General features: G+C 47.5%; 6 protein-coding genes and 2 long non-coding RNA genes across 12 annotated transcripts; 3 read left to right on the top strand and 5 right to left on the bottom strand.

Moving 5' to 3' along the window:
* Nucleotides 1-10,529: 10,529 nt before the first annotated feature.
* NPAS1 (neuronal PAS domain protein 1) lies at nucleotides 10,530-107,557 on the top strand. 2 transcript variants are annotated; one of them, XM_083626980.1, is made up of 12 exons: nucleotides 10,530-10,864; nucleotides 21,776-21,950; nucleotides 24,144-24,382; nucleotides 53,525-53,598; nucleotides 75,252-75,341; nucleotides 85,916-86,090; nucleotides 93,452-93,564; nucleotides 96,166-96,362; nucleotides 96,850-96,956; nucleotides 99,536-99,683; nucleotides 102,778-102,875; nucleotides 104,544-107,557. In XM_083626980.1, the coding sequence occupies exons 2-12, from the start codon at nucleotides 21,859-21,861 to the stop codon at nucleotides 105,743-105,745; spliced, it is 2,535 nt and encodes an 844-aa protein (XP_083483106.1). In that variant the 5' UTR covers nucleotides 10,530-10,864; nucleotides 21,776-21,858; the 3' UTR covers nucleotides 105,746-107,557. The 2 variants fall into 2 exon arrangements, with proteins under 2 accessions (XP_083483106.1, XP_083483107.1); XM_083626981.1 differs by having other exon boundaries at nucleotides 10,683-10,864; nucleotides 21,779-21,950.
* Nucleotides 107,558-109,839: 2,282 nt separating this feature from the next.
* On the bottom strand, nucleotides 109,840-121,067 carry TMEM160 (transmembrane protein 160). The gene is made up of 3 exons (XM_083628148.1): nucleotides 120,818-121,067; nucleotides 117,058-117,150; nucleotides 109,840-110,685 (listed from the first exon to the last, which is right to left on the bottom strand). The coding sequence occupies exons 1-3, from the start codon at nucleotides 121,008-121,010 to the stop codon at nucleotides 110,429-110,431; spliced, it is 543 nt and encodes a 180-aa protein (XP_083484274.1). The 5' UTR covers nucleotides 121,011-121,067; the 3' UTR covers nucleotides 109,840-110,428.
* Nucleotides 121,068-121,199: 132 nt separating this feature from the next.
* Nucleotides 121,200-176,372, top strand: LOC310769156. 3 transcript variants are annotated; one of them, XR_014551454.1, is made up of 8 exons: nucleotides 121,200-121,804; nucleotides 122,332-122,406; nucleotides 124,242-124,378; nucleotides 132,886-132,956; nucleotides 142,978-143,152; nucleotides 153,428-153,669; nucleotides 153,751-153,843; nucleotides 176,201-176,372. It is a non-coding gene; the product is annotated as an uncharacterized lncRNA (long non-coding RNA). The 3 variants fall into 3 exon arrangements; XR_014551455.1 differs by having other exon boundaries at nucleotides 153,428-153,843; nucleotides 176,201-176,369; XR_014551456.1 differs by lacking the exon at nucleotides 176,201-176,372 and adding an exon at nucleotides 160,572-160,586 and having other exon boundaries at nucleotides 153,428-153,843.
* On the bottom strand, nucleotides 126,395-131,930 carry LOC310768621 (NTPase KAP family P-loop domain-containing protein 1-like). Of its 2 annotated transcripts, none has more exons than XM_083627094.1 (4): nucleotides 131,726-131,930; nucleotides 130,319-131,016; nucleotides 129,229-129,357; nucleotides 126,395-129,100 (listed from the first exon to the last, which is right to left on the bottom strand). In XM_083627094.1, the coding sequence occupies exons 2-4, from the start codon at nucleotides 130,320-130,322 to the stop codon at nucleotides 127,020-127,022; spliced, it is 2,214 nt and encodes a 737-aa protein (XP_083483220.1). In that variant the 5' UTR covers nucleotides 130,323-131,016; nucleotides 131,726-131,930; the 3' UTR covers nucleotides 126,395-127,019. The 2 variants fall into 2 exon arrangements, with proteins under 2 accessions (XP_083483220.1, XP_083483219.1); XM_083627093.1 differs by having other exon boundaries at nucleotides 130,933-131,016.
* On the bottom strand, nucleotides 137,235-146,890 carry LOC310768694 (NTPase KAP family P-loop domain-containing protein 1-like). Its single transcript, XM_083627339.1, has 3 exons — nucleotides 146,572-146,890; nucleotides 144,621-144,749; nucleotides 137,235-143,232 (listed from the first exon to the last, which is right to left on the bottom strand). The coding sequence occupies exons 1-3, from the start codon at nucleotides 146,612-146,614 to the stop codon at nucleotides 141,608-141,610; spliced, it is 1,797 nt and encodes a 598-aa protein (XP_083483465.1). The 5' UTR covers nucleotides 146,615-146,890; the 3' UTR covers nucleotides 137,235-141,607.
* LOC310769232 lies at nucleotides 161,228-185,373 on the bottom strand. The gene is made up of 2 exons (XR_014551554.1): nucleotides 185,277-185,373; nucleotides 161,228-163,462 (listed from the first exon to the last, which is right to left on the bottom strand). It is a non-coding gene; the product is annotated as an uncharacterized lncRNA (long non-coding RNA).
* On the bottom strand, nucleotides 161,892-174,946 carry LOC310768712 (NTPase KAP family P-loop domain-containing protein 1-like). The gene is made up of 4 exons (XM_083627396.1): nucleotides 174,810-174,946; nucleotides 170,796-170,871; nucleotides 167,895-168,053; nucleotides 161,892-166,096 (listed from the first exon to the last, which is right to left on the bottom strand). Exons 2-4 carry the CDS (start codon nucleotides 170,836-170,838, stop codon nucleotides 164,607-164,609), a joined length of 1,692 nt encoding a protein of 563 aa, XP_083483522.1. The 5' UTR covers nucleotides 170,839-170,871; nucleotides 174,810-174,946; the 3' UTR covers nucleotides 161,892-164,606.
* On the top strand, nucleotides 179,072-236,401 carry EHD2 (EH domain containing 2). The gene is made up of 9 exons (XM_083627435.1): nucleotides 179,072-179,153; nucleotides 188,256-189,427; nucleotides 199,192-199,289; nucleotides 217,232-217,644; nucleotides 227,722-227,886; nucleotides 229,316-231,586; nucleotides 231,645-233,448; nucleotides 233,719-234,885; nucleotides 235,172-236,401. Exons 2-6 carry the CDS (start codon nucleotides 189,030-189,032, stop codon nucleotides 229,850-229,852), a joined length of 1,611 nt encoding a protein of 536 aa, XP_083483561.1. The 5' UTR covers nucleotides 179,072-179,153; nucleotides 188,256-189,029; the 3' UTR covers nucleotides 229,853-231,586; nucleotides 231,645-233,448; nucleotides 233,719-234,885; nucleotides 235,172-236,401.
* The last annotated feature ends 7,650 nt before the right edge of the window (nucleotides 236,402-244,051 follow it).

The raw sequence follows: 244,051 nt of genomic DNA, 5'->3' as shown, positions 1-244,051 counted from the left end.
CACCTGAGGATCCAGCACAGGTGAGGACCCTTCAGGCTCAGGCCCCAGCCCCGGCTCAGCTGGTTCTGGAGGCGGGGAATCCTGTGCAGGCTGGGATCCCTCAGGTTTAGCACCCAAGTCCGAATCCCAGGCCATCACAAGAACCCTCCAAGTATCCCAATTTTCCAGGGACAGTCCCGGATTTACAGAAGCCGTCCCGGTTTCTGATTTGATCCCGGAACGTCCCGCTTTTCCTTAGGACGTCCCTATTTTTGTTGGAGAAATGTTGGAGGGTGTGGAATAGGATGTCCCTAGGGCAGGGGGCAGGGATGCTGTGGGTTAAACCACAGAGCCTAGGGCTTGCCGATCAGAAGGCTGGCGGTTCGAATCCCTGTGACGGGGTGAGCTCCCTGCTTGGTCCCTGCTCCTGCCAACCTAGCAGTTCGAAAGCACATCAAAGTGCAAGTAGATAAATAGGTACGGCTCTGGCAGGAAGGTAAACCGTGCACTACTCTGGTTCGCCAGAAGCGGCTTAGTCATGCTGGGCACATGACCTGAAAGCTGTACGCCAGCTCCCTCGGCCAGTAAAGCGAGATGAGTGCCGCAACCCCAGAGTCAGTCATGACTGGACCTAATGGTCAGGGGTCCATTTACCTTAGGTCAGGGGTCAGCAAACCTTTTCAGCAGGGGGCCGGTCCACTGACCCTCAGACCTTGTGGGGGGCCGGACTATATTTTATTGGGGGGAAATATGAACCAATTCCTATGCCCCACAAATAACCCAGAGATGCATTTTAAATAAAAGGACACATTCTATTCATGTAAAAACACGCTGATTCCCGGACCATCCGCTGGCCAGATTTAGAAGGCGATTGGGCCGGATCTGGTCCCCAGGCCTTAGGTTGCCTACCCATGGTCTAGGACTTCTTTTCAGCCGGGTCTCTCCAGAATTCACTTCTCAGGTGGGCCACCAATGCCATTCAAAGAGAACGAAGGAGGTGGGTTCTGGGATATCGTCTTCTAGAAAAACGGCGCTGGACCCCCCTATTTTCATTGGAGACATGTTGGAGGGTATGATCCGTTGTTTGAGAGTTGCAGAATCGGGTGGCAGCTTTCTGCGCGATGAGTGTGAATGGGCTTTTTCAGATCCACAGCATCGTGGAGCTTCCACACTGCTCCGAACATGGTGGGTCATCTCTGGCCAGGTTTTCCTCGAGTAGTCCCACTGAAACAGCTGGACCCAGCTTAGTCATGTTTGTGGCTTTTCATGGGCCTTCTCTGAGTAATAATAATAATAATAAATTTTATTTATACCCCGCCCTCCCCGGTCAGAGCCGGGCTCAGGGTGGCTAACACCAGTAAAATTACAGTAAAAACATAATAGGAAAAGGGGGGGGAACAATTTAAAATACAGGTTAAAATGCAATTTAAAATGCATCCTCATTTTAAAAGTAGCCCATAGATCGCAAAAGTAGCCTCAAGGGTCACAAAAGGAGTCAATTCACAGAGTTCTTAGAAGTTATTCAGACATCACACAATGTCCAGCGTGGACCAGGGAGCAGGCTGATTCAGTTTGCATTTACAGACAAACTCACGTGATTTGTGCTTTCCAAAACAATACTGGAACTGAAACACAGCCTGCCTTTGAAATCTGTACTTCTCCGGATTTTGCGAATGTAGAATGGTCAAGTTGGAAGGGATCCCGAGGGCCATCTAGTCCAGCCCCCTGCAGTGCAGGAATCGCAACTAACAATGTGGTTCTCCAGCCAAGTAATGTGTACATAAATTGGCATATGCTAGAGTACAGAGCACAGTCAAATGGATGTTTAGTAGTGAACATAATATGCAAAAATATGGGAAACTGGCTAAAAACATGCAAAAGACTATCATTAAAAAGTAATTAGACTCTTACAGAATTGAAACTATATATAAAGAAGCAAATCTATTACAATACAGATAATAAAAACAGTGCAACATTATTACAAGTCCTTTAAAAAACATAACAACTCCAAAACAGTTCCCAAAGGCCTGTCAGAATAAAAGCCTTCACCTGCTGCTAAAGGGAGGAGGGAGCCAATCTCTGGGCAGGGAGTTCCAAAGTTGCCTGGGCGCTACTACCAAGAAGGCCCTGCAGCAGCATTTGTAAGTTTCCCTCCGGCCACCAAGTGGACTAGAAATGGGGAGTCCAGGAGTTGCAGGAACACTGGACACCCACAAGCTAACTTTCTGCCTCCCAGTCTTCAAAGAAGAGAAGAGGAGGAGTTTGGATTTGATATCCCGCTTTATCACTACCCGAAGGAGTCTAAAAGCGGCTAACATTCTCCTTTCCCTTCCTCCCCCACAACAAACACTCTGTGAGGTGAGTGGGGCTGAGAGACTTCAGAGAAGTGTGACTGGCCCAAGGTCACCCAGCAGCTGCATGTGGAGGAGCAGGGAAGCGAACCCGGTTCACCAGATTACGAGACTACCGCTCTTAACCACTACACCACACTGGCTCTTAACCAAAAGCCCAGGGGCCCCATGCCGTCGTAAGGAAGGTGCTTCTGTCGGAGTCCCCGAAGAGAAGTTCTTGACTGTCAGTCCCAGAAGATTTGCATCCTGCTCTTGTGATACATTTGCATTGCTCAGACACATAGGATGCAAGACTCTCTTAACAAAACAAGGTGGAACAGAGCTTGTTACTTTCCACATCACTTCTGGCAAAGGAATGTGCAAACCCAGTGGTCCCTGAACTTTTTTTCAGGCCCGCTTGGTTGCATAAACTCCTCTCCAGTGCTCCCCTTCCCTGTAAAAAGCATTATTCAGAATAACACTTTTCGCCATCCACTACGGAAGAGAACACAGTAACATTCGAAACAGTAACGATTAATTGCATAGCTATTCAAGTCCAGTTTGTAGCCCTCGATTCCCAGAAAAACTAACTTACAGGTGAGAGTGTGTGACATTGATGTTCACAAAAATAAATATATGCTCTGATCTAATATTGTAGCATACACACACACACACACACACACACACACAACATATACGCAGCAAAGAGTGTTGCATGAAAAATATTTTCACACATTCTTACAGAACATAAAGGTGAAGGAAAGTCATAGCATAAAATATTGATGGATGGGACCCTTAGGGTCATCTAGCCCAACCCCCTGCAATGCAGGAATCTCAATTAAAACATCCATGACAGATGGCCACCCAACCTTTGCTTAGAAACCTCCAGTGAAGGAGCGTCCACCAGCTCCCAAGGGAGTCAAACAGCTCTTGCTGCCAGAAAGTTCTTCCTGATTTTCCTTTCTTGTCGCTTGAAGCCATGGGTTCGGGTCCTGCCCTCCAGAGCAAGAGAAAACAAGCTTGCTCCCTATTCCGTGTGGCAGCCCTTGAGATATCTGAAGATGGCTCTCGTTATCTCCTCTCGGTCTCCTCTTTTCCAGGCTAAACTTCCCCAACTCCCTCAACCATTCCTCATCAGGTTTCGTTTCCAGACCCTTCTCTACAAGAGCCCTCTCCCCTTCTGTGGTTTCTGGTATTCAGCCAGAAGCGGTTTAGTCCTGCTGGCCACATGACCCGGAAAAGCTGTCTGTGGACAAACACAGCCTCCCTCAGCCTGAAAAGCAAGATGGCTGCCACACCCCATAGTCATCTTTGACTGGACTTAAGCATCTAGGGGTCCTTTGCCATTTTTACCTTTATTCAAAAGCATTGCTGCTTTCAGCTGTGGAGGCAAACAGAGCCTCCATCATAGTTAAAGCTAGATCAGGGGTCAGCAACCTTTTTCAGTCATGGGCTGGTCCACCGTCCCTCAGACCATGTGGGGGGCCGGACTATATTTTGAAAAAAAATTAAAATGAACGAATTCCTATGCCCCACAGATAACCCAGAGATGCATTTAAAATAAAAGCACACATTCTACTCATGTAAAAACACGCTGATTCCTGGACCATCCGCGGGCCAGATTGAGAAGGCGATTGGGCCGCATCCGGCCCCCGGGCCTTAGGTTGCCTACCCCTGAGCTAGATTACCCTCGTGCTCCATTCCAACTCTAATAAGAAGAAGAATTTCATTATTTGTACCTTGCCCATCTGCCTGGCTTGCCCCAGTCACTCCCTGGGCTGCCTCAGCCATCTATGATTCTATGAGTCGCTGTAAATTTGCCCAATCCTCTTTTATAGCCGCCATCACTGTCTCCTATGGGAGAGAGTTCCGCAGTTGAAACTATGTGTGCGCTGTGTATGTGTGTGTGTCCCGCCCTGAACTTCCCACATCCAGAAATTCCTCCGGCCCTTTGACTGACCTGCCTATCGCCGACGCCTTTCCAACTGTCAAATTCTATCCGCTGATGGAAAAAATGGGAACAGAGATTTTAAAAAAATGCCTGCGTTGTTCATTCCAGGACACGTAGCACCGTGATAAAGGTGGACGTGGACTCCCCGCCCACTCTGCACAACTAGAAAATGACAACAGCGTATCTGACAAGTTGATTTTGGATGGATGAGTTGTCAGAAAATCCGGGCCTGGGGGGGGGGGAGAATTCTCCAGATAGTGTTGGAAGAGCTGTACTTGGGTACCAAACAGCACCGCGAGGTCTAGCACCATGTTCTGCCCTCATTGAACCACCGCAAGCATGCGGGGCGGGCCCCCCTTGCCCACGTGGCTCCTGCCTCTGCCTTCTCCCCACCCCACACGCAACGGCCTGTCAATCAAGCACAGGGTGACATGGCAAGCCGTCCTTGGTCATTACGGCTGACAGATGTCCATTATCTCCTAATCTCTCTGCATTAATCAGGTGTTTGCTGCCAATCACGTTGGCTGGGGGAGATGTGTTTTTATTTGCATCTGTCAGGGCCAATTACTGCTGTGCAGACAAAAGCTTGCCATGTTTCCCCCCCCCTCCCTCTTCTGTCATGGATTTAATCTTTCCTCCTGCAAGGGGGAAGGAAGGCCAGAGGGACCTTTGGAAGTTGCAGGATTTCCACAGCCTCCAGAAAGGGCCGATCAGGAGGGTGGGCGGGCTTCTTAGAGGGCAAAAAATTATGCAGCGCCGCAAACGCCTGGTCAGCAACTAGGGACTCTGCTAGATTGGTAAAGAAAAGGCGTTTTATATGCAATATAACACTGTGACACCAGAGGGCGCTGTGGAGCTCCGTTTTTTGCCAACGCGATTTTTCATACAAAGTTTACAACGCGTTTTCCTGAAACGCTTCTTTGATGTGTCTGGATCCAGCCAAGGTTTCTTGGTGAGCTGCTTGTGGAGGAAGAAGGGGCCCGAGACCACCCCAAAGTGGGTGCCATGCCCTGTGCCTATGTCTTACTGTTGTTGTTGTTTAGTTGTTTAGTCGTGTCCGACTCTTCGTGACCCCCTGGACCAGAGCATGCCAGGCACTTCTGTCTTCCACTGCCTCCCGCAGTTTGGTCAAACTCATGCTGGTAGCTTCGAGAACATTGTCCAACCATCTCGTCCTCTGTCGTCCCCTTCTCCTTGTGCCCTCCATCTTTCCCAGCATCAGGGTTTTTTCCAGGGAGTCTTCTCTTCTCATGAGGTGGCCAAAGTATTGGAGCCTCAGCTTCAGGATCTGTCCTTCCAGTGAGCACTCAGGGCTGATTTCCCTAAGAATGGAGAGGTTTGATCTTCTTGCAGTCCATGGGACTCTCAAGAGTCTCCTCCAGCACCATAATTCAAAAGCACCCATTCTTCTGTGATCAGCCTTCTTTATGGTCCAGCTCTCACTTCCATACATCACTACTGGGAAAACCATAGCTTTAACTATACGGACCTTTGTTGGCAAGGTGATGTCTCTGCCATTTTCCCCTTCCTGCTTTTTCACCTTCATGGATCACTGCCTTGCCATGGCAAAGGGGCTTGAACAACTCAGAGAACCTATGAGCTATGCCGTGCAGGGCCACCCAAGATGGACAGGTCATAGTGGAGAGTTTTGACCAAACGTGATCCACCTGGAGCAGGAACCGGCAAGCCACTCCAGTATCCCTGCCAAGAAAACTCCATGTCTTACTATATTTATTTATTTATATCCCACTTTTTTCTTCGAGGAGCCCAAGGTGGAACACATGGTTTCTCCACACAACAGCCCTGTGAGGTAGGTTGGGCTGAGAGGCAGCGACCGGCCCAAGGTCATCCAGTGAGCTTCGTGGCCGAGTGAGGATTCGAACTCTGGTCTCCCCAGTCCTAGCCCAACACATTAACCCAGGGTTTCCTCAAACTTGAGCCTCCCGCATCCCCCTCCCAAACTAACAGGGATGATGGGATTTGTAGTCCAAAAAACAGCTGGAGACCCAGGTTTCGGAAACACTGCTCTAACCGCTAAACCACACTGGCCCTAGCAGTATTGGTGGATGGGGGCAGAGGAGAGGCAATTCATTTTAGGCCAGCCTTCCTCAACCTGGTGCCCCCTAGCTTTTTCCCTTTGTTGGACTACAACTCCCATCAGCCCCAGCCAGCACAGTTGATGGGAGTTGTAGTCCAGCAGCTGGAAGCCCACCAGCCTTAGGTGGCTGATGTTGGTCCCCAGTCTCACCATTCAAATCAGTGGTTCTCACTGCCCCCTGGGGGTTGGTAGGATTACTCAGGGTGGGAGCTAAGAGACGAGGGCGATGTAAAAGACTACCAGACTTTGCAGAACTTGTATCCCTGCGTCAAGCTCGTCGGTTTTGTTGAATTAATTTGACTAAACAGTTTTATATATATATATACAGTCATACCTCGGGTTACAGACGCTTCAGGTTGTGTCTTTTCGGGTTGCACACCACGCTGAACCCAGAAGTACCGGAATGGGTTACTTCTGGGTTTCGGCACTCACGCATGCGCAGTACCACTAAATTGCACTTTGCGCATGCGCAGAAGCGACATTGCAGGTTGCAAACGTGCCTCCTGCATGGATCATGTTCGCAACCCGAGCGTCCACTGTAATTTTTACTGGTTTTTGCACATGTTTTCCAAACATAGCATCCCATTTTATACAATACAGTGGTACCTCGGGTTACATATGCTTCAGGTTACAGACGCTTCAGGTTACAGACTCCGCTAACCCAGAAATATTACCTCAGGTTAAGAACTTTGCTTCAGGATGAGAACAGAAATTATGCTCCGGCGGTGAGGTGGCAGCGGGAGGCCCCATTAACTAAAGTGGTGCTTCAGGTTAAGAACAGTTTCAGGTTAAGAATGGACCTCCGGAATGAATTAAGTACTTAACCCGAGGTACCAGTATTTAACAAACCTTTGGCTATCACAGCCTAGGACTTCTGTCAACCTCGACTAATGGTTTTCTAACTTTCTTTCTGATTTTGCATTTTTATTTTAATAGTTATTGCTATAAAATCCAAATCCTAAATAAACTCCTTCCTAGTCCTTTTTCGCAATAATTCATATAGTTCTCCTTACGAAACTCCTGGCAACCCTGCAAGTGATGTCAATTGATTACACTTGTCTCTCAAATATATCATAAATTTCTTCCAATCTTCCAGGAAAGTCTGGTCTTGCTGGTTCCGAATTTCCCCACTTAATTTCGCCAACTAAACAGTTTTAATTGGATTTTGAATAAAATGTGGAATTAATTGTTACTGCTTTGAATTTTGTGGTGTTATCTTTCTTAGAGGGTTGTGCAAGCAGCTATTTGGAATAATGCTTTTTACGGGGTAGGGGGCATTGGAGATGCGTTTATGGGACCAAGAGGGTGATGGCCCCCCCAAAAGAGTTGGAAACCATTGATTTAAATCGAGGGCTGGAGGACAGAGGGGAATGAGGCTGGGAATTTCCGTCTGTGGAGGAAAATGAGCTTGTTTGCAAATATCGGGAACTTCCCATTCAGATATTGTGAGACGCTGAAAGGTAATTCCGAATGAGACACTGACCCTCAAAATGTGGAATCGTATTAAAGTTGGGAGCACTGGTCAATCAAAATGTGTTTCAATTAAATTAAAATTGAAATCTCACATGCTTTCCGTTGTCAAATACTTGATGCCATTAGTCAGCAGTTCAATGCTGTTTCATTCCATTTAGTTGTCCATTGTTCTTGAGACATTGGATAAAAAAGTATTGCTCGGAATGTCAAAAGACAAGGCTGGGTTTTCAAAAAATACCGTCTTAATATGGCTATCACACATTGGGAAGAGTTCCTAAGGCACAAGTCCCATTTTACAAAGTTTATGCAAAAGTGGGTGATAGCCAACTTAGGTCTAGCTACTGAAATCAATAGGCTTAAGTCACGCCCTTTATTTCCAGTGGGTCTTCTCTGAGTAGAGGTGGCATTGCCCACAACCTAGACTCTACTGGAAAAGCTTGATTATTTCAGTTTTATTTCTTTCATGTTGAATTTCTCGTTATGATTAATTGCTACGTATAAAACCGGAAATTTAAAATTAAGATTTAGGTATGTAAGTGGTTGAGTTGGACTTGGCAATTGTCTTATTTGTTGGGTTGACAGCCAGGCTTATTTATTTATCTAATGTGTGTGTACACACACACACAACACTCCAGCCACGATAAACATATTTTCTCCAAAGCACACAGAGTTTTTTTTTAAATGTGATTTGCGCTTAATTAAACTCATTTTACTTCTCACCTCATTCATTTTATAATGCGCATCCCCCTCTTGTTTTTACACTGTGATTATGATGATGATGATTTATTAAATTTGTATATTGCCCTTCATCGGCAAATCTCAGGGTGGTACACAACATAAAAATGGTGACCTTTGGCAGCAAGGTTGATGCCTTCCAGAACATTTTGGACCACAACTCTCAGCCTCCCTGAACTTTGACCCTGCTGGCAGAGGGGCTGATGGGAAACGGAGTCCAACAAGAGCCAGAAGACAAAAGATGAACCATCCTTGATTTTATTACGATGATTATAAACCACCCTATGACAGAAGTGCATTGTTTTTACAAAATGAAATAAAACAGATTAGGTACAGACAATACACCGCACAAACCAAAAGCTAAGCCAGACCTAAGAACTGGTATAGACTTAAAAAACTGAAGCAAGTTTGAAAGATCTGGTGTTGAAAATACTTTGCAGTAGTTGCCAAGCGGGGTTTTCTGGAGAGAGAGGGTGCCACCACCAAAAAGGCTTTTCACTCCTCTGGTACTCATTTAGGGAACCGAAAATGGGCTCCCCAAAATGACCTCAGGGTTCAGATAGATAAGATAGGTGGGACAAACTGCCTGGTCCCAAGACAATCCAGGCCAAATTCTGTCGTTGTGTTTATTTTGGTTGTTGTATACCATGGGTAGGCAAACTAAGGCCCGGGGGCTGGATCAGGCCCAATCGCCTTCTAAATCCGGCCCACGGACGGTCCAGGAATCAGCGTGTTTTTACATGAGTAGAATGTGTCCTTTTATTTAAAATGCATCTCTGGGTTATTTGTGGGGCATAGGAATTTGTTCATTATTTCCCCCCCAAAATATAGTCCGGCCCCCACAAGGTCTGAGGGACAGTGGAACGGCCCGCTGCTGAAAAGGTTTGCTGATCCCTGTTGTAGACTAACTTCCATAGGAAAAAGAAACAGAAAATGTAAGCTTTAATATGTGGAACTCATAATAACAAGAAGAATTAGAATAAATAAATGGAAAACCCCGAGAGGAGATACTGAGATTCCTTACCTTAACACAAGGAACAAACCTTTATAGTGAATACTGATTCATTCAAGAGCGCAAGTTAGAGGAATATTTGGCAAATAAAATGTAACTAGCCACAAAGGGGAGCTCCATGATCCAGCAGAAACCCATGTTAGATTCATGTCTTCGAGTGCAAACTCTTGGTATGCTCAGAGGCAATTCCAACAACTGGCTTTGTATAAAAGTAAAGAATGATTAAACACCTTTGATGTTGCTTCTACATTCCTACAGTGCGGGGGTGGACTAGATGGCCTTGGGGGACCCCCTCCCTACTCTACAATTCTGATTCTGTGGTTGCTGCTCTTCAGCTTTTCTTTCAATGCATGGACGCTTTCTGGCTTTGGTCTGCACGCATTTCTTCTTCTTCTTCTTTTTGCCAAATAACATTTATTAGTTTTCCCAATTTTGGACAACATCAGTGCCAAATCACATCAAATTTAACACAGTGTCCCCCAAAAGTTGCTTTCCCGCTTTGCGTCCTAGACGCGTCCCTGCTTTCCCCCACTGCTTGCTATTACATTTTGATTTCTGACCCCCATTTCATTCCTTAAATTACAATTACTTATTTTTATTTTTTTAAAAAAAAATCCCTTTCCCATTATCCATCAGCTGTCGATTGATCAACTCCTGCTTGTATATATTCACGCAACAAGCACCTCTTCCCTTCAAGAACAAAAGGCGGTTATCCATCTTCCTTGCCTGCCCGCTCCGAACCTGCGCGCATTTCCAGAATCCAGCGGCGGGTTTGTGTGTGTCTGGTGCGTGCGCGCGTGGAGACGAGCGCCCCTGCGCGCGTGCAGAGCGCCCTGGCCGCTCAACTTCGGCTCGGGCCGACCCCCCCTTCCTCCTCCTCCTCCTCCTCCCCCGCCCCCCCCCGTCCAGTCGGCGGAGGGGCGGAGGCGGCATCAGTATGCGCAGCGCCGCGCCCGCTCATCACCATGTGAAAGGCAGCCGCGCCGGCGGCGCCTGCTGCTTCTGCACCCGCTCCAGCGAGAGCGCAGCCGGGGCTCGCCGGGGCGGACGCGCCTTCGCCGGCCGGCCGGCCCGCCTCCCTTCCCTTCCTCGTGCGCGCCTGGCCGGCTCGCCCCCTCGATCGCCCGCTCTATGGCGGAGCCTCCCCGCCGGGCCGCCCCGAGGCCGCGCTGGACGGGCAGCTCCCGGCGGGGGCGTCCCGGGCGCGGGGAGGAGGAGAAGGAGGAGGCGCCGGGCGCCGCCACCGCCGCCGCTTCTTCTGCTTGTGCTGCCATCATGCGCGCCCGGTGAGTGAGACGCGGGGAGCCCGGCGCGCCCCGACGAGCCCCCGGCGGCCCCGGAGCGGAGCACGTGCGCGCCGGGCGCCTTGGGGTGGGGTCGTCGGGGAAAGTTTGGGGGCGGATTGGAGGGGGGATCCGAGAGCGCCTGAGCGGGAGGCGAGGTGGTTGGGGGACCCCCCATCCCCCGAGGGTGAGGGTTCAGGGACGAAGAGGGGAAAGGGAAAAGTTTTGGGGGCCCCGTAGTGCAACGTGGGTTTTTGGGGAGGAGGGTGAGAAGATTCGGAGAGAAAGGGGGCGAGGGGGCGCAGGAAAGCTCTTCTGAAGGCTGGAGCCTCCATTTGGGGGAGCCCCTAGACGGGGTTTGGGGTGAGGAGCAGAAAGACGGTTGAGAAGAAAGTGGGAGGGAGGCGCGAAGTTGGGACTGGGTGGAGAATCTAGGACGGGACGGGACCCCACAGGGTCATCCAGCTCAACCCCCTGCAATGCAGGAAGCGAGGGGGTTTCGATGGAGGCTGCCTGAAAGTGGGTGCACCTACTTTTTTACATGGGGGGTGGTGGTGGAGGGAGTGGTGAGGCTACCCTGAAGCTGTGACCTGGCTTGTCTGAATTGTCTGGAGCAGCGGTGATGTCTCAGATAATGGCGGGGAGAGAGAACCCCATATAGGAAGGGAGCACAAAGTTCCTGGTGGGGGTGGATGTCTCCCTGAACGGGGGGGGGGTGCTTGATGAGAGGTTCCTGGGGTCACGTGACTTGCATTAGGCACTGGGTGGGTACCCATAGATGGGTCAAGCTGGGGTGAAGGAATGTCTGATGTCTCCTTTCCTGCAGAGTCAAAGCCTTTGGGAGTCCGGCCTCCTTGCACTATCCCAGAGCTGGATGGTGGTGCTTGGCTGCTTCCTGGCTGCTTTGCTGGGACCCTCTGCCCTTTGGCAGAGATGCTCCCTGCCCTCGATTCTGTGGGGTCCTCCTTCCATTTCCCCCAGTGTGGGGTTCCCCCACCATCTGACTCTCCTCTTCCATCTGGTGCTTTCCCTGTGCCCAACTTCCGATAAGATTTAGGCTTGGAGGGGTGGGGTGAGTCGTCCCCCCACTTCAGAAGAAGCAAGGCCACCCCCATAATTCTTGCTTGAACCCCATAATCCAGGGTGGTGGGTTCAGTGAGTGACTTAACAGGAGCTTTTTACAGGATCCAGCCAAAGCGAAAAAGGTAAGTGAGAAGTTTGCTTCCTGTAAATTCTGGCCTGGGATGTTCCTCTCCCCTTATCTTTCTGGGGTGCCAAAGAGCAAACTGCGGGCATCTTGTCTGGTGACTTCTGTGTTTGCCCAGAGTGGGCTGCATGGTCCCAGCCTTGCTTTGTGCCAAACTTGAGGGCTTTTTTTTCCTGGGCGGAGGAGGGGGGGAAACAATTGTTGCTTGTTTTTGCTCCACCAGAAGCAAAAGATAGGCATGAGCAAATAAATAAATCGACTCACCGCTGAACAGTCAACTAGGCAGTCACGCTGGTGAAATCTGAATCAGGCAAGAAGTGCATCCCCTGTCCCCAATTTGGCCCTTGTGGTTCTGAATCATGGCCACTGTTTTCTATGATACCTTCTCTGCAGTGAGCCAAGAATTGGTTAATTCTGTGAAAGAGGTGCTGAGGCTGGAGCTCCCCATTCCCAGCTTTGCTGGCTGCTTTCTCCCCCTCTCAGCTGCAGGTGTAGTGAGCAGGGAGGGGAAAGGCACTTTGCACGTGTTCAGAGGTTGCAGCCTCTGTTCCCCTCAACTTTGCCTGTCCAACAGCTGATGGCATAAAAAACAGGTTTGCAGGTCTTGAGTGCTGGGGTCAAGAATTGCAAAGCTCAAGGCTGGACAGAGTTTCTAGCTTTGGAAAGGGATGCTTTCGGGTTTTTTGCTTAGGGCAGAAGCAAAGCGAGGGAACTCAGACCTCGCAATGTGTGCATTTGTTCCTGAGATCCAAAGGCGACGTTTTGGAAAACTGTGCTCCAGGTTTAGCTGGGCTTTTGTGGAAGGAACACAGACGTCAAAAGGTGTTTGGGTTGCAGAGCTTCAGAATCTGGTTGCATGCAGGTATACAGCTTGGGCGTCTCGTGTGGAGCTTCTGCCAAAACCTGGATGTTGAGGGCTTTGGAGAGCTCAGGGATAACTAAAGGCAGAGCAGAAAGCTCCTGAGAGTTGCCTTCATCCTCCTGGCTATCATTTCAGGGACTCGTTATAACACAAGTGTGTGTCCCTTCCTCTCTTCCACACCTTTAACTGGGCTTGTGAAACAGCCACATATTGGACTGCTTTTTGGCCAGCTAATATTACTTCTGGCCAAGAATGTAGGAAGCTGAATGTTGGTCCACTTAACTCAGTGTTGTCTACAGTGGTTCAGCCAGGAGTCTTTTCCAGCCATGAATTGAACACAGGAGCTTTTGCATGCCCCAGGGTGGGGTGGGGAGGAGGGGAAAGCCTCCGCATGTTTCTATCAGGCCTTCAGATGTGCTAGAAGTGATGGGTGGTGTGTTTGATGGCGGATGGTCCAGCCTTGTGTGCTACACTTCCCTTCGAGCCTGGGCTGCCAGCAGGAAACTCTCTTGTAAAAAATGCTCTTTTATTTGAGGAGCTAGCAGAACTTTTCTTCAACCCTGACCCCCACCCCCAAAGTTTTGATTAAAACTGCAGAAAGCAAATGGTTTGTATTCTTTAAAATAAATCAATCTCCCCCTTTCTTACTTGCCAGGTTTAAAAGGAAAGGGTTTGCCGTTTCTGGCAAAGTGTGCTCTGTGCCGCTGAGCCCCCTGCCAGTTTTTGTTGGGGTGGGGGAATCGGCGCAGGTTGTCTCAGGGCCAGATTGAAGGCAGGCTCAGCGGTAGAGCATCTTACTTGCATGGAGAAGGTATCTGGTTCAGTCCCCAGCAGGTGAGACCGGGAAAGGTCTCTTTTCTAGTTGCGACCCTGGAGAGCAGCTGCCAGTTCGTGTAGGCAGTATTGAGCTAGGTGGACCCAAGTCTGTGGGGCAACTTCTAAGAGCTGGATGTGGTTGAAGAGATGCTTTGATTGCACACGTCTTCCTGCCAATTAAACAGGTTGGGTCGGCTTCCTGGAACCACACCAAAACCTTCCCAGTCTGGTTTCAAATCCCCTCTGGTTTCAGGGCACGGGAAGAGAGACCCTCACACCCCTGAGCTCTCTGAGATGAAAGCTGCATCTGAGTTGTGGAGCACAGTGGCCCCAGGAAGAAGCCAAATGCATCAGAATACTTTGAGGGGCTCTGTGTGGAATGAATGGTTCCTTTGGAATGAATGGGAGATCCTTCTCCTCCAGGGGCTTCGCTTCCTTACCACTGCCGTCAGAGATGGTGGCATGAATGATTTTGGTAGAGCGCAACCCAGCGTTTCCTAATCCCCGTTTCTCAGCTGGGTGTCTTCTCTGCCACTTGGGGCGTGTTTCTAGGCAAAAGGGCATTTATTTCCCTTTTGTTTTCTGCCTTGTATACCGATCTTGAATTTCTCTCTCTGCCATCCTCAACATGCAAAGGTGTTTAACCGGCAGGCCTGCAAGGGCATTGGTATGCGCGGTGCACAGCGTCTATTGATGATCTCGATTTTATATGCGAGAGAGGTGTGGGTTTTGTATTGGTATGTGCGAGAGGGTGCTGGTGCAGTTGTGCGTGCCTCTGGATCGGTATGCGTGGGCACTCACGCATCGAATGCGGGGAGGAGGAGGAGAAAGGAGAGGCTTGGGGGGGGTGTGCCCCCCCTCCGGAGCCTGCCGGGTACAGCCAACTCTATGCTGATGCTTGAAAAAGAGCCACTTTTTGCTCCTGCTTTCTTGAATTCCCAGCCACTGCAGATAATACTTATTTTCAGCTTTTCCGATAGACTGTTCTGCCTTCCTCCTCTTCTGGCGAATTGCACCCCAGGGCGAGAAGTTTATTTGGCACAGTCCAAGGGGGCTTGGATGTCGCGAGTCTCTTCTTGGTTAGGTTGTCGCTTTGAAACCGAGGTTGTTGTTGTTTAGTTGTTTAGTCGTGTCCGACTCTTCGTGACCCCATGGACCAGAGCACGCCAGGCACTCCTGTCTTCCACTGCCTCCCTCAGTTTGCTCAAACTCGTGCTGGTAGCTTTGAGAACACTGTCCAACCATCTCCTCTTCTGTCGTCCCCTTCTCCTTGTGCCCTCCATCTTTCTCAACATCAGGGTCTTTTCCAGGGAGTCTTCTCTTCTCATGAGGCGGCCAAAGTATTGGAGTCTCAGCTTCAGGATCTGTCCTTCCAGTGAGCACTCAGGGCTGATTTCCTTCAGAATGGATAGGTTTGATCTTCTTGCAGTCCATGGGACTCTCAAGAGTCTCCTCCAGCACCAGAATTCAAAAACATCAATTCTTCGGCGATCAGCCTTCTTTATGGTCCAGCTCTCCCTTCCATACATCGCTACTACTGGGAAAACCAGAGCTTTGTCTATACGGACCTTTGTTTGGAAACCGAGGTTAGTTGAGGTGAAGCAGAATGAGTATGTGCAGTCCGTTTAAACCAGGCCTTGGCAACCAGGCGCCCTGCAGACTGTTTGTACTACAACTCTCACAGCTGGGCCCCCGGCCAATTCTTACGGCACACTGCCTCTGGTCTTGGAGTCTCTATTCTTAACCAGTGTGGCCAGTCACTTAAGTAGAGTCCTGCTGGATCAGGCAGTGTTAGAAATTCAAATATTTAAGATGACTGCCAAATGGCACCTTAGACCTAGGTTATGGTCCCAAAGGGTTAAATCACAGAGCCTAGGGCTTGCTGATCAGAAGGTCACGGTTCGAATCCCCGCAACAGGGTGAGCTCCCATTGTTCTGTCCCTGCTCCTGCCAACCTAGCAGTTCGAAAGCACAAAGTGCAAGTAGATAAATAGGTACCGCTCCAGCGGGAAGGTAAACGGCGTTTCCGTGTGCTGCTCTGGTTCGCCAGAAGTGGCTTAGTCCTGCTGACCACATGACCCGGAAGCTGTACGCCGGCTCCCTCGGCCAATAAAGTCAGATGAGCGCCGCAACCCCAGAGTCGGTCATGACTGGACCTAATGGCCAGGGGTCCCTTTACCTTTATGGTCCCAAAACGGAATGTCTGGGCACTTTTTTAAAAAAACTATAGTTTTTATTATTATTGTTATTAATTTTATTTCTATACCGCTTTGTATTTTAAAGAAAACACCTCAAACCGGGTTACACCACATTGAAACATCAAACAAAACAATCCAGAATAAAACAAATTCAAGCCTTCAGGAAAATATTTCAGATCCTTCTCTCAGTGACACTTCGCTTTCCCCACATTTAATTTACCTTCTTGGTTTATAGAACTGCCCATAGCAGAAGGACTCTAGGAAGGCAGTGTGGTGTAGTGGTTAGAGTGTCGGACTGGGAGCTGGGAGATTAGGGTTGAAATCCCCACCCAGCCGTGAAGTTCGCTGGGTGACCTTGGACCAGTCACAGCCTCTTAACCTTCCTTATAGGGTACTACTTTGTAGAAACGGATGGAATATAAATGCAGCAAATAAGCTCTTTCTGCTTAACTGCTTAAGAAAGCTGGAGGGGCCAGCCGGATGGAGATGTCAGTCGCCAAGCTGGCATCCAGAGATCGCAATTTGATCCGTGCCGGTCTCTAAATGTGCCTGGCTCATTTCTAACACTGCATCTGTCATGATGCAAAAGCAAAATTTCGTTTCTGAAAGAAATACACGTTGGGCAGAGGTCTCTGTGATCCTTTCGTTGTCCGGCTGGGACAGAGGTCTCTGCCTGATATGTAAGGGGGAGCAGGGCAGGTGGCAGTCACCAAGCGGTGAGGGTAAGGCCCTTTGTGCATGCCCAGAGGTACAGTTCCAAAAGTACGAGGCCCAGGAGCCTGTGGCCCTCCAGATGTTTAGCCAGACTCCAGTTCCTGTAATTCCTGATGGCTGGCCATGGTGGCTGGAGCCATTGGGAGTCCAACAGCATTTGGAGAGTGCAGGATCCCGACCCCTGCGATATATTATTACTTTGGACTGCCCAGATGTTTTGTTCACTCTTGCCCAGCCATACAGGTAGAAGCTTGTAAGGGAAACTGGGAAAAAGAGGTGACGTCTCATGTTGGTAGTATCACTTTTTTGTTATTCAAAGTGCTTGGCAATCCTTCGCTTTTTGACCCCTGATATCCTGGAGGACTGTGTGTCAATCATCCATGCCCTGGTTAACTCTAGGCTTGGCTACTGCCCTATGCTCCGCATGGGGCTGCCCTTGAAGACAGTTCAGAAACTACAATGGGGGAGAGGAAACCCACTAATATATTTAGATGTATTTTTACAGTGGGAAAACTGAGCTTGAGAGCTAGTGACTTAGCCAAGGCTGACTCCACAGGATAGATTTGAACTCGGGTCTCCCAGGGCCCACCCTGAAATCCCTTGTGCCCCCTTTGTTTTATTGTCTCCAAAGAATATGGTGATGTGCTCGATTTATTTATATTTTATTTTTAGGAAGGTCTCCTTCTCTCTGGATTTTTACTGCCAGCTCTGTGGATTTTTAATTATAACTCCAGCAATGGGAGTCAGCGATAATTGAGCTAAATTTGTGTCATAGTTTATGCTAATAATTTTTTTTTTTGCAATTAGTGGCTTTTTAGCAAGATTCTTCTCTCGAGCTCAGCTTCTTGCTGCTCGGAGAGTTTGTCAGCCCTGCAGTTTTCCATTCTTCCCTCTGCGCCACTTCCTCCCACCCTAGTAATACAAACTTGTTTTCAAATGGAGAGCTATTTCAGGGTCTCTTTTCTGCATCCCAAAAGGCAGATTACTCTCTCCCCCCGCCCCCCCCCCAGTGTCATACGACTTTTCTATATGTCTCTTTCCCTAAATTAATGTGAGTGTAAATATGTATACTTTCAAAAAATTGACTGTATAGGCAGCTCAGCAGTATAACTCTCTCTGAGCTGTTTCACAGCAAGGAGCAAAATAGCGAATCCAAAATTCAAGGCACGACTAGGGCAGGATTAAATTCGCTGCTTCTCCAGCTGCAGCTGAGGGCTAGCGCATCTCATGCCCTGCTTGTGCACTTTTGGGGTGGCCAGGCGAGAAGAGGGTGCGACACTAGGGGGGTCTCCTTTGGTCTGATCTAGCTAATGGGGACTCTAAAGGTAAAGGGACCCCTGACCGTTAGGTCCTGTCGTGTACAGGGTCAGGTTTAAGGTACTGGTTTTAACCTTGAAAGCCTTTTACGGCCTAGGACCCTCCTAGTTACAGGACCGCCTCTCCTGGTATGCCCTGCGGAGGACCTTTCAGTCTGCAAATAATATCATCTTGGAGGTCCTGGGCCTCAGGGAGGTTAAACTGGCCTCAACCAGGGCCAGGGCCTTTTTGGCTTTGGCCCCAGCCTGGTGGAACGCTCTATTGCAGGAGACCAGGGCCCTGCGGGACTTGACATCCTTCCGCAGGGCCTGCAAGATGGAGCTGTTCCTCCTGGCCTTCAGTCCAGGCCCAGTTTGACCCCCTCTATGGGACCCTGTAAGTTACCTCTTTGGCCCATTTTTCCTCTCACGTAGGACCAAAATGGATAGCTGGCCCTGAGGAATACTTGAGGTTCCCGACCCCTATGGTTGTAAATCGTGGGCAGTCATTTAATTTTATCCTGATTTTAATTTTTAAGCTGTATTTTAATCAATTGTTTGATTGTGTTTTAATGTATTTGATATTTGATGTTAGCTGCCCTGAGCCCGGTCTTGGCCGGGGAGGGCGGGGAATAAATAAAAATTGACTTACTTATATGGAGTCCAGAGTGTCGTCCTCCCACAATTCCACAGGTGTCAGTCAGGTGCCCCAGGCACCTCTACGTCACACTGCTGCTTCCTAGCCACTGGCATTCTGAGGTAGACTGCTTCTGAATGGGCAGGTTCCATCTGGACCATTGTGGCGAATCGCCATCCACAGACCCCCTGCTCCATGAATTTGCTGAATCCATCATCCACCATCAGATTCTATGAAACATGATTAGGGAACCTTGAACAGTGTGGCCCTCCAGGCTTCTCTATGTGGCCCTTAGAACCTTCCCTAGGACCCACCCTTTCACTGGCCCTGTTCCCACCCCAACTGTTTTTGCCTGGCTGTACTGTGACTTTGGGGACGCTGGTGGCGCTGTGGGTTAAACCACAGAGCCTAGGACTTGCCGATCAGAAGGTCGGCGGTTCGAATCCCCGTGACGGGGTGAGCTCCCGTTGCTGGGTCCCAGCTCCTGCCCACCTAGCAGTTCGAAAGCACGTCAAAGTGCAAGCAGATAAATAGGTACCACTCTGGAGGGAAGGTAAACGGCATTTCCGTGCACTGCTCTGGTTCACCAGAAGCGGCTTAGTCATGCTGGCCACATGACCCGGAAGCTGTACGCCGGCTCCCTTGGCCAATAAAGCGAGATGAGCACCGCAACCCCAGAGTCAGTCACGACTGGACCTAATGGTCAGGGGTCCCTTTACCCTTTACTGTGTCTTTGAACTCTGCTCTAGTCTCGATGGAAGCCAGAGAGGCGAGTGCGAGTGTCTGTAGAAACTAGCCTACCGTTACAGATAGGCCTACCATGTAAGGGTTAAAAACCAAATTCATGGCCCCACCCACTTTTGCTTCCATGTGGCCCCTGGGGAGAGGAATAGGGCCCTTGGGTGAAAAATGGTTCCCCAATCCGGAATTAAAATTTGTGCCCCAAGTTGGTCGGTTGATTTGCAGCCTGGAGTGACTCACAGCTATTTCCTGCTGTGAAATAAGCGCCTTGCAGAGGGGTTGGGCTAGATGACCTTTGGTGTCCCTTCCAAGAATGTGGCCCGGCAGTTTGGACAAAGGCAGCGGCGGGTGTTCACCCGTAGCCACCCCAAGGAGCTGGGGAAAGCCCATCATGGAACCCAGAGGGTGTTGCCATGCAGAGCCAGGTCAGATGAGGAGTCAGAGTTTTTCTCTGCAAAGCGTTTTTGCAAACAAATCATACCAGTTTCCGCCACAATCCACGCTGTTCAGAGAAGGGCTGGGATGTACGAAGCCACGTACGGCAGGTACAATGTTGGGGGGTGCCGGAGAAGTAAGTGCACCCCATTGTCACAGGGCAGGTTCTGAAATGTGTAGAAAAATTCCAGTTGACTAGCCAGTGCATGCACTGCTGAAATATTGAAATCAATCCCCCCATTTCTGAAATCATGGCACAGGGCACTTTTTTATGATAATTGGAGTAAACGTGCTTCCAGTCACTGTTGGGAAATATTTTTCTTTCAATTCTGGATGACTGTTAATGCACCAGGAAAAAAACATTTTCGTGTTTGCCCTTCGCTCTCAGACTTTGCCGTTTGATTGGCTCAAGCGGGGGGCGAGAGCCCTGCAAGGCGGTTGGACTCCAATTCCCATCAGGCAGCGTGGCCAACGCTCAGGGACCATGGGATCATAGAATTGTAAAGTTGGAAGGGTTCCCTAGGGGTCATCTAGTCCAGCCCCCTGCAATGCCAGGGGAGTTCTTGTCCAGCAGCATCTAAATGGTTCCTTACCTCTGGACAGAAGCTTTTGTTGATTAGTCTGCTGATTGAGACTTGCAGATCTGAGAGCCAGTGTGGTGTAGTTGTTAAGAGCAGTAGTTTCGTAATCTGGGGGACTGGGTTCGCGTCTCTGCTCCTCCACATGCAGCTGCTGGGTGACCTTGGCCCAGTCACACTTCTCTGAAGTTTCTCAGCCCCACTCACCTCACAGTGTTTGTTGTGGGGGAGGAAGGGAAAGGAGAATGTTAGCCGCTTTGAGACTCCTTAAAGGGAGTGAAAGGCGGGATATCAAATCCAAACACTTCTTCTTCTTCTTCAGATCAAATTTAATGTTTATGGGCATGAGGACTAGAAACTTGAGTGCTTTTTTTGGCACTGATTTTGAAAAGAATCTTGCGCTGCGCACTCAAATCTTCTCTTTTGGGCTGGTGTGTATGTGTGAGAGAGAATATGTTGTTGTTGTTTAGTCGTTTAGTCGTGTCCGACTCTTCGTGACCCCATGGACCAGAGCACGCCAGGCACTCCTGTCTTCCACTGCCTCCCACAGTTTGGTCAAACTCATGCTGGTAGCTTCGAGAACACTGTCCAACCATCTCGTCCTCTGTCGTCCCCTTCTCCTTGTGCCCTCCATCTTTCCCAGCATAAGGGTCTTTTCCAGGGAGTCTTCTCTTCTCATGAGGTGGCCAAAGTATTGGAGCCTCAGCTTCAGGATCTGTCCTTCCAGTGAGCACTCAGGGCTGATTTCCTTCCGAATGGAGAGGTTTGATCTTCCTGCAGTCCATGGGACTCTCAAGAGTCTCTTCCAGCACCAGAATTCAAAAGCATCCATTCTTCGGCGATCAGCCTTCTTTATGGTCCAGCTCTCACTTCCATACATCACTACTGGGAAAACCATAGCTTTAACTATACGGACCTTTGTTGGCAAGAGAGAATATACACAGCATTGTATACAGTTTTGGCTCCAGGTGATTGCTGTGTGAAAACGGCGTTCACAGGATGAAGTAAAAAGATCTGCATATTCCAGAGTTGCTGAATTTGGTGTTGGCTTTTCCTTGTGCTTTGATTTAGTTGGTCAAAATGTGCTTTGAGGGAGGCTTTGGTAACAACCCCCCCGCAAGAAAACTTTGCTGAGCAGCAGATCAAGTGTACAGCCCACCCAGCGGTATGACTTATAATTCTCTGGCAAGGAGGATTTTAATGTTTCATATACAGGCTAGCGCTTGAGACCTGCGGGTACAGGGCAGTATCCAAAATTTAACAGATAGATGGAGATTTCAGTCGCCAGTTTGGCATCCGGAGATCTCGCCATTGAACCCGCGACAGTTGCAAAACTCTCCTGGCGCCTGGGGAATTTTGAACACTGGGGAGAAGAAAGGCAAGAGCAGGGGACCCCCCCCCATTGTAACTCCAATTTCCCTCTTTTTCCAGAAGCTTGTGGCCTTCCCTAACGGAAACCAGCCATCGGAGGACGCGTTGAGGCTGCCCCGAAATCGGATGGTTCCGGGGTTGAGATGGCAGCCCTGTACGGCAGCGAGGTGAAATGCGTCAGCGTGGAATGGGATTTCCTGCAAGGCTTATTAGTGAAGAACCAGCCGGTGCCTTGGTAAGAGGCCTCCATTTACTGCCTCCCTTCTTGGGGCTACTGGGCGTAATATTTCATAGCCGCTGTGGCATGGATTGTGGCGATCTTGAGTTCAAGTCTTTGCTCGGTCATGAAGCTGCTCCCTCTTGAACCCGAGCCTACCTGGACTAATTTAGCCAGCTAGCCCTGGTGATCATCTAATGTTTATTGGATGGATTTCCCCCCAAATTGATTTTTGAATTCTGAATTTATTGTTATTCACGTTTTATACGGTATTTTATGCTGTTTTTTGTTGCATCAATTCATAGCTGTCAACGATTTCCTTTTTTTAAGGGAAATTCCCTTATTCCGAATAGGATTCCTCGCAAGAAAGGGGAAAAGTTGACAGCTATGCATCAATTAAGTGTTTTAAATTTGTTGTTAGCCGCCCTGAGCCCGGTTTTCTGAACCGGGAAGGGCGGGGTATAAATAAATAAATAAATAAATAAATAATAATAATAATAATAATAATAATAATAATAATAATTATTATTATTATTATTGCAGGGTTGCTTGGAGGCAGGGCCGTCTTACCCACAGGTGCTAGGGGTGTGGGGCACCCGGGCTCTCAGGCGCACCAGGCCGAGAGTCCGGGGCCCGAGAGTTGAGTCCGGCCGGGGAAGAACCCCGAAAAATCCGCAACTTTTCTGGTGTACTTTATTGGAAGGAGAAAAATAATCTTTTCCTTAATTACAATTTAAACAATTTATTTAACTAAAACAATAACATTATAGCATATGTATCCATGTTTGTTAACTGATGTGGTGAAACAATTTTTTTTTAAAAAAAACACCTTAGACTGAGTTTTAGCACACATGAAAAACTTAAATCCTTATTTCCTGATGAATAGCCTTTGGACTATAATGTAACTTAAATAGAAAACGTATCTTTAGAAATACTTTCCCTCCAAAAGCATTTTATTTTAAAAATCCAATTTAAATAAAAAAAAAGGCTTTTCCTTTTTTTTAAAAAAAACCCATTGATTTTTATCCACCCTGGTACAGGTGTCTCCTCTGAGACATTTCATACGATATAACTACCATCTTTCTCTTAGTATTTTGAACAGGAACCTCTGAGGAAAAGTGGGGGCTGGGGGAACAAATGGAAACCCTTTTGCGCTTCTTACAGAAGCGGGATTCCTGCATTGCAGCGGGTTGGACTGGATGACCACTGGGGTCCCTTCCAACTCTACAACAATTCTATGTGTTTTAAGTGTGCCTGTTGGCCTCGTCTGACGTTCATGGCTGGTCCTGCTGCTCTGTGAGCGGTTAAATGGCCGGCAAAGGCTTTCTATCCCGTCGGTTGGCATTTGGTCAGGGCAGGCCCGTATCTCTGTCCTGTTCAGGAGGCTGGTGGTTATAATAATAATAATTTAATAATAATTTATTATTTATACCTGGCCCATCTGGCTGAGTTTCCCCAGACAATCTGGGCGGCTCCCAATTGAGTGTTAAAAACAATACAGCATTAAATATTAAAAACTTCCCTGAACAGGGCTGCCTTCAGATGTCTTTTAAAGATAAGATAGCTACTTATTTCCTTCACATCTGAAGGGAGGGCGTTCCACAGGGCGGGCGCCACGATCCGTATTTTGTGTTTTTATACCGGAAGCCGCCCTGCGATCTTCGGGTGAAGGGGATGGTAGATAAATTTAATAAATAAAAATACAGTCATACCGCAGGTTACAGACGCTTCAGGTTGCGTTTTTTCGGGTTATGGACCTGCCGAAACCCGGAAGTACAAAAAAGGCTACCACACCGCGTGCTGTGAGTTGCTCCTCGAAGTCAAGTCGCAACTGCACCTCTTCAAGCAATGCACCCTGGGTATTAACGGTTTTAAGAAAAAGGAAACAAACTTGCAAGACGTTTTCGTCTTGCGAAGCAAGCCCATAGGGAAATTCGTCTTGCGAAGCAACTCAAAAACCGAAAAACTCTTTCGTCTTGCGAGTTTTTCATCTTACGAGGCATTCGTCTTGCGAGGTACCACTGTACTGGAATGGGTTACTTCTGGGTTTCGCGCATGCGCAAAAGCGCTAAATCGCGCTTTGTGCAGAAGTGCCGAATCGCAACCCACGCGTGTGCAGATGCGCCGCTGCGGGTTGTGAACGTGCATCGCGCAGGGATCACGTTCGCAACCTGAACGTCCACTGTAATAATGATGGTGGTTTTTCCGCAGCCTCCAGGCCCTGCGCAAGGAGAAGTCCCGAAACGCTGCACGCTCTCGCCGGGGCAAGGAGAACTTCGAATTCTATGAACTGGCCAAGATGTTGCCGCTGCCCGGAGCCATCACCAGCCAGCTGGACAAAGCCTCCATCGTCCGGCTCACCATCAGTTACCTCAAGATGCGGGACTTTGCCAACCACGGAGACCCGCCCTGGAGCCTGCGGGCGGAAGGGCCTTCCCCGCCTGGCAAAGGTGGGTGGCAGATGCGTGTGGAATTGTCCATGGGCCATGAGGGACGGCGACTTGGATTGTTTTTTTAGCTGTAAGAGTGGCAGTGACCATCGCTGCCTCTGGAAGGGAGCTGGAGCCAAAGGTTTTGGGCTCCCCCTTGTTTAGATCCTAAGAAGCTGCCCCCTACCAGGGCAAAGGCATTGAGGGCTGCCATACGTCCAGAATTTCTCAGACATAGCTGGGTTTTGGCCCTCATAAACAGCATCCCAGGTGGAATTCGCTGAAACGTAAGGGGAAATCTGGGTTTATGGCAACTCATGCCGTAAGTGTAGATTTTGGCGAATCTCCTTAAAAATTGCTTAAAGCTTCAGCAACAACTTTGGCAAAACAACAACAAAGCTCAACAACTTGTGTGTTTGTGTATGTGTGTAAATATACACACACACATATATACACACTGCTTTTTTCCTAAAGAAATGTTTAAGGGTACTCTTATTTTCCTACCCATATTGAAATACTGCCCCTCAGTGAGGCCCAACTTAGATTCACAAAATGTTTAGGGGTATGCGTCCCCCTCAGAAAAAAGCAGTGTGTGTGTATATATAATTGTTTTATTAAGTTTTATTTTACAATTTAAAATACTTCTTTTACATCCATAAGATATCAGTGACTCCCCTTCTTCTCTTTCCATGGTTCATTTTACAAATCATAAATCCCTCCATATTTTACAAAAAAACTATACCGTTCAGTATTCCATTATTGCATGCATCAAAACTTGTTTGCACTGTTGAATTTATCTCAATGCTGCCAGCCCTCAGCAACTTTTGGGTCCAAATTTTCACTTTTTGGAAGATGGCAACCCTATAGTACAGTCTACTTTGACTGGCAATGACTCTCTGCGACCGCTGGTTAGAGGAAGGTCTTTTCCATCACCTGCTACCTGAGATCCCTTTACCTGGAAATTGAACTTGTGGACTTCTGCATGCTCTGCGGCTGAGTTGCGGTTCGTCCCCTCCTGCCGGTCTCTCGCAAGACCTGCGTCCTTCTTGGCGCCCTCTTTGCATGACACGGTTAAATCTCGTCTCCCCCAGAGCCTGTCCATTTCCTCCTCCTCACCCTCCTCCTCTCCCCGTATCCCTAATTCCTCGCAGAAAAGGCCAGGGCGCCGTTTCATTCCAACACACCCATGCGCTCACGCACGCACCGCACAAAGGCGCTTGCCCAGATAAAATAGCATTGATTAGCCATGCAATAAATCACCATTTAAATAATGCAGCTTCAAAGTGTGTAATTAAATAAATTAACTGCCTTGGAAGAATACAGGCTTGCAGCAATTTCTGATTACTATCATTACCCGCGGGGTAATTATCAGCCAAATAACGAGTGTTCCATGAAATAGGGATAAACATCTGCCTATTGTTTGGAGAGGCTGGGCGAGGTGCTGTCCGTTTCTCCCCCTCTTCCTGCACCCCCTTTGCCTCTCCCCCCCCCTCAAAAAGCAAATTCCAGCACTGAGAAAGGGGCATTTTGCTGTTGAGCTGAACTCTGCACCCCACTCTTAGGCACCCTGTTTGCAAGAGGAGCCAAAATCTCTGCAGAGTGAATTCTGTTAATGATCAGCTAGGAAAAATGAGCGCCGAGAACTTTATGAAACTATGGAAGGGCTTTTCCCCTATTGTTCTGCTGCAGCTGTGTCCTGGAAGAGGGTTTAAAAATAGAGAGTGGTGTTGGAGGGCCTAAGCGGGGTCAGAACAGAGAATTAGGATGCCCGAGTGCTTAATTTATGGGCAGAGTGTGCTGCGTGAGTTTGCTTTTTACAATGAGGACTAGTGGCATAGTGTGTGGAAATTGATGTTTGGGCCCTGAACTGTGGAGAGGGTAATACTAGTAGCTGGGAGTGGCAGCTTTCATCCAGTGAAATTGACGGGCAGTTGGTTCAGGGTGGGCAGAAGGAAATATTGGTCACACAACAATGCACAATTAACTTGTGGAACTCACTGCTTCAAGATGTGTGTGATGACCGCTACCTTACATGCCATTTTTTATTTTTAAAGGTTTAGGCTAATTCTTTTAAGAGGGAAAGGACTGCTACCTTAGATGTCCTTTTTAAAGGTTTAGGCCATTTCTTTTAAGAGGGAAAGTCTATTGGCCACTCTGAGATAGCTCCATGGAGCCTCCAGCCTTGGGAATAGCATATCTCTGAATATCAGGTGTTGGATCCACAGGGGAGAGCTGTTGCCTTCACGCCTTGCCTGGGGAACCTGTGTCCCGCCCCAGAGATGTTGCTGGACTAGAACTCCCACCAGCGCCAGCCAGCGCGGCTGGGAGTTAGAGCCCAACATTGCATTGAAGGGGGTTGGACTAGATGACCCTCAGGTCCCTTCAAGAAGTACGGTTCTGTAATTCTAACATAACTGTTACAGGTTCCTTTTTTCTGGAACTTTGGGTGCAACTCAGCTTGCAAAAGAGGGGTTAAGACAGGTAGAGTTTGGGACCTCCAGATACCCAGATCATCCCTGTTTCTTTAACTTCTTGCACTGACCTGTTCCTCCTCCTCAAGCTTCTCTTGGAGTTGACCAAACAGTTTAACTTGGACATTTCCACCAAGAAAAAACTAATTAATCTGATTTAATTAATTAATCAGATCTGGCGAGAGGGGTGGGGAGGTGGAGTGGGAAATCTGTTTTTAAAGAAGGCGCTGAACAAAAACTGCAGCTTCCTTTTTCCAAGGTACTGCCAGCTGCTACGATATCACAGGAACATAACAAGGTGCCTTATACAGAGTTAGACCTCTAGCTCAGTATTCTCTGCAGCAACTCTCAAGGGTTTCAGGAAAGTGCAAATGTCCTGTTTGCCCCTGGTCCCTGGGAGGATTGTGTCTCTCTGAGCCTCAGTGTTCCCCAGCTGTAAAATGGGACTTACCAGTGTTTGCAGAACTTTCCCATTTCATAAAACTGAATCTCGCAGCCCCTTTCTTTCTCACCTGCAAAACATAAATATTAATTGGTTCTTTGATGCAACTCTGCTGGCAGGTTTTCTAATTTTCTGCTAGGATCTCTGATCTTAGTCACTTGGGTGAAGATCCATCCTGGCTACAGGACATCCAAGTGTTTAGACTTATGAGGGGCCAGGGGGGAAGGGTAATGGGTTCGACTCCTGCTCCCTGAGTCAGCCATTTTGTGCTTGGTCCGCCCCCCCCCCCCATTATTTTGTACTTCACTTGGCTCTGATTGGCGGGTGCTAACCCAATACATTTTGCTGCCTAAGATGGAGCAGAAAACATCCCCCGCAAGTGTCCCAGGAAAAAACAGGACATCCTGTTTTCTTATGCAAGAGCATGGCTGCCATTTAGGGTGCCGTGATTTCACAGTGAGATCGCACAGGAAGACATGCATCCCGGTTTGGGAGGATGTACAGAAAATGGTCCGTCCCATTTTCTGCTTCTCCTATTCAAATTGCAAATTGATGTACCGTATTTTTCGCCCTATAGGACGCACTTTTTCCCCTCCAAAAATGAAGGGGAAATCTGGGTGCGTCCTATGGGGCGAATGCAGGCTTTCGCTGGAGCTTGGAGAGCGAGAGGGGTCGGTGCGCACCGACCCCTCTCGCTCTCCAGGCTTCAGGAACACATCCACAGCCTAGGCAGCCCTGCGGGAGGTCCCGCAGGGCTGTCTAGGCTGCGGATAGCAGCCTGCTTCCCGGAGCGCCGGGCGCACTTAAGGCAGAGTGCCCGGCGCTTCGGGAACACATCCGCAGCCTAGGCAGCCCTGCGGGAGTTCCCCGCGGGGCTCCCCACGCTGCGGATTGCCGCCCGGCGCGAGGGGCGCCCTGAAGCAGAGCGCCCCGCCCGCCTGCAGACATCCGCAGTGTGTTGGAGCCCTGCGGGAGTTCCCTGCAGGGCTCCCCACGCTGCGGATAGCAGCCTGCCGCCCGCCGCGCCCGCCGTGCTGGACAGACATCAGCCAGCCCCACAAGCTCGGGGGACAGCAAGGAGGCGCACCGCCGCCATCCCGCTGTTCCTCGACCTGGTTCGGTTTCCCCAATCTGGTTTTGGGGGGGAAATAAAGGGGAATTTTTTTTCCCTTTATTTCCCCCCCCCAAAAAAAACTAGGTGCGTCCTATGGGACGGAGCGTCGTATGGGACAAAAAATACGGTATTTTTCGCTCCATAAGACACTCCTGACTGTAAGGTGCACCTAGTTTTTAGAGGAGGAAAGGGGGGAAAGCCTGTTTTGGGGGGAATCAGCTCACAGTTGTGCAGCTTCTTTTGCAAAGGGGAAAAGCCCTGTTGTTTTTTTAAGGATCAGCTCACAGTTGTGCAGCTTCTTTTGCAGAGGGGAAAAGCCCCCCTTTTTGAGGATCAGCTCAAAGCTGTTGAGCTTACTTTGCAAAGGGAAAAAAATCTTGTTTTTATGGGGTTCAACTCACAGTTCTGCAGCTTCTTTAGGACAGGAAAGGGGGCCATTTCTACAGTTTCCAGACAGATAATCTAATCAGCCAGTCACATGTCGCTGGGGAAACAAACGGCCTCCGTCCGCAGAACATTCAGCAATGGAGGCCAGGGCAATGGGGCAGGGCCAGAAAGGGAGCCAGCGATCGACCACACATTCGTTCCATAGGACGCACAGACATTTCCCCTTACTTTTTAGGAGGAAAAAAGTGCGTCTTATGAAGCGAAAAATACTGGCTGAATTACTTTGACACTTGAGGTAGAAAATCTGCCCAAGCACTTTATCCTGGGAGTGAAAATGCCAGAATCGTAAGTTACATAACGATTTGCAGCCACGCCATACACTTAACACACTATGATTCCACATTAAACAGTTGTGGCTTCCCCCCAGAGCGGCCTGGGAGCTGTAGTTTGCGAAGGGTGCCGAAAGTTGCTAGCAGACCCCGCTGGTCCTCTCCCAGAGCTGCAATTCCCAGAATGATTTAACGATTGATCCTTCTTCCCAGGGAATTCTGGGAATCTTAGTTCTGGGAAGGGAATGGTGGTGGTGGGGTCTCCTCACAGCACCATTAAGAAACTACAGTTCCCAGAATTCTTTGCAGGCAGCCATAGTGAAATCTATGGTGCAGACGTGCCTTGAATTTGACTGCCTTATAATTGCGCTGGTTCTGAGTGGACCTTGGAGTTTTAGAAGAAGAAAAAGAACGCAGGTCCCGGAAGCCTGAATTTCACCCGTCCTCAAATAACAACCCGTAAAACTCTTAACCACTTGCAAATGTCGCCTCTGGGCAGAAGCAGCTAGAACCCAGGAATCCTGACTTGCAGCACCTTGCCTGACGGGCAAATTATTCTCTCTCTCTTCTCCCCCCCCCCCCCCAACAACCCCCATCCGCAAAAGGGGCTGTTGGCCAGCGATTTCCCCTGTACTAATTACCATCTTTGACCCAGGGCCAATTTCCTAATCAATCGCATTAGCGCAATTAGCAGCAGTTTTTAATGCCGCCAGCAAAGATCTTCCCGGGGCTTAGCCAGGGAAAAATATTAAGGTCATGTTGATTAATCAATCAGCGGTTTATTAAAACATCTGGAGGGAGACCAATTGTTTAAATTGGCCCTAATTTGACAAGTAAAAGGGAGCCTGATTTTTCAGTTCTCTTCCCGCCCCCACCCCCCAGTCACCCAGTGTGGAAGAAATGGGATGAAGGAAGGGGTGTGGGAGACAGCAAGCATAAAACTGAATTTGCTCAGGGTTATATTATGGGGCCCTGAGTGTTTGCAGTGCTCTGCAGAGTTCAAAGGGGACATGTTCCTGCCACCTAGTTGCTTACGATCTAAAATTTGACGTGGGGGAAACGAGAGAGGGGAACCAGGAGGGTTTGGAAGTTCTGCTTTAATATTTCTTGTAAACCCCTGGAGGTCTTACTACGATCCGGAGGTATGTGGGTTTTGCAAAATAAATAAAAAGAGTGTTTGGGAGCTCCTTCGTAGCTGTCAACTTTCAGATTTGAAAATAAGGGATCAGCAGCCTCACCTGTCCCGGGGACAGTCTACGGGATATCTAACAATCCGGGATAGCAGTGCGAAGCAGTGGGAAACGGCGCCGGAATAAGGGAATTTCCTGCAAAAAAAAAAAAAAAAGGGAAGGTTGACAGCTATGAGCTCCTTCCTTGTCCCTCGCGTGAGATCAGGCTCCGAATTAAAGTTTGCTCCATCTAGGTGACAGAGTTGTGGAGCATCACCAAACATGAAGGAACAGCCAGGAATTTCATTCTGATTTATCCAGAATGCAGCCTGCAGGATATTTTGTTCGGAGCAAGCAGGTCACATCACATTAGGCCAGTCCTCGACCAGCTGCCTTATTGCCAATTCAGTTTCTGGGTTTAGTTCAAGGTGCTCCCTTTCAACCGTTAACACCCTGCCTAAAAGGAGCTGTAGTTTGCAAAGGGTGCCGAGAGTTGTTAGGAGCTGCAGTTCCCAGAGGGAAGAGGGATTCAACTGCTCTGGGAATTGTAGCTCTGGGAGAGGGGAATGGTGTGTGTGTGTTTTCCAACACCTCTCAGCACCCTTAATTAACTACAGTGGTACCTTGGTTCTCAAATGCCTTGGTACTCAAACAATTTGGAACTGAAACATTGCAAACCCAGAAGTGAGTGTTCCGGTTTGCAAACTTTTTTGGAAGCCGAACATGCTCCTTTAGTGTTACGCTTCCGATTTGAGTGCCATACTTCCATTTTGAGTGTTATGCTGAGGTCTGTCTGTTTTTGCTATTTATTTTGCGTTTTTGTTTTTGCGGCTCTTTTTTGTTTTGTTTCTGTGACTGTGTGGAACCCGGTTCCACTACTGATTGATTGATTGTGTGACTGCAGCACATTGTTTATTGCTTCCATTTTATGGATCAGTGGTCTCGTTAGATAGTAAAATCCATGTTAAATTGCTGTTTTGGGGGCTGTTTTTTAAAGTCTGGAACAGATTAATCCATTTTGCATTACTTTCTATGGGAAAACACACCTTGGTTTTGGAACGCTTTGGTTTTGGAACGGACTTCTGGAACGATTAAGTTTGAGAACCAAAGTACCGCTGTACAGGTCCCATAATTCTTTGGGGGGGGAGCTGTGGCTATATAGAGTGGAATCATAGTGCTTTAACATTTGTGGTGCTTCATGTAGCCAGAGAGACTGTCCTGAGCAGCAGCCCTGACAGATGACGCCCAAGGGAATGTAGCCCCTGATGGAAGCAAAAATTCCTGTCTCCGATCAGTGTACAGAATGGGTGTCTCCTGCACAGAATCAAAAAAGAGAGACACAATCTAAGAGCCCACCCAGGGGCATCGTTTAGTTGCCTATCCTTACGTTCAAAGGTTTTCTGATTTTTATCTGTGTTTCAATCACAGTAGTTTCATAGAATTATAGATTTTGAAGGGGACCTAAAGGGTCATCAAGTCCAACCCCCTGCATTTGTTTTTTGAATGGTCTTGTAGATTTCAGCTCCTGTTTTGTCTACAGCTCCTTTTGCACACCATTAGCGATCTCTTTCATTAAGCCCTTCGCGAATCTTCCAAATGAACGAGCACGTAAGGGGGAGACGGGTTTGACAGCTTAAAAAATGTTTATTTCTTCCTTGCAACGGAGAAACTTTCGCCTGTACTTTGCCTGAATGTGGGTCAGACGATCGGGAGCTGGAGAAAGCCGCCCTTGGCTGGCCCAGTTTTAACTGCTGGTGGCCGACTCCCTCTTCTTAAATCGTTGCATTTTGCAGTTCCACCCTGCATTCTTATTTTCGTCATGCATTCTCATTTTAATAGCACCATCGCTGCATGCATGACAATGCGCCCGGCAGTGCGAACGGAGGGAGAGTCCTTTCCCAGAAGAGCTTATAACAGAAAGCGTTGGGGAAGGAGGGGAGAGGCGAAAGAACACAACAGCTGAATATGGGCAAGTCCAGCGGGGCTGCTGTTTGACAGCCCATGCAGCTGGCCTCTCTTCCCAGCCTCTTCGGGACCCGGGACAGAAGTTCTTCTCCTGACCCGGGGGCATTTTCCTCACCTTCTCTCTCTGCCTGTATTGGTGAAGGGCTGCGTCTCAGTGACAGGACATCTCGCTCCATAAGACGCACACACATTTCCCCTTACTTTTTAGGAGGGGAAAAGTGAGTCTTATAGAGCAAAAAATACGGTACCTCCCATGCGTGTGACTTTTCCTTCTCAAGCGTTGCTGCCCTCGGTCACGTTCTGGATGGGGCGGTGGGAGTGTCTGTGCTCTAAAAGAGGATTGGATAAATTCACAAGAGGGCAATAATAATAGTAATAATAGTAGTAGTCGTAGTAGTAGTAGTAATAATAATAATAAAAATAAAATAAATATTTGTATCCCACCGAAACCGGGCTCAGAGCGGCCAACAACAATAAAAGCAACACAGTTCACATCAAATCACAATCAATCAATTGTAATGCATTCTAAAATCAATTCAGAATCAAATTAATGGCAGCCATTGGGCTAGAGTTCTGCGAGGATTACCGAGGGAGGGGGTCAGACTGTGCCTTGGCCAAAGGCCTGGTGGAACAGCTCTGTCTTGCAGGCCCTGCGGAAAGATGTCAAGTCCCGCATGGCCCTAGTCTCTTGTGACAGAGCGTTCCACCAGATCGGGGCCACGGCCGAAAAAACCCTGGCTCAGGTTGAGGCCAGCCTAACCTCCCTGTGGCCCAGGACCTACAAGATGTTTTTGTTTGAAGACCATAAGGTCCTCTGTGGGACATACCAGGAGAGGCAGTCCGTGGGTACAAGGGTCCTAGGCCGTATAGGGCTTTAAAGGTTAAAACCAGCACCTTAAACCTGATCCTGTACTCCACCGGGAGCCAGTGCAGCTGGTATAGCACCGGGTGAACGTGATCTTGCGGCAAGGACCCCGTAAGGAGTCTCGCCGCGGCATTCTGTAAGGCTGTCAGCGAGGCTCTGCTTCCACGGTTGGAGGCGGCAAAGCTTCTGAACACCAGTCGCTGGAAACCATAGGAGAAGAGAGTTGATCTTGTGCTCAGGTCCTGTTTATGTGCTTCCCATGGGAAGCATCTCTTTGGGCACTGTGAGAACAGAACGCTGGCCTGGAAGGCCTATTGGTCATATCCAGCAGACTCTCCTTATTATCTCAGACAGATTTCCCCCAGCGAGGTGCTTCTTACGTCCTTGCTCTCTTCCCCAGTAAGCAGACCACGGCCGTGGGTGTGAGAGACAGACAGAGAGAGATGGATGGACCTGGGTGCGTGACGATTTAGGCACCCGGCATTTGCCATCAAGTCCCTTGGCTGCACGCCCTGTCCTCTCGCTTCTCAGTGGGTACCGAATCGCCCACAGCCTGGCGGAGAGCCAAGGGGCAGCCCCAAACTCAGTTGCTGAAGCCAAGCCTTACCACGACTCCTGTCTCTTCCACCCCCAACCAGCCTGCTGGAGGGAGGGAGGTGGAGGAATGGCTGCTGCCTCAATTTCCCCCCTTGCAAAAGTGACTCGCCCACGCTTGGCCGCCATCCATGGTTGCGCCCCCCCCCGGGCCACTCAATCTAATTGACCCAGATTGCCTTGCGTTGGCTGGATGTGTGGAGTCCCCCTTGTTCCCGGCTGGTGTTTGAGTCGGAAGACGGGGTACATTTGGCTTGCAATGTAGGAGCAAGAGAACAGGCGAGGGCTGGCTGGAGTGCGGATTATGGGAACAAAGTGAGCATAAATTTAGCGCCACCTGTCTTGCCCTAATGCCCCCTTCTTCTTCTTTTATACATTTTTATTGGTTTTTTTAACATATCATTTCCAACAGTCATATAACATAACTTCTTATCTTACACAATGTTTTAGACTTCCATCAACACCTTTGATTGATTTTTCATTCTTATCACTTATTATGCATTTCCTAATTTTCCTATTACTCTTATTTATCATTAACTAATATTTCTCTTCATAGTCTTTTTTTTTTGCAGTGTTTCAAATAATCCTCCTTACAAAACTTCTTGCAGTCCTACCAGCATAATCTGTTCATTACAATTACTTTTCAAATAGTTCATATATTTACTCCAGTCTTCTAAGAATCTCTGATTCCGCAGGTTTCGGATCCTTCCTGTTAATTTATCTAATTCGGCATAGTCCATCAATTTCATCCTCCATTCTTCTTTCGTCAGTAATTCTTCTTGCTTCCATTTTTGTGCCTAATGCCCCCTTCTTGTGCTGCTGCTGCTGCTTGGCGACCTTGATGCTATATTTTAATCCTGGTCATCCTCTAAGGAGAACTTTGTTCTTATATCCTCACAGCAACCCTGCCATGTTGGCTAAGGTGAGAGACAAGGGACTGGCACAAACTTCACGACTGAGGACAGATTTGAACCCAGGTCTCTCCAGTACTAATCAGGCACTCTGCCCACAACATGGTGCTGACCTTGCTTGGCATGTTTCTCTGCCGCAGCTTCGCACTGCAGCTTCGCTCCTTCTCAATATTAGGTCCCCACCTGCCAAATGGGGGATACGGACCTACCTGGCCAGGCTGTTGTGAGGTTTGCTGAGGATGCATGGAAAAGGTTCCACAGCTGTGTATAAAGACTAAGCAAGCGCTTACGACTTTGCATGTGGTCTTCCCTGGAGATGTTGTTGTTGTTTAGTCGTTTAGTCGTGTCTGACTCTTCATGACCCCAGAGCACGCCAGGCACTCCTGTCTTCCACTGCCTCCCTCAGTTTGGTCAAACTCATGCTGGTAGCTTCGAGAACACTGTCCCACCATCTCGTCCTCTGTCGTCCCCTTCTCCTTGTGCCCTCCATCTTTCCCAACATCAGGGTCTTTTCCAGGGAGTCTTCTCTTCTCATGAGGTGGCCAAAGTATTGGAGCCTCAGCTTCACAATCTGTCCTTCCAGTGAGGACTCAGGGCTGATTTCCTTCCGAATGGAGAGGTTTGATCTTCTTGCAGTCCATGGGACTCTCAAGAGTCTCCTCCAGCACCATAATTCAAAATATCCCTGGAGATATTTTCCAGTAATTCCCTGGAGGCGTTTTCCACAGCGAGCCCCAGAGTTCCAGGATCTTTTGGCCAGGCGGCGCAGAATATTATTCCCTCCTTTCTTCCCCCTCCTGTCGCCCTCCCACCTCCAAATTATGAGGCATCGGTTCGACCCCTTCCCAGCTAACTTTGCCAGCAAGGAGCCAAGAGACGGGTTTGCTCTTTGCCTTTCAGCTGCAGCTAATTCTCCCGCTGCTCCGACTGCGCAAAAGGGGGTTTGCAGCTGCTCGGCCGTAATCCGCCGCGATTCCACTGGCTTTATTCTCCCACATAATTACACACTTGGGGGAAGAATTCAGTGATTGCTCCAGCTCTGGACGACTCTCTTTTTTGTGACTCCAATAATCCCGCCAGATTTTGACATTAACCCCCTCGCGGCTTCTACTTCTTCTTTTTTTTTTTTTGAAAGGGGGAGGGAACGCTTCCCCCCCCCTTACACTTTTGCCAGAAGAAGGGAGACTCCGCTGGATTAGGAAAGGATAATATTCTGTGCCCTCCAAAATGTTTGGCGGTTATAGTAGGGTGTGCAGGATTCGGCCTGCAGGCAGCCTCCATTTTTCTGGGTCTGTTGTTTGCAACGAAAGATGCTCTCAGCCCTCACGGGTACAGTGGTACCTCGGGTTACAGACGCTTCAGGTTACAGACGCTTCAGGTTACAGACTCCGCTAACCCAGAAATAGTACCTGGGGTTAAGAACTTTGCATCAGGATGAGAACAGAAATCGTGTGGCGGGAGGCCCCTTTAGCTAAAGTGGTACCTCAGGTTACGAACAGTTTCAGACTAAGAACGGACCTCCGGAACGAATTAAGTTCTTAACCCGAGGGACCACTTTTCCAGGAAGAAAAGTACTACTTTTACAAGGAGAAACCTGCAAGTGTGCAGGCAGCTGACCTCTGAAATCTGAGGCATGGGAGCTGAGCAGGTTTTTAAGTAATCAAGGATGGATTTGGGGCCTTGCATCTCTCCCTACCCTCAAGTAGAATAAATCATGCCAGATGAATAGCAATGGGGGCAAATGTGATATATAAATGTGATACACATGGATATCTGTCTTATACTGAATCAGACCATCTGGCTCAATATTGTCTGCACTGACCGCCAGCCGTTCTCCAGCGGTTAAGGCAGGGATGTCTCCCAGTCCTATCTAGAGGTGCTGCTGCATTTGAACCCGAGGCATTCGGCATGCAAGCTTCTACCACCAAAATCCAACCCTTCCCCGCAGGAGTGCAGCTTGGCCCCTCGACTGTGGGTGCCCGGGGGCCGTGGGTGCCATGCAACATGCATGGCCCTGGCGCCAAAATTTGTGGGTGCCTGGCCCCTTCATGGGGAATTTTGTGGGTGCTCAGAGCCCCAGGGAGCCGGCACCTATGCTTCCCCATTTGAAATTGAAAAGCTACTTGGTTATAGCTGGGACCTCATATTCCTCCAGAGCACGCACAGGCAAACTTGGCCCGCCAGATGTTTTGGGACTACAACTCCCATGATCCCTAGCTAACAGGACCAGTGGTCAGGGAGGATGGGAATTGTAGTCCCAAAAACATCTGGAGGGTTGAGTTTGCCTGTGCCTGCTCCAGAGTGTGGCCTGGCATAGAATGAGGTCCATTTCTGAACCAAGAAAGCTTAACTTTTGGAAAAGGGGGGGGGAAGGGTAAGTGACTTCTTTTTCTCAAGAAGGGCATTTTTAAAAAAAAAAAAACAGGTGTTCCCTTAATTTTTCAGATTTCATTTTTTTCATCCATGAGAGCTTTTATGAGGATTGCTGAGCAGAGTTTGCCCATCAGTACAAATGAGAAAATATATGCAGATGTGCCTAATTTTTACAGAGTGCAAAAATTAGTTTTGGCTTTACACAGATTCGGCCCCCTCCCTCCCCCCCCAAAAACCCCTTGCAGTTTAGATAGCAGTGTAACCCAGAATAGTAGTAAGGAGCTGGCAAAAATCTACCATGGATTAAAAACAGTGTCAATCAGGATATGATGGGTCAAAGCAACAACTGCTTAACAATATTTTGGCAGCTTGAGTGGAGTTTGGAAGGCAGGGGCTCTTAATTTTGTTGGGGTTTTTTCAGGTTTCCACCTTGAATCTGGTGATCTTTTGCTTTTTCAGAATCTGTGGCTTCTTAAACATACTGCTCTTTTGAAGCAAGCTCCTTGTCCTCTTGGGGGTATGAAAGCCTCCACTAAGTCAGGGGGTTAAGAGCTCCCAGTACGTTTCTGAGCACAATTCAAAGCGTTGGTGCTGACCTTTAAAGCTCTAAAAGGCCTTGGCTCAGTTACTCTCATCGTTCAGCCCGGACACTGAGGTCCAGCTCCAAGGGCCTTCTTGCAGTTCCATACTGTGAGATGTGAAGTTATAGGGAACCAGGCAGAGGGCCTTCTTGGTGGTGGCGCCCTCCCTGTGGAACACCCTCCCACCAGATAACAAGGAGATAAACAACTACCTGACTTGTATAAGACATCTGAAGGCCACCCTGTCTAGGGAAGTTGTTAATGTTCGATGTTTTATTGTCTTTTTATATCTGTTGGAAGCTGCCCAAAGCAGCTGGAACAACCCAATCGGGTACTGTTGTTGTTGTTGGCCTCCAGTCAGGTTTCACTATCCCTACACCAACTGCTACTCCTGAGTTACCTTTCCTCTTGATGCCTGAGGAACGATCTTGCAAAATATTTGCTTTGTTTTTTTTTTTAATAATTTTTATTAACTGGCCAATCACATCAAATTAAATCACATCACATAAATTCCAAATTACAAAGCCAAATTTTTAAATTTTGTTGGGGGAACCCATACTTCAAGATCCAAAGGGGGATTCAGATCATCATCTTATTACTGCGTTAATGTCCAAATCAGTCCCAATCAGTCCAAACAAAATTCATAATTCTATCCAGTCTTATCTTGGTGTTTCCACATCATATCTTGTTCATATAATTTCTATTTTTCCTTTACGATCTCTTCTGTTAGTCTCCTTAAGCCGATAAGCAAAATAATAATCCTGTGTGGATTTCCCGTTCCTCCACTAAGTCCAGATGGTTTCCATATATCTCCTTCGTAGATAACATCACTCTTTCCATCATAAATTTGGCATTTGTTGCTCTTAAGTCCCACCGAGGAGTTGATCCACGATATGTAAACAACTCTATTTCTCTCTTTCTCCTCCCAGATCCAAGAGCTCCAACAATGCCTCCCAAAATGGCGACGGCATTTTTAACTGCGTCATTCTAAAACTCTTAGCTTTCCAGCTTCATCTTGAAACATTGCTTTGGTTCGAAAGTTTATCTCCACACAGCCTTAAATCCACAGCTTAAGTCCTTAGTTTCTGACTCATTAGGGGAGGGGATTCTTGTTAAATCACATAAGAAAAAGGAAGGCAGGTTTTTTCCCCCCTCCCCCCTCAGTCATTTGTCATACCGTATCTTGACGTATCTTCTCATATTTTATTCTTGTCTTGTTATCAGAGATCTCTTCTGTCAGCAGTCTTTACTCCCCTTTTTCCTTGAAGCATGTGCAATTTATCTCGTCCAAATTGTTTCTTTTGAAGATGCTTGCAACTAGCGGCGCGAATCAGGGACGGCGTCCAGGAGTGCCGGAATCCCACAGGAGGGCTTTGTGCCTAGTGCCCCCACCCCCACAAATTCGGGGGTGGTATAGGGCACAGCAGGCAAGGGCCGTCCCCCCCACAATCCTGGGGGGGTTAAGGAGGCTAATTACCCCCATCATAGCCTCCAAATTACCTCGTGTGGGTCGGAGAGATGTTATTGTCAGCCATCTTCCGATGCGCCACCTAGTGGCCCCCCCAAAATATTTGCTTTGATTTAGTTAGCACAGCTGTCCTGCTACTTCCATCTGCAGTAGCTTCCTCAAGAAAACTCTGGGTTTTGTAACAGGAGGGAATCCATTCTTAAAATTGTGTGTGTCTTTTCTAATCAGAGTTGGAGAACTGGGTTCACTATATACTTTTCTCTCTGATTGGGCCTGCCCTTTGCCATAAGGTCCCAGGGTGGGTTGCAACAAGGTGAAAACACAATATTTAAATCGGTGGAAACAATCTACAATCAGAAGGTGGGGGGAAATTGTATCTCGGGTGTCAAAGGCCAGTGCGGTGAGATGGAAATAACAAATTCAAATGGAACAGGAGTTTCCAGCTACCTCTTGTTTAAGAACTCAAATGAAACAGTTTTAACGCATATGGGATGGGAAATGCCTCTTGTGAGGTGACTCAACAGCTTGGGTGCCACCACTAAAGAGGCCCTGTCCCTGGTACCTGCCTGTCTGACCTGCAAAAGCAAGAGCAGGGCCTTTGGTGATGATCTCAGAAAGCAGGTGGGCTCATATGAGAAAGGAGGTGCTTGTTTGCTTATTTATTTTTTATTAAATTTGTTAGTTGCTTTGTCTTGCCCAGGGCAAACCAAAGCAGCAAACAAACGAACAGATTTTTTAAAAACCCCACTTAGATGCTTTAAAGGCAAAAGGAAATAGAAATAGCGTAAAAACATCCACTTCTAAAAGGTCACAGATAGTTGAATGCCAACTGGTTATAGAGGAAGGTTTTTGCCTGGCCCTTTAAAAAAAATGTAATGAAGGTACCAGGCAAAGCTCCCTAGGGAGAGCATTCCACAAATAGGGAGCCACTGCAGAAAAGTCCCTGTTCTCGTGTTGCTGCCGCCTTGACCTCTCGTGGAGGGGGCACACAAGGAAGGGCGTCACATGATGACCGCAGGGTCTGGGTCAGTTCATAGGGGGAGAGGTGGTCCTTGAGGTGTTGGGGTCCTGAGCTGTTTTATACGTCAAAACCAGCACTTTGAATTGGGCCCGGAAACTAATTGGTGGAGCTAAGCAAATAGAGACTTAGCTTCTAAATGGCTGCGGGGCAGGAATCTGGCTGCTTTAGAACAACCCTTTACTCTGGTTCCCTTAGAACAACCCTTTACTCCTGATAAGGAAAATTCCGGGTTGAGAGACTACTCAACAGCCCGGCTTGCTGGGGTACAGGTCCCCCCCGGGTCCATGCGGTCAGTAAAAGAAGGAAATTCCAGCCAAGTACCATATTTTTCGCTCCATAAGAAGCACCTGACCATAAGATGCAACTAGTTTTTAGAGGAGGAAAACAAGAAAAAAAATATCCAGAATGAAACAGTGGATGTATGATTTTTGTGGTTCATGCTGTGGCCACAGACATGTGATTTGACGGTGAGTTTGGGGTAGCCCAATGCAAAAATCCCGAGAATCCATGTGGATCCGTGCTTTGTAACCACGTTTTTGCGCCATTGCATGATCTGCTTTTTGCCCCTGGGCAATTCGGCTTCAGGGACCATGCATTCGCTCCATAAGACACATAGACATTTCCCCTTACTTTTTAGGAAGAAAAAAGTGCGTCCTATGGAGCGAAAAATACGGTAATTTGGAGCAAAACAGCAGTTAGTAGACTTAGATCCTTTATTGTTGCGCAACAGGTTCAAACTTCCCACAGTATCCCAGAATACAGTTCGTACAGCATCATTGATACATCATCTTTTGTGTTCTCACGCTTGAGGGATTATGGCAGGAGGTGGCCGGGGGAAGCATCATTTTTCCAAGGGCAAAATGGTGTTGGAATGGAGGAACTTGGCAAAGGGGTTGATTTCATATGATTTATAAAGCTAGGTATCTTCCCTGAGCTGTCAAGTCGAAAGGATACATTCAGGCATAATATTTGTAACATTTAACAGCTTTAAAGATGTGCCCCCTGCCCTGTAATTTCTGTAAGACTCCCCTCCATAGAAGTGAATGGTGACCCTTCTCTCCTGCGTGCCATTTGCTCCCCTGAAAGTCAGCAAAAAGTCCAGGCCTTGCGCTGTTAGGTCTTCGGCGTAGCAAAATAAATTCATTTAAATGAAGCTTCCTCCTGCCGTGGAATGGAGGGAGGGGAAAAATAACATGTTTTAAGAGATTAAGAACCATTGTTCAGTGGAGGGTGAAATATTATGATTATTGCACGTTGACAGGACAAAATTACTGTGTGGATTGCGGTTGTGATGGTGCTTGCATGTGCTGTCCACCCCCCCCATCTTCCTCCCCCGCTGTGGGCCTTGTTTTCGCACAATGCACACCGCAGAATCAGTTCTTCGGTTGCTGTTTTCGTTCAGGTGCGGCTGTAGGCTATCTTTGGGCTGCTGCTGCGCTAACACTGGAGCACATGGGCGCTGCATCAAATTCCTTAATTTATTTGGAAAAAAGTAAGTTCCTAGACTTCAGTGTGGCCACATGGAGATTCAGGAAAGTCATTTCTGCCCTGGGCTCCGTCTTTAACCCTCTTCCCCCCCCCAAACTTGGAAGCTTAGAAAGGAAAGGGGGAAACCGAACCCCCAAAGGCAGTGCAAGAATTTAGGACAGAGATAAAGCTCAGGTATGAGGAACCTGTGGTCATCCACAGATGTGGCTGGATTCTATCACCCCCGAGACCTGGCTGGGGCCGATGGGCCTGGAGACCAACACTAGGCCACTCATTCTCACAACAGCCCTGAAAGGTGTTGTTGTTGTCGTTTAGTCGTGTCCGACTCTTCGTGACCCCCTGGACCAGAGCACGCCAGGCACTCCTGTCTTCCACTGCCTCCCGCAACTTGGTCAAACTCATGTTCATAGCTTCGAGAACACTGTCCCACCATCTCGTCCTCTGTCGTCCCCTTCTCCTTGTGCCCTCCATCTTTCCCAACATCAGGGTCTTTTCCAGGGAGTCTTCTCTTCTCATGAGGTGGCCAAAGTACTGGAGTCTCAGCTTCAGGATCTGTCCTTCCTGTGAGCACTCAGGGCTGATTTCCTTCAGAATGGATAGGTTTGATCTTCTTGCAGTCCATGGGACTCTCAAGAGTCTCCTCCAGCACCAGAATTCAAAAGCATCAATTCTTTAGGCTTGTATTATTCTTCGAAGCCCCGTTCTGCAGCTGGGGAAAGAGGGGGATGAGACTGACAGGAATCAGTGCCTAAGGCTTCCTCAATTCTAGACTGAGTGGGAGCCCACCCAAAATTTATCCAATTTGCATTTTTCGCCTCAGTTCTCACGAAGTTGAACTTTGCCTGGGCTGCGCTTGCTCAGAACTCCCTTGAGAGCTTCCTTGATGGATGCTCCTCCATCTAACCAAACTCCCCACACATAGTAAGCTAGCATGTCAGGGGGAAAGCCAGGGTTGAATATCCCTCTCTGTCACATGCTACTTTTCTATATTCAGGGGAGCTGGTTACTTGAAGGAGTATTCTGTTGTCTGTTCCTTCACTTGCTGCCTGAGAAACGGTATGGATTGATGACCTTGGTGAGGATGAGGTTTACATCACTGTCCTGGATTCAAATCTAGCAAGAACCACAAACTCTACGGGGGCTTTCAGACTAAGTCACTCCTAAGGTAAAGGTAAAGGGACCCCTGACCATTAGGTCCAGTTGTGGCCGACTCTGGGGTTGCAGCGCTCGTCTCGCTTTACTGGCCGAGGGAGCCGGCGTACAGCTTCTGGGTCATGTGGCCAGCATGACTAAGCCACTTCTGGCGAACCAGAGCAGCGCACGGAAACGCCGTTTACCTTCCCGCTGGAGTGGTACCTATTTATCTACTTGCACTTTGACGTGCTTTCGAACTGCTAGGTTGGCAGGAGCAGGGACCGAGCAACGGGAGCTCACCCTGTCGCGGGGATTCGAACCACTGACCTTCTGATTGGCAAGTCCTAGGCTCTGTGGTTTAACCCACAGCGCCACTCGCGTCCAATAAGGCACATTATTAATCCTAAAATTGCCATTCACATGGCAATGCATGTAGAGCTGCCTTTGCATTACTGCCAAATGAAAACCAGTGATTTTTACTCTTGATCTTAACCAAAAGACTAAAATGCTGTTGAAAACCAGTGGTTTTTAAAAAGGCTGTCGATTTCAGTGGGACACTTGAGCATGTTTGTGCTTCCAGATTTTGTTATGGTGTTGTGGCGGGGGGAAGTTATTAGAAAGACTAACTCACAACTAATTTCCTATGGCTAAACTGGGTTTTTTTAAGTGGCAGCAGATGAGAGATTGCTTCACTTGCCCATTCTGGGTATTATTTACTAACCCAAATCCAAAACTTTGGTGGTAGTAGTTGCTGAAATTGCACTTTTAAGCTTGTGTCATAAAGGTAAAGATAAAGGGACCCCTGACCATTAGGTCCAGTCGTGGCCGACTCTGGGGTTGCAGCGCTCATCTCGCTTTATTGGCCGAGGGAGCCGGCGTACAGCTTCCGGGTCATGTGGCCAGCATGACTAAGCCGCTTCTGGCGAACCAGAGCAGCGCACGGAAACGCCGTTTACCTTCCCGCCGGAGTGGTACCTATTTATCTACTTGCATTTTGACGTGCTTTCGAACTGCTAGGTTGGCAGGAGCAGGGACCAAGCAATGGGAGCTCACCCCATCGCAGGGATTCGAACCGCCGACCTTCTGATCGGCAGGTCCTAGGCTCTGTGGGTTAACCCAAAGCGCCACCCTGAGTTCAAAGAATTGTTTTTGCATCCCGTATCTTAATTCCAGTGAATCTCGGCCCACATATATTATGGGGAAAACAGCCACTTAAAAGTTCAATTAATTGTTCTACATGTTGCGAAGCATTTCCTTTTATAGAAGCAAAATTTACTGCTTGATCTCCCCCCCCCCCAAAAAAAAAGCTGTGGAAAAAAAATGGAAATGTGTCAGTGAAATTTTCTGATTAACATCTCAACTGGAGTTTCAGCAATTTTTGGAGTGGTTCTTTTTTTTAACGTCAAAATTTTTTGGGGGGGAATTACCTACATTGAAGGGTTTCGTTCAAACAGCTGAACCCACCTGCAAGGCACGCCATCCTTAAAAGCCGCAACGAGGTGTCCAATAAAGAAACGGATATTAAAGATTCATTTCTCAAGAACTCCCAAAACTTCATATTGAAGTCCAGATAGTATTGTTTGCACCTTTTCTACATGACCACCACTACACTTTTTATGAAAAACAGTAAGGGGTTGTGTGTTGAGAACCCCTTCCTTTGCAAAGGGCTTTATTAAGAGCATAGGCTCTGATGAAATTAACAAATTGACTTTTTTTAAAAGAACAAGATGCATGGAAGCCAATGCTTCGCTGTGGAGAGAGGGATGAATCCAAGTTACATTTGGAGCAACGTTGAGAACAAGTTGAGATCTGCCCACCCTCTCCTGCTGCCTTAGAGGGGAGCAAAGTTTCCTTGCTTTTCAAAAACTGGTTGTCCATTCTTTATGGCTTGCTGGAGAGCTTTGTTTCTGAGTGCCTCAGCTTCGATGGTTTCAAACTTCCACTTGCCAGCATCTCTCAACATTTCACACACTGAGGAACTGGCATGCTATTTCCCCCTCAGTCCTAGTGAACCCCTGTTTCCATGCATTGCTGGTCACATTTTTCATGTCCTTTTAGCTGTGGTGTCCTCTTTTGCTTTCTGGATTTCCCCGACTCTTTAGTAAACTCTGTTTTTGACACTGAGCAAGGGAGGGAAAAGTAAGAATCACCATTATATTTTGTGTTGTCTTGCACTAAAAAGCACCGATGGCATTCAGAACGATTCAACTCTCCCTCGTTTTCTCCGCCTCCTTCCTTCCTCTGTTTTCTGCTGGTACCTTTCTCTCCCCCTTCCTTCCTGCACTTTTTGTCCTCTGTCATCTAGTCTTTGCTTTCCTCTCTCCTAAATTTCTGCCTTCTCTTTCTCTGCCCTGTCTCTTTTGCCCCTCTCTCCCTCGCCTCAACTTCTTTCTGAGCCCTCCGTCAGCTGCCCTCCTCTTCTCCTCTCGGCTGCCATTCTTCTTCCACCTTCTCACATATTTCCATCCTTCCTTCCGCTCACCTGCCTTATTCCAGCTGCTGCTGCTGCTGCCTTTCTTAGAGGCCTTTGCAGCCGTTCTACCCCGCTCACGACAGAAACAGCTACGATGCCCTCTCTGCCCTCCTTCCTGCGCTGAAAACCTGCCCTGAGTTCAGCATTCTCCCCTCATAGCTCTCCAGAACAGGAGCTTCAAAAAAGCAAAATGGGCCTGGACTGATATTCTAAAAAAGGAGTGTGTCAATCAGGGACTGCTTGTGGCATCAGGAGTTGGCAACCCGTGCAGATAGACCTGGAAATGGCTCCTGCTCTTTGCCTCCAGACCCTGGATCAGGCATCCCCAAACTCGGCTCTCCTGCTGTTTTGGGACTACAATTCCCATCATCCCTAGCTAACAGGACCAGTGGTCAGGGATCATGGGAATTGTAGTCCCAAAACAGCTGAGTTTGGGGGTGCCTGCCCTAGATTCAGGGAGAAGTTGATGTGGCACCCCTGCTCCCTCCAAGTCACATCTTGCAGACTCTTACGGCAACTTCCTGAGCCCCCTCCCTACTGCCGCCTTCAGCCATGATGGCATCCAAGCTATCCCACTGGATAGCAATGGACATTTCAGCTTTCTAGTCCTCAGCGTACTTCCATTCATTCATTTCGTTCAGCATACTTTCATTTCATTCATAGGGAGCCGGTGTCGGTGCAGCAGTTAGAGGATCAGACCTGGAGCCGGGAGACCAGGGTTCAATTCCCCGCCCCTCCCCCAAACTTGGGCATGAAGCTCACTGGCTGAGACCTTGTGCCAGTCACTGCCTCTCAGCCCAGCCTACCTCACAGGGCTGTTGTGGGGAATAAGTGTGGAGAAGGGGGAGGAGAAATAGGTACCGCCACCTTGAGCTCCTTGAAGAGAAAATTGGGAGATAAATGCAATAAATTTGAAGAGAAGCCATAGAAATAGACTGCTCCATAGAAAGCTCTCTCAGCAGAGGCATAGCCGTAGGATAGTATAGTAGTAGGAATAACAACAACAACAACAACAACAACAATAATAATGTTATTGTTATTAATAATAATACCCCGCCCATCTTGCTGGGTTGCCCTAGTCACACTGGATAAAAGGTAAAAGTAAAGGGACCCCTGACCATTAGGTCCAGTCGTGGCCGACTCTGGGGTTGTGGCGCTCATCTTGCTTTATTGGCCGAGGGAGCCGGCGTACAGCAAACCAGAGCAGCGCACGGAAATGCCGTTTACCTTCCCGCCGGAGTGGTACCTATTTATCTACTTGCACTTTGAGGTGCTTTCGAACTGCTAGGTTGGCAGGAGCAGGGACCGAGCAACGGGAGCTCACCCCCGTCGCAGGGATTCGAACCGCCGACCTTCTGATCGGCAAGTCCGAGGCTCTGTGGTTTAACCCACAGCGCCACCCGCGTCCCTTTTTAGTCACACTGGGTAGCATCCAACAAACATAAAAATAAATAATAAAACATTAAACATTAATAGTAACAATCTGATCCAGTATAAGGAAGTCACAATAACTTTAAAACAAACAACTTATATCAACTAAAGCAATACTTAATAATCCATTGGCATCCAAAAATAAACAGTAAAATTAAACAGCATCTAGTAATAATTAAACGGTTTACACCTATCAATTACAATAAAGAATTACTCATCGATAATCAATAAAAATAACAGCAAATCGCAATGCACAAAACCATGTAAAAGGGTCAAATTGAGAAACGAGGACACACAACTTATAAAATTATTTTTTCAAAAACTATCCCTGAGCTCCTCTCTTCACAGCCTGCTGCTGCTGCTGCTGCTGTTCTCAAAGTCATGGTCTGGGAAAGGCTCCTGCGACTGGAGGCCGGAGCAAGGCAAGTGGGAAAAGCCATTGCCTGCAGAAAGTCTCTCTCCCTTCAGTTCTAGGATTCAGAAATGTGTTATTGGGAAAAGGAAAGACCTATGCCTTTCTCCTGCCGTAGTAGTTCCTTATTACATTCATATACCGCCTTTTTTTCCAAGGAGCTCAAGGCTGTGTACGTCATTCTCCTCCCTCCCCATTTCATCCTGTGAGGGAGGTTAGGCTGAGAGACGCTGACTGGACCAAGGTCACCCAGTGAGCTACACGGCTGAGTGGGGCTTTGAACCCTGCTCTCCCAGGTCCTAGTCCAGGGGTCAGCAAACTTTTTCAGCAGGGGGCCAGTCCACTGTGCCTCAGACCTTGTGGGGGGCCGGACTATATTTTGAAGGAAAAAAAGGAACGGATTCCTATGCCCCACAAATAATCCAGAGATGCATTTTAAATAAAAGGACACATTCTACTCATGTAAAAACACACTGGTTTCCGGACCGTCCGCGGGCCGGATTTAGAAGGCAATTGGGCCGGATCCGGCCCCCGGGCCTTAGTTTCCCTACCCCTGTCTTAGTCTGACACCCTAACCATTACACCACCTTGGCTCTGATCCCATGGCAGCCCTCGTGGAAGCTGATCAGATTAGGGTGCCTGGTCAACAGCTTTTTGCGGTCCATTTGTGGGTCCCAGCCCGCTGGTTGGAGGCCTTTGACCTGATGCGCTGGCTTTTTCCTTCCACCTGTAGAGTCAGCTGTCTTGCTCCCTTGCCAATTCGCACCGTGTATTGATCACATTTCGAACCCGGGTCGTCCCAGTCCAAGTTCACCATGCCATCAGCTCCCACTCTCTCTCTCTGCCTTTGCATTTCAGAGGTTTCCGCCAATAATAATCAAATAATATAAGCTGCTTGTGTTTTCTGGGCAGCCGGTGGTGGTCGTTCCCCCCTGCTTTATGGCTTTAAAAGCTGGCGATATTGCAATCGTGTGTGTTGGGGGGGGATGTATTTCTGTCCCCCTCCCCATATATTCCTCTTTCACTCTCCCCCCACCACACCGTACCCTTCTTTCCCCCGTAATCCTAGCAGCTTTCTAATTCTTACATTAAATGCTTTTAATTATAGGAGCATTCTGTCTGACCCGCGGGGTTATTTCAAGAGAGAAAAATGAAGGAATTAAAGAAAATGACAGAGCAAATTGCGGCAATTAGCGGTGCTGGTATTGTTCCGAGTGTCTGTCAAGGGAGTTCTCTGTTTGTTAGTTACAAGTAAATTCGTACAGATAACGGAGACAGCCATTATAAATGCCATCTCCGAGGCTGCCTGGCGCTGCAGCTATTTTTCCTTTTTTAAAAAAAAAGAGGGGGAGAGAGAGAGAGAGAGATTTTCTTTGTAAAAATAATATTTCTCCTTGTAAAAATACTATTTCTCCTTGAAAGTGAGCTCTGAAAGAGAATTGGTTTATCTTCCTGCCCTCCTTTTGCCCCCAGTAAGTCCAGGATCATGGTTTTGTGGGTCTGTGTCTGCCTAGTCGAGCATCAGACTGAAAGAGCCTTAGAGATGCAGTGAATGACCATTTGAGTTTGGGGGGCAGGATTTCACCCAGGGCTTAACCCCACAACCTGCTTCCCATGGGCTAGAGCCCTTTCCTTACACACAGAAACACTCCCATGTCCATTTTCCTGGCATCTGCAGTTAAAAGGATGAGGTAGGCAGCAATCATAGGGACGTGGGTGGTGCTAGGACTTACCGATCAGAAGGTCGGCGGTTCGAATCCCTGCGACGGGGGTGGGCTCCCGTTGCTCAGTCCCTGCTCCTGCCAACCTAGCAGTTCGAAAGCACGTCAAAGTGCAAGTAGATAAATAGGTACCACTCCGGCGGGAAGGTAAATGGCGTTTCCATGCGCTGCTCTGGTTCGCCAGAAGCAGCTTAGTCATGCTGGCCACATGATCCGGAAGCTGTACGCCGGCTCCCTCGGCCAATAAAGCGAGATGAGCGCCGCAACCCCAGAGTCGGACCTAACGGTCAGGGGTCCCTTTACCTTTACCTTTAGGCAGCAATAGGGATGTCTATTTCCTGCCAGAGACCACGGAGGGCTGCTGCTGCCAGCCAGAGCAGAGCCCACTAAGCTCAGCAGAATAATGGCATGCCTCCCTGCAAGGCAAGCTTCACGTGTATGTATGAAAACCAGGCGTATAATTAGAATTTTACTGAAGCCAAGTGGTGTCTCTGAGCGTTTGAAGAATCGTAGAATTGGAAGGGACCACGGGGCCCAATCTAGTCCAACCCCCTGCAATGCAGGAATAGTTTACCTGACGTGAGATTCAAACCCACAACCCTGAGAGTAAGTGTCTCATTCTGTACCAACTGTGCAACTGAGGAGTTGACAGTGTGTGTGTGTGCTGAGCTCCAAACCCTCGTTTCCAAAAGGTTATATAGAATGCCAATTTATACAGAGTCAAACTGTTGGTCTGTTTTGCTCAGTATTGTCAACACTGGCTGGCAGCAGCTCAGGCAGGGGTTTATTCCTAGCTCCACCTGGAATTCGAACCTGGCACCTTCTGTGTGCAAAACACATGTTCTGCTACAGACTCACTGCCTTTCCGTTTCATCTGTGCCCCTTTCAAGCAAAGTCACCTGCCCACAGGCGGGTGTGGGTTTTCCGTAGTGTTTGCTGAGCTGGGGCAAGACTGTGGCACTGGGTGCAAATGATTCCCTTGCCACAGCAGTCTGGAAGCTCAAATCTGTTTCCCACAGCCACTTATGCAGTGGCATCCTGTTGACAGATGGGATAGAAGATTAGGGCAGAATTGCAAAATGGAACTTTCTCCGATTTTTAAGTTGTCATAACCAGCTCTGCGGGACGCTGGTGGCGCTGTGGGTTAAACCACAGAGCCTAGGACTTGCCGATCAGAAGGCCGGCGGTTTGAATTCCCGCGACGGGGCGCGCTCCCGTTCCTCTGTCCCAGCTCCTGCTAACCTAGCAGTTCGAAAGCACGTCAAAGTGCAAGTAGATAAATAGGTACCACTCTGGCGGGAAGGTAAACGGCGTTTCCTTGCGCTGCTCTGGTTCGCCAGAAGCGGCTTAGTCCTGCTGGCCACATGACCCTGAAGCTGTACTCCGGCTCCCTCGGCCAATAAAGTGAGATGAGCGCCGCAACCCCAGAGTTGGTCACGACTGGACCTAATGGTCAGGGGTCCCTTTACCTTTACCTTTAACCAGCGCTGGGACTTTGCTGGTGAAGGGCAAGTAATAAATTTAATGATCGTTAATTAATATGACAGACAAGAGTTGGGCAGACCCATTGACACTAACAGGAGAGGGGGCTCAGCATTTTGCCCAGTTCTGTCCCCCCCCCCACCGTTGACTTCAATAGGGCTGGCACGGGAAGATTCCCTGGTGGACCCTGGATGTGCCCAGGATTAATTTGGCAGGTTGGCTCTACAGTTCTATGATCCGAGGTGCCCTTTTGCTACCCCACCTCAAAGCACCAAACGATCCAGTTTCTGCCCAGGCAAACTCCTGGCGGATTTTTCAAACTCCTCCCCACCTGCGTCAAAACACCCCAGGATGGGGGCAGAAATTCAGAAAGGTGGCAACTGGAGGATGAAATTGATGGACTATGCAGAACTAGACAAACTAACAGGAAGAATTCGAAACCGGTGGGACCAGAGATTCACAGAAGATTGGTGTAAATTTACGGACTATTTGAAAAGTAATTGTGATGACCAAATTACACTTGTAGGTTTGCGAGAAGTTTTGTGAGGTGAATAATTTGAATTATTGCAGAATTGGATAAAAAGGAAGATGTTAGTTAAGATAATTAAAGGCAATATGAATTTAAGAAATGCAGAAGAAATGATAAAAATGGGAGAGGGGCTGATGGAAGTCCAAAAAGATTGTATAAGATGTGAAATTTTGTGGTATGTATGACAATTAATATGTTCAAAAATTAATAAAAAATACTTTTAAAAAAAGGAATTCAGAAAGGTGGCGGAACGGAAGCCATCTTTTTCGGGCTCCGTGCAGATTTCTCCAAGGGCCTCTCCTCTTGGCATCTCACAGTTGGGTGTCCTCGTCCGCAAGTCACCCCCCCCAGCACCCCCTCTCTTTCGGCCCCTGAGCCAGGGAACTTCGCTGCAAGGGAGTGAAGGGGCTGAAAGGAAGGTTAAGCCGGGGTCTTGTGAGCTTTTCAGCTTTGCTGGGGAGCAGTGAATGCAGAGCTGATAAGTATTCTAATCCCATCTCCCAGGAATGTGCAGAGCACAAAGGCAGGTCCTCGCTCTCCCCTCCAGACTTCCCCCTCCACACCCCCAGGGCTCTGTCCTTGTCTTCCCCCAGAATGAGTGCCTGGTCCTTGCTTGTGTGCGCTCACCACCCCACATTGGGGTTTGTGCAAACATCAGTGTGCACAGATGCACATGCATGTAAAGAGAGGTGATGTGGTTGACAGGCTTGGTTTGTTGTTGTTTTGTATGTCCCTGTATAAAATTGTCCCGGAATTGAGATGCAAATGCCCCTCTTAGTAACAGCTCTTGTTTTGCCAAATTACTTGGTAAATCTCTTTTTGGAAAAGATCTCTGTCTGAGGCTTCTCTCCTCTTCTTCACATTTCCCTTCTACCTTTAAATTACTTCTGGAAAAGAATCCCAACCTTTCTGCCCCTCCCTTCCTCTTTCTTCTGCTTTTTTGGTAATGTTCGGGGCTTAAGAATTTGCTCTTTGGTGACCAGAAGAAGCTGTGGGGAGGAGGGTCTCTGTCTGCAGCTGACCTGTAACCCCGTGGTTCAGTCGTTTGAGATGCTTTCTTGCCTTTGAGCAAGATGGATGAGGTTTAGGATTGACATGCTTATATACAGACCTTAAAACACTTGACGGCTGATGGTCTATAAGCCTTCCTCAAGCACTGGCTGGGCTGCTGTGATGTCACAGCATGCGCACGCTTGTTACTGCTGAATGAAGGAAAGGCCTTAGAAAAACGAGGAGGTTGATGTGCGGGAAAGATTATCTTTGCACTTCATTTATTTATTGTGGGGACAGGTGGGGAGACTGAAACTTTGGTTGTAGGTCCCTGAGTGTTATCCCCAGAACTTAACAAATATAAGATGAAAAAGAGCTGCTTCTTCGTCGTCTTGCTCTTTTTGGAAATGGCTTCCTGACCTCAGAGATGTGGGAGTGGGACCAGGAAGCAGCAAGGGAATCTGTTTATGTTCAGAAGTACACTCTCCGTTGCAAACTTAAGCGGGAAGTAGATGGTATCCTGTAGATTAAACCAGCGGTAGGCAACATGGGTGGCGCTGTGGGTTAAACCACAGAGCCTAGGACTTGCCGATCAGAAGGTCGGCGGTTCAAATCCCCGCGACGGGGTGAGCTCCCGTTGCTAGGTCCCTGCTCCTGCCAACCTAGCAGTTCGAAAGCATGTCAAAATGCAAGTAGATAAATAGGTACCGCTCCAGCGGGAAGGTAAATGGCATTTCCATGCGCTGCTGTGGTTCTCAAGAAGCGGCTTAGTCATGGTGGCCACATGACCCGGAAGCTGTACACCGGCTCCCTCGGCCAATAATGCGAGATGAGCGCCACAACCCCAGAGTCGGCCACGACTGGACCTAATGGTCAGGGGTCCCTTTACCTTTACCTTTACCTAGGCAACCTAAGGCCCGTGGACCGGATGCAGCCTAATCGCTTTCTCAATCCGGCCCGTGACAGTCCGGGAATCAGCGTGTTTTTACATGAGTAGAATATGTTATTTTATTTAAAACACATCTATGGATTATTTGTGGGGCCTGCCTGGTGTTTTGACATGAGTAGAATGTGTTCTTTTTTTTTAAAAGGCATCTCTGGGTGATTTGTGGGGCATAGGAATTCGTTCATATTTTTTTTCAAAATATAGTCCGGCCCACCACATGGTCTGAGGGATGGTGGACCGGCCCACGGCTGCAAAAGGTTGCTGACCCCTGGAGTAAACTCTCTTAGGACAAATCTCTTTCTGATAAGAGAGATCTTCAGTTCTGCAATTCCAGCTTTAGGAGGGTGGGGTGGGTAAGCTCCGTGCTGGAGCCAAACTTGCAATACGTGTTGCGGTTATTGTTGGGGTCCAAGAAGGATCTTCCAGGGCTGGCAAATTCCACATTCTCTCGATGATGATGATGATGATGATGATGATGATGATAATAATAATAATTTATTTATACCCCACCCATCTGGCTGGGCTTCCCCAGCCACTCTGGGCGGCTTCCAAAAAAATATTAAAATACTGTACTACATCAAACATTAAAAGCTTCCCTAAACAGGGCTGCCTTCAGATGTCTTCTAAAGGTCTGGTAGTTGTTGTTCTCTTTGACATCTGGTGGGAGGGCGTTCCACGGGGAGGAACTTTGCAAGTTCTCAGCCTCTCGAATCCATGCCCTCCTGGTCACACCATGAGTCTCAATGCCATGGCACCAGCAGCTTCTCCCTGGCAAGTGTGGAGATCAGGGAGCCAAATACTGAGTGGTGGGGTGTCCAAGGCGTGACCTCTCTGATAGCGGGTTCTTTCTCTCTCTCTCTTTGACAGCTGCTGGCCGGAGGAATGTGAACACCTTGCTAACAGAGCTCTTTGAACAGCACTTAGGGGGCCACATTCTACAGGTGAGTATGGCTCACGTGACCTGCCTGTCTCTTACTGGTCTGACTCTATTTGGCAATTATCTGCAGGATCTGATTTTTTTCCGCAGGGCCTGTAAGACAGAGTTGTTCCGCCTGGCCTTTGGCTTGGAATCAACTTGATCCCCTTCCCCTCTTTCCTCTTTCCTTTCTCCTTCTGTGATGGAACTCCTATTTGGGGACTTCCCTGGCTTTTTTCTGGCCCATGTAGGACCAGTCTGGATAGTCGGCCTTGGTGAAGATTTGACGTTTTCATCCCCAAAAAAGTTTTTGATTTGAGTTTCTGCTGAAATGAGGCTGCATTTTAATGTTAATCTTGTTTTTAAGTTGTATTTTAATCAATCGTTTTTATGCCTGGTGTTAGCCGCCCTGAGCCTGGTCTTGGCTGGGGAGGGCGGGGAATAAATAAATTTATTATTATTATTATTATTATTATTATTATTATTAATTTATTGTGAAGAGCCAGTGAAGTCCAGATTCTGTCTGATCTCCCTTGCTTCACCTGAAAGATTCTCCTCCTTCAATCTCTGGGCAAGCTCTGCCCCCTTCCTGAGCCACCATATTGCATTGATATTCCATTAGTGCATTTATTTGTTTTCTTTTCACTTTTTATGCATTGATATCCTGGCATTCAATACTTTTTTTTTTTTGTCAAACGTATTTTGCAGAAAATCCTTGAGGCATCCAATTTTAAAAATACCGTATTTTTTGCTCTATAAGACTCACTTTTTTCCTCCTAAAAAGTAAGGGGAAATGTGTGTGCGTCTTATGGAGCGAATGCAGGCTGCACAGCTATCCCAGAAGCCAGAACAGCAAGAGGGATTGCTGCTTTCACTGCACAGCGATCCCTCTTGCTGTTCTGGCTTCTGAGATTCAGAATATTTTTTTTCTTGTTTTCCTCCTCCAAAAACTAGGTGCGTCTTGTGGTCTGGTGCGTCTTATAGAGCAAAAAATATGGGTAGTTTGCTCGTCTTACTTTTGGGAGAAGGGAGGGAAGTGAGCTCGCTTGCACAGTTCTTCCCTCTTTGTGGAGTTTTGTGGCCAGGCAGTAGCTAGCCAATTTCCCCCTCCATTCGATACGATACGATAATCTTTATTGTCATTGTCCCATACAGAACAACAAAATTTAAAAAATCTATATCAGACATTCAGAACCAACAAGCCTGCTATCCCAGCCCAGTTAACCCGCTAAAAACTCTGATACCCCGTAATTAAATACAGTATACTCCCACAGAGACTACGTTACACTGCGTTTAAAACCAAAATCGCATTTGGATAAAAACTGTTTCTCAGGCAGCTAGTCCTAGTCTTTATAACCCTGTACCTTCTTCCAAAAGGCAGAAGCTGAAAGAGATCATTTCTGGGGTGCGTACTATTCTGCGCTATCTCTGCAGCTTTCTTATGACACCTGGAAGCATAGATTTGATCCAAGGTGGGAAGAGTGCACCCAATTATTCTGTCCACAGTCTTTACAACCCTGGACAGCATTGTTTTTTCCCTGACCGTGCAGCTCCCAAACCACACACACAGACCGTAAGTTAATACACTCTCAACAGTACAGTGGTAAAATGCCATCAACAGGTCCTTTGAGAGATTATTTTTCCGGGGGATTTTCGGAAAATATAATCTCTTCTGTGCTCTCTTCTTCAGGTCTTTACTGTTTTCTCCCCAGGTTAGGTCATCTCTCAACTCCATTCCCAGAAATCAAAACACCGAGACCTGTTCCACGCACTTCCCCTCAGTAATGAGTGGCTGAATATTCATGCCACCTGTTGTTACAGTGGAACATTTCTGGTGCAGGGAGCTGTGCCATTTTGGTTTCCTTGTTAGGAGTTTATGGGTCTAAAACTCGACTTCTTACACCATGTCGCACAAGGCTTGGAGACAGGGGTGGGAAGCCTGGGACCCTACAGATTTCATCTCCCATCAGCCTCAGCTAGCATGACCAATGGTCAGGGGTGAGGCAAGCTGAGGTCTATGAACATCTGGAAGCTCACAGTTTCCGGCTCAGAGAAAGAGTCTCCCACAAAGCTAAGCAGGAACGTTCATTATCTCTTCCTGGGAAGAATAGAAAGCTCCCGATTTTCACAGTGACCCAATCAAGTCCAGCGCCACCCAGTGGCTAAGCAATGCCATGACGCTATCCATGCGTCTTGCGAGTCTTGACATTTTGAGGGCAGGCATCGGTGAAGCCGACGGATCGGGCTAATTATTTCTTGAGAGCGCTCATTACTGCTGTCTCCTGGGGCTGTGGGCTAATTATCAGAAGTGGCATATGGTAATATTTTAAACAGCAATTTATCAATCCCCAGCCGATGGCTGCCCTTGTTGCACAGCCTGGCTCGTGACAGCTGAGGGGAAGTGTGTGAGCAGGGGAACAGACCCTGCATTACATCTGTGCCCCACAAGCCCACGCACATGAAGGATCCGGGAGACTTGCCTCGTCACGTTTCCAACAGGTCCCCCCAAATCTGGATGTGGTTTAATCTGTAGCTTTTAAAATCAGAGTCCAATCCTGTGTTACGTAAATGGTGCTTGCTTATTTCATCTTCCTAACATCCCTGCAAAGTAGGCTAGACAGAGAGAGAGACTTGATCAGAGAAGTCCTATTCAAATTAATGCACCGTAGTCACGTTCATTCATTTGACTGGGTCTCCTCACAGTACAGCTAGTGTTAGGTACAGCCTCACCTGGTAGCAGCACAGCCACAGATTCACACTGGAAGAAATATTTATTTGTTTTTTCACACTACTGGAAAACTTTGCTAGGGAAGCTATTGAAGGACTAAGATGCTCTGGGAGAAAATCCAGTTGGGCACTCCCTGCTGATGCACGTAATCAATTAAATGCAATTCGTTTACCTTAATTACTGGCTATTTGCAAGCCTTTACCTTATAGGGCAGATCGGGTACTCTGCTAGCCTCTTTGGTGTGGCTGGCAGCGGTCAGGATTTGGCCTTCCTTCTACCTTCTGCTACCTCAGCTAGTCACGCAGTTTCACTTCATTTTAAAGCCCTCTCAATAGAGGCATGTTCTTGCCCCTTCTCAAGGAGCTGTCAGAGAGAGAGAGAGAGAGAGAGAGAGAGAGAGAGAGAGAGAGAGAGAAAGAAAGAGAGAGTGAGAGCAAGAAAGAGAGAAAGAGAGAGAGAGAGGGAGAGAAAGAAAGAAAGAAAGAAAGAAAGAAAGAAAGAAAGAAAGAAAGAAAGATTCTAGTTTCCCCCTCAATGTTTCCAAACACTGTCCATCGAAACTTGGCAGGGAAGATGATGTTGATGATGATGATGATGATGATAATAATTCTTATTTATACACCACCCATCTGGCTGGGTCTCCCCAGCCACTCTGGGTGGCTGCCAACAGAATGTTAAAAACACGATAAAAGATCAAAGATTAAAAACTTCCCTACACAGGGATGCCTTCAGATGTCTTCTAAAAGCCAGATAGTTGTTTATTTCCCAGACATCTGATGGGAGGGCGGGTGCCACCACCGAGAAGGCCTGATCCTTTCTCTTCCCAGGGGTCCCTCTCTTTCCAGAGATCCCCAGCCTAGCCCACCTCCCCGTTAGATTCTAGCTTGCCTGTCCAGCCCCCTTCTCTTTACCTGCCCCACCCTGCTTAAAACGACCACCCAGCTTTTAAAACCCTGCCATTTATCTTGGGAGGGGAAAGGCTGGAGGCAGTTCGGCAGCTGTTGACCCAGGGCTTGTCTGCACCATAGCCTGAGAGCAGCCTGCAATCTCTGCTCTGCATTTGACTCACTGATTGGGACAAACTTGGGACTGGCAGTGTGTGTGTGTGTGTGTGTGTGTGTGTGTGTTAGTGTGTTAGGAGAGGACTTAGCTTTGCTCTTTTCCAAAAGAGGCTACGGGAGTCAATCCAAGGTTTAAATTGAGCCAGGATGACACTTCCCTCTTGATTTACGTTTTCATCTTTCCAAAATTCTAACATTGCAACCTGTTCATTGGGGTTTTTTTTGAGCCTCGTCAGAACAGGTATTCCCCACCCCCCACTCCAGGTGAGATGTAAAAAGGAAAACGGTCTCTGACGATATGTTGTTGTTGTTGTTTAGTCATTTAGTCATGTCCGACTCTTCATGACCCCATGGACCAGAGCACGCCAGGCACTTCTGTCTTCCACTGCCACCTGCAGTTTGGTCAAACTCATGCTGGTAGCTTCAAGAACACTGTCCAACCATCTCGTCCTCTGTCGTCCCCTTCTCCTTGTGCCCTCCATCTTTCCCAACATCAGGGTCTTTTCCAGGGAGTCTTCTCTTCTCATGAGGTGGCCAAAGTACTGGAGCCTCAGCTTTAGGATCTGTCCTTCCAGTGAGCACTCAGGGCTGATTTCCTTCAGAATGGAGAGGTTTGATCTTCTTGCAGTCCATGGGACTCTCAAGAGTCTCCTCCAGCACCATAATTCAGATCTGCCTTCTTTATGGTCCAGCTCTCACTTCCATACATCACTACTGGGAAAACCATAGCTTTACCTATACGGACCTTTGTTGGCAAGGTGATGTCTCTGCTTTTTAAGATGCTGTCTAGGTTTGTCACTGCTTTTCTCCCAAGAAGCAGGCGTCTTTTAATTTCATGGCTGCTGTCCAGAGTTGGAAGGAGACGCTCCCTTTCCCTCTGCCTCTGTTTCAAATCAGCCATAGGTAGGGGTGTAAGGAAAGCACTGATTTCTGATCCACTCTGCATTTGTTGCTGTCCTGCTTCTGGGGCGGGGGAATGTTGTTTGCCTTGCTGTCCTCTGTGGTGGAACTTCGCGTAATTAACTACATGCTTAATGATGTTTTCATTACGTTATCCCCCCCCCCCGCCCCAATTCATGTCCGTGCAAAGGAAGCAGAATGCAAATGAGGTTGAGGGGAGAGCGGTCAGTTGCGTATCTTTTGAGGACTGAAAACAACAGCGACTACAGATCCTATTTGCCGGGTGCATTTTTGTTCTGGACACGGGACTAATAAGTGAATCTTGGCCATTTCCACATCCCTAGCTGTTACCTCCCATGCTGAGAACTTCATCTCCTGCTCAGCCGAAGATCGTTGAAGTGTGGCCTGCAATTAACTCATTTCTGAAGGCAACAAATTGTCTTGCGCAGGGGTAGGCAACCTAAGGCCCAGAGGCCAGATGCGGCCCAATTGCCTTCTCAATCCGGCCCGCGGACGGTCTGGGAATCAGCATATTTTTACATGAGTAGAATGTGTCCTTTTATTTAAAATGCACCTCTGGGTTATTTGTGGGGCATAGGAATTCGTTCATTCCCCTCCCCCCCCAAAAAAATATAGTCCAGCCCACCACACGGTCTGAGGGACGGTGGACCGGGCCACGGCTGAAAAAGGTCGCTGACCCCTGGTCTTGCTGGATCAGCTCTAAGACCCGCGCGGCGCAAGCTCTTTTTTCCAACAGGGGGAGTCCAATTGCTGCAGGAGATCACCAGCAGGGCATGAAGGCAACAGCCTACTACTGCTGGCTGCCTTCCTGTAATTAACACAAGAACCTGTATCATAATGATGTTGCTCTGCTTCTCCCTGGGAAACTGCTTTACACTGAGTCAGGTCCTTGGACCATCTAGTTCAACCTTGCCCACACTGACTTTCAGCATCTCTGCAGGGCTTCAGAGAGGGCTTTCTCCCAAGCCCTACCTGGTAGAGAACCTGGGGGGGCCTTGCTTCATGGGAAGCTGATGCTGTACTTCCCTTCTCCTGGCTTGAAACAGAGCTCAGAACAACACACACATCTTCCTCTCACTTTTGTACATCACTTCTCGCTGGCATCCGTCTATCTCAAGAGGCAATGGAGTGTGCCTCTGGGGGTGAAGTCAAACCGCTGGGTTTGCAGCACCAAAGTGACCCCCCCTGGGACACAAGCCTGGGCAGTGTGTATGGGGGTCCTGGGCTGCCCAGATGACATGACACCCCTCTTGGCCCCACCAATGTAGTCCATAGGAAATCAGTGTAAGACGTTTGGCATCTTCTTGGCTGCAGGTGTTGCCGGAAGGAGGTATTCAAGGTGCCACCAAAAACCCCTTTTGGACTCCATTCCAGATTTATGTAGGGTTCACTCCCGAGCCTTTTCTTCTCTCAAAGATATCTCGCAAGGCAGTGGAGGTTTATGATCAGAGTTTTCCGTCCCCTAGATGGGCTCCCTTCCCAGGTGGGCGATCCCCATCTGCCTCATACGCCCCTCTTCTACAGAACGTGCAGAAACCACCTTCTTGACTGCTGGACCCCATACAACACACTATGTTGTTGTCGTTTAGTCGTGTCTGACTCTTCGTGACCCCATAGACCAGAGCACGCCAGGCACTCCTGTCTTCCACTGCCTCCCGCAATTTGGTCAAACTCATGCTGGTAGTTTCGAGAACACTGTCCAACCATCTCGCCCTCTGTCGTCCCCTTCTCCTTGTGCCCTCCATCTTTCCCAACCTCAGGGTCTTTTCCAGGGAGTCTTCTCTTCTCATGAGGTGGCCAAAGTCTTGGAGCCTCAGCTTCAGGTTCTGTCCTTCCAGTGAGCACTCAGGGCTGATTTCCTTAAGAATGGATCGGTTTTATCTTCTTGCAGTCCATGGGACTCTCAAGAGTCTCCTCCAGCACCATAATTCAAAAGCATCAATTCTTCGGGGATCAGCCTTCTTTATGGTCCAGCTCTCACTTCCATACATCACTACTGGGAAAACCATGGCTTTAACTATACGGACCTTTGTCGCCAAGTGATGTCTCTGCTTTTTATTTTTTCCTGCTTTTTCTCCTTCATGGATCACTGCCTTGCCATGGTGAAGGGGCTTGAATAACTCAGAGAAGCTATGAGCTATGCCGTGCAGGGCCACCCAAGATGGACAGGTCATAGTGGAGAGTTTAGACCAAATGTGATCCACCTGGAGCAGGAACCGGCAAGCCACTCCAGTATCCCTGCCAAGAAAACTCCATGGACAAAGACAACAGGCATACACCACACTAGACATCTCTATTTCTGGGCGTAGTGCACTGGCCTGGCAACACACTTTTCCTGGGTTGCTGATTCAAAGGGAACCTAATTTTGCCCGCAGCCAGAGCAGGTGCGAAGAGGCAGGAGCGAAAAGGCGAGCAAGCTGGATCAATTGAGTTAGAGGATTCTGCGCAGAGGGAGAACGGAGGTCTTAACCTCGTTTGGCTCCTTGGCCAGGTGTGGCGGCTTCCTTTCCACAGCCCACTGTCTCCAGCTTGAGGGCTTGGTTTTTTTTAAGTGTGAGAGGCTAATTCAGGTTTATTTGGAAGCAATCTGATTTGGCCGCTGGTGTGTGTGAGGAGGGGGCTACGAATAGGGAGGGTGAGGGGGATGCAGATGTTGTGCCAACAGCTGGCTGACAGAAAGCACTGCTGTGGGGGGCAGCCCTCCATGTGCAACCTCGGAGGGAGTGCCATAGCTCCTCTCAGTGTAGTGGAAGCTGGTTGCTGGACTCTGCTTTTATAGGAACAAGGCTAGTCCTCCCCCTTTTGGACTCCTTCCTTCCTCCGCCAGCACTGTTGTTGCCAGAACGATTTGTCTTTTCTCGTTGCTCTGACCATGGGATGCAGGCCTTAAAAGCCCTCTCCTGGCTTCCTGACCGCTCTCGGATCCGGCAACAAGCCCCTTTGTCCTTCCCTCCCATGTGACGCGGTAGAAATCCCGTGGAACGATGCACAGAATGGAGAACAGCAAATGTGGAAAAGTTTATCTCCCTCTCTCGTAACTCCCAGAACTTGTGTGAATGTTGGGAAGATTCGGGAGAGATAGAAGGAAGCCTTCACACCAGTTCACAGTCAGAGCATGGAACTTGCTCTCGAGAGAAGTAATAATAATAATAATAATAATAATAATAATAATAATAATAATAATATTTTATTTATACCCCACCCTCCCCAGCCGAGACCGGGCTCAGGACGGCTAACACCAGGTATAAAAACAATTGATTAAAATACAACTTAAAAACAAGATTAAAATACGACATTAAAATACAGCCTCATTTCAGCAGAAACTCAAATCAAAAACTTTTTGGGGATGAAAACTTCAAATCTTCACCAAGGCCAATCATCCAGACTGGTCCTACGTGGGCCAGAAAAAAGTCCCCAAATAGGAGTTCCATCACAGAAGGAGAAAGGAAAAAGGAAAGAGGAAAGAGGGGATGAAGTTGATTCCAAGCCAAAGGCCAGGCGGAACAACTCTGTCTTACAGGTCCTGCGGAAAGAAATCAGATCCTGTAGCAATCAGAAATCAGAAGTAGCAACGGCCACCAGCTTGGATGGCTTCAAAAGAGGATTGGACAAATTCACAGAGGAGAATAAGACTATCGATGGCTACGAGCCACAAACAGCGACTCTCTGCTTCCATGTTTGGAGGCAGCAATAATTCTGAATCCTAGTTGCTGGAAACCACAGGAGAGGGAACTTGTGCTCAGATCCCACAGGCATCTAGTTGGCCGCTGTGAGAACAGGATGGACTCGATGGGCCATGGGTCTGATCCAGCAGGCTTCTTATCTTCCTACATTCCAGGACCACCATGGGCTTGACCCACCCATCTTTCTGCTCCTGTATCCTTTCCCCTTGCTGCATCCTTGTTGCCTCCTCAAAACACCTGCCTGGAATCCATCAAGACTTCCTCCCAGAGCTAGCAAGCTGCATTGCTCAGCTGGTGAGCTGGCCTGTGGGTCCTTGCCTGCCTCAGCCTCTTAGAGCACCCCATCCGCTGCTTCTCCCTATGCCTCAGAGCCCTTTGTGTTCATGGAGACAGGGGCCGCTCTGGCTCTGGGTCCTGTGCACTGGCCCCCATCCCCTCATCATTCTCCATCACCCCGTGAGTAGCTTCCTACATCTACCTCTCCTTCCCTTCCCCAGCTTGCCCCCTTGTGCCCCAAGTCCTGGCAACACACCTCACCCAGATCCTCTTTCTCTTTCCTGTTGTCCTGCCAGTTTGTGACACAAATGAAGCTTCTCAGTGGTTTGTCCTTTAAGGATTTGCCAGGGCCCAGAGCCTGGGGGGGAGAGGGAGGGAGGAGAGAGAGAGAGAGAGAGAGAGAGAGAGAGAGAGAGAGAGAGATTTCTGTGCTCTCAGACTCTGCTGAGCCAGTTGCCTGTTTGGAGCTGTCCGTGGTCCTGCAGCTCCTCACCTGCTGGATGGAAAAATGGTGCTTCAGGAGACCTCTCCTCTCAGCTCCTCCAAACCCTTCCTTGATGCCCCTCTTTCCTGTGAAGTCTTTGGCACAATCCCTCCATCCTCAGGCCTGGGGGCTCTTGGGTGCTTTGGCCTGCAGCTTCCATCTGCCCCAGCTGGCATGGGCCATGGCTCAGGGACCTTGCACGCAGTTTGATCCCTGGTAGATAAAAGGCAAAGGTAAAGGGACCCCTGACCATTAGGTCCAGTCGTGGCCGACTCTGGGGTTGCGGCGCTCATCTTGCTTTATTGGCCGAGGGAGCCGGCGTACAGCTTCCGGGTCATGTGGCCAGCATGACTAAGCCGCTTCTGGCGAACCAGAGCAGCGCATGGAAACGCCGTTTACCTTCCCGCCGGAGCGGCACCTATTTATCTACTTGCACTTTGACGTGCTTTCGAACTGCTAGGTTGGCAGGAGCAGGGACCGAGCAATGGGAGCTCACCCTGTCGCGGGGATTCGAACCGCCAACCTTCTGATCGGCAAGTCCTAGGCTCTGTGGTTTAACCCACAGCACCACCTGCGCAAAAAGATAAAGGTAAAAAGTTAAGTCCAGCCAAAGGCAACTCTGGGGTTGCAGCGCTCGTCTTGCTTTCAGGCCGAGGGAGCCAGCGTTTGTCCACAGACAGCTTTCCGGGTCATGTGGCCAGCAGGACTAAACCGCTTCTGGCGCAACGGAAACCAGAGCGCACGGAAATGCCGTTTACCTTCCCGCCGGAGTGGTACCTATTTATCTACTTGCACTGGTATGCTTTCGAACTGCTAGGTTGGCAGGAGCCGGGACAGAGCAATGGGAGCTCGCTGCAGTCACACGGATTCTCCAGGTGACGCTGCCAGCCAGGTTCATGCCCCAAACCCCAGACAGACGCTGCTGCCAGCCAATGCATGCAGTAAAGAGCAAGATGGAACCCAGTGGTCTGTACCCATTATGCCAATAAAGTCTGAATGAATGAATATATGTACCTGTAGCTGCCTGCGTTCTTAGGAGAAAAGCAGGGACTGGAGTCAGTGCGGCCTGCTTGCTCAGCAGATGGTGAGAAGTGCTGTGGGGAGGTTGGTTCACTGATGTGGGGGGCAGGGGACCCACAGAGAGCTCCTTTCCCCAACGAGGGGCTCCCAGAACCTGTAGCTTACGCTGCTGCTCTCTCTGTCTCTCAAACTGCGCTTCCACCGCTTCTGCTACTTTTACTACCTGCGCCAAGCATGTTTTTCTTGATGTGCATGTGCTGAAAATCTGGCAAAATGAAATCTAGGGATTGATCCATGCATACCTCTCTTCTTCACTGTTTGCAGCCTCCCCCACCCCCCGCAGAGACGTCCCCGTCATGTGGTGTCAACCATTTAATTGCCACAGCAATGACCTCCGGCCGGCACATCGAAACCACTTGATGATGATAAAAAAAGCAATTTTATCTGTCAGCAGTAATTAACGTGCTGGAACGTTAACGTGGCTGTCGGTTCCATTCATCTCCTGCTATTTCTTTCTCTCTCCTCTCCCTTCCTCTCCCCCTCCCCACCAGCCAGGCTCCTTCGTGGGGGAAACGCCGTAATTGTGCAAATATATCCCGTTGGTATAAAGAGGCATTGTTGCTGCAGGGCAGGCCTTGGGAGAGAGGCAGGGGGTGAGAGATCGGGGGGCTAAGAGGAGCCCCAATGCCCCAGGACAGGGATTCTGGTAGTGCAAGCTCCAGAATTTTTATTTTTGGGGAGGATACTCATAGAATCGTTGAATTGTAGATCTGGGAGGGACGGCAACGGTCATCTAGTCCAACCCCCTGCAATAATAATAATAATAATAATAATAATAATAATAATAATAATAGTAATAATAATTTATTATTTGTACCCCGCCCATCTGGCTGGGTCTCCCCAGGCACTCTGGGCCACTTCCAACAAAGATTAAAAATACATTAAAATGTCACACATTAAAAGTTTCCCTAAACAGGGCTGCCTTCAGATGTCTTCTAAAAGACTGGTAGTTGTTCTCTTTGACATCTGGTGGGGGGGTGTTCCACAGGGCGGGTGCCAACACCGAGAAGGCCCTCTGCCTGGTTCCCTGTAACTTGGCTTCTCGCAGTGAGGGAACCGCCAGAAGGCCGTCGACACTGGACCTCAGGATCCGGGCAGAACGATGGGGGTGGAGACGCTCCTTCAGGTATACTAAGCAGAAATCTCAGCTAAAGCAAGAATCTCAGCCAAAGCATCCATGACAGATGTCCATCCAACCCCTGCGTAGAAAACCTCCAAGGAAGGAGAGTCCACAACCTCCTGAAGGAGACTGTTCCACTGTCTCCTTCAGCTCTCGCTGTCAAAAAGCTCCTCCTGATGTTTAGTTGGAATCTTCTTTCTTGTAACTTGAAGCCATGGGTTCGAATTCTACCCTCCAGAACAGCAGAAAACAAGGAGATATTTGAAGATGGCTGGTGCTGTGGGTTAAACCACAGAACCTAGGACTTGCTGATCAGAAGGTCGGCGGTTCGAATCCCCACGATGGGGTGAGCTCCTGTTGCTCGGTCCCTGCTCCTGCCAACCTAGCAGTTCGAAAGCACATCAAAGTGCAAGTAGATAAATAGGTACCGCTCCAGCGGGAAGGTAAACGGCGTTTCCGTGCGCTGCTCTGGTTCGCCAGAAGCAGCTTAATCATGCTGGCCACATGACCCAGAAGTTATACGCCGGCTCCCTCGGCCAGTAAAGCGAGATGAGCGCCACAACCCCAGAGTCGGCCACGACTGGACCTAACGGTCAGGGATCCTTTTACCTTTACCTTTACCTTATCACATCTCCTCTCCTTTCCGGGCTAAACATACCTAGCTCCCTCAACCGCTCCTCATAAGGCTTGGTTTCCAGACCTTTGACCATCTTCGTCACCTTCCATTGCACACGCCCCATATTGTCAATGTCCTTCTTATATTGTGGCATCCAGAACTGGACACAGGAGTCCTGATGGGGTCTGAGCAAGGCAGAATAGAGCAGACAAAGAAAAGACACTGTGGCTCACTTCATCTGAGAGACGCCAACTGTGAAAGCACATCTGACTTATTTTGGGTGTGAAGCAATATTGGGAGTCTGAATTTTGCACCAGGGTAACCCACCCCAGTTGGAAAACTCCCTTTCCCCGGGCTCCAAAGATTTCATTAGGCACTGCTGGTTCATCCTCTAGCTTATCCTGGCAATCATATGGACTAGAAATTTTGCCAAACTTCTGCTTGTTTAAACTTCCTTTCAGAGCGAAACCACATTTCAAAGGCAAATGTGTTGTGCCCTAAAAGACCCGCCCCCCCCGTCTATTTTGAATGAGAAGTTTCTTCGGGAACAGGCAATCTAGGGTGGAGAAGCAAAGTGGGGTGCTTAACTTCTTCCTCTGCAAATGGTGATGACTCCCCATTTCCAGCTTTTTAAATACATGCTTGTGAGGGTAAATCATCATCAATCTTTATTACGGTCCAGAGACCCAACAAATCATTACAAAGCAATACACAATTCATACAGCCTACCTCCAGGTTAAACAAGCATTTTGTTCAGAATATAGGGATTATTTGTTCTTGCAACCACCAATAAAAACTTTGCCACTGCTAATGTTCTAGCATTTGTCCGGTCTTTCTTTTTTTTTTTTTAAAAAAAGATATTTATTGAAGTTTTACAAAAAGAAGAAAATTACAGAATAAAAAGGAAAAAAAAGAGAAAAATACAAAAAATACAAAAATACATAGAAAAAAGATAAAAAATACAGAAAAAATGGATAGAAAAAATTAAAAACAAATCAATTTTTTCATATCTTAAATTTCGTTTGCTTATTTCCCTGACCTCCTCACACCTCCCTTTTTTGTATTCCCATTCACATGTTTAGTTCAGCAAATCCTTACCCTCTTTCATTTATCTTAACTCTATATCTCAACATATTATAACTATATATTTTCATCCGTTATCAATCCATTTTTACATATTCTTATTGATCTTGTTGCTAAGGCCACTCAATTTCAATCCAACATCATGTTAACATTCATTAATTTTACAATGTTTCTGCAAATAGTCTTTGAATGTCTTCCAATCTTCTTCCACCGACTCTTCTCCCTGGTCTCGGATTCTGCCAGTCATTTCCACCAGTTCCATATAGTCCATCACCTTCATCTGCCACTCTTCCAGGGTGGGTAAATCTTGTGTCTTCCAATACTTTGCAATAAGTATTCTTGCTGCTGTTGTTGCATACATAAAGAAGGTTCTATCCTTCTTTGACACCAGTTGGCCGACTATGCCCAGGAGGAAGGCCTCTGGTTTCTTCAGGAAAGTATATTTAAATACCTTTTTCATTTCATTATAGATCATCTCCCAGAAAGCCTTAATCTTTGGGCACGTCCACCAAAGGTGAAAGAATGTACCTTCATTTTCTTTACATTTCCAACATTTATTATCGGGCAAATGATAGATTTTTGCAAGCTTGACTGGTGTCATGTACCACCTGTATATCATTTTCATAATATTCTCTCTTAAGGCATTACATGCCGTAAATTTCATACCTGTGGTCCACAACTGTTCCCAGTCAGCAAACATAATGTTATGTCCAACATCTTGTGCCCATTTAATCATAGCAGATTTAACCGTTTCATCCTGAGTATTCCATTTCAACAGCAAGTTATACATTCTTGAAAGTATCTTTGTTTTGGGATCTAACAGTTCTGTTTCCAATTTTGATTTTTCCACCTGGAAGCCAATTTTTTTGTCCAAATTATAAGCCTCCCTTATTTGATAATAGTGAAGCCAGTCTCGCACTTTATCTTTTAATTTCTCAAAACTCTGCAATTTCAATTTGTCTCCTTCTTGTTCTAATATTTCCCAATATTTCGGCCATTTGGCCTCCATATTGAGCTTTTTCTGAGCCTTTGCTTCCATCGGTGACAACCACCTTGGGGTTTTATTTTCAAGTACGTCCTTATATCTTATCCAGACATTAAACAATGCTTTCCTGGCAATATGGTTTTTAAATGCTTTGTGTGCTTTGACCTTGTCATACCACAAATATGCATGCCACCCAAAAACATTATTAAAACCTTCTAAATCCAAAATGTCTGTGTTCTCAAGAAGCAGCCATTCCTTCAACCAGCAGAATGCTGCTGATTCATAATAGAGTTTAAGGTCTGGCAGGGCAAATCCACCTCTTTCCTTTACATCAGTTAATATTTTAAATTTTATTCTGGGCTTCTTGCCCTGCCAGACAAATCTAGAAATGTCTCTCTGCCACTTCTTGAAACAGTCCATTTTGTCCAAAATTTGCAATGATTGAAACAAAAATAACATTCTTGGCAATACATTTATCTTTATAACAGCAATTCGACCTAACAAGGAAAGCTTCAAGTTTGACCATGTTTCTAGATCCTTTTTCACTTCTGACCAACATTTCTCATAATTGTCTTTAAATAGGTTTAAGTTCTTAGCAGTCATATTAACCCCCAGGTATTTTACTTTCTTAACCAATGTTAAACCTGTCTCCTTCTGAAACCTCTCTTTCTCAATCGGTGTTAAGTTTTTCTCAAGAACTTTAGTTTTTAACTTGTTCAACTTAAATCCTGCCACATGACCAAATTCTTGAATCAGTTCTAATACTCTTTTAGTACTAGATTCTGGCTCCTGTAACGTCAGTACTAAATCATCTGCAAAAGCTTTCAATTTGTACTGTTTGGCTCCGACCTGTTGTCCGGTCTTTCAATAGGAGCCTGACATAGTGAGCCCCTGATTTTCCTGGGAAAGGTACCAGCAAGGGTAGTATCAGTTCAGCCCTGGCTTGCTCATATTTTGCACAATGCAACAAAATATGTTTTATGGAATCGATGTCTTAAGGGTAAATTTTGAGTTTAGGGCAAAGAAGGTGAGGAAAGGGTTACATCAGCCACTTCCATGCTTCAAATCCGCTCCCCCACCCCACCCCACATCCCCCTGGGACCAGTACACAAGTTGGCATATAACATGTCCTTTGGCCCTGGGAGTGGCAACGGCTTTGGCCCCGATCTCTCTTTCCAGCCCTGGCCATTGTTGCAGCCACAGAGGGGGCAGGTTAACATTCATCCCTCCTTACAGGGATTTATCGCCCGGACTTTGCAAAACGAAAGGAGGGCGAACTCAGCCTTGCGCCCCCAAAGTCCTCCCTTTGGAGCTCGCAGAGTCGTTTCTGCCCAACTGCCCTGGGACCGGTTTCGTAAACTGCTTCAAACGTTGCCTTAGGAGAGGACATCATCATCCAGCTTTAAAGGGATTTGGCCGGGGACCCGAAAACTGGGCATTTTTTGGCGTTTGCTAACATTTGCCATGGCGAGATTCAAAGGGGACGTCTGAGGCTTCCGTCCTGTGTCTCCTTGGGGAGCAGCTTCCTGTTTTCTGGAACAGTTTGGAGTGGGGGTGGGGTGAAAAAGCAAAGGGGAGAAAAAACTTTTGGCTGTGGCTCTTCTCCCCTCCCCCTCTCGGCCTTATTCGGCTCTCCTCCCTGGATGAACCCTGAAGAGGTTGCGCGCTCTCTCTGTCTGGTCTTTGCTCATCACAAATATTCAGGGCTTTCTTGCTCCTTATTTTGCGGAGCGGGTTTGCTGCCTCCTCTCCTCTTTGCCTAGGGAATTTCCAGATGTTCCTGCACTTTTAAACAGCTGCTTCTAGGTGCCTCTTTAGGCGCTGTGCAGATCTTAAACCCACACGGAGGTGCATAAAATTTATGCTCAATTTGGAGAAAGCGGAAAGGAAGTTGTCCTCCTCATCACGGTAAAACACTACAATCCGGAGTCGGCTAACAAAGCCGAATGCTGTAAGCTTCAGGGCAGGCAAAACAAGTTACCATATTTTTTGCTCTATAAGACTCACTTTTTCCCTCCTAAAAAGTAAGGGGAAATGTGTGTGCATCTTATGGAGCGAATGCAGGCTGCGCAGCTATCGCTGAAGCCAGAGCAGCAAAAGGGATCGCTGCTTTCGCTGCGCAGCGATCCCTCTTGCTGTTCTGGCTTCTGGGATTCAGAATATTTTTTTTCTTGTTTTCCTCCTCCAAAAACTAGGTGCGTCTTGTGGTCTGGTGCGTCTTATAGAGCGAAAAATATGGTATTTCTTTGCACGGCGCAGGGTTAATTCGCTCCCCCAAGAGGTAAAGATCGCCACCAATTCTGGGTGGCTTTAAAAGCAAAGTAGACAAATCTAGTTAGGGAGAAATAACGTCAACGTTTACATGCACTTTCAAATCTGTTTCTGAAGCCAGAGGTCCCTGTTGGGATGCAAGGTGTACTCTGAGCTTTAAAAGAAAAACATGCCCACAAAAGCTCTGTGTCAAAACTCTGTGTCAAGGTAACCCAAACCCTGACCAGAGAGAGGCTAGGTTCTGTGACCCTGTGGGAACAAAGCAGGTTTGCAAGGCTTTCTCATTATTTATTTTCATTTATTAAATAGGGCCTCTGCTCTTGGCTCTGTAGATCTCAAGGCTGCTCACAGCATGAAAATGTGAGATAAAAAACATACAAAATGCATAATAAAAACAAGAACAAACAAAAGATCCCTCCCAACAACCACATTTAACAGGATATAGGATGTTAGCCAAAGACGTGGTTGACATTTTCACCTGGCGCCTAAATGAAGGCGCCAGGCAAACTTCTTTGGGGAGAGCATTCCACAAACAGGGAGCCACTGCAGAAAAGGCCCCGTTTTTGGTTTTTAGCAACTGTTTTGCGGCATTTTATCTTGCTCCTGCTAGCGCCAGAGCGTAAGAGGGAGCTCTTCCCAACCAGGCCAGGGACCCTATTCTGTCCAGTATCCTGTTCTCACAGTGGCCAACCACATGGGAAACCTTCGAGCTGGACCTCGCTGCACCAGGACTCTCCCGGCTTGTGATTCCCAGCAGCTGGTATCCAGGGGCATTCTGCCTCTGGCAGTGTGTGCCGGATGTAGCCTGAGTGGCGGGTAGCTATCGATGGGCAGGAGCTGTTCAGGGTCTTAAGCCCCACCCCCCAGAACACTGAATATCTTATTTGGCAACCCCTCTGGCTTCTGAGACTTTATAGAACCATCGTTCTTTTGCCCTGCCCTTTATATCAGACAATTCAATTTGTTTTCATTAATCAGCTGGTTAATTAGCAGGTAGTGGCCATCGGACGATTGCAAGGTAGTCTTCCTAACGTTTACTCAGCATGGGGATAAGGTGGAGATAGCAGCCAGGTTTCTGCAACACGCAGTGAGGATTCGCAAACGTCACACAACAGTAATTTTTTAAATACATTTTTATTAGTTTTTTAACGTATTAATTCCAACATTCATACAACATAACTTCTCATTTTATACAATATTTCTGGACTTCCGTCAACACCTCTGATGATTTTCCGTTCGTTATCACTTGTTATGCATTTCTTAATTTCCTATTACCTTTAATTATCCTTAACTGATAATTCTCCTCATTGTCTTTCTTGCAGTTTTTCAAATAATTCACCTTACAAAACTTCTTGCAAACCTACTAGCGTAATCTGTTCACCACAGTTGCTTTCCAAATAGTCCATAAATTTACTCCAGTCTTCTGAGAATCTCTGGTCCTGCAGGTTTCGAATCCTTCCTGTTAATTTATCTAATTCTGCATAGTCCATCAATTTCATCCTCCATTCTTCTTTCGTCAGTAATTCTTCTTGCTTCCATGGACACACAGCAGTATTTTAACTGTTAGATGCAGACACTGCTGCGTTTTTATTGTACTGAACCTTTTGGAACCTCGACTATATGCCAGTAAAGGTTTGAGATGGGTTGGTTGACATAGAGTTGGAAGGAACCACAAGAGTCATCTAATCCAGCCTCCTTGGGCAATGCAAGAATCTTTTAGCCCAACGTGGGGCTTGAACCCACCACCCGGAGAGTAAGGGTCTCAAGCTATACTGACAACTGCTGTTCTTTCTCTTCCGAGCCTGCCTTCGCTACAATGAGGTTTAGGAATGCCTTTTTGCTCAAAACAAACCCTAATATTCTTGTTGTTGTTTAGTCATTTAGTTGTGTCCAACTCTTTGGTCAAACTCATGCTGGTAGCTTCGAGAACACTGTCCAACCACCTCGTCCTCTGTTGTCCACTTCTCCTTGTGCCCTACATCTTTCCCAGCATCAGGGTCTTTTCCAGGGAGTCTTTTCTTCTCATGAGGTGGCCAAAGTACTGGAGCCTCAGCTTCAGGATCCGTCCTTCCAGTGAGCACTCAGGGCTGATTTCCTTAAGAATGGAGAGGTTTGATCTTCTTGCAGTCCATGGGACTCTCTAGAGTCTCCTCCAGCACCATAATTCAAAAGCATCAATTCTTTGGCAATCAGCTTTCTTTTTTTAAAAATAATATTTATTGAAGTTTCAAATAATTACAAAAATAGGGGGGGAAAATAATAAAACAAAAAGTACAAAATACTGAAAAATAAAAACAATTAAAAACAAATCAATCCTCCCATTACTTATCTTTTATTGGCTTATTTCCCTGACCTCCTCACACCTCCCTTTTTGGTATTCTAGGTCAATTATCCATTTCAGCAAATCCTTTCCCTCTTTTCAAATTATTGTCCTGTAAATTTATCTTGAAACTAATATAATTTTACTTTCCCTCCTTTCACGAATTAACAGTCTATTTTTCCTAAGTCTTTATAGCATATCTGCTACAGTCACATAGATTCATTTCAACATCCTTCTAACATTCATTAATTTTACAATGTTTCTGTAAATAGTCTTTAAATTTCTTCCAATCTTCCTCCACCGACTCTTCTCCCTGGTCTCGGATTCTGCCAGTCATTTCCGCCAGTTCCATGTAGTCCATCACCTTCATCTGCCATTCTTCCAGGGTGGGTAGATCTTGTGTCTTCCAATACTTTGCAATGAGTATTCTTGCTGCTGTTGTTGCATACATAAAGAAAGTTCTATCCTTCTTTAGCACCAATTGGCCGACCATGCCCAGGAGAAAGGCCTCTGGTTTCTTCAGAAAGGTATATTTAAATACCTTTTTCATTTCGTTATATATCATCTCCCAGAAAGCCTTAATCCTTGGGCATGTCCAGGCAATCAGCTTTCTTTATGGTCCAGCTCTCATTTCCTAATATTCTTAGGAAGTCTTAATTCCAGGACCGCTTTGGGTGACTTTTTGTCCTTTGGTATTGACTTGGCTCTGGTATTGGTGTTGCCCAGCCCTTGCAAGCAGCTATTTTGTGGGGTACTTCTCCTGTAGCAAATAGCGTTCCCGGGGTGTTGCCATGCTGCCTGTTTTGGCAGAAGCGACAAAGGGCCTTGTGGCACCTTAACAACAGGCGCATTTATTGTAGTTTAACAAGCTTCCGTGAACGAGAGTCCAGTTCATCACATGCAGATTAGTGCCTGACTTCATCTTTTGGGGCTGAAGCCTGGGAGTCAGGAGTGGGAGAGAGAAATCCACTCAGAAACAGCCCATGACGTCCCTACTGACCTGGTGCTAGAGGAGTCCCTAACTCAATGGTGGAGCGCATATCTTGTCTGCAGGAGCTCACAGGTTCAGTCCTCATGAAAAGCAATCTGTGGTGGATGGGAAAGTTGTGGAAGAGCCCTGCCCCTGGAGAGTTACTGCCGGCCAGAGCAGGTCAAGCCTAGCTAGATGGGCCAGTGATTTGTCTCTGCGCAAGGCAACAGCTCACCTTCATAGCCTGCCATTGCCAGGTTTTCTGCACATACTTTATTTTTCCGTGTATAACACCCCCCCCTACTTGTTGATCTTTTTTGGGGGGGAGGATTGCCCAGAGCTTTTCCGGGGGGGAGGGGGGATGCAGTAAATCACTAACCCAATGGATTGGCTCTGACAATCGCTCACATCGCAGAAGCCAAAAAGCGTCTGCCCAATCGCCAGCAGTGGCTGACAATCGCACGCACAATTGCCGCAGCACCAGCCAATACAAACCAGCTTTTGCCGCAGCCACCAATCGCCTATGACAATCTGCAGCTTGTGGCAGTCACATGTCCTCCCTACCCACGCTCCGTGTATAAGACAACCCCCCCATTTTTTAACACTATTTTGGAGTAAAAAAAAAACTCGTCTTATACACGGAAAAGTACGGTACGTCTTTAACATGGGCTGCCAGCCAATCTGAAGGTGCTTCCTGTTTTAAATTAATTTATCCCCACCCCCATTTTGCTTACTTGATCTGAACTTAAATATGTTTGCATATTTGCAGTGTTCAAAATTTCCCAGGGCGACAGGTACGTTTTGCTACTGGTGGAGATTTCTGGCTGCCAGGCTGATCACCACAGTTTAAAAACCTCTGCCTTAGTCCATGTTGTTGTTGTTTAGTCGTTTAGTTGTGTTTGACTCTTCGTGACCCCCTGGACCAGAGCACACCAGGCACTTCTGTCTTCCACTGCCTCCCGCAGTTTGGTCAGACTCATGCTGGTAGCTTCGAGAACACTGTCCCACCATCTCGTCCTCTGTCGTCCCCTTCTCCTTGTGCCCTCCATCTTTCCCACCACCAGGGTCTTTTCTAGGGAGTCTTCTCTTCTCATGAGGTGGCCAAAGTACTGGAGCCTCAGCTTCAGGATCTGTCCTTCCAGTGAGCACTCAGGGCTGATTTCCTTCACATGCCATGGAAATGAAACTGGTATTAAAGTTAATACCAGTTCCTTTTCCATGGTGTGTGTCTCTCCTCCTTGCATACAGGGACAAGTGAATTGTTGTAAGAGCAAGCTGCAGTCAAGCTATATGTAGCAGAGATCATAGAATAGTAAAATGGTAGCTTTGGAAGGGACCCTAAGAATCATCTAGTCCAAACTCCTTGCGAGTAGACATTATTTTGTGGCGACCGCAACCTAGGTTTAAGGTGCCATTTAGAGGCTGGCTTATATTGCTGAGTTTCTAACACTGTTTGCATGTTGCAAAATCATTCCTGGAGGAGGAGAGAGCCCCCTCCCCATTTTTAAATGTGAGGCAGATAACAATTTATATAAGTATTAAAAAAAAGGAAGGAAAAGGCCTTCTGCAATTTTTTGTTCGCCATCCAGCTTGGAAGCTGGCGAGATCCAGTCTCACCCATTAATTAATCAATGGGCTCATTTTAAGCTACAGTTAATATCTGCGCTGATCAATTGTTTTAAAGCCTGCTGCCCTATTTTTAGTGCATTGGGTTGCTACCCTGGATCTGTTTGGGCTGTAAACCAAATTAGGAACTGTATTTACCAAGGTTTGATTTGGGGTAGAGTTTCTAGTCCCTATGACGTGATGCCCTGGGAGTTTTGCAGCAAGGTTTTATGCTGTGAACCACGCTGTGATCTTCAGATGAAGGGCAGAATACAAATCTAATAACTAAAATAATAATATTAATTTTGGAATCTTCCCTACACCTGGACCAGCTGTGTTGGTGTGACACGTAACTTTCTTTCCACCTTTCCCCCCTCTGCTTGGCAAAAGCACCAGCCTGTATTATTTGGAGCGGGGGGTGGGGAAACACATCTATATAATATAAATGTTGTTTCTGTGTTCTCTCTCTCCACAGTCTCTGGATGGGTTTGTGTTTGCACTGAACCAGGAGGGAAAATTCCTTTACATCTCCGAGACGGTGTCTATTTACCTTGGGCTCTCGCAGGTAGGAGCTGTGTGAGCTGTGTGCTAAAACGTGAATAATACATGCACAGACTGGAAATAAAAGAGGGGGGGAAACCCCACTCATGCGGCCAGATGTATAGCGCATGAGTATTATGCAGCCGGGTGGGAGTTGCGCTGGGAACAGGCAAGATTATTCTCTGCGGCGTCTGCAAGGTGGAGAATCTGCAGGCTCCCAAATACTTTGCGGGCTGCAGCCAGATACCGTTGGACAGCTGGAATGGGCAGGAATGGTTGCAGCCAACCCATAATTTGCTTACTATGGTATTCTCTAAGCATGCATAGCTGGGAGCTCTTGCAGACTTCTGAGAACCTCTGCTGCCATTTTAATAGGGGGAGAGAGAGAGCGCATGTGTGTAGTCCTCATGAGCACAGTCCTTTTTACCCATGCATAAAGGAAGTTGACTTGTTTAGCTTAGGAAATTGAGACCAGATGTGCTAGAGCAGTCTTTGTCAACCTGGTGCCCTCCAGCTGTTTTGGACGGCAATTCTCATCCACCCCAGCCAGCACAGTTGCGCTCAAAAACATCTGGTGGCCAGAGATCTAGGACTCCACAAGTGATTCTGGGAGAGTGAACAGGATTGGGCAAGAGCCCCCCAAAACGGACAACAAAATGCTGCTGAAATGTGTGCAATGAGTAAGAATGCAACTTTAATCTGGCAAAGAAATGTATACATACGAATACAATTTCTAAAATGCAGTGAGATATGATCTCAGCTACCCAGAAGGACGCCTAAAGGCAGGTGCATGGGAAAGTGTGGGATAACGCTGGCTCTGACGCGGCAGCAGTTTAACTCTCCTCTTGCAAAGAAATCAGAATGATTGCTCATTAAATAGCCAGTGTAGCGGATCTCCCTGCAAACCAATCTGGCTGAATGCTCAACAAACTGGGCGGTTTGGAAACGCCCTTAGTTTCGCAAGTGTAATAAATAATAATAATAATAATAATAATAATAATAATAATAGTAATAATTTATTTTTACCCTGCCCATCTGGCGGGTTTCCCCAGCCACTTTGGGCGGCTTCCAACAAAGATTAAAAATACAATAAAACACCAGTCATTAAAAACTTCCCTAAACAGGGCTGCCTTCAGATGTATGTCTGTGATCCCTGTAAGGAACAGCTGCAATTCTGGGCTGCATCAATAGGAGTATAGCATCTAGATCAAGGGAAGTAATAGTGCCACTGTATTCTGCTCTGGTCAGACCTCACCTGGAGTACTGTGTCCAGTTCTGGGCACCACAGTTCAAGAAGGACACTGACAAACTGGAACGTGTCCAGAGGAGGGCAACCAAAATGGTCAAAGGCCTGGAAACGATGCCTTATGAGGAACGGCTAAGGGAGCTGGGCATGTTTAGCCTGGAGAAGAGGAGGTTAAGGGGTGATATGATAGCCATGTTCAAATATATAAAAGGATGTCACATAGAGGAGGGAGAAAGGTTGTTTTCTGCTGCTCCAGAGAAGCGGACACGGAGCAATGGTTCCAAACTACAAGAAAGAAGATTCCACCTAAACATTAGGAAGAACTTCCTGACAGTAAGAGCTGTTCGACAGTGGAATTTGCTGCCAAGGAGTGTGGTGGAGTCTCCTTCTTTGGAGGTCTTTAAGCAGAGGCTTGACAACCATATGTCAGGAGTGCTCTGATGGTGTTTCCTGCTTGGCAGGGGGTTGGACTCGATGGCCCTTGTGGTCTCTTCCAACTCTATGATTCTATGATTCTATATTCTTGCATTGCGGGGGGTTGGACTAGATGGCATTCAGGGTTCCCTTCCAACACTATAGTTCTGTGATCCACGAGAGTGTGGTGCATTGGAGCCCCTCTCTCTTTCTCCCTTAAATTGGGCTGTCTTTGTGTGCTCAAGCTTCAAAGTGTGAGCTTCCAAGTTCCGCAGGATGTTTCCTTGGGCCTGGCTGCATGAGAAACCTCTGAGCCGAAGGCTTCGCCCGGCCCCAGCGTCACCCTTTGCCTCCCGGCGAGGTGTGCTCTCCCCGTGCTTTTTAGTGTTCTGCATCCCACCTCCCAACAGAGAACATCGCTCCCTTTCCTGGCCTGCCGATTTCCAGGCCCCCCCCCCCCAATAAACACTTCACAGTCCTTGCCGCATGAATAATTAATCGTGGTAATTATCTCTGCTACAAACGATGCAATTTAAACATGCTTTGTCTGATAATTGATGATCGGCCTTCCTTCTGAGCTGCGATTGATGGGTTGCAGCTAGGAGAGAGGGAGAAGAGAAGAGCGTCGTCGTCCCCCCCCCGCCATATCCCACCACGCGCATGTTTTCCAGGAGACCTTGGGGAGGAGGAAGTCGGGAGCAAATTGCAAAACCCAGATTCCACACACCCCTTTTGCATCTTCCTTGCAAAGCACCCTGTTAAAGGTGGTTTGCCCTAAGGGAAGGTAAAGGTAAAGGGACCCCTGACCATTAGGTCCAGTTGTGGCCGACTCTGGGGTTGCGGCGCTCACCTCGCTTTATTGGCCGAGGGAGCCGGCGTACAGCTTCCGGGTCATGTGGCCAGCATGACTAAGCTGCTTCTGGCGAACCAGAGCAGTGCACGGAAACGCCGTTTACCTTCCTGCCGGAGCGGTACCTATTTATCTACTTGCACTGGTGTGCTTTCGAACTGCTAGGTTGGCAGGAGCAGGGACCAAGCAATGGGAGCTCACCCTGTCGCGGGGATTCGAACCGCTGACCTTCTGGTCGGCAAGTCCTAGGCTCTGTGGTTTAACCCACAGCGCCACCTGTGCCACCCGTGTCCCTGTTTCTACCCTCAAAAACATCTGCCTGCCATTGCCGGGACTCCCACTGTTGTCCCAGGTGCCACGCTGCTTGATGAGTGACCTCGCAGCAGAAAGCAATTTTTGATTTTTGCATTGTCCCAAATTGCAGGTTTTTTGGGGGGTGGCAAGCTGATTCCACCCAGTGTCATTTACGCGTTTGTTTAAAGCGTTTTTTGTTCGACCCTTCGGGCAAAAAGGACCCCGCACCTCCCACAGCTTGCAGTCTGAAAATACGTGGCACGAAAGGAAAAGGCGAGGAGGAGGGAGGAGGGGAGAAAGCGAGCTTGGCTCTTCGAGTTTCAAATCTCTTGTAGCAAGCAGCTGAGAAGGGAACTGTGCTCCTGGGGAGCCGACAGTGAAAGGAGCCGGTTTGTGAGCACAGTCGATGGCATGACCCTGCTTCCCTTCTCGAGAGTTGGAACAGAGACGAAAGGTTGCAACCAAGTCTTCGCTCCCCCCCTCTAGCCTCTTGTGAAGGAATCATCCATAAAAGCAGCAGAAGAGCTGCAGATTCGTAAAGCAAATCGTAAAACCACCATGGCCATTTCTCCTGAGAGGCAAGCCCCGCACGAAAGTCGCTCAACGCTCAACATAACACCCCACAAGCTTTCCCTCTTCTTTTTAAGCTTTCTTATTTTTCATTTTCACCTTGACAACAAGGCAAGAATGTGAAAGCAGGGGGCTGACGGCGGGATTTGAATATCAGCAGAGGGGAACGTGCTCCGGCCCCGACCAATCAATAGCGCCAATTTCGCTCCGCGCAGTGCCGAACGAGACCTCTTTTGCCTTTCAACTTTCCATTTCCCCTTAAGCAATTAGAGCTGGATGAAGGGGTAAGGGGAGGCAAGGGACCAGCCGCCCCCCCCCCAGCGGAGAGCCCTGTTGTTTGGAGGTGTTAGTCGGCTGGCGCCAGGCCCAGGAACGGCAGTTTGTGCAGCGTGAGTGACAGCTGCCTCGTTCCATCAGCACATCTCCCTTTCGGAGGAGGAGAAAGAGGATGCTGGCAGCCGATTCCTCTTATTCCCGAGGAGTCCAGCTATGCAGGAAGGGAAACTGAGGCAGAGACGGGGGAGGGCGCCTCGAGCGAAGAAGACCCTAGGGGAAAACTGGCTTGAGTGACACCTGCCTCCCAGAGTTGGCATCTGAACCTCGCTTGTTTGCCACAAACCCAACTCAGGTGCTGGAATTTAGGCGGCCGCGTTCCAGCCCCCAGAACCAAAATCTTCAGAGAAGAGTTTTGAACGGAGACCAAGAGCTTGCAGCGCTGTTCGGACTTCATCCTGGCTGCAAAACGGTGTGGGCCGCTTTTCTCTGGAAAATATACCATGGAGGCAACTGGGTCAGAATCAGGCCTTATCTGCCCCTGTGCAGAGAAGGGTGACAGAACAAATGTCCATGTGTATGGGGCGTATTCCTATTTTGGTCCTGGGAAGATCTTGAGAGACCCTGCAAGCCAAAACACACCTCCTGATTGTCTGGAATTCAGAATTTTTTCAGTGTACACGGAATAATTATGGGGAAGCCGTTGTAAATAACGAATCTTGAGTCTGGTTCATCCCCACCCACTCCTCCTTTCTTCGGGTGGCTTCCTTCCTGTGCTTTCCTCCCCCCCCCCTCCACAGTCTGGTTGGGGTGTGCCTGAGAACAGCTGCGGGGTGGGGGGGGGGGCGCGGGGAGAGACAAGGCGACTGCTCCGCTTTTCAAGCTGATTTTTGCTCCCCGAGGCCCCCACTTACAAACTGGGCACTTTCAACCTGTTCTCTGGCAAAGATTCCAGACTGGAGCAAACCCCGGGCAAGGAGAAGACTGCCTTTGATATAGCATTCAATTGTGATGGAGAAGACCTTGCCGGAGGCCGGAGGAGAAAGGCAGAGGGGACTGGCGGGGGGGGGGTGAGAGGAAAAGAAGACAGGTACTGTGTGTGTGTGTGTGTGTGTGTGTGTGTGTGTGTGTGTGTGCAGACGGAAGGTGACTCTTGCATCCCACTCTAAATTTCATCAGGACTCGTAACGGGCAGCTCCTTCTCATACTGGGTCTGGAATGGAGTCGGTTCGTCTGGGTCTCGGGCATCCCCGAATTCTTCTCCCCTCTTCAAACAGGAGCTTCAAATGCACTGGAGATGCCTCTCCGTCATCTCTGTGGCCCCCCTCGAATCCCACCCACTCTGTCCCCCCAAATTCCTGCCTTTCTCAGCCTTTACATTTAAAAACAAACAAGCCAACACTACAGCTTTAAGGCTGAGCCTGGCCAACGTGGTCCTTCAGCTCCTTGGGGCCGGCCCAACCGTTAGGTAGTGGGAGGCGGCCGCTTCAGGCAGCAGTTGCCTGGTCGAAGGCGTTGGAGGGAACAGAGTTGTGTGCGGCGCAAGGTTCTTTCTGCATCTCTTAAGCTACCCTGCTGCCCTCAGGTGCAGAAGAGGACGCTTGGCAGAGTTGAAGTAAGAGGCATCTCCCAGCCCGGTCGGATTCTGCACACAGAAGAGGGAGTGTGTGTGTGATCTGGGCATTTGCCTCTGGCAGCAAGCGTCTTGGGCCAGCCATGGCCCAGCCATTTGCTCTCTGGCCCTCAATCCATCAGCTCATGCAAGACAATGCAAGCAGGATGTGATGGTCGGACACATCGCCTGTTTTCCCCTCCCTTGGCAATCTAATCTGTGGCGGTCTTCCTGCTGTGGAGAGGCATCCTGAAGAACATGAGAAGTGCCTCCTGGGTCAGGCCAATGAATCCAGCACCCTGTTCTCACACTGGCCAACCAGATGCCTCTGGGAAACCCTTCAAGCAGGATTCGAACACAAGCCCTCTTCCCTTCTGCATTCAGAAGCATTGCCGCCTTCAACCATGGAAGCACCGAGGACCTTCTGGCGGTTCCCTCATTGCAAGAAGTGAGGTTACAGGGAACCAGGCAGAGGGCCTTCTCGGTGGTGGCGCCCGCCCTGTGGAACGCCCTCCCATCAGATGCGAAGGAAATAAGCAGCTATCTTCTCTTTAAAAGACATCTGAAGGCAGCCTTGTTTAGGGAAGTTTTTAATATTTAATGCTGTATTGTTTTTAACACTTGATTGGGAGCCGCCCAGAGTGGCTGGGGAAACTCAGCCAGATGGGCTGGGTATAAATAATAAATTATTATTATTATTATTATTATTATTAGAGTGCCCCTGTTGTGGCTAGTAGCCATTGGGGAAGACGGTGCCAGGTGCTGTACAGAACTGAGCAGCCAGGCCAGAGGTGTGTTGCTAACAAGCCGCAGCTCTTTAGAGGTCTTTGACCCTGCAGGAGGGGGCAGCAAATATATTTCCTTTCCTCCCGTCTGCTTTCCGTGTCCCCCCCCCTTACCCAACGCCCCTCCTCCTCCTTCCTCCGCCTTCCTCGCCTCTTTCAGTCAAATTGCCCTTTGCTGGTGCATCTTTAATGAGGAGCAGCTCCTTTCAAATGCACCTGACCCTGCCGATACCTCGGCATTATTATTTATTGATCCCTTTCTCCTGTCTGCCCCCCCCCCCAATTCATTACGATGTGGGAAACGTTAACCTGAAGTGCTGACCTTTAGTATTCAAATCAGGCAATGCGGTTCCCTGGCTGCCTGCATGCTAATGAGGTGCTGTTGGGTCGGTAGGCAGGGTGGCTTGGAGGTCACGGAGGTGGGGGCCTACCTTTTTATTTTATTTTATTCCTGGGGAGAGGGTGGCGGCTAACAGAAGCGGCTGGGTTGTGTGCTCCTAGCTGCTTCTGCGGGGGCCCCTTTCGGGCAGCAGCCGAATGCAGCTGCCGCTTCTCTATGTTTGCGCAGGGCAGGACCCTTCTGCATGCAGATGTGCCGGCACACCCAGAATCCCCCAATATCTAGGGCGGAGCCACAAAACAAGGGACATCGCACCGGGCAGGAAGGCTGCAGCTTGATTACCGAGTGCATTGAGGAATAATAATAATAATAATGTTGTATTTACCGTATTTTTTGCTCTATAAGACTCACTTTTCCCCTCCTAAAAAGTAAGGGGAAATGTGTGTGTGTCTTATGGAGTGAATGCAGGCTGCGCAGCTATCCCAGAAGCCAGAACAGCAAGAGGGATTGCTGCTTTCACTGTGCAGCGATCCCTCTTGTTGTTCTGGCTTCTGAGATTCAGAATATTTTTTTTCTTGGTTTCCTCCTCCAAAAACTAGGTGCGTCTTATGGTCTGGTGCGTCTTACAGAGCGAAAAATATGGTGTATCCTGCCCTCCCCAGCCAAAGCCAGGCTCAGAGCGGCTAGCAACAATAAAAGTAGCACAGTTCACACAAAATTACAATCAATTAATTAAAATACATTCTAAAATCAATTCAGAATCAAAATAATGGCAAGCTTTGGGCTAGAGTTCTGTGAGGATTACCAAAGGAGGGCGTCAGACTGTGCCTTGGCCAAAGGCCTGGTGGAACAGCTCCGTCTTGCAGGCCCTGTGGAAAGATGTCAAGTCCTGCAGGGCCCTAATCTCTTGTGACAGAGCGTTCCACCAGATTGGGGCCACGGCCGAAAAAGCCCTGGCTCTGGTTGAGGCCAGCCTAACCTCTCTGTGGCCCAGGACCTCCAAGATGTTTTTGTTTGAAGATCGTAAGGTCCTCTGTGAGACATACCAGGAGAGGCGGTCCCGTAGGTACGAGTGTCCTAGGCCGTATAGGGCTTTAAAGGTTAAAACCAGCACCTTAAACCTGATCCTGTACTCCACCGGGAGCCAGTGCAGCTGATATAGCACCGGGTGAATGTGATCCCGCAGCAAGGACCCCGTAAGGAGTCTCGCTGTGGCATTCTGCACCCGCTGGAGTTTCTGGGTCAGTCTCAAGGGCAACCCCACGTAGAGTGAGTTACAATGCCTGGAGATTGACCCCCCCCCCAATGCTGGATCCTTTTTTGAAGGTAGAAAACCATCTGGTTGGCGTTCAGAAGGTCTCATCGCCAGTGGCACCACTGGCAGGCTAAAAGATCAGGTAGCAGCAGGTGATGGGAGGAACCTCTTTTCTCTGAGAGCCTGAAAGAGCAGCTGCCAGTGGACAGCTCTGGTCTATACGGGCCATTGGTCTAATGGCCAGTGTGGTGTAGTGGTTAAGAGCGGTAGTCTCGTAATCTGGTGAACCGGGTTCGCGTCTCTGCTCCTCCACATGCAGCTGCTGGGTGACCTTGGGCCAGTCACACTTCTCTGAAGTCTCTCAACCCCACTCACCTCACAGAGTGTTTGTTGTGGGGGAGGAAGGGAAAAGAGAATGTTAGCCGCTTTGAGACTCCTTAAAGGGAGTGAAAGGCAGGATATCAAATCCAAACTCTTCTTCTTCTTCTTCTATTGGAGGCAGCGACTTCACATTGCAACCCAGAGCAGTTACAGGTAGGTAGTCGTGTTGGTCTGCCGTAGTTGAAGCAAAACAAAATAACTAAAATAAAATTAAAAAATTCCCACAACCACTTCAAATTTGGTGATGATCTGTTCCTCTACAGCAATGGGCACTTGCATGGCTCCACAGTATGCCAACATCTTCATGGCAGATTTAGAACGTTTCCTAAACTCATGCCCACTCAAACCTCTCTTGTACCTGCGGTACATTGATGATGCTTTTGTTATCTGGACACATGGTCAACAGACCCTGGACACTTTCCACCAGACATTCAATGACTTTCACCCCACCATCAACCTAACAATGAACCAATCTATGCAAGAAATACATTTTTTGGACACTACTATAAAAATACAGGATGGGCGTACAGACACCACCTTATACCGTAAACCAACTGACCGACAAACGTATCTACATGCTTCTAGCTACCATCCCAAACATACCAAACAATCCATTGTATATAGCCAGGCTCTACGTTACAGCCACATCTATTCACTCTAAGGTGCTTGCTACTGGAAGGAATTTTTTTATTTTAATTTTTTATTTTATTTGTTTTGTTTCAACCCAGAGCAGTGAGTCTGCTGACCTCTTTAAAAAGATAAAAGAAAGGCAAATGAGATTCTGCAGGAAGAAAATTCTGGGCATGCATGAATGTGTATGCCCCTCCTTCTCATTATTGTTAATGAGCTTTTGCCCCTCCTGTTCTGCATAATTTATTTTTAGTGCATTGTATTGCCCTGTTTCTTCTGCTCCCGGGAAGAGGGCAAAGGACTACCAGGAATGTAAAGCTCTTTAAATATAATACAAATAACTAAGCAGTGCGTTGGATCCCCACCTTGGCCCCTGAAAACCTTCTTCATCCGCACCTCTGGTTTTTGCTGGGCGTTGCCCACGTACTGTCAAGCCACGAGGACTAGAAACTTGCCTTCTTTACAAAACAAAAAGCGAAAGCTGGGGTTCTCTGGAGGCTGAATCCTAAAGCCAGTGCTGCATTCAATTCTGGATTCCCACGCTCTCCAGAACTGCAGTGCTTCTATGAAAATCCAAGAGGATCTGTTGCACTAGGCGAGAGGGTTTTGTGTAAACCTGCTATGTTACCCTTCAGCGTGTAAATCAGGGCGGTCCAACTTTTCATATCAAGTGGGCTGCAAGAATACTTTGGCACAGAACATTGCTTTGTTGCGCAGGGGTGGGGAGTGAGGCCAAAATTGAGAGCACCTTTCCCCCTGCCCCAAGGGATGCGGGTGGTGCTTTGGGTTAAACCACAGAGCCTAGGACTTGCTGATCAGAGGGTCAGCGGTTCGAATCCCCACGACGGGGTGAGCTCCCATTGCTCAGTCCCTGCTCCTGCCAACCTAGCAGTTCGAAAGCACGTCAAAGTGCAAGTAGATAAATAGGTACCACTCCGGCAGGAAGGTAAACGGCGTTTCCGTGCGCTGCTCTGGTTCGCCAGAAGCAGCTTAGTCATGCTGGCCACATGACCCGGAAGCTGTACGCCGGCTCCCTCGGCCAGTAAAGCGAGATGAGCGCTGCAACCCCAGAGTCGGTCACGACTGGACCTAATGGCCTGGGGTCCCTTTACCTTTACCTTCCCCCTGCCCCAGCCCTTCTGCTGCCTTCCCAAAGCCAGATAAGCAAGCAAGTGCTCCCCTTTTGAGAAGGAGGCACAAATAACAACATACATACATACATACATACATACATACATGCATGCATACCCTGCCCATCTGGCTGGGTTTCCCCAGTCACTCTGGGCGGCTTCCAACAAAGTATTAAAATACAGTAGTCTGTTAAACATTAAAAGCTTCCCTAAAGAGGGCTGCCTTCAGATGTTGTCTAAAAGTCTGGTAGTTGTTCTTCTCTTTGACATCTGGTGGGAGGGCGTTCCACAGGGCGGGTGCCACTACCAAGAAGGCCCTCTGCCTGGTTCCCTGTAACTTGGCTTCTCACAGCGAGGGAACCGCCAGAAGGCCCTCGGCTCTGGACCTCAGCGTCTGGACAGAACGATGGGGGTGGAGATGCACCTTCAGGTATACTGGACCGAGGCCGTTTAGGGCTTTAAAGATCTGACTGGGTCCTAAAGCCTCCCTTTTCCCTCCCAGACCTGGCAAAGCACTAACTATGTTTTGGGAAGGAGGAGGACAGACGCCAGGACCCTGCCAGAGTCCTCACGCCACCTTCCCAAAGCCCAGCGCCATGCTTACCTGGCTGTGCAATGGCAGCACGGAGGGCTGGGATGGAGGGCTGTCCAATGTTGCCCAGGGCCGCTGAAAAAGGCCTCAAGGGCCACACCTTGGACCACCCTGATGTTGATCAATCTGGTTAAGGAGTAAGAAGGGGGTCAGAATGCAGGAGGGCTTGGAATCCTGGAAGATCCTGCTCCTGTTCCTGACACAGCCAGGTGTTCCTTGTCTTCCAGGTGGAGCTGACGGGGAGCAGCATCTTTGATTACGTCCACCCTGGAGACCACCCTGAGGTCGCTGAGCAGCTGGGCCTGAAGCCTCCCTCGGAGACGTCTCACTCGACGCGCCAGAAAGCGCCCACCCTGGCCACTGCCACCTCCTCTTCTGGGCTGACGGAGACCTCTGAATCTGGTATGCCTTCTGGGTAACGGCAAGAGGGGAGAGGGCTCTGGTGCTCGGATCCTGCTCACGGGTTTCCCCATAACGGGCGTCTGCTTGGCCACTGCAAGAACAGGATGCTGGACTTGACAGGCCACCAGCCTGACCCAGCAGGCTATTCTTACTTTCTCATGTGCCCATGCTTCAAGCACACCAGGAAATGGGCATATTGCAAGCATGGAAGTTGTGTGTGGTTGCTCAGGTCATGGGGAACAGGCACTTGGTACATGCTCAGAGGCGCCCTCTCGCCTCCAGGGCTAGAGCAAAGCCACCTGTTTCAAGGGGGAGACCAGCCATGGCTCCAAGGAACAGCGACAGGGAATTTCGTTTGACGTTTCTGGCTCTCATCAGAGGTTTCTTGGCTGAGAGCCATGATGACTGAAGCCCGTTTAATGTCCAGTGTAAAAGGTAAAGGGACCCCTGACCATTTGGTCCAGTCGTGACTGACTCTGGGGTTGCGGTGCTCATCTCACTCTATAGGCCAAGGGAGCCGGCATACAGCTTCCGGGTCATGTGGCCAGCATGACTAAGCCGCTTCTGGCGAACCAGAGCAGCACACGGAAACGCCGTTTACCTTCCCGCCAGAGCGGTACCTATTCATCTACTTGCACTTTGACGTGCTTTCGAACTGCTAGGTTAGCAGGAGCTGGGACAGAGGAACGGGAGCTCACCCCATTGTGGGGATTCGAACCGCCGACCTTCTGATTGGCAAGTCCTAGGCTATGTGGTTTAACCCACAGCGCCACCCGCATCCCAGTGCAATGTCCAGTGTAGACTAGCCTTTATAAATTAATTAAAACTTGGTCCCGAACCAGCCTACCCCCACCAGATTTTCTTTATTTGTCAGCTTTCGCAGCCCATCACCCAGTCTCCTCCTCTTCCATAATACTGGCTATATAGTATTTCACCTTCATTAGCTCAGCAATCTTTACAACACCCCGGCAAGGTAGACCACTCCTGCAGTCTTGACATTGCAGATTGGGCCGCTGAGACTAAAAACATGCCTATGACCAGGGCCGTCTTAAGCATATGCGGCGCCCGGGTGCAAAGATCCGCCTGGCGCCCCCCCAGGTTGCACAGGTTGCTGACACCTCGGCAACAACAGGGATGCGGCAGCGGTGGCAGCAGAGCAAGGCCGGGGCTGGGCTGGGTGGTGGATGGGCAAGCAGAGCCCAGCGCAACCACAGTCAAGCCCAAGGTGGTCTTGGTGGCGACTGAGCAAAACCGGGTGCCTTGTGTGAGCAGTGTGTGCTGGGTGGGCCTCTTGATGGCCCACCAATCCCAGGTGTGCAGGAGGGCATAGCTGGCCAGCTGCCTCAGCGCCTCGCTTGCCTGCAGCAGAAGAGCTGCGGTGCTTTGACGGGCTCTGCTCCGCAGCGGCTGTCGGCTCTTCCCAATCCCTGGACGCCAAATCTCTGCCCTGGACTGAGAGCCCGGCATCCGGGTGCCCCGCACCCCAGTGCCTATGGGTAAGACGGCCCTGCCTATGACCGAGTGAATTTGTGGCCATGTCAATGGTTGTGTGCTGGTCCCAGGGGGTTACCGTGCGGTATGGTCTGAGTCCAGTCCGTGTTCGATGGTGTGGTATGGAGGCTGTCCGTCAAGGCTGATGCGGGGTCCAAGGCAAGGAGCCGGATGTAGTCAGGAACTCTGGCAGAAGAGCAGGACAAGATGCCAGCAGGAAGAGGTTACCAACAATGTTGCTCCCGCAACCTGGGACTGGGCTGGCTGGCTTTTATCTGCCCCGACACATAGGGCGGTCCCAGTCCACAGGTGACTCACCTCTCCTGGCCTGGAGGTGAGCACTCCTTCTGCGAGAACTTAGTTCCCTCCGCCTCTCTGACCTGAGCCTCTGCAGCTCAGCCGAGGCTGGAGGGTTACCGGACCCAGAGGCAACCCCAGCTTCTCCTGACGGGGCTGAGAGTGGAGCACCTGCAGGCAATGGGTCCTCGATCACTTCCAGAGCCAGAGCAGGCTCAGCTGGTGTCTGCTCCTGAGGATCTGGCACAGGTGCGGGCCCTTCAGATTCAAGACCCAGCCCCGGCTCAGCTGGTCCTGGAGGCAGGGAGTCCTGTGCAGGCTGGGATTCCTCAGGTTCAGCCTCTTAATCCGATTCCCAGGCCATCACAGGTTGAACCTGGAATATTCCAGCTCAGGCTCCTGGGATCAAATGTCATTGCATGCAGTTGTGTGGGTTTGCGGCCCCAGTGGGTTTTCTCCCGAGGAAAACGCTCGTGGGAAGCTGAAACCGTGCATCAGACTGGGCTGCAAAGGCAGCCAGGAAGCCTCTTTCAGAACACTATTTTCTCTTGCAGACAGAGGGGAAAAGACCTGGGTGCATAATTGGAGCCCATGACCCCCGTCTACTCCCTTCCCCCGTGGACGCCTCCAGCTCTAACCACTGGCCAGCATTTCCCTCCCCAGGGAGTTGGTGGGAAATAAATCTTTTGAAGAAAGGGGGAGGGGGATTCCAGATAGCCAACACGATTAATTTTTAAAGCTACCTGTCTATTTACCTAGTACCAATTTATTTTTGACGGCAAACAGAAACACAGGCACAGAATCTTTTGAACAGGCCTCTGCTCTTCCAAACAGTGGAGCTCACTCCTTTTCCCCGAATCTGGAAGAGAATCCATGCAAGGGTCATAGCTCAGTGCTAGAGCACCTGCGATTTGTGCAGAAGGCCGTAGGTTCAAACCCCGGTGTCTCTAGGTAGGCCTGGGAGAGATTCCTGCCTGAAACCCTGGAGAGGTTCTGCCGGTCAGTGTTAGACCAAGGGCTGCCAATTCCATGCCCTCCAGATGTGTTGGACTACAATTCCTAGCATCCCCGGCCATGGGTCATGCTGGCAGTGACTGATGGGAGTTGTAGTTCAAAACACCTGGAGAGTGCCAGGTTGGGGGAAAGCCAGAGCAGACAACACCGACCTGGGTGAACAAATGACTCTGGCCCCATTCATGCTGTAAATTTAAAACACTGTGATTCAGCTCTAAGCAGACATGGCTTTCGCCAAAGAATCCTCGGAACTGTTGCCTGTTAAGGCTTAACCCTGTTCCCCCTCCTACAGTTCCCAGATTGGCTTACAATCAATCCCTCCTCCCAGGGAACTCTGGGAATTGTAGTTCTGGGAGAGGAGCAGGGGGGTCTCCTAACAATTCACAGTGCCCTGAACAAACTACAACTCCCAGGATTCTCTGGGGGAAGCCGTGACTGCTCAAAGGGGAATCGCAGAGTCACAAAATTGTAGAGGGACCACTAGGATCATCTTTTGCCCAACATAGGGCTCAAACCCACAAGATGAAAAGTCTCACGCTCATGCTTGGACTACTGCAATGCGCTCTACGTGGGGCTACCTTTGAAGGTGACCCGGAAACTACAACTAATCCAGAATGCTGCAGCTAGACTGGTGACTGGGAGTGGCCGCCGAGATCATATAATACCGGTCTTGAAAGACCTACACTGGTTCCCAGTACGTTTCCAAGCACAATTCAAAGTGTTGGTGCTGACCTTTAAAGCCCTAAACAGCCTCGGCTCAGTATACCTGAAGGAGCGTCTCCATCCCCATCGTTCTGCCCAGACACTGAGGTCCAGCACCGAGAGCCTTCTGGCGGTTCCCTCGCTGCGAGAAGCCAAATTACAGGGAACCAGGCAGAGGGCCTTCTCGGTAGTGGCGCCCTCCCTGTGGAACGCCCTCCCACCAGATGTCAAAGAGAAAAATAACTACCAAACGTTTAGAATACATCTGAAGGCAGCCCCGTTTAGGGAAGCTTTTAATGTTTAATACGTTATTGTATTTTAGTGTTTTGTTGGAAGCCGCCCAGAGTGGCTGGGGAAACCCAGCCAGATGGGCGGGGTATAAATAATAAATTATTATTATTATTATTATTATTATTATTATTATTATTATTATTATACCAGCTGAGCTATCACAGTGCTTTAAAGGTATGGTACGGATGCGGCCTCGGTGCAAGGCATCTTTCTCTCTTTTTCCTGTGCTGCTTTGATCCTGTTTCGCCCTTGCTTGGCTGCAAGCGCCACTGGGCCGATGGGACGTTGCTGCCCCGGATCAGGCGCCGAGTCTCCAGTAGGTCTCCCTCCTGCTTCTCCGCAAGCTGACCTGGCGGGTCAGAGGCTGCCGCCGGCTGCCCGGTTTGCCCTCTGCCCCCACCCACTTGCACACCTGCGAAGGACACCGAGGGAGAGAGAGGAGCGAAGCGGTATCTTGAGTCTCCTTCCTGCTCGTTTGGCATCCGCCTGCTCGGCTTTTATCCAGGGAACTTGTGAAAGATTTATACCGAGCTGGAAAGTAAAAGAGAATACGAGATCAGCGTTCTGCCCCTGAGTGTGTTCTCATAAGAATGTGGGGGGAGGAAAGGGGGGATCAGATGAGGGGTCTGTCTCATCCAGCAGTCTTGTTCTCAACATGGCCTGGCTGGCTAGATTCCTCTAGGACAGCTTTCACCCCAACCCAACCCCCTTCCAGCTGTTTTGGACTACAGTTCCCATGTGGCTGTGTAACTCTGGGAGCTGCTGGGAATTGTCCAAAACAGCCGAAAGGGCTGACCCTTTTATAAACGCGAGAAGCAGGGATCCCCACAACCGAGAGAAGGAAAACAAAAGGTGTGCTGGTTGCTCAGATAAAACATTTCTTCTAGACCTGATGTCCTACGTAGGGCATTGGAGCTGCAGAATGCTAAAATTAAATATATACTTGGTCAAGGTTCTCTCCCCCCCTCCCAATTAAAAAGCTAAGCCAGGAACCAGCTCCTCATGTGGCAGGCAGTTCCATAGGTTAAATTGTGCTTTGATGGGAGTGGATGGGAGTTGTGCTCCAAAACAGGTTGATGAAGGCTGATCTGTGAGTCCTGATTGCAGCCTCCTGTGGTTGCTTGTTTCGTTACAATTGGGTTAGGTTAGGGTTCCTTTGTTTGTTTCACTACATTTGTATCCCACCTTCTTCCTCCAAGGAGCTCAAGGTGGCATATATAATTCCCCGCCCCCTCATTTAATTCCCACAACAACCCGCTGAGGTAGGCTGGGTAGAGAGGCAGTGACTAGCTGAGCTCCGTGGCTGTGCAATCCACATTTTGGTTTTTATGACCTTCAATAGTTTGCTGTAGACAGCATCTTAAAAAGCAGAGACATCACCTTGCCAACAAAGGTCCGTATAGTTAAAGCAATGGTTTTCCCAGTAGTGATGTATGGAAGTGAGAGCTGGACCATCAAGAAGGCCGAAGAATTGATGCTTTTGAATTCTGGTGCTGGAGGAGACTCTTGAGAGTCCCATGGACTGCAAGAAGATCAAGCCTCTCCATTCTGAAGGAAATCAGCCCTGAGTGCTCACTGGAAGGACAGATCCTGAAGCTGAGGCTCCAATACTTTGGCCACCTCATGAGAAGAGAAGACTCCCTAGAAAAGACCCTGATGCTGGGAAAGATGGAGGGCACAAGGAGAAGGGGACGACAGAGGACGAGATGGTTGGACAGTGTTCTTGAAGCTACCAGCATGAGTTTGACCAAACTGCGGGAGGCAGTGGAAGACAGGAGTGCCTGGCGTGCTCTGGTCCATGGGGTCACGAAGAGTCGGACACAACTAAATGACTAAACAACAACAACAACAGCAGCAACAATCTGATGTAGCTCTTGGCCACATCACTGTTCCTCACACAAACTCCAGAGCATCTGTGAATGGGTTAAGTCGAGCTGGTCCCAACACGGATTCTTCTTGCATCCCTTCATTGCATCCCTACTCTCTGCCTTCGGTCTTCAACCAGTTTCTGAGTCATATAAGGATCTCTTTCTTACCCAGTAACTGCCAAGTTCTCTCAAGAGCCTTTGATGAGCTTTTGGGACGTTCATCTATATAAGATTGTTTCCAGCTAAGTTCTGTTCAAAGTAGACCCGTGAAATTAATCTAGGTTAGTCATGCCCAATAATTTCAGTGGGTCTGAGTATGACGAGCATCTGATCCAACCTCTCGTGTCTACCAGATCACCCCTGGCCATGTGTTTTTTGAGACACACAGACAATTACAGAAGGCTAGAGTGAGGCAGGACCGCCCATTGCAGAAACCGTGCTGATTCTTCCTCAACATGGCTTGTTCTTCCATGTACTTAAAAATACTAGCTTTAATAATGGTCCCTGCAAATTTACCTAGGAGGAAAAATAAGGTGGTGAGTCTGTAATAGCAAATGCCCACCACATTCCTTAATGCTTAGGTTACCTTTCAGTCCTCTGGGAAGAAGGAATCTGATTTTTAACTCTGAATATTTATGTTAAAAGATCAGCAGTTTTGCATTTGAGTTCTTTAAGGACTCTTGGGTGAATGCCATCTGGCTCTGACTTCTTGTTAGTTTGTAATTTCTCAATTAGCTCTTAAAGTTCACTCTTTGTCACCTCTATTTGACATAGCTCTGCAAACCCTTCTCTTCACACACACACACACACACACACACACACCCGCGTGAAAACAGTAGCCCAGATATGGACATCTTCCACGGGGAAGGCCAGAGCACAAATACAATTTGCCATTCTTCTTCAAAACTCTCCATCCTATGGAAAGTCATCTAAAGATCTTCTGGCTCCCTGGTTTCCTGTTCCTAATGTGTCTAAGGATGCTGTTCATTTTTATTTATCTCATTACATCTTTAGTATAAATTTCTACCACAAGCCCCTTCTTCGCTTGCCTTGCATTTCTTTTGCCAGAAACTTGGCAAAACTTCTGCTTCTTAAAAGGAAGTCCGCTCATCATTTACGGTGTCCTTGACACGGCTGTTTAACCACGCTGGCATCCTCCTGGACTTTTTCGCAGGGTTACTGTATAGGTAAAAGTAAAGGGACCCCTGACCATTAGGTCCAGTCGTGGCCGACTCTGGGGTTGCGGCGCTCATCTCGCTTTATTGGCCAAGGGAGCCGGCGTACAGCTTCTGGGTCATGTGGCCAGCATGACTAAGCCGCTTCTGGCGAACCAGAGCAGCGCACAGAAGCACTGTTTACCTTCCCGCCGGAGTGGTACCTATTTATCTACTTGCACTTTGAGGTGCTTTCGAACTGCTAGGTTGGCAGGAGCAGGGACCGAGCAACGGGAGCTCACCTCGTCACGGGGATTCGAACCGCCGACCTTCTGATCGGCAAGCCCTAGGCTCTGTGGTTTAACCCACAGTGCCACCCGCGTCCCTCTACTGTATAGGTACGAATCCTGCTTGCTGGTTGGCCATTGTGAGGACAGGATGGTGGACTCTGTGAGCCATTGGCCTGGTCCAACAGGCTCTGCTTATGTTTTTGGAACAGCTCCTAATATTGAAGGTGTGACCCTTGCCTGTCTCCGTGTTTTAGATCCAGCCAACTCCCACCCTGCTGAGGGCGACGTTTTGGACCGCTCCTTTTTCATCCGTCTGAAATCCACCCTGACCAAGAGAGGGCTTCACGTAAAAACTTCTGGCTACAAGGTAGTATGATGCCCACTCTGGCCGTGGGTCTTACTTCCTCTTTATTTATTAAAGATTTTCTTGATTTACAAAAGTGTGTGCAATGTCTCCCTCTCTCGTATCTCCCCCCACCCATGTAACATTTTTACAAATCAGTTTCATTTGTTGAGACATTAGGAAGAAAAGGGGGAAAGAGGTGGGGGGGGGAAGATGGGTGGGGGTCGGGTGGCAATGTTTCTATTTTACTTAATATACAGTGGTGCGCCGCAAGACGAACGCCTCGCAAGAGAAAAACCCGCTAGACGAAAGGGTTTTCCGTTTTGGAGGCGCTTCGCAAAACGAATTTCCCTATGGGCTTCCTTCGCAAGACGAAAGCCCATAGGGAAATCTCCAGGACAGCGGGGAAGCGCAGCGCATCTTCCCCACTGTCCTCGGACCTCCTCCGAAGGCTGGCGGTGGGGCGGAGAGACCTTCTCCCCGCGCCAGCCTTCAGATGGCTGTCCTGAAGACTTGCGGTGGGAGGAGGGTTTTCCTTCCCACCGCCAACATTCAGAATGCTGTTCTGAATGTTGGCGGTGGGGAGGAAAAACCCTCCTCCCACCACAAGCCCCGGGAACAGAGGAGAAGCACTGCGCGCCTTCCCCTCTGTTCCCGTACCTGTCCTGAAGGCTTGCGGTGGGGAGAAAAGCCCTTCTCCGCACCGCCAGCCTGGCAAGCGGTCTCCATAGGAACGCATTAATTGATTTTCAATGCATTCCTATGGGAAACCGTGCTTCGCAAGACGAAAAACTCGCAAGAAGAAAAAACTTGCGGAACAAATTAATTTCGTCTTGCGAGGCACCACTGTATGTGGGGTTTGGTGTCAGCGTTGCTTGTGCAGGTTCTCTGCTGTTCGTTTGTGTTACTTTCGTGGTGAGAGAGGTTGGGGCTGGCCTAGGGTGTGGTTGTTCATTTGTGGTTGGCTGTGGTGGTCTTTGTTTTCGTGTGTGAGTGAGGTGGGTGGGTGTTTTGGATCAGGTTAGCCATATTGATTTGTATGCTGTTGGTGGATTTTTGTTGTTGTCTTGTTGGGCTGTGTATGTGATAAAGGGGAGCCGTACCGGGGTGAAGGTGTCTTCTTCTGTTTGTCCCCATGTCAGTTTCAGTTTATTGGTTAATTTTTCTAGTAGGGCTGTTTCCCATACTATTTGGTACCATTGGTCCATGCTTACTCCTGACAGGTCTCTCCAGTGTCTGGCTATGTGGGGGGGCACTGTTGACAGCCTGTCTTGTGGTGGTGGTGGGGAGTGGAAGTGCAGAATTCCCTTTTCCCCCCTCCCACAATAATATTTATTGAATTTCATACAAACACAACGCATACTATACATTGAATAAAACAAAAATAAGAAAAATAAAAAATATAACAAATAATAACCAATGATACAACCACCAACACATATACAATAAGTTAATTAATTAGTCAAACTTCCAACTTCATAAACATATCTCTTCCATCTAATCTCTTCCATCTGAATTTCCTTATAATCGAGTGTAGCTGTTTTCCAATTCATTATTCAAAAAACAATATTCCAATTATAATCAAATTTCTTAACTTTTCTTAACATTATATTTCTCATTTATTTGTTTAATTCTAATTTAATCCTAGGCCTATTTGCTACTTTCAAGTAGTTACTAATCTTTCATATTACAATATTTGTTCAAATAATCTTTAAATTTCTTCCAGTCATCTTGAGGAAGTGCAGAATTCCCAGTGTGCATCTGAAAACAGCAGCAAAGAATCAAGTCACTAGTCTTTAAGGAGATTGTATAGACAATCTCAAAAGTCGTGTTCCTAGAAATCAGGCCTGAGGCATTCAGTTTTGCCTCCTGCCGCACAGCTAACAGGCGCAGAGTAATGCACACAGAATAAAATCCTGCAGGGTGCAAGGAGAGGCACAAATGTGTGTGTGTTCTTTGTAGGTTGCAGAATTCTGCTTTTCTTGATGCGGAATGTGGTTTGCCTTTGAACAAAAACGTATAACTTTTTTCCCTTTGGGAAAAAAAAGTAGTTGCACAGAATACATAAGCCGCTACTTAGAGCCAAAGAGGTGGTTGTGGCTGGACCAGGATTTAAATGAAACAAAATTAGGTAGGATTCCTGCCGCTGGCCTGAGATGATAGAATCAGAATTGTAGAGTTGGGAGGGACTTTGTTTAAATGACTTCCTATGCACCATTCTTGATGATGATTATGATGGTGATGATGAAGATAACAACAATAATAATAATAATAATATGATGATGATGATGGGTAGGCAAACTAAGGCCCGGGGGCCAGATTCGGCCCAATCGCCTTCTAAATCTGGCCCGCGGACAGTCTGGGAATCGGCGTGTTTTTACATGAGTAGAATGTGCCCTTTTATTTAAAATGCATCTCTGGGTTATTTGTGGGGCATAGGAATTCATTCATTTCCCCTCCCCCCCCAAAAAAATAATCCGCCCCCCCCCAAGGTCTGAGGGACAGCGGACCGGCCCCTTGCTGGAAAAGTTTGCTGACCCCTGATGATGATGATGATGATAAGGTTCTCCTGTCTGTGCCCCCTCCCTCAAACCCGCTTCTCCTGCTCTCCCTCACCCCCTGCAGGTGATCCACGTCACGGGCCGCCTCCGCCCCCGGCTGCCCTCCTTCTCGCACGCCCACTCCCTGCTGGGCCGCGTGATGGGGCTGGTGGCGCTGGCCCACACCCTGCCCCCTTCCACGCTCAGCGAGGTGCGCATCGAGTGCCACATGTTTGTCTTCCGGGTCAACATGGACTTGCAGATCGTGTACTGCGAGAGCAGGTGGGTTGCCAGAGCCCTCTGGGCTGCTTTGTGCCATTCCCGGGGAAGGCGGGCATCTGTTGGCAAAGACAGCTGAAAACGTCACAGCGCCCGAGTGAATTGGAAATCGAAGTTACGCACACAGCACTTCAAAGGATGGTGGCTTTCTGTTGTCTTTATTTCTCCTGTCCCCCTTGGTTTCTGCTATTGCCTCTGGATTTGCTGCTCCTGTCCCCCAGCCCCCCACCCATATTGTATCTGAGCCCAAAGTCCACATAATTGATCCTATATCCTCCCCTTGACTCCTTCCCCCGCCCACGTTCCTTCTGTTGTTTCCCTCTGCCTGGTTTGGATTGTAAGCTCCTTGGGGCAGGGCTCTGTCACACCTCTTTCTTGTAAGGTGCTATACGCACAGATGGCCCTGTATGAATGAATGGATCTCCTGCTCAGCCCTTCCATAATCTGCCTTCCTTTTTCCTCTTTCTTCCCCTGACTCCCCCCAACCCAGGATCAGCGATTATATGGACTTGACCCCCTCGGAGCTCGTGGGCAAAAGCTGCTACCGGTTCATTCACGGCGAGGATGTGGAGGGAATCCGGCAAAGTCACCTGGACTGTATGTTGGCTTCGTAATGGTGTTAACAGTGATAGTCTTTTTGTTTTAGAGCATCCCGTGCACGTTCCTGGGTTTTGCCAGAGCTCCCATCTAGTCCAGGGCATGCCCTCCAAAAGCTAGAATACCTGGCACCCTTAGTGAACTACAGATCCCAGGATTCGGGGCAGGGGAGTCCATGTACTTTAAATACAGGCAGCCTTTGGCAAGTCCACATGCAGAAGCCACCCTTAATAATAATAATAATAATAATAATAATAATAATAATAATAATAATTTATTTATACCCCACCCTCCCCGGCCAGAGCCGTGCTAACACCAGTAAAAATCACAGTAAAAACATAATAGGGGGGGGGGAACCAATTTAAAATACAGGCTAAATTCAATTTAAAATGCAGCCTCATTTTAAAAGTAGCCCATAGATCAAAACCATAAGGGGAGGGAAACATAAGGGCCAGACTGAGTCCAAACCAAAGGCCAGGCGGAACAGCTCTGTCTTGCAGGCCCTGCGGAAAGATGTCAAGTCCCGCAGGGCCCTAGTCTCTTGTGACAGAGCGTTCCACCAAGTCAGGGCCAGTACTGAAAAGGCCCTGGCCCTAGCTGAGGCCAATCTAACCACCTTGCGACTTGGAACCTCCAAAATGTTGTCATTTGTGGACCTTTCCCCTTGGATTCCCCAGGGACTGGTATTCGGAGGCTTTGGCTGCTTTGGGAAACAGAGTCCTGGGCTAGACTGGCCTTTGGTCTGGTCCTCCAGGGCTCCACTTAGAATCATAGAGTTGGAAGGGACTGCATCCAACCCTCTGTAATGCAGGGATCTTTTGCCCAATGTGGGGCTCGAACCCACAAGCCTCAGATTAAGAGTCTCATGCTCTATTGGCTGAGCTATTTATGTCGTTCTAGAACATGGCTGGGCAGTCTATGGCCCTCCTGGTGTTTGCTGGGATCATTGGGATCATTGATAAAACTTTATTCACATTAGCCAATGGCAGTGGCGTAGCGTGGGTTGTCAGCACCCGGGGCAAGGCAAGTAATTTGCGCCCCCTAACCCATGGATTTTAGTAGGGGCAGAGAGCTGCGAGTGCGAGTGCGCCCCCCCCAGATGTTGCGCCCGGTGCGCCCGGCCCCTCTGCACCCCCCACGCTACGCCACTGGCCAATGGCCATAGCAACAATAAAACATTACAGTTTTCGCAGAAAGGGAAATTTGATATAAGAGCACAATTTAAAGTCCTGAATCAGCAGTCAGTTAGTGGTCCTTATTCTGATTGCCCCTGCTATGGACCTAGCAACCTTTGCTGTTATCTGCCCATTTTGATCTGATAGAAGAAAGGGCATTGTGGCAGTGGTTGAGCGCCCTGGGATGGTTAGTACGAGTGGGGTGATGCTCTCGTTCCTCAGGTCTTTGTAGAGAGCGCAAGAGAGGAGGACGTGTGCCGCTGTTTCGGTGCTGCCATCTCCACAGGGGCAAAGACGTTTCTCAGGCAGGATCTTTTGGAATCGACCCTCAAGTGCCGCAGATGGCAAAACATCCAGTCTTGCAAGTGTAAAAGCACGTCTGTATTTTGGGATAATACGTTTGTGCAGATATGGGGCCAGAGAATCAAAATGGAGAGGTGGAAAATGAACATACCGAGGGCAGAATTTCCTTCTAGTGGCCAGGTTGTTCTGATGCTCGATATCTTTCAGACGTTGACCAATTAGACTGTTTGCTTTAGTAGGGCCCATAGTGAGTCGGTGTTGTGGGGATAGGCCACAAGGGTGAAGTTTTTGATGGACGGTTTTAAGCCAGGCACTTTTATGGGAGTCTTGAAGTACTAGGGATAGTAAACCGGGGGTGGGTGGGGTGAGTTTAGGCAGAGCCAGAAGTTAAGAGTTATTTGTCAAGTCCATACTTCTACTGAAAGGAGACTTGTTTGCTGGACTACAGCTTCCATCGTCCCTTCCGGTTGGCCGTGCTGGCTGGGACTGATGGGTGTCAGAGTCTAGCATCACCTGGAGGGCACTGGGTCCCCCCATTACAGACCAAGGGGGTCACTGACTGTTTCGGCCAAAGCAATCTCTATAAGCAACCCCTGGCTTCTCCTGATCTGTTTTCAGTCAAGATTCCTGCCTCGTAGGGGGTTGGACTAGATGACCCTCGGGGTCCCTTCCAACTCCACAGTTCTACGATTCTTCTCCTACCCTGGCACCTCTTCACCTCTGCTGCCTGTCAAAAGCAGATTGTCCAAGGACCAGTTTTATGCAGTCAGCAGAATCAAGCGGTAAAGCTCTTCCTGGACTGTACTACCTTCCAACAAAGTGGGGGGGGCTCTTGAATTTTTGATTGGCCCCCTCCATTTAAAAAAAACACCCCTCCTTGCATTTAACAAATGTGTTGTGAAAGAGTGAAGAATTTCAGCCAAGATCAAGGCTTGCTCTCTACCCAGCTTGCAACCTTCCCTGGTGACCTGAAGTGGTACAGTTCAGGCAAGTCTTCGCCACTGTTCCTCAGCGCTTTGGGGTAGACACAGTTAATGTTTTTCTTCTTAAAACTGTTGTTAACGGCTGTTGCTTCCCCTTCCTCCTCTCCTCCTCCTTTAGTGTTAAACAAGGGGCAGGTGGTGACCCAGTATTACCGCTGGCTGCAGAAGAACGGGGGCTTCGTGTGGGTCCAGTCGTGCGCCACCATCTCGGTCAACGTCAAGAACCCCACCGAGAAGAACATGGTCTGGGTGAACTACATCCTCAGGTGAGGCGTCCCGTATCGATTTGTACAAAGTTCAGAGCAAATGGGGGCATATTTTTTAATAGCTTGCCACGGCCGCAGAATTCCCAGCACCAGGGGTTGCCATCAGCGCATCCCAGTCAAGGTTGAGGTTGAATCCTGACAAGACAGAAGTACTGTTTTGGGGGGACAGGAGGCGGGCAAGTGTGGAGGACTCCCTGGTCCTGAATGGGGCAACTGTGCCCCTGAAGGACCAGGTGCGCAGCTTGGGAGTCATTTTGGACTCGCAGCTGTCCATGGAGGTGCAGGTCAATTCTGTGTCCAGGGCAGTTGTTTACCAGCTCCATCTGGTATGCAGGATGAGATCCTACCTGCCTGCAGACTGCCTCGCCAGAGTGGTGCATGCTCTGGTTATCTCCCGCTTAGACTGCTGCAATGCGCTCTACGTGGGGCTACCTGGACAATTTTTTGATTTTTAAAAATATTTTGCTGGAAACTGCTCAGAGTGGCTGGGGCGACCCAGTCAGATGGGCGGCATCTATATAATAAAAATATTTATTATTATTTATTTATCTTGCTCAAGCCCCCACCATCTCCCTCCCCAAAAACAACAACCCCAAAGCTGGCAGTGAGCATGTGTGCAAATGGTTATTCTGCAAGAACGCAGGCTATTCTTGAAGTAGGCCTCCTCCCACCGGTGTGGCAAAAGTTAGATACTCAGAGGGACCCTTAGGATCTCCGGAAGCTGCCTTACGCAGAGTAATGCCATTGGTCCATCAAGCTCAGTACAGAAACTGAGCGCACTAGGGAGTTTTTCAAATGGGCATTGGCTGTTCAGGGTGCCTGGCTGCCTTTTTAAATCTAGATTTTTCAAAGGTTCATTCTCCGCTCCCTGAAGTCTCAAGTGGCAAAAGTTCATCAAGAGCTTCCACGACACTCAGCCCTTTGGATCCCGAGTCCTTTAAAGGCAAAGGTAAAGGGACCCCTAACCATTAGGTCCAGTCGTGGCCGACTCTGGGGTTGCGGCGCTCATCTCGCTTTATTGGCCGAGGGAGCCGGCATACAGCTTCCGGGTCATGTGGCCAGCATGACTAAGCCGCTTCTGGCGAACCAGAGCAGCGCACGGAAACGCTGTTTACCTTCCCGCCGGAGTGGTACCTATTTATCTACTTGCACTTTGATGTGCTTTCGAACTGCTAGGTTGGCAGGAGCAGGGACAGAGCAACGGGAGCTCACCCCGTCCGAACTGCCGACCTTCTGATTGGCAAGTCCTAGGCTCAGTGGTTTAACCCACAGCGCCACTCCTCAAATCAAGACCACCCCCATCTCTGTTGCCCCAGGTGCAACATTTAAAATCTACTTAAGAACTACCAAATATTCTCTGCTGAAGTCTTTTTTCTCCCTCTTCCCAGCCTGCCACGCTTGCCCACCCTTCCAAACAGATAAAAGAGATCTGTGAATGGCTACTGCAGATGGTTATTAATGACTACTTTCCCCCTTTCCCTCCCGATAAAGCAAAGGGAAGCATTATTATGCTAATCCTGCAAGCAATTGCCGATGGTAATGTATGATTTGTAAGGGTGATTAGTATTTTAGTTAATTAGTGCTGTAATTAGAGGCTAATTAACTTTCTTGCAAGCCTCCCTGCAAACTTGCTTGCTTCCCTCTCCGCTGCCACCGCCCCGCCAAAACCAACACCACTTTGCAAAGCGGGACAGGGCTGGATTGTTCCTTGGACAGGACAGGGGAGAAAAAATTCCCCGGGCTGGAAGGCTCTTGTGTTCAAGGAACAACAAAGTGGTGTGTTGAGCTGGAACACACCATTTGTAAGTTGCGGGGAGTTTGGCAGTTTCGGGGAAGGAAAGCAGCTGAACTTAGCAGGTGGCGCTGACCTCCAGATTTTGTCTCCTCAATTATATGGCGATGCAGCATCATTCAGAAAGACCCCTGGGAGCAGGGAAGGGTGCCTGAGAGTAGCACAAGCATTGCAGCACCAAGGTTGGCAATGGAAAAAAGTGAGCACTAGTATCAGACATAAACTCTCTCTCACTCCCTAGAGCCCAAACCCCAGATACGTTTGGACTGTCATAGTCACTGTGCACGTCCCTCTTTATTTCGCGTGCCCCTGACATCCCAAATGGGTCCTGGGGCTCCAGGGAAGAACGACGCCTGGGTTCTGAATCGCCTCCTTCCATTGCATCGGCTGCCCTGTGACGATAACTTGCTTTTGGGGGGAGGGACTCTTAACTTGAACTGGTTCCAGCTTTGCTCGCTTGACAATAAAACCCCCAACCCTGCTGTTTTTGGTATGTATGCATGTAGGGTGTTTTTTTTAAAAAACACACACACACACACACCCAATCCACAAGGGAGAGTTTGTGATTTCAATCTGTCCTTGTTTGTTCTTGGACAATGAAGCGCCAATGGTCCCTCTGCTGTTCCGCTGATTCTAGCCTGCAGGTGGCTGGATGTGTCAGCTCTTATTCAAGTTGGCTTTCTTCAGTCCCCTTCTGGTTTGCAAGAGGGTGGGAGGAGGGAGTTGCAGCGCTTATTTTAATCCCTGGCCTCTCAGCGTTGCCACATGGCTGCTAAGCAGGGAGACTGGATCTCTCTCTCTCTGTGTGTCTTGGCTTCCTTGCTGCCACCAAGCGGCCACGCTTACGAGATCCAGCTACGATCCTTCACGATGCCAAAGTCCCCAGCGCCATTTCAAAGGCCTCCTCTTGAGGGAGGGATGGTGCAGAGCAGTGCCCCAGAGGTGGAAATGGTAGGGAATGTGTACGGGAGAGAGAATTACATAGGAACTTCCTTAGCATCCTGGCACAAATTCTGCTGCCTTCTGCATCCCGACCACCACTGGAGGTGTCCCACTCTGAAGTTCTTTATACTGCTTTCTGGCGATCCTCCAAGCTGTTGCAGGCGGAACGGAAAAACAACCCCTCCTTCAAGGCATCTCCTGGGCCCGGCCTTTGGCTTAACCCCAGTGAAACATCCGAAATCCAAGCATCACCTCTGAACCTCGCAAAGTGCCTTCCAGGGGATATCTTGAAGCTTTGGAAAGATCCTCACATATGCATTTCTTTAATCTTCTCCCCGTTTCACTTTTAACCCTTTCCAGCAAGCCGGAGTGTAAGAACACCGTGCTGGACATATTCCAGCTGCCTGGGATCCCTGCAAGACAGACGGAGGCCGTTGAGGTGGGGCCAGAATTCAAAGGTGAATAAAATGAAGCCTTGGACAGGGAGGGGGAGGGAGGTTAGTTTGCCAAGCAGACAAGCTCCGTGCATTGCTAGCGGAAGAGATTTGGGCAAACAGGTGTGGGCTGTCTCTTTCAGCAGAGCTCTTAGGTTCTTCCCTGCTGATAAAACATAGCAAACCTACTATTTCCCCTTTGAAAATCGAAGGGCCCCCTTTGCCATTTATCAGTGTGCTTTTTTAAGAGAGAGTCCTGGTGTAGCCGCTGCCTTCGCTCTTCTCAGCCCCTTTGTGAACTGCTGCAGGCAGGAGGTGTTTTGTTTCTCTGGCCCCAATTCAAGGTGCTGTTTTAAGCTTTCAGGGGCTTGGGACCCCAGGGGAACTGAAGGATTGCCTGCTTCTGCGTGTTCCTGCCCTGCATGATCCAGTCATCTTCTCACACCAGAGAGCCCACAGCCCCATGAAGCACAGTGGGCACTACCTTGAAAGCCCTAAACGGCCTCAATCCAGTATACCTGAAGGAGCTTTTCCCCTCCATCGTTCTGCCCGGACACTGAGGTCCAGCTCCGAGGGCCTTCTGGTGGTTCCCTCACGGTGAGATGTGAGGTTGCAGTGAACCAGGCAAAGGGCCTTCTCAGTGGTGGCACCCACCCTGTGGAATGCCCTCCCATCAGATGTCAAAGAGAAAAACAACTACCTGGTTTTTAGAAGACATCTGAAGGCAGCCCTGTTTAGGGAAGCTTTTAATGTTTAATAGGTTATTGTATTTTAATATTCTGTTGGAAGCCGCCCAGAGTGGCTGGGGAAACCCAGCCAGATGGGCGGGGTATAAATAAATAATAATAATAATAATAATAATAATAATAATAATAATAATAATTATTATTATTATTATTATTATTATTATTATTATTATTATTATACCACACTTCATCTGTCCCAAGGCGGTTCACAGCTTAAAAACAAAACACATAATAAAAACAAGAACAAAATAAACCAATAACCACCCTCCCCCCTACAAACATATTTAAAAGGGTTTAGGATCTTAAGACAGCCCAAGGCATGGCTCAGTGCGACCTTCAAGCTGAAAAAGATTCTCCACCCTGCTGCTTGGTGGCTCACCACATCACCCAGATGTGGGCACTGCACTGTTATAAGTGTCCAGTGAAAACGTGGCTGTTTAGAAAGATTCTCCGCTGATTCACCTTTAACGTCCCAGTTTCAGGGGATGTTTTGTATATTGTTATGAGGGCTTGGCCTTAAGATTTTTGATGGGGATTGCTGCATTTATTGTTATTATTGTTATTATTAGCCACCTTTAGTTCCTTTGAAAATACATAAAGGGATAAATGAAATTACAGAGAGGATGTGCAACCTTATTGTGTAGGTTTCCCCCCTCTCCAAGGCGGAAATTCTGCCATGCTGGCTTTTGAGTTCCTGCTGTGCCCAAATCCACTTCAAGGCTTCCCGGCGTCGCTTTGCCCTGTGGTGGTGATTATTAGCTGCGCTGCTGGCAGGAAGCTGCTCTGAAGCGAGGTCTAAACTCTCCCCCAGGTCTTCTGTGGATAGAAATTTTGCTTGGCAAAATAAATCTGTCCAACTCCCGGCCGTGGGAAGATGCTTAGCTCCCTGCTGCCTTGCTCAGTTGATTTCCCCCCCTCCTGTCTCCCCACCTGATCTCCCTTTCAGAGAGCAGCCTTGCCAAAGAGAGCAGCCAAGGGAGAAAGCTTTACTCTCCCAGCAAACCCGGCTCCCTAACCGAGGCCTATCCTCGGAGCGCGGCAGAGGCCGGTGCCCGGTGCCACCTGGCAGAGACCGATTCCAGCGGCCCGGAAACGAGCTACCGGGAGGAGGAGCTGTCAGACGGAGGCGCCGGGAGCGACACCGAGGGACCGCCCAGCAAGCGCATCAAGCTGGAGTTCCCGCCAGAGAGCCCCTCGCGGGAGGCAAAGGAGGCCAGCTCCGAGGAGTCGGACAGTGGCAGCGAATCTGAGCTGGGCCTCCTCCCACAGCAGAGGGCACCCCTGGCGAGGAAAGCCAACGGCTGCAAGGCCGGGGGGCGGAGGAGCGCAGGGCCCGGCCGCCCGGAGTTTGCCTCTGTCATCCAGACTCAGAAGAGCTCCGTTCTGAAAGCCGCTCCAGCCCTTAGCATTAAATCTGAGCAGCCCCCCGGTGCCAAGGGAGTCCCCTGGACCTGTCCTGCCGCCCACAAGGGCAGCCCTTACACTGTGAACAAAGCACTTAGCTTAGAGAAGCCCTCTCTGCGGCCGGCCTCTTCTCACCTGTATGTCTCCATCCCGGACTCTGTGCTCACCCCGCCCGAGATGGAGAGCGGCGCCCCCAAAGGGCCTTTCGGCACCTCTCCCCGGACCGTCCCGGCAGCCTCCTCTTCGGCGGACACTCTCTCGCCCCCGCTCTCGGGCTCCCCGTGCGAGGAGAGGGCCACGTCCACGCCCTTCACGCCGCTCCTCTACCCCGCCGACATGGAGGTGCTGCAGCGGTTCCACGCGGGCAACGTGGTTGTGCCGCTGGTGCACCAGCTGGGCGGCCCACATGCCAGCACATCCGGCTCGCAGGGCCTTTACGCCACCAGCACCATCCGGTACGCCCCTGCCGACGTGACGCTCAGCATGCAAAGCAACGTGCTGCCGCCTTCCCACCCCATCAACCTCATGGACATTGGCGGCGCCGAGGCCAAGATGCCCCGGGAACTTATGTACCACCACCTGCAGCGGTTGAACATGGTCGCGCCCTTTGGGAACTCGGCGGGCTTGGCCCAGATTTCGGGGGGAGCCTTTGCCGCGACGGACTCCTTGTTTTCCACGCTGCCCTTCTCGATGGCCGGCAGCGGGGTCCACGGTGCCTCGGCTTTGGAACGCAAGGAGGACTGAGCCCATGGCCAAACTCTGTGCCGGGCAGAGCCATCAATTAAAGGTCCTGTGTGCCCCTTTTAGAGGAAAGCTCAGTGCCAACTTCCCTGCAGCCGGGGGAAGAAATCTTTGTTCTCTAACCAATCCCTGCGTGTCTCATCTTTTCATAGCACCCCTTTCTAAACCTCTGGCAAATTAGTAGCGTGACCATCTCCTCAGCAGTCTTGTGTTCCACTCTTGCTCCTTGCCTGGCCACCCAGATGCTGCTGTTTGAAACTGCTGTTCTGGTTGCGGAACGAATTCAGGAGTTAGCCCAGTGCAAATGCGGAGTTCGGGAGTTTAACCCAGGGCAAAGTCGGTGCAACTTTCCTGGGAAAGATGAGAGAGCTATCCTACATTCGTTCTCGTCTGTCTTCCTGCTGCTACAAGTTGACTTCCTTCCTCCACCATATTTGCTGGGGACTTTGGGGTGGGTTTTTTTTTGTATGTATGGGGGTTATGTTTAGGCCCTGCAGGTTTTTCTGTTGAGAGGACCACCTGCCTGCTAGCCAAGGCGAGTGTAACTCGAAGAAACCTGCACATGAACAGCAGGGTGTCACCACCCCCGACTCAGTCCCCCAATGTGATTACATCAGTGATACCATTTTTGCTTCTGTTCTGTCCACACTGCACTATCCCTTACGGCACAGCAATTGCTCAAAAGTCCGGCTCCGAATTATAAACAAGAAATCCAGGTGTGGCAAGTATATCTGAGTGAATCAACCCTTTGGGCACTCCTCTTATCTCGTATAGCCTCACCTTCGTCACGCTTCCCCCTTCTGCAAATAATGGATTAGTAGCTTATATGTTTTCTGTGTGCTCAGATCAAAGGGGAAAGAGATTACTAAAGCTGTCTTAACTGCCCTGTTGCCAAGGGTTCTGCCACCAGCTTAACAGTCATAAGTGAAATGTGGGTGCCAACAGGCGATGGGCTAATTTCCCAGCGGTTAAAACTTCTGAAAGTGAAGGAAGATGCAGTGTGGATGAACCAATAATTGAGCTTGGACAGTTCTAAACAGTTAACAGGGTGCTGATTCTGCTTTTCTAATTACCAGGTGTTAAGACTTCTCATCCGCCCATTTGTCTACCAATGGCTGTTGTAGCAAAATGGAAATTCTGTGTGCAGAGGCAGTCTACCAGAGTGACAGATTTGGGGTGGGGTAGATTGGGAGAACCATCACCACCACGCCGTTCCTAGAAGGTTCTGCCTGGCCACTGTTGGGAGATGGGGGAAATGGTGGACAAGATGCACCTCTTTGATGGTCCAGTCCTGCAAGGTTGCTTGTTCCTCTCATCACTGTGCAAACACAGCTGTTGCTTTGATCCTGTACTCAGTAGAAAAAAGCTTCCACCACTGAGACCCCTTGGGACATGAAAAGGACCTTTTCCACCCAGAGCCCAAAATGCAGGCCAGAAAAGGGATGGAAACAGGTAGGTCATCATCGTATGTGATGACAGCACTTAAAAAGGTTTAAAAAAATGTTACGCCATAACTTTTAGCACTTATTCAGAATAAAGACTACTTGTACAGTTCGGTGGGAAAGGGTGGGTGGGGGGAAACCCACAGCGAGACAGTAGCACTTGGATGATGTGGTATTTTTCTGTGTAACTCATCGCTAAAGATCTGTGTGTGTGTGCGTGCGCGTTTTTTCTTTTATTAACCTACGGTTCTCGTTGGATAGATGAATGTAGTTTCCACTGTTCACTTGTTCTTGACATTTTGCTGCTTCTTTTGGCGATCTGGGGTTTCAGAGAAAATGAAAATAAATGGGACTCTGTTCCTGCCTAAAAAGATTTCAGTAGGCGCAACCATTTTTTCCTGGCAGGCAGTAAGATCATGTCGTAATAATGCCTGTGTGTATCCTCATTTTGAGTTAATTAACAAAAGGATCCCCCCCCCACACACACCAAAGAGAAATACAAACATATTTGAAAATACTTAGAATAACAATGTGATGATTTTTTAGGGCACACACCAGCCTGAACACGCATGATTCCTCTGCAGTCTGGTCTCCCCTGAAATGTTTGTTATTTGGATCAAAAATTCCAAAGTGTGTTTTCTCAAATTTGCTAGTGACAGGATAGTTCAGTCGGTAGAGCACGAGACTCTTAATCTCAGGGTCGCGGGTTCGAGCCCCACCTTGGGCAAAAAGATTCCTGCATTGCAGGGGGGGTTGGACTAGATGACTCTCGTGATCCCTTCCAATTTTACAGTTCTGTGATTCTGCGATAAAAGCAGAAGCGGTTGCCAAGTGCCATCAAGGACAGGTGTGAAATTCAAAGCAGCCTTGGCAAATTGCGAGCAATTACCTGAAACGAAAGGAAATTCGGCGCTGCTAAAGCACAAGGAAGGGTCTCAATACCTTCGAGAAAAGTGACTGCCTTCCTCATTGCCAGCTCAAACAGTCAAATAGGACAAGAGCTACTGTGCACAGGGTCACGTAAGTGTCTGAGGTGAAACATGACAGAGCTGGATAGGTAGACTTTTTCCTCCCACATAATACTAGGAGTTGGGACCATCCGGTGAAGCTGAATGTTGGAAGGCTCAAAAATGACTTCTCCACAGCACATAAACTATGAAAGCAGTTTCGCCCAGAGGTAGTGACGGTCACCTACTTGGATGGCTTTAAAAGAGACTTTTTAGCAATTCACGGAGGATAAGGCTGCCAGTGCCTGTTAGCCACAAGGGCTCTGTTGTTGGAGGCAGGGTGCTTCCGAGTTGCTGGGACACACAAATGGGGGAAGTGCTGTTGTGCTCGGGTCCTGCTTCATTTTCCACAGGCATCTGGTTGTCCCCAGGGAGAGCAGGCTGTAGACTAGATGGGCCTTTGGCTTGATCCAACATGGTTTTTCTTATGTACCCAGAGGGGGAATGAAGTCAAATCACAGCCCTTCCCATCTACGTCCGCTGCATGCTGTGCATCCACGTCTGGAGGGAAGAGCTCTCATTTTCCCTATTATAAGTGCATGACAAAGCCCCTGCCTATAGGAGCAGCACAGTTCAAATGAGGCTCAACCGCGAGAAGTCTGCAAACACATGGAAAGCTCTACCCAGAGCTGCCTCTTGGGTCTGTGGGTGCCCTATTGGCACTTCTGGCAGAAACATTGCTGGGAGCAGTGTTCCAAGCGAGGCTTGGGGGTAGTTCTGGCTTCTCTCAGTGCTCCAGAATGCTCAGTGTAGTGCCTTTCCAGGACATGCTGGGAAATGCCAATTGGTGGCTTGTAGACGCAGCTGCCTGGCATTGTGGGGGGTGGGGTGGCGAGGGCAGGCATTCGTGGTGGTGGTGGTGGCCCCTGGCAGCTTCAATGAGCTACAATGTGAAGAGTAGGATTGTGCCGACTTTTATAGCAGGGATGCAAGGGGACTTCTGGGTTCCATGCCTCGAGGGTCCCACCTTATCTCAAGAACCACCCTCACACCTTGATGTGAAAAGTGTGGGAAGCTATGAAGGGAGAAGACGGCCTTAGGTGCCAGCTGGCAGAATCGATTAAATCGCTTTTGTACGTACCCTGTTTTCCCGAAAATAAGACAGTGTCTTGTATTAATTTTTGCTCCCAAAGATGCGCTAGGTCTTATTTTCAGGGGATGTCTTATTTTTCCATGAAGAAGAATAACGGTACACATTTATTGTCTAATTGTGAGTCAGCCAGACCCCATCAGGGCAGAGCGAGCAGCAGCAGGTGGCAGCTTGTCTCTGATTTAAAGAGACCTCGCACAACCTGAACAGCTTTGGCTGTGCTGCAGCCAATCAGTGAGCTGCATGGAGGCACCCGCTGCTACGGTCCAGAGGAGTCAGACACCTTACGGTAGCTTTGGTGCCTTATATTCCGGGGAGGCCTTATGTTCGGGGGAGGCCTTATTATCGGGGAGGTCTTATTTTGGGGGGGATGCCTTGTATTACAGCAAGAGGCAAAACTGCAAGTAGGTCTTATTTTCAGGGGATGTCTTACTTTCGGGAAAACAGGACAGAAGTTAGTCTGCCCAGCTAAAACCAAGAGTTGCGTGCCCGGCTGCTATCAGAAGAAAGAGCGTGAGCAGTTTTTTGTCACCAGGTTTAGAAAAAAAAAGTAGGAGATTTGGTTTTGGTGTCTTTAATACAAATGTCAACTGATTTGGACAGGTGGAGCAAAGAAGGCATGGGCCAGTGGCAAAAGAGATACACCTGATATGTGAGAAGCAGGAGGATTGGGGAGTATAAGCAACACTGGAAAAGCAGGGCCAGGCTTTACAGGAGATGCCAAGAGAGCAGGGCATTTCTTACAATATCTTTAGCTGATAAATATCAGCTAGCATATCAATTAACTGGTTGAAGCGGGGGGCAGAGCAGAGCAAGACCAACTTCAACAGAATGCTTACGTGCCAGAGATCCCAGTTCAGCAAGAGTGCGTGCTGCTGGCTCAGCAGAGTGTCCTCTGAACAATTCCCTTCTTTGTCGTTGCTGGTGACCTGATTTTTGCTACTGTCACTTTCCCAGAGCCCATCTGGAAAACCTGAAATAAATACAAAGCAGCCAACACATCCGCTTGTCTCTTGTTTGCAAGGAAGCCGCCTCTCCTTGCCCTTCGGCCCAAAAGGCAGAAGGATTCAAACATGCCGGGTGGGGTGGCCTTAAAAGCTGCAGTCCACAGAATACAATCGCGTGTCTGCACAAGCCAACAGGGCCTTCACTTATCCGACTTCCCGTCCTCCTTTTTCTTGTCCTGGCACTTGTCGTTGGGGTCGTCCTGGATGATCTCCACCTCCAAGCGCCCAATGTAGAGGGAGATGGCACACAGCCAGAACAGTGCCACAGTGGTGACTGCAGCACAGTTGAGGAGAGCCGTGGAAAAGGACAGCATCATGGTGCGACGGAGGAGGAAGAGGCTGACGAGGTAGGAGGCGCTGCCGTACGAGACGCAGATTCCACCCAGGATGAAGAAACCTGCAAGGAGATACAAAAGTCAGCACTGGGCAGTACTAAGCAGTGAATATGCCTGTCTATGCAACTCAACAGCCTTCTACTAAAACAACAAAAAAAAAACCTATGCGTGTCTGGATGGGCTTATACTGGAGGGGAGAAATCCCTTATTAATTCTTATGTACAGTGGTACCTCGGGTTAAGAACTTAATTCGTTCAGGAGGTCCATTCTTAACCTGAAACTCTTCTTAACCTGAGGTGCCACTTTAGCTAACGGGGCCTCCTGCTGCCGCCGCGCCATTTCTGTTCTCATCCTGAGGTAAAGTTCTTAACCCGAGGTACTGTTAGCGGAGTCTGTAACCTGAAGCGTCTGTAACCTGAGGTTACCACTGTATTCTTTATACATTCAGACCTTCATTAAAGGTCTGACATTAATTAAGTAACATGACATTAAAAAGTAACATGAAATTTTATTAGACCAACTAAGTTTGAGCTAGGAGCACACATGCCTTCAAGACAAGACAAGCTCTTCATGGGCTGAAAAAACAAACCATTGATGAAAAGTTCTACATGACTCTAAAGCCTGCATAGGTCCCTGTTAATCTTGCCTACCTCCTGTCTCTAAATTAATATGGTTACCGATCTCTACTGAGTTTCCGTATTCACCTGAAGTGGCATAGGCTCAGAAAATTAAGTATTTAATCTGTTCCTCCAAATCTGGAGGTTATTTGATACACAAAGAGACCCACTCCAAGTCTCCTGCTGTAGTGGTGGAGGGCAAGATCCCACTGGGACAGGGAATATGGTGTGAAAAGCCTGGGGAGGTGAGAGGGATTCAGTTGGAATGTTTGATATGCACACTGTTTGATATGCACACTGTCTTGCAGAGGTAATATCCTATTTCCAGCATGATGAACCCAAAAAACAAAACATGCCTACTCCACTGGTTCCTCAAAGATAAAAGCTTGCCCAGAATTATTCCGCGCCACCACCCCTTCATACCTGCACAACTATTGTCATTTCTCAAAACCATAAATGCCGTTTATAAACTGGGAACACCAACACAACTAATTGTAGCTCAGTTTCAAGTATGAGGATCCACTGCCCCACTGTGGTATAAATGAGAAACACTGTTTTGGAACCAGTTGACAGATTTAAGAGTCAGCAGTGACTAAATCTTTTTCAGGCAGCCCTCAATATCCCAACAATATTGACTTTGCTGTGTAACTGCTACTCTCTCTCCCACCCACTACACATATATATAGTGTCTGTGAAAGAGTGGGATCTTTACCAAAGCTGGTGCAATTCAAGAGGATGCTATACCTAAAACTGGTTTTCTACTTGCGCGCCTAGCTTCTGCATTGCATATGGAGGAGGGTACATTAAAACAAACTTGTCCATAGTTTCAGATTGCCCCCTTCACTGTGCTGGACACATGACAGTCTGAGACTACTCTTCTTGCCTTCTCACAGAGTCCATCCAGCAACCTCCCTCTCCTGACTGCACTGAGGTGAAAGAGGTGAGGATACTGTAAAGAAACCCAGTATCTGGAGAAAAGCCAATTAACAAAATGCAGCTTATCCACAGAATTATGGCTTGTATTTAGGAAAAGCTATTTGCATTTGGAAGATGGCGGAATTATGCAAGCTCATAGGTCACTGCAATCTGCATAATTATCAGCGTGCTGAATTTCCTAAAAATGGGGAAGGAGGGGTGAGAGAGGGAGAACCACTTTAAGGGGCCAAGTGTATGTTCTGGTGCCCTAGCCTCTGGGGAAAGGAACAAGTGCTACTCTTTGCAGCATCAGCCTTAAGTGCTGGCCTGACTGCAAGTGCTGGTGTGCTGTGGGGGGGGCAAATAAATGGAGAAAGAATTGAGATATTGTTACCCTGTTGGGTAGGTGGACATACAAAAATGGAGCGAAGAGGACAGAGAAGCACCTGGCACAGCCTGGTGCTTAGGGAGCAGAAGGCCAGGGGGCCAGCATCTCACAAAGGACTTCTGCTGGGCCCCTGTAATGTAGATTTCTTATAAGCAAGCAAGAATGCCGTTCAGAGTAGGGAAACTTGTGACCTCCAGATGTTGTTGGGCTCCAGCCCTCATCAGCTAGTGTGGTGACTGGGAGTGGCCACTGGGACCACATAACACTGGTCCTGAGAGATCTGCATTGGCTCCCAGTACATTTCCGAGCACAATTCAAAGTGTTGGTGTTGACCTTTAAAGCCCTAAACGGCCTCGGCCCAGTATACCTGAAGGAGCGTCTCCACCCCCATCGTTCAGCCCTGGACACTGAGATCCAGCGCAGAGGGCCTTCTGGCATTTCTCTGATTACGAGAAGTGAGGTTACAGGGAACCAGACAGAGGGCCTTCTTGGTAGTGGCACCTGCCCTGTGGAACGCCCTCCCATCAGATGTCAAGGAAATAAGCAGCTATCTTATCTTTAAAAGACATCTGGAGGCAGCTCTGTTTAGGGAAGTTTTTAATATTTAATGTTGTATTGTTTTTAACACTCAATTGGGAGCCTCCCAGAGTGGCTGGGGAAACTCAGCCAGATGGGCGAGGCATAAATAATAAATTATCATCATCATCATCATCATCAATGGTCAACTGTTATAGTCGTAGTCCAGGAAGCAACGTTGGAAGGGCGACAGGTTCCCCAGTCCTGATGCAGTCAAACCCTGCCTCCTCTTGTCTCCTTCCCTGCTTTTTTTCACAGACTTCAGGGCACATCAATTTCGACTTTCCGTTTTATTCAGGCTTAAAGAGTTCAAGCCGCCCATTTCAAAGAACAAACCCTCTGCTTCTGCTACCTTCCTCTCTGCACACCTGCTACCCCTTCCTGGGCATTCCATGTGGGCAAAGGGAATACACCTGCAACTCAGTGGATCCTCAGCCTCTAACTGCCGCTGCTGGCCTTGAGCTTTTAAAGTCGGCTACTTCTCCCCACCCATCTTTTTCCTAGGGACAAGCAAACTGTCCAAGGTCGCTGAAACAGTCCCTGTCTGACTTTCAAGGCTGTGGAATCGTTTGCTCTTCTGAGTGCCGTTTACAGAAGATGACATCACAAGAGCTATTAGTGTCTGAAATGTCAATTGAGACTTATTAAGGTTCCTCTTGTCTTTTGACTCACTTATTCAGAGAAGCTCTTTCTGGCTCTAACCATCAATTAGCTCTTCCAAATGTTGGAAGAATGACTGCCCCAGTCGTAGACAGTACAGTGTCTACAGACAAATGCTGCACAAGGTGCATCTCAAGTAGGTTTCCCCTCGGACAACACAGCTCTCCCTAAGTCATTTGCTACACGGCAACAGCCCTAGAAGAACAGCCCGCTCTTTTCCGGTTTGCAAACTCTTCTCAATCCAGTCACTTTTAAAGCCATTTTGACTCCCCACCTGCAGCAGGGCAAATAAACAGGTCTGTTTTGCAAACGGGCAAAACAGGCTGTGATGCTAGTGTCCACTTCCTGAGCTCCAGAGTTACAGCTGCGGTGTGTCGACATTGGCAATATACCGCGATGTTGAAAAAAGCTGTGTTGGCCCCAGCCAGCGAGATGCCAGGTGAAACTGCTGCAGCTCTCGTTGTGGGAGCTGAGGCGCTTTCACCCAGTGCCTCGGGGACTGCGGCGGGTAGGGGGGCTCCTTAAAATTGGTTGACAGCAGCACGCTCCTCAGCCATGCAGTTTAAAGAACCGGAGGAAGGAACAAGCTGAAACGGCACCCCACTGATTCAGCTTGATTCTCCCTGTTGGGGCAGAGTGCGATGGTGGTTTCACCAGCGGTATATTGCTGGTGAAACTGCCACAGCTTCTGCCTCTAGCTCCCAGCTAGTTTGTTTCTCCCTCAGCACACTGGGGGCAAAGGGACTCAAGAGCAGTGATAGTTTCACCAGGAATATACCGCTGAGTGAAGCTATCATTGCGGCCTGCCCCCATATACTGGTCCTGGGCAATACAGTGGTGCCTCGGGTTACATACTGTCAGGGAATCAGGAGCAGGAGCAATGGGGAGAGAGGAATTGGAGAGCGAAGGGGAAGAATCCGAGGGCAGCGTAGGGGAGTATGACAGTGGCCCGAGAGATTCCATGAGCTTCTCCAGCGAATCAGAAGATTCCCAGAAGGGGGCGCCGATGGTCAGGGCAAGGGGGGTCCCAGGGGGGACGCACCAGAAACAAGGAGCCAGAGGGGAACCCCAAAACAGCAGTGGAGGATCGGGACCAGTTTCCCCACCAGAGCGTAGTGGGGGGGAGGAGTCACATGTGTCAGGGCCAGCGTCTCCTCCAGAGAGGGAGTCAGGGCTGACCACGCCTCCATCGGAGAGTGGAGGAACGGAAAGGAGGTCAGTTGCAGCTAGCCCCCCTGAAGGGGGAAGCAGTGACAGCAGCAGTGAAACGGTCAGGAGGAAAGCTGCTGGCTGGGCGCGCACGCCAAGTTCAAATGTGCAGGCGCGCGGGACAGCAGGAGACCCGGATGGGGAGCCAGCTCCTAAAGCCCGCAGGAGGGAGGGAGAGGGCTCAGGGGAATCAGCGTCAGAGGAGGCTAGAAAGGGCGAGACCCCGGCGGGCAAGCGGACCCAGAGGAGGAAAGAGCAGCAGAAAAGGTGGAGCAAGGCTAGAATCTTAAATTGGTGTCAAGGGGGAGGAGACTCAGACGGAGCATCAGCGGTCTAACGGTTGAGACGTAGAGCTGCGCGCTGCGGCTTTGGAAGTGAAACTGAACTTCAATAAAGACTTTTGTACTTAACAACGAAGCAGCGTTGGTCCTTTGTGAGCTGGGACCTAGGGTAGCTCTGACACATACGCTTCAGGTTACAGACTCCGCTAACCCAGAAATACTACCTCGGGTTAAGAACCTTGTTTCAGGATGAGAACAGAAATCGTGCTCCGGCAGCACGGCGGCAGCAGCAGGAGGCCCCATTAGCTAAAGTGGTGCTTCAGGTTAAGAACAGTTTCAGGTTAAGAACAGACCTCCAAACCGAATTAAGTTCTTAACCCGAGGTACCACTGTATATCAATATATCACCCAGGCCTACTCTCCTGCTACGTGTGCAAACTATACCGCTTGTGGTTGCAACCTTTCTCTGAAGAGCAGAGGGGCAGAAGACCAGAGGCTAGGTACCTTCTATTTCATCAGCTATATTGGAAGACCTTGACCAAGTCTCAGAAAATGACCCATGGGGACCCACCCTTAGTGTTAATTATCCTTACCACGGCCCTGAAAGGCAGGCCTGTAATTTATTCTCATATTACCAGTGATCAGTGTTAGAAACTCAGATATATAATCTAATAGCCAAATGGCACTTTAAACCTAGGCTGCGGTCACCATAATGGAATATCGAGGTTATGTCTCCCCCCCCCACTCCATGGTATAACGATATTATTCTTATTCTGATTCTTATACTGCTTTATATTTTAAAGAACAAATCTCCAAGCAGTTTACAACACATTAAAACATCAAATAAAACAACGCAGAATAAAATGAATTCAAGCTACAAGGGAAATATTTCAGATCCTTCTCTCTGTGACATTTTGCTTTCCTCAGTGGCCAACTTGGCACCCACAAATCGCCACGTGGTCCCAAATGGACCCACGCTAGTCATAAAATGTGCCTGGCTAATTTCGAACACTGCTAATGATGTTTAAAAATTGAATTGAATTAGAAAAGTGTCCTGTGCAAATTGGGGAAATTTTCTGATACCCTTGACTGGAGAGTGATGTAATTTAGCATATATCACCTGTATTTAGTAAAAACAAAAAAAAAAAATTTTCTTTCCAGTAGCACCTTAAAGACCAACTAAGTTAGTTCTTGGTATGAGCTTTCGTGTGCATGCACACTTCGTCAGATACACTGTATCTGACGAAGTGTGCATGCACACGAAAGCTCATACCAAGAACTAACTTAGTTGGTCTTTAAGGTGCTACTGGAAAGAAAAAATTTTTTTTTGTTTTGACTATGGCAGACCAACACGGCTACCTATCTGTAACTGTATTTAGTAAACAAGGCTAAAAGCGTTCAAACCGTCAAGCTTGCCTAATACTGTGGTTACAGTGGGCATCCGTTTGTTGTTACTAACCATCCTATGAATCAACATTTTTTCCGCTCCACATCACTGCGCAGTGCAGATGAGGCAATTGTATGGCCTGCATGAACCCACGATGCAAGTTTCTGATCCAAAGGATAAATGAATCAGAGCCATGTAAGCTGACTTTGTGGCTTCTCACTTCTCCCTAAGGAAAGGGTGTTGGCCTGTTGACACAGGTAACCCCTTGTATGATTGTTATCCTCTTAGAAGAATGATGCCAATGACATTTTGATGGAATGATTCCTTTATCTATGGCAGCAAACAAAGATCTGCCAATATCCTGTCACCCCACCCTGAGTATCGACTTGCTTGTTACCTACCATAAGCTGCTTCGCGCCCCATGTCGCTCTGAACATAAGAAATCACTCCAACACCAGTAGCCAGCAAGCCATTCCGAAACCAGGAGAGGAACCCTGGTGAGAAAGGAGGAAGGGAATAAGAACCGTCTCCTCTGTGTTTAAGCAGACATGGTTTCTATCAGATTAAATCAATACATATTAAGAATGCTAATAGTACACCCTACACATATCTACTCAGAATTAAGCCCCACTGAGACATACTCTAAGGTAAGCCTGTAAAATATGATAGTCCAGTGCTACTGTTAATAAACATAACTGTCACATTACTTTACAGAACTGGTTGTTACAAGGATTAACTAAGACAATACAGTGGTACCTTGGTTCCCGAACTCAATCTGTTCTGTTCCGTTTGACTTCCAAAACGTTCACAAACCAAGGCACGGCTTCTGATTGGCCCAGAAACCAGTGGCGTAGCGTGGGGGTGCAGGGGGGGGGCGGCCGCACCGGGCGCAACATCTGGGGGTTAGGGCAAATCCACGGGTTAGGGGGCGCAAATTACTTGCCTTGCCCTGGGTGCTGACAACCCATGCTACGCCACTGCCAGAAACAGTGCCAACAGCCGAAACGGATGTTTGGCTTCCAAAAAACATTTCGCAAACAGGAACACATACTTCTGGTTTTGCGGCATTTGGGAGCCGACTTGTTTGGGAGCCAAGCCGTTCAGGAACCAAGGTACCACTGTATTCATGAAGCATTCTGAACACTCAAAAACAGATATAAAAGTGTTGTTGTTGTTGTTTCAGTTCTGAATACTTTAAAATGTTCTTAGCTGTTAGTGTTTTAGTTGGTTTTTATGTTATTCTTCATGATACTGTTTGTAAGGATGACTTGAGACCACTGTGCCACAGCTTGCCTGGCTCATCCCTCTCTCCCCACTGAGAGGGAAAAGGGAGGGAGGAGCAGGCAGTTCGGTGGGCAACTCCCAACTGCAAGCAACTGTGGGAGCAAGGTAGGTTGAAAGGCAGTGGAAACAGCCATGGTGATTTAATAAGCATTCACGTTTCATAGGAAGGATTTGTTTGTTCCTATTCCATGTATGCCACCCCTCGATGCCAACAATTCCAGGGTGGTTTACAGCAAAAGAAAAGTGGGGAAGAGAAAAAACCCTGATGAGCTGCCAAACACTGAGCAGTAGTCCAGTTTGGGTGTCTCCTCTACAACAACAACCATCACCACTCAAGAATCATATTGAACATTATTCTCTTGGAGCGAATTGGTTTTATTATAGAATTTTTATTGGTATGTTAGAATATTACTTAAACCACTCTGAAAGGTCTGGCTGAAAAGTGGCATGTAAACATCTTAAATACATGAAAGAATGCAAGATTAAAGGTAAAGGTACCCCTGACCATTAGGTCCAGTCGTGACCGACTCTGGGGTTGCGGCGCTCATCTTGCTTTACTGGCCGAGGGAGCCGGCGTACAGCTTCCAGGTCACGTGGCCAGCATGACTAAGCCACTTCTGGCGAACCAGAGCAGCGCACGGAAACGCCATTTACTTTCCCGCCAGAGTGGTACCTATTTATCTACTTGCACTTTGACGTGCTTTCGAACTGCTAGGTTGGCAGGAGCAGGGACCAAGCAACGGGAGCTCACCCCGTTGTGGGGATTCGAACCGCCAACCTTCTGATTGGCAAGTCCTAGGCTCTGTGGTTTAACCCACAGCACCACCCGCGTCCCAATGCAAGATTGCAGCATCAACAAAATCTGAAGCAGTAGCTAGAAACAGCATAATGATAAAAGTACTTAAATACCCTGAACAATACTGTAATGAAGTCTTAGCTAGGGGGCAGGCAAAGAAACAAACCACCAAACAGGTGCCAGTGGAAGGCCCCAGGTTCGTCCTGAGACCTACAATTAAAAGGGTGAAGAAGGAGGTGGTGCAGAGAGATCCCTTGGCAAGAAGGTGCCATTCAAGAAAACTGACCATTCAGAGCTACAACAGCCAATGGTCTAAGCCAGGAAAGGGCACTTCCTATATACTGAAATGGTAAGGGTTGGTGGGAGTTACAGTCCTACAATCTCTGGAAGACCACAGGTTCTGCAACCCTGTTCTAAATCATGTTCCACATAAGAGGATCAATTCAAAATCCTTTATTAGGCATAGCACACCACACATTATCAAACAAACATCATATACAGACTGTATAAAATACGGGCTCAGCGAACACAATTTATCCCAGTCCTATTCTTAACTCCAAAAAATAAATCGATGTACATAGATAATATAATACAACACAGCAACATCACCTACCATTAAGAACCACTAAGTCTCTCTATCATGGCCCAATAAAGAAATAATTTACAACTTTAAAGAAACAATGGTGACGACCAGGAGTGGCTGCAAAACCTCAGGCTTTTCTCTGAAGGCTGTAAGACCCACCTTTAAAAGAGCCACTCTAAAGAAAACACAAACAAAAATCACTCGCTTCTACATGAACAGAGCAAAATGTGGAACACATAAGAGGATCTTTGATATTTAGTTAAAATCACTAGGCAATGCTTCAATTGACTGTTTTGCCTAGTACACAAAATCAATCAGGAACTTTGCTAATATAAAGCTAGCTATGCTTCTATTCACAAATGATGTCTGACTAAAGAAGATAATCTAGACCTCCAGATGTTCCAGCTACAACTCCCATCAGAGCTGACCACTGTCCATGCTGGCTGTGGACCAACGTTTGAAGGGCCACAGGTACCCCACACCTGGCACGAGGCAGACGGAGGTAACAACAAAGCTTAATGTTTTCAAAAGTGGGGATTAGCCATTGCTGCTGCTTCCTAGAATCCTACTTATAGGTTGACACCTGATCTAGCCTGCAGCCTTGCATCTTCTGACTAAGTCTATATGCAGACCTCAATGTCCAGTGTACAGTGGTACCTCGGGTTAAGTACTTAATTCGTTCCGGAGGTCCGTTCTTAACCTGAAGCTGTTCTTAACCTGAAGCACCACTTTAGCTAATGGGGCCTCCCACTGCTGCTGTCGCACGACCGCTGCACGATTTCTGTTCTCATCCTGAAGCAAAGTTCTTAACCCGAGGTACTATTTCTGGGTTAGCGGAGTCTGTAACCTGAAGCGTATGTAACCCAAGGTACCACTGTAATGTGCTGTTTGTGGGGTTACCTTTTGAAGACTACCTTCCAAACAGCAGTTTGGAAACTGCTGTTGGTACAGAATTGTTTCTACAGGGAGGCGGGTGTTTCTGATCCCTTTCAACTCTGCTTTGTGCACCACCTACCCCAAGCATAGACAAACTCTGGCCCTCCAGATGTTTGGGACTACAATTCCCATCATCCCTAGCTAACAGGACCAGTGGTCAGGGATGATGGGAACTGTAGTCCCAAACATCTGGAGGGCCGGAGTTTGCCTATGCCTGACCTGCCCTGAAGAGCTCTGCCGAACTCTTAACCTTGCACACTGATAAAGGTACTGCCTAATAACATATATATGTATATAATATTGTTGGGGGATATTAAAGTTAAACATGCAATGTAAAATATCAAACATAAGGAGTTATTTTTAAAAGCAGGCTCTTAAGAGGTGACCCTTGGCCCACATTAAGCCTCCCTGTTCCCGCCCTGGAACGTCTTTATCGGTCTACTTCCTGCAACAGATCTTGAGCCCCGCCCCTTCAGAAGCCCCGCCCACGTCGGCCTTCCGCAGGCCCCGCCCCTCCCGCGCGCGCCTCAGCCCCCTCCCCCACCCGCCGCCCCTCCCTCACCGGTCTCGTGAGCTTTCCTGAGGAGCCAGGCGTCTGCCTTGTCCAGCTCCGAGACGACGGGAGGTCCCGGGCCCCGCCCAGAGCTGGGTCTCGCCGCCCTCCCTTTCCACGGCCAGGCCTCTCCCCTCAACAGGCCGCCGGCCCCTCTCGCCCGCGCCATGGCCCGGCTCCACCAGCCCCCGCTCAGCGCCATGGCGGCGGCCTCGGGAAAGGCTCAAGACTAAGGAGCCGGTGTGCGGAGAGACCGCCCCTGTCAGGCACGGAAGGCGGGGCTGGTGCTGATAGGTCGCGTGGGCTGCCGCTCCTTGGCAGCGCCGCCCCTCCGCCGGGAGATTTCGAGAGGGATTGGCCGAGGCGCATGTCGTTGTGAAGTGAGGCGGATACGTTGCTTATCAGGATAGGTCCTTCGTGACCCATCGGGTATTCAACGGGGTACCTTCATCCTTCTGATTGGTCTCCCGAGAGCATTCTGGGAGATGCAATCGCTTTCCTCAGCTCTGGGCTGCCCCGTTGCATGCTGGGAATTGTAGTCTCTACCTCAGGAGAGCCAAGTACAGGACGTTACACTGTACAGAGAGAGAAAAGCGGTTGAGTGACAGAAAACCGTCTCCATGGTTCCAGTTTTAGGACCATTTAAGACCGAGGAAAGCTTCGCTTGTGTGACTGACGAGCGGAAGGAAGGAAAAATACGTTTTAATTTCAAAGCTCCGCTCAATCTGCCATATGAAAATATGAACAGTGAGCTAAGAGTTCAGGCCTGTCATAAGCTGCTCGCTTCCAGCTCCGAGACCCATGTTCAGTGTGGACCATAATTACAGTGATATGACAGGGCTGCCATAAACCACAAAGATAATATTTGTAGTACTGGACTGCACTGCAGGGTTGTCATAAACCCTAACTAGGCTCCCAGTGCCCCATTTCTCCTGAGCCATGGACACCAACGCTCTCATCTCTCTGCAATTTATTTATGACAGGAAGGGTTAGCAGGTGAGCATTCGCTTGAGGTCACCAATCTGTGTGGCAAATATTGCCCTGCTTGGGGTAAAACCTCAAGTGTAGCATATACAGTGGTACCTCGGGTTACAGACGCTTCAGGTTACAGACGCTTCAGGTTACAGACTCCGCTAACCCAGAAATAGTACCTCGGGTTAAGAACTTTGCTTCAGGGTGAGAACAGAAATCGCACGGTGGCAGCGGGAGGCCCCATTAGCTAAAGTGGTGCTTCAGGTTAAGAACAGATTCAGTTTAAGAACCAACCTCCAGAACGAATTAAATTCTTAACCCGAGGTACCACTGTAGATGTATTTGGGCTCCATTCAAAGGACCCTCTATCTTGTTAACACCAAATACCTTTTTTGCTCCCCATTTCCTGTCCCTCCAGAGAGCCAGGGCCCCTTTCTCTTCTACATTGGGAAAAAAAAACCTAAATTGTGTCTCCATTAAAAAATAATAAATCATAGAGTTTCAAATATAAATGGTACCAATTTGCAGAGTTTCACACATTATTTTTACAGGTGCTCCACTTCCCGAAACGGCAAGAGGTTTCAGGGGTGCTGCTTTCCTGGAAGGAGAGATCACTGGATGCTTATGTGAGTTTGCAATGTTTGTATTTATGCACAATTATACAAGATGAGCACAGGAAGAGGCAAACAGCACAGTGTTCTTTCCCACAGTAAATTTACTACCTCACAATCAAATTCCCTGGATCCAGCACTCCCCAAGATATAATCACCCAAATTGCGAGAAGTGAGGTTACAGGGAACCAGGCAGAGGGCCTTCTCGGTAGTGGTGCCCACCCTGTGGAACACCCTCCCTTCAAGGCAATAAGCAACTATCTTACTTTTAACAGACATCTGAAGGCAGCCCTGTTTAGGGAAGTTTTTAATGTTTAATGCTGTATTGTGTTTTTAATATTCAGTTGGGAGCCACCCATAGTGGCTGGGGAAAACCCAGCCAGATGGGCGGGTATAAATAATAAATTATTAATATTATTTCTTTTTCTCTCTGTCTTTCTGCCTCTCCCAAAATGCTTCTGTTGTCCTCTGGACACACAGATCTCGAGCCTCACCCATAGGTGCTGGATAGGGGTGAAGCAGTCAGAAAAGGCATGTGTAATCTCTTTTGAAATGATTTTCATATTCCCACCATTTCTATTAAACTAGAGCCTGCCCTATCATTTGGCCGAGCGAGGCAACTACTTCTGGTGGCAGGTGCTGCGGGTGGAGTAAAGCAGGGGCAGCCCCTCCAGCTCTTCCTGTTTGTTGGAGGGCCACATGCCCTCTTCTGCACTCACTAAGTTAGCCTGCTGCCCTTGGATGCAGTGGGGAATGCTGACCCATTGCCGGAGCTGAAGTCAAATTTAACTGCCAGAATGTATACATGGAAATGGGGTGAGGGGTGGGGATCTTATAGGCAGTGCTTTGTTTCTGCAAAAAAAAAGGTGCCGGTACTCTCTGGGCACAAATTTTCCCTGGGGCCAGGAGAAACAATTACATGTTAAACAAATGCATGTTCTACTGAAACTTCATTATGATCTTGGTATATAGTTATTACACGATGCATGATAATTAAATGACTTGCGGCAATACCACAACTTTTTCTGCACTCTCAGTACCTGACTGTGCATGCTTATTTTCACCACAGGGTCATGCCATCCAACATTCTGCTGGGACACAGGCTTGCACCTCCTACCTCAATCCTGGGAAGTATTTGCACAGCTTAGAGAAGGAGGCAGGATGCTTTGAAGGGGTCCAAGAGCCATCCTGACACCTTCCTAAAGCCCTCCCAGCTTTGGAAAGGAGGCAGCAGGGCTCCAGGATCCTGTCAGAGCCTCACGCCTCCTTCCCTAAGCTCAGAAAAACGTTTGCCCAGCTTAGGGAAGGAGGCGCAATGTTCTGACAGGTCCGAGAGCCTCCTGTCTCCTCCCCTCCAAAAAAGGTGGTGGAACTGTGTTCTGGCATGTTCAGCACTGCTAATAACCTGCTTCAAACATCAAAATGTATTGGGCTGGGTCCGGATATCAATTCTAGCCCATAACACTCTTTTACTAATCCTGGAAATCAGAGAGCAAATTCACCAACATTATGTTCCATGACATTTATAGTTAAATATAAATACTTCAATACGCACACACCAACACTTGTTGGTTTATTTAATAAAATTTATATACCACTTTATTGTATTGACGCTTTTAAGGTGCTTACAAGAAATATTAAAATTATCGTAATCAACAGTTAAAAACAATAATTAAAATGAATTAAAAGATTAACAGTAAAATAAATTAAAATACATCACCATCTATATATCTAAGTAGGCTTGCCTAAACAAAAACACAGGTGCTGAAATGTTGCCTTTACTATACCTACATAAATCTCAACAGAAAGTGATCTGACCATGTGCTGTTGTCAATATCTCCCACTTTTAGAACACCCTCCTCCTGCCCAGTTGAGAAGAGCCCAGGACGGCAAACAAACAAAAATTAAAATATCCAAAAATACCCAATACAAATACCCCAATACAAATGCAGACTGGAAAATAGCTTATTGACAAGAGGGTCTTCAGGTAGGTCCTGAAAAGACAACAGACCCCCTAATTTTCACAGTGTTTCATTTTCCAGTGATACACATGCAGCAGTGCCATTTCAGGGTTTGGTGGGGGAGATTCCCATCTGAGTTTCAAGCTCTGCCATTTCGATATATTAACTACTGATTTAAAACAATGCATGTTGAAAGTATTTGTCTTGTTGCTTTTTAATGCCTTCTTTGACTGCCTCCTGTGTAAGAAACACAGAGATAGGAGCATTTGAGATATAATGATGTGAGAGTTGACTTAACACCCTAATTGGAAAACCAGTATTGATCCAGGGTTGTTAAAATTGTCTACCAAATGTCTAACTAGTATTGGTTGAGGTTTAATTTCTGGGTCATGGATATTGGTGGTTCTGGGGTGTTTTTGTGTTTGGTTCTTTTAACTAGGGCTTTTTTTCAGCCCTGGAACTCACTAGAACTCAGTTCTGATACCTCTCAGGTAGGCGCCATTGCCATTCTAAGAGAACAAGGGAGGTGTTCATGATGAGTTCCGGCACCTCTTTTTCTAATAATAATAATAATAATAATAATAATAATAATAATAATAATAATATCTTTATTGTCATTGCCCCCTCTCAGGGACAACGAAATTACTTGACTGCTCCATAAAAACACTAATTAAAACAATACAGTATAATACAGCAAGGAAGATTAGATGACTTTCAAAGTCCAGGCTTCCCATTCAGGGCCGAGATCGCTCTGGAGAAGAAGCTGTTCTTAAGAAGGCTCGTTCTTGTCTTCATCGTCCTGTATCTCCGTCCCGACGGCAGGAGCTCGAAGAGACAGTGACCAGGATGCGATGGATCTTTTACTATGTCCAGTGCCTTCCTATGGCACCTTGTGGCATAAATCTGCTCTAAGGTGGAAAGTGGGCAGCCAACAATTCTCTCTGCTGCCTTAACAACTCTGCACAACCCCATCCTGTCCTGGGTAGTACAGCTTCCGTACCACACACATAAGCCATAAGTGAGCACGCTCTCAATGGCACAGTGATAGAAGGCAAGCAGCAGTTTCTGCGGAAGATGGTTTTTCCTTAGAATTCTCAAAAAGTACAGTCTCTGCTGCGCCTTCTTCACAAGCCCCCTTGTGTTGACACTCCAGGACAGATCCTCTTGTAATTCAATGCCCAAAAATCTGAACGTTGTTACCCTCTCCACACAGACCCCATCAATCAAAAGTGGCTGGATATTGCTCTTCTGTCTCCTGAAGTCCACCACAAGCTCCTTTGTCTTCCTTGTATTTATGAGCAAGTTGTTAGCTCTGCACCACTCTGTCAGCCGCTCCACCTCATCTCTATAGTCCGTTTCACCCTCCCTTTCAGGGATGAGCCCAATCACGGTTGTGTCATCTGCAAATTTGACAACCCTATTACTAGGGTGAGCAGCGACACAATCGTACGTGTAGAGAATATAAAGGAGCGGACTGAGTACGCATCCCTGTGGTGTTCCTATGTTAGTCTTAAGCATTTTAGAGGTATAAGGGCCCAACCGAACCCTCTGGGAGCGGTCTGACAAAAAGTCCAGTATCCATCCACAAAGTGATAACGGAAGCCCCAGATCTTCCAGTTTAGACATCAGACGTTGTGGTAGAATGGTATTAAATGCCGAGCTGAAATCTAAAAAAAGCAGTCTGGCATAACCCCCCCCCCCCCCCGCTGCTCCAAATGTGCAAGGACGGCATGGAGGGCAATCGCCACAGCGTCCTCTGTCGATCTTTTCATTTTATAAGCAAATTGGAATGTGTCCAGTCCCTCTGGTAGGCAGGCAATGACATGATTTCGTACCAGCTTTTCAAAGCACTTCATGATTATAGGTGTGAGTGCTACTGGACGAAAGTCATTCAGATCTTCCGGGTTAGGTTTTTTTGCTATTGGAACGATAATAGAGGACTTTAGGCAGGATGGAACAATAGCCTGGGCTAGGGATCGATTTAAAATCCCAGTGAAAACTCCTGCTAATTGATCTGCACAGTCTCCCCCTCATAATTCTAGAAAAATAGCATTGCTTTTAACCCTTTTGAGAAATGATAAGTGGTAGAGTCCTTTGAATCTCTAAGCCCAGCCTTCCTCAGCCTGGTGCCCTCCAGATGTCTTGGACTACAAGTCCCATCAGCCTCGACCAGCACAACTGCAGAAGGCTGTCTCACACCTGTAGCCATATGCATTTTCAAACTGTTTGGGTTGTGGCTTGCTGTTGTGACACTGTTCTTGATTTCATTTCATTTTTTTCATTTTACTTTTAATTTGTATACCGCCTTTCTATATTAGTATACACAAGGCTGTTTACAAGCTGAAGGAACAACAAAATATACAACAAAGATCACACACACCTTATATCAATTTGATCCAATACAAAAAAGTCATCATAAAAATATATCTTTAAAATAAACAATTTATATCAAATAAAGTAACATTCAATAATCCATTACATATACAATAACATTCTGTATCAGCAAATAATAATTAAACAGAAATTCACTCTCAACGATTACAATAAATAATTACTAAACTATAATCAGTAAAAGTAACAGCAATTCACAATGAATAAAATACCACAATACATACAAAACCTTGTAAAAGGATCAAGTTGAGAAACAAAGGCACACAACTTACAAAGTTATTTAAAAAAAATATTTCTGAACTCATCTTCTGTCATCTCAGATGTTTCTTTTCTTAAAGTCACGGTCTGGGAAAGACTGGAGGGTGGGGCAAGGCAGGTGGGAAAAGCCATTGTCTGATGGTCAGCACAAAGTCTCTCCCCCCTCATAATTCTTCCTTCAGAAACAGCTCCTTTATGAAGGAGACTCCTAGGGCTGGGGTGTCGGGCAAGGCGGGTGGAAAAAGCCTTTGTCTGATGGCCAGCACAAAGTCTCTCCCCCCTCATAATTCTTCCTCTGAAAACACCTCCCATATGAAGGAGACTTCTAGGGCTGGGGCGTCGGGCAAGGCGGGTGGGAAAAGCCATTGCCTCATGGCCAGCACAGAGTCTTTCCCCCCTCACATTTCTTCCTCTCAGAACAGCTTCCTTATGAAGAATACTCCTAGAGGTGGGGCGTCGGGCAAGGCAGGTGGGAACAGCCATTGCCTGATTGCCAGCACAAAGTCTTTCTCCCCTCGATGGATGGTGACTTGCTGCCTTTTCGTCTACTGTTTCTTTCTCTGCTTTTTCTTCCTCTGCTGTTATGCTGTTCAGGCCCCGTAGCAACTCAAATGGCCTTTTCAAAGAGAGATCCAAACTGATCAGGTAATTTGCCAAATATCTGGCCCACTTTGCTGTGATATGGGACCTGGTGACCAAGAAGCTTCTGAAAAGATCTGGATCTCCATCAAGTTCCAGAAGTTTTTGGTTATCATTCTTAATCTTAGCCAATGCTGGCTCATGGTCATCATAAATCTCCAGTAATGTTTTGCCATCTTCCTCTGTTTCCCTCCATAGCAGATTTCTTCCTTGTCTATCTGCTTCCCTCCTCTGGCTTTCCTCAAGCTTTCTTCGGTATCGGGCATCATCCAAACATTGCAAAATCCAGCTGAGGCGGCAAGGCCAGCCATTGGAAAGAACAACCCAGTCTATCACCTCTCTGATATCAATTTTTTCCTCATATTTCCAAGGAGCCTTCGATTCCATCTTGGTGATGGACAAGATGGTCAGGACTGTGTTCACCACCCTCTTCAGTTGCGCAGAATTCCCTGGAATGTATTCATTATTCATCAAGTGCTTACAAATACTTAACTTTTCGCTACAGCTGGGGTCTTCTAAACCTACCACCGTGATCTTGATGTTGTTTTCTTCACAAGAGCATGCAGCTGGATTCTCATAATCCACCTTCAGGATCTCATTAAACAGCCTTAATTTGTCCTTGGGAGTCATATGCGGCAGGGAGAAGGGCAAGGACACAATTCGGTTTAAGTACAAGTAGCCATTTGTATTTTTCTTTTCTTTCTGAATACAGTCCACAAGGATGCTTGGATCGGCAGCCAAGATGGAGATAAATGGGGCATCTTTGTTGGAAAGAAGTATGTTTATGGCATCCAGAACATCCACCACTTTGTCCTGAGTGCACCTGTCCAAATTGATGATCTTCAGGACCACCAGGATCTTTCGATTCTCTATCCATCCCAGGAACTGGAGGAAATTAGCTATGGTTTCCACTTCTTCTTTCACAAAGTTCATGAAGCCCATCTTGGCACTGAGGGTGTTTCTGTCAATTTCTATCTGAAGCTTCTTTTTCAGTGTGTAGTAGAACTTGGTCATTACGTGTATGAAAGGAGCGATAAACAGAATAGCCCCTACTAAAGCAGTGGATCCAAAGAGCGACTTTAAATTATCTTCCTTTATCAACATGCTAACTGCTAGTAAAATAAGAATCAAACCTATTATAATAGGAATGAAGAACTTTCCCCATCCTTTAAAAACCCATTTCCTTCTCTTAGTTTTTTTCAGAGATTGCCCATCAAGGATCATAAAAGTTGTAAAAAGTGCTTTGTTTTTTCCTTCGATTCCGTCAAGCAGCGCTGTAAGAAGGCCAGCCCAGATGTGGTCACATCCTACATACTCCCAGGCATCAAAATGGATGAAGATGTACTGGGTACCTTTGTATTCTTCTGAACCAGAAGCAGGGTAACATAGAATCATATGCCAAATGAGTGAAAACAGGGAATACTTTCTTCTACCTTCCTCTGCCTCCGTGGGCATGTGGCCTGTAAAAGAAAGCAGAAGCACACCATTTATATTAATCTGTACCCGTTATTACTTAATATTGATTTCTCCTGGCCCCAGTTTATTCCACACCTTACATTTTGTCTCCATGGGAATTGGTGGTACTTACTTTCAATTTCATCTAAGAGTCTTCTTTTGTTTCTTCCCCATGGTGCATAGAATCCCACTGTCACTGGCGGGTCAATCTCTTGTAGAGTCTTTGCCAGGGCTTTGCAGTAAAGGGCTTCGTGGGTTTCAACTGTGCAATCACAATCCATTTTACAGGAAAGAAAGCAAAAAGATATTATTTTTTAAAAAACCAGGTGGATAGTAGCTGCTGTCGGCACCTCCTATTTTAACTACAGGCGTGAAATAAAGAGGCACGCCACAGGAGAAGTTAAAGGCAGGCTTGGGTGACAAGCGTTTTGCTTTTTAGCAAGCCCAAATTGTTGCACCCACATGAATGACAAGGATCTGAGAGGTGTGCTGCAGCAGCACAGGGTCAAACCATGTTGGCAAGAGGCAATCTCACCTCATACAACGCCTACCCATCCAATGCACTGAAGCTCAGAGAAGAAGAGAAGAAGAAGAGTTTGGATTTGATATCCCGCCTTTCACTCCCCTTCAGGAGTCTCAAAGCAGCTAACATTCTCCTTTCCCTTCCTCCCCCACAACAAACACTCGGTGAGGTGAGTGGGGCTGAGAGACTTCAGAGAAGTGTGACTGGCCCAAGGTCACCCAGCAGCTGCATGTGGAGGAGCGGAGACGCAAACCTGGTTCCCCAGATTACGAGACTACTGCTCTTAACCACTACACCACACTGGCTCCCAGAGACTGAACCCAAACTGAGCAGTTTTCTACACCCTCTGACTGACCCAAAACACCATGCTATGTACACCAGTAAGCACTGTGAGATGCACGTCAGGTGGAACTATAACCAATGTGGGCCCTTAGATGGCCTAACATAAGGCTGGAAAGCTCCAAATGTCAATTCCGCCATGGCCTGTATATCCTTGCTGCCAAAACCCAAAGTGCCAGCAGTAGTATATGCAGCAGCAGTGGAAAAGGATTGTGCACCAGAACAGGTCACATCCATCCCCAGCCATGTCAAGGCACGATTTGTAACAGCCCCAAACTGCTATTTAATGAGGAACTTCCCATCGTGGTGATGAAACAGTGGATTTGCAGAAGGCAGAAGGCTGACTTCATGTCGCACTTACCCATGAAAACACCTTGGGCGACAACAGTGAACCATGATGATTCCGCTATCAAAGCAAAAGTAGCAATCTGAACAAAGGTGATGAGGGAGGGGCATCATTAACCACCTGCCCCTTGTGCTGGGACCACTGCTAAATGAGATGGCGTTGAACCTCCTGCTTCAGGGGCCACAGGGAAGATGTAGCACTGACTGCCTCAAGCATGAAACTAAAGCAGCCTGGCTACAGGCTCATACCACCACTGCTGCCACATGTGGTTTCTCTTTCCTCCACAAGGCTTCCTCAGAGGCGCATGTACCATAAAGATCTGAAGAAGCCAAGAGGGAGGTGGGATGGGCTTATATAGCCCCCTGCTCTGCTTAGCTCACTCTGTGCCAACATGCAATAGCACAGTAGTTTGTGGGTAAAGGCACATCATCAATCAATCAATAAATAAAATTTTATTTATATCCCGCCCTCCCCAGCCGAAGCCGGGCTCAGAGCGCCTAACAACAGTAAAATAATACAGCATGGCCCATTCCTGAAGTGGCCACAAAGGCCCACTGCTACCAGAACCCTGTGGACCGAGCGGCTGAGAGGGGAAAGTGCAGAGAACTGATTTAGTAATAATGATGCACCTTCGTGGTCTCTCATCAGTGCTTGGTGCTCTGGATCATTCATCTCTGTGGCAAAGCGTCTCAACTTCAGCAGCTGCCCCAACTCTGTCAAAAAGGATATACATAGAATAAATATATTTTTGGGCAGGGCACTAGCTTAAAGGAAGAGTAAGTGGTGGTGGGCCGCCATACTGCTTAAATCACACTGGGATGCTGGCAATTCCCACCATACCTAGATGTCTCCCCATTCATCTCCAGGCTCAGTTAAAAGATGCTGGTTAAAGCCAGGATACTTAAGCATTATCTGTATAGCTCAGTGGGTAAGAGCATGGTGCCAAGCTTGCAGGCTTGATCCCTGTACGGGACAGCTACATATTCCTGCTATTGCAGGGGGTTGGACTAGATGATCCTCAAGGTCCCTTCCAACTCTAAAGTTCTATGATTCTATTATCTCATCGGCATTTATGATCCTGACTGTCCCCTGTGGTCAATGGGTGAGGTGCAGTTGGGAACAAGTAGCACCCTGGTAATGCAGCACCCAGATCAGCCTTTCTTAATCTGTCCTTCCAGATGTTTTGTAGTACAACTCCCATTAGCCACAGACATGATGGTCATGCTGGGTAGAAATCCTTGGATATGGTCTGAAGATCCATGACGCTAAAGCCAAGCTAGACAACGTAGGAATTCTCGTGGCTTGGGACTGTGCTGCATTCCCTGATCCATAACATTTATGCAGGTGCATAAATCATCTCTAGATAAGCAAGTTAACCCCACCCTCTCTTCTATTTTTGCCTTAAAAAAGAATGCACCTTACCTGGAAAAAAACCAACACGAGCATGGACTTGTTTGGATCCTTCACCTGAAGGCTTGCCACAGATTTAGTGGAGCTTGAATAACCCCAGACACTGACTCTTGGCTCTGAATCTCACAGACTATATATTAAATGGGATGTGGCTAACCATGACACAATATGAGCAGTGGCTTTCAACATAATGAAAGGAAACTCGGATTACACCAGCTTGCTTGGTGAGAAGTTTGCTTGGCTGTAGATTCACAGAAAGTAAACAATTATCAGTTCATAAAAGCCAGTAATTTATTGTTGTCACCATAGGTCTTAATAAAAGTAACCATCAAACACAAATGAAAAAGATTTCTTTGGATAGTTCATGTAACATTAGTAATATCTTGGTAAGGTGCAGCTTTTCTTCACACAAGCAAAATAAGCTACTTTTTCAGTAATCACCCTATTATTTGTGGCAGAATCAAGGTATTTGTTTCTTTATTTGCCCAGTAGCAGACCAATGAGAAAGTGACTTGGGGACTTGGATTTTGGTTGCTTGAAAACAGAATAGAAAATGAGGGTTATGTTCAACCTCTTCAAACCTACAAATACAGCATCTCTGGGCAGAGAGAACCTTCCTCAACAGACTACTGTACAGTGGTACCTCGGGTTAAGAACTTAACTTGTTCTGGAGGTCCATTCTTAACCTGAAACTGTTCTTAACCTGAGGTACCACTTTAGCTAATGGGGCCTCCCTCTGCTGCCACGCCGCTGCCATGCGATTTCTGTTCTCATCCTGAAGCAAAGTTCTTAACCCGAGGTACTATTTCTGGGTTAGCGGAGTCTGTAACCTGAAGCGTCTGTAACCCGAGGTACCACTGTAATGTGCTGTTTGTGGGGCTGCCTTTTGAAGACTACGGTACCTTCCAAACAGCAGTTTGGAAACTGCTGTTAGTGCAAAATACAGCAGCTAGATTGCTGCTAACTAGTACCTTGCACTGAGAAACTGTTGCCCCCTTGTTCAAGAACTGCACTGGTTTCCCCAAGTGCAGTTCAGAGCTGATGGCTTGGGGATCTGCCTTGTAGGAATGTCTTCCCACAAGAAGCCATGGCTTCTTGTAGGCTTGGGATCTGTCTTGTAGGAATGTCTTCCCCTCATATTAAACTGCCCTTGTCTTGTGATCCTCTTGGAGGTCTTCCTCCAGGTGTCCTCACCAACTGAGGGAAGGGTCTGACTCTGATCACAACCGAGAAGAACTAATATGTGGGTGCCACCCCATTTATTGAACACTTTCTCACCTTTGGAGTGTGGCATGAAGGACTTTTGACTTTTAATACAGTACTCATTTTGGTCTCTGGTTTATAAAGCTGCTATTGATTATCCTATTAGCATTTCGTTAATGTGTTATTAGTGAATAGGAATTTCACCCTGCATTAGGAGAGTCACTCATCACTTGAACTGACAGGAAGCAGGTGCATGAGTTTCTTGCTCATATTAAAATTAAGGAACAAGCTATTGCACAGCTAACCACACTAGAGGTAGTGATCTTGGCAACCAGGGAAAGGAACAAATGCATTGTTTTTGTCCTTTATAACTGGTAATCCTTCCTTCACATTTTCCTCGAGGTGGGGATATGAGTCTTTTCCGAGGAACTCTTAAGTCTGAAAAGATGACGCTTACCTCATGAGTTCTACTCTCTAAGGAAAGGGTCTGTTTCTTGGCTAAGTGTTAATGACATAATGAGTCAAATATCACTCATGAAGACTTGGCACAAGAATGAAATTCCAATGCTGAGAATGTGTGTGTATGAATTCCCAGCAGAGCTGTTTAGAGTGGTAAACCGGCTGGTCCAGATCGGTGTGGTATCATTGACAGTCAATAGCCTGCTGGGAGAGACCTGTGAATCACTTTTAGGGTAAAATCATCTGAACCCATGCTGAACTTGATGCCACAATGGTTTCAGGTTTATTGAAAGTCTCTGGAGCATCAGGGAATTATAGGTGTGAACAGGATCCTTGCACAGTGAGGCCGTAGCTACCACTTTGAAGAGGGTCTTCCCAGCCTCCAGAGGTTTTTGAGAACTACTGTCCGCTCTCTAATATTCCTTTCCTCAGCAAGATGATCAAGAGGTTGGTGGCCGCCCAGCCGCAGGTATGCCTGTAGGAAGTTGATTATCTAGCTCCATCCCAGTCTGGTTTCAGACCTAGTTCTGGCAGCAAATCAGTCTTGGTCACTCTGACTGATGACCTCTCTTGGGAGAGAGACAAAGGGAATGCAACCCTGAAGGTACTGTACTGCAATGGTTTCATTCCTACCTGCAGGGTTAGTACCAGGAAGTAGTACTAGGCGATTGTTGCTTGGCTTCATGGCTTTTGGACTGTGGAGTCCCGGAGGGTCCATTATGTCTCCTTTCAATTTAACATCTATATGAAACCATTGGGAGCAGTTGTTTGGGGATTTGGAGTGTGGTGTCAACTGTATGCTGAAGACACGCAGCTCTTATCTCTCCATTCCATCAGAAGGAGGCAGTGATGAACTGGATGGGAGCCAGTAAAATGAGGCTGAATCCTGATGAGACGGAAGTGATTTGGGTGAATCGTTCTCCTATCCAGAAACTAGATACACATCCTGTTCTGCAAGGGATTACACTTCCTTGAAGGACCAGGTTTGTAAATTGTCTCAGGAGCCCTTAAACCTAGGAGTGGTTTACACAAAAGTCTTAAAGATTGTTATGGACTGGCTGGATGCAGAGGAGTGGTGAGAGGCAGCAGCTGGGGAATCCCCAAAGGAGGAAGGGTCAGAGCCAGGGTGGGGTGGGATGACAATGAGAGGGAGAAGAGGGAGCAGACTGGAAGGAGTAGTGTTGGATCCTGGAGAGGCAACAGCATTTAGTGAGCAGGAAGAGTCTGTGGCAGAGAGCAGTTCAGAAGCAGAGGCTGGAGAGGAGAAGAGGCCAAGAGGCAGAGATGAGTCAGACTGGTGAAGGAGCCAGGGGGTCTCCCCCATTTCTGCAACCAGCTGCCCTCCTCCCTGGTCTCCCAAAACCAGGAGAGGTATGAAGAGGGAGGAGCAAAGACAGACAAGGTGTCAGAGTCTCAGTTTGCTTGGGAAGGACCTGAGAGAGCAGGAGACTTAGAGAGCTGTGGGAAGGCGGGGCTCGTCAGTCCTCACAACTGTCTCATTGTGGCAAGATCTACTGGGAAGAGTTGCTGTGCTCACTGGGCCTGGCCTCCTGAGCTGTTTTGTTTTTTGAATAAAGAGAGTTAGCTTCACTGACACTGTGCGAGTTATTGCTGACTTGCTCCCGACAACCACTCTGACAAGTATCAATAAAAATTATGTAATAAAGCGATTGAACCAAGCTCCAAGAGAATAATAATAATAAAAATTGTGTACAGCTGCATCTCCCCACCACTGGCCTACTTAGTGCAAGATGGTTCTTGAGTAGTCCTGTGGGGGCAGTGCAAGAGGGGTAACACCCCAGCTGGACCACTGGGAGATGATGGGCAGCTCTTCCCCCCTTTTTTGCTGTAATCTGTAATCTTTTTTGCTGTAATCCACCCTGGAAATACTTGCACTGAAGGGCGGCATATAAAGTATAGGAACAAACAACTCCTTCCTATAAAATTCTAATTCTAGTTAGGTTACTGTGGCTGTTCCCTCTGCCTTTCATCCCACCTCACTCCCACATTTGCTGGCACGTGGGTGGTCAGTTGCCCACCCAGCTGCGTACTCCTCACTCCCTTCATCAGAGGTCTTGTTGGTCTCCAGGAGCAGAGAGGAAGGAGCTAGATGAAGCAGCTGTGGCTCAGGCAAGCTATTACGCATTTTTCTTGACTCATCCTGGCAAATAACCCTGTAAGGCAGGCTGATAATCATCTTTTTATTTCATAACAACAGTAGCGTTTCAGTGTTCAAAGCACTTCATTTATTGCCTTGGTTCTTCCTTAGAAACACCCCTGTGAGACTGACCAATATCTGTGTTTCTATTATTATTTATTGAATACCGAAATAGTATGGGGTGATGGAAGTTGTGGTACAACATCTGGAGGGCCACAGGTTCTGCATCCTCCACCAGGGCCAGGGCCTTTTCAGTGATGGCTCCGACCTGGTGGAACGCTCTGTCCCATGAGACTAGGGCCCTACAGGATTTAATCTCCTTTCTCTGGGCCTGTAAGACAGAGCTATCCTGCCTGGCCTTTAATTTGAATTCAGCCTGATCTTTTATTTCCCTTCTCTTCTCTTCCTTCCCCCTCCCCTTTTATGAAGATGACCCACTCTGGGACCCCACAACTAATTCTCTCCGGGCCTCCTCGCTGGCCCAAGTAGGACTAATTCAGCCAGCTAGTCCAATCTAATGTTTATTGGATGGATTTCCCCCAAATTGATTTTTGAACTTTGAATTTTATTGTTATTCATGCTTTCTACTGTATTTTATGTTGCTTCTATGTTGTATTACAATTAAGTGTTTTAAATTTGTTGTTAGCCACCCTGAGCCTGGTTTTCTGAACCGGGAAGGGCAGGGTATAAATAAAAAAATATTATTATTATTATCATCATCATCATCATCATCTCTATTCTAAACTGGATCCCACGGTAAGATGGACTGTGTTCTTTAGCTAACAATCACTAAGTAACACTATACAATTTGGCTGCAATTGACTGTTTCACCCTCCATACACCACCTAAATCTAATTACTGGCTTTGGTGATGTAGACATCTGTTCTCGTCTTTACAACTGCTTTCTGCCTAAAGGAGATGTGTTTCATTTAAGGCAGGGATGAGGCGCCTGTGACCCTGTTGCTGGATGACAGCTCCCATCATCCTTGACCATTCATTGTGCTGCCTGTGGACTCTTGGGGGTTGAGAGTCTAACAGCATCTGGGGGGGGGGCACAGTTTCCCCAAACCTGGCTTAATACGTGAGACAGATCTGGGTAACAGCAAGGCTTAACGTTTTGAAATATGGGAGTCAGCCATTGCTGCTTTTATGGCAGGTATAAGCTGCTACCTGATCTAATCTGCAATCTCCATCTTCAAATTGAGTCTATATCCAGACCTCAAGAGTTCAACATCCAGCCTAGTTGTTTCTGGGGGTGGGGGAGGGTGGGTCTGATCCCTTCCAACCCTGTTTGGGTACCATCAACCCTGATGAAGAGTTTTAAAGAACTCAAAACCTTGCACATCATTTTGCAACATTTTTGACGGTCTCAATTAAGTTATTGCCCAATGGCCTATTTTTTTGTGGGGGGGAGGGTTATTAAAGTTTAAAGTCTATTGTTTGGTTTTGGTTTTGATTCAGAAAGCACAGTTCTGTGATATATACAGTCTCTTTGCTAAGGTTGCTACCATCTGATATGAGGCAAATATGGTGGGGTGGGTACTGATTTGAAATAGTCAACTCTACGTTTGTGGGGTTGGGGCACTATTTTGAATGATGTAAAGTTTTAAAGGAAATTTCTTTTCCTTTAATTTCTTAAGGAAATCAGCTCTAAGTGCTCACTGAAAGGAGAGATCCTGAAGCTGAAGCTCCAAGACTTTGGCCACCTCATGAGAAGAGAAGACTCCCTGGAAAAGACCCTGATGTTGGGAAAGATGGAGGGCACAAGGAGAAGGGGATGACAGAGGACGAGATGGTTGGACAGTGTTCTCGAAGCTACCAGCATGAGTTTGACCAAACTGCGGGAGGCAGTGGAAGACAGGAGTGCCTGGCGTGCTCTGGTCCATGGAGTCACGAAGAGTCGGACACAACTAAACAACAACAAAAGTTTTAAATGCTATAAAAAGGGAGAAAACGGGTGTGCTTGTACTTACAAGAAACCCACCATAAAGAGGCCCCCCAATTGTTTGCTTAAACATCAAGGGCACAGTGTGCAATTCACCTCTCCAGGTTCATCCAAATCACTAGGAGGCATGGGGCTCCAGCAGATGATGGCAGTTGTCTCATCTTTTTTAAAGAATTATTGCAGGGTCACCTGTGCTTCAATTTACAACCCTAATTCAGGTCAACAGCCATTTGACAGCCTTTAAGCTTTTATAAGCCAGGATGGGCAAGGATCAAGGAGATAGGTGGTTGGTTTCACTCGTCCAAGCAGCCTGTCCACATCCTCGGATGTAACAGATTGGAATTGACCCCACGCAACTTGACTAGACAGGACTCTAGCACTCTCCTGCCCCAGCCCTGCTCCCACAGTGGAGTCTACCTCTTCCCAATTCTGAGCGACTTTATCTGCAAAAAAACTTTGCAAAATCATTGCAGGAGATCATGTGGTTCCACTAAATTGCGAATCCCCTGAAAGAGTCTCCTGGTGCTGTTTTCTGCAGATGCAATAGAGGCGATGAAGAAAGTCTTTTTTGCCGTCACTACCACTACTTGGTAGGCTCGACATTGAGCTTTAACCCATGTCCGGTCAGCTTCAGAATGAGTTATCCGCCACTGGCGCTCTAGCCTTCTCAGCAATTGTTTCATTGCCCTTAGATCTGTGGAAAACCACGGGGCTATCCGGGCTCCATGCAATCAGAGAGGGCGCTTCAGAGCCAAACAGTCAATGTTGTTGTTTAGTCATTTAGTCGTGTCCGACTCTTCGTGACCCCATGGACCAGAGCACGCCAGGCACTCCTGTCTTCCACTGCCTCCCGCAGTTTGGTCAAACTCATGCTGGTAGCTTCGAGAACACTCCCCATTCCAGCAGGCCACCAGGGAATCAGCTGAAAGGCCATCAACATGGGATAAAACATCCCCTACCACTCTCTGGAAACCATTTGGCTCCATTAAGTGGCGAGGGTGGACCATCCGAATCGGTCCCACCTCCCTGCAGAGGGGAAAGGTTGTGGAGAAGTCCAGTTGCACCAGGAAGTGATCTGACCATGGCACTTCTTTAGTTTCGCTTTTACTTAGTGTCAGATCACCAACATCCATAGAGGTGAACACCGGGCCCAAGGCATGTCTGCGGCTATGAGTTGGGCCAGACTTATTCAGGGGCAGCCCCATGGAGGCCATGCTTTCCACGAAGTACCAAGCGGCCCCTTGTAAGGTCGCGTCGGCATGGATGTTAAAATCCCCTAGGACAACCAAAACTACATGTCTCCAGGAGAACATCCACCACGACCTGAAGCAGCTCGGGCAGGGAATCCTTGGTGCAGTGGGGAGGTCAGTACACCAAAAGGAATCCTATACTGCCCGTATTGCCCAACTTCCAGAACATGCACTCAGAGAACTGGGTCTTCCCAATAGGACGCCTGGTGCAAACTAATGACTTCCTAAAAATCAATGCAACCCCCCCTTCCCACCCACAAGGCCTGGGTTGCTGTGCGTAAGAGAAACCTGGTGGACAAGCAGCCGCTTTACCTTTTACTGGGCTTAAACATTTCAAGGAACATGCTTTAGTGGACACCTGGCGCCACCTACAGCATGGAGAGCATAATCACACATTTTCCTCTCCTAGGCATGCTGTTCACACAAGAATCTATTTTATACTGATTTCCTCCAGTCTGGTGTCTAGGGTGGAAATAGCAGAGAGAGGTCCAAGGAGGCATCTGACCACGCCATGCTTAAAGTGCTGCTGTGGAGAGATGATTCACACCCCACATAGACTCTGTTAACTAAATGAGTTCATTGTGAAAGAAAATATATATGGAGGCTTTATTTAAACTTTACATAGGGGACAATATGCACCTGCAATTTAAGCATCTTATTGGCCAGCTTTTATTAGCATCATGGCTTGTAATAGCTGCATACTGAAATTTATTTGAAATTTGCTGTATTTTTCTGTGTATAAGACGCCCCCATGTATAAGACGCCCCCTGCTTTTGGGGACCCCAAATTTAGAAAATGAGCATATGCACTATCCGTGTATAAGATGCCCCCAGATTTTTGACCTTCTTTTAAAGTAAAAACAAAACAAAACACTAGTCTTATACACGGAAAAGTACGGTATATAGGTTGTGACATTGACCACATGGTATTAAAAAGACTGGCAATTGGTGCTGATAGAAAAATTAACTACTAAACTAAAAATATCAAGGGGAATGAAACAAAAAAAACCCATGTTGGTGGGATTGGCATATCTTTATTAAGTATAGTGCAAAATAGAATGTAGGACATCCTCCACATTCTTTCTTTTTTCTTTTTTCGGTTCCTGTAGTTTTTTGGTTTCACACATTGGTGTTATAGGTTCCGCACTCCAAATAGCAATAAATGTCAGGGGCGGTGTTTTTCTGGGTTCAGCTCCAACAGGAAGGATAAATCACTGGAGACTGATGGCAGTTGGTAATATTTGGATATATTTACAAAAATACAAATTGGGCATAGGTGAAAGCAAACAGCATAATATTCCAGCCCACAGCAAATCAACTGCCTCACATCAAATCAAGTATTCCCAAGATATATTTCCCCTGCTTTCGCTCACTCTCGTTTCCATCCTTAAACATATATCCCTGAATATATTTGAATGGATTATAGAATTATAGGTTTACTTGAGAAGAAGTTTGGTTCATACCTCACCATTTCCCACCAGCCCGATATAAAGTAGCATCTTGAGCCAGGATTCTGTTTTACCCAATTCTTAGTATATTTAACATGCTTTTAGCTGTTATTGATGTTTTAAATATTTTTATTTTTATAGTTTTGCAGCTTTGTTGTTTGTCACCCTAGGGCCTTTGGGAGGAATGGTAGGATAGAAATTTAATGAATAATTGGAATAAATAGAAACACAAATATCAGCCAACCTTTGCAAGGAGGAACCAAGACAATAAAGAAATGCTTTGAACTCTGAAATACTATTGTTATTATTAAAGAATGATACATAAAGATACATTTTTATTGACACGAGTTTTTTATGTAAGCTACACTGAGGATTGCCTGAAAAGTGTTAATAAAAACCTTAAATAAATCAATGAAAGATAAAAATGCAGAATAATAGCAACAATACAATCTCAAGAAACAGATAGCAGCATAACAATAAAAGATAAAATAAGTTAAATATTAAAGTAGACCAGATCTTTCCAAACTGTGTGTTGCGACACATCAGTGTGTCGGCCACAGTGTGTAGGTGTGTCATGTGAACGTTCCCCACGTTCCTCCCGGGGCTGGAAAGGGGTTAGTTTAACCTCTGGTTTGCTAGTAAAACTGAATTACTGTGTTGCAAAATGATGCATGTCTAAAAAGCGTGTTACCAACCTGAAAAGTTTGGAAAGCTCTGAAATAGACTCCTGGAGGTTGGGAGTCCAAAAGCATCTAGAAGGCCACAGGTTCAAAGCCTAATGCTTTCAGAAATAGGTATCTACCTCTGCTGCTTCCCCCAAAATCCTAGTTATAACCTAATACCTGACCTAGTCAGCAGTCTCCCTCTTCACACTGAGTCCATATGCAGACCTCCAGGCTTCAACATCCAGCCTGTTTTGGGGTGGGTTTCTCCTCCCTTCCAATCCTGCTTTGAGTCTCTTCTGTAAGATACAGAGCAAAAGGTGCTTTTGGGAAGAAATGCTAGGAGAGCAGACATCGCGTCCTAACTGGCAAACCAGGATTGTTCCAAAGCTGTTAAATGTTTCTACCAAATGGCAAACTAGTATTAGTTGAGGTTATGTTTGCGGTTCATGGATATTGGTGGCTTTGAGGTAATTTAGTGTTTTGTTCCTGTACTCTCTTGAGTACAGGAAGCCCACAACTTACGCACATTTAATTTATGTATATTCAGCTTTACAGTCTGGCAAAAAATAAATTTAAAAAGTGGGTCGAAAGAGGGCAGGATTCTGGGGGGAAAATGGCTTTGGTAATCCCACAATATGCAATTTTGGCTCTATTTGTGAACTGTGGTAACCCCCTAGTAATTGTGGATATACAGTAATTATAAGAGGCAAAGATCAAATCACTTAGCTCAGCCTAGTGCCATCTAGATACAACTTCCACTGGTCTGTCTAGCACAGCTTAGGAGGACTGTCTTGGCTGCTAAGCATATGTGTTTTCAAACTGTTGGGATTTTGATTTCTTGTTGTGACACTCAATGGATGGTGACTTGTTTCTTCCTCTGCTGTTATGCTGTTCAGGCCCCGTAGCAACTCAAATGGCCTTTTCAAAGAGAAATCCAAACTGACCAGGAAATTTGCCAAATATCTCGCCCACTTTGCTGTGATCTGGGACCTGGTGGCCAAGAAGTTTCTGAAAAGATCAGGATCGCCATCCAGTTCCAGAAGTTTTTGGATATCATTCTTAATCTTAGCCAGTGCTGGCTCATTGTCATTGTAAATCTCCAGTAATGTTTTGCCATCTCCCTCTTCTTCCCTCCATAGTCGGCTTCCGTCTTTTCTATCTGCTTCCTCCTTCTGGTTTTCCTCAAGCTTTCTTTGCTGTCTGGCATTTTCCTCACATTGCAAAATCCAGCTCAGGCGGCAAGGCCAGCAGTTGGAAAGAACAACCCAGTCTATCAGTTCTTCAATGCTGATTCTTTCCTCAAATTTCCAGGGAGCCTCTGATTCCAGCTTGGTGATGGACAAGATGGTCAGGACTGTGTTCACCACCCTCTTCAGTTGCGCAGAATTCCCTGGGATGTATTCGTTATTCATCAAGTGCTTACAGATAATTAACTTTTCGCTACAGCTGGGGTCTTCTAAGCCTACCACCGTGATCTTGATGTTGCTTTCCTCGTAAGAGCACGCATGATAATCCACCTTCAGAATCTCATTGACCAGCCTTAATTTGTCCTTGGGAGTCATCTGCGGCAGGGAGAAGGGCAAGGACACAATTCGGTCTAAGTACAAGTAGCCATTCGTGTGTTTCTTTTCTCTTTGAATACATTCCACAAGGATGCTTGGATCGGCAGCCAAGATGGAGATAAATGGGGCATCTTTGTTGGAAAGAAGTATGTTTATGGCATCAAGAACACCCACCACTTTGTCCTGAGTGCATCTGTCCAAATTGATGATCTTCAGGACTACCCGGATCTCTCGCTTCTCTATCCATCCCAGGAACTGGAGGAAATTAGCTAGGGTTCCCACTAATTCTTTCACAAAATGCATGAAGCCCAGCTTGGCACTGAGGGTGTTTCTGTCAATTTCTGTCTGAAGCTTCTTTTTCAGTGTGAAGTAGAACTTGGTCATTACATGTATGAAAGGAGTGATAAACAGAATAGCCCCTACTAAAGCAGTGGATCCATAGCGCGAATCGAATTTACCTTCCTTTATCAACATGCTAGCTGCTGTTAAAAGAAGACTCAAACCTGTTATAACAGGAATGAAGAGCTTCCCCCATCCTTTAAAAACCCATTTCTTTCTCTTTGTTTTTTTCAGAGATTGCCCATCAAGGATCATAAAAGTTGTAAAAAGTGCTTTGTTCTTCCCTTCGATTCCGTCAAGCAGCGCTGTAAGAAGGCCAGCCCAGATGTGGTCACATCCTACATACTCCCAGGCATCGAAATGGATGAAGATGTACCGCGTACCTTTGAGTTCTTCAGAACCGGAAGCAGGGTAACAAAAAATCATACGCCAAATGAGTGAAAGCAGGGAATACTTTCCCCCACTTTTCTCCCCATCTGTGGGCATGTGGCCTATAAAAGAAAGTGGGAAGCACAACATTTGTACCAATCTGTACTCATCATCACACGTGGGGTGAGTCTGCTGCAGTCCACAGCTGGTGGGGGGGGTCGGTCATTTTCTGGTCATCACTTAGGAACATAGGAAACTGCCTTATACTGAATCAGACCATTGGTCTATATAGTAGTAGTAGTAGTAGTAGTAGTAGTAGTAGTAGTAATAATAATAATAATAATAATAATAATAATAATAATAATAATAATTTATTTGTACCCCGCCCATTTGGCTGGGTTTCCCCAGCCACTCTGGGCGGCTTCCAACAAAGATTAAAAATACATTAAAATGTCACACACTAAAAGCTTCCCTGAACAGGGCTGCCTTCAGATGTCTTCTAAATGTCAGGTAGTTGTTTGTCTCTTTGACATCTGACGGGAGGGCGTTCCACAGGGCGGGCACCACTACCGAGAAAGCCCTCTGCCTGGTTCCCTGTAGCTTTGCTTCTCACAATGAAGGAACTGCCCAAAGGCCCTTGGTGCTGGACCTCAGCATCTAGGAAGAACAATGGAGGTGGAGACGGTCCTTCAGGTATACTGGACCAAGGCCATTTAGGTCAACACCAACACTTTGAATTGTGCTCGGAAACGTACTGGGAGCCAATGTAGGTCTTTCAAGACCAGTGTTATGTGGTCCCGGCGGCCGCTCCCAGTCACCAGTCTAGCTGCCGCATTCTGGATATATAGCTCCGTATCTACCTGCACTGACAGTCATTAGCTCCCCAGTGGTTCTCTGGCAGGGGATATTCCCAGCCCTAACTGGAGATGCTGGAGATTGATCCTTAATAATAGAAATCTACTGGCTCACAAGCTGGTTTGGAACAGGAGACCACTTCCTCTTTAAGCTGTCCTTTTATTTGGTCTGTATCTAGACTATGTGCTTTAGCAGGGCATCACAAAACTCCGGATACCAGTTTGGTGTGGGTATGGAGACACAGCAATGTAAAAGAATGTGGAGTTAGTAGTTAGTTTGTTGGACTGGGACCTGTGAGAAGAAAGTGCAAATCATAGGTCAGCCATGAAGCTCACTGGGCCAATCACTGCTTCTCAGCCCAAGCCATCTCACAGGTTTGTTTTGATACAAGGCGAGCTCCATGGAGGAAAAATAGGGTAAACACATTATTATAAACAAATTACTAGAAGTATGCCTTAAAAATAATAATTGTGTGTTGAGTACTTAATCTGCCGTTCTCCTGGCCCTTAGCCACTGAGCTTCCCTGATGCAGGATTTCTTTGCAAGAAAGATCCCATACCTTGCCAATTAACTTCATACCCCTTACCTTCTGCATCCCTCTCTGGGATATTTAAATACAGCTTTGATTATTCTTTTCCGAGTCAATGGTACTTACTTTCAATTTCATCTAGGAGCCTTCTTTTGCTTCTCCCCCATGGTGCGTAGAATCCCATTGTCACTGGTGGGTCGATATTTTGCAGAGACTTTGCCAGGGCTTTGCAGTAAACGGCTTCATGGGTTTCAACTGTACAATTATAACCCATTTTACAGGAAAAAAGAAAGCAAAAAAATTATTACGGTATCTTAAAAACCAGGTGGTTACTAGTTGCAGCAACAAAGGGAGTTTAAGTAGGCACATCCTATGGCAACCATAAAAAGGTAAAGGGACCATTAGGTCCAGTCGTGACCGACTCTGGGGTTGCAGCGCTCATCTTGCTTTACTGGCCGAGGGAGCCAGCATACAGCTTCCGGGTCATGTGGCCAGCATGACTAAGCCGCTTCTGGCAAACCAGAGCAGCTCACGGAAACGCCGTTTACCTTCCCGCCGGAGGGAAGGTACTTGCTTTTGAACTGCTAGGTTGGCAGGAGCAGGGACTGAGCAACAGGAGCTCACACCGTCGCGGGGATTCCAACCGCTCACCTTCTGATCAGCAAGTCCTAGGCTCTGTGGTTTAACCCACAGCGCCACCCGCATCCCATGGCAACCATAGGCATGAAATAAAGAGGAGTTCAAGGCAGGCTTGGGTGACAAGGGCTTTGCCCTTTAGCAACCTCAAATTGTGGTACCCACATGAACGACCAGGATCTGAAAAGGATGGTGCAGAAGCGCAGGGTCAAACAATGTGGGCAGGAGGCAATCCCACCTCATACAATGCCTGCCCATCCAATGCACTGAAGCGCAGTGACTGAGACTGAACTACATTCAGTGAGCAGTTTTGTACGCCCTCTGACTGACCCAAAGGACCATGCTGTAGACCAGTGGTGTCCAAACTTTTTTCAAAGAGGGCCAGATTTGATGAAGTGAAGGGCCGTGGGGGCTGACCAAAGGGCCAACCCAAGTTGTTGAGTATTTTTGGGATTGAAAAATTGGGTTGGAGTTGTTGAGGTTTTTAAATAAGGAAATAAACTGACCGGCGGGCCAGATTACGCCCCCGAAACGGACTTTGGACATGTCTGCTGTAGACACCAATAAACACTGTGAGATGCATGTCAGGTGGAACTATAACCAATGTGGGCCCTTAAATGGCCTAACATAGGGCTGGAAAACTCCAAAAGTCAAGTCCGCCATATATCCTCGCTAACAAAACTCAAATTGCTAGCAGTAGATTCAGTGCAAAAGAAGAAGAAGAAGAGAAGAAGAGTTTGGGTTTGATATCCCGCCTTTCACTCCCTTTAAGGAGTCTCAAAGCGGCTAACATTCTCCTTTCCCTTCCTCCCCCACAACAAACACTCTGTGAGGTGAGTGGGGCTGAGAGACTTCACAGAAGTGTGACTGGCCCAAGGTCACCCAGCAGCTGCATGTGGAGGAGCGGAGACACGAACCCGGTTCCCCACATTATGAGACTACCGCTCTTAACCACTACATCACACTGGCTCTCAAAAAAGAAACTTTACCAAACCAGGACACATCCATCCCCAGCCACATGAAGCCATGATTTGTAATAGCCCCTAACTGCTATTTAATGAGGAACGGCCCATCATGGTGACCAAACAGTGGACTGGCAGAAGGCTGACTTAATGACACATTTACCCCTGAAAGCACCTGGGCTGCGACAGTAAACCATGACATTTCTGCTATCAGTGAAAGAGAAGCAAAATCAACAAAGGTGATCAAAGAGTGCACCATTGACCACTTTTGCACAGACAGCATAAAGATTTGAAGATGCCAAGAGGGGAGCGGAATGGGCAGATGTGGCCCCCTGCTCAGTTCCACCCATTCTGCACCAAAATGCAGTAGGACGATTTGTAGGCAACGGCATTCCGGGACATTCCGGGACCCATTCCGGGACCCATTCCTCTGGGTCTGGCAGCTGAGAGGGAAAACTGATGTAATAATAAAGGCACACCTGGATGGTCCCTCATCAGTGCTTGGTGCTCTGGATCACTCATCTTTGTGGCTGGCGAACTTCAGCAGCTGTCAAAAAAATACATAGCGTGAGTGTCTATGATTGGGCACTGATTTGCTTGGAAGGCTACTTTGAAGATAGTGTGGAAAGTGGTGGGCTGTACACAATCAGTTCACGCTGGGCTGCTGACAAGTCCCACCATCCCTACACATCTCCCTGGTCATCTGCAGGCTCAGTTTAAGGGTGCTGCTTAAAGCCTGGATACTTGAATAACTATCTCTCCAGCATTTATGTGCGTGAGTGTCTGAGGGTGGTTAGAGGATAGATGGCAGTTAACGGATTGAGGCTGAATCCTGACAAGACAGAAGTACTGTTTTGGGGGGATATGGGGTGGATGGATGTGGGAGACTCCCTGGTCCTGAATGCGGTAATTATGCCCCTGGGAGTCATTTTGGACTCACAGCTGTCCATGGAGGCACAGGTCAACTCTGTGTCCAGGGCAGCTGTCTACCAGCTCCATCTGGCACACCAGCTGAGACCCTACCTGCCTGCAGACTGTCTCACTAGAGAGATGAGTTATCTCCCGCTTGGACTGTAATGTGCTCTTCGTGGGGCTACCTTTGAAGATGACTCGGAAATTACAACTAATCCAATGGAATACGCAGAAATGGACAGATTGACGGGGAGAATTAGGAACCAACGTGACCAGAGATTCTCCGACGACTGGAAGAAATTTACAGAGTATATCAATAAGTTCTGTGATGAGCAAATAACGTTCGTTGGCTTTCAAGAAGCTCTGTGAAATTACTGTTAGAAATATTGTTTAAAAAATATGATGTGATTAAGAGTATTTGAGTGCAATATAATATTGGGAAATGTGAGACGAGGATAAAAAATAAACGGAAAATTATCAGACAAGCTGAGGGAAGTTCTCGAAAAAAGGGTTTAAGTTAAAAATGGATGTATGATTTTGTAAAAATGTTTTTTTTAATGGAAAAATCTAATAAAAAATATTTATTTTTAAAAAAAGGAAATTACAACTAATCCAGAATGCAGCATCTAGACTGGTGACTGGGAATGGTCATGCTGGATAGAAGTCCTAGGGTGTACTCTGAAGATACAGGAGACTACCACCTTGCTAAAGCTGAGCTGGACAATATAGGACTTCTCAGTGCACATGCTTAGGATGTGCTGCATTTCCTAAAGATGTGGAAGGTGAACCTAAAATTTACAGATTGTATCTTACAGAAAGAGAATTATATGAAAATGATGTATAGATGGTATATAACACCAGAGAAAGTGGTCAAAATGTATAAAAAGGGATCAAAAACTTGTTGGAAATGTAAAGAAAAAGATGGGACATTCTATCATATGTGGTGGGAATGCAAAAAGATTAGAAATTATTGGGAAATGATATATAATGAATTGAAAAAAAATGTTTTAAAAGACTTTTGTTAAGAAACCAGAAGCATTCCTTCTAGGAATTTTAGACCAAGATGTAAAAAAAGAAAATTGGAAATTATTTATGAATGCAACAACAGCGGCAAAATTTTATTAGCGCAAACTTGGAAGACAGAAGAAATACCAAAGAAAGAACAGTGGCAAGGGAAACATGGAATATGCAGAACTGGCAAAACTAACAGAAAAATTACATGAAAAGGACAAGAAAGACTTTAAAAGAGAATGGGAACCATTTATAACATATATGAAGAGGCAACATAAAGAAATGCACTCATTATACCAGCTGCACTGGCTCCCGGTGGAGTACAGGATCAGGTTTAAGGTGCTGGTTTTAACCTTTAAAGCCCTATACGGCCTAGGACCCTCGTACCTACGGGACCGCCTCTCCTGGTATGCCCCACAAAGAAACCTACGGTCTGCAAATAAAAACATCCTGAAGGTCCCAGGCCTCAGAGAGGTTAGGCTGGCCTCAACTAGAGCCAGGGCCTTCTCGGCTGCGGCTCCAATCTGGTGGAACGCTCTGTCACAAGAGACTAGGGCCCTGCGGGACCTGACATCTTTCCGCAGGGCCTGCAAGACAGAGTTGTTCCACCAGGCCTTTGGTCAGGGCGCAGCCTGACTCCCTCCTCTGGCAACCTGCACAGAGTTTTGCTTAATGGTTGCCATCAACTTGATTTTAATTAATTTTTATAATGAAATGTTTTTAGAATGTTGGTTTATTTGATTGTTTGATTATTTGATTGTTGTTAGCCGCCCTGAGCCCGGCTTCGGCTGGGGAGGGCGGGATATAAATAAAATTTATTATTATTATTATTATCATTGGCAAGGTTTGAGTAAACAATCACAACTATATTCAACAAAAAATAAGACTATAAGTATTGAGAAATTTTTGGGGAAACAATACGCAGGGTGAACAATATGGAAATAAAACAAAATGGGGATATGAGGAAAGTCCAGGGGAGGAGGGTGGAAATATGAAAAATTGTTAAAGATATATTGTTAGAAGAAGTATACATGGAAAAATCAATAAAAATTTATCTCAGGATGCGCTCCATTTCCTGATCCTGAACATCTATCTGGGTGCATAAATCATACCCAGATAAGAAAGTCAATCACTGCCTCCCTTCTTTTTACTCATTAAAAACACTTACCTGGTAAAAAATCCAATGTGAGCGTGGACTGAACTTGCCTGGATTCTTCAGCTGAAATACATGCCACAGAATGAGTGGAGCAGCAGTAACCCCAGACACCGACTCTGCTCAGAATCTTGCAGAATATATATTGAATGGGATGTGGCTAATCATGACACAATATGAGCCATGTCTTTGCATCACAATGATGGGAAGTAAGCTTACGTGAACCCAGTTTGCTTGGTAATAAGTTAACAGAAAGTAAACCAATATCACGCCGTAAGTCAATAATTTATTGTCATCACCATAGGTCTTAACAAAAGTCAGCATCGTACATGGATGAAAAAAATTACTTAGAATAGCTGAAGAACATTAGTTACATCCTGGTAAGATGTATCTTTCCTTCAACCAAGTGAATTAAGCTACTTTTTCTTTTTTAAATCAAATTAAGCTACTTTTTCAATAATTACCCTGTTAGTTGCGGCAAGCAAAAGTTTGTTGTTTTCTTTATTTCTCCAATGGTAGACCAATGAGAAATTGACTCGGGTTTTTAGATTTTGGTTACTTGAAAACAGAACAGAAAATGAGGGGTATGTTCAACCTCTTCAGCCCTACAAATACAGCATATCTGAGCAGTTGAAACCTTCCACAACTGATGGCTGTAATGTGCTGTTTATGGGGCCACCTTTTGAAGAAGACTGTTTGAAAACTGCCGTCAGTACAGAATACAGCAGCTAGATTGCTGCTAACTGGCACCGTGCATTGAGAAACTGTTGATGATATTCCAAAAGACAAAACTATTTTTTTCTTATACTCGACGTCTGCAGCAAGAATCCTGGTGGTAAGTATTGGAAAGGTAATCAGTTACCCACTAGGGGAGAATGGTTATGTAAGCTTTCAGAGTATTTAGAATTAGCCAAATTGACAGATATAATAAGACAAAAACCAAAAAGTGAAGTGAAAAAGGAATGGGAGTGTTTAAATGAATACCTTAAAAGTCAAGGTTCGAGGACAGAAATCTGGCTGAGCCTGGAATAACCTTGTGAAGTGAAAGGATAAGAAAGAGGGATTTATATCTAGATGCTAGGATAGAGATGATCAGGAAGACAGGAAGACACAATGAGAGGTAAAGGAGGTGTGGGATTGGTGGAAGTCAATGTTTGTTTTTCCTTTTTGTGTTTATATTATTAACTTGTAAGATATGGATTTGGTTTTTTTGTATGTTGGTTTTTGTGTTTTGTTATTTTTTGATACTTTTTGTGTTGTTGTTGTGTGGAAAATACTAATAAAATTTAAGTTAGAGAGAGAGAGAAACTGTTGCCCCCATGTTTAAGAACTTCATTGCCTTCTGTCCTGTTCCCAAGTACAATTCAGAGCTGCTGTTTACCTTTAAGGCTTTAAGGCTTGGGAAGTGAGAACCTGTAGAAATGTCTTCACCCAAACCAAACTGTCCATGACTTTTGTGAAGGCCTTCCTCCAGGTGTCCTCGCCAACTGAGGGAAGGGGTTGACCACAACGAAGGAGGACTAATCTGTTGGTGCCACCACCCCAGTTACTGAACCCTTTTTCCTGGAAAGCTCCCCCATAGTGGCATCAAGAAGAGCTTTTAATATACAGTATCCCTAAATGTTTGGACTCCTTTTAGTATCTGGTTTACACTGCTGCTATTATTATTACATTAACTTTTTTTGTTAATGATGGACCTGTAACTGAACAAGAATTTCACTCTGCATTAGGAGATTCTCCATTCACTTGGATTCACTTGAAACAGGTGCACGATTTTCTTGCTCCTACCAAAGGGAACAAGGATTTCTCATGAAATCTTAGAGCTAAAAAGCTGGCACTTACCTAAACAATTCTGCATTGCTTCTAAGGAAAAGACATATTTTGTTGACTTCATTGTGTGAATGATGTGAGTGAGTCAAATATCCCTAGAAAGACTTGGTGCAAGAATGAAACTCTAAAGCAGAGAGAGAGGGAGAGAGGGAAGGAATATGAATCACCCAGCAGAATTGCTTAGAGTGGTAAACCATCTGCGGCAGACCCGTGTGGTATCATTGACAATGGACCAGTCAATATCCTGCTGTGACTCACTTTTAAGGACAAAATCACCCGAACCCATGCTGAACTTGATGCTGCAATTGTTTCAGGTTCATTGAAAGTATCTGGAGCATCTACTGGGCATTGTTGGGAGTGATATAAGTAGAAAGGAATGTAACCTTTTTTTTATATGCAATAACAGCAGCAAGAATATTATTGGCTCAAAAATGGAAGCAAGAAGAATTACCGACGATTGAAGAATGGAGGATGAAGTTAACGGACTATGCAGACCTAGATAAATTAACAGGAAGGATTCGAAACCGGCAGGACCAGAAATTCACGGAAGACTGGAGTAAATTTACGGACTATTTGAAAAGTATTTGTGAAGACCAGAGGACGTTTGTAGGTTTGCAAGAAGTTTTGTGAGGAGTATTATTGGAATTACTGCAAAAATGTATAATAGGAAGGATGATTTGTTAAAAGATTTAAAGGCAATATTTAAAGTTAAGAAATGCATAAGAAGTGGTTAAAACGGTGGATCATCAGAGGTGCTGATGGAAGTCTAAAAAGATTGTATATGTGATAAGTTTTGTGGTTTACTTTATAATTTATATGTTAAAATTAATTAATTATATATATATATATAGAGAGAGAGAGAGAGAGAGATAGTCTCTGGAGCATCAGTGAATTATACCTTGTGGAATCCATTTCAGGTACTGCAACCCAAAGATATGGATAGGATGGTTATGGTGGTGAAGGTCAGCAGTGTGCCCTCTAGACCCCTGTTCATCATGGCTATAAAAACTAGGAGGAGGGGATTGATTGGATGGGTCCAGGCAGTGGTCAGTTCCTCACTACAGGAGAGAGTTCTGCCCACTGCTTTGAAACAAGCGGTGGTGTTCCGTCCCCCAAAGGGATCCAGAGGTTTGGGGAAACGTCGGTCCGTTCTTTCTTATTTCTTTCCTTGGCAAGCTGGTGGCCAACCAGCTGCATCTCTTTCTGGAGGAAGGTGATTATCCGGATCCATTCCAGTTTGGTTTCAGACCCATTTCTGGCTTCAAAAGAGCCTTGGTCGGTCAAGATTAAGGGGAATGCAACCCTGTTGGTTCTTCTTGTTGATCATAGTGTTCTTCCGGAGCAACTCAGAGGTGGGGGCACTCTACCACAGTGCTTCTACTCCTACCTGCAGGGTCACTACTAGAAAATACTACTAGGATATTGTTGCTTGGCTCCGTGATTTTGGGGCTATGGGGTCCTGCAAGAGTCCATTCTGTCTCCTATGTTATTTAACATCTATATGAGAGTGTTGGGAGCGCTCATCTGGGGATTTGGAGGGTGATTTCATCAGTATGCTGATGACACTCAGCACTATCCATTCCATCAGACTCAGGAGAGACCATGAAGGTGTTGGACAGGTGTCTGGATGCACTGAATGGGGGCCAGTAAATTTGATAAGGTGCAAGTGCTGTGGGTGGGTGGTTCACATGTCTGTGAATTCAGTATACATCCTGTTCTGAGAGGGATTGCACTTCCTTGAAGGACCAAGTTTGTAGTTGGGCAGTTTTCCTGGATTCCAACTTCTCACTGGAGTCCCAAGTAGCTTCTGTGGCTAGGAATGCTTGTGCCCAGCTAAGCCTGGTTCACCGGCTATAGCCATTCCTGGCCTGGGAGAGTTTGGCCTCAGTTGTCCACACTGTAGTGGCCTCCTGCTTGGACTGCTTGGATGGGGTTCTCCACCCCCATCATTCAGCCCAGGCACTGAGGTCCAGCACTGAGGGCCTTCTGGAGGTTCCCTCGCTGCGAGAAGTGAAGTTACAGGGAACCAGGCAGAGGGCCTTCTCGGTAGTGGCGCCTGCCCTGTGGAACACCCTCCCAGCAGATGTCAAGGCAATAAACAACTATTTTACTTTTAAAAGACAACTGAAGGCGGCTCTGTTTAGGGAAGTTTTTAATGTCTGGTGCTGTATTGTTTTTAATATTCAGTTGGAAGCCGCCCAGAGTGGCTGGTGAAACCCAGCCAGATGGGAGGGGTATAAATAAATTATTATTATTATTATTATTATTATTATTATTATTATTATTATTATTATTACTGTTGTGCACTCTATGTGGGTCTGCCCTTCTTGTTGTCACTGCCATGGGCCAACTGGCTGTTGCTGATCCATGACAGGGCCTTTTCAATGGAATGCCTTCCCTAACCTGACTCAGTCATTATTACCTTTCAGGAAGAATTTGAAAACATTCCTGTTTACCCAGGCATTTGGTGACTGAAGAATACTGTTCCTGGCAACCTTGAGATTATTGGAAGGAAGCAGGTCTTTATTATTCAGCACCAACTCTGCTACCTCCTAAGTGCCGCAACAGCACATCCAGTTGGCCCAGCCTCTTTTGCCTTGGGAAGTCACGCTCAGGAGACAATTCCTGTTGTTTGTTTGGCCAATAGCACCGTCTGATTAGGGCCAATGAGGTGGGAATAGTCACAATGTGTTATCTCATTGCTGTGCCACAGACAATAACCCACGAATCGCAGTTCCTTCCTTATTTCAAGTGACAGCTGGGGAAGAAGCAACAAAGCAGCTACTACACTCCAGGATCTTCAACTCTGGCTGCTAAGGAGAGAAGAGCTGCTTGGAGGGCAAGGGTGAGTTTTCTTAAGCAGCTGGGGCAGCAACAGCAGGTAGAATCTGCAGCAGGTCCGAGCTATGGCTGGGACCGTGGACACACAGCAGTTTAAAGTGGGTTTGGCCCATCCTGTATGTATTTGTTGTCTTCATTCAAATGACAGGCTACACAATCTCTCTGTTTAATTCAGCTTTTCCTGATCTGGGGATAATGCAATGGGGGGGGGGGGGGAATCCAGCATATGGGTGGGCCCTGGTGATATCATTAAGCGTGATGCTTTATTCATTAACCACATTTGCTGAGAGCATGAAAACTGTTCCTTTTGGAAGGAAGCACTGTCCAGACCCATAAGTGATCATTCAAAATTTTATTTGCAGAACTTTCTTCAAAACCATAACAAAAGCATCAAAGATACATCCCAAATATCCAAGCAATGTCTTGTGCAATTCAGCACAGGCTCAGCATCGCATAAATAACTTTAACTTATAATCAGAGCTGACAAACACAGCTCTCTCTTCCACTCAGGCTCTATTGAAGGGGTCAGCAAACTTTTTCAGCAGGGGGCCGGTCCACTGTCTCTCAGACCTTGTGGGGGGCGGGACTATTTTTTGGGGGGGGAATGGTCTTTAAATAGCCAGACAGCACAGAAGTTCTTCGAAGGAAAGTGGTGTTGGCATGTCCCACTGGGCACTGAGAGAGTCCAACTCTCCAAGCACTTTCTCAACCCCTCTCTGTTGTGTTCTGTCTCCTGCGCCTGTTCACAAATACATGCTGAGTAAAACACAAACATTGCTTGAGAACTAGAACTTGGAACCAACTGGTGCAAAGTAAATATATACAATCTTATTTTATTTCCATCACACAAAGTGAAGCATGTGTTTCTTCAAAGTGTAGAATCTGTGTTGCTTTGAGGTGGGAGGAGTTCCTAAATGATTTGGGTTGCAATCCTAAGAAGAAAATCCTAGTGAACTCTGCAGGACTTCTCAATAAACTTGCGTAAGTTAACCACTACTTACCTGGTAAAAAGTGAGCGTGAGCATGGACTGAACCTGTCTGGAGCCTTCTAGTGAAAGATATATCTAAGCAGAGCAGCTATAGCACCAGATACCAAATTTTGACTCAGGTGGTTGCAGAATATATACCATATGGGGTGTGGCTAATCATGATACAATCTGGGCCGAAATATTGGGAAATTTTGGAACAAGAGGGAGATAGACTAAAATTGCAGAGTTTTGAGAAACTAAAAAACAAAGTGCGAGATTGGCTTCATTACTATCAGATAATGGAGGCATATAATTTGGACAAGAAAATTGGCTTCCAGGTGGAAAAATCAAAATTAGAAACAGAACATTCTTTCACCTTTGGTGGACGTGCCCAAGGATTAAGGCTTTCTGGGAAATGATTTATAATGAAATGAAAAAGGTATTTAAATATACCTTCCCGAAGAAGCCAGAGGCCTTTCTTCTGGGCATTGTCGGCCAATTGGTGCCAAAGAAGGACAGAACTTTTTTTATGTACGCTACAACAGCAGCAAGAATACTTATTGCAAAGTATTGGAAGATACAAGATTTACCCACTTTGGAAGAATGGCAGATGAAGATGATGGACTATATGGGACTGGCAGAAATGACTGGCAGAATCCGGGACCAGGGAGAAGAGGCGGTGGAAGAAGATTGGAAGAAATTTAAAGACTATTTACAGAAATATTGCAAAATTAATGAATGTTAGAATGATGTTGGATAGAAATTAAGTGGTTTCCAGCTGTAATGCTTTAAGAATATGGAAGAAGGGTATAATTAGGTAAAAAAAAAATAACTAAAATGGTGTTGGATTGGAAATAAGTGGTATTGGCAACAAAGTTAATAAGAATATGCAAAAATGAATTGATAATGTATGAAAATACTGAGTTATAAAATGTTAAGTTATAGAGATAAGATAAATGAAAGAGGGTAAGGATTTGCTGATTTGATTATTTAAATGGGAATACAAGAAGAGGAGGTGTGAGGAAGTCAAAGAAACAAGCAAATGAGTTTTATGTTATGAAAAAAAATGTTTTTAATTTTTCTTGTTGTTTCTGTATGTTTTACTTATCTTTTTATTTTTTATTTTTTCTCTTTTATTATTATGTGTTTTTGTATATTTGTCTTTGTAAAATCTTAATAAATATTTCTTAAAAAAAAATCATGATACAATCTGAGCAATGGCTTTGCATCATAATGTTAGGAAGTTCGGGTTACTTTCACCAAAGAGAGAACAGATCTTGGAGTAAGCTGTGGGGCAAGTTTCCCTATAAAAGCATCTCAGACCGCATTAAGGAATTAATGCTGAAGAGAATGCAGAAATGGTAACCCCAGTTAAACTTTCACATATGCATAAACATACTTCATCTAGGTGCTGGCAGGGGTGTGGGAACAGAGGCAGCTATAGGCACTTGTGGAAAATTTTGGGGAGCAAGTGTTTAATGAGATAAGAAAAATTACTCAACAGCATATCACGAAGTCTCCAGAGGTTGCATTATCAAATCTCTATTTAAATGAGAATCAGGACTTGATGGATAAACCACAAATGGCATTTCTCTCAGTGGCAACACGTGTGGTTATAATCACGTTCTGGAAGGACTTAGATGGTGTGAACTTGAATACCTGGCAAGAGGAGCAAAGCACAAAGATACCTTTGCAGGAGAATGGCGGACCTTTATTTCATTTACAGATTCTCCAGAAAACCAAAGAACTGTTCTGAAAGTTTATGAAGAGCTCGTCGCCCACTCAATAAGAACACATTTTACAAATGCTTACTGTTACAAGTTGTGGTGTATGGGAATGCAAGTTTCCATAATGTATTTTTGGAACTACATTATATTTTTGGAAATGAAGGTGAAAAGAAGATTGCTGCTAACTGGCACTGTGCACAGAGAAACAATTGCCCTGGCATTTAAGAATTGCACTGCTTGTAGCCTGTTCAGGTCAGAGCTGGTGTTTACCTTTAAATCTCTACCTCACCTGAGTACTTGTAGGAATGTCTTCTCCCAACTAACTGTCCACATCCCGTGATGGTCTTGGGAGGCCTTCCTCCAGGTCTCTTCTCCAACGAAGGGAAGGTGGCTACAGTGGCGTAGGAAGGGGGGGTGCGGGTCGCCCTGGGTGTCATCGCTGACGGGGGCGGGGTGAGAAAACGGCGATGGGCTATGTGAGTCTTTGGCATTTTTAACTGTCAGGTTAATTCAGAGAAGAAATCAGCCCAAAATGAATGCCTAACAGCAACAAGCTGTATTGCTGGAATCAATCAAGAGCAAAGGCATAGCTGGCGGGGGGACACTGGGTGCCACACCACGGGGGGGGGGCATCACAGTGGGCACTGGTGGAGGAAGCGGACCGCCCCTGGCACCACTATTCCAGTAGGGTGCCATCGTGGCAGCCCCCCCGGACATGCACTGTGCCCCCCCGCGCACCAGGCACCACACCCCCGCAGGCGGCGTGCCACACACCCAGAACACACGCCATGTCCCTGCGGATGGTGTAGAATGTGTGCTTTTCTTTAAAATGCATCTCTGGGTTATTTGTGGGGCCTGTCTGGTGTTTTTACATGAGCAGAATGTGTGCTTTTCTTTAAAATGCATCTCTCCTGCAACCCATCTGGTGCAAAACACCTTGCTCTGCTTTCCTTTGGACCCCATCAGTGAGACTGAGAGGGGGGTCTTGTCGTCTGGGCAGCCCAGGACCAGGGTCGTCTTACCCATAGAGGCTAGTGGCGCATGGCGCCAGGGCGCCAAGTTCTGGAGGGCGCCAGGGAAGAGGCGGAGGCTGGACGCAGCACCTCCCAGAATCAGCTCGCCAACCTTGCCCACCTCCACCATGCGGTGCCGAAGCAGCACCGCGCCCGGAGCCTCCGTCTGCCATGGCCACCACGGCATGAAGCGGCCAGCTGAGCCAGGGGGCGCCGCTTCCACCCTCCATCCTTTCCCTGCCGGAGGAGCCGCCCTCCAGCCACTGCCCGCCCCGCCGGCAGCACCGCCCTCTTTTTAAAACTCTGGGAAATGGGGTGGGGGCACGCCGGAGGGAGCTTTGCACTATGGCGCTGGGTATGCTTAAGAGGCCCTGCCCAGGACCTCCATCCACACTGCCCAGGCTTGTGCCCCAGGGAGGTTACTTCAGTGCTGCTAGCACAGCAGTTTGACTTCACCCAGTGGTGGACCTTGTGGTCTCAAATTTCGGGGGCACCCTATGTGATGCCAAAATTATGTAGGCTTAAGAAGGCTGATCACCGAAGAATGGATGCTTTTGAATTATGGTGCTGGAGGAGACTCTTGAGAGTCCCATGGACTGCAAGAAGATCAAACCTATCCATTCTGAAGGAAATCAGCCCAGAGTGCTCACTGGAAGGACAGATCCTGAAGCTGAGGCTCCAAGACTTTTGCCATCTCATGAGAAGAGAAGACTCCCTGGAAAAGACCCTGATGTTGGGAAAGATGGAGGGCACAAGGAGAAGGGGATGACAGAGGACGAGATGGTTGGATAGTGTTCTTGAAGCTACCAGCATGAGTTTGACCAAACTGCAGGTGGCAGTGGAAGACAGGAGTGCCTAGCGTGCTCTGGTCCATGGGGTCACAAAGAGTCGGACATGACCAAATGACTAAATAACAACAACCCCCAACTTTCTCCTTTCATTCTACATCATAGTTGCAGTGCCCCTTGCAGAGACTCCAAGGCTCCACGCCCGGTGTGACAAAACTGGTCACGCTGCCCTAAACCTGCCCCTGCTTCACCCACAGAGGCACACTCCATTGTCTCTCAAGACCGACGGATGCCAACTACACAAATTCAGGAACATGCACAGCATTTGAGAAATGATCTTGGCAGCCAAGGACTGTATATGCCCTGGATAGTTGGTACGCCTGCTCTGGCATAACCCTTCGGGGACAGGAGTAGGCTTTTATCAGGAAATCTTTCATCTGAAAAGTTGGCACCTACCTAACCAATTCCGCCTTGCTTCTAAGGAAAAGCCCTGCCTTCTTTTGCAAGGTGTAAATGCTGTTAGTGAGCCTAATAGCTGGTGCTTCACTGGGGCTATTTCAAGAAGCTCAGTGGGTGTGTAATAGGCAGGAAGATGCAAAGTAGGCAGTTATTGTTTTGAAGTGTCCTGCCCGCAGACTGTCTCGCCAGAGTGGTGCATGCTCTAGTTATCTCCTGCTCGGACTACTGCAATTAAAAGTTCAAATTTTTCTAATAATCCCAGAAGTCAGAAGGAAATGAAAGCATTTGTGGCTGCTATATTTGGCTTACGCAACCAGTGCTTTCATATAGACCTGTGGTTCCCAGCGTGGGGCACACACTCCACAGGGGGGCAATTTGCTTTGGGGGTGTGTGATTTGAGAATGAGTTATTAACAGTTAACGGCCTTTTAGGCTTCCTAAATTATATACAGGGGTGGGGTGGGAATCAGGATTTTAGGGATGCTTAGGTGGGGCACGGCCAAAAAAAGGTTGGGAACCACTGATGATGATGATAATAATAATAATAATAATAATAATAATAATAATAATAATAATAATAATAATAATAATAATATATTTATACCCCGCTCATCCAGCTGGGTTTCCCCAGCCACTCTGGGCGGCTTCCAACAGAATATTAAAATACAATAGTCTATTAAACATTAAAAGCTTCCCTAAACAGGGCTGCCTTCAGATGTCTTCTAAAAGTCTGGTAGTTGTTTTTCTCTTTGACATCTGGTGGGAGGGCGTTCCACAGGGAGGGCGCCACTACCGAGAAGGCCCTCTGCCTGGTTTCCTGTAACTTGGCTTCTCACAGCGAGGGAACCGCCAGAAGGCCCTTAGCACTGGACTTCAGTGTCCGGGCAGAACGATGGGGGTGGAGACACTCCTTCAGATATACTCAGTGGTGTAGCGTGGGTTGTCAGCACCCGGGGCAAGGCAAGTAATTTGCGCCCCCTAACCCTAACCCCCAGATGTTGCGCCCGGTGCGGGCGGCCCCCCCTGCATCCCCCACGCTACGCCACTGGATATACTGGACTGAGGCCATTTCGGGCTTTAAAGGTCAGCACCAACACTTTGAATTGTGCTCGGAAACGTACTGGGAGCCAATGTAGGTCTTTTAGGAACGGTGTTATGTGGTCTTGGCGGCCGCTCTCAGTCACTAATCTAGCTGCTGCATTCTGGATTAGTTGCAGTTTCTGGGTCATCTTCAAAGGTAGCCCCACATAGAGCGCCGTTTAGGGCTTTAAAGGTCAGCACCAACACTTAGAATTGTGCTCAGAAATGAATCATGCCAGGCAGCAAAACATTAGGTAGTCTTCGTATCCTTTCTGGCTATGCTGTTTTACGATTTTATTCGGCTGATCGTTGTGTAACATTCCTGCAGCCCTTCCCAGAAGGAAGTTCTGATATGTATATTTATGGATAAAGGCAGCTGATAAAACAGCAGGAATACAAAGGAACAGGCAATTGACTCCAAGTAGATGGGAGTTTTTCCTATGACAATTTTCCTCCAGGCGTATGAGTGGGCGTTTCTCGTGAAATCTTACATATGAAAAGCTGCAACTACATAAACTATCCTTACCAGTTTGGAAGGACATTATTTTGGGTGGCAACACATACATGCTGTCAGTGAGCCTAATATTCCTAACAAAGACACCAGTCTTAACCTCTCTGCACCACGTAAACAGTAAACAACACATTCTGCATTCTCATGTGCTGTGTTCACTTTCAATTTCACCCACGTCCTCCTTCAGGTGCCATCCTCTTCTTCAGCCTGGGAACACACTGAAGCTGGGATCGACGTTATGTACAGAAAGATTTCAATAAGATCACAAGATGTAGGTCACAACATTATGATGGAAGATTGGGAAAAATTATGAAAAACTGATTTAAAATTTACAGATTGTTTCCTATTGAAGGAGAATTACATGAAGATGATGTATAGATGGTACACAACACCAGTGCAGTTAGAGAAAATGTACAAAACTAGTTAAAATATATGTTGGAAGTGTAAGGAAAAGGAAGGGACATTTTATATGTGGTGGGATTGTAATGTAATAAAAAAAAATTGGGAAATGATATACAATGAATTGAAGAAAATGTTCCATTTAACATTTGTTAAAAAACCCGAGGCATTTTCATTGGGGATTGTAGGGAAAGACCTGCCAAAAAAGCTGAAAAACATCTTCATGTATGCGACAACGGTCGCGAGAGTTCTGGTAGCACTAGGATGGAAGATGGAAGAAATCCCAACTAAAGAATCATGGCAAGAAAAATTGACGGACTATGCAGAACTGGCAAAACTGACATACAATCTACGGGACAAGGATAACTGTGACTTTAAGGATGAATGGGAACCCTTTACAAAGTATCTGAAGACGCAACAAAGCGAACTGGACTCCTTGGCAGGTTTTGAATCAACATTCACAAACTTTTTATTGATAATAATCAGCTAAATAGTTTGAGGATCTGTACAACTTTGTAACATGCAGAAAACAGCATTCTCAGAGAAACCAAAGACTGGAACGGAGGGAAGTTGGGGGGTGGGGGTGGGGGGAATGGGGGGGGAGAAACAAGGATGATATGTTTTTGGATAATATGTCTTGTTTTAATTTTGAATAAAAAAATTTTTTAAAAAGAAAAAGATTTCAATATGATATGCAGCAAGATCACCTCTCAGGCAGGAGTTCAGTTACAAGGGCTCTGTGTAGACACAAAAAGGCGCACTCTCAAACTCTTGAAACCACACACAGTGGTGGATCTACTGTGAAACTAATGTAGCTTCTGGGCCTTCAATCCTGGAGGGGCCCCAGTAGCAAATTTAGTCCACATTAGTTAAAACGTTGGGGTCTAGTATGACTCAAATTGATTAATTTTTTGTTGTATATATTTCAAAAATCCCAAAGTTTGAGAGTTAGTAGCACAGGTGTTGTAAAGGTGGAATGTTGCAGTGAGTTGGCTATGTAATTCTTTCCCCTTTTTAACAAAATTTCCTATATTTTATATCCCTCCCCTCAATGTATGGATTTCCCGTGTGGCTTACAGTGGAAGAAACATGGAGGAGAAGTACACCGTTATTATTATTAGTATTATTTATTAAATGTGTATACCGTTGTATATATCAAGATCACAGGGCAGTACACAATATAAAAATACAAAATGAAGCACAAAATACCGTATGTAACCAAACAAAAACAAACCAATAACACCCACACCCACAAACAAACATGTTACTCAGCCAAAGACCTGGTAGTAGAGAAATATTTTTGCTGGTGCTTAAAGATATGTAAGGAAGGCGCCAAGCGAGCCTCCCTGGGGAGAGCATTGTACAAATGGGGAGCCACCGCAGTAAAGACCCTGTTCTGGCGTTGCTGCCCTCTGGAGGCCTTGCAGAGGAAGAAGGGCTTCAGATGATTGCAGGTGGTCCTTGAGATATTTCGGTTGAGTGATAGAAAACAACACCAAAATTCCAGTTTTAATTTTAGGACCCCCACCCCTCTCCTGGGAGGAAAGCTCTGTCTGCCGCCTGGCCTGGCCTGCGCTCTCCAAGCCAGCTTGCTGCTCTCAGATGAAGTGAGGGTTAGTGGCAGTGGGTTTTTCTATATCAAAATATGCCGGGATGCACCTCCCTCAGAAGACCCACCTCAGAGCACAAAGAGGCTATCTTTCGGCTTTTTTGAGGGAGGGGGTCCCTCGTGAGCCAGAGCCAGCCTCTGTCAGGCTCCATTCACAGGGCTTTCACCTCCATCACACGGGTGGGGGGGGGGGTTGCCTCTTCGTCCTGGGAGAAATATGTGACCCACCTGTGTGAAGGCAAAGGTGGAGGCAGCCCTGCAACAGAGCCTGTCAGAGCCTGTTGATGCTCAGAAGAAGGTCCACAGACCTATTCCAATACACATAAATTTTTATTTATACCCCACCCTTCCTGTTTCAGAAAACCGGGCTCAGGGCGGCTAACAACAAATTTAAAACACTTAATTGATGCAAAAACAAACAAACAAAAAGCATAAAATACAGTATAAAACGTGAATAACAAAAGATTCAGAATTCAAAAATCTATTTAGGGGGGAAATCCATCCAATAAACATTAGATGATCACCAGAGCTAGCTGGCTAAATCAGTCCTATTTGGGCCAGCGAGGAGACCAGGGGAGAATTAGCTGTGGGACGATTACCAGAGCGGGTAATCTTCATAAAAAGGGGAGGGGGAGGGAAGGAAGGAAGGGAAATAAAAGATCAGGCTGAATTCAAATTAAAGGCCAGGCGGAATAGCTCTGTCTTACAGGCCCTGCGGAAGAACGTTAAATCCTGCAGGGCCCTGGTCTCATGAGACAGAGCATTCCACCAGGTCGGAGCCATCACTGAGAAGGCCCTGGCCCTGGTGGAGGATAATCTGACTTCCTTAGGGCCCAGGACCTCTAAACAGTGATTATTCATGGACCTTAAGTTCCTCTGCGGGGCATACCAGGAGAGGTGGTCCATTGGTCTTGATTCCATTCTCAGGGTCTGATACACAGTCTTTACACATCAGTATTAATTAAACACCTCAAACCCATTACAGTACCCCCTTCTAATACACACTGAGACTGTCTTAGAACACACCCCAGTTATAACGTACAAGTTCTAATACATCAGGCTTCCTCAACCTCAGCCCTCCAGATGTTTTGAGACTACAATTCCCATCATCCCTGACCACTGGTCCTGCTAGCTAGGGATCATGGGAGTTGTAGGCCAAAAACATTGGGAGGGCCAAGGTTGAGGAAGCCTGTAATAAATGCTAATATCTACTAAACCCAAACATTTAGTGCCATACATCCTTTACCTTACGCTATGTGACATTTCTATTTAAATGTAGGTTGTTTAATTTCTCAGTTTAATTTGTTTCACAGAATTTATATACCCCTTGATTGTAGTAAAACCTCGAAGCTGTTTATACGTAATGTTAAAATGATCAATAAGCAACGTTCAAAAGCCATTCAAATTAACAGGAAAAGAACAGAAAAGACATCAGAATCTATGTGCCTGGATGGGCTTACCTCAACAAAAATGTTTTAAGCAAGTGCCAAAAACCTGCCATAAGTAGCATTAGTTTGTAGCCAAAAGAAAGCATGTCAAACTATGGTTTGCCCAGATGCAAACTGCTGCTGTTACTACACCTTAATGAAGACGGTGGTGGTGGTGATTTAATTTATATCCTACCTTCCTCTCAAAGGAGCCCAGACCAACAAATACATAAGGGATAAAACCTCTGAACACAACCAGTGTGGTGTGGTGGTTAGAGGGTTGGACTATGCTTCCATTTTGAATGTTACACTTCCGATTTGAGTGCCACACTCCCATTTTGAGTGCCACACTTCTGTTTTGAGTGTTACGCTGAAGTTTGTCTGTTTTTGCTATTTATTTTGCATTTTTGTTTTGCGGCTTTTTTGTTTTGTTTTTGTGACTGTGTTCAGTTGATTGATTGTGTGACTGCAGTACATTGTTTATTGCTTTCATTTTATGGATCAGTGGTCTCATCAGATAGTAACATTCATGTTAAATTGCTGTTTTAGGAATTGTTTTTAAAAGTCTGGAACGGATGAATCCATTTTGCATTCCTTTCTATGGGAAAGTGCGCCTTGGTTTTGGAATGCTTTGGTTTTGGAACGGACTTCTGGAACGGATTAAGTTTGAGAACCAAGGTATTGATAATGTATTGATAATGAATCCTAAGAATCACTGTCTGGTTAATGCAAATAAAATCTTTTGGGTGGTCATACATTTCTCCACAAATCTCCACTGGTACTTTTTTCAAAGACTGGTGACTATTTCTGCCAGCTCTTGTTGTCGTTCCTCACTTTTCCGTATGTTCCTCCGACCTCGGAGCAACTCAAATGGCCTTTTCAAAGAGTAATCCAAATTGAGGAGAAGGTTTGCAAAAAAACTGACCTTCTCTGCTGTGAAACTCCTCTTCTTGTCGACCAAGAAGCTCTTGAAAACATCAGGATCTCCATCAAGCTCCAGGAGGCTTTGTATATTATCTTTCGCAGTATACTCAGCCAATTCTGACTCGTGGTCCTTGTAAATTTGCAGTAACGTTTTCTCAGCTTGCATCCCTTGTTGGTGGCTTCTGCCATTGCCCTGCCTCACATTTGGGTTTGCTGCCTGGCTTTCCTCAAGTTTTCTTTGCTGTTGATTATCTTCCTCACACTGCAAAATCCGGCTCAGGCGGCAAGGCCAACAGCTGGCAAGAACAACCCAGTCTATCGCCTCTTTTATTTTTTCGGCTTCAGTCTCCGATGTCACCTTGGTCATGAAACAGATGGTCAGGACTGTGCTCAGCACCCTTTTCAGTTGGGCAGAATTCCCTGGGATGTACCTGTGATTCTTCAACTGATCATGGATAAATATAATTTCCTTATTGTTGACTTCTTCATCCTTAGGGGTCATCTGCGGCAGGGAGAAGGGCAAGGACACAATTCGGTTTAAGTACAAGTAGCCATTCGTGTTTTTATTTTTTTGGATACATTCCACAAGGATGCTTGTATCGGCAGCCAAGATGGAGATAAATGGGGCATCCTTGTCGGAAAGAAGTATGTTGATGGCGTCTAGAACATCCACCACTTTGTCCTGAGTGCACTTGTCCAAATTGGTGATCTTCAGGACCACCCGAATCTCTCGCTTCTCTATCCATCCCAGGAACCGGAGGAACTTTGTGATTGTTTTCACCTCTTCCTTCACAACGTGCATGAAGCCCAGCTGGGCACTGAGAGCCTTTTTGTCCATTTCTGTCAGAAGTTCCTTTTTCAATGTGAAGTAGAAGTTTTTACAAGCAAGTATTAAAGGAGAAATCAACGTAAGACTCCCTGCTATAGCCACGAATCCGAAGATCTCCTGGAACTCATCTTTCATTAGGTTGCTGCATGCCGCTAAAAGAATAAGCAAACCTGATACAATGGGAATGACGAGCCCCCTCCTTCCTTTAAAAAACCATTTCCTTTTCTCACCTTTCTCCATAGCTTTGCAACCAGAGGCCCTAAAAAGGCTAAAATGAAACTTATTCTTTCCTTCAATTTCATCAAGCAACGTAGTAACAAGGCCAGCCCAGATACGGTCACATCCTACAAACTCCCAGGCATCAAAATCGATGAAGATGTACCGGATAGAATCGACTTCTGTGCTGTGACTTTTGATATCTTTGGAACCGGAAACCAGGTAACAAAAAATCATGCGCAAAGCCAGCCAAAGTTGAGAACACATTCCTCCATTTCTCCATCCGCACTTCCTGTTACTTTCCCCCTCTGTAACATAAAGGAAGAAGCACAACATTTGTACCAGCGCAACATTTGCTGTAGGTCAGAGGTCCGGGAGGGCCTTTTTGTGGTCATCCCTTAGGAACATATCAAGCTGCCTTATATTGAATCAGATCATTGGCCTATGTAGCTCAGTATTGTCTACACTGACTGGCAGCAGCTCTCCAGCATTTCAGGCAGGGGACATTCCTAGCCCTACCTGGAGATACCAGGGATTAAACCAAAATTGACAATATTCAAACTTAGGAACCGAATGGACTTTATCTCCTGACCATCCATTGGACTTTAATTTCTCTTGATATGTTCTGTTTGCATGATGTGTTGGTCTATGGAATTACACTTTGTGAGATATTATAGGTTGAATTGTGTTTGAAATAGGAGTTACATAGTCAAAAACAGCCTGTTACGTTGTGTGTGTTGTTACCAGGATTGTATTTAGGTCACCTAAGGTTTAGTAGTGTCTTGCATATGCTTAATAATAATACAGTGATACCTCAGGTTACATACGCTTCAGGTTACATACGCTTCAGGTTACACACTCCGCTAACCCAGAAATAGTGCTTCAGGTTAAGAACTTTGCTTCAGGATGTGAACAGAAATCCTGCTCCGGCGGCGCGGCGGCAGCAGGAGGCCCCATTAGCTAAAGTGGTGCTTCAGGTTAAGAACAGTTTCAGGTTAAGTACAGACCTCCGGAACGAATTAAGTACTTAACCTGAGGTACCACTGTAGTGTGCTGGTCAGGGGCAGCAAAATGGAAGGGTGCCCCTGCTGAAGCCTCACTTACTAGGATCACCTGATTGCAGTTTCTGGGTTCCAGTGGGATCTTGTGAGGTCTCGCGGGAACCCAGAGACCACTGCTATTTCTTGCTTCTCTGGCAGGAGCACCACGCCTTGGAGTTCTTCCACCCAAGGTGGCTGCCTCCTTCTGCTGGCTAACAAGCTGGTTTGGGACGGGAGCACATTATATTTAATCTACACTGTTTTATTTTGTCTATATTTAGATTGCGTACGTGTGTGGCCCATAAGCGTAATGCTGGTGGTCAACAAAAGAGGTTTAAAGACTGTCTCAAGGCAAATCTACAAAAATGTAGTATAAACACTGACAACAGGGAAACACTGGCCTGCGAGCGCTTCAGTTGGAGAACAGCCTTTAGCAAAGGTGTCATGGGCTTTGAAGACACTTGAACTCAGGACGCAAGGGAGAAACGTGCTAAGAGGAAGGAACAGCTTGGCAAATCCACACCGTGATCAACTCCCGCCCGGAAACCAATGTCCCCATTGTGGAAGGATGTGTGGATCCAGAATTGGCCTCCACAGTCACTTACGGACTCCTTGTTAAAACCATGTTTATGGAAGTCAATCTTCCTCGGCTACGAGGGATCGAAGCAGAAGAAGCAGAAGCAGAAGCAGAAGCAGAAGCAGAAGAAGAAGAAGAAGAAGAAGAAGAAGAAGACAGGTGACTATGCCACTTTTAGAAATTATTTTTGCTTCTGCATACTAAATATTGCATTTACCTGGCACCAAACATTTGGCTTCCTGGGTGCCAAATCGTCAAAAAGAGGAAAGGGCCTGTGTTTTGCCAATTCACAGGAGATTCTTAATGTCTGTGTCATTGGGTCAAAAGAGTCTTGGATTGCAGAGGTTTGGACTAGATGACTCCTGTGGTATTTCCAACTCTACAGTTCTATGAGTCCATGATTTTATGGCTCCACACTCCTTACATCCTCCCTCTCTGGGCTTTTTTCATGTGGCTTTGATGGTTGTCATGGGAACTGGTGGTACTTACTTTCCATTTCCATTTCAATTTTATCTAAGAGTCGTCTTTTGTTTCGCCCCCACGGCGCGTAGAATCCCACCGTCACTGGTACCGTAACATGTCTTAGAGTGTTTGCCAGGGCTTCACAGTAAATGTCTTCATTGATTCCATCTGTAGAATTGTCTTTTCCTAGAAGAAATAAAGCAAAGAAGTTAATAATTTTTAACCTATGTCCCCACCCTATGTGGAAGGACGTGTGGATCCAGAATTGGCCTCCACAGGCATTTACAGACTCACTTTTAAAACTGTGTTTATGAAAGACATTCTTACGCAGCTACAAGTGATCGCCAAAGAATAAGAGTGATTTGGTATTGTCAGGGACTCAGGAGCAGGAGCACTGGGGAGAGAGGAAATGGAGAGCGAAGGGGAAGAATCCGAGGGCAGCGTAGGGGAGTATGACAGTGGCCCGAGAGATTCCATGGGTTTCTCCAGCGAATCAGAAGATTCCCAGAAGGGGGCGCCGATGGTCAGGGCAAGGGGGGTCCCAGGGGGGACGCACCAGAAACAAGGAGCCAGAGGGTAACCCCAAAGCAGCAGTGGAGGATCGGGACCAGTTTCCCCACCAGAGCGTAGTGGGGGGGAAGAGTCACATGTGTCAGGGCCAGCGTCTCCTCCAGCGGGGAGAGAGAGTGAGTCAGGGCTGACCACGCCTCCAACGGAGGGGAGGTCAGTTGCAGCTAGCCCCCCCAGAGGGGGAAGCAGTGACAGCAGCAGCAGTGAAACGGTCAGGAGGAAAGTTACCGGCTGGGCGCGCGCGCCAAGTTCAAATGTACAGGCGCGGGGAACAGCAGGAGACCCGGATGGGGAACCAGCTCCTAAAGCCCGCCGGAGGGAGGGGGAAGGCTCAGGGGACTCAGCGTCAAAAGAGTCTAGAAAGGGCGAGACCCCAACGGCCAGGCGGAACCAGAGGCGGAAGGAACTGAGGAAGAGGTGGAGTAAGGCTAGAATCTTAAATTGGTGTCAGGGGGGAGGAGACTCAGACGGAGCATCAGCGGTCTAACAGTTGAGACGTAGAGCTGCGCGCTGCGGCTCTGGAAGTGAAACTGAACTTCAATAAAGACTTTGTACCTAACAATGAAGCAGCGTTGGTCCTTTGTGAGCTGGGACCTTGGGCAGCTCTGACAGGTATGTTTTTCATTCAGAAAACATCTCATTGTCAAAGGCAAGAGGCTAAATCAGGGGTCAGCAAACTTTTTCATCAGGGGGCCGGTCCACTGTCCCTCAGACCTTGTGGGGGGGGGGGGCGGACTATATTTTGGAAAAAAAAATGAATGAATTCCTATGCCCCACAAATAACCCAGAGGTGCATTTTAAATAAAAGCACACATTCTACTCATGTAAAAATACACTAATTCCTGGACCACTTGTGGGCCGGATTTAGAAAGTGATTGGGCTGGATCCGGCCCACGGGCCTTAGTTTGCCTACCCATGGGCTAAGTAGTCCTCTAACACTAGGGACACCTCACCTCAGGTAGATGAATAGAATCACTTTGAAGAGCTGCAAGGGCAAGTTGGATTTCCCTTTTTGTCCATTAAGGCGCTGGGCCAACACTGACAACACCAACATCAAGGCATGCCTGGATGACAGGGGCAGGGGCTTGGCCTTTTAGCAACCTCAAATAGCCCCCCGCTCAACTCTGCCCCCTCTGCACCCATGAGACATGCAATGCCGTTGATTGTGGGTAAACTCACGCCAGGAACTATTCCTGAAATCTGGGCAACAGATGTTGGTCATGTTATAGGCATGGAAGCATGGGAACAATTGTGGAATATAGATATGAAATTTACAGCATGTTACAGTTTAAGAGAAAATTATATGAAAATGATATATTGTTGGTATCTAACACCGAGTAAACTGGCAAAAATGTATCAATCTAAATCAAACAAGTGTTGGAAATGTAAAGAGAAAGAAGGTGGTGGTCTTGTAGTAAGGTTAAAACTTAATGGGAAATGATATATAATGAATTGAAAAGGATGTTCAAAATAAGTTTTGTAAAAAAGAAGAAAAAGCAGCTTTTCTTTTGGGAATTTAGGGACAGAACTACCTAAATTGTATAGAAATTTATTTATGCGTGCTACTACAGCAGCAAGAATGCTACTGAAAGAAGCAGAAGTCCCAGCAAAGGAAGAATGGATACAAAAAATTATGGAATATGCAGCAATGGTGAAACTTACTGGAAGAATAAGAAATCAAAATAACAAACTTTTTATAAAAGAATGGAAACAGTTGATTGAATATTTACAGATAAATTGCAAACAGATAAAAACATTGGCAGGATTATTGTAATAACCTGCAGTTTCATGAAAGTAGATAATTAAATGAGCAAATTGAATGAATCTGGATATGCAGAAGATATTAAAAAATTAATTTAAGGAACCGCAGAAAGAGGGGGGAAGGAAGTCAAACTTTGAAATGTTCAATTGATTGTAAAACTAATAATAATAATAATAATAATAATAATAATAATAATATTTATTTATTTATACATACATACATACATACATACCCTGTCCATCTGGCTGGGTTTCCCCAGCCACTCTGGGCGGCTTCCAGCAAATTGTATTACAATACAATACAATACAATACAATTTGTACAATACAATACAATACAATACAATACAAATTGTAATACAATAATTCATCAAATATTAAAAGCTTCCCTAAACAGGGCTGCCAAAAGTCAGATAGTTGAATAATAATAATTTATTATTAATTAAATGTGTAAACATGAAAAAGTATAAATAAAAACTTTTTTTAAAAAAAGGAACTATTCCTGAAATGGCCACAAAGGCCCACTTCTTCCAGAGCCCCATGACCCCAGCACCCGAGCAGAAAAACCACAGAAAATTGATTTAGTAATAACGGCACACCTGGATGGTCTTCCAGCAGTGATTGACGCTCCTTTTCACTCATTTTTGCATCCAAAAGCCTCACCTTCAGCAGCTGCTCAACTCCCCTTTTTATGAAGATTACCCGCTCTGGGATCCCACAGCTAATTCTCTCCTGGTCTCCTCGCTGGCCCAAATAGGACTAATTTAGCCAGCTAGCCCTGGTGATCATCTAATGTTTATTGAATGGATTTCCCCCCTAAATTGATTTTTGATTTTTTAATTTATTGTTATTCACGTTTTATACTGTACTTTATGCTGTTTTTTGTTGCATCAATTAAGTGAATTAAATTTGTTGTTAGCCGCCCTGAGCCCGGTTTTCTGAACCGGGAAGGGCGGGGTATAAATAAAATTATTATTATTATTATTACAAAGGCCCACTTCCACCAGAATTTCCACCAGCAGCTGAACAGAAAAGGCACAGGAAACTGATTCAGTAATAATGGCACACCTGAATGGTCTTCCAGCAGTGCTTGGCTCTCCACGTCACTCATGTCTGTGGCCAGAAGTCTCAATTTCAGCTGCTGCTCAACTCTGTCAAGTAAATACATTGAATGAATAGACCTCCCTCGTGGGTTGGCCTCCAATTTGTCCGGAAGGTTGCTTTGAAGAAAGGGTAGACACTGGTGGTCTTCACACATACCCCCTTCCTCAAACTGGGCTGCCTTCAGGTACCAGCACTGCCCACTCCCCTCACAGGCTCCTTTCTGAGTTGGCAGTGGCAGAGTGTGGTGAGCAAATGGTTGCAAATCCCTAGACAGGAGGGAACAATAGGAAGAAGAGAAAATGGAGACGATTCATACCCTCCCTGCTCCACGTGGGGCTGCCTTCAAGGGTGCTTTCGGGACGCGGACATACAGTGGTACCTCAGGTTACATACGCTTCAGGTTACAGACTCCGCTAACCCAGAAATAGTGCTTCAGGTTAAGAACTTTGCTTCAGGATGAGAACAGAAATCTGGCTCTGGCGGCGCGGCAGCAGCAGGAGGCCCCATTAGCTAAAGTGGTGCTTCAGGTTAAGAACAGTTTCAGGTTAAGTACAGACCTCCGGAACGAATTAAGTACTTAACCTGAGGTACCACTGTACTATCATAGGGCCATTCACCTTCCACAAAGGAGTCGTTGGCAACAGGTTTTTTAAAAATTATAAAACAAGGAGGATCTGCAGGTTGGCATTCAGAAAAGGCAGAAAATCAGCAGCGTTATTCACTGAGAGAAGAGGAGATAATATCTAACTTAGAATCGTAGACTTGGAAGGGAACCCCCCCTTGTCCAAACCCTCTGCAATGCAGGAATCTCACCTAAAGCATCCATGACAGACATCCAAGCTTTGCTTAAAAGCCTGCAATGAAGGAACTTGCTGAACTTCTTATAGCCAGACAGTCTTATAGTCAGACAGCTGTTAAGGCACAGGAAGGAAAGTAGTCTTGGTATATCCCACTGGGCACTGAGAGGATCCAACTCTCCAAGCACTTTCTCTTCCCCTCTCTGTTGTGCTCTGTCTCCTGCACATTTTCACAAATATATGCTGAGTAAAACCCAAACATCGCTTGAGAACTGGAACAACCAACTGGTGCAAAGTAAATACAGTGGTACGCAGATGATCTAGTACTAACTTTACAAGAGCCAGACACTAGTACGAGAAGAGTTTTAGAGCTAATACAAGTATTTGGTCAAGTAGCAGGTTTTAAGTTGAATAAACAGAAAACGAAAGTATTGGATAAAAATTTAACAGTGGTTGAAAGAGAGAGGTTTCAGAGTGAAACTGGTTTAATGGTAGCAAAGAAGGTGAAATACCTGGGGATTAATTTGACATCTAAGAATGTGAATTTATTCAAAGATAACTATGAGAAATGTTGGTCAGAAGTTAAGAAAGATTTAGAAGTATGGTCAAATTTGAGACTTTCCTTGTTAGGCCGAATCGCTGTTATTAAGATGAATGTCTTGCCGAGAATGTTGTTTTTGTTTCAAACATTGCAGATTTTGGACAAAGTGGATTGTTTCAAGAGGTGGCAAAAAGATATATCTAGATTTGTCTGGCAGGGCAAAAAGCCCAGAATAAAATTTAAGATACTAACTGATGCAAAAGAAAGAGGGGGGTTTGCCCTGCCGGACTTAAAGTTGTATTATGAATCAGCGGCTTTCTGCTGGCTGAAAAGTTGGCTGCTTCTTGAAAACACAGACATTTTGGATTTGGAAGGGTTCAATAACAGATTTGGCTGGCATGCATATATATGGTATGACAAGGTTAAAATTCATCAAGGTTTCAAAAACCATATTGTTAGGAAAGCATTATATAATGTTTGGATTCGGTATAAAGATTTGCTGGAAAACAAAACCCCCAGGTGGCTGTCACCAATGGAAGCTAAGGAAGTGAAAAAACTTAATATGGAACCCAAATGGCCAAAATATTGGGAAATTATAGAACATGAGGAGGGAAAAGTGAAATTGCAGAGCTATGAGAAATTGAAGTCAAAAGTAAGAGATTGGCTTCATTACTATCAGATAAATGAAGTTTTCAAACTGGACAGGAAAATTGGCTTCCAGGTGGAGAGGTCAAAATTAGAAACAGAGCTATTGGAACCCAATACTAAGAATCTGTCAAGAATGTATAACTTGCTGTTGAAATGGAATACACAGGATGAGACGGTTAAATCAGCTATGATTAAATGGGCACAAGACATTGGACATGATATTATGTTTGCTGACTGGGAACAGTTATGGACCACCGGTATAAAGTTCACGGCATGTAATGCCTTAAGAGAGAACATTATGAAAATGATATATAGGTGGTACATGACCCCAGTCAAGCTGGCAAAAATCTACCATACGCCCAATAACAAATGTTGGAAATGTAAGGAAACTGAAGGTACCTTTTACCACCTTTGGTGGATGTGCCCTAGGATTAAGGTCTTCTGGGAAATGATTTATAATGAAATGAAAAAGGTGCTTAAATGCACTTTCGTGAAGAAACCAGAAGCTTTCCTCCTGGGCATGGTAGGTCAATTGGTGTCAAGGAAAGATAGGACGTTTTTTATGTATGCTACAACAGCAGCAAGAGTACTCCTAGCAAAGTGCTGGAAGACACAAGAACTACCCACACTGGAAGAATGGCAGACCAAGGTGATCGACTATATGGGACTGGCGGAGATGACTGGCAGAATCCGTGACCAAGGGAAAGAGACGGTGGAAGAAGATTGGAAGAAATTTAAAGTTTATCTTAAGAATTGTTGTAAAATTAATGAATGTTAAAATGTCTTGGGTAATGCAAAATAGAATTGCAGTGACAAACAATTGGATATGAGAAAAAAGATTTAAAGAAAGTGCTATAAGTAATTGAAATTAGGGGTTGCTGAAAAGATTTAAAACAGGGATGCAGAAAGGGGAGGTATGGGGAAGTCGCTGAAAGAAGGTTTAAGGGAAAAAAGGTCAAGAAATTATACGTGTTTATATGTTTGTTTGTTTATGTATTGTGTTGTATTGTCTTTTTAATATGTGTTGAAAAACCAATAAAAAATTTATAAAAAAAAGAGTAAATACAGTGGTACCTCGGGTTAAGAACTTATTTCATTCTGGAGGTCTGTTCTTAACCTGGAACTGATCTTAATCTGAGGTTCCACTTTAGCTAATGGAGCTTCCCGCTGCCGCCGCCACGCGATTTCTGTTCTCATCCTGAAGCACAGTTTTTAACTCGAGGTACTATTTCTGGGTTAGCAGAGTCTGTAACCTGAAGCGTCTGTAACCTGAACAATCTCCCATCCAACCTACACAATCAAAAACATGTTGCTTCGAAGTGTGGTTTGAGATGGGAGATGTTCCTAAACAATTTGGGTTGCAACCCTAAGAAAAAAATCCTAGTGAACTCTGCAGGACTTCTCTATAAACATGCTTAAGTTTTTGCTCTAGTCCCTGAGCTGGAGCATCTATCTAGGTACATAAATAATCTCCAGATAAGAACGTTGACCTCCCCTCTTCTTTTAATCCCTTAAAAAATCACTACTTACCTGGTAAAAAGTCAGCGTGAGGATGGACTGAACCTGTCTGGAGCCTTGCAGTGAAAGATATATCTAAGCAGAGCAGCTATAACACCAGATACCAAATTTTGGCACAGGTGGTTGCAGGATATATACCAGATGGGGCGTGGCTAATCATGATACAATCTGAGCAATGGCTTTGCATCATAATGTCAGGAAGTTCGGATTACTTTCACCAAGGAGAGAACAGGTCTTGGAGTAAGCAGTTTCCCTATAAAAGCATCTCAGACTGCATTAAGGGACCATGTTGAAGATAATGCAGAAACAGTACTTAACCCCAGTTAAACTTTCACATATGCATAAACATACTAGGTCAGGGGCGGGGGACAAAGGCAGCTATAGGCACAAAAATTACTCATCAGCATATCACAAAGTCTCCGGAGCTTGCGTTATCTAATCTGCATTTAAATGAGAATCAGGGCTTGATGGATAAACCACAAATGTCATTTCTCTCAGTGGCAACACGTGTGGTTATAATCACGTTCTAGAAGGACTTAAAAGGTGTGAACTTGAATACCTGGCAAGAGGAACAAAGCACAAAGATACCTTTGCAAGAGAATGGCAGAGCTTTATTTCATTTACAAATTCTCCAGAAAACCAAAGACCAGCTTGCTGCTCACCCCATGTTTTACAGACACATATGGTTATAAGTAGGACGTGGGTAGCGCTGTGGGGTAAACCACAGAGCCTAGGGCTTGCCGATCAGAAGGTCGTCGGTTCAAATCCCCGCTGACAGGGTGAGCTCCCGTTGCTCGGTCCCTGCTCCTGCCAACCTAGCAGTTCGAAAGCACGTCAAAGTGCAAGTAGATAAATAGATACTGCTCCGGCGGGAAGGTAAACGGCATTTCCGTGTGCTGCTCTGGTTTGCCAGAAGCGGCTTAGTCATGCTGGCCACATGACCCGGAAGCTGTACACCGGCTCCCTTGGCCAGTAAAGCGAGATGAGCGCCGCAACCCCAGAGTCAGCCACGACTGGACCTAATGGTCAGGGGTCTCTTTACCTTTACCTTATGGTTATAAGTTGTGGTGTATGTATGGGAATGCATGTTTTCATAATCCATTTTTGGAAATATTATTTTTTTAAAAAAATACCTGAAAATGAGAAGATTGCTGCTAACTGGCACAATGCACAGAGAAGCAATTGCCCCAGTGTTTAAGAACTGCGCAGTTTCTCTGGTGGGGGACACATTGTCCCCTCTTTTTGTCCACTCTTGGTCTCCACCCTGCCCTCAGTTTTTCCCTCGGTTCTCATGTTTGACTCCTAAAAGCTCTCAGCATTTGACAGTGGCCACACCCTGGGAACCCTCTTGTGTGGGAAGCCATTGGTGACGTAGGAACTTCTCCTGCCGGTGAAGACAGGTTCTGGCAGATTGAGTGGATGTGAGCAACACTGGGTCCAACCATCAAGGAGAAGAAATGGAGTAAACCCTTCACAAATCCTGGCCTGGAGTCCCTGAGACGGTAGGATGGCGCCTTGTAAACCTCCTTACGGCAACTCCTGCAGCTAAGCTGGTGCCAAACATCTTGCTCTGCTTTCCTTTGGACCCCATCAGTGAGACTGAGAGGGGAGTCTTGTTGTCTGGGCAGCCCAGGACCTCCATCCACACTGCCCAGACTTGTGCCCAGCGGTTTGACTTCACCCAGTGGCGGACCTTGTGGTCTCAAATTTCAGGGGCACCCTATGTGATGCCAATATTAGCCACCACCACCCCACCTTTCTCCTTCCATTCTACATCATAGTTGCAGCGCCTCTTGCAGCGCCACCAAGGCTCTTGGCAACCAGGGACCGTATATGTCCTGTATATGCCCTCTCTGGCTTATTCCCCAGGGGGAGGAGTAGGCTTTTCTCAGGAAATCGTACATCTGAAAAATTGGCACTTACCTAACCTATTCCCCTCTGCTTCTAAGGAAGGGCCCTGCCTTCTTTGTAAATACTATTGTTGTTGTTTAGTCGTTTAGTCGTGTCCGACTCTTCGTGACCCCATGGACCAGAGCACGCCAGGCACTTCTGTCCTCCACTGCCTCCCGCAGTTTGATCAAACTCATGCTGGTAGCTTCAAGAACACCATCCAACCATCTCATCCTCTGTCGTCCCCTTCTCCTTGTGCCCTCCATCTTTCCCAACATCAGGGTCTTTTCCAGGGAGTCTTCTCTTCTCATGAGGTGGCCAAAGTATTGGAGTCTCAGCTTCACGATCTCAGTGAGCACTCAGGGCTGATTTCCTTAAGAATGGATACGTTTGATCTTCTTGCAGTCCATGGGACTCTCAAGAGTCTCCTCCAGCACCATAATTCAAAAGCATCAATTCTTCGGCGATCAGCCGAAATACTATTACTAGGCCAAATAACTAGTGCTTCACTGGAACTACTTCAACAGGCGTATGAAATATAATAGGCAGGAAGGTGAAAAGTTCTACAATTCGATGATTCTATGTAAGAGAGTAGAACAATTGCAGACAAGGTCATACACCAAATGCTACATCAGCAGGGGCATAGGAAAGGGGAGGCGGGGGGTGTCCGCCCCAGGTGCCATCATGGAGGGGGGGTGACAAAAGATCAAGGATCAATTACTGCCCTACTAGGGTGGTTCATAAAAAACTTTTTTAAAAAAAATGCCTGCTCCAAAGGTCTTATCTTACAACACTAGGAATTATATCACCATATATGAAATTTCATGCATATCAGTTAGTATCTTGACCTTCCTCCATGAAAACAGCTGTTTACTTGGCCATTTTCCTATGTTGTGAAGGCTGGTTACCCAGTTCCTATTTCTGTTTTACAGGCAAGCCAAAGTAGCTCCAGAGCAGGAATGGTACCTGGAGCTGCAGCCACCCACGGCCGAGGACAGCAACTTCTGTTCCCCGTGGAGACGGAGCACGTGGAGTGATGCTTCCCTTCCACAGCTACAGGATGGAGGCACCAGTGCGCCTCTTGGAAAAGCAATCGAGTGCTGGAGAAAACTCAGCTATCTGCCAGCAGAAGCACCACACAACACGTTCAGACCGATAGTTACGTAAATTCAACTAACAAATATACCCACAACTTAACTGGCTGTGTTTAACTATATAAATTCTTTATACATCATATAAACATAACTCTTTTTACACTATCTAATTGAGTAGAAGCAATTAAGGACCAACATTTAGAACAGGAAATACAAATAGATAAGTTCTTACATACGTAATGTCCGTAAAGAAGCTTTTGTGTTTCACGTATGTACAAATGAATCAATTTTTTTAAACAGAATGTCCAAATAAAATCTTTTTGTGTTCCACGTATGTCTTAGCAAATACAAGTGTCAAACGTAACAACTTTAAGGAACAGTACTTGCAAAAGATGAACTTTTCTTTGTAATGTTCCACATCTGCCTTGGCAAAGTATGGTTGTTGTATGCAGCTGCTGTATGCAGGTATCAGACGAAGGATACGAAAGATCTTAACATGTGCCTTTGCAAAATATAGTTGTTGTCTGATGTATAAAGAATTTATATAATTAAGCACAGCCAGCAGAAGCACCACTGCAGCTGAAGACAAGTCAGATGGAACAGTCAGCAGCTGAAACCAGGAGAAAATGAAGCTACAGCTGAAGAAAGAGCTGTGGAATGGCAAAGCACAGTGCCCAAGTCAGCTGTTGCTGTTCTTTCCGTGTCCATAATGGAGAACCAGGACTGGCCGGCCCAGGAAGCAGGGTGAAGGAGCCTGCCTTTGCAGTGGGTGTGGACCTCATAGGTCAAGGAGAGTCAACCTACAATTCCTACTTTAAAAGATTCAATGTTCTAGAAACAAAGTCTGGAGCTCCAGCAATCATATGTTGAGAAGTCCAATAATATTAACAACAACCATATAAGTGGTGTAGGGGAAACGCAGAAGACCATTGTAATTTTGAGGAGTTAGATGACATGTCTCTTTCCCTTTACATCCCTGGTTTAAAGTTTGCTGATTCACGCTGGTATAACTTGTTCTCCACACACCTGTGTCAGGGGTTTCCTGGGTCTCCTGTCTTCTAAGTGCTGATTGGCTAGTGGGGAGGATACCCAGTTGCAGTGAATTGGGTTGGAGACTCTCAGCTGCTCCGCATTCCTGTTGAGTCACACCCGGTGTCCCGGGCTGATCATGAGTGATGCCTGTTAACCAGGTACAGTCTATCAAGTCAATCAAAGTTGGCTATAAAAGCTGTAGGTTGAAGGGGCTCAGATCTTCTTCAGAGGTCAAGGTAGCAGGTGATGTGAGACTGTTGGCTGGGGTCTTTCTCGCTGCTCTACTTGGAGCTCCGGGCAGCTGAAGGGGAGATTGTGTGTGACTTCTGTCAGGTATGCTATAATTTGTGTTTCGTATGCCTGCTGCTATCTGTTAACATTATGCAAATACACTGGTACCTCGGGTTAAGTACTTAATTCGTTCTGGAGGTCCGTACTTAACCTGAAACTGTTCTTAACCTGAAGCACCACTTTAGCTAATGGGGCCTCCTGCTGCTGCTGCTGCCGCGCCGCCGGAGCACGATTTCTGTTCTCATCCTAAAGCAAAGTTCTTAACCTGAAGCACTATTTCTGGGTTAGTCTGAGTCTGTAACCTCAAGCGTATGTAACCTGAAGCATATGTAACCCGAGGTACTACTGTAAAGCATGACTTATTCTTCATCCACTGGTGTGCTTTTTGGCTCCAGGTCTGGAAAGAACCCGGCCCTTGGCAGAACGGGAGGAGTGGACAGGAAGGTATTAAAATCTCCACCAAGTGATAGAGCACTTGTTGCTAAAGAATGTAATTTGGTGTCTATAACAGTTAAAAATATCTTTTTAGAGCTCAGAAGCATCCCAAATAAGGTAAAGCAGCAATTTTTTTGAACAACATGTGGGGTCGCCCATAATAAGCAAAGGATTTTAGGTATACTAAAGGAAAGACTAGGGCTGAGCGATATCTGCTTTTCAACATCGGGATAGCTGAGCAGCTATGCATAGTGATATTCTGATATATCACAATATCTGAAATTGCTGAAAAATGTGCTGTGTAGCCCACACTGACTCTCCTAGAACCTAGGCGTGAGTGCCTAAGGACCCCATTCCTGCCACTCACCACCTGGCCCAGGGTGGGACCTGACAGGCCTCATAAGGAGAAGAAGAAGAAGAAGAGTTTGGACTTGATATCCCGCCTTTCACTCCCCTTCAGGAGTCTCAAAGCGGCTAACAATCTCCTTTCCCTTCCTCCCCCACAACAAACACTCGGTGAGGTGAGTGGGGCTGAGAGACTTCAGAGAAGTGTGACTAGCCCAAGGTCACCCAGCAGCTGCATGTGGAGGAGCGGAGACACGAACCCGGTTCCCCAGATTATGAGACTACCGCTCTTAACCACTACACCACACTGGCTCTCAGTGTCCAGGAGGACTTGGAGCAGCAGAGTTCTTTTTAAAATGTTTTAAATTTTTCTTTTTTCCCTTTTGAATTTTTTTGTGTGGGGTTGGGTTGGGATGAATGGTTAGGTTTGGGAATTTGTTTGATTTGGATGTGTTTTTAATTTTTACAGTTTTTTGTTTGTATTGTTTTATTGTGGATTTTCTAAAAAAAGGTTTTATTTTGTGCTTAAGGGGAGGGGTCAGGGCTGCCGGGGAGTGGGTCCCAGCCAACAAAATGGCTGGGGCAGGTTCCGGGGGGGCGGGGGGATGCACTGGGACAACCAATCTCAGTGATCACGGGTAGGAGGAGGAGTTACGCTAAGACCAGACCATGTCATTACCGAGGAGGCAGGTTTAGTCGTTTGAGGACTATCCCTGCCTCCGGGTCTAGTCCTGACCTGATGGATACTAGAATCAGCAAGGGATACCCACACGACCTGAAGGTGCTGCTGTGCAATGCCAGGCCAATGATTCAGAAGACCACTGCCGTCCATGACTTGATCATGACTTTTCTCTTTGACATCTGGTGGGAGGGCGTTCCACAGGGCGGGCGCCACTACCGAGAAGGCCCTCTGCCTGGTTCCCTGTAGCTTTGCTTCTCGCAATGAGGGAACCGCCAGAAGGCCCTCGGTGCTGGACCTCAGCGTCCGGGCAGAACGATGGGGGTGGAGACACTCCTTCAGATATACTGGACTGAGGCCGCTTAGGGCTTTAAAGGTCAGCACCAACACTTTGAATTGTGCTCGGAAACGTACTTCATTCCTTCGTTCCTACCTGGGAGACCCAGAAGGGAACTCCCTGGAACCTAGCCCTGCACCGGATCCAGTCTCTGACCTTCCTCTTTCTTTGATCTCTTTTATCACAGACAGAGCATTGACTTTGAGTATGACGCCATCTCAGTCCGCAGCCTTGGAGAAGAGGAGGACATTCTTCTGAGAAATGCAGGCCAAATTTCCAACTATCATTAATTCCTGTTACAAAGGTACCCCCAAAGCTTCCGTTAAGGAAGGAGTTCAAAACCTCCTCACTCCACCCATCTAATCTCTACAGCCACCTGCCCAATCTCTGTAACTGTCCCACCCCTCATCCCCACACCCAAGCTCCAATTTCAGACACTGTTATATATCGGAATATTGCGCTGTTTAGCTTCTGATAAATCAGGATGTTGCTCAGCCCTACTGTTGTTGTTGTTGTTTTTTAAATTCTTTGCTTTTTAGGGGCTACCCCGCTTTTTGTTCAAAATATTGCTTTGCAGAGGTAACTACCTTAGTTATCAAAATTTTCCTCCAAAGGAGGGTGTTGAGTTGTGGGTGAACATATCAGACGACAGAGATTCTTGAACAGCTCTAGTTTATTCACAGGCCAGAACAGAACTGAACTGAAGGGTACAGCCAGCCTGCTTATATAGAGCTCCACTACAACGCAACTGTAACAACTTTCTGTAACTATCCAATCACTGAACATCACTTTCAATCCCTTATTTGCATATGTGGACCTGAGTGAAAACTATCTACAGTATCCCCCTGCTGGCCCAGGGTGAGAACTTCAGTACATAACAGAAGGGGGTCTGTGGTCTGGCTTCTGAAAAGTAGGGTGCCCTCAGTAATTCATGTTGGGTCATAGACTCTGCTGCTAACAGACATCTCGTGCCTGAGACACCTGGTGTCCAGATAAAGGTCCTTGAGCTTCCGCTCAAGGACAAGAAACAGACACTCTCTCTCTCTCTCAGAGAGACACAGTAGAACACTCCCTCTTCAGTGTTCTAAACCCGCCTCAAAGAATGTGAGACGTCACTCAGAACTTCTTAACTCTGTAAGTTCTGACTCTCTCCATAACCTTTGGTGAAATTGACTGGCAGCTTCTCTTGCCCCCGGAGCCCACACGCTTCCTCTGCTTTTACTGCTTTTGCTTCTACCGCTGTGTACTTCACTCTGCTAAGCTGCAGCTGGAAACTGCCCAGAGGGAGCAGAGCAACGCAGAGGAAGCGTGTGGGCTCCGGGGGCAAGAGAAGCTGCCAGTCAATTTCACCAAAATTCATTAGTTGGGAATCACTCCATTATAGCATTTCAATCAGATAGAATTCCATCTCTGCTCCTAAAGAGGAAATTTTTTTGGGCCAGAGTAGGTGTGTCAGCTAACTGAGTCTTTCTGGACACAGTGAAGAAAGCTTTCCTGTCCCCAACAACTCCCAAGGTCTGTGAGGATACAACTCAGGGCCAACCCCTCTGACTGAAGATCATACCTTAAAAGAAGAGCCCTTGATATCTTCCAGTATTGAACATCAAGTGACATCAAATTACACCTTCCTCCAGGAAATACCAGCAAGGAGAATTATTTTCAGAACCAGCTTAAGAATTCTAGAGTTTCTGAATTAGAGCACTTGATAAGTTCATACAACCAATGGCCTCAAACTGAGCGAGAAGGTATTGTAGAAAGATTGGGCACCTTCATAGAAAGCCTTGTAGCCTGGAACAGTCCTGAGTTGAACCCAGACTCAGTAACACCATTGCCTACACAATGCAAACCTGATAGAATTGTCAACACTATGCTCTAGGATGATTTGATCTCCTCCAAGACATCTTCCAGAAATAAGAATGATATTTCTCACAAAGCATGCCAAACAACAGCAAACTGGTCCAAGATGAGGAAACTGGAGCCTCATGAACTAGGAGGAGGAAACCCCAAACAAAAGTTACCATTTGTGCAGAAGTACATCAGAAGGAAGGCAATTCTAGACTTGATGGACCAATGGTTTGATTCAGTGTAGAAAGACTGTTGAAGTCTCATCCCACTCCTGCCAATAAGCAAACTGTGGTCAGTTCTAGATAACGGTGAAGGGTCTGTGGTAAGAGAAAAGCTGTGAGGTTTGAGATATTTGAAAAGACTCTATCTTTTGTGCAGGACCCCTGGAGTCTGCAGGTGGATCTGTTGAGATCACTCAGCTGCCCAACCGCTGATGTCCTCCCAGGGCTGATGGGCTTAATAGAGCAAGTTCTCCCCAAAGTATCTGGGGAGCTAGCAGAATCCCATGTCAGGATACTGGCTAGCAAATATCGCAGCCTAACTGGTCACGTGAGTACTTTTTCCTGTTCTTTTTCAGATGAACCGACTGGGCATCCAGCTCTGCAAGGAAACCCTGGCACAGTTCCTCCTTTGGCTGGAGCAGAAGAACCAGCAAGTGTGGAAGCTCAGCAGGTTGCTTAATGCAAACCTTCTAAATCTGCTCTCCCCAAACCAAGATATGAACCGTAATGCAGCTGTTCTCCAAAATTTGAATGCCTCTGAATTTTGTCATTCAGTTCCTTCCAGCAAAAAATGCTCAGAGCAGAGCACATCCTTTGCACAGAGATGCTCTTGGGATAGCTCTGTGGAAGACCTTGGAGAGACACTCCGAATGAACAAAGGCAATTCTAGACAATGCAAACCTGATAGAACTGTCAACACTATGCTCCAGGATGATTTGATTTCCACCGAGACACCTTCCAGAAATAAGAATGATATTTCTCACCAAGCATTCCAAACAACAGCAAGCTGGTCTGAGATGAGGAAACTGGAGCTTCATGAATTAGGAGGAGGAAACCCCAAATGAAAGTTACCATTCATGCAGAAGTGCATCAGCTGTAAGACAACCCTCTTTGGCTAGTAGATGCATCCCTAGCAACTACAAAGGAGATAACTGGAATCAAGGCTCAAACACAACAAGGACAACCAAGGCAAATAAACCTGAAGTCCCCTATCTGCTTTTGAACCTGGCTGGCTGGAAGATAGTGCTGGAGGATAGTGATTTCTTGAACTGTTGTTGTTTAGTCATTTAGTCGTATCCGTGACCCCATGGACCAGAGCACGCCAGGCACTCCTGTCTTCCACTGCCTCCCGCAGTTTGGTCAGACTCATGTTCGTAGCTTCGAGAACACTGTCCAACCATCTCATCCTCTGTCATCCCCTTCTCCTTGTGCCCTCAATCTTTCCCAACATCAGGGTCTTTTCCAGGGAGGCTTCTCTTCTCATGAGGTGGCCATAGTCTTGGAGCCTCAGCTTCAGGATCTGTCCTTCCAGTGAGCACTCAGGGCTGATTTCCTTCAGAATGGATCGGTTTGATCTTCTTGCAGTCCATGGGACTCTCAAGAGTCTCCTCCAGCACCATAATTCAAAAGCATCCATTCTTCGGCGATCAGCCTTCTTTATGGTCCAGCTCTCACTTCCATACATCACTAGTGGGAAAACCATGGCTTTAACTATACGGACCTTTGTTGGCAAGGTCAAATCCTGCTGTTTTAGGAACTTGGTCCATGCAGGAAATTTGGTGATGTGGATATGTGCCAGAAGTATCTACCGCACTTCCCTCTTTCTCAGGGTGCCAGACCGAGTGGAGGTATGGCGATATCTACTTCCTTCTCAGCCCCAACTACTCAGCTTCAAGGGCTGGTCCCAGGCGGCATGGGCATCCTGATCCAAAATCCAAGCCATTATCTTTTGGCCTCAGCCTGACGCCACCGTCCACCCCTTACCTGGCTCTCTGCTGCTGCCACCACAATGAGGCCAAGGTGTCCCATGCTGCTGCGAGGCCTCCATTGAGGCCCGCTGCAGACGTACTTCAGGAAGCTGGGCTGGGCTTCTGACTGTGGCCACCGTGGGACTCTAAGAAGGTCTCGCAGCAGCGGCGGAGGCCTTGACCTCATTGTGGCGGTGGCAGTGGAGAGCCAGCCAAATTACGGTGGTGGTGAGAGGCATAGCTGTCAACTTTTCCCTTTTCTTGTGAGGAATCCTATTCGGAATAAGGGAATTTCCCTTTAAAAAAGGGAGAAGTTGACAGCTATGGTGGGAGGGCGACGGCCTGGGTGCATTTGCAGCGGGAAGGCGGGGGGGGGGGCAAAGCAATCTGAGCGCATTTGCAGGCAGGTGGGTGTCAGGGGGCCACATCATGCACACATCGTGACCTAATCTCCCCCCCCCTTTTTGGAGGGGTATGTGAGCTCTGCTTTATGTACAAAGTGGTACTCTACAACCTGATACACCTGTTACAGTAGGTAAACCAGGCTTCCTCAACCACGGCCCTCCAGATGTTTTGGACTACAATTCCCATCATCCCTGACCACTGGTCCTGCTAGCTAGGGATGATGGGAGTTGTAGGCCAAAAACATCTGGAGGGCCGAGTTTGAGGAAGCCTGAGGTAAACCATCCTGATTATTTACAGAGGATAGTGCTCAGGAAACACGTCTGAACTTGAACACAAAACACAACACTGCAACAGGCACACAAGCAACTCCTAGCAGCTGGAGACGTGGGGGAAATGTTTTGACTGCCCTGCTGCACTAATGCAAGGGGAAGGTGGTGAGACAAAAGGAGGGTTGAGATGGCTGGGTTTGATTTTAGGGAACTGGCACAACACACATGGTGTTGGTCTAGCCGGGCCCAGGACGCCATCTAGTAAGTACTAGGACTAGATAGTAGTAGTAATAATAATAATTTTATACCTTGCCCATCTGGCTGAGTATCCCCAGCCACTCTGCGGGGCTCCCAATCGAGTGTTAAAAACAATACAGCATTAGATATTAAAAACTTCCCTAAACAGGGCTGCCTTCAGATGTCTTTTAAAGATAGGATAGCTGCTTATTTCCTTCACATCTGATGGGAGGGCGTTCCACAGGGAGGGCGCCACCACCAAGAAGGCCCTCTGCCTGGTTCCCTGTAGCTTTGCATCTCGCAATGAGGGAACCACCAGAAGGCCCTTGGCGCTGGACCTCAGTGTCCGGGCAGAACGATGGGGGTGGAGACGCTCCTTCAGGTATAGTGGGCCTTTGAGGCCGTTTAGGGCTTTAAAGGTCAGCACCTTGAATTGTGCTCAGAAATGGACTGGGAGCCAATGTGGATCTCTCAGGACCAGTGTTATGTGGTCCCAGCGGCCACCTCCATCGTCTTGAAGAATCCATGAGCTTTATCAACATTCAGCGACGGAGCAAGCCAATCAAGTGCCAGGGGCGGTGTGCCCAAAGGTGGTACCAGGGGCGATGTGCCCAGGGTCAGGACGCTCCGTGGGTCCTCTGCCTGCCTCTTCCCACTCAGCTGGACTGTTTAGGGCAGAGTGGAGTCTCCTGGCATCCAAGCCATCACTCCCAGGAGAGACGCATAGCTTGGGCGCACCGCAGGCACCGCAGTGAGTGCCGCCCAGCAATTTGTTACACACACCCCAGACTGGACCTTCTATGATGACGACCGATCTCACTGCTTTCCTGTGAGTAAACCAGTGAATAGGATAGGATTAGTCTAGTCTATTAGAGCTACAGTGCTTGCGTTCATTTTGAATTTTTGTTCTGACCTTCTGCCAGTTTTCAACTACCTTTTACTGTTAGTAAAGTTTCCCAGTTTGACCACTGAAGGGTGTGTGATGGCAAACATCAGGGTTTTTAGAATCCCCACTGCCTAGAAGATGCTTGAAATTCATGCCGCTGGAAGTGAGGATGAGAGCTATTCTATTTTTTTTTATTTTTATTGGTTTTAATTCATTTTGCTACATCCAACATTAAAACAAGTGAAGAAATAAACATACATAACACATACATACAAAAACGGAGTACATAAATAAAAGAAATAATAATAATAAAAAGAACAAAAGAAAAAACATCACCTAACATAAAACACCAACTAACTAACTTACATTAACTAAATAACACACAACATTAATTGACTTCCCTTCATCTCGGTTTCAGAATATATTATATGATTTTTTATCTGCAGTTTCTTTTCCTCAAAAGACTCTTTACGTCACAAGTGTTACGTCACACCTACTGTGATTTTTAGATTTTTTACCTCTTTTTCCATGTATGTCATAAATTTATTCCATTCTATTCTATTCTATTCAGAGCTATTCTAAGACCATTATGCTCTTCTGAGGTCTGAGAGACAGAATCATAGAGTGTGGGCTGCTTTACGCTCTGCGTAACTTACAAAGGGATCTGCCAGGGAAACAAGCCATCTGCTTTAATAAGGCAGTTGCAATGAGAAAGATTGGGCATTGTCTAACCTCCACATCAGCCTTGTGCAAGCAAATCAAGATGAATGCTCCGTAAGCATGTGGTCTCCCCACAGGAGCTCACAGTCTGTCAGGATCCTATCCTGGGACATCCCTCAATGGATCTGAGGGACAGCTCAGTCTGTAGAGCATGAGGCTCTTAATCTCAGGGTCGTGGGTTTGAGCCCCACGTTGGGTAAAAGATTCCTGCATTGCAGGGGGTTGGACTAGATGACCCTCATGGTCCCTTCAAACTCTGCCAGCCTGTGATATATCCCATGGGTAGGCAAACTAAGGCCCGGGGGCCGGATCTGGCCCAATCGCCTTCTAAGTCCGGCCCACGGACGGTCTGGGAATCGGTATGTTTTTTACATGAGTAGAATGTGTGCTTTTATTTAAAACGCATCTCTGGGTTATTTGTGGGGCATAGGAATTTGTTCTTTTCCCCAAAAAATATAGCCCCCCCCCAAGGTCTAAGGGACTGTGGACCGGCTCCCTGCTGAAAGAGTTTGCTGACCCCTGATATACAGTGGTACCTCGGGTTACAGACACTTCAGGTTACATACGCTTCAGGTTACAGACTCCACTATGCCAGAAATAGTACCCTGGGTTAAGAACTTTGCTTCAGGATGAGAACAGAAATTGTGCTCCGGCGACGAGGCAGCAGTGGGAGGCCCCATTAGCTAAAGTGGTGCTTCAGATGAAGAACAGTTTCAGGTTAAGAATGGACCTCTGGAACGAATTAAGTACTTAACCCGAGGTACCACTGTATCCCATCTTGTTCCTCCACCTTTCTTTTGGGCTCGCCCTTCCTTCCTTCCCAGACCACACGGTGGCATCATAGGCCGTCATTTGCCAAGCCTGCATTCTTGCAACTTTGGAGAGGAGCTGGGAATGTGTGTATCTCTTTTTTTCTTTTTGCGCATTACTTGTTCTCAACTTCTTGGACATCCCGGGCGTCACCCTCCCTTCCAGAATAATTTATGCTAATGTATTCTGCACCCTGTTTCTTGGCAGCTGCTCGTCCCGACAGCCTGCGCCTTCCTCCAAGCGGGAGTCCCCTTCAGAAGCTTCTCAGGACCCCAGAAGAGGGGAAGGAAAACCAACATTTATTTAAAAAAAACCAAACCCTCCCAAACAACCAAAAGGGATTTTCCATCTGAAACTGGCATTCGTGTCTCCCTTACTCCACCCTTGCCTGCACCGCCGTGTGCTGGCTTACAGCCTCTCTCCACTGCATTTTGGAGAAGAAAGAGACGTCTTCTCTTCGAAAGGCAGAAGAAACACAGCGATTCACACATAGGAGTATTTATTTCTAATCCAGAGTCTTTATATCCACCGGCAAACTGCATGCGGTGCTTTTACACCTAAAGCTCTGGTGATCAGTAAGTTTACAGCTGGAAGAATATCCCCCGGAAGATCTCTTGACTGAGGTGCTTTTGCTTGGGATCTCCTCGAAGTTCTGGACCAGCCCACCAAAGTCTGATATAGAAGAACTACAGACGCCACCCATAGAATCTTGGTTTCATCTCAGCTCCCTGGAAGATTAGAGACCCATTAGCTCACTGGATTCTCTTTGGGTGCTGGATTCCAACAGCCTTTTGGTCAGGTTTGGGGCCCTTGCCTACTTCTGTCAATCCTGATCTCCTTCTTGAAAGGTCTGCAGGCTGTCTGTCAAGACTTCGATCTCCAACGAAAGTCCCCTCCTCTTCCACCGCACCTCCAGCTTCTTCGATTTACAGTCCACTTCCAAAGGACCGGGCTCTGCGCCATTCTCACCGGGCTGCCAAGATGTTCAGCTGGATGAAGAAGAACGAGAAGAAGAACCCTGAAGTGATCCGTACGGTCACCGAGGGCCTGAAGGACCTCTACAAGAGGAAGCTGCTGCCCGTGGAAGAGTACTACCGCTTCCACGACTTCCATTCCCCGTCCCTGGAAGATGCCGACTTTGACAATAAGCCCATGGTGTTGGTGGTGGGACAGTACTCTACCGGCAAGACCACCTTCATCAAATACCTGCTGGAGCAGGACATCCCCGGGAGCCGCATTGGGCCTGAGCCCACCACGGACTCTTTCATTGCCGTCATGCACGGCGAAACGGAGGGCATCATTCCAGGCAACGCTCTCATCGTGGACCCCAAAAAACCCTTCCGGAAACTCAACCCTTTTGGAAACACCTTTCTCAACCGGTGAGTGCTCCAGAACTAACCCCTCCCCAGATTTTCTGGCCTTTGAGTGCATTCTTTGTCGAGGCTAAGCTTAGAGAGGTGTGTTTGTGTTGTATGGCTGTGTGGTGTAGTGGTTAAGAGCGGTAGTCTTGTAATCTGGGGAACGGGGTTTGCTTCCCTGCTCCTCCACATTCAGCTGCTGGGTGACCTTGGGCTAGTCACACTTCTTTGAAGTCTCTCAGCCCCACTCACCTCACAGAGTGTTTATTGTGGGGGAGGAAGGGAAAGGAGAATGTTAGCCGCTTTGAGATTCCCTCGGGTAGTGATAAAGCGGGATATCAAATCCAGACTCTTCTTCTTCTTCTTCTTCTTCCTCTTCACCCCTTTCAGTCTCAGGACCCAACTTTATTAACTTGAACACGCAACATGACACTGGATTACATTCTTATTATTTACCATGTATGACCATTTTCCCTCTCGGTGTTGATCTGATGCAACACCTCTCTCTTATTTACATTTATACGCCCCACTTTTTCGCCAGCGAGCTCAAGATGGCACACGTGTTTCAATCGGGGGGAAATCAGAAAACAAGAGAAGCTGAATTTGACGGTCTTAAATTCAGTTCTCCACATTCCCCCAGCAATTTGCGGGTTTTAATTCTAAAAATATCTTCTAGAAGGTTTGTCAGCGTTTTAGTGCAAATTTCTCCTAATGTACGAAATTTCCCCCTTAAAATGATGCATTTTTGTAAAGTTCGTTTGTGTGCATTTCTCTGTACCCTTTCATGTGCACTGTTTGGCTGGAGAAGCAAATCACAGATTTCAAGGGATAACTGTGCTTCAGCTAGCTTATCGGTTCAAAAAATGCTTCGCTTGTTGAAATGCAGACAAAAGTTTGATTTCTCCCCAGCCCTAGAAGAGGCTGCCTTCCTTTGCATCAGCTTATACAGTGGTACCTCGGGTTAAGTACTTAATTCGTTCTGGAGGTCCGTTCTTAACCTGAAACTGTTCTTAACCTCAAGCACCACTTTAGCTAATGGGGCCTCCTGCTGCCGCCGCGCCGGCAGAGCACAATTTCTGTTCTCATCCTGAAGTTCTTAACCTGAAGCACTATTTCTGGGTTAGTGGAGTCTGTAACCTGAAGCGTATGTAACTTGAGGTACTACTGCACCTGCCTTTCTCCTTCTGTTTAAAAAATGCAGGATGACAAAAAGAAAATGTTGAATGTACCATTTAGTGTGCAACTCAACCTCACATGGCCCACTTGCAATTCCCTCATGACCCGCCCATGGGCAACCAGTGGCCTAGTACGTGTTTCCCAGATTTGGGTCTCCATGTGTTTTTGGGACTACAACTCCCATCATCCCTAGCGAGCAGGACCAGTGGTGAGGGATGATGGGAATTATAGTCCAGAAACAGCTGGAGAGCCAAGTTTGGGGAAACTGGTCTAGAGGGATGAGGGAAAAGGTTTGCCAGGGTTTAATGCAGGCATCGGGAGCCTGCAGCCCTCCAGGCATTGCTGGACTCCAACTCCCATCATTCCCAGCCAGAATGGCCAGTGGTCAGGGATGATGGGAGTTCTAGTCAAGGCAATCTCTGGAGGGCCATAAGTTCCCCATCACTGGACTAGGTGGAGCCCAAACTACATTCACTGCTATGTGTCCTCCTTGTTACTGGGTGGGGTGTATGTGTGTCTATGGCTCTTCAGATGTCATTGGACTTCATGGAATCTTAGAATTGTAGAGCTGGAAGGGATCTAGTTCAATCCTTGCAATGAAGGAACACACAGCTGTCCCTTGAGTGGGGGATCAAACCTGCAACCTTGGCGTTATCAGCAGCACGCTCTAACCAACCGAGCTATCCAAGCTGGCAATTCCAGTTCCATCAGCCCAGCATTTCTGTATAGGAGACCTGATGGGTATTTTCAGTTCATGCTGTATTCGGTATGGGAGTAAAATAAGACAATATTTGGCAACTTTCTATGCTTCTAAACTGGAGAAGGGAGAGGCGATATCCCTCATGCTTTTTTGATCCAGATCCATTCCTAGGTGTGTATTGAATTCTCCCCCTTTCCACTGAGCAGAGGCCCTCAAGCAAATTCCCTCCAAAATAAGATACCAGCCTTAATTATATCCAGGACTTTCAGCTTCAGAACCCCACTCTAACCACTAGGAATTTTGGCATTTCTCAGTTTCTACTTTTCCAGTAGTAAGCTCAGCTCTCCACTTTTCAACAACAGGTTGTGTTTTATTCTAAATAGTGCTCCAACAATTCAGCATTTGTGCAACTATCTCCTAATTCACACATGTGCAATTTTGCCCGTTATTCACATTTTTGGCAAAGCAGTTTTACCTAACACAATGCACGTTATTTTCACTAAGATATTCTCTTTACCCTAGCATAACCGTTAGTGTACACGTTTGCAACTGGTTTGCAAAACCTGGAGTGCCGCGATGTCAAAAGATGGCTGTTTCAGTTTGCATATTGTTTGGGAAATCAAAAATTAGGTTGTTGTTGTTGTTGTTGTTGTTTAGTCGTTTAGTTGTGTCTGACTTTTCATGACCCCATGGACCAGAGCACGCCAGGCACTCCTGTCTTCCACTGCCTCCCGCAGTTTGGTCAAACTCATGCTGGTAGCTTCGAGAACACTGTCCAACCATCTCGTCCTCTGTCGTCCCCTTCTCCTTCTTTCCCAACATCAGGGTCTTCTCCAGTGAGTCTTCTCTTCTCATGAGGTGGCCAAAGTATTGGAGCCTCAGCTTCAGGATCTGTCCTTCCAGTGAGCACTCAGGGCTGATTTCCTTCAGAATTGATAGGTTTGATCTTCTTGCAGTCCATGGGACTCTCAAGAGTCTCCTCCAGCACCATAATTCAAAAGCATCCATTCTTCGGCGATCAGCCTTCTTTATGGTCCAGCTCTCACTTCCATTCATCACTACTGGGGAAACCATAGCTTTTACTATACGGACCTTTGTTGGCAAGTTGATGTCTCTTTTTTTAAGATACCTTTGAATGTGAACTGAACCCAATGGGTCCCTCATTTTATGGGTCCTCCACTAGCCTCTATTTCCCCTTCTCGAGCTCGACCTGGGACACGTGATGTTCCTCTCCAGCCCTTTTGGGTAGCATTCCAGATGCTGCCCAGCTGTTTCACAGAATCAGGGTGTAGGGAATGCAAAAGGCACCTGTTTCCTCCCAGCCCATTCTTTGCAGGGGCAAAGAGAAGGAGAGAGAGAGAGAGGCTGGAGGCCTTTCAGGGGTGAGGAGTGGGGATGCAAGCCGAACTCTCTGGAACAAAGCGCGATTCTCTGTGCCAGGTTGTCCCCGCAACACCCCATGTCCCAACAGCCTGGAAATAAATCAGCCCTCCAGATGTGCTGGCTTTTGGGACAGATGGGAGCTGTTCCCAGCAGATGAGTGCCAGGGCGAAATGGAGAAACACTGGGCCTTATTAGGGTATGCACGTTGAAGAGAAAGACCAAAGAATGCCTTGATTTTAGCTATACACAGCTTGCACTAGGATGACACAACTTTTTGTCCTTTTCGGCTACAAGGCGGGGCTGGACTGGATGATCCTCAGGGTCCCTTCCAATTCTATGACCGGGGCATATTCGTCAACTGTCCTGTTTTGAGTGAGACACCCCAGAATTACAAAAGCCATCACAGCTTCTAACTGGATCCCAGAATGTCCCATTTTTTTGTTCTTGTGTTCTGGCGCAAGTCACCTGGCTCCCGCAAGAGCTTGGGACCAAAAACGAACACCCCAATTTTAATCAGCAGGATTAGGCATCCCCAACCTGCAGCCCTCCAGATGTTTTGGCCTACAACTCCCATGATCCCTAGCTAACAGCACCAGTGGTCAGGGATGATGGGAATTGTAGTCCAAAACATCTGGAGGGCCAAAGGTTGGGGATGCCTGACCAGGATTTTGGAGGGTATGCTGAGGAATGCTAGGGTTGAGTGCATTGTTACCAACAAAGGCGCTGGGTAGTACAGGCAGAAATCCACTGGTTTTCCACTGCTGCAGCTCCACCTGTTGATTTTCTGCCTGTTATGTAGGTTTAAAAGATTTAGACTGTTTCCTCATTTTTTGTATGTACGTGTGTGGGGGGGTATTCCTTCTTTAAAACTTCTTTTGGCTGTACTTTGGCCCAGGACAGTGGGAAACTGTGGAATTGGATGGCCCTGGGTATTTTCCGGCAGGTTCTACTTTTAGCATCCTTGTTTATACTGGTTGAGCTGTGCACCTTCCTCCATCCAGGGGTTTGTAAACATGAACTCCTCCCCAGGCGCTGAAGGCAGTCAGATTGTCTCAGTTCTTCCTTGGCCCATCCCTGTTCTCTCAGAGGTAGGGATGGGGGAGGAAAAATTCCTTTTCCATATCTCATTTTAATGGAAACTCAGTTAAACCTCACTTCCCGAACCAATAGACAAACCGAAACACAATTACTCTTCAAAGTTTGCACAAATTTTTAGTGTTTTGGGTCACCTACTGATTTGGGAAGGTGCAAAACGAGAACTAACCCACGTCCTGTCCCCCCCTTTCCCTGCTTGGGAGCAAGTTCCACTGGCATCAGGCTTGGTTATTTCTAGAAACACCTTTCTTTGGGGCACAAATGGGTGAATATATTCCACCCTTTAAAACAGGGCTGCAAATTTTTGTTGTTTCAACATTTCATTCAGGCTATTTATTGCATGAATTTACAAGTTGCTTATAAAAACGCTGAAGTGGCGTAGAATGTAGAAAAACACCATGAAAACACCCGACAAATTCAGTATAGAAGTTAATTCATATCGATCAGTGACACAGCCGAGTCACATTGCAGGAAAACCCTCTGTGTTTGGGCTTCAGGTGAGAATATTAGATTAATCAACCAAATTTTTAGTTGGTTGATCTGCGAGTTTTGTAATACTGTGAGGTTTGTTAATCTTTCCCCGAAAGATTCCATCAACGGTGTCTCTGAAAAATTTTACACATCACTTGGGAAGACAGGCGAACTAATATCAGTGTAGAAGCAAAGATAATCAGTGTTGAAGCAATGATTCTTCAGCATTAACTTCATTGGACTGGTCATGTTGTGCTGATGCCTGATGATCATCTTCCAAAGCAACTACAGTGGTACCTCAGGTTAAGTACTTAATCCGTTCCAGAGGTCTGTTCTTAACCTGAATCTGTTCTTAACCTGAAGCACCACTTTAGCTAATGGGGCCTCCTGCTGCCGCCACCGTGCTGGAGTACGATTTCTGTTCTTATCCTGAAGCAAAGTTCTTATCCTGAAGCAATATTACTGGGTTAGCGGAGTCTGTAACCTGAAGCGTATGTAACCTGAAGCGTATGTAACCCGAGGTACCACTGTACTGTACTCTATTCTGGACTTAAAAATGGAAAGCGTAATGCTGGTGGTCAACAAAAGAGGTTTAAAGACTGTCTCAAGGCAAATCTAAAAAAATGTCGTATAGACACTGACAACTGGGAAACACTGGCCTGCGAGCGCTTCAGTTGGAGAACAGCCTTTAGCAAAGGTGTCATGGGCTTTGAAGACACTAGAACTCAAGACGCAAGGGAGAAACGTGCTGAGAGGAAGGGATGCTTGGCAAATCCACACCGTGATCAACTCCCGCCCGGGAACCTATGTCCCCACTGTGGAAGGACGTGTGGATCCAGAATTGGCCTCCACAGCCACTTACGGACTCATTGTTAAAACCGTGTTTATGGAAGACAATCTTACTCGGCTACGAGGGATCACCAAAGAAGAAGGCTGAGTCACCTACAATCCCCACAGTGTCATAGCATCATAAAATTGTAGAGTTGGGGTCCTGAGGGTCATCCAGTCTGACCCCCTGCAATGCAGGAATTTCAACTGAAGCACCCATGACAGATGGCCACCCAACCTCTATTTCAGGCAGGAGCTTCTCCTAGCACCCGACCAGGAGACAACAGGGATCATGGGCATAGCCAGGATTTATGTTTCGGGGGGGGGGGTAGTCAGGATTTATGTTGGGGGCAGGCAAGACACCCACCACTCACAATCCTCTTCCTTGTCTCTGTCTAGCAGATTCAGAATAAAATATCTCAAGAGTTGTTTCATTTTTTTAAAAAAATATAAATATTTATTAATTTAAAATACAATCATACAGTAAAGGTAAGTATAACAAAATTAAGCACAAAAAAGAAAAAAGAAGGAAAAAGGGGATTTGTCACCTTAAAAAGGTCGAAAAAAGTTTTTAAAGGAACAAAAAAAGAAAAGAACCACATATTTATACAACATCATGTCTTAGCCTAGAAAGTTTTCTGTGAAAAACCTCCAGCTGTTCTCATTATACTTTTCCTATAGTCTTGATTTTGTCGCACTGTTTGTTTTATATCTTTTCCCATATATTCCTCTAAGCTGTTTATTCCATTTATTTATTGTACACAAGTATCATTCAGTTCTGCTAGGATGGTATCTATAGTCTTATATATTCCTTAAATAACAAGAGTTGTTTCAAATCACTTTCTTTTGACCCCAAGTGCTCAGGAAAACCCCTGTCAAAATCCTTCTACAATTTCTACTTTTAGTTAAGTACTTTTGTTTATTTACTTGATTTGAGGAGGTCACTGCCACACACACACCCCGCCGTGACACCCATGACAGGGATCGAACCTGCGACTTTCTGGGTGCAAGGCAGAGGTGCTCTGCCACTCAGCTACCGTCCTCCCACTGCTCTAACGCATCTGGTTGTGGTGCTTTAATCAAAATTTCCTGATATCCACCAACAGCTTTTTCCCGCTCCCCTTTGTTGCTTATGCTAGTGTGGGTTAACCAGGGAGGGCAAGTTTGAATGGATGGAACCAGCGGGGCGAGCCAAAACCGCAGGAGCAAAGCAGGCAACCTCCCGGGGTGCCAAAATTCCTGGTGTACACAGATATGGAAAGAGGAGGAGGAGGCACAGAGAGAGCTAGTAGCAGCAGTTCGGCAGGCTTTTGGCCGGGGCAGCCCCAACGCTCCAGGGAAGTGTTCACAGCACAACTGAGATCCTTGTGATCTCCATCAGCTGCTGGGTCATGAGCACAACTGGAAACGGGGGGAGTTTTTAAAAGTGACAAGTGCCGAACACGAGAAAACAAGAGCTGCTCCCTTGGTTCTTGGCTGCTCAGAGCACTGCTCTTATTGCTTCTTGGCGTATGAGGAGTGAGGGGAGGGGTGGCAACTGTTTTAGGAGCCCGGAGCAGAAGAAAAAAGAACAAACAGGCCGGGAAAAGCCGAGAGGGAAGGGTGCACTTGCTTGTTCATTCAAATTGGTATATACCGTATTTTTCGCTCTATAAGACGCACCAGACCACAAGACGCACCAAGTTTTTGGAGGAGGAAAACAAGAAAAAAAATATTCTGAATCTCAGAAGCCAGAACAGCAAGAGGGATCACTGCACAGTGAAAGCAGCAATCCCTCTTGCTGTTCTGGCTTCTGGGATAGATGCGCAGCCTGCATTCGCTCCATAAGACGTGCACACATTTCCCCTTACTTTTTAGGAGGGAAAAGGTGAGTCTTATAGAGCAAAAAATACGGTATTTAACATCCATAACTCGACTTCTTCGTTCTTGTTGTTAATCTCCAAGGCAGGCTTACTGGAAAAGCAGAACAAATATAGGATGCTGGCTTTTCCAAGTCAAGCCACTGGTTCATTTAGCTCTTTATTGCCTGCGCCAGGGTTTCCCAAACTTGGGCCTTTAGCTGTTTTTTGACTACAACTCCCATCATCCCTAGTTAGCAGGACCAGTGGTCAAGGGTGATGGGAGTTGTAGTCCAAAAAACAGCTGGAGGCCCAAGTTTGGGAAACCCTGGTCTACACCAAATGTCTAGTCCAGACATTTCTCTGATGAAAATAGAGATGTCCTATTCCATAATAATAATAATAATAATTTCATTATTTATACCCTGACCACCTGACTGGGTTGCCCCAGCCATTCTGGGCAGCTTCCAAAATTTAAAAAAATAAAAATAAAATATTAACCAACTTCCCTATACAGGGCTGCTTCAGGTGTCTTCTAAGTATAGCGACTTATCTCCTTGGCTCAGGGGTCACATAACTCCATACCCTCCAGCGTTTCTCCGGTGAAAATAGGGATGCCCTAAGGAAAAGCGGGACATTCTGGAATTAAACTAAACTAAACTAAACGGCCTCAGTCCAGTATACCTGAAGGAGTGTCTCCACCTCCATCGTTCTGCCCGGACACTGAGGTCCAGCGCTGAGGGCCTTCTGGTGGTTCCCTCCCTGCGAGAAGCCAAGTTACAGGGAACCAGGCAGAGGGCCTTCTCAGTAGTGGCACCCGCCCTGTGGAAATCCCTCCCACCAGATGTCAAAGAGAAAAACAACCACCAGACTTTTAGAAGACATCTGAAGGCAGCCCTGTTTAGGGAAGTTTTTAATGTTTAATAGGTTATTGTATTTTAGTGTTCTGTTGGAAGCCGCCCAGAGTGGTTGGGGAAACCCAGCCAGATGGGTGGGGTATAAATAATAAATTATTATTGTTATATTATTATTAAATCAGAAACCGGGACTGCTTCTGTAAATCCGGGGCTGTCCCTGGAAAATAGGGGCACTTAAGAGTTGTTTTTGCCGCAGAACTTTCCCCGTGAAAACCCGCTCCTTACTGCTGAATTGGAGTAAACTACAATCCACAGAAAACTCAAATTGCTGTTCGATTCATTGTTAAAAGAGCGGGTTTTGTGGGGAAAGCACTGGGGCAAGTGGGGGGAGCCCTTGGACATGGAAGTTCAAAGCACAGACTAGAAAGTGCAGGGCAAAAGATAAGGGTGGATAAGCCCCAGTTGGCATGGCTCTCTGGGATTTCAGACTGAGCTTTCCCTTGTGTTTTCCTGGCTTAGAGTTTTTTCTCCCTCTAAAAGCATAAATCACTTAAACCAAAAAATATAGCTAAATGTGCCTAAACGCTCAGCAGGCACATGAGACACACAGGCATTTATGAGGGTCACATGTGCCAACTGAGCAAGCATTTAGTTATCTTTCTGTTCATTTAGATCAGCGGTTCCCAGTTTGCACTGCGGACCCCTTGTTTTTCAAAAGCCAAGCCAAGGACCCCCGCCGAGACCATATAAGACCGGTCCTGAAAGACCTACATTGGCACCCAGTACGTTTCCGAGAACAATTCAAAGTGTTGGTGCTGACCTTTAAAGCCCTAAATGGCCTCAAAGGCCCAGTATACCTGAAGGAGCATCTCCACCCCCATTATCCAGTCCAGACACTGAGGTCCAGTTCTGAGGGTCTTCTGGCAGTTCCCTCACTGCGAGATGTGAGAATACAGGGAACGAGGCAGAAGGCCTTCTTGGTAGTGGCGCCCAACCTGTGGAACAGCCTCCCACCAGATGTCAAGGAAATAAACAACTACCTGACTTTTAGAAGACATCTGAAGGCAGCCCTGTTTAGGGAAGCTTTTAATGTTTGATCCATTACTGTATTTTAATATTGTGTTTAATATTGTGTGGGCGGGGTATAAATAATAAATTTATTATATTATTATTATTATTATTATTATTATTATTATTATTATTATTATTAATGTGCCACAGGGCCCCTGGGTGGGCTACGTGGACCCCCCAGGGGTCCGCAGACCACCAATTGGGAGCCACTGATTTAGAGAATTGATATGATTTAGATCATTAACATTTTTTGGGGGGGGGAACCTCTGTAAGTCAGGAAATCTCTCTAAGCCTCCTTTCTCGCTGCTTTTGTCTACACAAGCTCCTCACCTTGGCCTCTGGCCTTCTCTCTTTCTGCCCCCATAGGTTCATGTGTGCCCACTTGCCAAACCAGGTTCTGGAGAGCATCAGCCTCATCGACACGCCAGGGATCCTTTCTGGTGCCAAGCAGCGTGTGAGCCGAGGTAAGACCACCCCGTGGTTGGCAGGATTGAGGGTGTTATGTACTGAAGTTCTCACCCTGGGCCAGCAGGGAGATACTGTAGATAGTTATGCAAATGAAGGATCGAAAGTGACGTTCAGTGATTGGATAGTTTGTATGCAAATGAAGGTTCGAAAGTGACGTTCAGTGATTGGCTAGTTACAGAAAATGGTTACTGTTGCATTCTAGTGGAGCTCTATATAAGCAGGCTGGCTGAGCTCCTCAGTTCAGTTCTGTTCCAGCTTACAGATAAAGGGCTGCTTTGGAAGAATCGCTGTGTCGTCTGATATGTTCGCCCACAACTTAACAGAGGGCAAGGATGCTCAGCTGCTCAGGCTAATCGTGCCCCACGGTGTGGGTTTCCCCCACTCTCTTTTGGTGCAACATTTATTTTGTTCCGACAAGCTGGAAGGTGTGCAGAGGAGGGCAGCCGAGATGATCAAGGGTATGGAAACCAAGCCTTGTGAGGAACAGTTGAGGGAGTTGGCTATGTTTAGCCTGGGAAAGAGGAGACGTGATAGCCATCTTCAAATATCTCAAGGGCTGCCACATGGAGGAGGGAGCAAGCTTTTTTCCTCCTGCTCTGGAGGGTAGGACTCAAACCCATGGCTTTCAAGTTACAAGAAAGGAGATTCCCGCTAAACATCAGGAAGAAGTTTCTGACAGTAAGAGCTGTTCAGAAGTGGAACGGTCTCCCTCGGGAAGTTGTGGACTCTCCTTCCTTGGAGAGTTTTTAAGCAGAGGTTTTATGGCCGTCTGTCATGGATGCTTTAGCCGAGATTCCTGCATTGCAGGGGGTTGAACCATATGACCCTCGGGGTCCCTTCCTGCTCTACAATTCTATTAATCAATTCAAGGATCTATCATCTGCCTTTCATGGCACACTGCCCTCACAGAGTTGTTTACATAAAGTAAAAAGGTAAAGGGATCCCTGACCATTAGGTCCAGTCATGACTGACTCTGGGGTTGTAGCGCTCATCTCGCTTTATTGGCCGGCGTACAGCTTCCGGGTCATGTGGCCAGCATGACTAAGCCGCTTCTGGCGAACCAGAGCAGCGCACGGAAACGCCGTTTACCTTCCCGCCAGAGTGGTACCTATTTATCTACTTGCACTTTGACGCGCTTTTGAACTGCTAGGTTGGCAGGAGCAGGGACCGAGCAACAGGAGCTCACCCTGTCATGGGGATTCGAACCGCCGACCTTCTGATTGGCAAGCCTTAGGCTCTGTGGTTTAACCCACAGCGCCACCCTTTGCATACAGTAGGAAAAACATAAATACGTAGAAAAATTTCGAGAAATCCATCCATTTTTAAGCAGGAGTGGGGAACCTCAGGCCTGGGAGATGAGTGTGGCCCTCCAAGTCTCTCTGTGTGGCCCCTGCTGCTCTCTCCAGGCCTCACGCCTCACCAGCCCCATTCTGTGCCTTCCTCCTGCTTGCTGGGGCTGATGGGATTTTTAGTCCAAGACTTCTGGAGGACACCAGCTGAAGGAAGGCTGTGCTAGGTTGTGCCTCTGCATGACTCTGGCCACGTCCCTTGCCACGGCGTGCCTCAGTTTCTCCTCCTGAGCCTGCGCCCGATAGTGCAGAGCCCCGTGGCGGCAGCTGTAGGTTCCTTGGCTGTGTCCCCAGTTGCAGCCGGCTGTGACAGATCCCTGGGTGTTTCCCTGGCCCCCGGCCAGACCAACTCTGCCATGTTCCTGCCTGCAAGGTCTGGGGCTGGTAAACGTTGAGTCTCAGAGGCCGATTTCAAAGGAAACAAAAGCACGCAGCATATTCATTTCAAAACGAAGGAAGCAGCTGGGCGGAGAGGGGAGAAGTGGAGTTAGGAGGTGGCAGGGGGTATACTGAAGGTTGCCAGTTGCCCCACACCCTCCCCATGGGGGGATTTGGAGTCCAACAGCATTTGGGGAGAGCAGAGGATCGCCATCCCTGATCTAGCTAGTTAAAAGAGTTCTGGGGAATTCAAAATATTGCACACTACGGCCTTATTCACACTTCTGCTCCTGTTGCGATTGCTGGGAACAGGTCTCTGATTCATAGGCACAGATCCAAGCGATTTTTCTTGGTCCCATTGCTTTCCCCAGGAAATCCCTGTGTTTACTGCTGAATCGGAACAAGCGTCAATCAGGTTGTGGAACGATACTCGTTCCGATTCAGCAGTAAACAGGTTTCCCCAGGGACAAAAAAAACAGCAACATCCCTACAAATTGCAGACCCGTGCCTAGAAACTGTGGCAAAAAGGAAATGTGAATGAGCCCTTTTTGGTTAGAGTTGCCCTAATAAAGATATTTACCTAATACAGTGGTACCTCGGGTTACATATGCTTCATGTTACATACGCTTCAGGTTACAGACTCCACTAACCCAGAAATACTACCTCGGCTTAAGAACTTTGCTTCAGAATGAGAACAAAAATTGTGCTCCGGCGGCGCGGCGGCAGCAGGAGGCCCCATTAGCTAAAGTGGTGCTTCAGGTTAAGAACAGTTTCAGGTTAAGAACGGACCTCCGGAACGAATTAAGTACTTAACCCGAGGTACCACTGTACAGATTTTGCATTTTTATGGGCCAACGCAGTGACCTTAACTGTTTTTCCTCCCAGTGACTTTAAAGCACATTCCCCTCCCCACAAAGAATCCAGGCAACTGTAGTTTGTTAAGGGTGCTGGGAACTATAGCGCCACTAGGGGTAAACTACAGTTCCCATGATTTTTATTTTTATTTTAAGGGGGTGCTTTAAATTTATGGTGTGTACACAGCCTCTTACACCAGCAGTATATGCAGCAGCAGAACAGGTGAAGAAGAGAAGCCTTTTTAGATTGCAAAGGGAGGGTTGTTGTTGTTTTAATCGTGATTTATTCTGTTTTTAGATTTGGGAGGTTTTTTAAAAGTTGTCTCGTTGCCCTTCCGTTATCATTGTGCAGATTTCATTCGCACTTCTTCGTGCGCCGCCCTGGAATCTTTTGAGGAAGGGCAGTTAAATAAATATTGTAAGCAAATAAAGTTTCCACTAGGCTTTATCACCACTAGAGAGGACAAGGTTTTTCCTGCTACATTTCTGCATGTCAGGCTTCTGTCAACATGAGCAGGGCCAAGGGAAGGGGGACAGAGTTTACAACACAACCATAACACACACACACCCTGATTGTGTGAACAGAAGATGAGAGTCAAGAGGTAATGTGAAGTCAGGTCCACAGAGAATTTACTGCTTGTGTCAAAGGACAAGATGGCATCCTCTCAGGTTAGACCTGTTGGAATCAATGAATATGACTAACTTAGGTGCCTTAATTTCAATGGATCTACTCTTGAGTAAAAGCTAGTTGGATACCATAGAACCAGACCATTGTTCAGCATTCACAGGCCCCTTCAAGTGTCGCTATTTTCCAAGGACAGTCCCAGATTTACAGAAGCCGTCCCAGTTTCTGATTTGATCCTAGAACATCCCACTTTTCCTTAGGGCATCCCTATTTTCATCGGAGAAGCGTTGGCAGGTATGGAGTTATGCGACCCCCGAGCCAAACATATAAGTAACTATACATCCTTTAGAAGACGTCTGAAGACAGCCCTGTATAGGGAAGGTTTTGTTTTGTTTTAAGGTTTTGTTTGTTTTGTTCAAAGTTTTCTTATGTTTTTATATATGTTCGAAGCCACTCAGAGTGGCTGGGCCATCCCAGTGAGATGGGTGGGGTATAAATAATAAAATTATGATGATTGAAGAGGACATCCCTATTTATATTGGAGAAATGTTGGAGGGTTTACTTTTGTTTCTATACGTTGCTTGATATGCAGCCTCCTGGTTTTTTTGCATTCCCAGGCAGATGGCAAAAATGAGGCTGTTTATAGAGTCCACGACTGGCCCCCGTATTTGGCTGACAAGCTGTGTTTGGCTTTGTCTGCAAGGCTGCTGTCAAGAGGTCCAGAGAGTGGGGGCTTTGCAGAAGGGGCAGTAGGGTACATCTCACAACCCGCTAGGCAAATTGTGTTGGCCGCACAAGCTAAACACACGCACGCGCACACACACAAAGATTACAAAATGCAAGGAAACATTTAGCAGATGTAGGAAGGAATTGGTTACAAAGGCAGCTATTGAGCGGGAACAGAATGTGCCAGAGAGAGCGAGAGAGAGAGAAGATAAAGCCGTTCTAAGATGTGCTATCCTCATTCCAAGGTGTGTCGAGGGCTCTCTTGAGTTCAGATGTGAGCATACACCAGGGGAGATGGGGAAAGGGGATGCCAAAAATGTCTGAAGGGTGTATGAAGGACACAAGTCATGGGAGACGTCCTAAGGAAAACACAGGACGTTCTGGGACTGAATCAGAAACCGGGACAGCTTCTGTAAATCCGGGACTGTCCCTGGAAAATTGGGACACTTGGAGGGGTCTGTGAATGCTGGATAAACAGTGACCCTGGAGGAGCTCCTATTTCACAGGGGGGTTTTGTTGTTGTTGGGGATGAACAGAAGAGAAAGCCGCAAGGAGCCTTTGCTTGCAGGGAGAATTTAGTGGGCCTTGCTCCCAGGGATGGGCATAGCTGTCAAGCGTCCCTTATTTGGCGGGACAGTCCCTTATTCCAGCGCCATGTCCCGCTGCTGTCCCTTATTGATGATGTCTCTTAAATAAGCTACTGAAGGTAATGGGGCCCTTTCTATGTCCAACTTGCCTTGTCAACAACAAATTGTTGCTGTTTTTTTGTGTTGAATATATGCTATATGGTAATTTATGGACCTAATAGGTATCTAAAGCTATTTGCACGCAACAAAATATGTATTTTATAAAAGTAATTGTTGATCCCTTATTTTGGCTGCTGGTCCCTTATTTTCGAGGCTGCTGGTCCCTTATTTTCAAATCTGTAAGTTGACAGCTATGGGGATGGGGCATCTAGCTCTTTTCCTACACAACTGGGACAGACATGTTCCCCGCAAAGTCCCCCCCAAGAGGATAGGGTGGGGAGAGCCCTTTCATGCTTTTCCTGTGACGCTCACATTCCTGTACTCATCTCCCCTTGGGAGTTTTGCCTTCCACTGCGTGGGATGGGTCAGCTCTGGGTGGCTTTTAATTCCCGCTGAGAGGCAGGCCTCTCTCAAGCTCTCTCTCTCTCCCAATATTTCTTTGGTTGCCGGGGCACCCATGGGAGAACCCTGTACAGAGATAGCACAGGTTTGCTGCATTCTTTCCACGTTTTATACATGAAAGTATGTGGGGAATCTGGATAGACCCCGCCTCGGCGAACAGGGCGAAGTGGAAACTGGGAAAGGCTTTGCGCCCTGGACAAATGGCCTTGTTTATTTGGGAGCGTTAGCCAAGAATCTGCGTTCTTGTGGACGAGACACTCCTCTGACCCCTGTAGCATGGTGTGTGGTTGTGAGCTTTCTCCTGCAACAGGGTGTTAGTCCAGCATCCTGGGGCAAGGCTTCTCCAACCTGGTGCCCTCCAGATGGTTTGAACTACAACTCCCATTAGTCCCCGCACTAGATGCTCTAGCCTGGGGGTCCCCCAACTCCATAGCTGTCAATTTTTCCTTTTTCTTGCGAGGAATCCTATTCGGAATACGGGAATTTCCCTTAAAAAAAGGAAAAAGTTGACAGCTATGCTCAACTCCCCCCAACTCAAGACTACAGTGGTACCTCAGGTAAGTACTTACAGTAATTTGTTCCGGAGGTCCGTTCTTAACCTGAAACTGTTCTAAACTTGAAGCACCACTTTAGCTAATGGGGCCTCCTGTTGCCGCCGCGCCGCCAGAGCATGATTTCTGTTCTCATCCCGAAGCAAAGTTCTTAACCCAAGGTACTATTTCTGGGTTAGCGAAATCTGTAACCTGAAGCGTATGTAACCCGAGGTACCACTGTACTTGAAAACGGCAGAGCACTTATTGGTTTTTCTATTGCATTTCTATTGCTTCTTTCATTTATTATCCTGTATTCCATTTTCTAGTCTTAGAATCTGCATTCTGTCAGATTTGAATGGTAGTGCAATGAAATGCAATATGCGGAACAAAAGAAGCAATTTTTAAAATTGCAGTTAAAAATCAATGTGGAGGTAGCTGTGAACCACCTGGATGAAGCCCACCGACCACAGTCTTTGATCCTTTGCTCTAGGCTTGATGTCGTGTTCTAGAGGGCTTCGCAACCACTGGATTTTGACGGCAAAGCTTGATCTTAGGTCGCAGCTACTCCAACAAACCTAGGCCTCCGAGTGCATCCATGTGACCCCCTCGTTCATTCATTCTTATAGTCATTTATTTGACCCCGCTCGTGAGCCAGAAAGGCTTATAATGATCGGGAGTAAGACTGCCCTTGCCGCTCAGGCTTGCCATCTGAAAAGACATGACATGAAGGGAAAAGGGTTTGGGAGGGAAAGGAGGAAAAAAAAACACCCTCCAGCATTAGTTAAGAGTTCTAATGTGTCTTCTTTCTAGCAGCGAAGGGTGAAGTAAGTTTTCTACAGCAGCTGCTTCTCAGGCCAATGGTTATTCTCCCCCACCCCTCGCCATGAAGCCCCCTCAATGGTGGGCAGCCCCTTGGTCAATGAATGGCGCCAGTGTGTGAAGCCCTGAGTTCCAGAGAGTGCTAAACTTAGAGGCACCACTGGCCTGTGGCCCTCAAAGTTGTCCCAGGAGGACATACGGCCCTCCGCCCCTGCCATGGGCCATTATGACTTTGCAGGCCAAAGCCTGGGTGAGGCCTAGCTGGCACAGAAGCCTGCCTCCCTGACCGGGGGCCCCAGGAGGGACTTTAAGAGAGTTTGTGATACAAATGGGAGCGGGAGAGAATCCTCCGCCAGTCGTGTGTCTGTGGGAAAGAGCAGCCCTTGCTCCATGGCAACGGAGCGCACAGATGATTCACTTGCGAAACGCTGAGGAATGTCTCCTGCATGCCAGGGACGGAGGAGGAAGGGCACATTTCCAGGGCAGCACAAAGCGTGCACATGTGTAGATACAAAGGTAGTTGTAACTAGGAAACTGGGTGGGCCGAGCAAGCGCTGGGATTAGCCTGGCATGCAAAACAAAATGCACGGGCAGCCCTCTGTTGCAAGGCCTTCTTCCCCAGCTCCCCTCGTCCTCCAGCTGGTGTGCTGCCTCTTGGGTTTTGTTGTGTTTTTGTATTTGCAGCAGAATGAGGTGGTGCAACTGACGTTGCTATGCAAATTACACAGAAATCGAAGAAGTCATAAAAATTACAAGCCATGCAATGGCAACGGCGGGCAGAAAAATCATTATAAGTGCTTCCGAATGGCCCTTTGCAGCAGTCGTTCGCCAACTTGGTGCTCTGGAGGTGCCTTGCACTACAATTCCCAGCAGCCTCATCAGCTGGGGCTGATGGGAATTGTAGTCCAAAACATCTGCAGGGCACCAGAAAGCTCCCTGCAAACAGAAAACCAGCATAGCAGACAAGAGCTCTGAGCTTCTACTTTCGTCTTCTTGCCTTCCTTATTTATTTATTTATTGCATTTCTATCCTACCTTTTTCTCTCCAAGGAGCTCAAGGTGGTTTCTGTGGTTCCTCAGTTAAGCAACAAAACAACCCTGTAAGGTAGGTTAGGCAGAGAGGGAGGGAGGCCCAAGGTCAGCCTGTGAGCTTCATGGTCGAGTGAGGATTCGAACCCTGGTCTCTCCCAGGTCCGAGTCAAACACTCTAACCACTGCACCACACTGGCTCTTTTTCTGATGCGTGCTAACTTTCTGCTTGCAGGGAGATAATATTACCAGTACAGTGGTACCTTGGGTTAAGTACTTAATTCGTTCCAGAGGTTCGGTACTTAACCTGAAACTGTTCTTAACCTGAAGCACCACTTTAGCTAATGGGGCGTCCTGCTGCTGCCGCGCCACCGGAGCACGATTTCTGTTCTCATCCTGAAGCAAAGTTCTTAACCTGAAGCACTATTTCTGGGTTAGCGGAGTCTGTAACCTGAAGCATATGTAACCTGAAGCGTATGTAACCCGAGGTACCACTGTATTACTGTTATTATTTTCCTACTACTATATGATAGCCCTCCACAATAATCTGATTCTGAATCGGTGGCACATTCTGTTTGGCGATCTCTGTCCCAACTCATCCTCTTGAACCTGCCCAGCCAAACTTTGCACAAACATGTTATAGACAGGCTGGAACAACACCACAAGATCCATTTAATAATTAAATGCTTGCATTCTAAGGCAGTTCCACTTCAAATTTGGTTGGCGCGATGACTTAGTTTGAAACAGAGCTGCCTTTCAGAGCAAACCTTTGGTTCCCAAATGGTACATGAGGTGGTGCTGATAAAAAAGAGTGCTTCTGAGCATGTGTGGAGTACACCTCCCTTGCTAGTGAATTTGTGTATGTTTAGGATTGCCAAGCAGGGCTTCTGAGCTAGAAAGCCCCAACTTCCTCGAGCCCCAACACCCCCTCTTTTATGTTTGCTCTTGGGGGGGGGGGGAATCCCATCGGCCAGTAGCTGTTCCGACATCATCTAGCGGCCTAACTCAAGGCTGCAAAACTTTGCAGCCTACCACTAAACTGGATGCACATTCCCAAAACCATGTATGGTATGACATTCTGCAAAGCTCAGCAAACCTCCAGCTGGGGGGACCTCAGAAACTGCAACTCCTTAAAGCACCAAAATGCACGAGGTTCCTGGGCTGCTTGCAGCTTACAACTTTGTTGTTGTTTAGTCGTTTAGTCGTGTCCGACTCTTCATGACCCCCTGGACCAGAACACACCAGGCACTCCTGTCTTCCACTGCCTCCCGCAGTTTGGTCAGACTCATGCTGGTAGCTTCAAGAACACTGTCCCACCATCTCATCCTCTGTCGTCCCCTTCTCCTTGTGCCCTCCATCTTTCCCAACATCAGGGTCTTTTCCAGGGAGTCTTCTCTTCTCATGAGGTGGCCAAAGTATTGGAGCCTCAGCTTCAGGATCTGTCCTTCCAGTGAGCACTCAGGGCTGATTTCCCTAAGAATGGAGAGGTTTGATCTTCTTGCAGTCCATGGGACTCTCAAGAGTCTCCTCCAGCACCATAATTCAAAAGCACCCATTCTTCTGTGATCAGCCTTCTTTATGGTCCAGCTCTCACTTCCATACATCACTACTGGGAAAACCATAGCTTTTACTATACGGACCTTTGTTGGCAAGGTGATGCCTCTGCTTTTTAAGATGCTGTCTAGGTTTGTCATTGCTTACAACTTACACATGCCTAGATTTCACCGCCATAAAAGTATGGGCCTCTTGTTTTCTGCCTTCAGGCATGAGGAGCTGTTAGTATTTTTAAATCTTCCCCCTTAAAAAAAACAAAAAACCAATTGCGGATCAGGACAGATTTCTCCCCCCACGGATGGTAAAAGCTTCTCCTTCTGTGCTATGGTTTTGCCAGCCTGGGCCTGTCCAGATCCCGCCCTGCTCCTTGGCTCCCTCTCCTGCGCACAGCCAGGGATCCATGGGATTCCTGAGCAGAGAGGAAATCCTCGCAGCGAGTCGGCACAAGCCGGAGTCAGCCGCCTGCCCTTCAAAGTGAATTACGGCTCTTTCTCGGGGATGCGCCGCTGCCGCTGCCAGCCTTCGCTCAAAAGCTCCAAAAGGCAACCATCTGGCTTTGGAAACGCACCTGTGGGCTTCATAATCTTTCTAATATACAAAGATTCCTTTTTGCCTGGCACCAAGGCTGCGCACGCCCTGTACACTTAAAGCACATTTAATGTGCATGGCTTTCCCCCAAATAACCCTGGGAGCTGTAGTTTACCCCTTGCAGAGCCGCTATTCCCAGCACCTTTATCAAACTACAGTTCCCAGGATCCTTTGGGGGAGGTTAGGTGCTTGAAATGCATGGTGTGTTTGCGCAGCCAAACTTTGGTAAGGCAGTCTTTGCTGTAGGTTGGGGTGCTCTCCTACTCATTCTGCTAACTGGGGGCCCTGGACATCTTCCTCTGCTGCCTTGTATCTGGTTTTCCCTGCACCACCACCATCACTAACAACAACAACAATTTATTTATATGCCTCCCATCTGACTGGGTTCCCCCAGCCACTCTGGGCAGCTTCCAACAAATTAAAACACATGAAATATACTCGAGTCGAGAGTGGATTTCATGCTCTTTATTCAGCTCATAGTAGTGAGGAATGGAAGTTCCCCCGAACTGTCTGCTTTATATACATTATTTACACAATGGGCCCCACGTGATTGGCTAATTTTGGGATTCTCCTGTAGGCCAATCAGGTTGCGGATTCATTTCCACCTGGAGCTGGATTGGGTGGCTCCTGCGGACCAATCAGACTGCTGCATTCTGGATCCTGTTGTTCTAGGACCAATCAGACTGCTGCATTCTGAATCCTATTGTTCTAGGACCAATCAGACTGCTGCATTCTGAATTCTATTGTTCTAGGACCAATCAGACTGCTGCATTCTGGATCCTGTTGTTCTAGGACCAATCAGACTGCTGCATTCTGAATCCTATTGTTCTAGGACCAATCAGACTGCTGCATTCTGAATCCTGTTGTTCTAGGACCAATCAGACTGCTGCATTCTGAATCCTGTTGTTCTAGGACCAATCAGACTGCTGCAATTTGAACCCTATTGAACTCAGTACATAACAACACGGTATCAGTGTTTGCATAAACCAAAGAAAAATGCCTTGGAAGAGCAGGGCTGCCGTGTTTTTCCTTATCTTTGTATAAAAATGCGCAGGGTTCCCCTCCTTCTCTTTTGCACGGCAAAACAACTCTAGATGCAGCAACAGCAATAAAAGCTGGGGCGAAGGGGGAGCAGTTCACCACCATCCCTCCCTCCAGCCAAGCCAGCACATTCCACACTCCCTCTTCTGCTGGAAACCCTTCCCTGTTCAGTTCAGAATTTGCTTGGTATTTCTTAAGCATCTTGGTGGAGGGAAACTCCCCTTTCCCCTGCTAATTTGGCAATCTAATCCAAGCCGTTTGCTGGCCTATGCGCCAAAGTTAACTGGGTTTCCCAATCGGGGTTTGGATTTGTTCATTAGCAAAACCCAGCGAGGCACGACGCCACGATGCAAAACCACGAGCTTCCAATTATAACCGACGCAAATCGATTGGTTTAACCGCACAACAGTGCTTTGTTTCATACACAGAGTTGCACATAGGAAGCTGGCTTCTACTGAGTCAGTATTTCCAAGCATGGCTCTCCGGGATTTTAGGAAAGGGCCATTGCCAGCCCTTACCTAGAGAGGCAGTAGGTTGAACCAGAGGCCTTCTGCATGGAAAACGGATGTTCCACCTCTGAGCTATAACTGATGCGCTTTGGCCCAACGTGGCTGCTCTGCTGGTTGCTGAAATTTGCTGCTGTTGGCAATTCCACAGGCCTGGCAGGTCCAGATTATTAGCATTATCAAGAGTTCATCCCAGCAGATAATGTTAATGCCTAAAATATTAAAAACTTCCCTGTTTAGGGAAGTTTTTAATATTTAACGCTGTACTGTTTTTAACATTTGATTGGGAGCCGCCCAGAGTGGCTGGGGAAACTCAGCCAGATGGGCGGGCTATAAATATTTGTTTGTTTATTATTATTATTATTATCATCATCATCATCATCATTATTATTAGGAGCCTGCTCTCACAGTGGCCATCCAGAAGTCTGTCTAAAGCCCCAAACCAGGATCTGAGCACAACAGTACAGTGGTACCTCAGGTTAAGAACTTAATTCTTTCTGGAGGTCCGTTCTTAACCTGAAATTGTTCTTAACCTGAGGTACCACTTTAGCTAATGGGGCCTCCCGCTGGACGATTTCTGTTCTCATCCTGAAGCAAAGTTCTTAACCCGAGGTACTACTTCCGGGTTAGCAGAGTCTGTAACCTGAAGCGTCTGTAACCCGAATTACCACTGTACTGTACCTCACCTGCGATTCGCAGCAAATGATATAGAATGGTGCCGCACAAATGCACCTTACGACATTGACTCTTAGGAACTATAGGGCACCGCTTCCCTTCTCCCAAAACAACGAACTTGGAAACAAAGTTCTGGATGGAGGGCAGTGAGAAACAATGGAAAGAGCTGGCCCATATTGAGAAGATACAGTGGTACCTCAGGTTATAGACGCTTCAGGTTACAGAGTCTGCTAACCCAGAAATAGTGCCTCAGGTTAAGAACTTTGCTTCAGTATTACAACAGAAATCGCGCGGCCGTGCGGCAGCAGTGGGAGGCCCCATTAGCTAAAGTGGTACCTCAGGTTAAGAACAGTTTCAGGTTAAGAACGGACCTCCGGAACGAATTAAGTTCTTAACCCGAGGTACCACTGTATTTGCCAAGTCAAAAGCTGGTCGGTTACATGGTCTGGTCATATAATCTTACAGTGAACAATGAGAATATCATCCAAAGCAGCGACACTCAGTCTGGCCGCACACACGGAGAATCTTCTTGTACCATCTCAGTAGGAGAAGACCTCAGGGATGTGGTGCTCAGTTTCTTAAAGCACATGAGTTGTTGCGAATCAGACAACTTATTTGTTGCATTTATATCCTGCTTATTTCTCCAAGAAGCTAAAGGTGGCATAGATGGTCCTTTCCCTCTCCTCATTTAACCCCCACAGGCCTGTGAAGTAAGGGAGGCTGTGAGGAAGCGACTGGCCCAACGTCACCCTGTGAGCTTCGTGGCCGAGTGGGAATTCGAACCCGAGTTTTCCCAGGTCCTAGTCCAGCCCTCTAACAACTGCACCACACCGGCATTTTGAACCAGGCCATTCTGAACTTTGGCAGCACTTCTGCTTGAAACTAGCTATGCCGTAAGCTTCGGGGGCACTGCCCACCAGTCAATGGTGCATTGAGTGGCCCTGAAATCTCCAACTTCCATGTGTTGTTGTTGTTTAGTCATTTAGTCATGTCCGACTCTTCGTGACCCCGTGGACCAGAGCACGCCAGGCACTCCTGTCTTCCACTGCCTCCCACAGTTTGGTCAGACTCATGCTGGTAGCTTCAGGAACACTATCCAACCATCTCGTCCTCTGTCGTCCCCTTCTCCTTGTGCCCTCCATCTTTCCCAACATCAGGGTCTTTTCCAGGGAGTCTTCTCTGCTCATGAGGTGGCCAAAGTATTGGAGCCTCAGCTTCAGGACCTGTCCTTCCAGTGAGCACTCAGGGCTGATTTCCTTCAGAATGGAGAGGTTTGATCTTCTTGCAGTCTATGGGACTCTCAAGAGTCTCCTCCAACACCATAATTCAAAAGCATCCATTCTTCGGCTATCAGCCTTCTTTATGGTCCAGCTTTCACTTCCATACATCACTACTGGGAAAACCATAGCCATAGCTATGGAGGAGGAGGAACCGGCAAGCCACTCCAGTATCCCTGCCAAGAAAACTCGATGGACAAAGACAACTTCCATGTACAGGAATGCAAATAACCTCACATCTCTCACCAGGAGTCATGCATGAGAATTCTTGTGCCTCTGACAGCACTGGGTGTGTCTGTCTGCTCAGATTCCATTGAGTCAGTTACATTTTGCAGGAAAGACTTAGAAACATTTGTTTTCACACCACCTCCTCTGCTTTACTAAATAAACTAGGGAAGGGTGGAAATTCCTTCTCCAAGGAGATACATTCGCTCCTTAGACACCCACTCTTCTCCTGGGCCATCTCTTTCTCTGCCAGCCACAGGCTGCTCATCAATTGGGTCTGGATCCGGCCAGAACCCTGGAGCCTGCTATCATCCAGAGGGCAGGCACTGGCATGGGCTGGCTGCCTAGAAAGTTGGGCCCTTATCACTGGTGTGCTAATAAACCAGAAGGGGAAAGGAAAGAAACCTGCAAAAGGCAGCACTTTGCAAACTCATAATTTGCAGGAATCTCAATATATATATTTATTTTAATCCTGCTCTTGTGTCCAAGAAGGGAGAGGTTATGTGGTTTGTAAAATTCACCGGAAATGCAGTAGTTGACAAGGGTAACAAGGGCGCATTAGCCATGACTGTCAATTTCCTGCCTCGACTCCCATACTGCAGTAGTTAATTCCTTAAATACTTGGGCAGGCCCCCCAGCCCAGTACAGCCTGGCACTAGCTGCTCAGTGGTGAGGCAAAATGCACTCTGCACACACCCAGGGGCACTTTCACCTTTTGTTATTGTAGCGCATATTCCAGGGGGCTGAGCTGCGATGTTCAGAAAGGGAACCTGCCCCTCTGCCTGAGCTCACACGGGCTTAAACCCTGTCCCGCCATCCTTTCCAGGCCTGCCCTGGGGGCAAACCAGGGAGCAGAGAATGGTTCCTTTGTCTTGACCTTCTGTATCTCTGTCTTGCGACACCAATCCGGAGCAGCATATTCCGCTTGGGCAATGCACACGCCATCGTTCGGGTGACCTCTGGCAACCCCTTTTCCCGCCGGTGCTTCTCTAAGATAAGGCTGCGCGGCCGGCCAACCCTGCCTCTTTTATTTAAGATCTCCCATCTTTATTATTTTTCTTTAATCGGTCAGAACAATGAGGGCTCATTGCTCAGACTTTCCTATGGAACGGCTCGGTTTCCTTTTTTGGTGCTGTGGAATAAGCCCTTCTGAACTTCGGCTGCCAAGAGGCGGGTGAGAGAGGCTGAGAGGGGTGGCTCTGATCCAACAGCTACGAAAGCTGCAGAGCTTGTTTAGATTTGGCAGGGATGGAGAAGAGGGAGGGGGCTGGGAAGGAGAGTCCGGGACAGAGGCTGCGGGGCGGGCGGACTGCTTTTGCTGGACAGGAAGAGGGGCACCCAGGTTGCTGGGAGCAGGGGACGTGACCGAGGGGTATATAATTGTGCAGAGATAGAGTTTAAACAAAACATATTATCTTAAAACATATCATCCTTGATTTCCCCCCCCATACCCCCCCATATAATAACCCACCCACCCCTCCCTCCTTGACTTCCCTGAGCTCCAATCTCTGGTTTCTCTACAACTGCTATTCTCTGCATGTTACAAAACTGTAATGATCCTTAATTTATCTGACTGGTTATTGTCAATAAAAAGTTTGTGAGTGTTTATTCAAAACCTGCCAAGGGGTCCAGCTCACTTTGTTGTTTTTTAAGTACTTTGTAAAGGGTTCCCATTCATCTTTAAAGTCACAGTTATCCTTGTCCCCTAGTTTATGTGTCAATTTTGCCAATTCTGCATAGTCCATCAGTTTCTTACCGTAGTTCTTCAGTTGGGATTTCCTCGTTCTTCTTTCCTTGTGCTATTAAGACTCTTGCCGCCGTTGTCGCGTACATGAAGAAATTTTTCAGCTTCCTTGGCAGGTCTTTTCCTACAATCCCTAACAAAAATGCTTCAGGTTTTTTAACAAATGTTAGATGGAACATTTTCTTCAGTTCATTGTATATCATTTCTCAAAACTTTTTTAACTTCATTACAATTCCACCATTTGTAAATTGAGTCCCTCGCTGCTATGGGAAAGCACGCATTGGTTTAAGAACGCCTTGGTTTAAGAATGGACTTCCGGAACAGATTCAGTTCGTAAACCAAGATACCACTGTACTTAATTGCTGACATTACCCCTCAGTTCACTTTAGATCAGGGGCAGCCAACATGGCGGTGGTGTTAGACTCCAAATCCCATCAGCCCCAGCCAGCATGATGAATGGTCAGGGATCATGGGAGCTGTAGTCCAAAGCATATGGAAGGCGCTACATTGGCTATCCTTGCCTTTTAGGGTCTTGACCAAGGGGAACAAGACTGGCAACTTTCTGTCTGTGGTGGTAGAAAACACCAGCTAACTCCCCAGGACTTGCCACTGAGCGAGTTCAACCCATTCCATACTGTAGTACAAAACAGCAGTTTGGCACGCAACGCAAAAATCCTTGAGATGTCTTAATGTTTACAGTCAAGCCCTAGATTCTAAATTAAGAAGCTTTATTAAGAGCGGAGACAAAGAGCAAAGGGAAAAAACCAGAGGGGCCCCAGATTTGATCCCCGGCAGCTGTGGGTAGGGTGCGGAAAGACTCCTATCAAGTCCACAGCCAGCTATTTTGCAGACAGTAGTAAGACAACTTACTAAGCAAGTAGTAAGCAAGCAATGACAAACCTAGACAGCATCTTAAAAAGCAGACACATCACCTTGCCAACAAAGGTCCGTATAGTTAAAGCTATGGTTTTCCCAGTAGTGATGTATGGAAGTGAGAGCTAGACCATAAAGAAGGCTGATCGCCGAAGAATTGATGCTTTTGAATTATGGTGCTGGAGGAGACTCTTGAGAGTCCCATGGACTGCAAGAAGATCAAACCTATCCATTCTGAAGGAAATCAGCCCTGAGTACTCACTAGAAGGACAGATCCTGAAGCTGAGGCTCCAAGACTTTGGCCACCTCATGAGAAGAGAAGACTCCCTGGAAAAGACCCTGATGTTGGGAAAGATGGAGAGCGCAAGGAGAAGGGGACGACAGAGGACGAGGTGCTTGGACAGTGTTCTCGAAGCTACCAGCATGAGTTTGACCAAACTGTGGGAGGCAGTGGAAGACAGAAGTGCCTGGCGTTCTCTGGTCCATGGGGTCACGAAGAGTCGGACACGACTAAATGACTAAACAACAACAACAGTAAGACAATGGGCCATTGGTCTGGCAAGAGGCAGATCCACACCATAGATCTAAAGCACATTCCATGCACATTTAGAGGACATGGCTTCCCACAAAGAATTCTGGGAACTGTAGTTTATTAAGAGTCCTGGGAATTGTTGTTCTGTTGAGGGGCAAACTACCATTCCCAGGATTCTTTGGGATAGTCATGTGTCTTAAAGGCACAGTCTGTCCGCAGCTAAACCTTCAAAAATGGCAGCAACCCTTTTGGGAATTATAGGGACAGAACTACCTAAATTGTATAGAAATTATTTATGTATGCTACTACAGTGGCAAGAACGTTACTCGCCCAAAAATGGAAAGAAGCAGCAGTCCCAGCAAAGGAAGAATGGATACAAAAACTTATGGAATATGCAGAAATGGCAACTGGAAGAATAAGAAATCAAGATAACAAACTTTTTATTAAAGAATGGAAATGATTGAATATTCATAGATATATTGTAAACAGATAAGAACATTGGCAGGATTATTGTAATAACCTGCAGTTTGATAAGAGTATATATATATATATATATAAAGCAGATGAATGAGCAAATTAAGTTAATTTGGATATGCAGAAAATACTAAAAATAAATTTAAAGAACCGCAGAAAGAGGGGGAAGAAAGCCGAGTTTTGAAATGTTAAAATGATTGTAAAATCAGTGAAATGTATAAACATGAAAAGCATAAATAAAATTTTAAAAATAAAAATGGCAGCAACCACCATTAAGCTGCTTCTTTCCCTAAAGTGAGCCAAGATGCCACTTTGCAGGGGTGTGTGTGTGCAAAATAACCTCTTATTTGTGCGAATGTTCAGGGATGCAGGAGAGGATATGTTGTTTAATTATATCCTTTCCAACTTGTGTTAACAAGTTCAACAATTTAGCAGAGTAACATTCCCCTTTTTAAACTTGCACAGCGGATGCGTTTGCTCAGGCTTGCTAAAGCCTCTAAAATAAGTTACCTGGTAATTTCCCCTTTAGTCCCTCATAAAAGAAATAGACACGACACAGTCTTCTATAAAAGTATAAAAAGAGTTTACTCACTCACTCATTCTGTTCACAGATGGATCCCAGAAGGCAGACTTAAGTTACAAAAGTAATATACCTGGAATCTATCCCATAAAGAGATAGTCCCTTTGACCTCTCTTGGCTGGAAGCCAAGAGAGCATCTTAGGCTAAGCTGATGTTGCTTCTTCGACAAATGTAGTCAGAGAGAGAGAGATGGCGGCCAGTCCTATGCTTTAGTTACCTGCACAGGTGAGGCCACGCCCACCTCTGGTCACATGTAGAGGAAGTCTGTCCCAGCCTAGGAGGAAGCAGGAAGTTCTGACTGGCTGGTCCAGACATCCTCTTTTTATGTCCACTCTAGGGATGTTGTACTTGACTGCTCTGCGTTTCACATCCCACATTATTCCACAAGGCTCTCTCTTCTCCTCCGCAGGCTACGACTTCCCGGCGGTGTTGCAGTGGTTTGCCGAGCGCGTGGACCTCATTATCCTCCTCTTTGACGCCCACAAGCTGGAGATCTCAGACGAGTTCTCGGAGGCCATCCGGGCCCTCAAGGGCAACGAGGACAAGATCCGGGTGGTCCTGAACAAGGCCGACATGGTGGAGACGCAGCAGCTGATGCGGGTCTACGGCGCCCTCATGTGGTCGCTGGGCAAAGTGTTCAACACGCCCGAGGTGCTGCGTGTCTACATCGGGTCCTTCTGGTCGGAGCCCCTGATGATCTCCGATAACCGACGGTTATTTGAGCTCGAGGAGCAGGACTTGTTCACGGACATCCAGAACCTGCCCCGGAATTCTGCCCTGAGGAAGCTTAACGATTTGGTCAAGAGAGCCCGTCTGGTCAGGGTGAGTACTTGGGCGGCCACAAGGTAGACAGGGAAGGTCTCAGCGGTGGCTAAGGAGAAGAATATCCTAGGACAACAAGGAGATGTTTGGTAGATCAGGGCTGGGAAAAACTGTGGCCCTCCAGATGTTCTTGGACTCCAGCTCCCATCAACCAGCAGTCATCAAAGGCGATGGGAGTTGTAATACGACAACATCTGAAGGCACACACGTTCCTCACCCCCTGCGGCAGGTAATGCATTGTGATGGGTGTCAAGTTAGGAGGTTCTGACTAAACATCAGGAAGAGCTGTCATAGCCCCGTCCGGGCCCTGTTGCTGATCAACAAGGGGGTAGGAGTCTCCGAGGAACACTTGCCTGAGAGCAGAATCCACATATGAAGTCAGGGGACCCAGAGGTCAGGGAATCCAGATGATCACAGAGACAAGGGTCTAGATGGAGAGCAGGAAACGGCAAGGCAGGGTCAGGAACCACAGGTGTTGTTTCCAGCATCTGACTGCTGCTGAGAGCTCTGCTTAAGAAGGCTGAAGCCTGCTGGTTCTCATCAGTGCCTTCTCCTGTTCTTGAAGGCCGATCAGCTGCAGGTGGCATCATTCCACCTTCTCCTTCAGGCTGCTGTTCAGCAGGCGAAGCTGACTCCCAACCAATGACAAGATCAGCCAGAAAGAAGTGTTAGGACAGTGGAACGGACTCCTTCGGAAAGTGGTGGACTCTCCTTCCTTGAAGGTTTTTAAGCAGAGGTTGGATGGTCACCTGTGAGGGATGCTTTAGTTGAGATTCCTTCATTGTTGGGGTTTAGAACAGATGACTCTATGATTCTATGACCCAGTAGTTGGTCAATGACAATAAGCTGTTGGTCAGTGACAGTAAGATAATGTTCTGTTCTGATGGTTCCCAAACTGCCCTTGTCCCCCAGAGTGCTTGAAAATCGCTGAGGGTCTTGGCCATGGGTAGGCAAACTTTTTAAAAAAATATTTTATATTAATTTTAACATATAAATTATAATACATACCACAAATCTTCATCATTTTTACAATCTTTTTTGGACTTCCCTCAGCACCTCTGCTGATCCACCGTTTTAATCACTTCTTATGCATTTCTTAAATTCTTATTACCTCTAATTGTCATAACTAATCCTCCTCCCCTTTATCCATTTTTGCAATAATTCCAATAATACTCCTCACAAAACTTCTTTCAAACCTACAAACGTAGTCTGGTCACCACAAATACTTTTCAAATAATCAGTAAATTTACTACAGTCTTCTGTGAATTTCTGGTCCCGCCGATTTCGAATCCTTCCTGTTAGTTTGTACAATTCTGCATAGTCCATTAATTTCATCCTCCATTCTTCTTTTGTCGGTAATTCTTCTTGCTCCCATTTTTGGGCCAATAACATTCATGCTGCCATTGTTGCATATAAAAACAGCTTACATTCCTTTCTGTTTATATCACTTCCTACAATGCCCAATAAGAATGCTTCTGGTTTCTTTATAAATGTATATTTCAACATTTTTTTCTTCTCATTATATGTCATCTCCCAGAAGCTTTTCACCTTTTTACATGCGTAGGCAAACTAAGGCCCAGGAGCCGGATCTGGCCCAATCGCCTTCTAAATCCAGCCCGTGTAGAGTCCGGGAACCAGCGAGCTTTTACATGAGTAGAATGTGTCCTTTTATTTAAAATGCATCTCTGGGTTATTTGTGGGGCACAGGAATTCGTTCATTCCCCCCCCCCCCCCGAATATAGTCCGGCCCCCAACAAGGTCTGAGGGACCATGGCTCGGCCCCCTGCTGAAAAAGTTTGCTGACCCCTGGTCTTGGCGGACACTTATGAATTTGCCTGCCTTTTGTAGCACGTATCACGCATCACGCACTGCGCTAGATGTTGTATGATTTTTAATTGTATTTTTGCAGGCCCACTCCAGACCACCTGAATGATGCTCACAGGCCACTAGTGGTCCATGGACCCCAGTTTGAGATGCCCTGTGGACCAGTTCCATTAGGAGGAAGGGAAGTGCGGCCTCTGCCCATTTCAGGGACGCTCCATTGCAGCCGTGAATGCTCTGTTGCAAAACATCCTTGGCTGGCGGTGGAACATTCCTTTGCAATGGAATTGGAGGGCAAATAGGCATTGTGTCTTGAGATGGTTTTGCTGGGTTGTGAAAGGCGAATGATCCCAAAGGGAGATCTGTTGCAGGCAGGAGAATGCGGCATGCACTCCCGCCAGGAGAAATGTCCCATTGCAATGGGGGTAGGTGCAGCAACGGAGCTGGGCTGGGAATTCTGTTGTAGTCACCTGTAGGATACAGTCACATTGAAATGGGACTGGAAAGGAGAACAGGAATTGCCCACTGAGGGAACTTCAGGTTGCAAGAGACCGTGATACGGGTATGTTGTGTGAATGAATGGCACAAGGGAGGTTATTCTTAAAGTGTTCCACTGAGGTGAGGATTGAAGGAAGAGCAGGCATTATCCCATTTGAACAGCCCAGTGTGTGTGTGTGTGTGTGTGTGTGTGTGTGTGAGAGAGAGAGAGAGAGAGAGAGAATACAGTGGTACCTCGGGTTACATACGCTTCAGGTTACAGACTCCGCTAACCCAGAAATAGTACCTCAGATTAAGAACTTTGCTTCAGGATGAGAACAGAAATTGTGCTCTGGCGGTGCAGCGGCAGCAGGAGGCCCCATTAGCTAAAGTGGTGCTTCTGGTTAAGAACTGTTTCAGGTTAAGGATGGACCAGCGGAACGAATTAATTACTTAACCCGAGGTAAAAGGTAAAGGGACCCCTGACCATTAGGTCCAGTCGTGACCAACTCTGGGTTTGCGGCGCTCATCTCGCTTTATTGGCCGAGGGAGCCAGCGTACAGTTTCCGGGTCATGTGGCCAGCATGACTAAGCCAATTCTGGCAAACCAGAGCAGCGCCCGGAAACGCTGTTTACCTTCCCGCCGGAGCGGTACCTATTTATCTACTTGCACTTTGACGTGCTTTCGAACTGCTAGGTGGGCAGGAGCAGGGACCGAGCAACGGGAGCTCACCCCGTCGCGGGGATTCGAACCACCGACCTTCTGATCGGCAAGTCCTAGGCTCTGTGGTTTAACCCACAGCACCACCCGCGTCCTTAACCCAAGGTACCACTATATTAATGACTGCAGAACTGTTGGCCAGTGTGGTAATTTCCCATTGCAACCACAGCTAGGTGGAGATGGCAAGCATTATTGAATGGAAGGATATTCCAGCGTTGCAGACATGTTTGTGACTGAAGGAAGGGCTTGGCTGATGCTCTACACAGTGAGAAAATACGGAGTTTTAATGGGGTTGTGGGGAGAGGACATGCAATGGCAGGCTTTACCCATCTGGCTAATGCACCAGATGCATTACTGAACTTCTCTTCACCCATACTGAGGATGGACTCCCATGCCGTGCTTCATCCTACAAGTGCCCTCCTTCCGCTGTCTCCAACTACACCGCTTTTCCTTTTTGAAAGGACTGACCTTAAGTAATACGATCACACTTGCAGAGGGGCCCTAAACCACCCCCATTCCCCTTTTTCTCCGTCGCAGGAGACCGCGGCTTGTCCCGACGCCCAGTTTTTAATTGCTGCTTTTCCTGTTCTCCCGAGCAATTGGGAAGGGACTCTATTGCGCCTCCGAACAATGGCCCCGTCCCCGCAGAGGAAGCCCGCATTGTGCTTCAGGGTACAATGTGTTTATGGGCTCGACCACCCCTTTCCTATTTCCCAACGCTTCCCTCTGTGTTTTGCTCTGGTTTTCTCGTTAAGCACGTTCCTGATGAGGTGGCATCTTCCGCCGTCTTAATTAGATGAATGACGCCGCCTCGTTTCTCTCCTCTCAGGCCTGTTGCTCTGGGTACGCAGAGTAGCGGAGATGGGTAGAAGCCTGACCCAAAGATCCGTCCTAGCCATAGATCAAATCCTGGCTCCCACGTCTCACAAACAGCAGTAGCTATTTTCTGACCCATCAGAAAGACAGTCTTTTAGCAAGCCAGGCATGGGTCTGAGTCCCTGGAGGCTGCTCCATGGGGGTGTGGGGGCCACTGCCCTACCAACTTCAGCCTGCCTGCAGCCAGCCCCACACCTCTCTGCCCTCTTGCTTTTGACCAATCCAGAAGGTAGCACAGCCTGTCATCTTCCCCCTCCTCCATTTCAGTAGAAATTGGCAGAGAAGATGGGTACCAATCTAGAATCGGCTGCTTCTGCCTGTCGCTGGCACTGACTCCAACTGCTGTTGGCACCCCTGCCTTCCGCCCTACCATTGCCAAGATCAGCGGCGTAGCGTGGGTTGTCAGCACCCGGGGCAAGGCAAGTAATTTGCGCCCCCTAACCCGGGGCAAGGCAAGTAATTTGCGCCCCCTAACCCGGGGCAAGGCAAGTAATTTGCGCCCCCTAACCCGGGGCAAGGCAAGTAATTTGCGCCCCCTAACCCCTAACCTGCCGCCGCTGCCAGCTTCTTCTTGCTGCTGCCTGGTCTGGTCTGGTGTGGTTCTCTCCCGCGCTCAGCGCTGCGCTGGGCGGCCGCTGCACTGTCCCTCCCCCAGATAGTCCCTCGCCCTCTCTCCGCACCGCACACGTGGCACCCACCCCCTCCACAGTGGGCGGCGAACCGGCGGCTCGGATCGGATTCGCACAGCTAGCACTGCAGTGAGAGAGAGTGAGTGAGCCAGGTAGGGGCAGAGAGCTGCGAGTGCGAGCGCCCCCCCAGATGTTGCGCCCGGTGCGGCCGGCCCCCCCTGCACCCCCCACACTACGCCACTGGCCAAGATAGAGAGGGAAGGAGCGACCCACTTTTTCTGGTTTGGGTCCTGTCCGCACTCAGTTTTGGACACAGCCTAACCCACTTACGTTCTGTCGCTATCCACTGCCGGCGTGCAGTTGCCAGCAGATTAATTCCAAGGGAACACGGCCTTTGAAAGGAAACAGCATCAGCAACAAACCACTATTGTATGGATGGTGAGGTGATGGGTGTTGGATCTCAACTCCCATCAGCCCCAGCCAACATGGTAAGTCCAAAATGCAGTCCAAAATAACTGCAGGGCGCCTGGTTGGGGAAGGCTGATTCCTGCATTGCAGGGGGCTGGACTAGATGACCTTTGGGGTGCCTTCCGACTCTACAATTCTATGATTCTATGTTTCTGTGATACACGGGAAGCACTCTGAACGCGTGAAGGCTATGCATAGACCTGGTAAGTGCCCCTACCTGCGGGACCAGAGATTCTCAGAGGACTGGAGTAAATATTTGAATTATTTGAAAAGCAATTGTAATCAACAGATTACGCTAGTGGGATTGCAAGAAGTTTTGTAAGGAGGATTATGCGAATTATTGCAGAGAAAACCATGATAAGAATTATTAGTGAAGGAGTATTAAATGTAATACTGAAAATAATAAAATGCAGATTAAGTGAAAAGATTGGAAAATCTTCAGATGCAGTTGATGGAAGTCCAAAACATTGTATAAGTTAAGAATGTATGTAATATGATTTTTGGAAATTATCTGTAAAAACTAATATGTGTGTGTGTGTGTGTGTGTGTGTGTGTGTGTGTGTAATTGCCCTTACTAAATTACTTAATTCTTAACTGGTTAACATCCCTAATTTTCATATTATAATAATAACTTACACAGTACTGTGCGGGATCCTCATCTGACAGCATCACCACATCTTGGAATAATGTTTTGGATGGGCACCTCTGGCCAGCGGAAGATTTGGAGGGACGAGAGGGCACATAATCACATCTCCTTTGGCCCTGGATAATTGGCTGCTTGCCGCTTGCTTAAATGGCCTCCCCAAATCTGCCACCTAGAGCGGTTTGCCTCACCTTGTCCAACGACAGGGCCGGCCCAGGTTTCAGCTCCTTAATGTCCCCCTCTGTCGGCATACATAGCTGACTTAGGTCATGTCCGCACTGTGCATTTAAAGCGCTCTTATAGCATTTCAACAGTCATGGCTTCCTCCAGCGAATCCCAGGAGCCATAGTTTGTTAAGGGGGCTGGGAATTACAGTTCTGAGCGGCTAAACTACAGCTCCCAGGAATCTTTGAGGGAAGCCACGTGCTTTCGATGTATAGTGTGATTGATGTGACTTGGAAATATGGGAAGCTGCCGCCGTGATTTGCCCTTAGAAAACACTGCACAGATTAATTCTAGCCAATCTATTCCAGCAGCAAAGAGGTATCACTGCTTCTGCTGGCTCCTCCATCTCTCTCTCTCTCTCTCTCTCTCTCTCTCTCTCTCTCACACACACACACACACACACACACAGAGAGAGAGAGAGAGAGAGAGAGAGAGAGAGAGAGAGATTTGCAGATTATTTACAAGGTTCTTCAGTTGCCCAGAAAACGAGCTAGCAGTAACCCAAAAGTTCAGGAAGCTTCTGTTTTCGCCCCCAGACTTCTCAGCCTTATCTTTTCCTGTCACCTGTAAGGATGGGTTTGTATTACAAGGCCCCTCCAGTAGCAATTTCCTCCTGGCTTTGGAAAAAGAAAATAACACAAACCCACAAAAAACAGCTGGGTGGCTGTACAAGGAAGGACGTCAAGGCCTCTGCAGTGAATTCTTCTCCAGTGTCAGGCACACCAACCCTGGAGTTGAGTGAGGACTGAGGACACGTCCAGACTTACTTTTTTCGGGGGGGGGGGGGGGATTCAGTCACATGCTGGCAAATTCAGGCTGCACGATTGAAGCTGATTTGGGGCTCCTGAGCAGCAGACCTTCCCACTAAAAATCGGACTTTTGGCAAGGAGGGAAGCGTGGAACGATAGCGCTTGCTTTGACCCACTGTACTCACTGTGCCTTTAAAGCATGACTCCCCCCCCCAAAAAAAAGAATTCTGGGAAGTGTAGTTCAATAATAATAATAATAATAATAATAATAATAATAATAATAATAATAATTTATACCCCACCCTCCCCGGCCAGGGCTGGGCTCAGGGCGGCTAACACCAAACATAAATTACAATACAACATAATAGAAAAAAGAAGAAAAAAAGTTAATTAAAATACGGCTTAAAATGCAACTTCATTTTAGTAGTAGCCCATAAATCAAGACCATAAAGGGAGGAAACATCAGATATTCACCCGAGCCAGCTATCCATGCTGGTCCTACATGGGCCAGCAAAAAAGCCAAGGGAAAATATATATACCAAATCCCATATAAGGGGTCAGAGTGAGTCCAAACCGAAGGCCAGGCAGAACAGCTCCACCTTGCAGGCCCTGTGGAAAGATGTCAAGTCCCGCAGGGCCCTAGTCTCTTGTGACAGAGCGTTCCACCAAGTCGGGGCCAGTGCTGAAAAGGCCCTGGCCCTAGTTGAGACTCATCTAACCTCCTTGAGGCTCGGGACCTCTGAAGTGTTGTTATTTATGGACCTTAAGGTCCTCTTTGGGGCATACCAGGCTGCTGAGAATTGTAGGGCCCAATATCCTTTGCGGGAGAGCCCATGTGCTTTAACTTTGTGGTGCGTCTGCAGCTATTAAAATCCCTTCCCCGCAAACTAAATCAGGATGAATGCTCAGTCAACAGATTTCATAGAATTGCGGGGCTGGAAAGGACCATGAGGGTCATTTAGTCCAACCCCCTGCAATGCGGGACTTTTCCCGCTAAAGATCGAAGGCGGAAATAGCATTGAAATGGGATGATGTTATAACTGCCCTCTCACACCACCGTGAGCACAAATCATCGTTGTTGTTGTTGTTTAGCCGTTTAGTCGTGTCCGACTCTTCGTGACCCCCTGGACCAGAGCACGCCAGGCACTCCTGTCTTCCACTGCCTCCCGCAGTTTGGTCAAACTCATGCTGGCAGCTTTGAGAACACTGTCCCACCATCTCGTCCTCTGTCGTCCCCTTCTCCTTGTGCCCTCCATCTTTCCCAACATCAGGGTCTTTTCCAGGGAGTCTTCTCTTCTCATGAGATGATGGCCAAAGTCTTGGAGCCTCAGCTTCAGGATCTGTCCTTCCAGTGAGCACTCAGGGCTGATTTCCTTCAGAATGGATAGGTTTGATCTTCTTGCAGCCCATGGGACTCTCAAGAGTCTCCTCCAGCACCAGAATTCAAAAGCATCCATTCTTCGGCGATCAGCCTTCTTTATGGTCCAGCTTTCACTTCACTTCCATACATCACTAGCACAAATCATCAAGGATGCACAATTAGAAAGGACCCTTGCTTTATCCATTTCTGATCAGAGGCCCAGCACAGGATTTACAACCTGGCTCCTGGCTCGCTCTTTGCGGACGTTTCCTCTGCTCATCTCTCTCCCGCAACCCCTGCATCCTGTCTTGCCTGGGCTTCTGAGCCTTCTCACGCCCCAGACGTCAGCCGCTCCAGCTTGGCTGCCACCTCAAGGGTTGATGAGCCGAGCCAACGACGACGCGGAGATTTCCTTATTCTCCAGACAATGAGCTGCGCTGCTTTGCACAGGAAAGTCCTGAGCCATAAATCCCGCCGGTGGTTGGGGAAGCGAGCCCAGGGAATCCATCTTCTAGCCAGAAGTCCAGAACTGCAAAGCCTGCTTTAGGCTGCTCTCGAATGCTAGAATCTTCTTCAGTGCTGCATCGCTCGCGTCCTGGAAGGAACACGATCAGTTTTCATGCGCACCAAGTTGGGGAAGGCTGGTAACGCATTTGTTGGAAGCCTGAAGGTAGCATTCAAAGGTTGTCGGTGACTTCTACCACCTCAAGCTTCCTGGCCCTGTAAAAACACCTTTTCCTGGAAAGAACACCCTGCCTAGCACAAGTCCAGGATATCTGCTTTGGCACGTCTTTCTTTCCCCACTTAACCGCCTTGACTTCTTTCTGCATCCTCTTCCTCTTTCTTCAGCGCCGAAATGCTCTGACGTCACTTAACCTTTTGCTTGTCTCCATGCTCCCCACTTGGAGGGTCTGCAGACATTCCATGACATCACGACAGCTCAGCCACTCAGGGCCGGTCCTACCGTTTGTCAGAGTAAGGCGGCAAGTGCCAGTGTGTGTGTGTGTGCACAGCTAAACAATGTTGGAGGGCAGTCGCTAGGCGTGTGCTGCAAAGCCTGCCCTGCTTTCCCTAAGCCAACCTGCAACCCTCAGGTGTGGTGGAGGACAGGTTCCTGTCATCAGTGCTGAAGGAACCTCCCCCTGCCAGCTTGATCAGCTTTGGAGCATGGAATAGGAGGCAGCGCTATCTTGTCCTTAGCCTCAGGTGGCCAAAAAGCTTGGGCCAGCCTTGCAACCAGTGGTGAGCAAAAAGTGGGGGGCGAGGGAGTGTATCTTTTTTTTTGGGGGGGGAATGAAGTTTTCACATTACAATAAGGGAGGAAAACCCAAATTAATCTACAGGAAATAAAGAAAAGAAAGATACCGAAGAAAGAAGGAACAGAAAAAAGCTACAAGATACTCCCTCAGCACTAAATAATAATAATAATAATAATAATAATAATATCACAGTAAAAACATAAGGGGAGGGACAATTTAAAATACAGATTAAAATGCAATTTAAAATGCAGCCTCATTTTAAAAGTAGCCGATATCTTAACTTTCATCCTGAGTAGAGGGGTTGTATCCAAGATTAGTCTGAGCAGACCCTTCAAAATAGGCACAGCTCCCATTAATTTTGATGGGCAGTATCCAATGCATTCATATTATTATTATTATTATTATTATTATTATTATTATTATTATTATAGCCTGCCCATCTGACTGGGTTGCCCCAGCCACTCTGGGCAGCTACCAACAAAACGTAAAAACACAGCCAAACATTAGATATTAAAAATTTTCCGATACAGGCTGCCTTCAGATGTCTCCAGAAAGTTGTGTAGCTCTTTATCCCCTCGACATCTGACGGGAGGGTGTTCCACAGGGCGGGCGCCACTACCAGGAAGGCCCTCTGCCTGGTTCCCTGTAACATCACTTCTCACAGTGAGGGAACCGCCAGAAGGCCCTCAGGGCTGGACCTCGGTGTCCAGGCTGAGCAATGGGGTTGGAGACACTCCTTCAGGTATACAGGGCCGAGGCCTTTGAATGCATGGTGGGAATATGGCCTGACAGACACACCTGCTGCTCTTAAGAGCCGATCTTCATAACCTGCTGCTTCGGTCCACCCAGGTTCATGCTCACATCATCAGCCACCTGAAGAGAGAGATGCCGTCCGTTTTTGGCAAGGACAACAAGAAGAAAGCGCTGATTGCCAAGCTGCCCGTCATCTTCGCCAAGATCCAACTTGAGCATCACATCTCGCCGGGCGATTTCCCCGACTGCAACAAGATGCAGGTGAGGGCAGTTTCATTGTCTCCCATCGCACTCATCTGAAGCAGCCATGATAGGCAAAACAACAAAAGTTTCCCTGTACTGTACCAGATCCCATCTCCTTTACTTTTTTGCCATGGTCCTCACCTCGGGATCAGGGGTAGGGAATCTGTGTCCCTTCCAATGTCGCTGGTGGTGTGCAGGCAGAATCCTCCCCTAGTGTCATGGGCTGCTTGGATGCAGAGAAGTGGAGGGGGGCACCAGCTGGGGAACCCCCAGGGGAAGAAGGCTCAGAGCCAGTGGTGACAATGAGTGGCCAGAGGGAGAAGACAGGGAAGAGGAAGTGTGGGAAGCTGAAGAGGTAACAGGGTTTAGTGAGCGGGAAGAGGCTGTGGCAGAGAGCAGTCCAGAATCAGAGGCAGAAGCAGAGGCTGGAGAGGCAGAGATGTGTCAGGCTGTTGAAGAAGCCAGGGGGTCTCCCCCTCCTTCTGCAACAAGCTCCCCTCCTGGTGTCCCAGAACCAGAAGAGGCATGAAGAAGGGAGAGGAGAAGTTAGCTTCATGCAGGCACAGTCTCAGATTGCTTGGGGAAAGCCCTGGAGAAGAGGGGACTTAGGCAGCTGTGAGAAGGCCTTCACACTCAGCAACTGCTTCATGTGGGCAAGACCTACTGGCACTCCTGTGCAGATCCTGTTTTTGCTAACCGTTAACTCCGACTTAAGGGACGCAGGTGGCACTGTGAGTTAAACCGAAGAGCCTAGGACTTGCCAATCAGAAGGTCAGTGGTTCGAATCCCCGCTACAGGGTGAGCTCCTGTTGCTCGGCCCCTGCTCCTGCCAACCTAGCAGTTCGAAAGCACGTCAAGCTGCCTCTCAAAGGAAGACGTCTCACCAAAGTCTCAAAAGGACAGTATATCTGGAATAAAGGTGTATTACAGCTTCTGTGCGGGACGCGGGTGGCGCTGTGGGTTAAACCACAGAGCCTAGGACTTGCTGGTCAGAAGGTCGGCAGTTCGAATCCCCGCGACGGGGTGAGCTCCCGTTCCTCGGTCCCTGCTCCTGCCAACCTAGCAGTTCGAAAGCACGTCAAAGTGCAAGTAGATAAATAGGTACCGCTCCGGCGGGAAGGTAAACGGCATTTCCGTGCGCTGCTCCAGTTCGCCAGAAGCGGCTTAGTCATGCTGGCCACATGACCCAGAATCTGTACGCCGGTTCCCTTGGCCAATAAAGTGAGATGAGCGCCGCAACCCCAGAATCGGCCACGACTGGACCCTTTACCTTTAACTCTGACCTGCTCAGTGTGATTTACTGCTGGCTCGCTCCTGTCACCCAGCTTTGGGGGGGTTCAGCATCACTTAATGTATATAGAACATAGCATTGTATTCAAGCAGGCAGGAGTACCACGGGGCTAGTCCCATAAGCTATGCCACTTCCTCCTCTCCCAATTCTTTCTAGGAGATGCTCATGGTGCACGACTTCACCAAATTCCACGGGCTGAAGCCGCGCATGGTGGATGCTTTGGACGAACTGCTGACGCTGGACATTGCCAAGCTGATGCCCCTCCTGCGCCAGGAGGAGGTGGAGGTCCCCGAGCAGATTGTGCACGGCGGTGCCTTCGAAGGCACCCGCAACGGCCCCTTCATCGAAGGAGCGACCGAGGGGGCCTACGAGGGCATGGACGACGACGAGTGGGTGGTGACCAAGGACAAGCCCAAATACGACGAGATCTTCTACAACCTGTCCCCTATGGACGGCAAGCTGAGCGGCACCAAAGCCAAGAACTGGATGGTCACCACCAAGCTGCCCAACTCCGTCCTCGGCAAGATCTGGAAGCTCAGTGACGTCGACCGCGATGGCATGCTGGACGACGAGGAATTTGCTCTTGCCAGCCACCTCATTGAGGTCAAGCTGGAGGGCCACGGCCTGCCCTCTGACCTGCCCCGCCACCTTGTGCCGCCCTCCAAGCGTCGGCAGAAGGGGTCGGCAGAGTAAGGAATCTCCCCAAGCTGGCCTCCATTCCTACGCCAAGGCTTGAACTGCTCCAGTAGGCCCTGGTTTGGCTCCGACTTTTCATTTTCCACCCCTGTCTGGCTCAAAGCCCTCGTGAAGGCCTCATTCTCGCACAGCATGGCAGATCCTGCTTCCTGCTCCCTCCTTCAAGCCAGTCACCACTTCTGCCTTCTTCTTCATTCCTACTGGACTCAAAAGAAAACTAGAAAAGTTCCAGTCCACTCCAGCAGGCTCCAGTTCCTCACGTAGGCCTTAGTCCTCCAAGCATCGTTTCGACTACTTCAGTTGGTCTCACGGTCCAGGTTTCCACTTCCTTCTCCCAGGCCTAGTTGGGCCAGTGGCCGTTGGCCTTCACTCGCGCCAGACTTTCCCAGGAGGTCTTCCTTTCTCAAAAAAAAGGGCTCCCTGCAGCAATAGTTATCTCACACTTCAGCTACCTGCTTTCTCGGCACCAGCCTCAGACTGTTCTCTTGCCGCTCACAAACGAAGAGAACCTTGACCCAAGAATCCTGACCTTTTTCCACTGGGTCTTGGCCTTGTTGTCAGCTCAGACTCCAATGTGTGCCCTTCTCATTCCTCTGGCTCCATTAGAAACCTTCTCTACGTTGAACCTCCCTAGCTGGACACCTCAAGGCTGCTCGGGGACATTATTCCGGCAGGGCCTTATGGACAGCGACGGTCGAAGGTTTCCTTGGTGGCGTTGCTGCCGCCATTACTCCTTGCCGGACTCCATCAGTCAGGGGGGGGGGCGACGTGAGGCAGGAGTGAAGGAAGACCGGCAAGGAAAAGGACAGAACCATCAGTCCACACTCAGGTCCACGTGCAAACCTGACCAGGAAGCCTTTAAAGAAATCAGGGAGAGAGTATTCATTGACCCACCCTGGTCTACTGCCATCAGTAAGCTTGGTTCAACTACAGTGTCCACTTTTTTGAGCAAGGTTCACAGAATGAGTGCTCACCTAGCAACCTTTACATGCCCAGAGTACAGGACCCTCTAGGGAAGAGCTATAGCTCAGTGGTAAGGAACCTGTTTTGCATGCAGAAGGTCACCAGCATTTCCAGGTGAGGCTAAAGAAACGGATGGGACAACAGATAGTGTTGGTGGAAGAAGAGAGCTTTGGGTTTCTTTTCCATCCTCGCAAGTGAAAATTATGCCTTGGGTGTTTGTTGGCTTGGGAAGGGAAAGTAGAAACCATGGGCTAGATAGATAAACCAAGTTAAAAGAACTCCCTTATTTCCCATTGGAGGGGTGCCCTCACAGCGAGAGCCTGCCTGGATTGTGCAAAACCCTCAGGGAAAACAAGGAGAGTTGGGCCAGCAGGAGACCAGCAGATGTTGGAAGTGCCTCCTGGCACCAGGCCTGCTTGAGGCGGCGGCCTTTCAAATCCAGCCTTTGAGATGGCCCTCTTTGCAGACCAGGGAAGCAAAAGCGTCTTCCACCTGGAGATGGGATTAAGAGTGCTCGCCTCCATGCAACAGGCATTTCCCCCAACCACCCCACCTTCTGGGAAGACGTTGGCAGAAGCAAGAGCTTCTTAGGAGACCCTTCCCAAGTGTTATGGGGTGTTATGGGGGATATGGGGTGGAAGCTCCTACACAGGAACAAAAGAGGCGGCGAAGGCCACCAACCTGGGTGGCTTTAAAAGAGGAGTAGACAATTTCATGGATGATAATGCCGTCCATCCCCATCAGCCATTATGGCTGTTGCTACCTCCCGTCTCAGAGGCAGTATGCATTCAAATACCAGTTGTTGTACTCAGGTCCTGCTTTTCAGGCTTCCCCAATTGGCATCCGGATGGCCACTGTGAACCCAAGATGGCCACTGAACCTGATCCAGCAGGACTCTTCTGATCCTCTTAGCAAGCTCTGCTTTAGCCCACATTTGCTGGGTTCAAGCCAGAGCCGGCCCTACCGGTAGGCAAGAGGCGGAAACCTGGCCTTCACGTTCACAGGCCAGATTTTGGGTGGGTACCACTGACAGACATCGTCATTTGCTTCGTTGGCGTTAGACTTTTTATCATCCCTGAGGGAGGCTGCCGCTCTGTTTTCTCTGTCTCAGAAAACCAAATGCCTTGGAGCCTTCTCTGGGCTTAAGTAGGGTCGTTCCCTATGGAGGCCTGCGACACAATGAGGAAGCTGCTGCTGTCCCATCCACTCCTCAAAAGCCTCTGCTGGGTTTTGAGAAACCACACCCCAATTGCTCTGGCTGCCTGTTTGTGCTGACTACTGAAATAGCCTCCATTCCTAGGCCTGAATACTGATGGAGGCCACACCCCAAGGCCTCCTGGGATTTAGCTTCCTCCAAACATCATGCTTTTTCTACTGGCCAAAGGCCAAGTAGAGGCCTGAGTTGACCTCACAGCCAAGAAGATCTCCATCCATTTGCAAGGGTGGGGTGGTTGAGAAAGTTGAATAAGGGCTGATGTCCAGATGGGCAGTCTATGGCTTGAGGCTTGCATTGGACTAAGGCACCTGAAGTTAGGAATCAGGGAGCAATCTGCTTCAGCTTGCATTTAAAGATGAACTTATCTACCTAATCCGCATGCCCCAAAACAATATGCAAACCGAAAACGCAGCCACCCTTTGAAATTTGCACTTTTCTGTTCTATAGCCAAATAAAAAGATGAACGTGTTAGCGGAGAAGCTGCATAGAAATGCATATATTGCTGAAATTAACACACAAGACTTATTTATATCGGGGGAAGTTGCTTGCGCTGGCTTGGCCTGGTGGGAGTTGCAGTCCAAAACATCCAGAGGGCACCAGGTTGGCGATGGCTGCAATTACGCAATTAACATAGCACGGGGTTTTTGTCTTGCGATTTCGAGAGGGCTGTCTGAGTTACCCGTCTGTCGCACCGAAAGCAAAGGCAGAATATTGCACCACACCTTAAAGACCAACTAATGTTATGGCACAAGCCTTTCTGGAGTCATGAATTTGTGAGTCTCTAAGGGTGGCGCTGTGGGTTAAACCACAGAGCCTAGGACTTGCTGATCAGAAGGTCGGCGGTTTGAATGACGGGGTGAGCTCCCGTTGCTCAGTCCCTGCTCCTGCCAACCTAGCAGTTCGAAAGCACGTCAAAGTGCAAGTAGATAAATAGGTACTGCTCTGGCGGGAAGGTAAACGGCATTTCCATGCGCTGCTCTGGTTCGCCAGAAGCAGCTTAGTCATGCTGGCCACATGACCCGGAAGCTGTACGCTGGCTTCCTCGGCCAGTAAAGCAAGATGAGCGCCGCAACCCCAGAGTCGGCCACGACTGGACCTAATGGTCAGGGTTCCCTTACCTTTAAGGTGCCACAAGGCTCTTGTGTAAATTCCATCCATTGGGAAGCCTGAGCAGCCCCACCCACCCTAGCCTCAGCCTTTTATCATGCTCCCCTCCAGCCCACTTCCCCACCACCACCACCAGCAGCAGCTTTTTATGTAATGAAAACCATGTGCATTAATTGCTTTCATGCAATAACATTTTCTGTCTTGCTTGGTCCTCAATCTGTGCATTAGCAGTGCCAAAGTTTTGCATTTTTATTATCCTAACACTGTGCCTTAGGCTCACCCTCTTACAAGGCATCGTAGCTGCAGTGTAGTGGTTAAGAGCCAGTGTGGTGTAGTGGTTAAGAGCGGTAGTCTCGTAATCTGGGGAACCGGGTTCGCATCTCCGCTCCTCCACCTGCAGCTGCTGGGTGACCTTGGGCCAGTCACGCTTCTTTGAAGTCTCTCAGCCCCACTCACCTCACAGAGTGTTTGTTGTGGGGGAGGAAGGGAAAGGAGATTGTTAGCCGCTTTGAGACTCCTGAAGGGGAGTGAAAGGCGGGATATCAAATCCAAAACTCTTCTTCTTCTTCTTCTTCAGTTCTCCCCAAGCAGCACCCTGGATCTCTTCTGCAACTGATAGGAAGCCTGCCCTTTGGTGCTAGCTCTGATCCGAGGGCCCTCTTTTGTAATTCTCCAGACCTCACTCCCATGCCCTGCACCTCTGCAAGCCTTTTCCCTTCCTGAGAATACCAAAGTAGTGTTCTGCTCACACTTGATGCTTCCAAGATGCTCCTTTTGACCTGGGAGCATGTCATAACGAACCCATTTAGAACATATACCTGCTTTGGGTTGTTGGGGTTTATACTATCCTGGCTTCCCTGCAAAGGACGCTGCAGGTGGTCACTTGGTTGGGGTGCTGAGAATTATCTCCTTAAAGATCCTGTTGCAGACCTGCAGTTTCCAGGGGGAGAGGAAGTGACAGGTAAACCAGTTCAAGCCTGTCGTGTAGACGTGGCCTCTGCGTCTCAGTCAGTAGGACTAAAACCGGAGAACCGGCCATAGAGACAAGTAGGGGATGCATGGTTCCCCATCCTCTTTCTTAGGTGCTGCAGAGCAGCTTGGCAGCTAACTCCACAATGGTTCTCCGGAGAACTGTGAAGCATTCCCTGGCAGGGCTGTGCATGTTCCATGTTCAAAATTCAGGATTTGCACATTCAGTCTTTGGAATATATTGCGCCACACACTGAAGAGCTTACGCCATGGGTGAGCAACCTTTCAACGCTATAATATCTTTACAACTATTACAGGAATTGTAAAAGATGCTTGTCCCTGCAGTGTTATCCAAATCTTTACACCTTCAAGCTGGAGCTCCTGGGCTGTTTTTCCTGTGCTGCAATTAAACATGTAGATGTTCTGAAAGGTTGTCCCCCCCCCTTGACCTAAATATTGGCTGTCAGCTGTCTGCGAGCCCCCTCAAGTACCTTGGCTGAGCTGCTGTGATGTCACAGAATGTGCGTGATCATTAGTGGTTAGAGGGGACTATTTAGAATTTACGTGGTTCTTATGAGAAAGATGTCTGGTTCTTTGGGAAGTGTTGTGGGAATGAGGTTCAGAGGAGATGTCGATTCCACATATCGCTTCAACATAACAAGTCTTCTCTGCGAGTTTCTAATGATGTATATTTGTATATGCTTCCATACTTTTCCCTCCTGCTAATTGATTTTTTCCCCTCCCTCCCAAATCATTGGAGTTTAAAAGAAGTACCGTATTTTTCGCTCTATAAGACGCACCAGACCACAAGATGCACCTAGTTTTTGGAGGAGGAAAACAAGAAAAAAATTATTCTGAATCTCAGAAGCCAGAACAGCAAGAGGGATCGCTGCGCAGTGAAAGCAGTGATCCCTCTTGCTGTTCTGGCTTCTGGGATAGCTGTGCAGCCTGCAAGTGCTCCATAAGATGCACATACATTTCCCCTTACTTTTTAGGAGGGGAAAAGTGAGTCTTATAGAGCAAAAAACACGGTATGTTAGAGGGATGAGAACGAACATCAGGAGGCGAAGAAACTCAGAGAAGTTTCCAACCATTTATCCAAATCCATGAGGTCTAGCAACTTGCTTTAAAACAAGTACACCAAAGAATTGCGAGGTTCTCAGATGCGTAGCTCTTTCTTGGGCAGAAAATCCTTTGCTGGCATGTCATCCTTTGGGCTGGGTGCGACACAAACAACATTCCGTTCATTCATTACATTACTTTGTCAACAAACTTTTGCCAGTAGTCGTGGAGTTCAAATCTGCTTCCCGGCCTCTCCAGCTGTGTTTTCGCAGTAGCGCTGTTTCAGGTCGAGTTTGTTCTCATGTGAGCACTGTGTGTAGGGAATAGCTGTCACTTTTATTCCATCTGCATTGCTTCATGTATACCTGCTGGGCTCAGATCCCTCCCTCTTTCACTGTATTCCAGCTGCACACTCGAGCTGCTTCATTCGCTCCATTCAGCCTTATTGTTACTATTGCAGAAGCCATGTGAGTATTATTTCACATTGAAACAGCAGCATTTATCTGCCGACTTTGCTTGCCCTTTGCTTTAGGAGTGACTTGATGCTGACTTTGGAGATTTCTGGATTGGGTGAAACAGACAGGGAGCAGAGAGCGTGTAGCTGACATTCAGATGGCCTGGTTCTGGCGGAAGCTGTGTGGCCAAGACCAAACGGATCCCTAGAGTGCTCTTAGAAAACCCCTTAGCCCACTGGTGAAGCTGTGAGTTCCCCATCCTGTAGGCAGGGCTGTCACCCCTTTATCCTTAAAATGTCAACATCTGCAACCAAAGACTCCAAACTCTGCGCCCAGAATAGATGATGCAAGCCACCTATACAAAATATGACTATCCTTATGTGTGTGTATATACACCGTTTCGCCCAGTTCGTTCTGCTTCCAGACTTTTCCCAGCACCCCTGTATTTGCAAGGTCATTCCCAATCACTTTACTGCAGAGGCAAAGGCTGATCTGCATCCCAGGATTTTGCACCATCAGAGCTGCCCTGTCCCCTGGGATGTAAAGGGAAGACAGACAGCTCCACATCAAACCTCAGGATCGAGGTGAGAAGTTTGATTCCAGGTAGTGGTGGGGAAATCTAAGGAACCAACTGTCTTCACTGAGACCCCTCTGCTGGTCTTGATGCACTTCCTTGGGAGACCCAGGTGTGCAGAGGACCCCCTGCTGCTTCCGCAATGTGCCTTTGTCACTGTAACAGCATTTCAGCCTAAATAAAACATGTTGTATTTACCAGCCGGAGTTTGTCTGCTGTGTGCCTCTGTGTGTTTGTGTGTCTAGCATAGGGCTTATGGCTATTTCCTCACATTGGTGTAACAGTTTAGCAGTGTGGTATTCAATTTTTTACATTTGTATGCTACGGTGTGGCAGCTGTGGCCTGGGGAGGGTCCCAGGAGCCATTATGATGATGATGATGATGATGAATACCCCGCCCATCTGGCTGGGTTTCCCCAGCCACTCTGGGCGGCTCTCAACATAATATTAAAAACACAAGAAAACATCAGACATTAAAAAGCTTCCCTAATCAGGGCTGCCTTCAGATGCCTTCTAAAAGTCAGATAGTTGTTTCTTTCCTTGACATCTGATGGGAGGGCGTTCCACAGGACAGGCGCCACTACTGAGAAGGCCCTCTGGCTGGTTCCCTGTAACCTCACTTCTCGCAGGGAGGGAACCACCAGAAGGTCCTCGGAGCTGGACCTCAGGGTCCGGGCTGAACGATGGGGGTGCAGACGCTCCTTCAGGTATACAGGACCGAGGCCATTTAGGGCTTTAAAGTTCAGCACCAACACTTTGAATTGTGCTCGGAGCCAATGTAGGTCTTTTAGGAATGGTGTTATATGGTCTCGGCGGCCACTCCCAGTCACCAGTCTAGCTGCCGCATTCTGGATTAGTTGTAGTTTCCGGGTCAGCTTCAAAGGTAGTTCCACGTAGAGTGTGTTGCAGTAGTCCAAGCAGGAGATAACTAGAGTATGCACCACTCTGGCAAGACAGTCCGCAGGCAGGTAGGGTCTCAGCCTGCGCACCAGATGGAGCTGGCAGAGAACTGCCCTGGACACAGAATTGACCTGCGCCTCCATGGACAGCTGTGAGTCCAAAATGACTCCCAGGCTGTGCACCTGGTCCTTCAGGGGCACAGTTACCCCATTCAGTACCAGGGAGTCCTCCACACCCGCCCACCTCCTGTCCCCCCAAAACAGTACTTCTGTCATGTCAGGATTCAACCTCAATCTGTTAGCCACCATCCATCCTCCAACCGCCTCCAGACACTCACACAGGACCTTCACCGCCTTCACTGGTTCTGATCTGAAAGAGAGGTAGAGCTGGGTATCATCTGCATACGGATGAAGTCCCAGCCCAAACCCCCTGATGCTCTCTCCCAGTGGCTTCACATAGATGTTATAAAGCATGGGGGAAAGGACGGAACCCTGAGCAGAGGCAAAGGGCACCGCTGAAATTTGTGAACCCCAAGTCCACCACTGTTTCCCCAAGGAACCCTGGGAACTGTAGCGGAGCCCTCCCAGAATACAGTTCCCATCAACCCTTGAGGAACCGTTGTGTGTTTTTTCTACGGCTGCACCATTCTCTTCCTTGAGAGAAACCAGAGATCTGCAGGACTTGTCCCGTACAAAGCCATGGGGGAGGGAAGAAATGTTGGAGACCCATGTAGCTTCCCCCCCCCCCTTTGGCAGGGCATGGCAAGTGTCCCCAGGCTGTGACTCACCCACTGGTCCCCGGCCAGAACACTCCTCGCCTGGCCAAGGGAAACTTTCACATTCCTCTCTCGGGTGCCAAAAAGAACAGGCGGTACCAAACGGCTCAGTACATGGAGATTCCACGGTGGGGGTAGTGCTGGGGCAAAGCCCCTGCCCGACTAAGGGGGGCAGAGTGGGTGCGGTTTGCTAAATTAAGACTATTGAACGGGACAGCTCTACAGACGATAGTTTGCATGACTTTATTGACTTAATAGCCTCGTAACCCAGAGCTCAGGGCCCCCCCCTGCTCATTCTGCTGAGTGGGGGTCTGGATAGGTGCCCTAAAATCCTGCCCTGGCGGCTCCACAAATCCAAAAGGGCCCCTCCGGATTGCAGTGCTACCAGGGCAGCAATTGCAAGTTCAGTGAACAGCCAGTGTCTGGCAACCACTTCTTCGCTATGTCCAACGGGAGGACCGGGAATGAGGGCCTGCACACACATTGGCCGTGCACATAAATTTAAAGCGCACACAAGAAAAGAACATCAGGAACGGCAGCTTGTTAAGGGTGCTGGGAATTGTAGTTCTGCGGTGGGCAAACTACGGTTCCCATGGTTCTTTGTGGGCGTGCTTTAAATGTGCCTTATGTATGGTGTGCATGCAACCATTATGGGAGCGCTGCAGGTGGCATGATTTAATCACCGGCGCTCTTTTGGATTGGGATGTGGAGATGGTTCACAGCAAGATTTAAAGGCTCTAGCAGATATTAAAGATTTCAAATGCACAAAAAACAAGCCTAGTGTTATGTTTAAGAGCTATTACACACAGAGAGAGAGAGAGAGAGAGAGAGAGAGAGCCCTGCAAATCAGTCTGCAAAAATAAGGAGCCTTCACAAATTTCTGCAACCCATCTGCTCTCACATTATTAATCATTTGTGGGCCACCCACCCCCAGAACCACCATTTTCTCTGCCTGATTGCTTGGAAGTGATCAGTATTCGCCATAGGCGACCAGGTCAGAGGCTATTTATACTAACATGGATTTGAATCTCCATATGACCAATAAGCATGCAGGAAAATAGGGGATGGGGCGTAATCCACTATTCAGGTTTCTAATAAATATATTTCTACTATTTATGTACCAGTCAACTAACAAACTCAAGCTCCTAAGACGGTTTACATACAGTGGAACAGTTTTAACTGTGTCGCTTCCCCAGAACAACAGTGTGATCAAAACCACTGAGCCTCATGGGCTTGCCGATCAGAAGGTCGGTGGTTCGAATCCCCGCAACGGGGTGAGCTCCCATTGCTCTGTCCCAGCTCCTGCCAACCTAGCAGTTCGAAAGCACGCCAGTGCAAGTAGATAAATAGGTACCACTGCAGCAGGAAGGTAAGCATTTCCATGCGCTCTGGCTTCCGTCACGGTGTTCCTTTGCGCCAGAAGCGGTTTAGTCCTGCTGGCCACATGACCTGGAAAGCTGTCTGAGGACAAATGCCAGCTTCCTCGGCCTGAAAAGCGAGATGAGCGCCGCAACCCCATAGTCACCTTTGACTAGACTTAACCGTCTGGGGGTCCTTTACCTTTTTACCTACAATCAACATAAAACAATTTATGCTTCCACCACATTCAGAAAGGTAAAAATGAAAGTGAACCCTAAACCCCAATAACAACTATCAGCTGATTCCAGCTAATTTCCAAAGATCTACAAAAATGCAAACGCAACACGCTGGCTAATAACTGTTGGTGAATATATAATCGGTTATGATGTCATTCAAAATATACGAATAAGCCGCTTCAAAATTGATGTATATATCATACAACACATCTCACAAAATATGCAAGTAACTACAAGTTGTTATATGTATGAGTCAAAGAAAGAATCAAACAAATCAATCAATAGCGAGGAACGCATGAAAAGGGGGAGGACGTGGATATTTCACCCCTCCCATTGCAAAAATCTACTGACAATGTTTCAGAAAGGAGGGGGCGGAATCTGCTCATCGCTTCTTCCGCTCCAGCCTGAAGGAGTCTGAGTCTTATCTGTGTAGAGATAAGATGACTGCTTAAGCAACTGTAACACTCATGCAGTCCAGCATCTCCGATAAGTCTTTAGTAGTTTATTTTAGTTTCGCAGTAGCTGTAAAAGAATAAAAGAAGCTATGCTTCAGAGCCGTCGCTCGTGTAGTTTATACTCTGCTGTGCTCCGCTGACTTTGGAACTGAGTTTGGTGCTCACAGCTCCAAGTTGTGAGTCCATTGCACTTAGACCTGCTTCCCGCAGTGGAAGGTCTCTGGGAGTGCTCTCCCAGCTCGCTTGGCCCAGTCGGGGCTGAAGACGTTGAGCCCAGTTGTTGTCACCGCCTCAAAGGCGAAGCTGACACGCCAAGCTGTCTCTCAAAGGAAGATGTCTCACAAAAGTCTCAAAGGAAGACATCTCTCCAAAGTCTCAAAAGGACAGTATATTTGGAATAAAGGTGTATTACAGCTTCTGTGCGGGACGCGGGTGGCGCTGTGGGTTAAACCACAGAGCCTAGGACTTGCCGATCAGAAGGTCGGCAGTTCGAATCCCCGCGACGGGGTGAGCTCCCGTTCCTCGGTCCTTGCTCCTGCCAACCTAGCAGTTCAAAAGCACGTCAAAGTGCAAGTAGATCAATAGGTACCGCTCTGGCGGGAAAGTAAATGGCATTTCTGTGCGCTGCTCTGGTTTCAACAGAAGCGGCTCAGTCATGCTGGCCACATGACCCGGAAGCTGTACGCCAGCTCCCTCGGCCAATAAAGCGAGATGAGCGCCGCAACCCCAGAGTCGACCATGACTGGACCTAATGGTCAGAGGTCCCTTTACTTTTACCTTTAACCCCAAGTGGTTGTCATCCAAGCTGCTTAAGAAAATCTGCTTTTTGCAGCACACCATTCGTTCCCCCTTAATAAAGGATTTCCCTTCTTTCCTGCGTTCCCTGCTGTCTCCTGCTTCCCTGACTGCCATTTCCAAGTCACTGCTTTTGATTTTGCAACAGAAGTTGAGACTGAGAGCGAGCGGCTCCTAACCCTTGCTCTGGGTTCTACCCACACATAGAAAAGGGGCGTGAACGAGGTCAGAGCCGAGACCCAGAGCATTTCAGGGGTCAGTGGAAAACAGATGGTGGGGCAGGAACGGGGGAAAAGGAGTGAGTCAGAATTAAAAAGGTGAGTCAGAAAATTGTGGAGGGAGCCAAGTACATTCTATGGAAAGTCTGCGGCCGAGCAAGAGAAGGGGACACAGGGAATGCCAACTTCCGCACTTCTAGCAGAAATAATACAGCAGAACCTGGAAATGAGGAACATATTCCAGCCCGGGGGCCGCCTTCTCTTCAGAGTGACCTTCCAGGAGCTACATTGCAATGGTGGGCGGGGCCAGAGGCAAAGTGGCAGAGTAATAATAATAATAATAATAATAATAATAATAATTTATTTATACCCCGCCCTTCCCGGTTCAAAAACCGGGCTCAGAGTGGCTAACAACAAATTTAAAACACTTACCATATTTTTCGCCCCACAGGACGCACCGCCCCATAGGACGCACCTAGTTTTTTTGGGGGGGGGGGGAATAAAGAAAAAAAAATTATTTTCCCCCCCCAGGCACGGGGCTGGCGCGGGGGAAGCCCGAGCTTCCCCCGACCCTAGCCCCCAGAACAGCCTGCTATCCGCAAGCCTAGCGATCCGTGCCGGTCTCCCCAGGCTTGCAGAGAGCTGCGCGAAGCCCGGGCGCGCTCTTCAGCGCGCCCGAGGCTTCGGAATGCAGGCAGCTCTGCGCAACCTTTGGGAGCCCGGCGCGGCTTCGCGCCAGGCTCCCGAGGGTTGCGCAGAGCTGCGGGGAGCCCGGGAGCGCAGACAGCTCTGCACAACCCTCCGGAGCCCGGCGCGGCTTGGCGCCGGGCTCCCGAAGGTTGCGCAGAGCTTCCTGAAGCCTGGAGAGCGAGAGGGGTCGGTGCGCACCGACCCCTCTCGCTCTCCAGGCTTCAGCAAAAGCCTGTATTCGCCCCATAGGACGCACACACATTTCCCCTTCATTTTTGGAGGGGAAAAAGTGCGTCCTATAGGGCGAAAAATACGGTAATTGTAATAGCAGCATAAAATACAGTATAAAAACATGAATAACAATAAAATTCAAAGTTCAGAAATTAATTTAGGGGAAATGCATCTAATAAGCATTAGATAATCACCAGGGCTAGCTGGCTGAATTGGCCTACTTGGGCCAGCAAGGAGGCCTGGGGAGAATTAGGTGTGAGGTCTCAAGCGTGGGTAATCTTCATAAAAGGGGAGGAGGAGGGAAGAGAAGGGAAATAATAGTTCAGGCTGAATTCAAATTAAAGGCCAGGCGGAATAGCTCTGTCTTACAGACCCGACGGAAGGAGGTTAAATCCTGCAGGGCCCTGGTCTCATGGGACAGAGCATTCCACCAGGTCGGAGCCATCACTGAAAAGGCCCTGGCCCTGGTGGAGGATAGTCTGACTTCCTACAAGAGCGACGGCAACCTTTGCAAGGTGAGCTAGTTTCTGCACACACTCGGCAAGAAGCACTGTCAGCATTCAAGGACTCATTCCAGCCAGATTTTGAAAAGGCACTTGAAGGGGGGGGATGTGGGGCCGGGGAGAGTGAGGCCTGTGGAGTCTCCTTCCCTCTCTGGACCAGTATGGGATAATGAGTCAGATTGCAATAATCCAAACATTATGGTATCGCAAGTCCAAGTAATCTCTTCCATTTCTACAAAATGCACACATCTGGTTGTCCCCTGTAACTATTTGCAGCTTTCACATGTTTCTCCTTCTGTGCAAAACAGAAAACACACATTTTAAGGGGTGTGTGGGTTTTGTAGGGGTGGCTGGCATTATATTTAATGCCCCCTTTCCCCCCTGACGCCACGGGGATTAATTTTGACTTAAGCAACAGTGGGGAGCCTGTATCTTCTAGCTGGCGGATGGTGCGGCATGAATACCAGGGGAAACATCCGCCAGCCCTCAAACCCCTGTGAAAACAGTTAGCAGTGTTGGAAAAACACACTCACCACCCTGGCCTTTGCCAGCCACACCCAGCACCCGGCCCCTCCAGAGCCCAGATGGACTGGGGCAAGCCTGTCCCCTAGTGGCTGCATGCAAAACTGACAGTGGACATGCATACGTGTGCATACTTTGATTTATCATATACTTCAGGAGTAGGGAATCCTAGAATCATAGACTTGAAGAGTCAGAAGGGGTCACAAGGGTCATCTAGTCCAGCCCCAGCCCCACATTTTCTCCTCAGCCCTAAAGAAAGAACAACCCTATATTTCTCCAAAAACCTAAAATACCAACCCTCCTTCCCCTTCCCCATTGTCAGTAGCCACGGAGAGCCCTCTCCTCCGCCGTGAATTTGTCCAATCCTCTTTGAAAGCCAACCAAGTTGGTGGCCATCAGTCTCCTGTGGGAGCATAGCTGTCAACCGTCCCTTATTTGGCGGGAAACTCCCTTATCCCAGCGTCGTGTCCCGCTGCTGTCCCGGACTGATGATGTCCCTTAAATTTCCTGGGTTTCATGCTCGCCCGGCTCGGGAGGGAAGCAGCGGCTCGGGGTCCTCCGCCGCGAGAGAAAGCGTGCGCACGAGCTGCCGCATCTCCGTCTCTCCCTCTTCCCCCTCAGGGGCGCGTTGTGAGGAGACAGGTGGCGGCGGGCGGGCAGGCAGCCCCTCTCTTGCGAGACTTCCGCCGCGCTGCCAGGGAAAGCCGGAGGCGGCAGCAGTGGCGGCGGCGGCTGAGGCGGCCTGAGGGGGGAGGAACACAGAAGGGCGGCGCTTCAGCGGCTGCGGCGCTGCCACAACCACCTCATGCTAGGCTTGCAGGCGGCATGGGCGAGAGTCTCTCTCCCTCCCTCTCAGGTGGGGAAGGGCCTATGGAACTCATAAGCCAAGCAAAATCCCTTATTTTGGCTGCTGATCCCTTATTTTCGAGGCTGCTGGTCCCTTATTTTCAAATCTGTAAGTTGACAGCTATGTGTGGGAGGGAGTTCCACTGGACCAACATTCAGATTCAATGGACGTCCAGGTCGGAGCTTCAGCGTTATGAAAGAGGTAGGAAAACTCTCCTCCATCCACTTTCTCCACCCTGTGCATAACTCCATGCATTTCTAATCATGCCATTTCTTACCCGCCTTCTCTCTCTAAACTCACAAACCCCAAATGCTGGTGGC

The sequence above is a fragment of the Podarcis filfolensis genome (assembly GCF_964270895.1).
Source record: "Podarcis filfolensis genome assembly, chromosome: 8".
Taxonomy (NCBI): Eukaryota; Metazoa; Chordata; class Lepidosauria; order Squamata; family Lacertidae; genus Podarcis; species Podarcis filfolensis.
Note: the sequence above shows the minus strand (reverse complement) of the source record. Positions and strands in the feature narration are given on the sequence as shown.

Bases quoted from the DNA above. Each gene is read 5' to 3' on its own strand.
- EHD2 (XM_083627435.1), top strand. From the start codon at position 189,030: ATGTTCAGCTGGATGAAGAAGAACGAGAAGAAGAACCCTGAAGTGATC. The intron at 189,428-199,191 runs GTGAGTGCTCCA...CTGCCCCCATAG, and splicing joins GGAAACACCTTTCTCAACCG to GTTCATGTGTGCCCACTTGC. The intron at 227,887-229,315 runs GTGAGGGCAGTT...AATTCTTTCTAG, and splicing joins CCGACTGCAACAAGATGCAG to GAGATGCTCATGGTGCACGA.
- NPAS1 (XM_083626980.1), top strand. From the start codon at position 21,859: ATGGCAGCCCTGTACGGCAGCGAGGTGAAATGCGTCAGCGTGGAATGG. The intron at 53,599-75,251 runs GTGAGTATGGCT...CTCTCTCCACAG, and splicing joins TAGGGGGCCACATTCTACAG to TCTCTGGATGGGTTTGTGTT. The intron at 96,957-99,535 runs GTATGTTGGCTT...CTCCTCCTTTAG, and splicing joins CCGGCAAAGTCACCTGGACT to TGTTAAACAAGGGGCAGGTG.
- LOC310768621 (XM_083627093.1), bottom strand. From the start codon at position 130,975: ATGAATGATCCAGAGCACCAAGCACTGATGAGAGACCACGAAG. The intron at 129,358-130,932 runs GTGCATCATTAT...GTGATTGCACAG, and splicing joins ACTGATGAGAGACCACGAAG to TTGAAACCCACGAAGCCCTT. The intron at 129,101-129,228 runs GTAAGTACCACC...TTTCTTTTACAG, and splicing joins ACTCTTAGATGAAATTGAAA to GCCACATGCCCACGGAGGCA.
- TMEM160 (XM_083628148.1), bottom strand. From the start codon at position 121,010: ATGGCGCTGAGCGGGGGCTGGTGGAGCCGGGCCATGGCGCGGGCGAGA. The intron at 117,151-120,817 runs GTGAGGGAGGGG...CTTTCTCACCAG, and splicing joins CAGGAAAGCTCACGAGACCG to GGTTCCTCTCCTGGTTTCGG. The intron at 110,686-117,057 runs GTAGGTAACAAG...ATCTCCTTGCAG, and splicing joins GGGGCGCGAAGCAGCTTATG to GTTTCTTCATCCTGGGTGGA.
- LOC310768712 (XM_083627396.1), bottom strand. From the start codon at position 170,838: ATGAGTGAAAAGGAGCGTCAATCACTGCTGGAAGACCATCCAG. The intron at 168,054-170,795 runs GTGTGCCGTTAT...TATTTCTTCTAG, and splicing joins ACTGCTGGAAGACCATCCAG to GAAAAGACAATTCTACAGAT. The intron at 166,097-167,894 runs GTAAGTACCACC...TTTATGTTACAG, and splicing joins AATTGAAATGGAAATGGAAA to AGGGGGAAAGTAACAGGAAG.
- LOC310768694 (XM_083627339.1), bottom strand. From the start codon at position 146,614: ATGAGTGATCCAGAGCACCAAGCACTGATGAGGGACCATCCAG. The intron at 144,750-146,571 runs GTGTGCCTTTAT...ATAATTGTACAG, and splicing joins ACTGATGAGGGACCATCCAG to TTGAAACCCATGAAGCCGTT. The intron at 143,233-144,620 runs GTAAGTACCATT...TTTCTTTTATAG, and splicing joins GCTCCTAGATGAAATTGAAA to GCCACATGCCCACAGATGGG.